At 46.8% G+C, this 288,358-nt stretch overlaps 1 protein-coding gene and 1 long non-coding RNA gene across 5 annotated transcripts in view; both read left to right on the top strand.

Annotated features, from left to right (window-relative positions):
- Positions 1 to 49,880: 49,880 nt before the first annotated feature.
- COL16A1 (collagen type XVI alpha 1 chain) lies at positions 49,881 to 212,149 on the top strand. Its single transcript, XM_084816361.1, has 71 exons — positions 49,881 to 50,072; positions 53,981 to 54,113; positions 54,665 to 54,719; positions 55,983 to 56,029; positions 60,866 to 60,940; positions 62,809 to 62,926; positions 76,209 to 76,332; positions 78,795 to 79,070; positions 80,940 to 81,020; positions 81,979 to 82,113; positions 92,559 to 92,738; positions 93,062 to 93,115; positions 103,272 to 103,298; positions 104,291 to 104,353; positions 104,534 to 104,575; positions 104,683 to 104,727; positions 107,606 to 107,641; positions 108,386 to 108,448; positions 109,040 to 109,084; positions 109,180 to 109,275; positions 112,531 to 112,569; positions 112,702 to 112,746; positions 115,784 to 115,819; positions 116,638 to 116,754; positions 117,051 to 117,086; positions 119,458 to 119,493; positions 126,513 to 126,557; positions 127,068 to 127,094; positions 128,178 to 128,231; positions 128,378 to 128,500; positions 128,856 to 128,891; positions 134,749 to 134,856; positions 135,595 to 135,717; positions 137,970 to 138,023; positions 138,787 to 138,828; positions 138,923 to 138,958; positions 142,338 to 142,391; positions 146,862 to 146,930; positions 147,042 to 147,095; positions 159,801 to 159,827; positions 160,228 to 160,293; positions 160,481 to 160,534; positions 160,657 to 160,710; positions 164,460 to 164,495; positions 167,735 to 167,848; positions 169,764 to 169,799; positions 172,506 to 172,574; positions 172,674 to 172,718; positions 173,240 to 173,284; positions 177,221 to 177,274; positions 179,998 to 180,051; positions 180,802 to 180,855; positions 183,032 to 183,076; positions 184,033 to 184,086; positions 187,826 to 187,861; positions 188,808 to 188,870; positions 190,934 to 191,005; positions 193,769 to 193,822; positions 194,559 to 194,603; positions 195,891 to 195,935; positions 196,389 to 196,442; positions 197,854 to 197,907; positions 201,628 to 201,678; positions 203,905 to 203,994; positions 204,262 to 204,297; positions 205,865 to 205,909; positions 205,990 to 206,178; positions 206,401 to 206,467; positions 208,408 to 208,584; positions 209,014 to 209,091; positions 210,235 to 212,149. The coding sequence occupies exons 1-71, from the start codon at positions 49,881 to 49,883 to the stop codon at positions 210,435 to 210,437; spliced, it is 5,187 nt and encodes a 1,728-aa protein (XP_084672487.1). The 3' UTR covers positions 210,438 to 212,149.
- Positions 212,150 to 278,958: 66,809 nt separating this feature from the next.
- Positions 278,959 to 288,358, top strand: part of LOC146338170 (uncharacterized) — a 19,026-nt gene continuing 9,626 nt past the window's right edge. The window contains exons 1-3 of one of the 4 annotated variants that reach the window (XR_014785171.1): positions 278,959 to 279,219; positions 285,888 to 285,961; positions 287,016 to 287,088. This is a non-coding gene — a long non-coding RNA (uncharacterized LOC146338170). Of the gene's footprint in view, positions 279,220 to 285,887; positions 287,089 to 288,358 lie in introns of all 4 variants that reach the window. The other 3 variants (XR_014785174.1, XR_014785173.1, XR_014785172.1) reach the window with 3 other exon arrangements.

Raw genomic sequence — 288,358 nt, 5'->3', positions numbered from 1 at the left:
AGAAGGTGCCGCCCCCTTCCTCTGGCCCCACCTCTTCCCCCCAACTGCTGATAATTTGGTGGCTTTGTGTTTTTTGTGCAGAATTTCCCCATTCTGCAAGGTTGAAATGCCTCTCCCAAGGCTGAGTTACTATTTATTTACTTACTTACTTATTTGTTTAATTTCTTAACCGCCCATCTGGCCACTCACCCGGCCACTCTGGGCAATGTACAATAATATAAACAGTTTAAAAACAATAAAATTACACATTAAAACATCATAGTTCTAAAAATACCCTAACCCACCCCAAATGCCTGCCTGAACAACCACATTTTTAATGCATGGCGGAAGGTCATTAAAGGGGGGGCATGGCGGAGTTCCCTAGGGAGGGAGTTCCACAGAGTAGGGACCGCCACAGAGAAGGCCCTCTCCCTCGTCCTCACCAGCCTAGCTGTCCTGGCTGATGGGACAGAGAGAAGGCCATCCGAGGCTGATCTTGTTGAGTGGCCTGTCTGGTGTTTTTGGAGGAGCTCCTTGGAACCGTATAGGGTTTTAAAGGTCAAAACCAACACCTTGCATTTGGCCTGGAAAACAACTGGTAGCCAGTGCAGCTCCTTCAGCACTGGAGTGATGTGATCTCGCCGGCGGCTGCCTTTAATCACCGTCTTCAAGGGTAACCCCACGTAGAGCGCATTACAGTAGTCTAGATGAGAGGAGACCAGGGCATGTACTACCGATGGGAGCAGATGGTCAGGAAGGTAGGGGCACAGCCGCCGTATCAGATGGAGTTGGTACAATGCTGTCTGGCTCACGGCTGACACCTGAGCCTCCATGGACAGCTGGGAGTCTAAAATGACTCCTAGGCTGTGGACCTGGTCTTTCAAGGGTAGCTGTACCCCATTCAACACCAGGTCAACATCCCCCAACCTCCTCTTGTCTCCCACCAAAAGTATAGGGGTGTCAGAGAATTTCTCGCCGAAACTTCGGGGGGCCGAGTGCCAACGTATTCGGCCCCCCGAAGTAGTTTCGGGGAGAAATTCTCCGCCCCCCCGCACCCCGCACCCCCCCGCACCCCCCCATTGCCCTTATTTACTAGCGTTGCCCTTATTTTCGCCGTAGTCTACATAATCTTTACGTAGACTACAGCAACCAAATAAGGAACGCGAATGGCGGCTCCCTATGGGGGCCGCCATTAGCCATACGCGCTTTTTTTTTTTTTTTAAGTCACCCGTGATAGGCTACGTGACGATTTACGTAGCCTATCGCGGCTGACTTTGCAGATCTAGCCGTGATAGGCTACGTAAATCGTCACGTAGCCTATCACGGGGGCGTTGTTGTTGTTTTTTACTTTTTATTTCGCGGCCGGGCCTCCCCCCCCGGCCTGAATTTCGGGGGGAGAAGCGAAGCGCCTCCCCCCCCACCGCGAAGCAAGCTGCGAGACGAGGTAAGTGACTTTCGAGCACTCCTACAAAAGTACCTCAGTCTTGTCAGGGTTCAGTTTCAGCTTATTCCTCCCCATCCAGCCACTCACTGTCTCCAGACATTTAGACAGGGATTCCACAGCCAACCCTGATGAAGATTTGAACGAAAGATAGTGCTGTGTGTCATTGCATATTGATGACACTACACCCCAAACCTCCTGATGATAGCCCCCAGTGGCTTTACGTGGATGTTAAATAGCATCGGGGAGAGGAAGGAACCCTGTGACACCCCACAAGTGAGCAGCCACGGGTCCGAAACCTCCTCTCCCAGTGCTACCCTCTGGTACCTGCCAGAAAGGAAGGACCAGAACCAACATAATACGATGTCTCCAATGCCCAACCCCTCCAGGCGTTCCAGGAGGATACCATGGTCAACGGTATCAAAAGCTGCTGACAGGTCGAGGAGAATAAGGAAGGAGCATTCACCCCTATCCAGAGCCCTCCTCATATCATCCACCAAGGCGACCAAGGCCGTTTCTGTCCCATGCCCAGGCCTGAAGCCCAATTGAAATGGATCTAGATAATCAGCTTCTGCCAAATGTGCCTTCAAGTGCATCGCCACCACCCGCTCAATCACCTTGCCCAAAAATGGTAGATTCAAGACTGGGTGAAAGTTGTTCAAGATTTGGGGATCCAAGGAGGGCTTCTTTAAGAGCGGTCTTATCACTGCCTCCTTGAGGGCTGATGGCATCACTCCCTCTTCAAGGGAGACGCTCACCACCGCCCTGATCCCCTCACCCAGCCTCACTCTGCAGCTCATATTAGGGATGTATGAAAGTCCCTTATCTGATCCCGAAGCTTGATTCGCGGTGGGGGGAGGCGCTCCATCCCTCCCCCCAAAATTCTGGCCGGGGGGGAGGCGCCCTGTCCCTCCCCCCCGAAATTCTGGCCGGGGGGGAGGTGCCCCATCCCTCCGGCCACGAATTCTCCTGTCCTGCCGGGACGCAAATGGCGGCGGCCATAGCGCCGCCGTTTGCATCCCGGCAGTCAGCCGTGACAGGCTACGTAAATGTTTATGTAGCCTATCATGGCTGGGGGGGGGGGAAACCGCATGTACGCAAATGGCAGTGCCCATGGGTGCCGCCTTTTCCGTTCCTTATTTTGGTATGTGTAGTCTACATAAACATTTGCGTTCCCCTTATTTTTGCCATAGTCTATGTAAATGTTTACATAGACTACATGTGCCAAAATAAGGAATGCAAATGGCGGCGGCCATGGGCACCGCCATTTGCGTATGCGCGGTTTTGTTTTGTTTTTTTCACTCAGCCGTGATAGGCTACGTAAAGATTTACATAGCCTATCACGGTGTTTTTTTAAAACCTAGCTGTGATAGGCTACGTAAATCTTTACGTAGCCTATCACTTTTTTTTTTTTTTACTTGGAAATGGCAGTGGCGGCAGCCGGTTGGAAGAACGGCCGCCGCAGCTGCCACAGCCGCCACCGCCGAACTGCCGCCGAACTGCCGCCGGAGCCGCTGCCGCCGCCCGGGACATTCACCAAAGGTAAGTCCCGTCCTGGGGGGGGCGGGGGGGCAGACCATTTCTCCACCAATTTCGGGGTGCCGAATGCGCTGGCATTCGGCCTCCCCGAGATTCGTGGAGAAATTCTCCGACATCCCTACTCATAATGAGCCAAGATGGGCAGGGACCAAATAAGCAGGTGGTCGGCTTTATAGATGAAAGCGCTTTGTCCACTTCATCAGAAGTTACAGGCAGGAAGAGCTTTCAGGTACAGCGTGCTGGAATTTTGGGTATTGCCCCCTTTGCCTCTGGTGTCTAGTCCCAGCCATTACCAGAATGCAGCCTCCAAAATGGAATTTGGCCCTCAGGCTGAAAGAGGTTTAGGGCACAATCCTACGGCCACTAGACAGCAGCTAGATGGCCATAGGATTATTTGGTGCTCAGAGGTCAGCTCCCAGAAAACCACCTCCCCACCCCCACTGCCTCATAAGAGGCATGGTTCGTCCCTGGCTCCACGCTCGGAAGAGCAGCACAGAGCAGAGGAAAAGGGGGCGTTCCTGGGGCAGGGAGGGAAGGGGACAGCAGAAGCATCGTTACGACGCTTCCTATGCGCCATCCAGCCTACCCCACACACACACACAGTCTGGCCTGCTGCAGCTAGACAGCTGAAATCGGCTGTCTAGCCCCTAATGCAGGGGGGCTGGCGCATGGAGGAGAAGAGCTCCTCCATGCTCTGCCCGCCCCGCATTGGATAGTCAGTCACCTCTGAGTTCGGAGGCAGCTGACTATCCCCATTGGATTGAGCCTGGCTGTCTGCCTGCCTGCCTGCCTGCCTTTCTTTCTTTCTTTCTTTCTTTCTTTCATTTATATCCTGCCTTTTCCTCCAGGAAGCCCAAGGCTCCTCCTCTCCATTTTATCCTCACAACCACCCTGTGAGGTAGGTAAGGCTGAGGGTCAGTGAGTGGCCCAAAGTCACCCAATGGGCTTCAGGGCTGAATGGGGACCACAACCTCGGTCTCCCAAGTCCCAGTCCAACACTATAAGCACGACACCACGCTGGCTCTCTGTAGGAATATATGATTTGGCCTCCCTGGAGCAGTCCAGAACTTCTACGCTGACTCCACCACTGGCCAACCCAGGTCTCCTGTGGGTCAGCCCAACCACTACACCACACTGGCTCTCAACATCCCTGCATTATGGAGTCTATATTGTTTGGTCTGGATAAAATTAAATGTCACAGCTTGGCAGGAGTGCCAGCCGCAGACAGACTCAGAGCATGAAACTGGAGCCATGGTCCCTGGGCCATCACAAAGACTGCAAGTCCCCAGAAGCTTCGCCAACTCTCTGCCTTGCTCTGCCCCCCGCCCTTCCCTGCTCCCGCATGAATTTCAGCCTGGTCTGCACATGCAGCACAATGAGGTGTCAGAATGGACCATATCATTTCAGACTGCAGGTTGGGGGGGGGGGTGACCCAGGGAGGCTGGAAGCCCCGATGTCAGTGGGGCGGTGAATCAGCACCAGGTTTCAGTCAGAACCAGTCAGAACTCTCAAGGAGCTAATTTATCCAAGCTTCACACTTTGGAGAGCTCCTTTAAAGTTCTGACTGGTTCTGACTGAAACCTGGAGCAGATTCTCCGCCCCACTGACATCAGAGGTACCAGCCTCCATTGGTGTGACCCATATTTGAATGCTCCCTCATATAAATAGTTCCCTACTTGGCAAAAATTAGCACATCAGATAGAAGGGTTCACCCAACTCCCTCTCTATTGTGCTCATTTTTCAACTTGCTGGAAGCTTTTCCCCACAGGGGGAACCCACTGTCTTAGAAGGACATTGTAACAAATTACCATTAGAACAATGTTCTTGTGTGTTCCGCAAAACTGTTACAGAGGAGATGGTCCATTATGTTATCCAATATCCTCTTTACAAGAATCCATGTGAAAATTATTTCTCTGAGCTTAGGCTCAGAAAGAATTGTGTTACACCTGGTGAATTTGTGTGGGTTTTGGTTTGTTCATTTATTACATTTCTATACTACCCAACAGCTGATGCTCTCTGGGCCAGCCTTCCTCAGCCTGGTTTCCCCCCCCCCCATGTTTTGTATTCCAACTCCCATCAGTGCCAGCCAGCATGGCTAAATGGTCAGTTATTCTGGAAGTTGTAGTCCAAAACTTCTAGAGAGCACCAGGATGAAGAAGGCTGTTCCGGGTGGTTGTTCATCTCTAGAAGACCCTTCTGTTTTTGTGAGGGATGTGCAAATCAGCAAGACTTGAATTTGCCAAAGGTCTCCGAATTCCCTCTCATAGCTTGTTCCCACTCAAGTCCATATCAAATTGCAAGCTTTGGGTTTTTTGCACATAAAAATCCATGTGTATTTTCATGCCATTTTTCCAAATGTACACATCAATTGTGCACATCTGTGAAATGTATGTATTCTTCACCCATTGGTTAAAGTGTATTTGCGCACATTTTCCTAAAGCCTGCATTTTTTATGCACATTTTTCAAATGTACCCATTCTGTCAGACACAGTTTCTTTGGTCTGCAAAATCACACTGGAAGCTTGGATAGGTACAGACTTCGACCTCAGGTTGCATATGAGTCCACATTTGGACCAGAAGGTGCAAAGTGGATAAATCCTAGTCAAAAACTAACTGAAATAAATTTCTCATACATCCCTAGTTTTTGTTATGGCTCGTAGCTAAACAATCAAATTATTACTACTACTACTAAAAAACACAGGGGGAGCAGTCAGAAATGCAAATCCCCCCCCCCAGTAGTCTGAAGTGGTGCAAGCTATCAAGGCGGTGTGCAACAGCTTAAAACAATAAAACCTTAAAATAATAAAAACGAGAAGATAAAAAAACAATGAAAACCTAATTGTGTAAAACAATTTTAGGGACCTGATCCTTCAGTGGGAGTGCAACCCCTTCCAGAACAGGTTGCATCCTGATCCCCGAGTCAGGCTTTCTACTGCCCACCATCACTTCTATTTTGTCTGGGTTTAAGCTCAGCTGGTTCACCCTCATCCAGCCCATTATCAAATCCAGGCAAAGTTAAGGGGTTTGACTGCTTCCTTGGTGTTAGGTGACAAAGAGCAACAGAGTTGAGTGTCATCAGCATGTTGGTGGCAGCCTTGTGCCAAAGCTCCAGGTGATCTCTCCCAGTGGCTTCATGCAAATATTAAATGACATGGGGAATAAGGCAGAACCCTGTGGGACACTGTGCGTCAACAGCCGTGGAGCCTAAGGGCAGTCCCCCAGCACCACCTTTTGGATATGGTCTGATAGAAAGGACTGGAACCACTGCAAAACAGCACCTGCCAAAGCCCAGCACCATCAGGCAGTTCAGAAGGATACCATGATCAATGATATCAACATCTGCTGAGAAGTTCAAGAGAATTGACAGGGCTGGGCTTCCCTCTCCAGCTCCTGGCATAGGTCAGCGACTAAAGCAGTCTCAGGCCTGTAGTTAGGGATGGTGAGGGTGCCAGATTTGGTCTGGGAGTCTGGAGGTCTCCCCTCCACCCATGCCCTTGAGTCATTCCCATCGATCCCCTCCCCCTGCTCAACCCCTCCCCCCCTGTACTTGCTGAGCCATCTGTATTCACCAAGGGCCTGTCCTCTGGAGTCATGATCGCCATTTTATGAAAAAACATGGCGATTGCAAATATGCACACATAGGGTTATATGCAAAATGGTGCTGTGAATTGCCCATATACACAAGAGATGCCACATAGGTGTAAAAAGGGCTGAGTGTGGGGAGCTCGGTAAGCATGGCAGGGGGGGTCGAGCATGGTCTGAGGGCGCGCTACAGGGGGGCAGGGGCTGGGTGCGTGGGGCGCCTGTCCATCCCTACACATAGTCCAGCTGAAAGTCCTATTTAAATGAAGCAATAATCACTTCTAAATTTACATCTATATGTATAAACCAACATATGCAAATTTATGCAAACCAGTGCCCTCTTTTGTCTTCTTATTTGGTGATGCATTTCCTCTTTTTTAGCGCTTCACATATGGCCACCCTAGCCCCAGGTGATGGTGAACGATAAGCCCAATGAGTCCAACAGGACTCCTGCACTCAACTGTATACAGGGCATCCCAGAAAGTTGGAGGCAGTGTGAGCGAATTCTCACTTAGACCACCCCACCCCTAAATGCTGGAGCAGATGCTGGCAAAAGCACTCTAGTGCTATGACAGACCACCACAGTTTAGAGCAGGGGTGTGCTGAATCTCTTTGGGGCCAAGGCTGAATTAATTTCAGAGACGTTCTCGGGGGCCGCATTCCAGTGGTGGGTCGGGCTGAAGGCAGAAGGAGCAGGGCCAAAATAAATATTTAAAAGACTGGCATGTTTTAGCCTGGAGCTCTTACTAGCAGCAACTGAGCCTTAAGAAGAGTGTGTCGAGCTTTTAGAATGGAAAAGAACTGTGCAAAAGCTGGGAAAACGCCCAACAAATGGCAGTCGGGGAAAGAGGGTGGAGCCAGGGAAGGGGTGTGGCTATTAAGGGAATCCTGGGAGCCCAGATTGGGACCCCAGGGGGGCTGGATTTGACCTCCCCCTCCCCTCAGCTTGAGGTTCAACACCACTGGTTTAGAGTTTGCTTCTTTTCCGCACAGCTTTGTCCCTTAATGGTGACAAATACATTTTCCTGGCGCTTGTTGTTGCTGTTTTGTTAACAAATATGCACGCATGCATCTCAATAAGCAGGCACCCAATTAACACCTGATGGCTGCCTCCGCGCATGGTGAAGGAGATGTCTCGGGTGGTCAAAATGATTTTAGTGCTCCACTTCTCCTGCGCTCAGCTCAAACCTTGGCCATTTGTTTTCCAGACAACCCCCAAAGACTCTGCGACAGGGAATTTATTCCGTTGCTAGTTACACGGTGGTAATTAGGGGGGTAATTAGAACTGCTGGCTATGAGGTATCACCCAGCTCTGATAATTCTTTTTTTATTGGGCAATTATTTTTTTCCCATAGCACCGCTCCGTATTTTAGAGACCAACTGGGAGCTGTAAAAAAATTAGCATTGCACGGACTGACAGATAGGGGCTCAGACCCAAAGACTGTGCTTGCGCATGCAAATTTCTGTGTGCGTGCCCCTGTCAAACAAAGGGATGGCACAGTAACCTTTCTCTCCCTCCCCCTGCCCCATCGCTGTTCTCTGCAAAGTAATGGGGTTCTCCCAGAATCGGCAGCCTTATCTGTCCCATCTGGGAAAGGGTAGAACTTCATGGACATTTATCTACCCAGGTGGACATCAGACGTTGCTGGTAAACAACTTCTCTCCCCACCAGCTCCTGGACCTTGCACCAAACCTCCCACGTTAGGGCTGCTTCTGACGAGACCACAAGCTGCTCTGCTCCAGGAGTGTGAGGTCCCTGATGGGTTTGGGGGAGGGTGGAAATTGGCCGTCCCTGGTCTAGGCTCAGGAGCCAGACCAGAAGCCCAAGCTTGATATTACCAAGAACATCATATCAGTTTCTTGAGTCCCTTGACTGCTGATGAGTGGGTAGCTGCAATGCCACTCTTAGCCTGTCCATGCTGGTGGCACTGAAATGCCACAGAGAGCAAGGGGGGGTCTCCCTGTCCCCTGGCAAGCTGTTGGAGTGGAGCAGAAAAGTGATTCTGCTGTCGGAACCGCTGGGCCCTGGTTCCAGACTTCCAATGTCTTCCATTTTTATTTATTTTATTATTACACGCACATTCTGCCTTTTTTCCTCTTGCAAGGAACCCAAGGCAGCTTACATGATCCTCCTCTTCCTCCCCATTTTATCCTCCCAACAACCCTGTGAGGTAGCTTGGACTGAGAGTCAGGGACTGGCCCAAAGTCATCCAGTCAGCTCCATGGCCAAGTGCCTTCCTAGGTTACTGCCTCAAAAGAACACATCTGATTGTGTTTGTTTCTTGGAGTCTGAAAGAGGTTCAGACATTCAAATGCCTTGTCGTCACCCGCTTGGATGCAGGCTTGATTCATATGGACGCGTTGTGGCTTCAATGCCACCTCGGTGGCAGCAAGGAGCGGGGATGCTTGAAGAATTTGATCTTTGTGGATTCTGACTTGACCTGACTTGGTCTGTATCTTACAGGTTGGTATTCAGACTGGAATTTAGTTATGCTCCATGCCTCTGTCCGCATGGACAAAGACAGAGAGATCCAAGATCCAATTCCAATTGGATCTTGGAATTGTTGTCGATCACAAGCTGAATATGAGCCAAGAATGTGATGTGGCTGCAAAAAAGGCAAATGTTACTTTGGGCTGCATTAATAGAAGCATAGCTTCCAAATCCCGGGAAGTACTAGTTCCCCTCTACTCTGCACTGGTTAGGCCTCATCGGGAGTACTGTGTCCAGTTCTGGGCACCACACTTTAAGAAGGATGCAGACAAGCTGGAGAGGGTCCAGAGGAGGGCAACGAAGATGATCAGGGGACTGGAAACAAAGCCCTATGAGGAGAGACTGAAAGAACTGGGCATGTTTAGCTTCGAGAAGAGAAGACTGAGGGGAGATAGGATAGCGCTCTTCAAGTACTTGCAAGGTTGTCCCAGAGAGGAAGGCCAGGATCTCTTCTCAATCATCCCAGAGTGCAGGACACGGAATCATGGGCTCAAGTTACAGGAAGCCAGATTCCGGATGAATATCAGGAAAAAAATCCTGACTGTTAGAGCAATACGACAATGGAAACAATGACCTAGGGAGGTAGTGGGCTCTCCCACACTGGAGGCGTTGAAGATTTATTTATTTATTTATTTATTTCATTTCTATACTGCCCACTAGCCGAAGCTCTCTGGGCGGTTCACAAAAATTAAAACCAAACAGCACACAATAAAACAATGTAAAATATATAGAACATTAAAGCCACAATATAACAATGCAACCACAATAAAACCTAGCAGCAGTGCAGGAGTTTAAAATACAGATTTAAAACAGCAAAGCTAAAAGTTCAGAAAGCTAAAATGCTAAAATGCCTGAGAGAATAAAAAGGTCTTCACCTGGTGCCGAAAGGAATACAATGTAGGTGCCATGAAGATGAGGCTGGACAGGCCTCTGTCAGGGATGCTCTGACTTGGATTGCTGCATTGAGCAGGGGGTTGGACTCGATGGCCTTGTAGACCCCTTCCAACCCCACTATTCTATGATTCTATGAAAGGGACTTGGCCAGTGCTTGTAAGAGAAACTCCTCCAAATGACAGCTCACGTGCACCAGTTTTGTGTGCCATTCATCATCCTGCTTGGGATGGTGAGCATCATCATGGAAGGACCTCTTCAGGGCCTGGAGGAGCCACTGCTCCTCACGCCAGCAGAATCCTTTTCTCCATGCCGAGAGAGGCCGGGGCCTCCATGCACAGGGAAAAGTAGAACAGGTGTGTGGGGGGGTGATGAGGTCAGAGGTGGGCTTGGGGCCCGGGAGAAGGTCAGGGCCCATGGGTAGGGTAGTTCCATTGGCCAGATTTGGTTCATGGGCTGGAGGCTCCACACCCCCGACCTCGATCCATTCCAATATGACCTCTGGCTGGATTAGACACTAAAAGTGCTTGGATGGCCCTGATAGATGACTTGTGCCAGGAAAGGGACACCTGGACCTCTCTGAGCATTTGGTACCCTCAGCCACAATTTCTTTCTGGACTGTCAGTTAGAGATGGGTATGGGGGCACCAGTGGTTCTGCTTCTATCTAGCAGACAGCCAGAAGGTGGTATTTGTCAGGATCTGCTCTGGGTAGTTCTTAGGGATGGCAGAGAGTTCCGCCACAGATTTCACTGAGGCCGAATGCACTGGCATTCAGCCCCCCAAAATCCTTGGCGGAACGGCCTGCCCCCCCCGCGGATTCCCCCTGGGACGAGGCTTACCTGGGGCGGATGTTCCAGACAGCGGTGGGTCTGGCGGCGGCAGGTCTTTTGACTGGCTGCCGTGGCCGCCATTGTCATCCTGGTCTTTGCCGTGATAGGCTATGTAAGTCTTTATGTAGCCTATCACGGCAAGCCAATAAAAAAAACCACAAAAACATGGCATACGCAAATGGTGGCGGCTACGGCGGCCACCATTTGCGTTCCCTATTTTTTGCCGATTTATCTTACGTAAATATTTACGTAAGATAAAATGGCGGGAAAAAAGGGGAATGCAAATAGCGTAGTGGGCGCTATTTGTGTTCCTTTATTTTTCGCCGTTCTAGCCTACGTAAATATTTAATATTTAAATATTTAAATAAAGGAACGCAAATAGCACCCACTACGTTATTTGCGTTCCCCTTTTTTTCACCGTTTTATCTTACGTATATATTTAAAAAGGTAAAGGTGTCCCCAACCAGTCGTGTCCAACTCTAGGGTGCGGTGCTCATCCCCGTTTCTAAGCCGAAGAGCCAGCGCTGTCCCAAGACACTTCTGTGGTCATGTGGCTGGCATGACTGAACACCGAGGTGCACAGAACGCTGTTACCTTTCCCGCCGAGGCAGTACCTATTTATCTACTTGCAATTTCTTGCTTTCGAACTGCTAGGTTGGCAGAAGCTGGGACTAAAGACGGGAGCTCACTCCATCACGCAGCACTCGGGTCTCGAACTGCTGTCCTGCCAACCTTCCAGTCTGCAGTTCAGCATCTTAACCACTAAGCCACCGCGGCCCCCACGTATATATTTACGTAAAATAAATCGGCGAAAAATAGGGAACGCAAATGGTGGCCGCTGTAGCAGCCGCCATTTGCATACGCTGTTGTTGTTTTTTCTTCCGGAAGGAAGTTGCCCAGCGGCCAGATTTCCAGCTGCGGGAGGTCCCAGCCGGCGGCTCCGCGAAATGTCCACGGAGCGGAGCCAGCCGGAGAAGGATTTCGGGGGGAGGTGCGGAGTGCCTCCCCCCCACCGCGAATCGCCTCTCGAAAAGGTAAGTGACTTTCGTACATCCCTAGGCTCTGCAGCTCCATCTGGGGGCCAGACATAGAAGACAGCCTGGCTCACAGCATTTGCAGGATTAGGCCCTGGCCCTGCAGGTGCTCCTAGGTCCTCTAATGCAGAGCAGCTGGGAGCCTCAGGGAGCCCTATAAAGAGCTTCCTCCTCCTTTCAAACCTGGCCACAGCAACACCTGTCACTGTGGTGGCAGCATTATGTTCCAGTTGCTTGCTCTTGATCTTCGCTGCGCCTTGCCGGTTCTTGGCCCCTGCCTATTTGGACTCTGCTTTCGCCTCTGGCCCTGCCATGCCTTGTTTGGGCCTGACCCTTGCTGAGGGAACCTCTGCTCTCCCTCCACCTCCATCCCTCCCGGTGTTCTTGCCAAGGATGCCTGCTGGTCATGCCCTGGACCTGACAGTGTTGGGGGACTTTGCTCGGCACCATGGAACTTGTGCTCTGGAGTTCCTCTGGGCTCTGTTGTGTTGCCCAGGCTGCAAAGTCTCTGTAAAACGTCTGAGTGAGGCCATCTGGACATTTGAGGTGAGGTGTCATCAGCGTGCCGACGACGCTCAGCTCTGTTACTCTTTTTCATTGAGTTCAGAGGAGGCGGAGGAAGCCCTAGGACTGGGATCATTAATGGGCTGAATGGGGATGAATTAACCTCAGCTTCATCTAGATAGTAAGACAAAAGGGCTGTTGGTGAGTGGCTCTTCTGACCAGGAAACTGTGTCCGTCCTGTTTCTGATAAGGCTGCACGTCCCCTACAGGAGGAGGCTGGCAGCCAGCTCTCAGTTTGGATTGCCAAGCTAGGGGGGCCCAATGCAGATAAATCCAACCATTTGGGGGCCCAATGGGTTCCTTTGGTGCCCCTGGCTTGGCTTGCATTTGCAAGCCGAGCCAGGGGTTTGTTCCTGAAATCCAGAAAAAAAAAATTGGTGGGGAGTGGTTCATACAAAGCAATGTCTGCAAATTACAGCCACAATTGCACAAATGACACAAATTACAGCCACAGTTTGTGCAAATTGCAGCTGACATTGGCATAATTTGCTCAAATTGCAGTTGTAATTTGCAGACATTGCTTTTTATGAAAAAAACAAACAAACCTTGAAAAGTTCCTGGACTTTAGCAAAAAGCCTCCACTGCATCTGCCCACCCCCACATTGCTGGCCTCTCTGTGTCTACAGTCCCCTCTCTCCATCTCCCCCTTGCCCTCCCCTCACTCTGTCTCCACATGCTACCACGTGTCTCAGCAACCTGGGGTGTCTCCCTCACCACATATCCCTTCCTCCCACCCCTGCCACTTCTCCCACCCACCACTGAATCTGCCCCTGCCACATCTCCCAACCCTCTGTCAGATCTCCCCCACCTCCCAGCAACCCACCACATCTGCTAACAATGTGATCCCCCCCAGAGACATCTGTCCAGTCTCCCCAGGTCTATTAATGGGAAAGGGGGAAAATGCAAAATCCACGAGCTGGCCCAACTCAATGTGATTGAGTTGGGCCAGCTTTCAGGGAAGTGAGCCAAAGTCCGGGGAGGGGGGAAGCTGCTCAAAGCTCAATGAACTCCACCTCCATTGGATGGATTCCTCTGACACCCCTAGTCCAGTCCAGGTGGCATCGGGAACTTCCACTAGCTTTGGCTGGTGCCCCACCACACCCTGTGTGTCCTGCTGCAAGGAGACATTAAGGCACAGATCATTGAGGCCAGGCCAACATCCAGGTTAGATTAGATTAGCGTTCTACCTGAGGCTGCCTGAGGACCATCCAGAAACGTCAAGAGTGCAAAATGCAATGGCTGAACTACCGACTGGAACTATCCTACTAGTTTTAAAACATCGCCACTGGCCTCCTGTATATGTCCACAATTCAAAGTGCTGTTTTCATCTTTGAAGCCTCTGATGGCTTGAGACGTAGGGATTCCCATATGAAGCTGCCCAGGCAACCAGAGAGCTGGTCATTTATGCAAAGGTGGTGCCCCGGCTAGGGACCCCCTTCCTGGACATCCTCACTTGGTATCAACCTCCTGGTGCCACGTGGAAATAGCTGAATGTATGAAGGCTGCCTTTGGTATTGTCAACACTGACTGGCAGCAGCTCTCTGGGGTCTCAGGCAGAACAAGGTTTTTCTTCCCCAGTCCAGCTGCCTGTGATCCTTTTAAAACCAGAGATGCCGGTAATCGAATCCGGGACCTTCTGCTTGCAAAGGCTGTGCTCAGCCACTGAACTCTGCCTCCTCCTAAGGCTGGTTGCCCTTCCTTTTAGTGATCTTAGCTCTTGCTGCAATATGGAATTCTTGTATTACTCTGTGGGTTTTATTGTTGTGGTTTATTTTAGTCTGGTATCAGGTGTGTGTGTGTGTGTGTGTGTGTGTGTTTCAGGCTGTTATTTATAAAGTGCATTTATTTTGGTAATTTTGATCACCATGGCTATGTTAAACTGCTGCTCAATTCTCCCATGAGCAGCTCACCAATTCTACCTCCTTAAATATTGTTGCAGAATTATAAAGTGAGGGAGAGGTGTGGCTCTGCCTCCTCCAAAAATGATGCCAAATGCACATTTGGCATTGCACCTGGCACAACGCCAACAGGCACAGCAAGGTGCTGCCACAGGCAGTCCCGCCCTTATGTACCTTGAAACAAACAGGAAAGGCAGGCCCAGACTTGACTGAAGGATGCGGGGTGGGGCATCAAATCCCGCCTCCAGGCACTACCACTTTCCCCTACCACTGAGAGCATCTCAGGCCTGTAGGAGCCCTGAGGCCTGTGGGAGATTAGGCATACTGTACAAAATCCTGTCAAAGTATGCACATTCCCCAAGGCCTGTTGGAGAATAGGTAATTGTGCACCAGGGCATGTGCAGAATTACCTCTTCGTGGCCAGATGATATGCACATTTTCCATGAGGTGTGCTAAATGTGCACAGTGGCTGGTTGTTATGCACTTGACCATTCAAATCAGATTATGCGCACACACAAACACACATTGTGAGAAAAGCTAATCCCCAGTCATGCAGAGGCTTCTAACCATGTTCAGCTGAACATGAGAAGAAACCCTTTACAGGACTTTCCTGCTCAACACAGGAAGGTCTTGAAGAGCCCGCGTGCTTGATGACATTGGGGAGGGGGGTTGCATGCGTGCCCTTGCCCCCCTACACAGTTGTGACCAGGGATGGACAGACTCACCCGCTTCTGCCTTGCCCGCCGCTCGTCAGACCCCTGCCAGCTGCCCACCCCTATGCAGGCCAGGGTGCGAGCTGCCCAGAGGTCTGTGGGCGTCTGTCAAGCTGGCGCCCAATTCCCCAACGAACCACCGTTACATGCACAATGGTGGCTGGTTGCGGGCTGGCGGAGCCAGAAGGATGGGAGCTGAGAGGGAAGCCCCATGGCACTTCCCTGTCAGTTCCTGTCCTGCCACCACCACCACTGAGCAACCCTGTAATGTTGCTGACATGGCCCCTTTAAGGCCTCCTTTAAAGCTCCCCATCCTGCCACCTCCCACTGAGCAACCACGCCTTCCTCTGCCAGTGCCCAGCAGAGAGAGGCACGGTTGCTCAGGCAAGCCAGGCAGGCACGAGGGTCCGCAGACTGGTTCCAAGGGGCCAAGCCGGTGATTTCTCGCCGGGCTTCAAGCCTGAACTGGGTGCCCTCACCATCCCTAGCTGTGTCCTTCTCGTGCACGGAGACAAAGTCTCCTTCTCCTTACAGGAAGGGGGCCGTGAGAAGGAGCAGGAATTGGCAACTGCTGGGACCAGGAGAGCAGGAGCTCAAAGCTCGGGATGGCCGAACAAGCCATGTTCGAGATTGCTGGGATTCTCCAAGCATTGGCTGGCCGCTCGCTGCATGCCCAATTCCCATTTGCATTTTCAATTGCTGCTCGCTCTGCATGAATAGGAAAATGGCACAAATCAAGCAGCAATGGAACATGACATTTGCATAACTTTCCCCTGTTGCATTTGCACAAATGTCCTAACTTTATGCAACTTTCTCCTATAGACTAAAGTGGGGCTGACTGGGAGAAATTTGCACAATCTAGAAAAGGTGCGCCTATTTAGGAAATGTAGGTGAAAAGACCATAAGCACATGTTCAGCAGTTTACAAACATTTTCAGTGAACATATGCTCACGCCTGTGATCATGTCTGCAGTTGTGAACAGGGCGTGTTCACATGTTTTGCAAGCAAAAATGAAATTTTCATACATCCCCCGTCAAAGCTCTACCAGCTCCAGAAGGAGGAGAAGGGACTGCCCTCCTTCCACCCTGCCAGGCAGAGATGCTGCAGACCAGGAACGGATGTCATCTCTCTCAGCACAGGAGATGTCCAGAGCCCCACCACTGACCAACACAGAAGAGAAAGGACAGCTGTCTAGCTGTTTCTAGGCTGTGAGTAGTAGAACAGTCCACTGAAGCTGTCTTGATCGAAAGGGATCCCCTCCCAACATTTTTGATCATTAGGCTCTACTGGGCCAGTGAAGCAAATTGTGGCCCAGGCATTTTTCTCCTTCTTCCCCTTCCCCTGTCTCTTACATAAAGTACACAAAGGCTCCCCTCTGCCAGCATCTGCCAGGTCAATGCCCCCCCCCCCCGCAAGGCGGGCCCCCAACCAGCACATGCCACAGTGAACATCCAGGCTGCCCTCTTACTCATGGCCATAGAAGAGGAAATGCATCACCGAAAAAGAGGACAAGAGAGGATGCCAATTGCATCTGCTCATATTTATATGCATAGATGCACATTAAGAAATATAGTCATTATAATTTACCTGGAAATATATACAATGCATCTTACCATTGTGGGGAAGTCTGCATCCAGGTGACCTGTGTGCCTGCTCAGTCTGGTCTCCAGGTGCTTAATGCTGATGGGCACCTTCAAGACCCCTGCCTGCTTCCCTTCGTAGATGTTCTTTAGTCGGACTTGACCTGGGCAGCCCTTTAAACAGAGGACAGCTTCAAACTAGAGGACTATCCTTTGACAGCTCTTCAACTATTGCCCTTTGCCCCTGCTGTTTGCATTTTTATTCTGTGTACCTATATGTATAATCTGCTCACTGAGTATAGCTATGTATCAGAGGAAGTGGGTTTTAATTCATTAAAATTCCATTCATTCAGTTTTTCCTTTGTTTCCTTCTCTCTCCCAATCCCTTATCCTTTGTGCTGTGTCTTTTAGATTGTAAACCTGAGAACAGGGACTCTTATTATTAATCTGTGTGCACCGCTCTGGGAGCTTATTTTGGCTGAATAGTGGGGTAAACATGCTTTAAATAAATAAATAAATCTTGTGCCACAATAAATTTGTTAGGTTTTAGGGTCCCACAATATTCCCTGTTGTGTTTGCTGCAAAAGACTAACACAGTGTCAGGGTGGAAACTGAGCCCATAGAGCCCCAGAGCAGTTCTGATTCTGAGGAGGAACAGCAATCCGTGGGAGAGGAGCTCGCTCATCTGTCACAAGCACAGCAGCCGGCAGAGATTCCTCCTGCCAGCATTCCTGGGATAGATAGTGACCCTGGCAGTGAGAGAGCGCTGGAGGGGGGCTTGCTGGACACTTGGTGCGGATGCAGGGAGCGATGACAGATGGAGGGCGCCGAAAGGAGGCGTTCCACTCGCTTGGCGCGCAAACAGCGGTCGCGTCCTGAGGACCCAAGGGAAAGAGGGAGGATCTCTCCCTAGCCTATACGTTCAGGGTCTTCCCGCGGTTCTCCTTCAAATGGGGACCAACTGCCTTACCTAGAGCTTAGGCTACTCTGCTGTCTTTCCCCAGTGCTGTTCCTTGCTTTGTCGCTAGTGATTAGTATCTGAAAGAGTCATAAAGTAATAAAGGAATAAAGTCTCGGAAATAATTCCTTGTCTGTGTCCTGAGTTGGCTATTGGTGGGGACTGCAAGAGGCAGCTAGGGCGCTCCTACCCCTCTAAGAATAATAAACCAAATGTGCAAGCTGTTGTGAAATTAAGCCCATTTCACAAGCAACATAGTTCTGCATTATACTGCTTGAATGGGGAACATGATGCCCAATTAAACTAACTGTGGATAACCATGTATGTTGTGTTGTGCAATAACTACTCTCATCAGCATTGTGAAAATCACATATTTGTCTCTGTAATAAATACTCCAAACATGCAACTCCAGCGCACAAGAAGGTAAAAATATCCATGTAAATGGAGGGCACGTTTCACATAATAACTCTGCTTGGAACTTTGGAAAAAAAAAATCCATCATTTCTATCACTGCCTCTTGCAGCAATTTTAAAGCATTCAACACTTGGAAAATGGCCTCTTTTTAAAAGTCTCTTTTGAGTCCCACCAGGCTCAAGAGCTGAGAGCCACATCTGGCTATCAGCAGCGCATCTATGCCTAGGTACTGACAATGGTACCTGTCTTGCTTCTTCAGGCCTTTGTAGCACTTAACACTCATTATGATGGCTGAGCCAAACTGCATTCAGCTCTCTTTTCCATAACCACGTTGGCTGGGGAGGCCTGACAGGAAAAAGGAGCATTAACGACGGCTATTTTAGTCCCAAAAAGTCAGCTGTCGTTGGCTGCTCCAGGAGTCCCTGGCAAATTTCATTGAGGATTTTTCCTCTCCCCTTTAGTTATTAATATTCTTATATTTCTAGTTTGCCTTCTGTCATAGGGACATTGTAAGCTGCCATTCTGTCAGGGTGGAAACTGAGCCGATAGAACCCCAGAGCAGTTCTGATTCTGAGGAGGATCAGCAATCCGTGGGAGAGGAGCCAGCTCATCCCTCACAGGCACAGCAGCTGGCGGAGAGTCCTCCTGCCGGCATTCCTAAAATAGGTAGTGATCCTGGCAGTGAGAAAGTGCAGGAACGGGGCTTGCTAGATGCTCGACGCAGATGCAGGGAGCGACGAGTGAAGGAGGGTGCGGAAAGGAGGCGTAGCGCCCGTTTGGCGCGCAAGCAACGGCTGCCTCCCACGGAGCCAAGGGAAAGAGTCTGAACTAGCCCATAAGGTCAGGGTCTTCAAGTGATTCTCCTTCTAATGGGGACCAACTGCCTAACCCGGAGCATAGGCTACTCTGCTGTTCCTTGCTTAGTCGCTGGTAATTAGCATCTGAAAGAGTCATTAAGTTGTAAAAGGATTAAAGCCTTGAAAAGAATCCTTTTGTCTGTGTCTTGAGTTGGCTACTGGAGTCTACTGAAAGAGGCCGCCAGGGCGCTCCTGACACATTCACTGAGTCAGATCATTGGGCCATCTAGGCCAGTACTGTTGACACTGACTGGCAGCAGTGACTCCCTAGGGTTTCAGACAGAACCTGGGACTTTCTGCATGCAAAGGATGTGTTCTAGCTCAAGGCAGGCCTCTGCCAGATTAAAACCAAAACAAAATTGAAACCCTTCATGCTGCAGATAAAGGGGATGGCTGATACATGTGGCAACCCATAAGGAGCCATTTAAGAACATAAGAGTCCTGCTGCATCGGACCAAAAGCCAGAAAAAAAGCCCCACAGCTCCCACCATGCCCCAGCTAGGGATGTTGGAGAATTTCTCCACGAATCTTGGGGAGGCCGAATGCCAATGCATTCGGCCCCCCGAAATTGGTGGAGAAACGGTCCGCCACCCTCGGGATGGGACTTACCTTGCGCGAATGTCCCTGGCGCTGGCAGCTCCCGGCGGTGGTGCGGCGGCGGCGGTCGGTCTTCCGACCGGCTGCTGCCGCCGCCATTTCCCTGTAAAAAAAAAACAGCAACAAACGTGATAGGCTACGTAAAGATTTATGTAGCTTATCACGGCTAGATTTTCAAAAAACACCGTGATAGGCTACGTAAATCCTTACGTAGCCTATCACGGCTGACTTTTGGGGGGGGGAAGCGTGTACGCAAATTGCGGCGCCCATGGGCAGTGCCATTTGCGTTCCTTATTTGGGCACGTGTAGTCTACATAAACATTTATGTAGACTAAGGCGAAAATAAGGGCAACGCTATTTGCGTTGCCCTTATTTTCGCCGTAGTCTATGTAAATGTTTACGTAGACTACACGTGCCCAAATAAGGAACGCAAATGGCGGTGCCCATGGGCGCCGCCATTTGCATACGCGCTTTCCCCCCCCCCAAAGTCAGCCATGATAGGCTACGTAAGGATTTACATAGCCTATCACGGCTGACTGCAGGGACGCAAACGGCGGCGGCTACGGCCGCCACCATTTGCGTCCCGGCAGAAGACAAGATTCACGGCCAGAGGGATGGGTCGCCTCCCCCCCAGCCAGAATTTCAGCTGGAGGGACGGGGCGCCTCCCCCCCAGCCAGAATTTCAGTGGGGAGGGATGGGGCGCCTCCCCCCCGCCCACCACGAAGCAAGCTGCGGGATAAGGTCAGGGACTTTCGTCCATCCCTAGCCCCAGCCAGCATGGCTGGCTGGGAATTGTAAGAATTTTTCTCTGGCTAAACATGTATGGGCTTGCACCCTTAATGTAACATGTAGTTCAGCCTTCAGGCTATTGATCCGTAGTGCTCCATTTTGGCTGACTGGCAGCATCTCTCCAGGCAGAAAAGCTGGGAGTACCACCTGCCTGCAGTCGGCCTTTTAAAGTGGGGATGCTGTATATTGAACCTGGGGCCTTCTGCCTGCAAAACATGCGCTTTGCGGCGGAGTTATGGCCCTTCTCTTAAAGAGAAGGCAAGGTATGCATGCATGCATTCATTCATTCCAGGGTAGGAAGATGCCTTTTTTCCAGCCAGACTATTTGTCCAGCTACCTCAGTATTGTTAAAATTGACTGTCAGAAGTTCTGAAGGATTCCTCAGTCTTAACTGGAGATACTGGGGATTGAACCCAGGGACTCCTGAATACAAAATATGTGCCTGCCACTGAGCAAGAGGCCCTTCTCCCAGAAGGGAGCCAATTCCTGAACTCCCAGGTTCATGCTTAAAACACCAAACTGAGGGAACAGCATGGGAAAATGGGAATAAGGCATTTATTTCATTTATTTTTTTAGGGTGCAATCCTATGCATGTTTAGACAGAAAAAAGTTGCACAACATGGCTGGCTGGGGGATGCTGGGAGTTGTAGGACTTTTTTCTGTCTAAACATGCATAGGATCGTGCCCTTAGAAAATTTACATATCAGTTCTCAACATAAAAAATACTCAAAGCTGTTCACATCCTGAAACATCTTTTATTCCAGAGTTCTCACTACAGTGTGTCTTCTGCACTCTACCCTAAATCAGATGTTCCTTGGGTCTCGTAGCCTTTGCTGGGTCCATGGGATGGTCTCTTCATGACTGCTTCAAGTGCTTGGAACTTCAGAGGCCTTGAGGGAGGGGGCTATGTAACCTCATGCATGTTACAAATCCGCATAAGAGACTCCATAAACCAGCTGACCGTCTTCAGGAAATGGTCAAGCTTCCTACTCCAAGCACCCATTCCCAACTGCTCTCCCCCTTTGGAGGGCCTCAGATTTTCCAGTGACTGTCGGCTAATTTCCGTAGGCTCCAGAAACGAGCACCACAATGTTAATGTGACTTAAGAAACCAAACCACAGTCTTGAGCCTGGAGGGAGAAATGTACAGCGAGGCACTTTGGGTTGGCAAGGAGAGCTCTCATTCAGAGATCAGCTTCCACAGGAAGGCAGCTTCGGGAAACATTTCTCCAGCATTTCACAGGTCATGGTTGCAGCATCCCAATTCTCATCTGTACGGCTGCTGCTTAAGCCTCCTCTTCTCTCCCTCCCCCTTACGGTATGCCAGCTTGGCTGGGTGATGATGGGAGTTGTAGTCCTGTCCAACACATCTGGAGTGTACCAGGTTGGGGAATGCTCCTGTAGGTTGCATTGCTTTACTCTGCAAAAACCTCTCTTCCATTGATTTCAAAGCCAGGTGGGCTATTAACCAAATGAAACACACTTGAAAAAACATAATTATCCTGCATTAGTTTCTCAGCAGTTCTAAATAGACTTCAGCAGCTGCAGTGTGTGATACAGTGCCTTTAGTGTTCAGACGGATGTTCGCTAGAGATGAGGTGCATCCATTCCCTGTTCAGAAGTTTATTTTTTGTTGATTTGCCAGTTCATTGGTTTATTTAGGGTATCTGTTTACTCCACCTTCCATGCTCAAAGCCATGCTCAGTGCTGATGAATCTCACTAGGTAACTATGGCCCAGTCACCCTAATGTACCTCATATGTAGTGCTGACTCCAGGATTTGGGGGTCCTCGGGCATGCCCCCCCATCTAGAAAAGATGGGACATGCAAATGGAGAATTCTCTCAGGCTACATTTGATCTTCCTGGACACTGTGCAAACTGGAAATGGCAGCATTGTGAAGGCAGTGGGACCCTCTGCTGGTTGTGGGGCCCTGGCAAATGCCCAACTGTGCCACTCTCTGGAGCCATCCCTGCTCACAGGGCTACTGTAAGGATAAAATGAGGGGAAAGGAGAATTGTGTGCTGCCTGGTGCACCTTGGAACAAGGGTGATAATCTGTGCTTTGGGTTCCTACCTTTTATGCCCAGACAGATGTCCCATTTCAGCTTTTTTCTTACGCATTTCCTGTACAAAAATGCTTGAGATTAATGGGTTGTTCTTTCTGATGCATCTTAAAGTTTTGCCTTTTTTTCTTTTAAATGCCACATGCAGTCACACAGACAGCTGTGACTTGCATGCACCAGTACGTTTGCTGGGGTTCTTGGCAAGGGGAGGAGGAGGCGAGACTCTCTGGGATTATGCAAGTCTCAATCTCAGGCATTCAGACCAGGAAGCTGGTCACCGGTTCAAATCCCATTTCACCTGCAAACTCACTGTGTGGCTGTTGGCTAGTTGCTGGCCCCGATCCATCAATGTACATCCCATGTGTCCCTATCAGGGTGCATGCAGAGCCCTGTAAAATCATTGGCCATTGCACCAGTCACTCATGGGAAGAGGACAAGATCCAGAGTCTCCCGACACCACCATCTGGAAATACAAATTAAACAGAAATCCCCAAATTCCACTTAAACCAGCAGCAATACTTATCGCAACCACAAGGAAAAACACTGGAGAATTAGAGAGGATGCTCTAAACTAGGTGTGGGCAATATGCAGTCTGTGAGCTATATCTGGCCCCCACTGCCCCTACTGCCCCCTGACTTCAATTTTTAAAATGGCGTGGGGGGAATGATGTCTGTCTACAGAGGCCCCAAAGGGTCAAAATTAGCTTGTTTCCAAGCTAATTTTGACTCTTTTAGCACTCCATAGCATCTATTTAAAAAAAAAATTAAAGATCAGCCCTTGGGGGGTGGGGTCCAGGGGTGAAAACGGTGCCCAGATCTCCTGCAGTTGCCCACCCCTGTTCTAAACAAATGCTGCTTGAACAACAGTGTTTCTAGGTCTGGCCAAAAGGCATAAAGGAAGGACATCAGTTGGATCTTCCAGAGCCCAGGTGCCATCACTGCGAAGCCCCTCTCATGGCTGATGCCACCCCCAAAACTCAGCTGGGGTTGGGACACAGTGAAAAGATTCCCATGGCCGGGGAGGCAGTCCATCAAATATCCTTGTCCCAGAATGTTCACTGCTTTAAGGGTGAGATAATTTGGGGGGGGGAGCTGAACCTGGCCCATGGCTCACTGTCGTCCACTGCTGCCCACTTTGTGCTGCTTCTCCTGGCACCTGCGTCATTCTGAGTAGGGATGTACGAAACCCACTTACCTTTTTGCGGAATCTTTCGCGGTGGGGGGGATGGGGGGAGGCGATCTGGTCCTCCCCCCCAGAATCCTCAATGGCCGGCTCCGCTCCATGGCCAGGCCGTGGAGCAGCCGGCTAGGGCTGTCCGCAGCCGGATTTCCGGCTGCGGACGGGCTGCTGCGGACGCAAGTGGCGGCCACTGTAGCGGACGCCATTTGCATCCAGCCAGGCAGCCATGATAGGCTACGTAAGAATTTACATAGCCTATCACGGCTAAACCCCCCCAAACCCAGCGTACACAAATGGCGGCAGCTACGGCGGCCGCCATTTGTGTTCCCTATTTTTCGCCGATTTATCTTACGTAAATATTTACGTAAGATAAATTGGCGAAAAATAGAGAATGCAAATGGCAGCCGCCGTAGCCGCCACTGTTTGCGTACGCTGGGTTTTGGGGGGGGGGGGTTAGCCATGATAGGCTACGTAAATTCTTACATAGCCTATCACGGCTGGAAGGATGGCAGTGGTGGTGGCAGCAGCCCGGCCATGGCGGGACAGGAGACCAGCCGCTGCTGCTGCCCCCGCTGGAGCTGCCGCATCCACCCCAGGTAAGTGTGAGGGAGTGGGTCCAGGTGGTTAAAAATGTAAAAATCAGACCTCCTGATATTGTCCACCCCTATATTATATGAATGGGAAAATCCCCCTGTTTCTGGTCCATATCACTTTTGCATGTGTTCACCCATAATTCTGTCCTGTCCCGTTTCCACATTCATTGGCTATTTGGGGGCTAGTTCCAGATTTAATCATCGTTAGAGTAGACCAACTTAAATCAGTCATGACTAATTTAAGTCCCATTGATTTCAACGGGTCTAATTAGGCTGACCATGGGACAAAAACGGGATATTGGGATGATAAAAACAGGGCGGGGTTAGGTAATATTCCGTATTCATGAAAAAGTAAGACGATAACAAAAGTTTTATTAGAGAAAGAATCTCTGTGGGCGGAATGATGGTAGAAATAACAGTAAGACTCACCCTCCTGGCTCCCACACGCTGAATGGGGCTTAGCGACCGCCTCTCGAATTCCCCGCCACTGCAGACAAGCAAGGGGGCGGCGTCTGATCGTCGCTAGCTCAAGAAGCCTGGCCCTGACTGGACAAAGGAAATGGAACTTCCTCTTTCATCACACTAGTAGTTTTACTGCAAGCATTGCTTAGCATAGAGCCTTATGATAAACATGTTCAGTTTTTTACAAAAAATTAAAAATGGGACAAAATTGACATTTATATTAAAACAATGGGACGGTCGGGAAATATGAAAAAAAAAACGGTACTGTCCCGTTTAGAACGGTATGTATGGTCAGCCTAGGTCTAATCCAAGTATGACTAAATCTGGAACCAGCCCATTTTTAAAAGATCCAAAACGTTCTCTCAAACTACACATTTTTAAATGTATTGTGAAACATTTTTTGAGCTGAGAACATTGGAACATTTGGGGAACGTGCTGATAGATAGCTAAAATCTAATCTGTGCGTTAGACTGGGAGGTGTAGATCAGTTAAGTTTATATTGGAATTCGCAAAGATAAAATTCCTCAGGCTTCCCTCATCTAATCCAGCCAGATGTAAATTCTTATTTTATTTTATTTTTTAAAAAAGAACCAATGAAATTCTTGCCCATCCCTACAATGAGCAGGGAAGCTTTTCCTTTCAACAGTCTCTGGCTCGATTCATGGTGTCCCCAGTTAAAAGAAGCAGGAAGTAGGTGATGGAAAAGAGCTTCCTCTTCCTGAGAGAACCACTGCCAATCAGGGCTGATGGTGCTGAGCTAGGTGTATCAGGGGTCTGACCCGGCAAAAGGCAGCCTCCTATATTCCTACAATGGTAGAATTTGAACACATGGCGAACTTGGATCCTCTCTGTGGCAACCTCTTGGCCCAGGAGATCTCATTACGACGTGTCAAACATTAGGAAGACTGAGAGAGGAAGAGAGAGGGGGGAACTATAGACAGCAAAGCAGTGGATGAGCTAGATGAGGCTTCCCTTGCCTGGAGGCCTTTGTTCCTGTCCCAGCTGGGCTTGATTAAGCTTTCTTGGCATTCCGGCACGTTTAATAGCTGTTCACTTCCAGCTCAGGGGCCTGGCGAAGTAACAGCTCTCCGTCACAGAGTCAGACGCCAGCTCAGAGTGAGGTGGTGGGGGAGAAATCTTCATTTTCCTACCTCAGGAGGGAAAGTCAAAGAGAGCGGAGGAAGAACAAGCCTAAAAGAACAGCTAGCTGGGTTCTGAGATGTCGAAAAATCTATAAAGACCTCATCAGGATTACCCTGCAGCAAAGGCTGGAACCAGCGCTTCTCTGCACACACACACACACACTTGTCCCCAGTTCCCTATTTCCTCTGTCTTGAGCACAGACACACCAGAAAGAAGGGGGGGAGTTCCAAACAACTGAAAAGTTGGAGCAGACGGTTGCCAGATTCAACTGTGACGTGGGCTGTGTCTCGCTGCTCGCTCACTCGCTTGCTGGGGACGCACGATTTCTCTAACTCTCCTCTTCCCCTCTTAGAAACATGGCCAGCTGTGTGTAGCACTTCCAACAGGTAAGAGAACTAATCTCTCCCAGCTTGATTTAGAGCTAACTCTCTAACATCTGTCCACAGTGCAGTGAGAAGCTTTGTGCTTGCCTCCTATGTGAGCTTGCTGTCTCAAGCAAGGATGCTGTTTTAGGCGAGGCAAGAGGGGGTCTGCTGGAAGGTTCCCTTTGAAGTACAGCTTTCTGGCCAATTAAGCAAAGGGACGGTATTACTAGGTAAGCTGCTGCAAGCTTTCCACGCAGATGTGGATCTTCTGCCTTATCGCGTTTGGTGACTCTTGATGAAATCCCCTCGGAGTTTCTCCCTGTAATCCCTTCCTGGAAAGGAAAAGTCAAATTTCTCTTAATTTGTTGAACTTTAGGTGTCTATGTACATGCGGGGGTAGAACACACTACAAGGAGGCTTAGGAAGTCATGGAGGAGCAACAACAGCAGCTTTGTAATCCACAGTGTACCTTTCCCTAAATATCTCCAGATGTGGTTTATGTGCAATAAATCCTGTTTCAAGGGGCTAATGGAAGAACTTGTCTCCACTTTGGAAAAGCTGGTGTATTTTTATTTTTTTTAACTAAAGGTCCAATGGTTTCATTCTGGAAACAGACACCTTTTAAAGGGGTAGTTTTAAGAAGAGTGGCTGTTGGATTTAGCACATGTTTTCTGTATACACACCTGCAAGGAAATGATGACATACAGTGTAGGCGGCCCATTCTGATTTATCTAAGCCTTAGATCCTAAGGCTTGCAGAAGTTGCAGGGGGAGAACACTCAGGTTTTCCCCCTTTAAACTGACACATCAATTTGGTATACAGCAAGGATCATAAATATACATCATCAGAAGGTGCAGTACAAGTTTTTTCTTTAAAAACTGCTTAACCACTAAGGAGACATTCTGCCTCAAAGTAAATTGGCTAGCAAGCCTTGTATTGTTTTGGCCATTTTTACCAGGGGTAGGGTTTTTTTTTTCATAGTGCCATGTTGCTTGGCTCAGTGCCACAAGCCATCTGGGCCATTTCCTCTGTGGAGGTTAAGCTTGATGACAGTATGGGTATATCTCAGCTCTACACATGGAAAGATCTGAAGGGACATTCTCAAAGATAATTCGTAATGAACTGTTCTCATTCTGCTCAGCAGAGCCAAAATTCAGTTACAGAATTACTGGCAAATAAACAAATCCCCTGGTGATGGTTTTGTATTAGTTCTAGTGACTGTTGTTTTTATTTGAAAAGAGGACAAACGTTGTCATTTTTTAGACAAAGAAACAAACCCTGCCATTCTATACTTATTACTTGGGGAGGATGCAACCTGAATGTCCCACATTATTTAAGCTTTAAATTTTGAATTGTGTGGTGATGCAAAGGGTTAATTTGTGGCTGGATAGGTGGCTAAGACACCTACACACCTTTCCATGTACATTGGTTCAACGTGGCAGGAGGGCTGTATATTGCTCCCGTGGCTGAAGCGCTCTTAATCATAACGGCGTGACGCAGACCTACCATGGTTATGTGACTGGGGGCCTTGTGCGGGTTCCCCCCTTTTCAGTTTCGGATCTTACTGTGCCTGCTGTTGCATCTGTGCTGGTGTTTACGTTACCCATCAGTAGCCCAAACCTGAGTATGTAAACTGCTTCTTTTAACCACAGCTGCAATCTGGTTTGGTGCCATGAAATGTAGGAATGTGCACAGTCCCCCACAGCGAGAGCTCTTCCATGGTGGAACAGGCCACCTCGGGAGGAGGCAAGCTCTCCTTGGCTGGAGGCGTTTCAACAGAGGCTGGACTGCCATCTAGCAGGCTTGTTGTAGCATCCTGCATTGCAGAGCCTGCATTAAGCAGGGGGCAGGACAGTGCAGGCTAGTGGTCCCAATGTCAGTGGGGCAGTGAACCTGCTCCGGGTTTCATTCAGACTGTTTCTAACTGAAACCTGGAGTGGGTTTGCCGCCCCATTGACACTGGAGCCACCAGCCTCCACTGTAGTTGGACTAGATCATGGGTGCAGAACCTCAGGGATAGAGACCAAATCCAGTCCTCCTGGTGCCTCAGATGGCCACTCCCCCCGGCCCCAATCCCTTTCCCCTGCCTGCTGATCATTTGGTGGTTTCCAAGCTGTTGGGGCAGTGTTTTCCCCCTCTTAAGGCTTAGTTACTGGCATCAAAAGCTGGAAGCTAAAATATCCACGCATTTTTGGTGTGTGTGGCCCCGCCCCATTTGCCTTGACCCCGCCCACCACTGGAATGTGGCCCCCAAGAGCTTCTCTGAAATGGAATTTGGCCTTTGGGTGGAAAGTAGTTCTGCACCCATGGACTAGATGATCTTGAAGGGCCTTTGGACTCTCCAATTCTATTATTATAGTTACAGGAGTGTCTGTATAACACTTTTAGGTCCCAGTACCTCTTAAAACAAAGGTTAAACAGAAGGTTAAACCCTCCTGCCTCCAAGGACGTGCCCCAGAGGTTAATGTACGTTCAAACAGGGTCGCCAGTGAATTTTGTCTACACAATATTGTCTAAACAAAAACATCCAAGGTGAATTTGGAGATTCCTCTTCAGGCAAACACAGGAGATATTGGAGGGAAGCTCCCATTATTTTATCAGGGGCATTCCACCTATGCTAGGACCGACACTGGATTTTGGCTAAAGCAAGAACTGAACTGAACATGGCAGTTCTTCCTCAAGGAAAATATCCAAGGAATTTCGAAGGAAGCCTAAAGACTCTTGATAAGACTTGCAACATTTCTCGGGGGGGGGGGAGTGTGAATCCCAGTCAGCAATAGATGGACAAGACTGAGAAGGGGAGGGGGTAAAGTGTAGGGATGGCAAAGAAGAATAGGCAAGAGAAGGGGAGCATCCAACGGCCCTGGGGAAGCAGACAGGATAACAGTGGCTTTCTGTAGGGAAGAGAAAGATTGCGTGCTTAAGAACGCATGCTTAACAGGCAAAAATCCAGCAGATTGACCCACTGGCCACTACAACACTGGGACAATGTTTGTGTATTGGATTTCTGTCTATCATGCAGATGTGGGAGGCACAGGAGCCCTGCCAGAAAAGAACTCTTGTACTGAGATGGGCAGAGCGGTCTGATTCATGAATAGAGAAGGAGAGAAAGCTATTCCCTGCACAGGGAACATTGTGAAAGAAGGCAAAGTCGTGGGAGTGGAGTGGAAGAGGAAGTAGTCTAGAGATGTGTGAAACATCCCCTTAGGGTTAGGAAAGTTGCTAATCTAATCTTCTCAAAATTCTCTTAATGTCTCTCAAAATCCCTACAGATGCCTTGCCTCAAGTTTCTGCAGCAGAATGAGGTGGTACAGTTCTGAGGTTGTACAAATGGCTATACCACTTAAGATTGTGGGTACCATTTTTTAAAGGCTCCTCTTTACACACATCACCACAGGTAGAAAACTAGCAGCGCAGTTGGGGATGTTCTAGCCTTGTCCTTTCCTGTCGCACTACTTTTCTACCTGCAGTTTAACACAGAGGCACATTTAAAAAAATGGTGTTTCCCCCACCTGCAATCTGAAGTGGTATAGTCAATCCATTTTACCACCTCATGACTGTACCACCAGATTTTGCTGCATGTATCAATCTAATCAGAGGTCACATCGGATGGTCTACAATAGGGGTGGGCAGAAGGTAGATCTCCAAATGTTTGGGGCTTCAACTCCCCAAAGCACCTATAAGCATGGCCAATGGTCAGGAAAGCTGGGAGTTGAAGTCCCAAACAGCTGGAGATCTGGTTTCTGCCCATTCCTCATCTACAGCAGCCTTCTCCAAGGTGGTGTTCTCTGGATAGGTTGGACTACAACTCCCATAATCCACAGACAGGGTGTCCATGCAGGCATGGGTGATGGGAGTTGTGGTCCAACACATTTGGAGGGTACCAGGTTGGGGAATGCTGGTCCTCAGATATTTAGGTTTTTGTGTGTTTACAGCATAAATTGAGCACCTTGTAATCCTATTGATTGTAATGGGGGAGTTAAGCCTGAGTTTAACCCCTCCCATTGTAATAATGCAGTTTATGAGTACTCCATTAAAACACATTGAAATAATTAATTCTCATGTGTCTAAGAAGCAGGGGACAGGACTGAGCTATTTCTTTAGCTGGCAGCAATAGTCCTCCAGTGTTCATAGGATCATAGAATAGTGGGGTTGGAAGGGGCCTACAAGGCCATCGAGTCCAACCCCCTGCTCAGTGCAGGAATCCAGGTCAGAGCATCCCTGACAGATGGCTGTCCAGCCTCGTCTTGAACACCTCCAGTGTGGGAGAGCCCACCGCTTCCCTAGGTCATTGGTTCCATTGTCATATTGCCCTAACAGTCAGGAAGTATTTCCTGATGTTCAGCCGGAATCTGGCTTCCTGTCACTTGAGCCCATTATTCTGTGTCCTGCAGTCTGGGATGATGGAGAAGAGATCCTGGCCTTCCTCTCTGTGGCAACCTTTCAAGTACTTGAAGAGCGCTATCCTATCTCCCCTCAGTCTTCCATTCTCAAGGCTAAACATGCCCAGTTCTTTCAGTCTCTCCTCACAGGGCTTTGTTTCCAGTCCCCTGATCATCTTTGTTGCCCTCCTCTGTCTGAACCCTCTCCAGTTTGCCTGCATCCTTCTTAAAGTGCGGTGCCCAGAACTGGACACAGTACTCGAGATGAGCAGTGCTCCCTAGACCAGGCAAGAGCGCTGGGGGGGTGGCTGCACTGAGGCCCCTCTTCCCCGCGCCAGCCTTTGCCAGCCAGCACGCGGAAGAGGGACGACGGCAGCCAGCGATAGGGTAATGGCAGCTGCCATTACTGTATCGCCTGGTATAAGGAGCCGGAGTGCTGCTCCACGGAATCCTCCCGGAGCGGAGCCACTCCAGAGGATTCTGGGGGTGGGGAGGAACAGATCGTCTCCCCCGCACCCAGGCAGATTCCCCACTGGATTGAAAGGTGGGGAATCCGTACATCCCTAATTTTGTGTCATCTGCAAATTTGATCAGCATTCCCTGCACCTCCTCATCCAAGTCATTAATACAAATGTTGAAGAGCACTGGGCCTAGGACTGAGCCCTGCGGTACCCCGCTCATTACTTCTCCCCAGTTTGAGAAGATCCCTTTGATAAGCACTGAGTCCAATTCTGTAGCCAACTGTGGATCCACCAGATCGTTGTTTCATGTAGCCCACTTTTAGCTAGTTTCCTAATCATGGGGCAGTTTGTCGAAAGTGTTGTTGAAGTTGAGATGTATTATGTCCACAGCATTTCCAGAATCCACAAGGGAGGTTACCTGATCAAAACATGAGATCAGATTTGTCTGGCAGGACGTGTTCTTGACAACAAGTCCATGTTGGCTTTGAGTAACCACTGCATTGTTTTCAGGGTGCTTACAGATGGATTGCTTTATTATCTGCTCCAGAATTTTCCCAGGGATTGATGTCAGACTGACTGGTCTGTAATTCTCCTTTTTTGCTCTTTTTGAAGATAGGGACAACATTAGCCCTCCTCCAGTCATCTAACACTTCACCCGTCCTCCATGATTTCTCAAAAATAATAGACAGTGGTTCCTAGAGTTCTTCTGCCAGTTCCTTTATTACTCTAGGATGCAGTTCTTCTAGCCCTGGAGATTTGAACTCATTCAAAGTAATTAGATGTTTCTTGACCATATGCCTGTCAACCTCAAGCTTCAATCCTGCCCCTTCCTGTACTTCGCCTTTGCCAGGGGGGTCACGGACCCTCTTTCGGGAGAAGACTGAGCCAAAGTAGGAATTGAGCACCTCTGCCTTTTCTTTGTCATCTGTTATCGTTTTGCTATCCTTATTTAATAGCTGAACCACCATTTCTTTCCTCTGCCTTTTACTATGCATGTAGCTGAAGAAAGCCTTTTTGTTGCTTTTAGCATCCCTCACTAACCTCAGCTCATTCTCAGCTTTAGCCTTCAGTAGCAGCCTTTGTGTGTGTGTTAACCCTAACCTACACACACACATACACACACACCAAATGGTTTCCATCGTGTTTCCTGGATGCTGACACACAAAAATTTCCTTGGAACCACTGAACCACACAAAGCAATAATCTCCCCACACATCAGGTTCTTATTAGGAACAAAATTTCATCAGAGAGCTAAGGCTGGTAGCAAAATGGGTGGGGGGAGACAGAGACAGAAGAGGAACGGGGTGGTGCTTCTGATTTCTTATGGGAGCAACGGGGCTCTCCTAAGATAATGTGCCTTCCAGATGTCCTGTCGTCCCAGACACTGGGGTTGTAACAGGGATCCACTGGGAGAAAATAAAAGATGAAGAAAAGATGCAACAGTAATTCTGCACTGCAAATAATTAAGCATCCTGTTATTTCATCTCTTAGAGGGCAAGGTCCCATAATTGCCCCACATCAGTTCAAGGGGTTCCCATAATCTGTGTGCTAAACCAGTCCTTCCCACCCCCTCCTGAAATCAGTTTCCCAGATGTAGCTACTATTATGGGCTCTACCCAGCTACCCTCCCACCCTGGACTTCCTCTACACCTAGAACTGCCAATGAACTTTGCTTCAACTAAAATTTTGAGGCGAATTCAGAAATTCTTGGTCTGCTCAGGCAAAACATTTGAGAAACTCTGAGATAAGCTTAAAGAGTTTTGATGTATAGTGATGGATGAATCTCTCAGGTTTGCTTTCTCCCATATTCATTTTTTTTTAAAATCTCATGTTCTTTCCTTCTTGTTTTTGAAGGAATTTGCAAATTTTGCTAAGATCTTACCAACAACAACAACAACAACAACAACTGGAATAAAATTCCCCACATATCCCCACAGACCAGAGTGACAACAATTGAAAATGTATTATGCTTGTTAAAAAAAATTTTTTAACAGAAGTAAGCATTCATTTTTATAGCTCAGAAAAATATCCTGGTTACATGGTACAGTCATCACATGAAAAGTAGCCATGTCTTGAGTAGCCAGGCTCTGAGCATTGAGAATTCCGAAGCTCTTTTTCAGACAGGGGGCTTTTCTACACGAGGCATTTATTGTGTGCCCATCATTCCCTGCTCACAGTTCTTTACGGGTTCTTTAGATGATGCTGTGACCCTCCAGTTTTTTGCTTCTGTGTCTAACCAGCACTTTTGGTGAGAGAAAATACAGTATTCAATTGTGAAAGTGAAATAAAGCAAAATTTCCTCTTGTGTGTTTGCACTATTCCATTAGCAGGAAAAGCAGGAAAAGAAACACTCCTCATGTAGTGCTCAAATTTCAATGCTTTGACGAAACCAAAAGTAGATACAGCTGATTAACAGCTGATTAACAGCCTCATGTAGAAAAGCTTAGGCACAGCATGATAGAGGGGATCACAGAGGTGTGCATTCACTTCAAACAAATCCATAATTCAAAGCCACAAGAAAGAACACCACAAATTGCCAACTGGGGAGGGGATGGGAACCCCAGAACAACCTTAACTTTCAAGACTCCCCTTGTACTATACTTTCATATATTTACTCAATAAAATGTCAGTCATCCTCCATCACAAAAGGAGCACATAAAGACTGATACTGTCAAAAAAGCAAACCAACCCCAAACCTGCTTTTCATTCATCGTAATGCCCTAACCCCTGCACCTATCCTTCTCAAATTTTGCACATTTCTTGCCTGGGGCACCCCCATGACATAAGCCATTTTCATACAACTTGCCCAAAAAGCCACAGGGGGACAGGATAATTGAGTCCCTTCCCCCAACTTTAACGTCCCCCCTTGCACAACCTGTGCCACCTCAATCATTCTGAAATGTTGCAGCTTATTTATCTACAGGTACCTCTATGATCTATGTCATTTTTATATAAATTGCTCACAAAAACCATAGGAGGATAAGTTAATCCTTTTTTGATAACCCAAACTTTTTTTTAATATTATAGAATATTTATACACCCCTTCCCATGTTAAATATCCTGAAGCAATTTGCAGGAAATTATAGAATCATGCATCATTATAAATGTACAATAACATTTAGATAAGGAGCTTTTCTATACAAGGCATTTATTGTACACTTTCATTTCCTCCTCCAGTTTCTCTTCTGTTTTTTTTTTTTTCAGAGCACTTTCCCAGTTTTTTTTTTAGAATAGGTAAAATGGGGTATTATTTTTGAAAGTGTTGTTTCAACTTGTGTATTTGTCCTATTCCACTATAACACAACTCCACCTAGAGGTTATGTAGCAGAAAAGCAGGAAAGGAAAAGCTCTGTGTGTAGAGCTCAGATCCCAATTCTGCAACGAAACTGAAAGTAAATACAGCAATTAACAGCCTCATGTAGAAAAGCTCAAGTTAACGTTAGGGAAAAGTCAAGATACACAAATAACTTTTTAATAATTGTCAAAGGCACATGATCCTTGGTGCCTGATGCATCAGAGAGGGGAAGTCATTCCAGAGGGAGGGCACCACCATGGAAAAGGTCCTGCTAAATGGGATTTTGCAGGAAGTGGCATGGATAGCAAGGCTCCTCTGAAGATTGTAGTAGTCTAACAGGTCTATATACGGGGAAATGATCTTTCAGGACAGGTAACCTGATCCTAAGTTGTTTAGGGCTTTAAAGACTCCCCATCCCCTTGCAGAAAACCTCTTGCACTTATCTCTCTGAAATTTGACGGGCTTAATACCCTCAGGAGGGACAACAGTGCCTGCAAATTTCATCCTATTCTTTCAAGGCATTTAAAAGGTTATAAGTAGTTCCCTTTTTAAAACAAACAAAACAGTAAAGGCTACTTGCACAAAAAAGTAGGGATGTCAGAGAATTCCGCCACGGATCTCGGTGAGGCCGAATGCCAGTGCATTCGGCCCCCCAAAATCTGTGGCAGAACAGCCTGTCACACACCCCGCCCCCCCCCGCAGATCCTCCCCGGGACGAGACTTACCTGGGGCGGATCCTCCGGGCAGCGGCGGCTCCGGTGGCGGCTTCGGCGGTGGCGGTGGTGGCTGGTCTTCCGACCATTTCCAGGCTTGTGAAAAAAAAAAAGACGTGATAGGCTACGTAAAGATTTACGTAGCCTATCATGGCTAGGTTTTAAAAAAAAGAAAAAAAAAGACGTGATAGGCTACATAAATCTTTACGTAGCCTATCATGGTTGGGGGTGGGTTTAAAAAAAAAACCCGTACGCAAATGGCGGCGGCTACGGCTGCCGCCATTTGCGTTCCTTCTTTTTACCGTCTTAATCTACGTAAATATTTACGTAGACTATGACGGCGAAAATCAAGGGGAACGCAAATAGCGTAGCGGGCGCTATTTGCGTCCCCTTTTGATTTGCCGTTTTAGCCTATGTAAAGATTTACGTAGGCTAAAACGGTGAATGAAAAAGGGACGCAAATAGCGGATTATGTGTTGTTGTAATGTACGCTGACTGTCTTCTTTTGCTGATGATTGTAAACTGCTCTGGGAACATTTTTCTGGCTGAGGAATGGGATAAAAAATACTTTAAATAAATAAGTAAAAATAAGATGTTGTTGGCTAAGTAATTCTGACCTGTTTGTTTTCTCCTGCCAAGAGACCCTAACTGACAGCTGGTCTCTCTACCTTTTAGGTGCCACCGCCCCACAGCGCCTGGGCCACCCGAAGACCCACCATGTGGGGGATCAGGCTTTTCATCTTGTGCATCTTCTTTGGTACCTGCAGAGGAGCGAAATTGCTTGCTTCTCAAGAAGGTAAAAGCCACAGTGGCTAGATATGGCTGACACAGACAGGCAATTCCTTACTAGACTATAGAAGGGTTGCTAAGATTGTATTGTGTGTTACAAGTCAGCAAACCAACTGGAATCGACACAAACTAAAAGTACTGATGGCTGGAATGAATGTTGGGTTTCAGATATACAATAGCATTGTGTTTGCACCCTCTGTTAAGGCCGTTTTTCTCTGACTTTGTGTATGTTTTACTTTTTGCATCTTAAGTAAAGTCAGGATTCTACTTGAATTCATCCTTGGCTTTTAATGAAATAAAGCTGAGCCCTGCCATTAATTAAGATGCCAGCTAAGCAAACTGAATGATATCCAGCCGCAAACGTCCATGAAGTTCTCCATGTTTGTGAATCCAGATTTCAGCGTCAAATATACACAAATCCTTGTGGCACTAAATTAAGGCAGGTTGCAACATTTTGTCACCAAAAAGACAGGATGTGATGATATATTTTTATTGGGACCAGCCATGGGCTCATTCAAGCAACCATTTATGAGGTGGAGTGGTCCCCTAGAACTGATTCAGTTTCCCCCTCCATTTCCCCAACATGTCCTGTGAAAGCGCAAGCGCGCACACACTCACCCTCATGTGGGAAAAACACAAATTGCCACATCCAGAAACTTGCTAGAGAAAAGCACTATGAGCCAAATAGGAGGATACTGTGGGATGATGCACTCCAGGAAAGACAAATGCCCTTCCTCCTCCCTGCTATCTCTGGAGAATGAGACACTAGACCTGATGACTCCACATCCTCCTGTGGTCCTTGCCAGGTGTGGAGAACAACAGGCCAGGCTTAATGTGAGATTCAGAGCTCACCGTAGCTTAGTGCCAGAACTTACTTTTGTTTTATTTATATAGGGCCTCCAGTGTGCATGGCTGGCACGTCACAGCAGAGATAGGCAGGCTTTAGGCTTGCAGGATCTACTGGGGGTTTTCTCAGGAGGGCAAGCATACACTCCAAATTAAGGCTAGGATGCCTGTGAGCACATGCTCAGCCTAGGACAAAAATCCATTCTTGGCCACAGCTTTCTTTGTTCTTTGTGTCTATTTAGTGTGTGTGTGGTGGGGGGCGAAGAGGTGCTTTTAGTTGTTGCTATTGTTAGATGATTGTGAATCAGAAGTCCTTTCCCATCTGTTGCAAATCACCCAGAGATCTACCAGTAGCCCCACTGTGCCTTCTGCCCACTGCTGCTTTACAGATTACAAGAGAGCAGTCCCTGCTCTGAGGATTTTACAATCTAGAATTCAGCACAGAGGAAACAACAGAAGTAGTTGAGGGAAACAGAGGTCAATGGGGAAGCAATATGCGAAACACCAGGCTCCATCCTTGAATAAATAATGTAATAATCAAAGGGAGAATGCCCCTGAGCATGTGCAAAGTACTTTTTGACACTACTGATTAACTTCAATTGTCTACTCCGTCCTCAGAAATAATGGGTGGGAAACATCTTTAGTCATATCTAGAGTAGTGATGTTGGAGGATCTGTCCAGGGGGTGGAGCTCGCTGAACTTTCAGCAGCACCCCCCCACACACACACTCACTTCAGCTTGCTTCACCATGAACTGGCCTATCTGCATCAAGTCGGGCCAGCTCACGGGTTGGGGGGTGGGGGGATCCTCTCATAAACAGAAAGTTGAGCAAATTGCAGCTGCAGTTTGTGTAATTCACACAAATTCCAGTTGTAATTTGCGTGATTTGCACAAATTCTGGCTGGAATTTTGCATAATTTGCTCAAATCATGGCCAGAATTTGTGCAAATTAAGCACATTGTAGCTGAAATTTGTGCAAATTATGCAAACTGCAGCTGCAATTTGAACAACTTTCCTTTACAAGGAAAAAAAATGGGGAAAACCTGTGGCTTGGCTTGTGAATGCAATCCGAGCCAGGTGGGCAGTGGGAATCCGTAGGGCCTAAAAAGGGCTGGATTTTCAAACAATGGACCTCCCTAACCTAGAACAGACTGACTGAAATCAATGGGACACGAGTCAGTCTTGTGTAACTGAAATTCTGTTGATTTCAACGGGTCTGCTCTAAGCATGATTAAATCTAGATCTAAGCCAATGTCTCACAGTTGCTGCCCTGCTAAGATGCAAAATCTGTGTGTGACAGTCTCAGTAAAGGAGAGTTCCAGAATCCTGTCATATTTGCCAGCTGCTCTTGAACCAAGCACCATCTGTCACAAACATTTGAGAGGCGGATTATGCCCCAAAGCGGGAAGCTCAAGAAGTCATTGGGGTGAATTTCAGATCAACCCCAAGCCTAATACACAGCAATTTCTGCACCACCCCCTCCCCTGCACACACGCACACACTGGAGGGCAAAATTTAGCCATGAAAGGCAAGATAAACCTACAGCTGCTGCTGAATTTCTCTGCTGCCATCTCCAATGGACACATGGAAGTCCTCCAAGGTGCATGTCCAGCAACAGTTTGCTGTGACTGAGAGCTGCCTTCATGGCTCTTGGCACCTTGCTACAGGCAGTCTCTTGAGACATTCACATGCTGCCTGTGCTGCCATATGCAGACAACTACAGCAGCACCCTGTGTGACTGGATGCAACATTATCTGTCGGTTCAGCTCAGATTCCCAATTCAGTCTCCGTTTCTGGGGGCCACTTACATCTACTCTAGGGATAGCCAACTTTCTTATAATGGGGGAGGGACAGCTGAGCAGAGCAGAGCAGAGCAGAGGAAGCTGCTCCAGCTGGCCTAGGGGATATACAAGGAAGCAAGCTCCCAGAGAGCGAGCGATCAGAGTGAGTGATCAGGGAGAGCAAACAGGAGTTGGCCAGGGGAGTTCGGCAGGGGAGGTCAAGGGGAAGGCCCCTGACGTGGGTTTTTTTTTTCATTTTCATTTTTTTCATTTTTTTTTCTTGTAACACACACTTCCATACCAGTGGGCCGGTGTTTTTAACCTCCAGTGAATAGAGGACCAGGCACAGGCTACTCTAGAACAATCAGAAAGCTAGAGACAAAAAGGGAACAGAGGCTATAGAAGGAAAAGACTCTCCAGTGGTGGTGACCTACAAGGTCTGTGCCATGTTTGTTTTCTTGCCTGAGATCAACATGGCCTACACCTGCAACAAGTGCAAGTTGATCACGCTGCTGAAAGAAAAAGTGAGAGGACTGGAGCGGTGAGTGTCGACCCTCCAGGGAATAAGAGAACAGGAAGAGTTCTTGGACAGAATGGGGGAACTACAGCAGCAAACTGAAGAACACAAGTTAGAAGAGCAACAGCAAGCTGAGGCAGAAGAGGAAAATGCTGAGGTGAAGAAAAATGAAGTAAAGCATACTCCTTGGAAAAGGGTGACAGGAGCAGAAGAACTAGTCGCCACTCTGCACCAGTGGAAGCAGTGGAGCTGTGGAACCGATTCCAGGTACTTGTGGATGAGACTGGAGGACGGCCTGCAGAGGAAGAATCACAGGGGAACCTGCATGAGAGTGAGCAAGAGGCTGAAGGTCAGTCAAGCAGAGGCGATGAAACCCAGGCCTACAACAAGAAGAAGAGAAGAGTGGTAGTAGTGGTGGGAGACTCCTGCTGCGTGGGATCGAGACCCGTGGACTCGTCAGGTATGCTGTCTCCTGGGAGGACGGATTAGAGATGTGACTGAAGGGTTGCCTGCACTCATAAAGCCCATACAGCCCACTGACTTTCTTCTCATCCATGTGGGAACAAATGATACCGCCAAGCAGATCTATGAAATCACGTCAGACTTTGAAGCTTTGGGACGGAAACTCAAGAACTTTGGGGCCCAGATAGTTTTCTCATCCATCCTTCCAGTAGTTAGAAGAGAGACAGAAAGGGAACGAAAAATACTCCGGGTGAATGACTGGCTACGAAGGTGGTGCTGGCATGAGAGATTTGGATTCTGGGACCACGGGCTATACTTCCTGGAAGATGGGCTATTGGCAAGGGATGGGTTGCATCTCACAAAGGCTGAGAAGAATGTGTTTGGCCACAGCATGAAGAACTTCATCAGGAGGGCTTTAAACTGAATCCTACAGAGGCGGGAGATGTAAAGTTGGGGGTAACAATGGATGAAGGCTCATGCACCACAGAAGAGAGAACAGCTCTAATAGTGCCCAATAATAGTCTTCAGAAACATGTAGGAAGAAAGCCAGACTATAAAGCACATGGTCTTCAATGTCTATACACTAATGCCCAGATTATGGGAAACAAACAGAACGAATTTGAACTCTTAATACAGGAGGGAAATTATGACTTGATAGGTGTAACTGAAACTTGGTGAGATGACTCCCATGACTGGAATACAGCAATTGAAAGATATAACTTGTTCAAAAAGGAGGAACAGAAAGGGAGGTGGAGTTGGTAGCCCCATCGAGAGCATCTAGGTTAAAATAAATGCAGCAAAGAATAAAAGGAACCTGGTGGTCGGAGTCTACTACCAACCACCCAATCAAGGAGAAGACGAGGATGAAACTTTTGAAAAGCAAATTGCCAAGGTTTCAAGGAAGCATGATATAGTAGTAACAGGGGACTTCAATTTCCCCAATATTTGTTGGGAGACAAATTCTGCAAAACATGGCCCCTCCAAGAGATTCCTGACTTGTGTGGTAGATAACTTCTTCCTACAGGAAGTAGAGGAAGGAACTAGAGGATCGGCTATCCTTGACTTGATCCTAACCCACAGAGATGACTTAGTGGATCAAGTAGCAGTTACGGGAATTCTGGGGGAAAGTGACCACGTTATACTTGAGTTCTTGGTTCTAAAGGAAACAAAAGCCAAGTGTAGCCAAACCCGTACCCTGTATTTTAGGAAACCCAATTTTTAATAAACGCAGAACAATAAGTAAGGTCCCATGGCAAGTGACTCTAATGAGAAAAGGAGTCCAAGATGGGTGGGAGTTTTTAAAAAAGGAAATTCTCAAGGCACAATTACAAACCATTCCAACAAGAAAAAAAGGTGGAAGACAACAGAAGAAGCCAGTGTGGCTTCACTTCACCACAAGCTTAGAGATGACCTGAAAACAAAAAAGGACACATACAGGAAGTGGAAGGAAGGTCAAGCTACAAAGGAAGAGTACAGGCAAGTAGCACAGAATTGCAGGGATGGCATCAGGAAGGCTAAAGCTAAGAACGAGCTGAGGTTAGCAAGGGATGCTAAAAGCAACAAAAAGCCTTTCTTCAGATATGAGCATAGTAAAAGACAGAGGAAAGAAATGGTGGTTCTCCCCAGAGAGGACTGGGGAGGCGGGAATAGCTAATACCTCGGAAGACAGAAACAAAATTCAAAGTGATCTTGATAGGCTGGAGTGCTGGGCTGAAAACAACAGAATGACATTTAATGGGGATAAATGCCAAGTTCTGCACCTAGGAAAAAGAAACCAAATGCACAGTTACAAGATGGGGGATACGTGGCTCAACAACACTACAAGCGAGAAGGATCTTGGAACTGTAGATCACAAACTGAATATGAGCCAACAATGATGTGGTGGCAAAAAAGGCAAATGCCAGTTTGGGCTGCATTAATAGAAGTATAGCTTCCAAACCCCGGGAAGTACTAGTTCCCCTCTACTCAGCACTGGTTAGGCCTCATCTGGAGTAATGTGTCCAGTTCTGGGTGCCGCACTTCAAGATGGATGCAGACAAGTTGGGGAGGGTTCAGAGGAGGGCAACAAAGGTGATCAGGGGACTGGAAACAAAGCTCTATGAAGAGAGACTGAAAGAACTGGGCATGTTTAGCCTTGAGAAGAGAAGACTGAGGGGAGAAAGGATAGCGCTCTTTAAGTACTTGAAAGGCTGTCACAGAGAGGAAGGCCAGGATCTCTTCTCCATCATCCCAGAGTGCAGGACACGGAATAATGGGCTCAAGTGACAGGAAGCCAGATTCCGGCTGAACATCAGGAAAGACTTCCTGAGTGTTAGAGCAATACGACAATGGAACCCGTTACCTAGGGAGGCAGTGGGCTCTCCCACACTGGAGGCATTCAAGACGAGGCTGGACAGCCACCTGTCAGAGATGCTCTGACTTAGATTCCTGCATTGTGCAGGGGTTGGACTCGATGGCCTTGTAGGCACCTTCCAACCCTACTAGTCTATGATTCTATGATTCTGCCTGCTCTGTGAAACTCCAGCCTGTATCCCATGTCTTTTATTCTGCAGGCATCTGTTGACCAGAGAAGGACAGTCCCCTCCTTTTCCTGACATGTGACTGTGTTCTATGATTCTACGATTCACACAGTAAACTGGGATTTGAAGTGCCTGTTTGCCACACGGTTGGCTTTATTATGTGAGGACATCATGTAGAAAATCCAAAGACAGATAGCGTTTTTATGTATTTATTTTATTATTTCATTTATATCCCACCCTTTTTTCCTGTTGCAAGGAACCCAGGGCTGCTCACATGGCACCCTCCTCCCCATTTTATCTTCCCAACAATGCTGTAAGGTAGGTTAGACTAAAAGTCAGTGACTGGCCCAAAGTCACCGAGTGAGCTTTATGGCAAAGTGGGGGCTAGAACCTGGATCTCCAATGCTACCCTACACTGGCTCTCAGTGAAGACGGTACCACAGCTTAATGGGGAAAGAAGTCGAACTCTGGTGGAGCACACAATTTTCATGCAGAACTTCTAGGCATGAGTGAGATCTGTCAGTCTCGGTTTCAGCAAGATTGTTGGGTTTTTGAGGTCAAGCTCATATCCATTCTGTTTCTGCTCAAGCTTGCATTTACAAAAAAACCCATAAGGATATTTGTACACATTTTTCATAATGTATGCATTAATATATGGATTTTTGTGCAAATTTTTTAATGTACACATTTCTGGAAAAAATGGCATTAAGGCAAAACTGAACTACTTTGGCCACATAATGAGAAGACAGGATACCGTGGAGAAGATGCTGATGCTAGGGAAAGTGGAAGGCAAAAGGAAGAGGGGCCGACCAAGGTCAAGATGGATGGATGAGATTCTGGAGGTGACGGACTCGACCTTGGGGGAGCTGGGGGTGGCGACAGCCGACAGGAAGCTCTGGCATGGGCTGGTCCATGAAGTCACAAAGAGTCGGAAGCGACTGACCGAATAAACAACACCACATTTCTGGATGCATGCATCCATTGACTAAAGTGTGTTTGTGCACATTTTGGAAAAGTATGCTTTTTTGCTTGTGCATTTTTCAAATGTGCACATGTTGTTGAACACATTTGTTTTGTTTTGCAGAATCCATCACAAGTTCGGAAATGTATGGATTTCCGACAGTAAATTGCATTCAGGACACTATTCAGATCCGAAAGATGCAAATTGGGTAAATGAGTTAAAAAGAAACCTCGATGGAGTGAATTTCTCCCACATCTCTAAGGGAACAATCCTATGGCTCCTAGACAGCAGGGGGGCGGGGGCATAGGATAGTTTGGATTCCTGTATCTGAGGTCGGAGACAGGGCTCTGATCTCATACCCAGGGGTCCGAGCTCCCTCCCTCTCCTCCTCTTCTTCACAGCCAGCATGGAAAGAACCATGCTGGCTGCCTCTCTGAGGTCATAAAGGTGAACTCAGAGAGGAGGGAAAGGGGGCAGATCTGCAGGCAGGGAGGGGACTGGGGAGGCTGGCTGTGAAGAATCCTCTGGCCTCCCCAGCCTCCTTTCCTCTCTGCAGAGCCCCAGCTGCATGGGCAAAAAAAAAACAAAACCCGTCTAGCTAAAATGCAGAGCAGGAGGAGCAAACAGGGGCAGATGGCCTCCGCGCTCCTACTGCTCTGCACAGGATGCCCGTCAGCCTCCGAGTTTGGAGGCTGGTGATGGGCATCCCAATAGGACTGCGCCCTTAGAAGGACGCAGGTTCAGTCTCTAGCAACTGCAGTTAAAAACGAATTCGTAGTAGCAGGTAATAAGAAAAGACTATTCTCTGCTGGAAACCCCTGGAGAGCCCCTACCAGTCATATAGACCAGGGTAAGCAACAGCGTGCCCACGGGCATGCATATGCCCCCAGACAACTTTCTTCATGCCCATGGAGATACCCTACTCCTCCCAATTTTATTTTAAAAATATTTTTCATATTTTCTTTCTGGGATTGCTTCGAAGTGAAGTGGGAACCTCTAGCTTAATTTCCCAGGAATGCTTCTGAGCAGGTTACTTCTCCTTTGCAATTAGCCATGCCCACCCATGGCAGCCATTTTATGGTTATGCCCATGGCAGTTTCCCAGATTTCCAGATGTGCCCATGGGCCTAAAAGGCTGCCTGCCCTTGTAGTAGACAATACGGGGCTAGATAGACAAATAGCCTCGCCTGGTATAGAGACAGTGAACGTACTTTCTCTCTCTCTCTGTCACCGCGTCTCTCACGCATGCAACGGGCCTCCCATGAGGTGGGGTGAATCCCCCACCTCAGGCAGCAAATCCGGAGGCGTGGCAGATCACGGAGCCACACCACCAGCAGGAGGGCCCCCATCCCCTGCCACCTGCCTCTGTCTCACGAAGCGCCAGAACGGTCCGGCATTCCAGGAACGCATCCAGTGTGGCCCAGATGCCTTCCTTGGGGGGCGGGGGGGTCCTCAGAGCAAGGCATTGTGGGTGAGGTGGTCTTGAGGGCATTTGTGCCACAGTGGCAGAGGGAAGGACCCAGAGTAAGGCATGACGGGCGGTGGAAGGGGGTGTGGCACATGTCCTCCGGCCTCACGTGGTCAGACATCTTGCACTACTGCTGTGTGCACATACTGCTCTTCCCCTTTTTCTGTAAAATCGTGGACAAGCTTTTTATCACACCTTGGGGGCCATCCAGGCCCACATAAAATGGGTAAAGTCTGGCCGTTGGGCTGCCAGCTAGCTATGCAGTATCTTGACAGTTGTTGAAATAGTGTTAGTTATTTGTGTAATGTTTTATTTTCTGTATCACATCATTCCCATGTTTTCAGTATAATAGCTGAAGAGCCGGATATCTGCTTGCTCAGAGCGGGCAGCTGGTCTCTCAGAATACTACCGTTGCAGCTTCTCATTGGCCTGGTGCCTGCAGCCTAACATGGTGCATAATACTGCATATGTAAGGGCATCCTATCTTTTACGCTCCGTTTGCTTCCACTTTGTTGCTGATCCCGCTCTCCCAATTCACAGCAATTTTCTCTACCTCAACCTCTCTCTCTCTCTCTCTCTCTTTGTCTCCTGGTTGTGTCTGTGTGCAGGTTGAATACAGGAACTATTTCAAACAGACACCCGCTAACCTTTTGTTCTGCCAAGCAGTGTCACAAGGATGTAGTACAAGGCTAGCCCATTGCGCAGGGGCTGTTCTCCAATGCCTCCGGCTTGGCTCATGTGATTGGCACTGCTGTTCAGATCCAAAGTTGTGTGGGGTCAGTTATCTGCTGATTTTGATGGCTGGAGTCTACATCATAAATGGGAATAATGCTCGGGTGGGCAGTGAATAATTCATCGAGGCAGCTTCTGCCTCTTTGCCAGTTCGTCTGTCAGCTGTTTATACCTTTGCAAGGACATTAGGAAGAAACCCCTCTCAAAGAGGAAATCTAGAAGGGAGGGAGGGCCACGACTAGGAATGGAAGAATCTGTCAATTTCAGTTTCTCTGTGTCTCAGTGTTCCAATCTTACATTCTCTTTGTCCCACACTTTGAGTTTTATTTATTTATTTTTAAGTTCACATGAAAATCCGTTTGCATTTTGGTGTGCATTTCTCCTAATACATGTGGGCTGGTCTTTGACCGTAATAAAGTTCTACCTATCTATCTATATCTATCTCCTAATACTTGCATTTATTTTTTTTTACTAATGTACACATTTTTTGCAAGCAATGTTCCCTAATATAGCACATTTTAATGTTATTTTCGCTGCTGTCCGCTGTTTGTGCGTCTTGGGTAATCTTGCATTAAAATGTGAACCAGCAAACTTCTCACCCATCCCTAGCCTTAATTTTAGTTTCATTTAATTCTCATCTCACCAAAGTGAGTCTATTGTTCAAATGTTAGCAACCATTGGAATAGCACACAATCTGTTGCAGTAAAAGCTCTCTTGGACTGAAGGAGGGTTCATTTGCTCCATTACAGTTTTCTGCACATCAGCTTGCGAGGTACCTTGTGTTGACAGGCTGCTGGGAAGATCATACAGGCTGCTGATCAAAAGGGGGTCCTGTCCCTTCCCTCCCTTCCAGTGTTTAAAGGAGTGTGGTCCATGGTGGTTAAATACCCAGACTTCACCCTGGCTTACTGGTCCCATTTCCCATGCTGCAAATGCACGTGGCACTTTTACAGCACAAGCAAAATAGGCCCCTGCCTCCAAGGTGTTTACAGTCAAAAGTCTCTGTGCAGATTTTCCACTATGCTTGCACGATGTGGACTAGCACAACCCTACTGCTAAGCAGAAGGTTCTCTCACTGCTTTCCTCACACTAAGAGGAATACCCTCTTCGAGACTTTCACAGTGTTGCAGCTTGCCCAGGGTCAAACAAGAAGTGGAAGCGGAGCGAGGAATAACCCACAAGGCCCTAAGGCCCCCAAAACATTGCAGCTGGAGGCAATCCGTTACGGTTCTTTGGGTACAGAGTTATTCATGTATGCATCTGTCTTTGTACAACAGCAGATGTACTTATTCCAAGCATATCTGCAGCTCCCGCTAGCTAGTTTTATTTCAAGTCTTGCAATTTTCTGAGTTGCTTCCCTGTGCCAGGGAGAGGGGGCGGAGAATTTAACATCGTCTATTGTAGCTCCAAGACAGCAGGTTTTTCAAAGTTATTCTTTTTTTTATTGCAGAGTCTTTCAATCTGGTTGGCAATTCCCCAACCAGGCCTCCACCTTCCTCATCTGCACATATGAATATTGAGTTAAATCATTGTCCATCTTGCCCAGTATTGTCTATTCCTGTCTGGCCGTGGTGGTCCCCAAGGTTTCAGGCAGAGAGTGGACTGCCTGCCTTGTTACCTGGGACCCTTTACACTGGACCTGGGTCCATATGCATGCAGACACAAAACACAAGCTCTACCACCCAGCTCTGGCCCCTCTCTGGGTCCTTATTTATCTCTTCCACCCAGAGAAGCTGGTGGCTCCGGTGTCAGTGGGGCTTTGCACCTTGGATAGCTCCTTTGACCGGTTCTGACTGAAACCCGGAGCACATTCACTGCCCACTGACATCGGAGCGACCAGCCTCCACTGCTTCCATGGCCCCTTTGCACTGAAGATATTTGTACCCCTTTTAAAGATACGCTTGTCTGTCAAGTGCCCTGGGGGTGAGGTTTCTGGGCATCAGTTCAGCAGCAGTTTTGTAAAGATTTTCAACCAAATGGGGCCTTATAAATGAACATTCTGTGTCACAAATAGGGCAAGGCCTGGAGATAGATTCCCGATTGCTCTTTGGTTACATTTTTAGGCCCAAAGATCTACTGCTGTTTTCTCCACTGTTCTCCTCAAACAGCGGTATAGTAGGATAAGATTCAGAAGGGGAAAACTAATCTGACCAGGAAGAACTTCAACATTTCCAACTGTAAAAATATAACCAATGTTGCTAAATGTTATCCAATCCAATGGTCCCTGTAGCTCAGTATGTTGCTTTCCGCCATGGCTCTCCCGTTTGTTGGTCTGCAATGGCTAGTAGGCAGAGGTACTCACTGTTGTCTCTTGACGTGGAGTCATGCCTTTCAGCTTTTGTGGATTGTAGCTACTGGAGACTCTGGGATTTGAACCAAGCACTCTTGCTCAGGACGGACGAATCTGTCCATTTCAGTTCCTCTCGATTTCTCATTTTTCCAGTCTTAAAGTGGGTTTTTAAGTGAAAATTTGTATGCATTTTTTGCACATTTCTCCTAATGCATGTATGATCGTATGCAATTTTGCCTAATGTACATATTTATGCAAGCTATTTCAAAGTGCTGGTTTTAACATATAAAGCCCTACAGGGCTTAGGGCCCCAGTACTTCAAGGTCAACTCTCCCTGTAGGAACCTATCTGGTCCCTGAGGTCAGTTTCAGCGGCCATTCTCTGTGTGTCCCCTCTGAGCGAAGCTTGGGTGTGTGTGTGTCAGTACAAGAATGGGCCTTTTCTGTGTTAGCCCCATGTTTATAGAATGCTCTCCCCAAGGAAGCTCGTCTGGTGGCAACACTGTCATCTTTTCAGCACCAGGCAAAGATGTGCTTATTCCAGGCATTTGGACATTCGTTATGGCCCATTTGTTGTGCGCTGCATTTGTGGTGTTCATTCTAGTTCTCAGGGGGAGATTTTTCGTAGTGTTTTGGTTTTAGAGTATGTTTTTGTCATATTTATTTGTATTTGTATTATTGTGTCGATTATGGTTTATATTGATTGGGGGGGTCTTTTTCTTCCCATTCTATTAATCATGAATTTCTGTATTGTGTGCGCAAGTTGCTTCGAAACTGCTTTTTGAGGTGGGAAGCAAGGCATACATTTAATAAATATTAATAATATTTTCCTCACATAAAGCATTTCAATGTTATTTTCACTAATATCTGTATTCTCATGTACACCTTCCACTAATACCTGTATTTTTGTATGCATTTTTTTCATTATTGGAGAACTCCATTGCAAAATTTGGAAAAGTTCAAATTTGGAAGAATAACGGCGTTTTGGTTTGGAAATGCAAACCTAGGTTAGTTTGCATTAAAATGTGAACTGAACAAATTTCTCCCCCATCCCTACTCTTGGCCTGTGGCCTCATGAGCCACCGTAGGAGGGATGTGCTTAGGCCTCAGAGCCCTCTTCAGGTACAGAAAGGAACTGCAGTGTGCAATATCGGCCTATCACAGCTGGCAGACAGTGCGGTTCATAGAGAGGAGTGGGGCTCTCCTCTTTAGATCCCAGGCATGTGGGGTGAGATAGGCCAACCTTCAGATGCACCCAGGCCAGAACACAGATGTTCAAAAGAATAATCATATGGTTATTTATTTTACAGGTCAACATTCAGAACAAACCATAACTGATAAATATTAATAACGGTTCTCAAAACCTAACACCACCTCTCTGCTTCCAATAACTTCTCTCCCTCCATTCTCATTCACAATCCTATGCATGTTTAGACAGAAAAAGGTCCTACAGCTCCAGTGCTGTCTGAATATGCATAGGATTGCGTGGAAACTGTTTCTGATTCTACTCACTATTCACTAACGTAGGTTGCAATCCTATACACCTGGGACTATTTCCTTCTTAGTAGACATGCATAGGATTGCACCATTAACTAACTCTGACCCCTAATTCCTCTCACTATATCTCTAAATCCTAACTCAACTCCCTCTCTGACCTTTTGCTAAGGGTCTCTGTCCTCCACCTAACTGACTTCCATCCAACATCCCATTCTGGTTTCAGCTGTCAATCATTCCTCCACTCACTCTCCTGCTACAGGTATTTCTGGTAGAAATACTTAAAGCCTTGCCTTCTATTCTTGTCTGCTCAACAAACTCGCTTGCTCCCTCTGAAGCACAGCAACTTGCCACAAGGTCCAGGGGTTTGAAAACACAGACTCCAAACCTGGATTCAGGGTTGCCTTAATGCCCCCAGCCTGACCCAGAACGCAGCCTAGCCTCTATGTATTTATCTAATGCCAAAAGGCCGGGTACGCTGGTGGCCATCATAACATCCTGCGACAATATGTTCCACAGATGTGATGACTGGCCAGGATGTCTCCTCCCCCAGTGAAGATTCTGAGACCTGGGACCCCATGAGTCTGCCCCCGCTCAATTCTAGCACTCCCACGGGCACCCCTGACACCCCCGAAGAGACAACACCTTTGGCAACAGCGGTCCTTGAGTCTAGAAACAGAAAATGGGATGAACCCACCTTGCCCGTGGAGTCAGAGGAGGGGGCCGCACAACCAACCAGCCCTAGCATGCCAAAAGGTGCAGGCTGAGGCGGCCTCCTGCCAGCGAAGCACACACCAGAAAAGCAGACTACTCAGGAGTAGAAGGGCTCCTTGGACATAGCAGAGCTCCTCAAGAGTAGGGGGCTCCTTGGGAGCAGAAAGTTTAGATTAACTCTTTGCAGCCGGGTCTGGGTGGGGCTCTGAGGCCTCCAGTTCTGGTCCACCTGCTGTGGAAGCAGTGCAGGCTCTATGTTCTGTGGAGCCCGCTTGGGGAACTGCCCATGGTACTGATTTCGTAGCTGCTGGCGTACCTTGTCCCTGAGACCTTGTTTGCCCATGTCCTTGACCTTGGCTTTGGCTTTGGTCAGTGGCTGGACCGCCCCTCCGGGTTTGATCCGAGTCTATGTTCTGTGGAGCCCGCTTGGGGAACTGCCCATGGTACTGATTTCGTAGCTGCTGGTGTACCTTGTCCCTGAGACCTTGTTTGCCCATGTCCTTGACCTTGGCTTTGGCTTTGGTCAGTGGCTGGACCGCCCCTCCGGGTTTGATCCGAGTCTTTGTTTGGAGCTCTGTCTTTTGGCCAGCCCTGCCACCCAAGCCGGACAATAAATGCGGCAGGGCTCCCTTCCTGTTTGCCTTCAACCTGCTGCCTGTCATGGTTGCAGGCTGTCTCTCGCTTCAGGTCAGTCAATGGCTTCTGAAGCAGCCTCTCCCGTGATGCCCATTTGCACTGCTGATGTCCAAAGCTGCTCCGTGCTCCTCCCTCCACTCTTCACGTGCTCCCCTTTCATTCCTCTGTGAAGTATAAAACAGACATTCCGTCTTCCTGACTTATGGGCTTGTTTTTCCCAGGAATTGGCTAAGCGTGCTGTAAACAGCAGACGCCTCTCAGTGACTGCCCTGTTTGTTCTTTGGCCCTTTCCTCCCTGTCCTGCTGGTTTGTATCATGGCAGCTGCCACCTTTGGCAAAATGAAATTAGTGCCAAGGTGCCTGTGGATGATACGGGGAGTGCAGCTCTGGTGAGCTGGGAAGAAAATGCCCCTTGAGGTTTAAGCAGGCCATAAAGACCCTCCTTTACAAAGGCAAGCTTTTTAGGATTTGTCTTGTTTTATTGCTCTGTCAGTTTTACCCTTTCTTCCTGGAGCTTCATTTTACGATTATATTTGTATTGTTAATACTGGATCAGAACAAAGCCCCATCTAGTCCAGCATTGTGTTTGCACAGTGGCTGGCCAGATGCCCCAGTGGGAGGCCCACAAGAAGGATATGCGTGTAATAGCATCCTCCACCTGCTTGTATCCTCCCAGCAACTCGCATACAAAGGCATACTGATACCAGAGGTAATATCTAGCCATTGACAGCCTTATCCTCCATGAATCTAGTTGATTAAAAAGCAAAACATCAAATAAATACATCAAATTCATTCAACAGAATTAAAGAGGGGTGTCTTGAGTTTGGCTGCTATAGGAAGGAAGAATAATTCAGTAGGTAAGAATACACAAGGCACTTTGGAACAACAATTTCAGTTTTTTTCAGCTCTGCTACAGATTTCCCATTGTGACCATGGGCAAATTTCTTAAGAAACCATAGAAAACGTCCTACATTACCAGTCTGTCATTGTCCCTATTTTGTTTTGGGGGGATATGCTGGGGTGGGGATCCCTTCTTAAAACTGTTTTCTTGGTATGTGCAGGACAATATACTTGCTTCCCTTTTACTACTCATAATGGCCTATCCAGACAGTGAATGTTGCTGCATGTGTTTGTGTTGTAGCTATTCTACAATATGTCCAAAGAAATTCAACCAAACCTGACCATATAAGATAGGTGTTGATCTGCGTGGAACACCATCTTACTGGTTGCTCCACAGTTGTGCACTATTCTCTTGGGAATGACCCAATAGGCTTCCTTACTTACTTTTAGATGGGTTATAAAGTTTCTTTTTTCCCCCCAACAGGTTTGGTAACTGCCAATTTTAATTGCTTTTATGGTCTTTTATTACTGGTTTGTTTTTGTTTTGTTTTTTTGCTTTATGATTATTCTTCTTATAGTTTTTGGTATTTGTATTAATGTTCTTATTATATGCCACCTGGGGTGCATTTTTATATAGAGAAACAAGATAAAAATAAACAATAAATTGCACAATCAAACATTAAAGGCACAATCCTATGCATGTTTAGACAGAAAAATGTCCTACAACTCCCAGCATAACCCAGCCAGATATGCTGATGTAGGACTTTTTTCTGTCTAGCCATGCATAAGAATTTGCCCTATGTTTTAGAAAAAGGAAAGTCTTGCAGTCCTGTTACTAACATACCTTCTTTATAAGCCAGTACCAGACAAGCTATTGCAGTGTTGATTACTATCAAGAGAGCAGGCAGAGCATTTTGTAGTGTTGTGAAGTAGCTGAGGGAGGTGGTCAGCACATACACCTGAGAATAGCAGTGTTATGTGTAGAGATGGGTGAGGAATTACCTCCAAATATTTTTAATGGATTTACCCAGTTCATGCCTCCTGAACCTTTCAGCAAACCTAGTCAGAGTTGTGTTCTGAAATCCACATTTTTTGGTAAGCTTTCTGAATGCAGCTTCTCTCAGGAAAAATGAGCACCAAAAATGTGTATATCAGGGGAAAGTCCCCACAAAATGCATGTATTTGAGGAAAGTGCCCAGAGAACAGCATTTCAGCAAAGTAAAGTACATGGGAAAAGGCTTTGTTGTTCAGTCGTTCAGTCGTGTCCGACTCTTCATGACCCATTGGACCATAGCACGCCAGGCCTTCCTGTCCTGGGAAAAGGCTTACATTAATGCATACATTAGGGAAAATATGCAACAAAGAAAAGTGTCTTTCCATGTGCAGTGTGTGTGTGTGTGTGTGTATCACAAGCTCATGCAGAGATGGGACAGAATAAGGTTGACCATAAAAAGACAATGATTTTGCCAAGACTGAGATCCATCCATTCCTAAAGCAGTGCTGGGTTTGGGTTTTGGAGGCCTCTCAGGCAACCTTTTCAGTCAGTCCATCCCCTCTCCCCTACCATTGCTCACTTGCTCTCCCTCTAGGCCCAATCTACCCTGCTGCCGAGAGAGAGGGGAGAGACATGAGTGAGCAGGCATCAGTGTGAACCACCTAGAGAGCTTCGGCTATTGGGCGGTATAGAAATTAATTAATTAATTAAATAAATAAATAAATTGATAAATCAAAGAAATTGTTCCTTCTGCTCATTCCCATTGCTTTCTGGCACTCTTCCTTGGGGCCAGAGTGGGTGAGCACTTGGCAACACCAAGAGAATTATATTGTTGTTGTTGTTGTTATTTTTATACTGCCCATAACTGAAGCTCTCTAGGCAGTTCACAAAGATTAAAAACATTAAAAATACAATATGCAAAATTTAAAAACATAAAAACATACAACAGACAGTATACATAGAGACAACATATATCTGAAAACAACTTTGAGCAATCATCAATCAGCCTAACCATAAAACAAATCTGGGAATGATTAAAAACTCATTGCATGCTGCCAAGTGCCTGGGAAAAAAAAGAAAAGTTTTGACCTGGTGCCGAAAAGATAGCAACGTTGGTGCCAGGTGGGCTTCGTCAGAGAGATCATTCCATAATTGGGGAGGTTGCCACTGAAAAGGCCCTCTGCCTTGTTGCTGTTTTCTAAGCCTCCCTTGGAGTAGGCACCCGGAAGAGGATCTTAGATGTTGAGCATAGTGTAACAGGCAGCTAAAGGGCCAGGGGACTCTGGTGGTCAATGAGGGCCTTTGGCAAATGCCCAACAATGCTGACCCCTGACACCAGCCTTGCATAAGAATGTCCCTATTTTTTTGCCAGTGAAATATCAGAGGGGATGTTATACAACCTGCAAAAACAAATTGTTTTGCACCATCTCAGGGGGTGGTGAAAAATGCAGAGCATCCTTTGCAGAAGCAGGCTCCTTTGGAGAAAAATATCATGGGACAAGCCCCTTGTACCCAAATATTTCATCAGCTCCTCTTTCAAGTCAATATGCAAACTTCAGTCTTCCCCACCTCGCCGGTTTGGGCCGTGTGTACAATTCTCCTTCTTGACTCTCTTCTGTTTATCCCTTCCCTTTCAAACTGCTCTTCTCTTTGTGCTATTAAAACTCTTCCCTGGACATTCCTCAGATGATCTTGCGTCACAACAACACAAGGATCTTCTCTCTGAATCTCGCTTTAGGCAACGTCTGGAGATAGCGCAGAAATGTGGGGAGCTACAGCCCCACACCAAGCTGCTTGGCCACTCTCTATTTATACTCTTTCTGTCTTGTCCATTATTTATTTAGTTAAAACATTTATGTACCCTGCCTTTCTGTGGAAACATTCAACTTGCCTAACAGCTTCACTTAAAGTTCCTCAGATGTTTTGCCTAAGGAAGAACCCACAAATTCACGGTCAGCTTTGATTTAGGCTAAATTGCGGTGGCAGCAGCTCTTTATCTAGAACATTCCGCCGTGTTCTCCTTTCGCTGCCTAGACAGCGGTCCAGATGACTTCCCCAAGGGCATCCTGTGGCCCACGCTAACCCATCAACTTCTGCTTTGGGTGTTTTTTAATGCGCCTGGCAGCAAGACGAGAAGCAGATGTCGCAGCCTGGTTGCCTCGTAAGGGCGCTCGGGAGCAGTTTTTCAGGAGCTGTGATGTCCCTTCATAAAAACACTGTAGCAAACCGTGGCTGCAGGCTGCAGCTGCTCCGAGCCCGTGATGTTGTGGTTTGACACTCCAGGGCCGCCGCCATTCCAAGATAATTCATCGGGGGGGGGGGGCGTGTCTAGAGCAGCCTTCCCCAACCTGGCGCCCTTCAGCTGTGTTGGACTGACTTCCATCATCCCCAGCCTTTGCCCATGCTGGCTGGGAATGTGAGACTTGCAGCTGACTGTGTCTGGACTGGAACCCAGATGGGGAAGGCTGAAGTACTGACTTTTCTGTCCTAAGCCTACCACCAACCATTTTGACTGGGTGTCCCTTATGAGAGGGAGTGAAAACATTTCTCTCTATTCAAGCATGGAGGGCAGAGGGGCATTGCCTCCAAAGGCAACAACATTCCCCTTTCCTATAGCAGGGCCAGTGCCAAGAGTAGGCATGGTTGGGCACCTGATGAGGGCTCACAACCCAGCAGGGGCCCGCTGACAAGCGTCCCCTGGACTTGTTCCCTCTTCACCTGCCTCTCTGGCCCTGACAATGGTAGTGCCGTAGTGGTGAGAAGGAGCAGTAGTTGCCACAGCCTGCTTGCCCGCTGGCTCTTCGCCTAGCCAACAATAGCAATGAGAAAGAGCAATGGCAGCTGTTGACAATGATGGTGAGCAGGTAGACTCACGGGGGGGGGGGCATTGAGGGTATCCTGCCCAAAGCCCTGAAAACACTGGCGCCAGCACTGTCCTACGAAACACAATGACCAAGGGACAGAACGTTTAAAGACTTCTGTCCCACTTTCTTTTCTCACTATGCATTAACTGCAACGCCTTCTTGGCAGCGATGTCTCTTTGAACTCAAGCAAGACACTCCTGGCATCTGCGCTTTCCAGCAGTTGACTAAAATGCATGAGTTCTTGTCCCACTGCACCCTTTGAATAGGAGGAGGAGGGGAAGAGGCTGAGCACAGTAGGGTAATGAGATTGCAGGAGATGGATTGATAGAGGACTGGTGGTCCCTTCCTCCCCACTTCAAAAACGTCTTGGATCAGAAGGGTCTGCCAAAGGAAGAAAGTAAAAAACCCTACCACATCAATTTAGGGTTAAGATCTCCTTCCCCCAGGGGCAGGTGCCAATGCAGTGGCCTGACAAGAATGGTGAAAAAGGATTAATGCAGAATCAGGCAGAATTAATCCTCTCCATTTTAGTTGAACTGCCATGATCACATGCTAAATCTTTACCCTACCTACTTCGGGAACTGCGCTGTAAGCCTGGATTTCTACAGCATGCTGTATTCTACGAACTGACTTAATGAGATCTTTGGAGACTCCTTGTCTAAAGAGTGGGATGATAATGTTATAAACAAATAAATAAATAATAGTAGAATAAAATAAAATAAAATAAAATAAAATAATAATAGAGATGGGCAAGTCTGTCTGTTTTGCTTTCTCCTGCACTTTAATTTTTTAAGTCTCAAGTTCTTTCTCTCCCAAATATAAAGAAATTTGAGAAGGTTGGTAAATTCTTATCAAAAACCAACGAAGGAAATTCTCCCCCATCTGCACCAGCCAAATTCAACAGGTGCAGCTATTCCCAGCATGGAGAGGACCAGGTTGTGCCTGCCTGCCATGAAGCGTTAAAGATGAGGAGTCTGGTTCAGGGATGATGTGGGCCGGCTGATGCTCGAAGCTCAGCAATTCCTTGCCAACGTGGCCCTCCAGACACCAGTCCAAGGAACCCCGGCCTTGCCCAGCTCGCAAGGAAGGAGAGAATGAGGGGCTGGCGGGCGGCAATGGGGACTCCTGCTGCCATCTGCCAACCCCTTGTGCTCTCCTTCCTTGCAAAGAGAGAAGCAGGGGCTGGTGGGCGGCAGGGGCAGGAGTAGGAGTCCCATGCCGCCCACCAAGCCCTGCTTCTCTCCTTCCCCACATGCTGAACAGGGTCAGGCAGCCGGCAGGGGTCCAGCCAGCAGTGCCCGAGGAGGCAGGTGAGTTCGGCCATTCCTAGTCTGTTTTGAGTACACAAGGATTCGAACCCAGGGTTTTTTATGAGCACTCAAAACCCTGGGACTAGGTCAATGAATCTGCCCATTTTAGTATCTCCGTCATCATCATCAATCATTTCAATCACAAGTTCTTTCTGTCCCAGACATGGAGAACTTTGCAAATTTTGGTAAATTCGTATCAAATCCGAACTGAAAGGAAATTCTCAGCTATCCCTACTTAATAGACATTCACACCCTCACATGGAATTCCCAGCAACTGTAGATCTGTGAGGAGGGGGGCGAGGGATCTCTAGCAATAAATTCACAGCACCCCCCACCAAACTACAATCCCCACTGAGAAGCCATGATGTTTAAAAAGATATAAAAACCTATACCAGTTTGTAGTGTAGTTGTGACCCTGGTTTACACCATAGGTTATGAAGAACAAGCATTCTTTCAACCTCCTACTCTAGGCACCCCAACCTCCAGATGTGTTGGACTGGGAGTTATAGTCCAACACATCTGGAGGGCACGAGGTTGGGGAGGCTGCTTTCTTCCAGTCCCCACTCTCTTTTTCTCCCACCTCATCGTTCTCTTAAATAAAAAAAAACAACTTCGAAGAAAACATACATAGAAAAAATGGTGGTGGAGTGACCCACTTAGGTTTGGCTGCAACCCACTTGTGGGCTCTACCGCAGCAGTTGTAGACCAATAATGTGCCACGAACTGCTATCCTATGCACACTTGCCTGGGAGTAAGTTGCACCGAATTCAATGGGGCTTGCTTCAAAGTAGACATGCATAGGATGGCACAGATGGATAGACAGTTGGACTTTGGAGACCAGAGTTTAGATCCCTACTGAATTATGAAGCTTACTGTTGCTGACAACAGCGGCTTAGACAAGTTGCTGACTCTCTCTTCCAAACCTACCTCACAGGGCTATTGTGAGAATAAAATAGCATGATCTCTTACGAGGCACCTTGAGCTCCTTGGCAGTAAAAAAAATATATGATGGCATTTTAACGTCATAAAGAAATGCCTTGCCTCTAAGCAAGGATGAATTTGAAGGCTTGGGAAGAATTTGCTCATCCTTTACTATCTTTGTAGGAATATCCACAAGAGAGATGTATCATCTTGGTCATAACTGACTGGATAGGGACCAGCCCTCATTTTGCCAGGGAAGTGCTTCTAAGGAGCTGCCAACTATCTGTGCTGCTGCAGAATTAAACTTTCTCTGATCCATCTAGTGTTCACTCTGTCTTTTTAGCCATTTTAGACCGCAGCAACACTGCAGCGTGTTGATAATATCTGAACTCAGAGTCTTCTCTTGTGCAATGTGAAAACATCAGAGGTGGAGCCAGCTTTGCAAGAGCAGCAGAAAAAATTCGGAGAGGAAAAATTGGATGATGTGATTGCTGGATGTAAATGCTCCACCCACATCTTTTATACATTCATTCTTATATTTATTCCTGAATAGATAGATGATCAGACAAACAGACAGAATTAGGGATTGTTGTCACCCAATTTTTTAAAAAAGAAACAACTTGATTAAGAGAGCAATCCTATGGCCCCTAGACAGTGTCGGGGGGGGGCATAGGATAGTTCAGATTCCTGGATCCGAGGTTGGAGACAGCACTCCGACCTCGGACCCAGGAGTCCGAGCTCCCCACCCCTCCCCCTCCCCCTTGCAGCTGGTACGGAGAGAACTGTGCTGGCTACCTCTCCAAGGTCACAAAGGCGACCTCAGAGGGAAGGGAAGGAGGGCGGTTCTGTGGCTGGGGAGGTGATGAGACAGCTTACGCCATAACACCAGGCCTCCCCAGCCTCCTGCTGTCCCCCTCCCCAACGCCTCAGCTGGATGGGCAAAAAAGCCCGTCTAGCTAAAAGGCAGAGCAGAAGTAGCAAGGAGATGCAGATGGCCTCCGCGCTCCTACTGCTCTGCTTAGGATGCCTGTCAGCCTCCGAGTTTGGAGGCTGGTGATGGGCATCCCAATAGGACTGCGCCCTTAGAAGGATGCAGGTTCAATCTCTAGGATCTGCAGTTAAAAAAGAATTCATAGTAGCAGGTAATAAGAAAAGACTATTCTCTGCTGGAAACCCCTGGAGAGCCCCTACCAGTCATATAGACCAGGGTAAGCAACAGCGTGCCCACGGGCATGCATATGCCCCCAGACAACTTTCTTCATGCCACGGAGATACCCTACTCCTCCCAATTTTATTTTAAAAATATTTTTCATATTTTCTTTCTGGGATTGCTTCGAAGTGAAGTGGGAACCTCTAGCTGCTGCCATCTTAATTTCCCAGGAATGCTTCTGAGCAGGTTACTTCTCCTTTGCAATTAGCCATGCCCACCCATGGCAGCCATTTTATGGTTATGCCCATGGCAGTTTCCCAGATTTCCAGATGTGCCCATGGGCCTAAAAGACTGCCTGCCCTTGTAGTAGACAATACGGGGCTAGATAGACAAATAGCCTCGCCTGGTATAGAGACAGTGAACTTACTTTCTCTCTCTCTCTGTCGCTCTGTCTCTCACACATGCAACAGGCCTCCCATGAGGTGGGGTGAATCCCCCACCTCAGGCAGCAAATCCGGAGGCGTGGCAGATCACGGAGCCACACCACCAGCAGGAGGGCCCCCATCCCCTGCCACCTGCCTCTGTCTCACCAAGCGCCAGAATGGTCCGGCATTCCAGGAACGCATCCAGTGTGGCCCAGATGCCTTCCTTGGGGGGCGGGGGGGTCCTCAGAGCAAGGCATTGTGGGTGAGGTGGTCTTGAGAGCATTTGTGCCACAGTGGCAGAGGGAAGGACCCAGAGTAAGACATGACGGGTGGTAGAAGGAGGCATGGCACATGTCCTCCTGCCTGTCAGGACTCAGGAGCGCCCTAGCGGCCTCTTTCATTAGACTCCAATAGCCAACTCAAGACACAGACAAAAGGATTCTTTTCAAGGCTTTAATCCTTTTACAACTTAATGACTCTTTCAGATGCTAATCACCAGCAACTAAGCAAGGAACAGCAGAGTGGCCTATGCGCCGAGTAGGCAGTTGATCCCCGTTTGAAGGAGAGTCACTTGAAGACCCTGAACTTATGGGGTAGGGAGAGATCTTCCCTCTTTCCCTTGGGTCCACGGGACGCGGCCGTTGCTTGTGCGCCAAATGGGTGCTATGCCTCCTTTCTGCACCCTCCATCACTCGTCGCTCTCTGTGTCTGCGTCGAGTGTCTTGCAAGCCCCCCTCCTGCACTTTCTCACTGCCAGGATCACTACCTAGTTTAGGAATGCCGGCAGGAGGAATCTCTGCCAGCTGCTGTGCCTGTGAGGGATGAGCTGGCTCCTCTCCCACGGATTGCTGATCCTCCTTGGAATCAGAACTGCTCTGGGGCTCTATCAGCTCAGTTTCCACCCTGAAACTGCCTCACGTGGTCAGACATCTTGCGCTACTGCTGTGTGCACATACTGCTCTTCCCCCTTTTCTGTAAAATTGTGGACAAGCTTCTTATCACACCTTGAGGGCCATCCAGGACCACATACAATGGGTAAAGTCTGGCCCTTGGGCTGCCAGTTAGCTATGCAGTATCTTAGGCAGTAGCTATGCCTCCCCAGCCTCCTGCTGTCCCCCTCCCCAACTCCTCAGCTAGTTGGGCAAAAAAGCCCATCTAGCTAAAATGCAGAGTGGGAAGAGTGTGGAGGCAAAGATCGCCTCTGCTGCTCCTCCCACTCTGCACTGGATTCCTATAGGATTGCACCCATGCCCGCCCTGCCCCCCCCCCATACACATACATGTTCTCTCACCACAGTTATGTTGTATGAATGTGAACAGGGCTTTAGATTCTGGCTGAATAGGCCATGATTTGGAGCAAGACCTTCTGCTATGATCCTTCCCTACACGCACATGTTCAGCGTACCCTGATTATTATCGGAACAGCGCTCTAGTGAGTTTGTGGTTAATGTGAGGTTTCAACCAAGGGCTTCCCCGCCACTACATTTTGATGCCATCTGTCATGTGGCTTCTTAATTTCTATGGGGAGAAAGAAATCCATGCTAGGTTTCAGCCACAGGCTTGGCGATGATATTGGGGGTCATGGGAGGATAGAATTACCACCAACGAGAAGCAAATATGGTTTCTGGTAAAGGAGTATTCAGGGATGAGTCATTTCCCCCTTAAAAATGCTACATTATTATTATTCATTGTCATCATTTCCACAATAAAATATAACACCTGGAAATAGAAAGATCTTACACTGAGTCTTGGCAAGACAGGACCTGGTGTCCCAGCTGATGTGACGATTCACCAAAAAACCTCACATGGAGTCTGCATGTGCAACATCCCCTAATTCTGTAGAGATAGCTTAAAAAGGTAAAAGTGTCCCCAACCGGTCGTGTCCGACTCTAGGGTGTGGTGCTCATCTCCATTTCTAAGCCGACGAGCCAGCGCTGTCCGAAGACGCTTCCGTGGTCATGTGGCCAGCATGACTGAACACCGAGATGCACGGAACGCTGTTACCTTTCCCGCCGAAGCGGTACCTATTTATCTACTTGCAATTTCTTGCTTTCAAACTGCTAGGTTGGCAGGAGCTGGGACCGAAGACGGGAGCTCACTCCGTCATGCGGCACTCGGGTCTCGAACTGCTGTCCTGCCGACCTTCTGGTCTGCAGTTCAGCATCTTAACCACAATTTGTTAATCGAATGTGTTTCTATCTGTAAAACAAAAATAAAATATAGAACATCTTGTAGCTTGCGTTATTTTCTCTCTCTTTTTTTAAAGTTATATGGGTAGCTTTCTAATGTGTTAATAAATTCAAATCCTAGGCACTGGCTGATGGTACATTTCTTCTTGTAGGGGAGAGGTGTCCACAAATGCAGAAGGAAGGTCTCCGGCTGGACCAGAACAGTGACGAATATGTAAACATAACTGGTGAGTGTGTGCCATCTTTCCACCACCCTGCTACTTCTCCACTCCACCTCATGAAATTTCACAGGCGACAGAGATACACTTGCAGTGGTTCTTTGCTGCCCCAAAAGTCCCTGTGGATCTAAGTCCAGCATATTATGGCAGGGGACACTGGTGAATGTCAGCACTTCTCTGTCTTGCAAAACGCAGGGCTACAGAGAAGGCTAAGACCAACCAAGAGCCAGTGTGGTGTAGTGGTTAGAGTGTTGGACTGGGACTTGCGAGATTCAGATTCCAGTCCCCACTCAGCCATGAAGCTCACTGGGTGACTTTGGGCCAGTCACTGACTCTCAGCCTAACCTACCTCAAAGGGTTGTTGCCAGGATAAAACGGAGAGGAGGAGGAGGACCGAGTAAGCCACCGTGGGTTCTTTGCAAGAGGAAAAAAGGTGCGATATAGATGTAATAATAATAAGTAAAATAAAATAACCTGCACTGCCAAGGAATACAAGGACTGCCCCTAGATTAGTGAGATTCTTCACAATGTCACAGGGAGAATTTGTGAGGGTTTAAGTGTTGAACTGGGGACTAGGGCTGGAAGTTTGGGGCGGGGGTTAGCAAGACCTGCAAGGGGCCAATGTTTCTGCAGTTCTTATCTTCCAGGATGTGTTGGGGGGAAAGAGGCTGATGTCTTCTTCTTTTTCTTTTCATACTGAGATTAATGGGGTTCATGATATGCTCGTGAGCAAATTAAATGTGCAGGCCACATCAGTGAGGACTAGTGACACATCTCACCAAAGCATATTTTAAAATATGGAGTCCCAAATGGATATTTCTCAATCAACCAGAGAATGTGGTTTTTTTAAACATGTGTACTTTCTAAACCAGGGGTGCTGAACCTCTTTCAGCCTAAGGGCTGAATTCCCTTTGGGGGCAGCTCTTGGGGGCTCCACTTCCGTGGAGGGCAAGGCAGCAGGAAAAACAGGTGGGCCAAAACTACCCGCGTGTTTCAGCCTGAATCTCTTGTTGCCAGTAACTAAGCCTTTGGAGAGGCGTTGCAAGAATAGGGTGGGGGGAAACTGCACAAACGCTGCGAGACCACCCAGTGATCTGAGGCTGGGAGAAATGGGGTGGGACCAGAGGGAGGGGCCCTCTGGGGAACCCGTTTTATTGTCGCACAACCACCCACTCCCCATTTTCTAGCCTTTTCTGGGTTTATTCTAAACCAACAACCTGCCCATTTATTTTATTTATTTTTTATTTATTTATTTCATTTCTATACCACCCAATAGCCGAAGCTCTCTGGGCAATTCACAAAAATTAAAACCAAATGGCAGACAATAATACAATTTAAAATATATAGAACATTAAAACCACAATATAACAATACAACCACAATAAAACCTAGCAGCAGTGCAGGAGTTTAAAATACAGATTTAAAACAGCAAAGCTAAAAGTCTAGAAAGCTAAAATGCCTGGGAAAATAATACGGTCTTCACCTGGCGCAGAAAGGAATACAATGTAGGCGCCAGGCGAACCTCACTAGGGAGCTCATTCCACAGCCGGGGTGCCACAGCAGAAAAAGCCCTCCTCCTAGTAGCCACCCGCCTCACTTCCTTTGGCAGGGGCTCATGGAGAAGGGCTGCTGAGGAAGATCTTAGGTCCAGGCAGGCACATATGGGAGGAGGCGATCCTTCAGGTAACCTGGCCCCAAGCCGTTAAGGGCTTTGAATGTTAACACCAGCACTTTGAATCGGGCCATGTAATGAGAAAGCGGGAATTGAACCAACAGAATAGGCATACAGGCGGGTGCTGTGGGAGGTTGGACTTATTCACACCAACTTTGCTCGACTCATGATCTGGGTGCTCCCTCCTCTTCTGTGTCTTTTGCAGGGTTCAATCTAATTAAAAGGTTTGCTCTCCTGAGGACCTCGGCCATTAAGAAAATCCGCAATCCCAAAGGCCCAATGATTTTGCGAATGGGCAGCACCCCTCTGGTCCGGCCCACAAAGTGAGTATGCCTGTTCCCGCTTCTATAAGCTGGCGCGTGGCTGAAGTTCTACATGTACATCTGTCTTCTGCAGACGACGTTACTATCCCACGTTGGTCTTCTTTGTTCTAGTTGTGGCATTGAGGCATGCCTGTTACAGAGGTCACAGCAGAGCTTGTCTGTGACGACAGCTATCAGGGCATACCCATGCTGGCTATGGGTCCAATAAACATTCCCTTTCCCCCAGGGGTCACTGGGAACTGTAGTTCTGTGAGGAAGGTGGGCATCTCTAACAGGAAATTCTCAGCAAACTACAAGTGGATTCCTAGGATTCTTTGGGGAAGTCAATATAGCTAAACAATGTTCAAACAGCAACAACAACAAAGCACCACTGTAAGTTTGTAGCACAGGCATGTGTTCAGTGTGATGAAACCAGAGTGTCTTGTTTCATGAGTTTTCCCACATCTGCCTATCAATGTGAAAAGGGCTGCTTTACAATATTACAACAACCTTGCAAGTTAGGTCACTAATTCCAAAATTATGGATGGGGAACTGAGGGGAGGGGGAGGGGGGAGCGGGAGTGTGTGTGTGTGTGTGTGAAAGTGCCCTGGGCCAATTACTGAGTCCACAGCAGAGTTTGGACCTGAGATATTTCAAACCAGATATAGTTTGCCACCCACTGTACCAGTATGATGTAATCTACATTTGGACTGGTGAGGCCTAGCTTCAAATCTGTACGCAGCCATGAAGCTCATTGAGTGATCTTGGGCCAGTCACTCCGTGCCTGTCAGCTTGATCCACCTTGCAGGCGTGTTGTAAGGATAACATGGTGGGGTGAGGTGAAGGAACCATGTAAGCCTCCTGAACTCCTTGGTTGAAAAGAGGGAGGCAACTGTCGCAAATAAATTAGTCCTTTGTGTTTAGACATCGAGCGCCAGCCCTACCGTGGGCAGAGTGAGGCAGTCGACCCGGGCGGCTGATGCTGGGAGGCGGCAGCAAGATATTGGAAGAGAGAGCTGTGTGCCAAGCGGCCTGCCCTGTGCCCCCTAAGCCAGCCTGCTGCCTTCACGTGTGGTGCAGGATGCTGTCCCATCACCAGCACTGAAGAAAGATTCAGTTGCCGGTCCAGTCAGCCTTTGTACATGGAACGGGAGGAGGCGCCATCTTGTTCTTCACCTCAGGCAGAAAAATGTCTTGGGTTGGCCCTGTAGACATTCCAGTAGGATGTGTCTTGGCTGGGGTGCCCAGTTGGTACTGGTCTCATGAAACAGCAGACAAAGAGTTTGTCAGCTCCCCAGATGAGGTTTTTGTGGGTGATTCAGTCACAGACCAAGGACTGGAAAGACATCTTAATCCTAGAAAGTAAATCACAGCACAAAAACCAACAGAGTTTTGGGTGTTTTCCAGAGCCTTACGCAATTGCTGCTGCTCCGTGTGTGTTTTTCTTTCTCCACTGAAACTTGGCATGCAGCCTGACGGGTCTAGACTAGTAGACTGAAACAGATTTAGCTGTTTACTCGCTGGGCCTCTCCTTTCATAAGGGCCCGGTAACAATACAGGAAAGGGAGGCCTAGAAATTGACTTCCCCCACTCTCCTGCTTCTGCACGTGGAACAGTCTTTTAACATCTACAACTGGAGTGGGCAACTATGGGAGGTCCAGGGGACATTTCCATCCCTCGGACCTCTCCCCTCCCACAGGTGCTGAAAAATAAAATAATTTTTTTTTAAGGTGCCTGTAACAGCTACAGAGCACGAAACACGGTCAACATTATATTGTTTGTGAGCTAATTTTGACCCGTTTGGAGCACCATGGTGGCTCCGAAGCTAATTTTGGCCCTTTTGGCAACCCATAGCCACTACAGACATTTCCCCCCCCAAAAAAAAAACCTATTATTTTAATGCATGCGGCTCACATGTTGCTCACCCCCGGTCTACAAGGTGCTATGGTTCGTATCTTCCTGAAACCCATGTCCTTTCTCAGGCGTGCTCCAGTGCGCTAGGGAGCTTCCCCAAGCTTCTGGTTCTCATGGAGCAGCTCAGAGAACACCGCTTCCTAGTTCCCAGTTTATGGGACTGTGTTATTATTGGCTATTTTTGTAGTTAAAAGAATCCAAAGTGGAGTACAGCGAAAACAACAACCCACACCAATAACAATTGTTTAGAATAGAATGTAAAGGCTACCATACAATAAAATTACAACTTGGAATAAATAAATCTCATAAAAAATCAAATGACCTGTAACCACAGCTTTAACATACCAATATAAGGAAAACGTAAAGCGGCACTATATCCAAAGTCCTGAGCAGCCTGCATGACTTCTCTGACGGTGAGCACAGGCAACCCATGCTTACAGCTTTGTAGCTAAGGATGTGCAAATCAAATCAGCAAAACCTGGGCTCGTTGACATTCTCTGAATTCCACCTCAAGTCCATCTCAGATGGCAAGCTTTGTTTTTGTTTCCCCCCAAAAAATCAGTGTGTATTTCCATGCAGGGTTTTCCAAATGTATATCAATTGTGTGCATTTTTTTAAATGTACGCATTTTTCTCCCATGGATTAAAGTGTGTGTGCACATTTTTCAAATGTACACATTTTTCAAACACATTACTTTTTGTTCTCTGAATCGCATTGCAAGCTTGGAAATGTACGGATACTTTGACCGCAGTTTGTGTTTGGGTCTACAAGTGCAAACTGGGTAAATTCTGGTCAAAAACAAACTGAAATTAATTTCACTACTTGCAGCCAAGATGGAGCCCTGAGAAATAAGAAAGAGGTAACTGCCTGCTCGGGGGAACTCCCAGGTTTGCAGAGGTACATACAATTAGTTGCTGGCTTCTGCAGACAGGGCTGGGGGAAACTGTGCCTGAAACCCTGGAGAGCTGTTGCCAGTCAGTGTCAGCAATACTAGGCTAGAGGGGCCTAGAAGCTGAGCACCATTCATGTTACATGTGAACCACTTGTTGCACCTTTAACTTATGAAGACTTTAACAGTATTTCATGCTCCCCACTTTCCCGAGTGGTAAGACATTCTGGAATGGCCTTTTACAGAGTCAACTCCTTAGCGAGAAGAGAATAGATGTGTGGGTAAGAGTATCTGTTTATTTACAGATGCACATGTTGACCAGGGAAAGCAGGCAGCCATTCAGACAGACAGCACACATCTTTAAAGGATCCTCAGTTTTCCCAAAGCAAGTGATGTAGCCTCTGATACCATGCACATGCAGACCAAGGCTCCATCTACACATCTCTTTTCCCCAGAAAACTGTCAAACTTATTATCTCCCACCCCACAAGCAAGGTGGACAGTGTCCCATAGTTAGTAGCCATCAGCTATCAAAGGCCATCAAGGCTCATTTAAGCAAGCATTTTTGAACCACTGGTGTCCGCTGAGCTTTAGCTAAAAAGCCAAGAGGAGAGGGGCCTCCCTGTACCTATGGAGGATGCTTACAACAGTAACAGAAGTGCCTTCGAACTCCTGACCATGTGTGTGTTTTTCTTCCCAACCACAAGTTCAGAGCACCCCTTGCCTCTGTCCCCTGCATACAAACGGCTCGTCCCTCTCCAAGCTCAGAAGATGTGGCACAGAAGAAATGAAGCCAGTTGCTGCTTAGATTCTTCTGGCACCACCAGCATCCAAGACAAATATTTCTGCATATTTACCAAAGCCTTGCTTTGATGCTCACTCAAACACCTGGAACTCAGCCCTTGGGAGAGGATGTTCTGCTACAAACGATCCAACTATTGGAAACAGCCGCTGCGTGGTAGAACAGTCACCATGCCTCTCCTTTAGAGGTTCTCCTCGCTGCCTCCTTGGCAATCTCTGCTTTTATTCTGTTCTTTAAAAAAATGAACCTGTAGCTTTCTGCAGAAAAATCACATCAGCTCACCTAGTGGGGCAGCTGATCGGTGCCAGCTCCATGTTTTTGAGGGGCCTCTTAGTGAGTCTACCTTCTCACTGCCATTGGCACCAGCTTGCATTGCTCCTCCTCCTCTTTCTCACCATTGCTACCACTTGCTTGCTCGGCAGCCAGACAGCCCGGGAGCAAGCAGGCGGTGGCCTCCGCTGCTCCTCCTTCTCACCGCCACCGCTGTCTGGGCCAGAGCGAGATGCAGGGGCACAAGAAGGTTGCAAGGGGGAGGAGCAGGTCCAAGGAGCTCTTTTTAGTAGGCCTCTGCTGGAGTGGGGTCCTCAGCAGGAGTCCAACCATGCCTACCTTTGACACTGACCTGGCAACTGATCCTTGAATTTGGCACCTCCTGGGGGGATGAGGTTTGTGTCTTATCCCACCATAGAACCACTCGGACAGGGCAACTCAAAAAACAACAAAACCTGTGTGAGGCAAGGGCCAAAAGAAAAGAAACATTGAGCCAAAAAGAAAAGAAACATTGAGTATGTCACTTCTGAAAGTGACTTGTACCTCCTAGCAGCTTGGTCTTGGGAGATGCTGTCTGTGGTTTGACTTTCAACAAGCTCTCATCCATGTGATCCAAATGCAAGAGGTCAGTGAATCCATGTAACCCACATGAATATTTCCCCTGCCCATTGACTCAAGCATGAAAATGTGCATTTTTAATGCGTATTTTTAAAGTACACATTCTTCTAAAGTACGCATTTGCAAATGAGATCACAAGCTTGGGAAATGTGTGAGCTTTTCCCAAGAAGTACACTCCCATTTGCTTTTGGAGTTGCGAACAGGGCAAATTCTAGTTAAACAACAAATAAAAACAAAATTTTCATACGTTTCTGCTCAACAGGAGGTTTCTCACAGACCTCGACCTATTTTATCTGGAGATGCCAGGGATGGAACCAGGAACATTCTTCATGCAAAAGCACATGCTCTACCACTGAACAAAAGTCCCTCCCCACCCCCACCCTCCACCCCCACAGTGCACTTCCAGCAAGGCCTGTGTGGCCTCAGCACATCATTACCTCTGTACATCTCTCATGCCTTAGGATTAGAAGGGTGGGACAGAGGGTAGAACAGGGGAATTTGGCCCAGGGGTCATTAGATGCTGACTGCTAATTTAGGGAAATTGCTGGAGAACCTGGAGCAATAGCTTGAAATGCTGCAGTGTTTAACTTGTTTCTACAATGAAAGGTAAGTTAGTCAAAACATTTGATTGCATCAACCAAAGACCTCCAAAACAAGGAACAGGCATAGTATCATAGAATCATAGAATAGTAGGGTTGGAAGGGGCCTACAAGACCATCGAGTCCAACTCCCTGCTCAGTGCAGGAATCCAAGTCAGAGGATCTCCCTCATCACCTTAGCTATGAAATTCTAAGGAACTTTCATGAATGGAGTGGTCCTATATATTACATATTCATCTTTGTTTGCTAAAAGATCAACAATATTATTTATTTATTACTTATTTATTAAATTTCTAATCTATTCAATAACTAATGTTCTCTGAGCATCTATACAAAATGCAAGGTGCCAAGCTTCAGGCATCCTGGAGAGTCATGCCCTCTACTTGGAAATCCTCTGCTCAGTCTAAGTATGTGAGACTTTCCCTCACTGTTGAAGAAATGGCACTTTGCATATGCCCAATGGTACATTTTATTATTTTATTTATTTTACACATTGGTAGTTATAGGTAGTATCTATGTTGCATATTCCAAGCGTTCAAAAGACATTGTACACATTGTAAGGTAGGTCACTTTTATTATTGCTGTATTGCAGAAGGGAGAGCAAGGGTGAGAAAATAGTGGATTGATGAATGGAGCTGCTCTGCAAGCCCATTTCTTACCTTTCAGTTCACCGTATGGGGGCCAAGGCATGGAAGAGGTGCCAGGGCTGAGCCCTTGCTGGTCTGCGCCTGAAACTAAGCCCTAAACTAACAGGAACAGATCTGAAATGAGAAGGTAGAGGGATTTCAAATGAGAAAGTAGAGAGATCTGTTTTTCTTTCTTTTTTGCTTTGTCAGTGCCAAAATGCCTCCTTGAAGTCCCTTGGGGTTTTCCTTTCCTTTTTGGGTTTTTTTTTTCATTGACAGATTTTAAACAATTTTTTAATGGATGGATGGAAGGATGCCTTGGCTGTTGGGAATAGGTGTGTTTGTTTAACCACTTGGCTAGCCGTGGGGAGCCTGTTATACTCTCCTTCTGTTGGTTCTTGTTTTGCTGGGGTGATTCATGAGCCAGGCATGACCCAGAGAGAGAGAGGAGCAAATGAAAGATGGATGACCTGGAGTGAGTGTCCCAGAAGAGGACAACGAGATCAGCTTGCATCCGGTACAACAGCTATGCCAGAGGTGTAGCAGTGGCCAAAAAGTATTTGTTCAGGTCTCGTTTCTTAACTGGGTAATGGATATGGAGCCTGAGATGGAGAGAGAGGGAAAAACTCTCCACCCCCACACTGAGACTAATGACGAAACCATCTGAACACACAATGCAGTGATAAGTTTTGCAAAGCCTTATCATTGCCCATCATCAGGGGCAGCCTTTTGCTGCAGCCTGTGAGGCACTTATCAGAAGTTGTTGCAATTCAAACATGGAAAGAACTCGGTGCTGTTTTCCAAGCTGGGAAAAAGGTTGACGGGTGGTGAAAATGGGCGAGCAAAGTGTGACACTGCCATGTCTGCCGATCTTTGAAAGTTCGAAAGAGGGAGATTTCAGCTCTGCTTTTATTCCAGCAAGGGGCTTGACCCACACACCCCCTTTCTTTGCAGTCCCAGCAACGCAGCAAAAATGGGTGGTTTACTGAACCCCTGCTGAGCCTATACACTGGATATGATTAGGCTGCCTTCAGCCTGGTGGGTCGCAAGCTGTGCAGCCTGCTGTCCATTAAGAGGGGGGAGTGGGGGGCATTGTCTATCATTTTGATCAAGCCAAGCCGAATCTAGCCTACCAGCCAAATATGTTGGCCTGGCAGGTGCTTTGCAGTCCTAAACAGAGTAAAAAACCCAAAGGTTTCTCATCAGGCCCATGGCTAGGGATAAGAGGATTTCCCCTGTTCCTTTCCTGTATGGTTCTTCAGTTTGCTCTGCCTTGTCTTCCACTCCTCTTGCATTCTGGTTTAAATAGGACAGAGGATTTCTAAAATTAATAACAGAAACTGGGAGCGCATGCAGGCCTGTCCCTGCTTTCACTTCATATGCGTATTTCTCCACCTCTGTGTTACTGATGCTCTTGGATCACATGCAGCTGAAAAGCAGTCTTGGAATAGTTGCCTATATGATTGCATTAAGGCACTTTTTGTGTGAGGTTTTACTGTCTTTGTGCATCTGCATGCCTGAGCGTTGGTGGAAAACCACACCAAAGAATCTTGATATGACCATGTTGTTCGATCACATCAAGTTTACTTTACTTACGTATTTGAAGCATTTTTACTCTGCCCTTCCACACACAAAAAGGCTCCCAGAGCAGCTTACAAAGATTAATCATAACATAGACCCTGCTCAGGGTTATAGTCTAAAAGACATAACAGAAAAGGAAAGGGGACTGGGAGGGGAGAGGAAAAAAGCACACTTGGGTACTAGTTTTTTGTTACAAAGTTCATACAGGCATTCTTTCTGGCAGGGAAGGGTGAAGCAAGCTCTGTGCAGCTGCTGCTTCTCTGACTGACGTATGGGACAGGTTGGTTCCCTCCTTGCTGTGATGTTCTACTTGGGAGCAGGGCCAGCATCAAGGGTAGGCATGGTTGGGCACTCACTGAGGGCCCACAGCCCAGGAGGAGCCCACTGACAAGAGCCCCCTGGACTTGCTCCTGCTCTTCACCTATGCCACCTGCCTGTTTACCTGCCTCTTGCTCTGGCCAGACAGTGGTGTGGTGAGAAAAAAAGAGCAATAGATGTCCCTGCCGACTTGCTCACTGGCTCTCTGCCTGTCAAGCAAGTGAGTGGTAGTGAGGAGGAGGAAGAAAGGCTGGTGACAATGGCAATGAGAAGGAAGCCTCACTGCGGGAGGGGGGCCCATTGAGGGTATCTTGCCCAAGGGACCTCAAAAACCTGGAGCCGCCACTACTTAGGAGCAGGGTACAGCCTCCGAGTGGCCGTTTTGCCGAGCGTGCTGCCCTTCAACTCTGCAGTCTGAGGGCAGTGTCTTATGGATGGGCCATAGCTCAGTGGCAGACCACATGCTTTGCATGCAGAATGTCACAGCTTTAATCCCCGATATCTCCAAGTAGGCTGGGAGAGCTCCTGCCTGAAACCCTGGAGAGCCACTGCCACACTGTCTGGAGCTAGATGGACAAATGGACTGACTCAGTTTGAGACAGCTTCCAATGTTCCTGCCTGCTTTAAAAGTTGCCCCAAAGGGTCTTGATGCAAGCATGCACATATATGATCAAATCAAGATGGATACTTGGCAGTATTTTATCAATGCACGTGTGCACAGTGATGACCCAGATGTGGCTGGAAGATGCAAAGGAACTGAGAGCTGTAACAACTTGCGCATACACAGTGTTCTGTACAAAATTAGGGGATTAAAAACAGAACAATGGAAAACTCTCAGTCCATTAATTCAGGACTCCAAAATCCACATGAGGAAAACAAACAAACAACCAATGTGGAGAATTTTGGAAATATTCTTACCCTGCCAGGAAGCCACCGTTCATGGCTGATGCGCAGCCCATCAGCCATTGGCCACGCTGGCTGGGAATTATGGGAGTTGCAGTCCCAGCACATTTGGAGGGCATCAGGTTGGGGAAGACCGATTGTGATGCATGGGGAAGTCTGTAGCGGAAGGACTTGGAATCAATATCTGGTGGTGAGTGAGCCCCAGAATGGGTCATCACTGATGGGCAATGTTGCAGACAGTTGTAGGAAGAATTCCACAGATGAAATTGGTCCCAGCTCGGCTTGGCTTCCAAATCTCCCAATCCTGCCTGGTCTGGATGTATTTTTAATGTTTGGAGAAGTGAACACAGATGTTAGTGGCTGCTGTTGCTACTGGAGCAAAAATATTGGACTGACTTCTAGATTCTGGGCCTGCTGTGACCTCATTATATTAATCTTTTTAAAGTATTATTTGTGTTTTGGAGGGTGCGGGGAAAGACATTTCTAAATGGTTTACACCTTTTTTTCTCCTAACATCACCTCTGAGCATGTGCAGAGAATACTTTCAGGGTATCCTGGCATGATGATGCAGTGGTGATATGGGAAGTTTTGCCTCCTGGGCTTATTTATTTCTGTATTTACATACCGCCATTCAGCCAGTGCACTCGAGGTGGAAGGGGCCCAAATGTAAAATAATAGGTTACAATTTAATAGGCATGATTATGCAGAAGGGAAAAGAAATAGGGAGAAGAGGAAAATAATATGCCAATTGTAGCACCAGGGCCACTACACGAGACCTTTTGGGGAGGGGAAGAGCCAGCGGGTCCAGCAGGTGCTCTCGCAAAGGGCCTCCTTATCTGACCCTCTTGGAGATTGTCACTTGGTCTCTGAGGCCCTTCTCATCCTCAGCCAGCTGAGGTGAAGCTGGTGGGGTGAGAGAGAGGAGCATATTTGGGAGCAGCACCTAAACTGTGGAATACCTTCCCAAGAGGGGCTTGCCTCGCCTCTCCACTTGCTCTGAGGAGGGCTCTTCAGACTGTTTTATTCTGGTAGGCATTTTTAAAATTAGAGCCACTAAGAGTGCAATCCTATGCATGGAGCGAAAAAAGTCCTACAACTCCCAGCATTCCCCTGCCAGCCAGGGGAATGTTGGGAGTTGTAGGGCTTTTTTCTCTCTAAACATGCATAGGATTGTGTTATTATTGCCATCCCCCTCCCCAGTTTTCTCACCCCTGAAATTCCGCCCAAGAGACTCAACCCAAAAGGGTTTTTTGTGTTTTCACTCTTTGAGAGACAGAGAATGAGAGAGAGAGAGAGAGAGAGAGATTTTGGCTTAGTGCAAGGTGGAGTGGCCTCAATCGACTTGTCCTTCACCATTTGTACTTTTCTGAATTTTGCAGTTCTCCACCTAATGTTATGATGAGGTTCTTCCACATACAAAAAAGTGACTTGGGAAAGTACGCTAAAAAAAATGTGTATATTTGTGAAAATAATAGGCACCAATGCATTATATTAGAGGAAAATGCTTGTAAAAACTACATACATTAGACAAAATTGCATCCATAATGGAGAAAAATGCACAAAAAGGCATATGAAGGGTCATGCAGATGTTTAGAAAAGAGCACAAACTGATGTGGAAATGGTTCAAAACAAATTTAAAATTGGGAAAAAGGGGGAAGCTGAGAAAAAATGAGATGGACAGATTTGTCAATCCCTACTAGAGATTCTGGGTAGGAATGGATAGCAGCACTTGCAGTGTTTTATTTGTTCATTTTCCCCATGAAAGTTTGGACTCACCTACGGTGGCCGTGTGTCTTACTTTATAGAGGATACTCCTGTATTTGAAGGCATCCTGTAGCTGAGGGGCTGTCATGTCCAAGTCTGGTTTAAAGATAAAAAACCTGCAGGAGAGAGAGCTGGGCCTTGAAGTTGCTCATCCACAGCACAGCAGACTTGAATAGGCACACGGGTCACAGTATTCCCCCACTAGGGTGAGAGGGATTGTATTTCTATTTAAATTATTATAATAATGTCTAAATTTGCATATATACATATAACAATCAGCATTTTATGCAAATTGGTGTCATCTTTTTTCACCTAATTTTTGGTGATGCATTTCTTTTTTGTAAGGTACAGCTCTAGCCTATTCCCATGTTACTTTTTTTAGATGGCCACCTGAGATGTTTTAAGTGTACACTTGAAAACATACAGCATAAAAACAAGTAGAGACAAACTTCAGTTTGCCAACATATGTATCATAGGCATCCATTCCTGAGGGTGTCAGGATTGGTTGTGGCTTCTTGTTGAGTGTGTACTTGTCCTTGATGGCAAGTCCAGCTTTGCCACTGCGTAACATGTGAAACAGCCCTTTTGATGAAAGAAAAGAAACTCAGCTGGGACCCATCCTGTGTTTGCAATAAGAAGTGATTTGGTGGGCTGGTAGAAGGCATTTATTATAGGGCAAATGAATTAAAGAATACTTGATTGAGTAATCATCTGTCTTTTAATATATTAATCAGTTTAATATAAATAAATTGGCATCTTGCCCATGGGTGCCGTTTTTTAGATATTAAAGAAAAAGATAATTTGCAATTAAATAAATAAAAGCTAGCACTTGAAGGAAAGGCCATCATTAATCTTTTCTGTTTCATTTCTTAACACACCAGAACCAAAATAGCTGCAAAAAGATAAACAAGCGTGACCTTCATTCTCAACCTTGCCAATTAAAAGGACCTCCTAGAATAAACTAAAGCTGCCATTGATTAATCTGCCAATTAAACCCTTTTATTATAATTTCTATCTAACCTATGTGTGCTCAGATGGGCCTTTACATTTGTTTCACAACATCTTTTCTGCTTGTTTTGGTTATGCTCTTTAAAAATGGCAACAAAACCAGCACCATCCCACACATAAGAAGGAGGTATCATCAGGGAACACAAAGGTTTGGAGTAGCACAAAAAGTATTTAGGGGTGTGGGAATGTAAAGGGGGGGGGAATGACACAGTCCAACTAAGCATGCTCAATGGATATGGCTGCTGGCAGTCTGGAGGGAGGAAACTGGAAAACCAAGGGAATGGAAGAATGTAATGGAGTATTTGGAAGAGGGCATGGCTGACTGGCACCCTGAACTGGAGCACTCTATGGTACAACAATTTCTTGCAGGTCCTACTTGCACCATACCAATGTGTTTCTATACCGTAAATAACAAAGACATGCATTCAAAATGTTCTGGGGAGGAGGTGACTCAGGGCCAGTGTCAGGGGTAGGCATATTTGGGCATTGACCGAGGGCCCATATCCCAGCAGGGGCCCACCGACAAGAATCTGGACTTGCTCTTCCTCTTCATCATTGCATTTGCAACCTGCTTCTTCACCTGCCTCTCGTTCTGGCCCAGACATCAGTGGTGGTGAGAAGGGGAGATGGAAATACCACTGTCAACATGCTCTCTGCCTGCCAAGCAAGCAAGTGGTGGCATTGATGAGAAAGAGGAGGAGGAGCAAAGCAGCTGGTGGCCATGGCAGTGAGAAGGTGGGCTCACTGAAGGAGGAGCCCACTGAGGGTGCCTTGCCCAAGGGCCCTCCAAAACCTGGGGCTGGCATTGGGGTGACTAACACAGGCATGACTCAAACTAAGAGGTGAAGCTTTCCTCATCACTTTGTCCCTCAACCAGGAAAAGCTTCATCAGTTTGATTTCAGTGGGTCAGTCAGGGTACTGCTCAAGGCCAAGAGCAGGAGCCCCCAAAGTTGGCAATTGTAGCATTGGCATGCTCGCACTCATGCTCAAAAGCAGAGGTTTTGCATAGAGCTAGGAGGGCATGCTTACCTGAACACCCAGAAGCCTGCATGCCAGCCTGTTTGTGGATGTGCACCTGTGAACAGTAAGCAGCACACACGCTTGAATGCATCACACCCAAGTATCAGTGCTCACACCCAAGATTGGGTACAACTGGTGTCTTCACATTTGAGAAGTGCACACATGTGGTTGTACAGGGTGTGCTTGCGTGCAAGTGAACATGCATTCTTGCACTTTCAAACATACCCACAAATATGCTGGAGCATTTTCCTTATGTTCTCTCATTAAAGGATCTCAGGTTGCAGGGCTGGGAAAGAGATATCTGCCCGCGACTCTGGAAAACTATTGCTAGTCAGAGCAGACTACACTGGGGAAGACAGTGTGGACTAGGGATGTCCGTCACCAGGAAATCTGATCCTCTTTGGGCTCGCTGGACTTCCATGGCGCACCTGACTCAGCTTATTTTTTCAAGCTGAGACACACTGTTTTCCATGTCCCGGGGACGTTTTACATGTTTTTTTGTCTCGGATGTAATTTGTGCAAATAGAGATTTGTGTAAATTACCGATGTAAATTGCACAAACTTGCATAATTTGCACAAATTACGGCTGTAAATTGCACAATTTGCACAAATTTTGGATGTAATTTCTGCAAATTCTACAATTTACAGCCCTAATTTGTGCAAATGTCTTTTTATGCAAAATAATAATAATACTGAAATGCCACCACTTTGCCTGACCCATTGTGCACCAAGTCAGGCCAGTTGGCAGAAGGTGGAACAGGGTCCAGGGGGCTGAGCCGATGCAGGTTCATCAAGCTCCACCCTGCAAATGGATTTCTCTGACATCCCTAGTATAGGCTCCATATAAGGCAGCCTCATATATGCCCCTTGCATAGATGTGAGTGTTGAGGTTCTCTGTAGGCAAATTCATTGTGTTGCCTGAGAATCCCACCCATGAAAAGCTGCCTCTCTTTCCCCTTTACCCATCTCTCTCCCTTTCTCTTTGTTCCAGACAGCTGTTTCCCCTGGGCCTGCCAGATGAATTCACCTTGGTGATCACCTTACTTCTGAAGAAACAGACCAGCAAAGACAACTGGTACCTCTTCCAGGTCACTGACCATCAGGGTTACCCCCAGGTACATCCGGCCAGTGTGGCTGATCCCTTCCATGGCCTCAGTGTTCTTTCTCTGCTATCATGTGCCTGTGCTTTCCACTGAGGTCAATTTTCACCAGCTTCCTACCCTCCTTCCCTAACCTCCAACTCCAGCCTTAACTAGTCAGTACTACTTAAGATACTCTCTGTTCCCTGCCTTATCCTAATGGCTATGGAGCCAGTGGATGTATTCTACCTGTCCTTGCATAGGTCAAAAGCTTTTAGCATAGAGTTGCCCTAATGCAGGGTAGGCAATGTGGTGTCCACGGGCTCTAACGTGCCCCCAGACAGCCTTTCTTGGCACCCCCCGAGGCTCCTCCCCCCTCCCACATCTTAAAAACAAACAAACAAACAAACGTTCTCGCCAGTGGCTGGGAGTGCTTCAGAGTAAAGTGGGGCCTACAGTCACTGCCATCTTTACTTCGCATGAATGCTGCTGGGCTGCACATTGGGATCATAAACACTCTTAGGAAATGAAGTTGGCGGGTGGCTGCAGACTGACCCTTTCCTCCTAGGCACCCAGCCACCAAGAGAAAGAGGGCAAAAAAGAAAAGGGGTCTCCTGTGAGAGGGAGAGAGAGGAAAACAAGATAGGGGAAATGAGTTGGCTGGCAGAGGGATGGGGGAGAAAAAAGAGTTTGCCTTCAGGTTTCTGTTAGCAGCACTGAAAAGTTGGGTTCAAATGAATTGCTTAGTGTGCTGGGGCTCAGCCCACCACCCCCAGCTCCGCCTTGTACACAGTCTTTTGGGCAGGTGGCTTGTCCTTTGTGATTAGCCATGCCACTCCTGGCAGCAATTTTGTGGTGGTGCCTACAAGAGCTTCTCAAATTGGCAGATGTGCCCACAGGCCCCCAAAGGTTGCCTACCCCTGTTTGAATGCATCCTCCTGACTGGACACTGAGAGGATTCCCCCAGGGCACACTGGGGCAAGGTGGCACCACGGAGAACTCCACGTGAGCAACTTGTTCTGAGAATGAAATCTAGCAATGGGCGGAAGCCTTTTATGCCTCCAGGTCCAGATCACTCCTGCCAGGCTCCATCCCTTCCTGTGGGAATGGAAGGCCATACGGGGCAGGCCTCTGGCTTGAAGCTGCCCTCTCCTCCTTCTCTCTGACAGTTCCTCTCAGGCTTGTTGCTGGCGCTATCAGACCGACATGGGGATGTGGGTCTTGGAGTGGAGGGGGTCAGTTCTTACAGGCGGGTGAGGGTACAAACTCTGAGGACAGGCATTCTGGGGTTCCTGGCTTATGGGGCCCTGATCTGATGGGTTATGATGCTGGGGCCTGGATTGTTTTACACCAGTCCTGCCTCCAGTGCTGCTGGTCCAATGGATCTAGATGGTCCTTTCTGAGCCCACACTGCTTTTCGGGGGTGGGGGCAGGGATACCTGACATAATGAGCATGAGTGGCCCTTTTGCCATACAGTAGAGCCTCACAGATTTAGTAGGGCCTCCTAGATGGCCTTGTATTGTGGTTTTGCCATGGATAGATTGCAATATTGGGCTGGGTTGGGCTATGTATCATCTAACATCCATGCAACACACTGACATCTGGTTGCTGCCCTGCAGGGCCAGCCCTACCATTAGGCAGAGTGAGGCAGTCACCTCAGGAGGTAGATGCTGGGAGGTGGCAGCAAGGTGTTGGAGAAGAGAGCTGTGTGATAAGCGGCCTGCCCTGTGCCCCCTAAGCTAGCCTGCTGCCTTCCCGTGTGATGCAGAATGCTACCCCATCATCAGTGTTGAAGAAAGATTCAGCTGCCAGTCCAGTCAGCTTTTTATCTGGAATGGGAGGAGGCATCATCTTGCCCTTCACCTGGTATCCTAGACATTCCAGAAACATTCTTGATGGATGACCCTTTAACCAGACCATCACCTCCAATAATTGGCTGAGGAAAAGAGCAGGATTGCCACTTTTCATTCCCTGCTCCTTTGCCTTTAAGAGCAGCTGGATGAAGCAGTCGAACCCTTCTCCTGGCATGGACACAAAGTAATGAGGGGGAAAAACTCACCTTCTTCTTTTTTTCATGTTGTTATAGGGCAGAAACAAGGGTTGCAACCTGGGAAATAATAAGTATCAAGATAAAATCCACCCTTTGGGGTCTTTTTTAATGATGTTTTAATATGTCTCTCTTTCTTTAATAAAGTAGTATATAATTCAAATCAACAGTGTTTCATAATATGTGATAAGCCACCTCCATGGGTGGGATGTGATGTTCTGCCCCATTAGGTCCCACCACTTTATAATGGACAGGTGGACCAGCGTGAATTCTACCTGGGCAAAAAAACAAGGTTTCTCTTAACTTATCTGCTGCCACAATCCTAGTCTCTCTCTATTTATTGCCCTGTCTTCATCTGTCTGCCTTCTCTGTTTCCCCTCATGCCTTTCCTCTCTGCCTCTCTTTCTAGAAAATTCTCTTAGTCAGCGCCGTCTCCTTTCACCCCTTCAGCTCTCCCTGGGGATCAACAGCAAAGAGCGAAGTCTGGAGTTCCAGGCTAAGGGCCAGGATGAGGAGTTCATCAGCGCAGTTTTTGCCGGCAAAGGGGTCTCCTCCCTTTTCGACTTGAAGTGGCACAAGATGGCCCTCAGTGTCCAAAGCCAGGTGGTCTCAGTCCACATTGACTGCAGCTACATCTCATCCAAGCCACTGCAGCTCCGCAGGCGGCTGGTCAGCGAAGGCAATGCATTTGTTGGACTGGATGCCACGCAGGGCGCTCCTGTCTCAGTGAGTCATGGTGGGGCTTCATGGTACGGTGGCCCCATGCACACTTTTACAGAAGACAGTCCTATGTAAGAAGTGCTGCAGAGAACCACCCTCTGTTTGAAGGTACCCTCTATTAAAAGGACTGCCCTGTCCAATTCAGGTTTAAAGATAAAGAACCATAAGAACTGTACAGTCTATCTTCTGGAAGACTCCTCCCACCATGGCTGGCTCTGAGGAAAGACCCCCTCAGAGCCAGGCATTTTGGCCTGGCCAGCTTTCTGAAGAGCTGCACCGGCTGCCTCCTTGGCTGATATGGCTCTCCGGAGGGTGCCTGCTCCAGAGAGCCCTGCCAGCAGCTCTGTTGCTGTGGCAAATGCCCCACAGCAGGCGAGAGCAGCTGGCGGGGCTCTCCGGAGCTCCTGCTGGAGGGGGCAGGGGGAGCGGTACAATTTTCCAGTCCTCACGCTCTGCCACCGGAGGCAAGCCACCAAACACAGCTGGTGAGCTGCATTCAGCATGGTGGGTCTTTAGGGTGTCCATGTGTCCTATTTTATGAAGGACAGTCCTCTATTTCAAGAGCTGTCAGAGAACAGCCCTCTATTTGAAGGTGACCTAGATTTGAAGGGTTGTCAGGTTCAGTTTGGGTTTAAAGAGAAGGAACCATGTGAAAGGAGAGCAGCAGGGGCCTCGAAACTGCCCATGCACAGTTAGCACCCAGACAGCAGACTGAGCAGCCACAAGCGTCCCTTGGTCAGTCTTCCTCACTATGGTGAGAGACGTATTGTATTTCTATTTAAATTATAGTTACTTCTTAATTTGCATTTATACATAGACATTATCACATGCACATGTTATGCAAATTGGTGTCCTCTTTGGGGGTGATACATTTCCTCTTTTTTAGCTATTTGTAAGTGGTCATAAGCTGTATTAGCCTGATCTAAGTGTTGGTTTCAGCGGTGATGCAACTACCCTGGACCACAAAGGGGCTGGGGAAGCAGCTGGACATTTAAGCCAAAGGCTGGAAAAGAGAGGGAGGGCCCCAAAGGCGAGAGAAGCAGACGACTTGGTCAGAAAGCAGAGTGGTAGTCTTGGCTGGGTGGGGAGAGAGAGAGAGAGAGAGAGAGAGAAGGCGGCTGATTTGATTCACACAGCTTCTACACAGTCCCAGCCAATTGGCAGGCTAGGCCAAGGAAAGGCTTGTCAGATCTTCAGTGTCCCAAGGCGCGAGACTCATGCAGTAGACACAGTGATGTCATGGAGAGGGGCCTCATGATCAAATGGGCTTGCCAATTCTTAACAGACAACATCTAATACCGTAACCAGATTTTGACCCAGCAGTAGAGGGATGGAACTGGAGATGTGAAGGCCAAGAAAATGAGGAAATCAGGGTTGGTTGGTTTTTCCTCCTTTTTGGAGGGGGATCCCCCCCCAAAATTATTCCACTGAGGATCATTGTGGAAATTTGGGGAAGCACTGATAGAGAACAAACTCTCATGGAGTATTTTCTCTTTCAGAATGAGTGATTTTTTAAAAATAAAAATAGAACTTTAAAATAATACTGCTGCAGAACTCTAAATAATTTGAGACTAGCCGAAGGCCCTCAAATTTAAAAATGATGCCTTGAGGTCTAATGAGAATGGACCACAAAACCTGAGCCTCAGGGCCAAAACCTGAGGCATGGCTGGCAACCCTAGCCAGGAATCATGCGGGGAGCTGAGAAATATCTGACGGAACAGGGAGAATTGGGAAAGTTAACTGATTGCTCATTGCTCAACTGTTCAGCTGGTGCTTTTTCTCCAGGACCTGAAACACCTTGTTCTGGTACCCCCTCTTCACCCATAGGTGTGGACTCTTGATTTCTGTCCTATAACTGGATTTGTTTGTTTGCAGTTTGACATTCAGCAGCTGCACATTTACTGTGACCCAGCCATGGCAATGCATGAGGGATGTTGTGAGATCTCCGATAACGGGGTGAGTAATGTTACAGATATGTGGAACCTGACTCTTTTTATTTATGCCCATGTTCCTGCATTTTCTCATTTTGAAATTGCATCACTGCCTGGGACAAAACACATACACAATTTTTTCCTCACAGTCAAAATAATTCTTGTCTGTATGTTACACATTTATTTGTTTCTGTAACTGTGCATCATGTTCCCCATTCAAAACCACAGGCAATGGTAAACATTAATGGAGTTTTGAATCACTGTTGTGCACTGCATGCACAGTTGACTTAAATGGATTACCACTTGTTCAATTAAAAGTCCACACTTTTTTATAGATCTGATGATAATATTTGCAAACCTGCTATCTATTTGGGTCACACTTTCTGAAAGAGTGCCTATCTATGTAGTTTTTGCTTCAGAAGCCAAAAATCATGATTATTTATTTATTTAGAGTATTTTTTATCTTGCTCCTCAGCCAAAAAGGCGCCAAGAGCGGCTTACAAATAATTAGTAAAAGAAGACAGTCCCCACCCACAGTCTTACAATCTAAAAAGACATGACACAAGGAAAGGGGATGGGCGGGGGCGGGAGGTAAAAACTTAAGTCTTTCAGCAGGGCTGGTGGAATGGCCCTGCTTGCCCCTCTCATCTCCCTCAATATAGCCTGCTGGAATGGCTGCTGGAGATGACAGTTGAGGGAGTAGGAAGAACCTTCGTGGAGGTGGTCTTCAGGGCTGGTGAAATGGCCCTAATTCCCCTCTCATCTCCCTCACTGCAGCGTCCTGGAATTCATGACAACCCCAGTGAGTGCATCTGCCCACACATTCACTCAACAAACTCTGTTCTTTTATAATACCCTGGAGTCAGTGAGTCTATAAAGGGTAGTTCCAAGTCCACTGCAATAAGCCAAGGACATCTCAGTTTATAAACAGTTAACTGGTTTCTTCTCTCACATTCTTTCAATACTTTTCTCTGTTTCCACAGTGTTTTCCTGAAGCCTCTAAAACCCGTCGGGATGTGGAAGTCATGCAGAGCAATGATCTGATAGAGATCAACCCGCAGACCGAAGGCAAGGTCTATACACGTTGCTTCTGCTTGGAGGAGACTCAAAGCAAGCAGGTGAGAGAGACCAACTAGCAAAGCACAGAGCTATGAAACAAGAAGGCTCTAGCTCAGACCTTGCCTCTGCTGTGAACTATCTGGCATTAGGCAAGTCTCTCAGCAACCACCGCCCACCCTGGAAATAGGAAGGAGGCAATAATATTGACCTGCCTTGCAAGTTTGTTGTGAGGGTTATGACAAGATGAAGTAAGTGAAGCACTTGTAAGTGCTACATAAAGTCTTGTTGTTGTTGTTGGTTTGGACCCTTCTGGAAAATTCAATTCACTGAAATTGTACTAGGGATGGGGGAGAAATCCATGCACTTTACATTTTAATGTAAACGTGCCTAACGTCACACTTTTGAAGCAATGCATGAACTGGAACTGTGTTATCCTTCAAAATTCACATTGATTTCCCCAAATTTTGCAGTGGAGTTTCCCAATCTAAAAATGCCTACAAATATTTGTATATTAGGGAAAATGTTAGTCCCCTTTCCACGTGGCTTCATTCATTCCCGAGCACTCCCGTTCTCATCCTTTCTGGTGGGAGGACTAGAAGAAACAGCCTCTACATTCCTGCCCCCTGCTCCATACCCACACGGATATTACCTGCAGTCCTACAACATCCTCCACTGCACCAAAACCAGTGGTGGCTGGTGACTCCAGTTGTGGATGGGCTGTAATTGCATTCAGGATTACCACCAGCCGAAACTCTAACGGCGCTATGCAAGGTGCTGAAAGGAGCTATCCAAGGTGCTGAACCCTGTCCCTAGAATGGGTTCAGCACCTTGGATAGCGCTGTTAGAGTTTTGGCTGGTGGTAACTAAAACCCTGAATGGAATCACAGCCCTCCGGAACTGGAGTCACTAGCCGCCACTGACCAAAACACCTCGCCATTTTTTGCCAGCCTCACCTTTTCAGTGGTTTTTAATGTCTCAACACACAGAGTTCACTTTCCCATTTAAATTGCCTTCACTTTCAATTGCCTTCAATTTATTTATTGAACACTACCACAAGCCACCAATTAAATTGCACATTCCCTATCATATTCTTTCCCTGTTGACTAAAGCCAATTTGAATTAAAAGGTCTTAATGCTACTTCCGAAAGATGTAAAATCTGCAGTCTTAATGAGCTTCCAGTTGTAGGGAATTGCAGTGTTGAGGAATATTGCCAAATCTGATCGTGTCAGATCATATGACTTTATTTCCTGAAGCCTTGCAACATTCTTGCATCAGACATAATACTCTGACATCATCCCATTTACTATGTGATCCCTGATTGGATGGGATCATCCATATGATGAATACAGAAAGCCATGAGAAGCCGCATGCAGGAAAACAATGGCATCAAGCAGTATTAGGAAAAAATCAATATCTGTAGGGGGGGAAATACCCCATCACATTTGCTAGTATTGATCCAAAAATCTGAAACTGGTGGATATTCCACATAGGCCTAATCCACAGCTGAGTAAGTTTAGATTTAATGTGGCCCATCTGATGGAAATCCAATTTGATGTTCCACCATCACTGCAGTTCGGTAAATAGGTTAAAAGGGAGCGAGAACATGGCTGGAATTAAACACCAGTCATCTGTTTGCTTTTGCAGGGAATACATTTGCTACCAATTTGGGGATTTTTCTATTTTTTATTTTTTGCTATCCAGTCCTACTGAGAAGAAGTGTACATCAGAAAAGAAAGGGGGTGGGGAAGAAAGATGTTTCAATCCAAACCATCTGAGGCAACTAGCAGCTTTAGAACCCAATTGTGTGCTGACAAGATGGATGTAATGGACCCCCCTGATAGAATATGGAAACCTACTCTTACCCAACATAGTTCTTCAGGAGGCGTACAATTTATTTTTTTTTTAAGAGAGATAATAGAAAAGCAAACATCAGTACAAAAACAAAACGTAACCCTCCGCAGATTAAAAACAGCAGCAGAATTTAATCTATTAAACACTCATAAAAGCCTCAGTACATAACAATGTTTTTAGCTGGTGTCGGGAGCCAGGCCACCAGGCACTTGGCAGCCGCTCTACATTCTGGTCAGCCCAGCCCAGCTGGAATGCACAACGTCATTACATGGAAGGAACAGCCAGGCTGGAAGTGCTGGTGGGCCATGGGGGAGGGGCCTCTGATGGACCCCCAGGTCATTTTAAACAGTGGCCAGCCCACCACGGAGGGGGAAGATGCCAGGAGCCACAGAGAAGGCACTTGTGCTTTTATTTCACTATGGCAGAAACCTCCTTGCTCAGCAGCTCCTGATGCTGTCTGTTGGGGGGTGGGGGGCGAGAGTTTATGCAAGCATTGGGGAGCAAGGCAGCAGCTGCTACTTCTTAAAGAGACAGTGCATCCGACTGACAAAATCTAAAGCAGCCTTTCCCCAACCTGGTGCCCTCCAGATGTGTTGGACTATGGCCGTGCAGGCTTGGAAATAATGGGAGTTATAGTCCATCATATCTGGAGCGCACCAGGCTGGGGAAAGCTGATCTGAAGGGCCAGTGTTAAGGTGAGTCTGCTCATATATATTTTATGTATTGTTTATTTATAGTATTTCTGTACAGCCCTTCTATACCAATCAAGGAGTTTTACAAAAGGTCCCAAACATTAAAACTATAATCAGATAACATAGTAAAATATGAAAAACCATAACAACCATTTTAAAAGATGTGTCTTGACCTGCTTCCTGAATGCAGAGAGGGTGGGGAACAGTCAGAAGCCCAAAGGGAGTGTGTTCCAAGTTTGGGGGCAGCACCAGAGAAAGCCCTTTCTCATGAGCCTGACAAGCAGGCCTCTATAAGTGAGGGTGTCTTCAAAAGGGCCTCTCCTACCCATTCTCAGGCTGGAGGGATCCGTGAGAGATGCTAAGCACACCTGAATACTGACACCACCCTGAAATGTGTTCTACACCTGCGCCCTAAATGTCATTAAAGTAGGTGCCAGATGAGTGGATAATGGACATGCCTGCCTGCACTCTGTAATTCTGTAGTCCAGAATTCTACCGCATCCTTCTGTAAATGTATCAATCAGTTTGGACTTATAAGTCTTTTATACTGGGGTCTTCAGTTTCCACATCAGACCTGCCCACCCCTAAAAGGAGAAAGTTAGCCAATGCACAAGCCCCATTAAAATGAACCGGGGGGGGGGGGGATTCAACCTGTCAATCATCCAAGTTAAAATTATGGATAGGATGCTTGAGGAATTGGAACTTTGTGAATTCCTATATAAAATGACCTGATCCTGGACTAACATGCAGATTGAAACTTAGCTATCCATTGGATTTCATACTTCTCCAAATGCAGTTGAAACATATCCAAAACACACGTTTAAATATGTTTTTGAGGGAAAATACATATTTTTAAAAGTATTTTGAAAGATAATTATACATTTAAGTATGCATTAAGCTCTGCATTTAAATATATATTTTTGGGGATTTTTAAAAAATTAAATATTAATGTGGAAATAGAATGGAATTATGGGGCGGCGGGGGGACATGCTAAAGTGAGACAAACAGATTTGTCCATCCTTAGTTAAAACTGACCTCCCCAAGGAAGAAACATTGAACTATTGGGCTCAGGAGTGCTTCCTCCCAAACCAGGCCTCATTTCACAGTTGCTCTCCATCCTTCTGTCTGGATGCTGTCATGGCAGAGAACACAGCCTCATTCATTTGCCCTCAGGGACAGAAACTAACCTGCCTCATTTTTTCCACAAGTCTGGAGGGCTTAAAAGTGGAGAAGCCTGCCCAGAGTGAAGAAAATGTGGCTTATCAAGGGAGGAATCTTGGCAGGAAGGAGCAGGAGACAAACGGGAGGGGGAAACATCCCCGCCCCAGCACTACTGTGTGAGATAGGAACTTGCTGGGCTGAGAGAAAGAGGCTGGGGTGCCAGGATGATGGGGAGGTGGACCAGTTCCTGGATGGATGAAGTGTGGGTGGAAGGAAACGTGTGATGGCTGGCAAGCAAATTCCAGGGGCAGTTTGACAGGCTCACTTTGTATGTCAGCAGAATTTACTGGAGACCTAGGTGCTGTTTTTGCAATATTCTCTTTGTTTGCAAAAGAGAGAGATGGAGCAAGCAAGCAGGCAGCGCTAGCCTAAAAGCAGCATCCATTCTTGAGAGGACAACTTGGCCACTGACTCCCCCATGCTTTGGCAGGGTTCCAACTTCCAGCACACAGCTTGCTTGGCTTCGCACTGCAGCACCTGGAAATGGCATCACCCAGTGAGGAAATGGCTTCCACCTACCAGTTGTATGCATAGGGGAGTTTGCAAATCGCACAGAAAATGCACTTTCAGCCCAGGGTGAGCTTATAAGTCCCATGGAGGCCAATGGGCCTACTCCTAGGTAGATGTGGATAGTTGCATCTTAAAGGCCCATTAGAGCTGAGATGTTCAAGTATATAAGAATCTTTGCTGCACCTGCTGGGCCAGCTTTCCCCAGCCTGGAGCAATTCATCACTGGAGGGGAATTCCCATTGTTCTGGGAATGATAAGAGTTGTGGCCTAACATATCTGGAGAACACCAAGTTCAGGAAGGCTGTGCTAGGTAGTTTCCATCACGAATAGCATTATTTTCACAGGTGTGGAACCGTTAAGGTGCAGCTATGTACATTTACCCATGAGTAATGGGTATCTCCCCTTCATGGATCACTGCCTTGTTGTGGCGAAGGGGCTTGCGTAACTCAGTGAAGCCATAAGCTATGCCGTGCAGGGCCACCCAAGATGGACAGGTCATGGCAGAGAGTTCTGACAAAATGTGGTCCACTGGAGAAGGAAATGGCAACCCACTCCAGTATTCTTGCCAAGAAAACGCCATGGAACGTATCACAAGGCTAAAAGATATGATGCCGGAAGATGAGCCCCTCAGGTCGGAAGGTGTCCAATATACTACTGGGGAAGAGCAGAGGGTATTTCCAAGTAGCGCCAGAAAGAGTGAAGCGGCCAAAGCCGAAAGGACACTCAGCTGTGGATGTGTCTGGTGGTGAAAAGAAAATCCGATGCTGTAAAGAACAATATTGTTTAGGAACCTGGAATGTCAGATCAATGAATCAAGGTAAGGTGGAGGTGGTCAAACGTGAGATGGCAAGATTGAACATCGACATCTTGGGAATCAGTGAACTCAAATGGACAGGCATAGGCGAATTTAATTCAGGTGACCATCATATCTACTATTGTGGGCAAGAATCCCTTAGAAGAAATGGAGTAGCACTCATAGTCAACAAAAGGGTGGGAAAAGCAGAACTGGGGTACAATCTTAAAAATGATAGAATGCTCTCAGTACGAATCCAAGGCAAACCATTCAACATCACAGTAACTCAAGTCTATGCCCCAACCACTGATGCCGAAGAAGATGAGGCTGATCGGTTCTATGAAGACCTACAACACCTTCTAGAACTAATACCAAAAAAAGATGTCCTCTTCATCATAGGGGATTGAAATGCTAAAGTAGGAAGTCAAGAAATCACCGGGATAACATGGCCTTGGTGTACAAAATGAAGCAGGACAAAAGCTAATAGAGTTTTGCCAAGAGAACACGCTGATCATAGCAAACACTCTTTTCCAGCAGCACAAGAGGCGACTCTACACGTGGACATCACCAGATGGTCAATATCGAAATCAGATTGATTATGTCCTTTGCAGCCAAAGATGGAGAAGCTCTATACAGTCAGTCAAAACAAGACCTGGAGCTGACTGTGGCTCCGATCATGAGCTTCTTGTTGCAAAATTTTGGCTGAAATTGAAGAACGTAGGGAAAACCACTAAACCATTCAGGTATGACCTAAATCATATCCCTTATGAATATACAGTGGAGGTGAGGAATAGATTTCAGGGATTTGACCTGATAGACAGAGTGCCTGAGGAACTATGGACAGAGGTCCGTAACATTGTTCAGGAGGCAGCAACTCAATCCATCCCAAAGAAAAACGAATGCAAGAAAGCCAAGTGGCTTTCTGATGAGGCTTTACAAGTAGCTGATGAAAGAAGGGAAATGAAAAGCAAGGGAGAAAGGGGAAGATATATCCAACTGAATGCAGAGTTCCAGAGAAAAGCAAGGAGAGACAAGAAGGCCTTCTTAAATGAACAATGCAAAGAAACCGAGGAAAACAACAGAATGGGAAAGACTAGACATCTCTTCAAGAAAATTGGAGATCTCAAGGGAACGTTTTGTGCCAAGACGGGCATGATAAAGGACAAAGAAGGCAGGGACCTAACAGAAGCAGATGAGATTAAGAAGAGGTGGGAAGAATACACAGAAGAACTATACAGGAAAGATCTGAATGTCCCTGATAGCCATGATAGTGCGGTCACTGAACTTGAGCCGGACATCCTCAAGAGTGAAGTCAAGTGGGCCTTAGGAAGCATTACTAATAACAAAGCTAGTGGAGATGACAGTATTCCAGCTGAGCTATTTAAAATCCTAAAAGGTGATGCTGTTAAAGTGCTGCACTCAATATGCCAACAAATTTGGAACACTCAACAATGGCCGCAAGACTGGAAAAATTCAGTTTACATTCCAATTCCAAAGAAGGGCAAAGAGTGTTCAAACTACCGCACAATTGCGCTCATTTCACATGCCAGCAAGGTGTTGCTTAAAATTCTACAAGCTAGGCTTCAGCAGTATGCAAACCGAGAACTACCGGAAGTACAAGCTGGCTTTCGAAGAGGCAGAGGAACTAGAGATCAAATCGCCAACATTCACTGCATCATGGAGAAAGCAAGAGAATTCCAGAAAAACGTCTATTTCTGCTTCATTGACTACGCTAAAGCCTTTGATTGTGTGGATCACAACAAACTGTGGCAAATTCTTAAAGAGATGGGAGTACCAGACCACCTTACCTGTCTCCTGAGAAACCTGTACGAGGGTCAAGAAGCAACAGTAAGAACCAGACATGGAACAACCGAGTGGTTCAAAATTGGGAAAGGAGTATGACAAGGCTGCATATTGTCACCCTGCTTATTTAACTTATATGCAGAGTACATCATGAGAAACGCCGGGTTGGATGAATCACAGGTCGGAATTCAGATTGCTGGGAGAATTATCAACAACCTCCGATATGCAGACGATACCACCCTAATGGCAGAAAGCGAAGAGGATCTAAAGAGCCTCTTGTTGAGGGTGAAAGAGGAGAGTGCAAAAGCTGGTTTGAAACTCAACATTAAAAAAACGAAGATCATGGCATCTGGCCCCCTCACTTCCTGGCATATAGAAGGGGAAGAAATGGAAGCAGTGACAGATTTTACTTTCTTGGGCTCCAAGATCACTGCAGACGGTGACTGTAGCCATGAAATTAAAAGACACTTGCTCCTTGGGAGGAAAGCTATGGCAAACCTAGACAGCATAGTAAGAAGCAGAGACATCACCTTGCCGACAAAGGTCCGTCTAATCAAAGCTATGATTTCCCCAGTAGTAATGTATGGCTGTGAGAGCTGGACTATAAGGAAGGCTGAGTGCCGAAGAATTGATGCTTTTGAACTGTGGTGCTGGAGAAGACTCTTACGAGTCCCATGGACTGCAAGGAGGTCAGATCAGTCAATCCTAATGGAAATCAACCCTGAGTGCTCATTGGAAGGACAGATACTGAAGCTGAAGCTCAAATATTTTGGCCACCTAATGCGAAGAGAAAACTCTCTGGAAAAGACCCTGATGCTGGGAAAAACTGAATGCAAAAGGAGAAGGGGACGGCAGAGGATGAGATGACTAGATAGCATCACCAATGCAATGAATATGAACTTGAGCACACTCCGGGAGAGAGCGCAGGACAGGAAGGCCTGGCATGCTATGGTCCATGGGGTCATGAAGAGTCGGACACGACTGAACGACTGAACAACAACAACAATGGGTATCTGGAATTGGAATCTGTGGGGCAGGTCTGGGCTGAGTTAGCGACTGGAACAGAGCTAGAAGAGGCACTCTGAGAAGCACCTGTTGAAGAGTTAACTCACTTCTCTGAAGGTCAGCCATTTCATCTGGCTGCGAGTAACCTTCTGCAGTCACTACTAAGGGTGGCTAAAAACTAGGGCAGTGCACTGCTTTGGTCCGAATCCCAAAGCGGATCAGGGTGATTTGGTTTGCTTCGAAGCAGGTCCAGAATGGTCTGAAGTGGGTCGGAGCTATCAGACTACTCTGAAGCCCAGACCGCCTATGTGAGGAAATGTAACAACGTGATAGAGAAGGGAGTGGGAGAGGAGTTGGGCTGTGGGAACAGAGCCTTGGAAAGTGACATCTCTAGGTGCCGATAGGGCTGAACTTTTAACCCAGCAGTTTGTTTCCTTGCTGTGTACTGCTTGTTCTTCGGCTTCCCCCTTCTCAATTACTGTTCCTTCCATTCCCATTGTTCAGCTCTCTAGATTCTTATAAAAAAAACAAAGAATACCAAAAAACCAAAAACAAAACCCCTTTCTCTTCTGTTAGGCTTTAATGTTATTTCCCCTCACCCCTTAGCTTGTAGGTAGTTTTTTCTCTCTGTATCTGCTTTTCTTTTGGTCGTGTGTGCGTGCGTGCGCTGTGTGAGTGCACCAAACACATTACTGTGCACCAGCAAACAGTGTGTGGCCAAAGCAGTACACTAATACACAGTCCAATAAATACTGTGGGACAAAGCGCTACGCAGTACACGTAATATGAGGCATCATCACCTTTGCTGATTTTCCAAGACACTTTGCCTGTTGCATGTTTTCCCTTGTGTGCATCAAATGCCTATAAGAAGAATATGATCGGGCTAGGCTATGTGCATTTTTAAAAAATGCTTGCTTCATCTTACCTTTCCTGAGGAAAAAAGGCTGCCAAGATGATCAGGGGGCTGGAACAACTCCTGTATAAAAGCCGTCAATGTTTGGGCTATTTAATTTAGCAGAAAGGCAAATAAGGGGGAGGTTTATAGAATTATATGGAGTAGAGTAGGTGCGGCAGCACAATTAATAAATAAACCCCACAGAGCTCAATCAGTGTGACTTTTCCAGGTAATGGGTATTGCAGTTTGCAGCCAAAGAGATGTTCAACTTTTCTTTCTTCCCTCAATGAGAGCCTCAGCTCAGAGGCAGACTCAGGGCAGACAAAAGAAAAGTACTTGGAACTTCAAAAAAGAAAAAAAAACCTACACCAGAGATTATGGATAGTGACCTCATAATTGTCATCTTGAACACCTTCTGATTAGGATCACTAATCCCCTGTGGCTGACAGTTTTTTACCATTTGTTTTGGTCACACCTTGGGTAGCTTCTTTAGAGTTCTGGCTGAAACCCAGAGCGGATTCAGTGCCCCACTGACATCGGAGCCACCAGCCTCCACTGGTTGGGGGTAAAGGCAGGCCTGCGCTTTGAGCGCTCTCCCTCCCGCTCACTAGAAGCCATGAGGGAAAAATACTCGAGGACTCAGGCTAGGCCTCCCTGACTGGAGCAGGCTTTGGGTTCCTATGCATTTGAGGGGACCTTTGCTGCCTCAGGCAAAAGGGCGGAAACCCTGAAGGCAATGTTAAAACACGTTCCCTCCTGTCTCAGAAGGCACCGCCACAAGCAGGAGCAGTGGAAGGAAACAGCAGGGCTCGGCACACCACGTCCCCCTCCCCTGCTGAGCAGGGGCCCAGTTGACCGGCCGCAGCAGCAAGGAACGTCAGGGCCAGACGCCTCAGGGCCCTCTGCCCAGAAGGCCAGCTCGGGGGCGGTGGTGGAGGCCTGATGGATGCAACGCCTGAAACAGCAGATCAGGGCATGAACACCAGGGTGGGAAGTCCTGGTTCCTTCCCAAAGCAGTGGCGGGAGGGCTCTTTTCCCCGCAACTGGGAAATAGCCAGGGGAGCACCAGGGATAAACGCACTGGGTCCCCTCACAAGTGCAGGCCACCAGCAGGAAAAACTGCATAGGGAGGGAGCAGAGGCTGAGAACAGTGCATGCTTCCCTCACAAAAAAAAATCCCTCTTTTCAAACCTAAACAGGTCTAACTAGGAACAGCTCAGAAACCTATTTTTCTCAGCAAAGGCAAAGCCAAGACGGGGTGTGTCGTGTGTGTGTGTGTGTGTGCGCTCCTCCTCCAGGGGCAGAAGTGAAATGTCATCGGCTCTGCCTTCCGAAGCTGGAGGGGTTAGCCCTTTGCTGTTGGCTCCACTCCTCTGCTGACCGAGAAAGAAGCTTTCTCAGTCTACATTGGAGGAACTATGTGGGAAGCAATTTAAGGGCATCAAGGAGAAGGATTCTGTGGGCCAATAGCCTGTAATACCAGGGCCATCCCTACCATTAGTTAGAGTGAGGCAGTTGCCACAGGCGGCAGATGCTGGGAAGGGGCAGCAAGGTGTAGGAGGAGAGAGCTGTGTGCCATGCAGCCTGCCCTGTGCCCCCTAAGCTAGCCTACTGCCTTCAGGTGTGGCAGAGGATGCTGTCCCATCACCAGTGTTGAAGAAAGTTTCAACTGCCAGTCCAGTCAGTTTTTGTACATGGAATGGAAGAAGGTGCCATCTTGTTCTTCACCTCAGGTAGAAGAATGCCTTGGGCCTAGGGATCCCCTTCACTGGGAAATGCGGCCCTTTTGGGACTCGCTGGATTTCTGTGGTGTGCTTGACTCAGCTTCTGTGGTGTGCTTGACTCAGCAAGTGGTGTGCTTGACTCAGCTGAGCCATGCAGCTTCCCTGAGTTCCAACTTCCAGGGGCTTTTTGTAAATCTCAGCTGTAATTTGCGCAAATACAGATTTTGGCTGTAAATTGCACATATTAGCATAATTGCACGTATCATACACATTTATGCAATTTACAGCCAAAATTTGTGCAAATGGTTTTTACGCCAAAAAAATTACGGCGATTCCATCAGCTGGCCCAACTGGTTGCACGCCAAGTCAAGCCAGCTGGCGAAAGACAGAATGAAGTCCGGTGGGCTGAGCTGACAAAAACCCATTGAGCTCCACCCCCCAGCTGAATTCTTCTGACATCCCTACTTGGGCCAACCCTGTGTAATATTTCTATTTTTCTGCTCTCTTCCTAGGAGGAGGTGAGAGGTTCAGGGAAGGCTGGTGTGAAAGGTGATCCAGGAGAGAAGGTGAGTCAAATAAGGGAACTTTTGTACCATAAATTTTGTGGAGTCTGAAACAGGCATACAACCTAGGTAAGAGAGTTGGTGCCATGAGGTGGCTAAGAAGTGATGGAGCTACCAATCCAGAAGAGTCCAGTTCAGATCTCCCCTTTTCTGTAACTCCCCAGTGTTATGAATTTCTTTTACTCACATTGTCATCCGTTCTCAGGTGGAGATTATGTTGGAGAGGAACCAATAACTCAGACACAGGTGATCCAGTAGGTGACCTTATAAGCAAGTTTATTTTCTGCTGCAGCTGGACTTCTCAGAGGATGCACCTCTATCAAAAAGAGAAGTGCCTCTGTGTCACAGCACAGAAACATTTATAGTCTATGTAAAAACAAGCATAGCACACGTGTTGTTGTTGTTCAGTCATTCAGTCGTGCCCGACACTTCATGACCCCATGGACCATAGCACGCCAGGCCTTCCTGTCCTGTGCTCTCTCCCGGAGCATGCTCAAGTCCATATTCATTGCATCGGTGATGCTATCTAGCGATCTCATCCTCTGTCGTCCCCTTCTCCTTTTGCCTTCAGTCTTTCCCAGCATCAGGGTCTTTTCCAGTGACTTTTCTCTTCGCATTAGGTGGCCAAAATATTTGAGCTTCAGCTTCAAGCACATGTGTAGCATTGCATATTAATTAGCTCTGGTGCACACGACCTTTTCTTTCTGTGCACACGACCCCCTTCACCTTTGCACTCCTTATTCTTCTGTCTTATGCAGGTGGCACTCATGGGTTGGTCTTCTAACCCACTCAGCTGTCACAAACTCCTTTACTTATAACACCAGGTGGCCTCAGGAATGTTGCTCTCTCTCAGCTCCCATCTGCAATATGGGGATGAAAACATTGGCCTACCTCATAAGGTTCTTGAAGGTAGGAGTGGGGAATGTATGGCCCTCCAGAAGTTGGTGGACTGCAACCCCCATCAGCCCTTGCAAGCATAGCCAATGGTGAGGGTTGATGGGAGTTGCAGTCCAGCAACATCTGGAGGGTCATACATTACCCACCCCTGTTGTTAGGGTTACCACAAATTAATGTCTGTGAAGGACTTGCTGGAGGACCGAGCAATCCTATGTCAGGTCGAAGGGGAGATCTGCCACAGAGCCACTGTGGCACCCAGAACCTTGCAACCAAACAAATAACCAGTGAAGTGGGTGTGGAGTTGGCTTTTCACTGTTTTTTCTCTGAGCAATTCTTGTTTGTTTTGCTTTTAAAACAATTCCTCTCATTTAAATCAATGCAAGGGGATACCTAAGTCAGCCTCAGGGTAGCATAGGGAATGGGCCCAGTCCTGGGGTCTCACAGGAAAATGGACGGTCTAGCAGATCCAATGGGCCCAGTCCTGGGGTCTCACAGGAAAATGGACGGTCTAGCAGATCCAATGGTGCCCCCAGTCTGTTCCTGTTTTAGGAAGTACTGCAGCTGGCAGTAGATTTATGCCCACAGAGTTTTTAATGGGCCTTACTTGAGCCTCTGGGATAGATGTGTCTCATCCTATTCTCCACCCCATCCTGACCTTCTCCAGCTGGCAGATCTGGGGGTTAGGATTGTGGTCTAAATGTATATATTATTATTAAATGAGAAGGGGGAGGGGAATATAGTTCAATCAGTTAAATTGAATTACTACTTGCTAATGTGGTTTCCAAATTACACTCTGCCAAAATTCAGATAATTTTTAAAATTTGATCCAAGCCTTTGAATTTTCAGTTTGCATTGTGAGACAGTTGGGATTTTATTTCTTTTTAATGGAAGTATATTGTGTGTTGTTTGGTTTTAGTTTTTGTGAACCGCCCAGAGAGCTTTGGCTATTGGGCAGTATAGAAATGAAATGAAATAAATAAATAAATAAATAAGATACTTAGACTTTTTAAGACATTCTAACTTGGAGGAGTTTTTCAAGCAATTTCCATTTCTCCACCCCTAAGTTGTTTCACTGCAATATACCAGACCTGCAGAGGCTCAGAATCAAAACCCTGCTTGTTCCTGCTTAGCATGCAACACTTAAGGCTTCATTGACATTAATCCTTTCCTGGAGAGCTCACAGTAAACAGTTTCTTCTGAGGGCGTCTTTGTATGTTCCAGACTCCAAAGCTATCAATGCCTCAAAAGAGGCTAGGAAAACCTTCTGGGTCCTGGGGCTCATTTACACAGTCAGGAATTACAACCTTCATAGCACACCATCAATATATATCGCAGTTCCCCATTATGGATGCTATGGTCACTAGGCAGATTCAACAGCTGGTGTGGATATTGTAGTTCCTCTGGTGTCATCAGTTCTCTAAACCCACTGAATCTCCAGTTGAATCTAGAAATTCCAATGAAGTTCTTCTGGGCCAGGCCCAGAAAATAACTTCTGGGGCTCGTTAAAGCCTGTCTCAGATAAGAGGTAAGCTTTACACTCTGCAGAGTTCTTCTTCTGTTGAGATTAGAATCCAAGTTGGAGAAATAACACTCACTCAGTTTTCCCCTGTTGAGTGTAATGGAGCCATATAACTCCATAACATTCAATAGGGGGAACACAGGGGCAAAAACTGAGGACAGGAGGAGCCCATCCCTGCAGAGGACCCACAGAGGCTGGCCTCCCAACCACCACCCTTCTTCTTTGTCCCTGCATTATCTTTTACCCACCTACATACAAACAGCTGCGTTACTTTATATGGGGGTGGCTTAAAGGTCATGCAGGGTGAAAAACCAGGTTTGAGGGGGAAGGCCAAACCTTGATGGAGTATCCATTGGCAATGGTCTCCCCCAAACCTTTGGATTTTACCTCTGCAGCATCTTTTACTCACCCCATAAAAACTAATGGAATGTCAGTTTGTGTGAGGATAGGTAGAAAGAAGGTCTTGCTTCCTCAGAGACCATGAGGAGCCATTTTCTGAGGCCTCCAATTACCCCAAGTACTCTTCTGATTTTTTTTTCCCCATAAGAACTCAGTCAGGTAATTTCTGAGTTAATTTAATGGGGAGCTTAGGAAAGCTTGCCCATCACTAATTCTAACAGATTTACTTTCTATTAATAAAAACATATCAGTGGCTGGATTCATAAACACTTGCACAACCTGGCGGGTGTGTGTGTGTGTGTTATGAATTGGATGTGCGTCTGAATGCAGATCCCACTGAAAGAAAAGGAGAGCATCTCCCCATCTCATTAAATGTAACAAACAGCATCCAAACGTGAATATGCATTCAGATCCATACCTGATTTTGGCCTAAAAGCAAGGAGATCTAAGGTGCTGTGTGGAGTATCCATGGATATCTGAGCACATGGAGCAGAAATACAGAGAAATGTAGAGAAAGAAATTGGTAGGTTTCACGTACCCCGGGCATGCACCTTGGTGACAGGTTGGATACACTTGGGAAAAAAGGCACCTCTCCAATGTCCACAAAGCTGATGTTTCTATCAACAGAATGTCAGTTGGCATTCCAAGCCATCCCTTCACCTGCACTTGGTGCAGGGAAACCACAGCAGCCCGTTGGTCACTTCAATCAGAAGCCTGGTTTTGGCTTCTTTAGATCTGCCTCTCCCATGAGAAGCAACTCATACTTAACTGGTTAGGCAGGAGGAAGCAGTGGTTAAGCCACAAACCCTCACATATAATGTAAGCCTTTGGCTGCACCCAGAACTTTGCCAGTGAAAAGAGACGGAGCCAGTCGCCTTATAAACAACGGAGTTCCTTCACTACCTCACTAACCGCACAATCGTCTCCTCAAAAGTAAATCCCATTGAGTGCAATGGGACTTACTCCCAGGTAATTGTGGATGGAATTGCAGTCCTAGATGTCCCTCTACTTTTACTAAGCTGCTTGACCTGCACTTAGTAATTAAATCTAAGATGAAGAGGATTCAAACCCATCATTTCACAAGGTAATGGGAGAACATATTTGCTTAGCTCTAATGCTCCATCTTGGTGCCTTTCTCATAAAAATCGCAAAAGCATCCAAAGTTTAATCATTTGTTTTAGTGTCCATTGTATAGAATGTCACAGTACTGTGTATATACAGAACAAATGATCGATAAATGGATGGATGGATGGATGGATGGATGGATAGAGGGCTGTCACCCAGTTAAAGCCAATATATTGACCTAGTAAATCTGTATTCATTTGCGTATGAATAAAGCAGTAGTTCTGAAGTAAATTTTTCTTTCTTGGCTTTTAGATGATTCACACATGTCATCTTAGAAGAGGCATTCCCTGCTATGCTAGACAGAAAGAGGAATGCCTCTTGTAAGATGGTACCCACTACCTACAGTTTTTGTAAGTACTTGTATTAAAAGCAATTCACAATTTTTTACAAAATCTGCTGCCCAGTTCATTGGGGCATCTTTTGAATTGATCAGAACATTTTAAATCAGTCAATCTAAGAATGAATTGACAATCTGGTGCACACATATGCAGGGGAAAGCCCTACTGAACACAGAGAGATTTACTTCTGAGTAATTATGCATCGGACTGTGCTGTAAATGTTGCATTCCTAATTACAATTTTAATTTCCAGTGTTCTAATTGCCTTCTGCTTTTGCAGTGTCCCCAATGTTCACAGAGGTCACCACATGCAAATGTAAGTCAAGGGGCTGATGTTAATATAGCATTAACTTTCTAATAAGCTTTGGATGAGGTGGGCCCTTGGATCCCTTGGCTGCTAGCTTGAGATGGCAATTGTTGCTGCTTGCAAGTTTAGTAAGTAATGTAGGCTTTATTTAATTCTCTTTTGTTTCCTCTCTTTCACTAGTTGTCAGGAGTCAGACATACAGATGGTTAGCTGGGGCTTGGCTGCATGGTGTTAGCAGTGGGATCCATTGCCAATCCATTTGTGGATTGGTTAAAAACAAAAAACAAAAAAACTGTTAGTCACACAGGGAGAAACTGTCATCCAAAAGAGGCAGTTGACAGGGCAAGAAAGAAGATGAGTTAGAGTGCAAGAAGACGGGTCACGGGAGAACACGAGAGGCTTACTGTCTCTGGTTAACAACAGAATATTCAAGGCTGGGTTCTGCTTTGCCAGCAGGTCTAGATTTGATTAGGGATGGGGGAAGAATTCACTTGGCACACATTTTAATGCAAACATACCTAATTTCACACTATCGAGCCAATGTGCAAACCAAAAATCAGTTATCCTTTGAAATTTGCATATCTCCAAATTTTGTAACTGAGTCCAAAAACCTGTGTGTTAGGGAAAGTGCACACAAAAATGCATATATTCATAAAAATAAAGTTGAAAGATGCATTATATTAGGAAAATTACTTGCAAAGAAATGTGTAGGTTAGGCAAAATTGTTTACAAAATTGTATCAGGAGAAACGCACACAAAATGCATACAAATTTTCATACAAACTTTAAAAAAAGTCTCAAACTCCAGGATGAACCAAACTTAAGATTTGAAAAATTAGAAACTGAGCGAAGCCAAAATTGAGAGTTTCGTCCATGCCTAGATTTGAATTGTGTGTCAACAGGCATCAGGCCTAGAACTTGTTTCCAATACCAGGTCTGAGACTGGAAGCATGGGAAGTAATAATAGAGATTAGAGCACCTTTGAGCATATACAGAGTGCCTTTCCCTCACTACTGAGTAATTATGGCTAGTTTCCATATGTCTGAAAATGGAGGAAGAATTTCCAACTCCAAGTCAAGGGAATTAGAGTTGACAACTTTTTTTTTTTTTCTGGTAAGGCTCCTATGCTTTTAACAGGAATCTGGCATGCAGAAATTGCAGGTGAAGTTTTCCTTATTGCTTTACCATCATGCCAGGAAAAGCTTCACCTCCTTGATTTCTTTGAGTCAGATGGGTGTTGCAGGCACAAGGGGGAGGTCTGAAAAAAAATAGCAACCCAAGTGGGTGTGTAAACAAAGCAGACTTGAGCCCCAGAATGTCCTCTCTTTATCGGAAATAAAGCAATATCCAAGAACTTTGCTGGTATCAGGGTTGGCTGAGTACTGTGGGTACACCTGGGAATACGTCTTCTTCTCCTTCTTTCTGAGTTTATGTATTTATTTCATTATTTATTTGCTTCATGTTTATCCTGCTTTTCAGACAGTACATTGTCTCCTAAAGTGGCTCACATCAATTAAAAAAAGAGAGACAGGCTCTGCCTTCAGGCTTGCAAACTAAAATGACAAAACACACAAGGGAAGGGGAGTGGAGGGAAAAGGAAGAGGAAGGAGATCAATTTGGACCATTGGGACCATTCTCCACTTGGGACTCCCCCAGCTCCTATCATAGTGGAATGTGCAATGCCCAAGTGTAGAGGAGCCACTGACGTTAACTCCCAGCTGTGAATACTGTTGAAATCACCAGCCCCCTCCCCCCCGCATCCCCACACACAGGGCCTCTAATGGGACAAGGCTATATTCTTAGGTCTTTCCCCATTTGGCAGCCTAACTCTGCTGAGTCGAAAGGCTGAGCAGCTGCAGAACTGTAACCTCAACAGGGACCATTGATTCATTCATTGATTCATTCGTTCTTTCATCCCAGCAGCGGCCCCCTTCCCTGGGACCTGGATTTCCACCCCCTTTCTTCCCACTGCAGGTCTTTTTACCTGCCCCTGTTGGCTGGATTTCCAAGTGTGTGCGTGTGTGTGCGCGCGCGCACACGCGCATGTATGTGTGTATACACGCATGCACCACATGCTTTCCACAAGGAACTGTCCCTGTCATCCCACCCCCTGCTTTCCCCCACTTTCTCCTCTTCCTTCTGGCTTGCATCCACTGGCACATCTGGATAACTGAAGAAATCTCGGATGGCTTCCAGATGTCAGCAAGGGTTCCTATGGCAACCGCTTTGGCATGGGGAACCACAGAGGATGAAAGGGGGAGGTGGGGAGGAGAGGCTGTGCCGGACCTCCTCTTTGCACTTTCCCCTTTCCTTGTTTACCCGGTGGCTCGGCAGGGCTGGATACTAGAGCTGCCAAGCAGTTGCACAGGCATTTGCGGAGGCAGAGTCCCCACTTGGGAGGAAAACCACGGAGGGGTATCTGGGTGGCTTGGCCAGGGTCCCTTTCAGCCATTAGGCTGGGGGCATGCTGATGGGTACTGTGGCTGGAGCCCTCAACTTGAACTGTGTGTGTGGGGGGGGGGTGAAGCAGGGACATGTTGGTGCAAAAACGGAATACCAGCAGAGGAAGCTGCCTTATGCTGAGTCAGAGCATTGGTCCATCTGGCCCAGTACTGTCGAGAGTGACTGGCAGTGGCTGTCCAGGGCTTCAGGCAGGATTCTTTCCTAGCCTTACCTGGAGATGCTGGGGATTGAACCTGGGACCGTCTGCATGCAAAGCAGGGACTCTACCACTGAGCTCTGGCCCTTCCCTTATTCTGAGTCAGGTCATTTGTAACCCCAGGTAAACATGAGGGCTCACAGTCCCCTAGGCTCCGTTTGGCTCATGTTAGGAGCCAAATGGGTATAATGTTATACTGTTGGGGTCACACGCCATCTGTTGTGACAGGTCCCAAAGGTTGCCCTCCTCTCTCTGCCGTTTTATAGTACATCCTCTTCCCTGATTAGTCTTCAGCTAGGGCTCAGCCAACTGAGCCACATCCATTTGCATATAATGAAAATTGCTTGCTAATTATGCAAGATCAACTTCTTAGTTTGTGCATTTTTCTACAAATTGCTTTTTGTTTGCTCCTCCCGGAACATAACATGAACAGTGGGAAGGAGCAGTGGGAAGATACTTGATATATCTCTGCTCATGTTGTAAAAGTTTGGCCAACCTGCTCCATCCCTTCCAAACATGCTTTGCTATGCTATGCTCTCAGAGAAGAATTAAGTGATTTGGAAGGCTAAACTTCTTAGTTTGAAAGATTTTCTTAAAGTAAAGCAAAAACAAAGAAACAAGAGTTACAGCACTCAAATTTGTGCAGAGGCCTCAGCCTCTGATGTGGAAGCTTTTTCTGGGAACCCCAGATGAGTAAGGATGGGCTGTGGTTCCTTGGCGAGCAGGGGAATGTACTCTGGACATGCTCAAGGACAGCCCTTTCCTTTCCGGGGCACTGGATGAAAACAAATTCCACAATAGGGCTCATGTGCCCCCACTCAAATTAAACTCTGGTCACTCCAAATATCAGACTGATTTGTGAGATTCCAGTCCTAATTCCATTCCAGTTCTGCACTGAGTGATGCTTCAAGCATTCTGCCTCACATGACTTCTAGTCATAAGAACAGGGCTGTCTCCTTCCATGCCTCCCTCCTGGCAAGTGGACCCTGCTGAGTCAAAAGAGCACAACAGCTGCAGAATAGTAACTCTTGACACAGGCTCTTCGTTCATCTCCCTAACAGCCAATTTTCCACTGGGCATGTCTTAAACTCAGAGCCAAAGCTCAGGGTCACTCTTATGTCAGTGTGTGAATTTTTTGGGCATGCGTGTGTGTTTGCTTGCACAGACTGAACATGCCGATACCAGGGGTGCTTGCAGTGGGTCTTGAACCTGTGACCCTAAAGGATGTCAGGTAAAGACAAGAGTCGACCTGGACACCACCAGCACTCAGCCCAGGCCAAAAGAGGGAACTACAGGAAGACCACCAGACCAGAAAGAGGGGTTTTTACCAGCTACAGGCCAGAGTGAATCATGTGGTACCCCTATACAAGCTTCCAGATCAGACAGATGTGCTCACTAGGCTGAGTGATAAAGGAGGCTGTGCTTCATATGGCATGTTTTCTTAGTCCTAAACACCCTGGACCTCACCAATGTTTATACAGGCTTTGCTGTGAACCTCTCCAGAGAAGGGAGCTCTGGCGTAGCTGACATAAGGATATAAATCCTTCACAGTGCTTAATTTCTCAAAGTAGCTGTGCTGGGTCTAGCAGCATTGCTGTTCTTCCTTATTCCCTTCCTCCCAAAGCCAGATGTGTGTGCATAGTTACTCGATGTGTAGTTACTCAGTGGTGATGGAAAGGCACTCTGCATGTCCTCTGTTGTAGCATGACACATTCCAGGGTTGAGTGTTGGCATTGGAAATGGGGTCTGGGACTGAGCCTTGAGTCATGTGCTTCTCCACCATAAACCAGCATAGAAGACTTGGGGAAGCATTAGACCTTTCCCACCTTCGGAGGTGGCTCTCTCAAAGACCCCCATTTAAGAAAACCTTCCTCGGTCTCATCAGCCCAAACTCTGGATATTTTTGTCCTGGGATTTCCTCACCTAGACTTGCCTGCCTCTGCATCTTTTTGCTGTTCCTGCTCGTGGCATTCCCCAGATGACTTCCCTAGATATCCACCTCATTGCTCATCTACTTAGCTCCAGAAATTGTCTTGTCCCTAAATCTGGCATACAGAATTAGCCCCATGACATAGGGTGGCCATATGTCCTCTTTTATGGAGGACTGACCTCTATTTGAAGGTGTCCTCTACTAGAAGAGCTGCCCAGCCCAATTCTGATTTAAAGATAGATAACCATAAGAACTGTTGCTCATCAGTAGGAAGCACCTGGACAGCAGGCTGAGCAGCCAGGTACACAGGTCACCTGGGCACAGCCTTCCACGCTGGGGTGGCATGTACTGCATTTCTATTTCAATCATATTAATTATTTCTAAATTTGAATCTCTCTATATATATTAGCATGTGCAAATTATACGAACATTTGTATTCCCTTTTGTCCCCTTTTTTGGTGATGTATTTCCTCTTTTTCAGCAATTCATAAATGGCCATCCTGCCCACAGGCCTGAGCCTGCCACCAAAGCCTATGACTAGCGTTGCATTCCCTTTTCTCTTTCAGGTTTCCTGACGTTTTTGCAGGTTGTTCTACAACTAACCAACAACAACTGCTTTAACAGAGAGGCTTTTTTTTTTACCATTGATAATGCACCTACACTTTCATTCTTTCTGGCAACTTAACTCTCTTTTCCTTTTAACCTTCCTTTGGGGAGGGAGAGTAGGGGAAGCAGGTAAAAGTTCCTCTCCATCTTCTTTATGGCTGGCTCTTAGATTTGAGGCCTGTTATGTTGCCTTTTAATCTTCTTTTCTCTAGGCTAAAGTTATACAGTCTCTTCTGGTTCTGATGTTTTATCGGCATTTTTAATGCCTGCTTCTCAGTCTCTTCCTATTTGGCCTTGATGCCTTCTTTTATTTGCTCTTAGCATGTGGAGTGATCCTCAAGGGCTCTAGCAGATGTATTTATTTTAATTCTTTCTCCTCAGGCCACGCTGGGTCCTCCTGGCATAAAGGTATGTCTTTCACTTTTGTGAATGACTGTAGCTGTTTACATGGATTGGGGGGCCCTTGGGCTCCACTGTCCTCCTGATTTTCTGCTGTTAATGTCCCACATAGAATTACCTGTCCAGGTTGCTGTCATTAGCACAGCTAAAGATTACTCTGCTATTTTGTATTTCTTTTCAAAGTGTTCTGATTTTTTTTTAAAAAAAAAAATTACAACATGTAAGTTATATTATCCAGAACATCCCCCACACTGCACATGTTTGCATATACATTCTAAAAATTAATGTTGTGTGCTTAAATGATGTTACTCCTTTCCTCCTCTTAACAAAACATGTTATTTTCTCTCTGACTACTAAATCCCCAATGTTGTTAACTGCAGATACTGCAGGCACGTATGATCAGACTTCTATAATTTTTTCACAAGTATTTTTATTTGTGTATGTTTGCAATCATGTTCAGTTGGGAGTGGTTAGAGTGTGCTATGTCTCTACTTGTATGTGGGCCTGTAAAGAAGGGCAACCACTTTTGTTAGAACAGGTGCTAAGCCTGCTATAAATTTTCAGACTAGAGATCTGAAGGCAACAATTTTGCTCACACATGCATGTACTCGCACCTCAGTCAACAGACCATGAGGGAATCTCTCCTCCCCCTCCCCATGCTGTCACAGTCATTCTGTCTTTCTCTTCCCCACATGAACATAGACCCCAAGCCTTCTTCACCCATCCCTCGTAACCCCCAATCCCACTTTCCTACACAGGTGAAGGACAAGTATGGTGTTTATGTTTGAAGGACATCTTTTGAAGATTTATAAGCTAGGCTATGTTTGCATGTAGTCATGCAATTGATGTCTTTTTCCTGTTGTGTGCTGCTCAGATCCACCACACATGGGCCTTTGTGCATGCTTTGGGGTGCTGAGGAAGCATATTCTGCTGGTGCTCCTATACTGTTCCCTGGTGTGAAGACAATCCTTTTCTCAAGGACTAACTCCTGTTTCATGCAGGGTGGGAAAGGCGAACGTGGACCCTCAGGAGTTCATGGATCCAAAGGGGAAAAAGGCGATCGCGTAAGTAGGTCTTTTCTTCACTTCTATCATATGCTAGTATGGACTCTGCCACCTAACTGGACTTTGCAACTTCCCCCATATGCTGTGGGGATGAACATAATTGCCATGTGACAGAACTGGCACAGCCAAATCCTAACACAACCCCATGTCTTAAGGCTGTTGCTTCTTCTCATCCTCCAGGGTGCTGACTGTGTCCGGATCTCACCTGAAGCCCCATTACAGGTGAGCTGTCTCCCACCTCTGGAAAGAGGTCATGCATGCTTGGCCACTCCCCTGTCCAGTGTTGCTGTTCTAACTCCTCACCTGTTTGTTCCTTATGTTCTCTGAAGTGTGCCGAAGGCCCAAGGGGGGAGAAGGGAGAGCGAGGAGAAAAGGTAAGCATAGATCTACAAGAACATAGTATCACAGTGCATGTACTCCGTACTTACCCCACCTTTATTCCTTCTTCTCACAACTGGGCAACAAGCCCATAATGTACCTCAATTACCTCACGCTACTCCCTCTCCATATAACCTCTGTTATATGATTTATTTTAAAATACACCCCACCAAAAAGCTTCATAAAATACATAAAACACAGGGAAAATAACCCAGTCCATATTACCAAAACCAATTTCATACAGTAAAACCAAGAGCAGGATAAAACAAATTCAGCATAAAAACAGGGAGATAAAATTCGAACACACTCTAAGAGCTTGCCAGAATCAATAGGCATTCGCCTAAAGCTTAAAAGAGAGGAAGCCAGCTTAACCTCTCTATGGAGGGAGTTCATAGAATCATAGAACTAAAAAGGGAATCTGCCTTCCTGTAACTTAAGCCTGTTATTTTGTGTCCTACCGTCTCAGAACAAGCATGACAACCCTCTAGGCACTTGAACAGTGCTATCATATCCCCCTTCAGCCTTCTCTTCTCAAGGCTAAATATACCCAGTTCCTTCTATCGTTCCTTATAGGACTTAGTTTCTAGACCCCTGATCAACTCTGTTGTCCTTCTCTGAATCCTTCTTTGAATTATTATCCAGCTATCTGGCTATTCATTACATTTTTATTTTATTTAAGACATTTTCATTGTTTTTCTACTACATACATAAAATAGAGTATAAGTCTACTTGAGTGTGCACTAAATATGAGATCTGGCTCAAACCTAGTTTCATTGCTTTGGAAAATGGACCGGTTTGACTCAGATCACTTCAGACATGATCTGCTTTGCCTCAGGTTCGAAGCAGAGCCTCACTTTGGAAATCCAAGGCTTCGTTTGTCTCCCCGACCCCGTTGTCTAACATGCAGACATCCATCAAGGGCAGCCAGAGCTTGGCAGGACATCAGCAGAAGCCTCTGCCTCAGTCAGCAAGTCACTTACCTGATCCCGAAGCTTGCTTCGTGATGGGGAGGAGGCGCTCCGTCCCTCCCCCTGAAATTCTGGCTGGGGGGGAGGCGCCCCGTCCCTCCCCGCCGAAATTCTGGCCAGGGGGGAGCGCCCCATGTCTCCGGCTGCGAATCCTGTTGTCCTGCCGGGACACAAATGGCGGCGGCCATAGCCGCCGCCATTTGCGTCCCTGGCCTGCAGCCAGCCGTGATAGGCTACGTAAATGTTTACGTAGCCTATCACGGCTGACTTTGGGGGAAAAAAAAAAGCGCATACGCAAATGGCGGAGCCCATGGGCACCGCCATTTGCATTCTTATTTTGGCACGGGTAGTCTACGTAAATATTTACGTAGACTACCCGTGACAAAATAAGGAACACAAATGGCGGCGCCCATGGGCGCCGCCATTTGCATACGCGCTTTTTTCTTTTCAAAGTCAGCCGTGATAGGCTACGTAAACATTTACGTGGCCTATCACGTTGTTTTTTGAAAATCTAGCCGTGATAGGCTACGTAAATCTTTACATAGCCTATCACGTTTGTTGTTGTTGTTGTTGTTTTTACTTTGAAATGGCGGCAGCAGCAGCTGGTTGGAAGACCGGCCGCCGCCACACCGCTGCCGGGAGCCGCCGCCGCAAGGGACATTCGCCAAAGGTAAGTCCCATCCCGGGGGGGGCGGGGGGCTCGGACCATTTCTCCACCAATTTCGGGGGAATTTCTCCCAGAGATTCGTGGAGAAATTCTCTGACATCCCTACACCTTGACCCAAGTGACCCCAGTCTGAGTTTTGCTGACCAGCCACTTCATGGTCCACCATCTCTCCATGCTACTCTGCAGAGTTTCTGTCCTTGTTTTCCACTTAAAGCCTCTAATTTGAATAAAGGCCGGTGAGACAGTTCACTGTGCAGGGCCAGAGTTTATGCTGTGAATGATAAATATTTAGTTACAGCATCCTGTAGCCAGGCCTGTAAAGACACTGTGTATGTGTCTGTCTGTGTGTCTGGCCAGCTGCTTCCTGAACTGTTCACTTAACGTGTTAATGCAAACCCAGAAATCAGGTGGTACTTGTGCCTTTTACTAGAGCCAAAGACATTGGCTGGCTACTTCAAACTAGTATGAGAACTCCAGGCTTCCTCTCCTAATACGTCCTGACAGCAAGCCATTCTCTCGCCTTCTTTCCATCTCCCTCTGGCTTTCTCCTTTCCCCCTCATTCCTCAGGAACACTTCCTCATCCATCCATTTTTCTTTGCTGCTTCCTCAGGCCTCCACCTCCTCAGCTTCTTCTTCCCCATCTTTTCCCCAGACCATCTCCCTGTACTGCCCCTCTCTGGATCAGGGCAGCTTAGTCAATGGCACCGAGAGGCCTCGTCTTCTGTGCTAGGTAGAGAGCTTAGCCAGTTGTTACCAGAGGCTTCATCTCCACCGCTACCACTGCCACCAAATCCCTTTGTACATTGTATAGCCTCCTTGATAAGCAGAACTCCACACATTCAAAGAATGTGATGCCCACACCCTGGCCCCCTCCCTGCCAGTTCCACCCCCAGACTTTTCTATATTGGGTAGAAGGTCTGAAGGGGGAAACTATGCATGTTCACTGTAAAGGAGAAGGGCCAACAGGGAGGGGGATGGTGGGGCAGGCCCAGCTGTTGAGGCTCGGTGCCTCCTTTCTTTGAACATGTGGACCTTAACCTCTTAACATAGATTTTTCATTCCATCGATCTTTGGCCCATGAAATCCACCATGCTACCTCCAAACAACAGACATGGAAGTGTTTACATGTATTGTGTGCCTTTATTTGTTGATCCTTTTGGATCCAGTCCTGATCATTTTGGATAGTTGGAGTATAAAAATCTACACCACTAATGAATAAACAATTATGTTGCTAACAGGGTCCTCCAGGATTGGCTGGAACACTTGGACAAAAGGTAAGCTTTCCAGCTTTGGGGAATAAAAATAGGCAATCCAAGGGGAGATGAATCAGTGAAAGTTGTTTTCCTCGCACCTCATGGCAGATGGATATGGTACAAGAAGTTGCCAACCTTCCTTTCTGGGAGCTGATAGATCATCCAGGGAAAATGTGATATGAGTAGGGATGAGGGAGAAATCTGTTCAGTTCTCATTTTAATGCAAGCCTATTTACTTTGCACTACCTGAATGAATATGCAAACCAAAACACAATTATCCTTCAGTATTTGCACTTCTCCAGATCTTGCAACATAGTTCTCTGTTAAAAAAAAATGTGTACAAAAATGCATATATTGAGGGAAAGTGCACACAAAATATGTATATTAGTGGAAAAAACATTAAAAATACATTATGTTAGGGAGAATTGCTTGCAAAGATGTGTATATTAGGAGGTAAACTAATTTTCTGATTGTATACACATTTTTGTGTAAACTTTTTTTTAAAAAAAATTGCAATCTGATATGTAAATGGGACAGACTGGATTGGAGAGAATGAGAAACAGAAACTGATAGAGTTGTCCATCCCCAGATACGAGCTTGAAGAATTAAGGGTCTCTTGATTCATGCAGGGATTGGATGGCTGCTAGGGAAGCAGTGAACCATGGGACTCCAGGCTGCAGTGATATCACTGATCCATCCTAGAACAAGGCCAAGAGGAGGGCGTATTGATTACTAAGACATGTCTTTCTCTGTTGTTTCGTTCAGGGGCAGAAGGGTGAGAAAGGTGACTTCGGGATTCAAGGCAAACCAGGGAGCCCAGGGCGTGACGTAAGTTGTGCCGTGAGATTCTCTGCCTTTTGCACCATCTCTCTCTCCCCACCCCCACCCAGGGGCCATTACTAAAATAGCACCCAGAATATCATGGTACTGTCCTTGGGCAGTGTATTTGGGGGCCAATTCTCTGACTTTGGGGGGAATGCTCCAAAATTTGTCCCTTACCATTAACAATAGTAGATGGCAAGGTCAGCTTTTATTTGTGTTTTTAAACTTTATTTCACCACTGCCTACTCAGTTATTTTGCAGTGTTTTTGTGGTGAGTGACCATGCATCCTCTTTTACAGAGGGAAGTCCTCTATTTGAAGGGCTGTCACAGGACCATCCTGTATTTGAAGGCATCCTTTGTTTGAAGGGCCGACCTGTCCTGTCCAATTGCAGTTTAAAGATAAAGAACAATAGGAACTGTTGCCCATCAGTAATTATAATTCTAAATGTGCATCTATATAAAGCAAGTAGCATATGTAAATTTTATGCAAATTGGTGTCCTCTTTTTTCCCCTTTTTTGGTGATGCATTTCCTCTTTTTTGGCAATCTATAAGTAAAGAAAAATCTAGTAACTCTTGCTTTTTTGCTTCTATCCAGGGCCGGCCTGGGGAGATCTGTGTGGTGGGACCGAAAGGCCAGAAGGTAGTGTGCTGCTTGGAGGCTGGAAGTAACCTTAGGGAGCTGTAACTGTTCTTCAGATGGATGTAACACTAGTAACGGCTCTGTCTGTGTTTTAGGGGGACCCAGGCTTCGTTGGTCCTGAAGGGCTCGCTGGGGAACCTGGACCCCCAGGGCTGCCAGGCCCACCAGGAATTGGCCTTCCAGGAAAACCGGTAAGGACTGTGTTTATGCCTGCCTGCCTCTGGTTTCTCAGTCTGCCTCCTGCTATCAGCATAGGCCTTCTTCACCAACATCTTAAATTTATAACTTAGATAGGAACCAAAGTAAGCATGACTTGATGGGAACTTCATGGACAGGATCTCCCGTGGATGTTTTGTTTTAGTCTAATGCAGCTGTCTGGGGAGATCAGATTGGGGCTGTTCTTCGTGCAAAAAGGCATTTAACCCTCCCCTGGGTCATTCCTGATCTAAATTCCCCTCTACCCACAACTGCTATTTGCTCTGTGGTGTGTGTGTGTGTGTGTGTGTGTGTGTAATATATATGTTTTTCCCTGTAGGTCAAATAACAGCTTTGGGCAGTGGGTGTGATTTAGATCAGTAAAAAAAAAAAACTGCAAGGGGAAAGAGTTATGCACCTTCTCCTGCCCAGCACTGTGGCCCTGATCTGATGATCCCACACCCTGTACACCCCACCCCATGGCTGCTTTGAAGTAAAAAAAAAAGAAGAAGAAAGGGGAGATTCTGTCCACAGTTCTCCCACATCACATCATATTTGGCCCATGTGTTACATGTTACACATGTAACATTTTTGGTGATGCTTATCATTAAAAACCATTGTGATGGAAAGCTGGGGTGGGCTGGGGATTCACTACCTTTTGCCATGGATGTCCATTATTGGCAGATCACTAGGTAATGCATTGTATTTAAATACTTATTCAGGGCTCTGTGTGTGTGTGTGTTTCTTTAGTTTCCATGTAGTGCACTTTTGAATCTGAGGCACCTTTTTAAAAACAAAACGAAGTTTCTAGCTCTTGTGGCTGTGGAGATAGGCTTAAAAACATATAAGCCATGACCTTGGATGTCAACGTTGGGTGGGTGAGCTGACCTGAGCGGGACTTCCCAGGGATTCAGGGGAGAAGCTCTGGTGTTCTGCTTACCTCCTTATCCCTCCTTGTGGCAAGCAGCAGACAATGAGGAAGAGGATTACAGCACTATTTATTTATACAGTGCAAAGATGCCCTGCCCCAAAGAGCTTACAGACTACATTTTGACAGCAGTGAGGAGGCAGCAGAGGTAGATGAGGGAAGGAAGTGGCAAAGAGGACAGAAAAGAGAGGAGTGGCAGAGCTGAAGGTCAGGAGAGCTTGTGAAGAAATGCAGTTAACCCAATTTAGGGTGCTTATTTTACTATGTAATTTTTTTAAAATATGCAAACCACTAATTTGCATAATGGTGCAGAATTTGGAGGGCTTTAAAAACCTAACACTGCTGGAATATACTGAAGTGTAATGTACGAATAAACCCCCAATCCCCATCCCTTTCAATTCTAATAAACTGCTGACCCACCTTCAGCACTGAAGTGTAAAAATCATTTCTACAACTTTGGTTCTGTGCCAGTGCAGTGTCTTGCAGCTGGGAGAAATATTGAGCAGTGGCCAGTGGGTGTTGTTTTCATGAAGCCTAAGCAATGTTTACAGCAGTGACAAATTTGTAAGAAGAGAAGTTTAAAAAGGTGCTTTTCCGAAATCTGAAATGGGCCCCTCGAGGCAAGCCTTGTACCTTATCTTCCCCTAGATACTGTCCAGCCAGTGCCAACCGCCATTCCCCCTGAGCCCAGGTTCTCAGATATTTTCATTTGCTTCAAGTTTTACAGGGTGTGGAAAGACCATCACAGTGTCTGCTAGTCTGCCATACAATTTGCCGCTTCCTAGGGTACAGTCCAGAAGAAGAGGGAGCCATTAAGAGCTGCTTTCCCATTGTCTCTGTCCAGACAAATGGCTGGCATGACAATAGGGCAATGGAGGGAAAGACTTTGAGGATGCCCATGGTCCCAGAAAAGGGGATGGTGAGAAAGCACTTTGTGGCTACCCCACGGTAACAAAAGCTTTTCACCACCTACCTATCGGATGTGACCAGAGAACACCCTGTGGTTGCAAAGCAAGAAAAAGAGTGCTTTTCATCTCCCGCTACATGCCCAAATAAGTAGAGGTTCCTGAGTATCCACCAAGAAACAGGAGCTAGCTGGCTCACCTCTATACACATCTTCCTCAATATCTACAGATGGTTGTCCAACTTTCCTTTGTATTGTATGAACAGTAGGTGGGCCCCAGCAATCAAGTACAGCTGCAGAATTGAATACCCTGGGGTAAAGCAAGAGATGCTAAACAAAAGAGATTTATTCAAGAAGCATAGCATAACTTAGCATATTAGAAGAAACATAACCATCTGCTTAAAACACTTGACATCAGAGTTATAAATAGTATGTGCTGAACTAGACTGTCTTACCCAGATCATTCTGTTTTCCTAGCTTGATAGAAGTTGTAGTAAGCAGGATGTGTCTAAGGATGTATAAGAATTTCATTTCAGTTAGTTTTTGATCAGGATTTACCCAGTTTGCATTTCCTGGACTGAACATGAACTTGCACGCAATCTGCGGTTTGAAGTCCATACATTTCCAAGCTTGCACTGTCATTCATGGGCCAAAAAACAACAGCATATGTACATTTGAAAAACACACATGGAAAAATGCATACTTTTGAAAAATGCACACAAACACACTTTGATCAATGGGAGAATAATACATACATTTCAAAGACTAACAAAATGGACATGTATATTTGGGAAAATGCCATGAACATATGCACGAATTTTCATGTGAAAAAAAAAACAAAAACACAGATAGCATTCTGATACGGACACGAGACAGAACAAGCTTTAAGGCAGAATTTGGAGACATCCTTAGATTTGTCTGTCAAGTGGCTGGTGAACAGTCTGAGTCAGACAAGGCTCCTCTCTTACCAAGAGAAGAATTCCTTTGCAGGTGGAGTGATATCACACCTCTTGTGGGGGAACTATCTCCAGATCCCTTTGAAATCCCTGCTGCCAACTGATTCAGTTACAAAAGGCTTAAACAGTGTGGTTTGCCTGGGAAAGGGAAATTACATATTTTATATCTTGTTAACATAATTAGACAGCATTGGCACAATTACTAGCCCCAATGTCTCTGATGGGAGGAAAGGTCAGACTCAGTTCAGATTAAATATAGAGTAATATACCAAATGTGGAACAAAGGGCAGGGGAGTCTGGAAGACAATGCCGCATGCTTATTTTTCATAGTCATGGGTACAAAAGATGAGTGTAATGGGCACAGCAGACCTTATTTGGCGGGAATGTTCCTTTCCTGGGCCCTGTTTCTTTGGTAACTCATTCAACTCCTGGACAACTTTTCACAGTCTTGCTTTCATTTCAGGGCAATCCTGGTGGCCCCCCAGGTCTGAAAGGAGAGAAGGTAAGGCGTAACCATACGTAGAGCTTCGGAGAGCTCCAGTGATCCCATCCCTGAAATCAAGTTGATCTCATCTATTTTGTTCTTAGCCCAATTCCACTCACATGGATCTTATACTCTCATCTCTCTTTCCAGGGAGGTTCAGGACCTCCAGGACCTGGTGGCTCAACTGGAAAGCCAGTAAGTGCCTCCTCCTGTGAGCAAACCTAACCAGAGGGGGAAGGATCTATGGCAGCCTTCTCCAATCTGGTGAACTCCAGATGTGTTGGACTAGAACTCCTATCATCCTCAGCCAGCATTGGGGAGAGTGGATATATGGAATAGAATCATAGTATAGTAGGGTTGGAAGGGGCCTACAAGACCATCGAGTCCAACCCCCTGCTCAATGCAGGAATCATAGTCAGAGCATCCCTGACAGCAGCTTCATCTTGAATGCCTGGGATTTGTTGGAGTTGCAACAAATCCCAGAACAGCTATGGGAGAGAGGGGCTGTTGTATCCCATGTGATGCTTATGCTCTCGACCAGGCTACCCCCCCCACTCCAAGTCATGCGATCAATTAGAGACAGTTGGGAGAAGCTGGGTGGAGTGTTGTCCAGTTTATTGATATTGTATCTTGTTGAATCACTTAAACAATTACACAAAGGGAGAACAGACTGTGTTTACCAATGCAGCTATTAGGAGGAAAGAAGTCCTGCCTCTTTCCACTCCCAAGACTTGTTCCCTAAGGGCTACGTTGGTTCTGTTATGAGGAGAGGCTGTAGCTCAATTGTGCTTGGCATGCAAAAGGTCCCAGGTTCAATCCTCAGCATCTCCAGGTAAGGCTGGAAAAACTCCTTCCTGAAAGTCTGGAGGGCTGCTGCCAGTCAGTGTCAACAACACTGGGCTAGATGAGCCAATGGTCAAGCTCACTATAAGGCAGCTTTCTGTGTTCTATGTCCTTTTACTAAATGGTTCAGGTCTTTGCCTGTGGGGGAAGGCCTAGTCCAATCTTTCCCAACCGGGTGCCCTCCAAATCTGTTGGACAGCAACTCTTGCAACTAGGAGAAATGCAAACAAAAAGGCATACCAATTTTCATGCAAACGTAAAAACAACGTCCCTGCCCCCCCCCCCCGACTGGAAAAATGAGAAAATGAAACAATTGTCAATCTGTAATTGGAAATGCTGGTGATGTTAGTGGCACTGAATGGGTGTGATCAGAGGAGCAGGGATGGATCTGCAGAGCCAACAGTGCTTTCACATGGTGTCCCCCTGACGCCCTACATACAGCATAGGGAGAGATCTTGGTAGAAAAACTAAACGGGGGTTTTGTGTTTGGGAGGGGACATTCCTACAGGTGGAATGTGAGCCTTGCTTGCAACCTGCCTAGCTAACATTGATCCAATCAGTTCCATTCAAATTCACTTCCCCTGTGTGTTTAAGGTTGTGATCCTATGCTAGGGGTGTACGAAACCCTGCTTACCTGGCTCCGCCGAGTTCCGCAGGTGGGGGGAGGCGATCCATTCCTCCTCCCAGAATCCTCGATGAGGGGGAGGTGATCCATTCCTCCCTCCTGGAATCCTGCCCGGCCAGCTCTGCTCCACGCCCAGGCTGCGGAGCCGCCAGCCAGGCCAACCCGCAGCGGGGCCTCCAGCCACTGCCGGGCTGCTGCAGACGCAAATGGCGTCCTGCGTGGGGGACGCCATTTGCGTCCCTACACAAGCCCATGATAGGCTACGTAAATATATACGTAGCCTATCACGGGCTGGCGTAGGGACGCGAATTCACTGGAATTCAGCCCCTCTGGGATCCGTGGCGGAATTCTCTAACATGCCTATCCTATGCTCATTTACTTGGAAGGAAATTCCACAGAAGTTAGTGAGACTGATGTCTGAATAATAAACATGCATAGGCTCAGGCTGCAGCTAGGGATGTACGAAAATCACTTACCTTTCGCAGATTATGTTTATGGTGGGGGGGAGGTGTTCCGCCCCTCCCCCCGGAATCCTGGACGGGGGGGGAGGTGCTCCGTTCCTCCCCCCAGGAATCCTCCTTGGCCGGCTGGTGGCTGTGCTCCACAGTGGCTCCGCAGAGCAGCCAGCCAGGCCCAGCCAGGCCAGAGCCGTCTGCAGCCGGATTTCCGGCCGTGGAGGGCTCTGGGGAAAAACCAAAACAAAACTGCGTACGCAAATGCGTTCCTTATTTTTGACGTCTTAATCTACGTAAATATTTACATAGACTAAGATGGCGAAAATAAGGGGAACGCAAATAGTGTAGCGGACGTTGCTGTTTTTTTTTAACGTTGCTGCAGGTGTTTTTTTTTTACCCAGATGTTTTAGGTTACATAAAAACTTATGTAGCCTATCACGTCGGTGTAAAAAAAAACCACACACCTGCAAATGGCAGTGGCGGCAGCCGGTCAGAAGACCAGCCGCCGCCCGGAAGATCCGCCCCAGGTAAGTCTTGTCCCGGGGGGATCCGCGGGGGGGCAGGCCGTTCCGCCACAGATTTCGGGGGGCCGAATGCACTGGCATTCGGCCTTCCCGAGATCCGTGGCGGAATTCTCTGTCATCCCTAGCTGCAGCTATCTTTATATACTGGTCTCACTGGTGTTGCATCACAAAATTAAACCTAGGGATGTACGAAAGTCACTTACCTTTTCGAAGGGTGACATTCGCGGTGTGAGGGGGTGCTCCATCCCTCCCCCCAAAATTCTCTCCAGCCGGCTCCACTCTGTGGAGATTCCACAGAGCCGCCGGCCAGGTCCGCCCACAGCCGGACATCCAGCCACTGGGCAGCCTGCAGGGACGCAAATGTCAGCTGCCATAGCTGCTGCCATTTGCGTCCCTGTATTTTGCCGTAATAGCCTACGTAAATATTTATGTAGCCTATCATGGCAAAAAAAAAAAAAGGGGGAACGCAAATGGCAGCCCACCGTAGCTGCCGCCATTTGCATTCCCTTAGTTTTGCCGTGGTAGGCTACGTAAGTATTTAACGTAAGTATTTACGTAGCCTATCACGGCTGTATGGAAGAAGCGAATGGCAGCCGCATTCGCAAGTCAGCGTGGACGGCAGCAGGTAGGTGCTCCGTTCCAGGCCCATTTCATGGGGTGGGGGTTGGGGGGGCTTCGTTCCGCCACGGATTTTGGGGGGCCAAATGCACTGACATTCGGCCTCACCGAGATCTGTGGTGGAATTCTCTGACATCCCTAATTAAACCTTTTCTTTTTCTCTGCAGGGGAAACCAGGAGTCCCAGGCCTGAAAGGAGACAAGGTGGGTAAGAGGCAGTCAGAATCAAGGCAGAGCCTGTTGTGCATTCTCTGGTTTCAGAGTGATGAGAGGATTCCCTCTGCTATATTGCCATGCCTGCTAATAGCAAACTCGGGTGGTAAAAGCCAACAGGATTGGGGCCAAAACAGGGCCACTGAGAAACAAGAAGGGGGTATCAACATGCTCCAGACAATCCCAAGGTTTGCTGAAGTACAAACCCTCTAAGTGGGCAACACCCCACCCCACCCCCACCACCTGAAACAGCCCAGTGGGAACTGAACAAGCACAGTAGCCAAGAAATACTGAGTTTCAGCTGGAAAAGAAAACTGGAAAACTGGGTGGAGTGTGTATAATAGAGTAGGGCATGGCTGGCTGGAACCCTGGACAGGAGTACTTCTCTTTGGAGGCAAGGATATGCTTCAACCTTTTGTTGTAGGTCCCACTTGTACCTTCTAATAGTGAAGGTATGTAGTTTGGAAAACAGCCCATGGGTTATGCAAGGGTTGTTCAGCCCTCGCATAAGCCATCCTCACCAGGTTCACATGGCATGATAAGCCCCAGTGACTGACCACTGCAGTTTGAATATTCAAAAGGGTGGCCACCATGCACCTCAACCCACCATGGCTTGGGCTGCAGCAATTGTGCGCACCGTCCCAGTGTTTTCTGAAATAATTCGTTTTAACTCCTTCATTTAAATAACTTTATTTTCTGTTTTAGGGAAGATTGCCACTGAGAGCTTCTTCCCTTCACCACAATTGCCTTTGTTTTGCTTTTCTTTAGTTTAATTTTCCTGAAAGCCTCTTGAAAATCTTTCTCAACAGGGGGATCCATGTGAATTTTGTCCCACTATCCTTGAAGAAATAAACAATGCAGTCAGCATCCCTGGGAAACCAGGGCCCAAGGGAGAATCTGGACCTCCAGGGAAACCAGGCAAATCGGTGAGTCCCAGGTCAATGGATCCTTTGGGGATGTTGCAGATAAGATACCCTAATAAAGCCTTCCCCAACCTGGTGCCCTCCAGATGTTTTGGACTTCAACTCCCATCAGCCCCAGGCAGCATGCCAATTGCCAGGATTGCTCGGAGTTGTAGTCCAAAATATCTGGAAGGCATCAAGCTGGGGAACGCTGCCCTAAGAGGGGTGTGTTGGCTGGATGTTAGGACAGTGGTTCGGCTGATTGACCCTGGAGTTCTAAGCATGAGCTTTCAGTTTCCCCTTCTGCCTCTCCTTTTCAGGACAAGCCTGGCCTTCCAGGAACCAAAGGCAACAGGGTAGGTGTCAGATCCAGCTGCTGGGCAAGTTTATTTTCAATATTTCTAGGCTGCCTTTCAGGGGAAGAGCCCTCTCAAGGTGGCTTACACAATAAAGTTCTGTACAGCAAAACCAGCAAAATTAATAAAATCAACCAACACGAGTAATAAAATATCTAGCCTAGATAGTAATAAAAATATTATTCTGCTCTGCCCCAGATGAGGACAGAGCAAGAGAAAGGCAGAGTGGAAGCAAGGTGAAGTATGTTTATTTTAATGTTCTATAAACTGCCCAGAGAGCTTCAGCTATGGGGCGGTATAGAAATGTAAATTACAACAACAACAACAACAACAACAACTAATAATAATAATAATAATAAAGTCAAGGGACCATCGCTCTGTAATACAACACCTGCTCTGTATGCAGAAAAGGCCCAGATTCGGTCCCTGGCATCTCCAGATAAAAAAGGATCAGGTGATGGGAAAGGTATAAGGCTTGTGTTCTTAAGGCCATCTGTAGCCAGCAAAACAGGCCTTCTAGTTTCCAACCAGATATAATTGCCTCTTTAAAACTCATCACTTTGTTCTGGCATTGTTAAACTGACCTCTGCCTTTCCTTCCACTGCCCTTCTCTTGTATAACTGTCTTTTTATCTTGTAAGCCTGAGGGCAGGGCCTCTGTCTCATTTTGTATTGGTTTGGGGAGATTATATTTGTTCAGAAAGTGGGATAAAAGTACAAACAAGCAGATGTCTCTCATGGCTTTATACCCCCTCTGGCCTATTGGCTTTTACCCCCTCTCTGACTTCTTTGGCTGGTCTGGCTTGTCTCCTGGTAGTTGCTATCTTTGGATGGAGTTCAGGGGTAACGCATAGGCTAAAACCATGTCTCCCCAGTCCACAAGAGAACATGCAAGAAGCATGGAGGTTGCTCAGCACAGTCCTTGGAGGTGGGGATAGTGTATCTTCAAAGGGGTGAAGACAAATGAAGGCCTCACATGGCTGGGCAGTAGGGATGGGAGGAATTCAGTTCATTGGGAGTTTCACCAAGAAGAATAGCTGGCCTGTTCCCATTTCCGAGTGCAAGTCCCCCACCCATTCAAATGGGAAAGGTGTGCATTTAAAAAAATGCACACTTTCCCCCCAAATGTATACTTTCCGCCCATTCACTAAAATGTGAAAATGCACATTTGTGTCCAAAATGCACATTTTAAAAGTGCAAGTTTTCTAAAGTACACATTATGTAAATGAGCATCGCAAGCTCAGGAGAGTGCGAGCAGGTTCTGGTCTTAAATAGAGAAAGTTCTGGTCTTAAATGAACAGAAATGAAATTCCCGTACATCCCTACTGATCAATCCTAGTGCCTTCTTCTAGGAATGGGCAGAAATGCACACCGCTACCTTCCGGTGCTTTTTGGCATCTGTATTCACATCAACCAAGAGCCTTCTCCAGAGAATATTCAGAACAATTGCCTGCTGCTCCATTCTGCCACATGCAGAGATATTGTTAGGGCCAGTTCATATGGCCCAGCCTTTCCAACCTGGTACCCTCCAGATGTTTTAGACTATAACTTCCATCAGCCCTAGCAAACATGATCAATGGTCAGGAATGCTGGGAGTTGTAGTCCAAAACATCTGGAAGACACCTGGTTGGGGATGGCTCATGTGGCCCAAACTTCCTGTTGAAAATGTAGCCTCAAAGTTCAGTGCTTGATTGCACATGTGTGGGTTTACTTGGCTACACATCCCTCTTGCGCTCCATCCACATGTACTGTGGTGTGACATCTACCTATCTATCTATCTATCTATCTATCTATCTATCTATCTATCTGAAGTATTTTTATGCCACTCCCCAGTCAAAAAAGCTCCTGGCATGGCTTACATATAATCACTACAACAAGGCACTCACTGCTCACAGGCTTACAATATAAAAAGACATGACATACAAGGAAAAAGAAATGAGGAGGGAAGAGGGGGGAAAAACTAAGTCTCTCAGCAGGGCTGGTGGAATGGCCCTGCTTCCCCTCTCATCCCCCCTCAGTAAGGCCTTGTGGAATAGATGTGGGTCAGCTTGGAATTTAAGCATGTAAAGAAGTGACTCCCCAGTTGCTTTCTCAGGTGTTGAATACCCCACATTTGTAAGCCTGGCAGTGTGACTGTGTGGACCTGGATTGGCCTTCAGCAGGACACAACAGGCATTGAATCACTTTCTGGATTTATTTAAACTGGAGCTGCTGTCTATGGACTCATGGATATAGCACCAAGCTGTTTCTCATGCTGACATTCTCTCACCCCCAGCTCCAGCTGCCTCCCCCAATTACCGATGATGTCATTAACTTTCTCACTGCCTTCTTCTGGATTTTCTGCTCCCTGCCCTCCTCTTTTTGTTTTTCAGGGGGACCCTGGAATCAATGGAATTAAAGGGGAGAAGGTATGTGGCAATTTCTTCTGATCTTCCCTCTCTTACTAATCCTGGCACTTCTATTTCTAGTTCCATTTGCTTCAATGTTGTTTGTTATTGATTCACTGAATTCAGATCCGATTCAGCTCCTCGCACACAGTGGAGCAAATTCTGTATCCTAAAAAAGAAAGAAAGAATGTGGGACAAAACCAAATTAATAAAACTAACTAATTTGGTTAGAATTAGAGACTGCCATCAAAGAAATGTCACCTTTCAAACAAAATGGGCGGAATTGTTGGAATACTCACTTTGGGGGAACAGATCATACAAAGTTTGCTTTGTCTGTGAATTGGTTTTATTATATTACTTTATTTACTTTATATAGTTACTTTATATATTACTTTATAAAGTTAATTTATTAGTTACATTTTTGTATCCTGCTCTCACTTCTCCCTCCCTCCCTTTTTTCCTCACAACAACCTTGTAAAATAGATTAGGATTAGGTCTTCTTGTTGTTGTTGTTCAATCATTCAGTCGTGTCCGACTCTTCGTGACCCCATGGACCATAGCACGCCAGGCCTTCCTTTCTTTCGCTCTCTCCCGGAGCGTTCTCAAGTTCATATTCATTGCATCCGTGATGCTATCTAGCCATCTCATCCTCTGCCGTCCCCTTCTCCTTTTGCCTTCAGTCTTTCCCAGCATCAGGGTCTTTTCCAGGGAGTTTTCTCTTCGCATTAGGTGGCCAAAATATTGGAGCTTCAGCTTCAGTATCTGTCCTTCCAATGAGCACTCAGGGTTGATTTCCTTTAGGATGGACTGATTTGACCTCCTTGCAGTCCAGGGGACTCGTAAGAGTCTTCTCCAGCACCACAGTTCAAAAGCATCAATTCTTCGGCGCTCAGCCTTCCTTATAGTCCAGCTCTCACAGCCATACATTGCTACTGGGAAAACCATAGCTTTGATTATACAAACCTTCGTCGGCAAGGTGATGTCTCTGCTTCTGACTATGCTGTCTAGGTTGGCCATAGCTTTCCTCCCAAGGAGCAAGCGTCTTTTAATTTCATGGCTACAGTCACCGTCTGTGGTGATTTTGGAGCCCAAGAAAATAAAATCTGTCACTGCTTCCATTTATTCCCCTTCTATATGCCAGGAAGTGATGGGGCCAGATGCCATGACCTTAGTTTTTTTAATGTTGAGTTTCAGACCAGCTTTTGCACTCTCCACTTTCACCCTCAACTCTTTAGATCCTCTTCGCTTTCTGCCATTAGGGTGGTATCGTCTGCATATTTGAGGTTGTTGATAATTCTCCCGGCAATCTTAATTCCGACCTGTGATTCATCCAACCCGGTGTTTCTCATGATGTACTCTGCATATAAGTTAAATAAGCAGGGTGACAATATGCAGCCTTGTCATACTCCTTTCCCAATTTGGAACCACTCGGTTGTTCCATGTCTGGTTCTTACTGTTGCTTCTTGACCCTCGTACAGGTTTCTCAGGAGACAGGTAAGGTGGTCTGGTACTCCCATCACTTTAAGAATTTGCCACAGTTTGTTGTGATCCACACAATCAAAGGCTTTAGCATAGTCAATGAAGCAGAAATAGACGTTTTTCTGGAATTCTGTTGCTTTCTCCATGATGCAGCGAATGTTGGCGATTTGATCTCTAGTTCCTCTGCCTCTTCGAAAGCCAGCTTGTACTTCCGGTAGTTCTCGGTTCGCATACTGCTGAAGCCTAGCTTGTAGGATTTTGAGCATCACCTTGCTGGCATGTGAAATGAGCGCAATTGTGCGGTAGTTTGAACACTCTTTGGCGTTGCCCTTCTTTGGAATTGGAATGTAAACTGACCTTTTCCAGTCTTGCAGCCACTGTTGAGTGTTCCAAATGTGTTGGCATATTGAGTGCAGCACTTTAACAGCATCACCTTTTAGGATTTTAAATAGCTCAGCTGGAATACTGTCATCTCCACTAGCTTTGTTGTTACTAATGCTTCCTAAGGCCCACTTGACTTCACTCTCTAGGATGTCCGGCTCAAGTTCAGTGACCGCAGTGTCATGGCTATCAGGGACATTCAGATCTTTCCTGTATAGTTCTTCTGTGTATTCTTTCCACCTCTTCTTAATCTCATCTGCTTCTGTTAGGTCCCTGCTTTCTTTGTCCTTCATCATGCCCGTCTTGGCACAAAACGTTCCCTTGAGATCTCGAATTTTCTTGAAGAGATCTCTAGTCTTTCCCATTCTGTTGTTTTCCTCGGTTTCTTTGCCTTGTTCATTTAAGAAGGCCTTCTTGTCTCTCCTTGCTATTCTCTGGAACTCTGCATTCAGTTGGATATATCTTCCCCTTTCTCCCTTGCTTTTCGCTTCCCTTCTTTCCTCAGCTGCTTGTAAAGCCTCCTCAGACAGCCACTTGGCTTTCTTGCATTTCTTTTTCTTTGGGATAGATTTCGTTGCTGCCTCCTGAACAATGTTACAGACCTCCGTCCATAGTTCCTCAGATTACTAGATTATGGTCAATGGTCTCCTAGCAAGTTTCATGGCTGAGTACTGAGGTACATGGCTGTGCATGGGAAAAGTTTTCCCATCACTACTTTTTGTTTAATGTAGGCCACAAGAGAGTAACACAGGTATCTGTGACAGGTGGATGAATAAAATGTTTCTGTTATGCAAGAAAGATGTGATGAAGAGCTTATGACTCCCCTCCTCCAATTTGGAAGGGTATTTCCATCCCCTTCCACATCCAGCACAAACACTTTGCCTGTACCTTGTAATTCTTCATGGCCTTGTTCCCCTTTACCTTTTTGGTCTCATATCCTGATATATTTCTGTGAACTTAACTCTTCCAACTCCACCACCCTGACCTTCCCAAAAGTCTCCTGCTCGCTTAGGGCTCTGCCTATTCTCCTGTTCTGTCCTGTATACTTGGAACTCCTTCCCAGAATAACTACATGTTCTCTTCATTCAATTCCCTCCTCAAATGACACCTTGTTCCACAGAGACTTTCGTTGAACCCTTTAGTTCTCATCCCCAACTGAGATGAAGCCTAAAGTAAATGTAATATTTGCCCTTCTTATCCTCTCCCTCCCTTTTGTAAGCTCCTTGAGGAAGGGACTTGTCTTTATAAAGCATCATGCACACAGAGGGTGCTGTGTAAATAAAATAATAAATAGTCATGGTAACTCTTGGAAACTGAGCTTTGGAGATTAGCTGACACCCCCCCCACCACCACCACCACCACTCTCTCGTGCCTTTACTGTATTGCCTATACCATCCATTTCTGCCCTCCTCCTTCCTCTAAAGCCTTTTTGTGCATATGCTTGCTGTTATGAAATGAGCTACTCTAATGCCAGGCTATCTGTGTTCTCCCATAAGGGTGAGCCATGTCTGTCATGCAGCCCTGCAGCCCTCATATCATCATTGCAACTTCCTGGAAAAGAAGGGTTCAAAGGAGAGCCAGGACCTCCTGGGACTGGGCTTCCTGGGCTTCCTGTAAGTATAGGGCCACTGTGCCTTCTCTCTCATGCCTTTAATGCAAACTACTATAAAGACTTGGGAAGAACAGGGAGAGGGATGAGCAGCATTGCTAGAATAAGAATGTGAAGGTGCACACAAATTTCTAGTCCTCATGGTCATAGTGAAGTCATCTGTAATCTCCTGGTCAGTTTCTGTGAACAAGCAGGTCTACCCTAACATAAGAAGAGCCATACTGGATCAGACCAAGGGTCCATCTACTCCAGCGTTCTGTTCATACAGTTGCCAACCAGCTGCCCACTGGAAGCCCACAAGCAGGACATGAGTGCAAGATCAGCCTCCCACCCATGTTCCCTAGCAACTGATGTAAATAGGCATACTGCCTCTGATACTGGAGATAGCATATAGTCATCAGGTCCAGTAGTGACTGATAGCGTTATCCTCCGTGAATTTGTCCGGCCCCCTTTTAAAGCCACCCAGTGTAGTATACCCTGTGGCCTACAACTCCCATCAGCCCTAGCCAGCATAGCCAATAGTGAGGGATCATGGGAGGTGTAGGCCACAACATATGAAGGCCCACAAGTTGCCCATCCCCTGCTATAAATACTAGTTTCCTACTTATTTTATTCTTGTAGCTCCAACCTGGAGAACTGTAGCTCTGTGAAGCAAATAGCAATCTTTAAGAAATAATTTTTGTCATACTCACAGTACTAAAATTCCTAGGATTTGCTGGGGGAAACCATGGCATTTAACTTTCTTTCAGAACTGTTTAATTTGGTCATTCAAAATGGCACGAGGCCTGGGCATACTTTATTTACAGAGACTCTTGTCACAGGAGATGCCAGAGAAGAGAGAGTACACCAGTCTTACAAAATATCAGTCCTTGAACCTTTCTCAGGGACACCCAACTTGTAACATTGTTTGTGTGGGAAAACTCTGAGGACACTGGAGTTTTTAAGTATGAAAAAGGAAGGACTCTTGGAGAGATGTAAGAGTCTGAATCTCACTTATAAGGGGAAGTCATTAGATGAATCAAAAATGATGTTAATAGATCACCTCAGAGTCAGAGGTGCTGGAGAGGCTGAGGTAAATCCATTAAGACATGGGCCCCGTCTACATGGCACCACTTTTCACCCTTCACTCCATCGCAACTGTGCAGCATTGCAGCTTCGAATTAGTTTCTGCTGGTATACACTTGCAGTTTACTGTGGGCTTCCCTAACAGACTCTGCCGTGCCCTTTTTTTTGCCATTATACTTTAATGAGCAGCTGTGCAGTCCTGTGAGTGTGTGTGTGTGTGTGTGTGTGTGGGGAGGTGACACTTCAGTGGCTGTTTTGTATTTTAGGGGTTCTGTTGTGTCTTTCCATCCCTTGTTAGGTAAAAAGTGGGTGTTCTGTGCTCTTCATTTCCACGCCATCTGTTTGTCAGTTCCCCAGCCTGATGGTTCACGCTCACAAGCATGAGCGGTACGTGCCTACCCATCGCTCCAAATTGGTGGCTGGAGCAAAGTTTGTCCTCCCCCAAGACTCCCCCAGCCCTCAGGCACTGAGTTCAAAAGCAACCATTGCAAAGATACGAAGCTGCAAAAATGTGTGGATGTGTTATGATATCTGTCTAAAACGCCCTTCTGTGCCTCTGTAACTGTGCAGCTGCAAAGGGATGGGGAGAGTTAAAGGGCATCACAGAGTGACGCAAGCACTATGGACACCTACAACATGCCCACTGCAAAATGCAAAGTCAGTTTGGGGAAGGGACAGATGGCTTGCAACTGTGGGGAAACCTGCAGCAAACGAAAAACATCGCAGCAAAACGCCTCCTTGGAAATCCGCATTTTCCGGGAGAAAACCATGGATGGTTGTGAAGTGGCGACTGTGTCGTCTATCCTGAGGGACCTCTACTCGCAGCCACCCCAGAGGAAAAGGCTCATGTAGATGGGGCCAGGCATGCACATATAGAAATGTCACCTCACTGCTTCGAATTTGAAAGAGAGAAACTGAGGGCAGAGGTACAACAGAGTGAGAGACAGAGACAGAGAGGTGGAATTAGAAAGAATAAAGTACCAAAAAGAAATTGATATGGAAAGGATTAAGTTGGAAAAAGAGAAAATGTTGAAGGAGGATAAAAGGAGAACTGAGGAGGAAGCCTCCTAAATTATTCCTTAAGGATTTCACCCCATATGTGGTTGGGGAAGATCCACAACCAGATATGGTGTTTTTCACCACATTTGAAAAAGCTGCTCAGATATGGAATATGGCTCCAAATGATTATGAGATTTATTCCTAGTTTGATTAAGGGAGAATTGTCTGAGGTATATAATAGTATTCCTGTAGATGAGGTAGCAGACTTTGAAACCTCTCAGACTGCTGTATATCAAAGGTTTAGATATGGGCCAGATTTTTTTCCAGAAAGAGGTTTAGGAATACTACAGTAACATCATGTAAGTCCTATGTGGAATTTAGTTATAAGCTTACTGATTATTTTGAGAAATGGATCAGTAGTGCTAATGTTAAATCCAAAGAAGATCTGAGAAATCTTATAGTATCAATTCTTACATCAATTACCTCAAGAAATAAAAATGTTAGTTCAGGGTTGAATTCCAAAAACTGTCAAAGGTGCTGCAGAGTTAGCTGATAATTTTGCTTTAAATAGAGGGTTTAATCTTACTGGTAGAACAAATAAAGATTATCAGAAATATGAATAAATTTGGAGGCTTTAAGAGGGAAGGTGATAATGGGAAAAAAAATCAAGAGAATCCTGAGAAAAAATGTCAAGTAAAACCTTTATCTGGAAACACAGACAAAGCTTGTTATAACTGTGGTTTAATTGGTCATATTAAACCTAATTGTCCAAGACTGGATGAGAAGAAAGAAAAATCCACCTCAGTCAGGCATGTTCATATACAGAGGAACACAGAAATGGAGCAACTTGAGGCTTCACTTTGTTATATGTTGAAGTGGGATCAAGTAGATGAATCCGATGACACTTTCAGGGAGAAAGTGACCCTAAATGGAAATGAATATGCAGCTGTACTTGACACTGGTGCTGAAATGTCCCTTAATACGTTCAGGTCTAGTTAATCCTGAGAATATTTTGCCTCAGAAAACCATTAAAATTAAAGGTATAAGGGGGGAACCTGTTCAAATACCTTTGGCAAAAGTAAGAATGGCCTGGAGAGATTCTGAGGGAGAATTTGAAGCAGGGCTGCAGGGGTCAACCTTGAACAATGTGAATCATTTATTTGGGGAAAGGATATTATGTCTCATGAGAGGCAAATATCATTGTGACCAGGTCCCAAAAAGGAGTGAAGGAGAGTGATTCTGTGGTGACAGAGAAAGAGGGAGTTTACACAGTGTCAGAGACACACTTGTCGGTGAAGCTGTTGCCTAGCAGCCAAGGTGAAATGCCAGACAGTGAGACAGTGGACTTAGTTGTTTCAAACAGTTTCAAATAGTTCATCTCAAATTGAGAGCAGATTCAGTGAATTCAGATTTTGAGGGATTGTCCTGCTAAGAGCCACATCCAGAGCTTTTTTCCGACTTTTCTGCTGACTCCTTCACTGAATGAGTTCTCTTTGTTCTGTCACAGGGCAAGGCTGGCCCCCCAGGGCTGGCTGGACTCAAAGGAGAAAAGGTAAGAGCGACTTTGAAGATAAAAGTCTGACAATTGGTTCATAGGAATCAAGCTCCACTATGCCTGTGCAAGTTACATCAACCAAAGCTTGAAATGAATTCAGCGGTTATTATCACAGGAAAATTGCCCGTGTACACAGGCACAGTGCCTTCAGATGTGCAGATGGGTGCGCATGTCCAGGTCACAAATTCAGCATTCTAGTTTCCCCCTATATTTTATTGGGGTTCCTTGTGCAGGCAGGCAGGAGTCACAACAGTTAAGCCGGGTTTAGAGCACTAAGTTGGTACTGCAACACATTGCAGTAAACGCTCAGTTCCAGCCCCATTTGCAGACCTGAAGTTTACATCCTCACTTTTCCTGAGGTAAGAGAGGCCTCTCTAACTTCCAGTTAATTCCTTGATCATGCAAACAGGTGAGTGGAAGGCTCCTTCTCTCAGGAGGGTGGATCGTTTAAGCATCATTGCAGTCGCTTTTCTTTCTTCAGCAACCCACATCTTCTTTGTTCCCTAGGGAGATACTGGAGCTGTAGGAAAGCCAGTGAGTATGAGGATATGGGGGAAGGGTGTTGGGTGCCTTCAGGGCCATGCATGACTTTTGTGGTCTGAACAGCAGTGGGAAATGCCGTGAAAACAAGAACAAAGTCACATGCGCAGTACTAGAACGTGGATATAGGGAGAGTGAATGGGCGGGTTCGCATGTCACGCTAAGCCACTCTGTGGATAAGCCACCATAGGCTGGCTGTTTGCTTGCTAACCTGACAACAATTAGGCTTGCCATTGTTGCCTCCAGCAGATATCCCAGGCACCCTTGTGGCAGAATTCCTCGTTTCCTCGGTCCATACGCCAGCACCCTTTCTGCACTGGAGTTGCTGGCTCCTCAGAGAAACTCCTCCCCACCCCACCACCCCCAGATCAGATTGCCAAATGGAATTAATTTTCTGAGCCCTTATAAGCTCAGAAACACATTTGCAAACCTTTTTTAAAAATGGGCAATTGCACTCTTGCAGGACGTTTTGCCATTCTTGCTGGGTGGCTCTGTAGCCATTCCTGACAACGAAATTGCCCTGTTGGGTTTAGACAACATGACAAGCCACCATGGGTATCAACAACTCAAAAACAAGCCATGGGTTCTCAGGGCAGCTTGTTGATGAAAAATAAGCCACCCTGAAGGAACCGTGAGTTGTCGTGTTGTGCGAACGAGGTCAATAAGTCAAAGTCTTTGAGATCACTTGTTGGATTACAGGTCAGGTTCTACCCAAAGTACGTATCTTCACACCTAAATAATAATTATTCTGAAACCAAGTGTGATTTTGCCAGCTTTGTATTTTACTTCACTTATTAGACAGCCTAGTAAAAATTGTGTCTTACAGTTCTGCATATTTCTAGACCTCATGATTTGTTTTACATCAAGCCTGAAGAGTCCGTTTCAGGCTTAAAGAAATAACAATGCAATGCTCTTCTGTTCACTTTGGTGCTGGCAAATTAACTCCAACAGTTAGTGCCATTTTCATCTATGTAGAACAATACAGAAAGGAATCCTGCCATTTTTTACTTTAATTTCATTGTGTGTTTATACTCAAAACTCAGCTCTGTCTCACCTTAATTGTTCCTTTATTTCTAGGGTGTCCGTGGGGACAAAGGAGATAGTGGTGGTTCAGGAGTCAAGGGTGAGAAGGTGAGCATCTTGGTATAAAAGGATGAAAAGGATCTGTACAACCTGTTCATGTGAGAGAGCATGAATCTTGCTCACAATCTGTGTTTCTTCTGCCCCCTGTTCTGCTATCTTCTCTCACCTCAAAATCCATTTTCCATCCCTTATAGGGGGAACCTTGCATGCAGTGCCCTGCCTCTCTGGAAGGTGGGAAGACTATGGTTGCTGTACCAGGGCCTCCAGGAGAGAAGGGTGAGCCCGGTCTTCCTGGTGCTGGGCTTGCAGGAAAACCAGTGAGTGAGCTTTTGTGGTGTGCCTCATTTGGAAGCAGAGAGGGGCAGGGGATATGACAACAGAGCTTGGGGGAAGATGGTTCCTGTATGATAATGAGAAAAGTTTCCCAGGGCAAGTAGAAGGTTTTGAAGAATTAGACTTTGGTGCAGGCACTCAAAATAGAACATGAGTGGCATAAGAACATGGGTGCAAATGACAACCAACGTCTGGTTGTCTTCACTTATTAGGTTGCCTACAACAAGACAGGATTGGTAAAAGTGGGTGCTTTGTAGCAGGAGGAATGGGGAAGCCAACATAGTCTACCAGTTTGCATTGAAAAACATTTGTTTCATATTGCTTGCTCTACTTTTTCAGGGAAAACCTGGAGAATCTGGAATGAAAGGACAGAAGGTAAGGAAGAGCTACAGGTTGAGGCAAGATAACCCAAGAGAGGTGGACAGGGCCGGCACCAGAGCTTGATGATAAGATCCGGCATTTTCACAGCCCTCCGGACTAAAACTGGAAGCTAAGGAAATCTACCCCTAAAATATTGATATGCGAGGGAGCAAATACATTCTCATTAAACTGGCACTGTATAATTAGAAAAACAACCTACAAAGCAATTAACAAGTTACAAAAGACAGAGAGAGAACACTGGAAACACAAAGGCCAAATGTACACACAACACATTACAAGGAATTATCAAAATCTACAATCCAACATATGTGTAATTGCGCGATGCCCATCAGCACAGATGAGATCTGTTAATATTCTGAATAAGTACCATCTAAATGAATCCTGATGGATGATCAGTCCAATTATCCATTCCAGTTATCCTTATTCATGGGAAACACATTAATTGCTCTATCTGCAAAGGAATGGCAGGGTTTCACGTGTTGTTGTTGTTGTTGTTGTTGTTGTTCAGTTGTTAAGTCGTGTCTGACTCTTCGTGACCCCATGGACCATTGCATGCCAGGCCTTCCTGTCCTCCGCTCTCTCCCAGAGTGTGCTCAAGTTCACAGTCATTGCATCGGTGATGCTATCTAGCCATCTCATCCTCTGCCGTCCCCTTCTCCTTTTGCCTTCAGTCTTTCCCAGCATCAGGGTCTTTTCCAGGGAGTTTTCTCTTCGCATTAGGTGGCCAAAATATTTGAGCTTCAGCTTCACTATGTGTCCTTCCAATGAGCAGTCAGGATTGATTTCCTTTAGGATTGACTGATTTGACCTCCTTGCAGTCCAGGGGACTTGTAAGAGTCTTCTCCAGCACCACAGTTCGAAAGCATCAATTCTTCGGTGCTAGGGATGTATGAAAGTCACTTACCTTTCGAAGAGTGACAATTGCTGTGGGGGGGAGGCGCTCCATCCCTCCCCCCGAAATTCTCTCCGGCCAGCTCCGCTCCACGGAGATTCTGCGGAGCCGCCGGCTGGGGCCGCCCACAGCTGGACATCTGGCCACTGGGCAGCCTGCAGGGACACAAATGGTGGCAGCTGTAGCCGCCGCCATTTGCGTCCCTGTATTTTGCCGTGATAGGCTATGTAAATATTTACGTAGCCTATCACAGCAAAAAAACCCAAAAAAAAGCGGACGCAAATGGCAGCAGCTATGGCGGCCACCATTTGCGTTCCCTTTTTTTTTTTGCCATTTTAGCCTATGTAAATATTTACGTAGGCTATTACAGAAAAAAAAAAGAGAACGCAAATGGCGTAGTGGCCGTCATTTGCATTCCCTTTTTTTTTTTTTTGCCGTAATAGCCTACATAAATATTTATATAGGCTAATACAGCAAAAAAAAAAAAAAAGGGAACGCATATGGCGGCCTTAGTTAAGCCGTGATAGGCTACGTAAATACTTAAATAGCCTATCACGGCTTCCACAGGGATACAAATGGCGTCCCTGTGTTAGCCGTGATAGGCTACGTAAGTATTTACGTAGCCTATCACGGCTACATGGAAGAAGCGAATGGCAGCCGCAGATGCCATTCACAACTCAGCGTGGACGGCAGCAGGTAGGTGCTCCATTCCGGGCCCATTTCCTGGGGGGGGTTTTGTTCCACCATGGATTTCGGGGGGCCAAATGCACTGGCATTCAGCCTCACTGAGATCCATGGCGGAATTCTCTGACATCCCTATTCGGCACTCGGCCTTCCTTATAGTTCAGCTCTCACAGCCATACATTACTACTGGGAATACTATAGCTTTGATTATACGAATCTTTGTCGGCAAGGTGATGTCTCTGCTTCTTACTATGCTGTCTAGGTTTGCCATAGCTTTCCTCCCAAGGAGCAAGCGTCTTTGAATTTCATGGCTACAGTCACCGTCTGCGGTGATCTTGGAGCCCAAGAAAGTAAAATCTGTCACTGCTTCCATTTCCTCCCCTTCTATATGCCAGGAAGTGATGGGGCCAGATGCCATGATCTTAGTTTTTTTAATGTTGCATTTCAAACCAGCTTTTGCACTCTCCACTTTCACCCTCCACAAGAGGCTGTTTAGATCCTCTTCGCTTTCTGCCATTAGGGTGGTATCATCTGCGTATCTGAGGTTGTTGATAATTCTCCCAGCAATCTTAATTCCGATCTGTGATTCATCCAACCCGGCGTTTCTCATGATGTACTCTGCATATAAGTTAAATAAGCAGGGCGACAATATACAGCCTTGTCGTACTCCTTTCCCAATTTTGAACCAATCGGTTGTTCCGTATCCAGTTCTTACTGCTGCTTCTTGACCCTCGTACAGGTTTCTCAGGAGACAGGTAAGGTGGTCTGGTACTCCCATCTCTTTAAGAATTTGCCACAGTTTGTTGTGATCCACACAATCAAAGGCTTTAGTGTAGTCAATGAAGCAGAAATAGACGTTTTTCTGGAATTCTCTTGCTTTCTCCATGATGCAGCGAATGTTGGCGATTTGATCTCTAGTTCTTCTGCCTCTTCGAAAGCCAGCTTGTACTTCTGGTAGTTCTCGGTTCACATACTGCTGAAGCCTAGCTTGTAGGATTTTGAGCATCACCTTGCTGGCATGTGAAATGAACGCAATTGTGCGGTAGTTTGAACACTCTTTGGCATTGCCCTTCTTTGGAACTGGAATGTAAACTGACCTTTTCCTGTCTTGTGGCCATTGTTGAGTGTTCCAAATTTGTTGGCATATTGAGAGCAGCACTAACAGCATCATCTTTTAGGATTTTAAATAGCTCAGCTGGAATACTGTCATCTCCATTGTTCGTAATGCTTCTTAAGGCCCACTTGACTTCACTCTCTAGGATGTCCGGCTCAAGTTCAGTGACCACACTATCATGGCTATCAGGGACATTAAGATCTTTCCTGTATAGTTCTTCGGTGTATTCTTTCCACTTCTTCTTAATCTCATCTGTTTCTGTTAGGTCCCTGCTTTCTTTGTCCTTTATCATGCCCGTCTTTGCACAAAACATTCCCTTGATATCTCTGATTTTCTTGAAAAGATCTCTAGTCTTTCCCATTCTATTGTTTTCCTCAATTTCTTTGCATTGTTCATTTAAGAAGGCCTTCTTGTCTCTCCTTGCTTTTCTCTGGAACTCTGCATTCAGTTGGATATATCTTCCCCTTTCTCCCTTGCTTTTCGCTTCCCTTCTTTCCTCAGCTACTTGTAAAGCCTCATCAGACAGCCACTTTGCTTTCTTGAATTTCTTTTTCTTTGGGATGGATTTCGTTGCTGCCTCCTGAACAATGTTACAGACCTCCGTCCATAGTTCCTCAGGCACTCTGTCTATCAGGTCTGGTTTAGTGGTTTTCCCTATGTTCTTCAATTTAAGCCGAAATTTTGCAAGAAGTAGCTCATGATTGGAGCCACAGTCAGCTCCAGGTCTTGTTTTTACTGACTGTATAGAGCTTCTCCATCTTTGGCTGCAAAGTACATAATCAATCTGATTTCGATATTGACCATCTGGTGATGTCCATGTGTAGAGTCGCCTCCTGTGCTGTTGGAAAAGAGTGTTTGCTATGCTCATCGTGTTCTCTTGGCAAAATTCTATTAGCCTTTGTCCCGCTTCATACTGGGCCTTAAAAAAGTTTCATGCCGTGTCACTTTGAGGGCCCCGAAATGGGCAAAGGGCACACTGCTACAGCAGCATTGCCATGTTCACTTTGCACACAGCAGCGAAAAAAGTCATAGGTAATAGACTAGTTTCACCAAGAGCAGTGTGTGTGTGTGTGTGTGTGTGTGTGTGTCTGTGTGTGTGTGTGTTGGGGGCAGGGGGATTGTAAAGTGTGGCCCAGAGGTATCTTTTAAGAACTGTATAAAAGAAAGCAGTTCCAGCAAATGCAGCATGTTATGCAGGGCTGAGGAAAAGCTACACCTTTTCAAATTCCCTTTTACACAGCTGTTAAAAGTACACTACCCTGGGCCGGAGCACTACAACTGCTGTTGCATAGCAACCACCACTGCAGGAGACAAGCACCACAGCCTGTGTTGCCCAGCAACCACCACTAAAGGGAGAGACAACCTTTTCCCTAGCAACCACATTTACAGAGCTTGTCACCTAACAGCCGCTAGGTTGCCTGACAACCTTGTAATTGATTTCTTCATGTCTGCACATAACACTTCCAACAGGAATTAGAAAGTTGTAATATATCAAAGAAAGAAGAAAGAAAAGAAGGGAGGGAGGGAGGGAGGGAGGGAGGAAGGAAATTGTTAGAGGGGTTGGAAGTGTTATAGGCTCAGTAACCTCTACTTATGAAGCCCACTACCTCTGTTTGGCCTACCATTCAAGACGAGGCTCGACAGCCATCTGTCAGGGATGCTCTGCCTCTGACTTGGATTCCTACATTGAGCAGGGGGTTGGACTCGATGGCCTTGTAGGCCCCTTCCAACCCTACTGTTCTATGATTCTGTGATTCTAAGACCATGCCTTCTACCAAGTCAGAATATTGCTCTATCTAGCTTAGTATTGTCTACACCAGCCTTCCCCAACCTGGTGCCCTCCCGATGTTTGGGACTTCATCTCCCATCAGCCCCCACCACCATGGGTAATGGTTAGGAACGCTGGGAACTGTACCCCAAACATCAGGAGGGCACCACGTTGAGGAAGGCTGGTCTACACTGACTGACATTGGCTCTCCAGGGTTTCAGACAGACCGCATGCAAAAGAGGACAGGGCTTCTGCTCTTTTAATAGTTGTGCAGTAGTAGAAATTTCAGCAAGTGTAGCTGAAACTGTTGTGTATCTACCCCTGCTAAAACTCTCTTTTATGCAACTATTAAACCTGTCCTCTTACATCTGCCCCCTGAGATAGGTCTTTCCCAGTCCTATCTGGAGGTGCCAGGGATTGAACCCGGGACCTTTTGGTTCTCTTCTCCACCCCCACCCCACCCCTTTTATCCTCAAAACAGCCCATTAGCCTGAGAGATAGTGACTGGCACATGGAGAACCCAGTAAGCTTTGTGGCTGAGTGGAGACTTGAACTTGGGACTCCCAAATCCTAGTCTGGCACCTTCAACAGTCTAGCCATGACACCACACTGACTCTTGGTGTGGTTCAGTGCAGAGTAGTGCCAGAAATACATGTATAGAGCACCTAAGCTGGTTTCCTCGCCATTGAGCATTGTTCTGTGTGGAACACAGCAATTTGCCTCAGGAGCACTTGCAATAGAGCATTTTTTAGTGTTGCAGCAGCACCCACCCTCTCAAATACTTTACCTATTGCCATTAGACAGAGCCCCACACTTCTGATGTTCAGGTGTGTTTTTAAAACTCATCTCTTTACACGGGCTTTGCCTGAAGTGTGACCCAGCTAGCTATGGTTTGTAGCACACAGTAAAATGTGTGGTTTTATTGCTGATTAATTTGTATAGTGTTGTTTTTATTGTTGTATTTATTGTTGTTTTATGCCACTGTATTTTATGTTCACCACTTTGATACCCTTGTGGAAAGTGGTATATAAATTTGAGAAATAAATAATAAAAACTCTCCATGTAATTCCTCCTGTATAAATTACAAGACAGGCTTTGGCCTAGTCATGGTCAGACTAGTCAGTAGACCGGAGAATCCCCCAAACTTTCTTCCTCAATTTCTAGTGCATGGCTCAGACTGGCTTGTGAAAAACTGTCAGTCCTGCTCACGCTGCATACACACACACACACACACACACACACAAGACATTCATTTTAGTCTGTATCCCTTAGTTTTATGGTGCTTGCTGCTATGATAAGGCGGCTGCTATTCTGAGGGAGCCACAGGAGAGAAGGAAGACTACACTCAAAGGAGTCCCCATGTCTCCTCAGATCTGTCCTCTATCCTGTTTAGGGTGATGCAGGAAACACAGGGGATCCTGGCATACCAGGCACAGCAGGTTTACCTGGCCTTTCTGGTGAGCCTGGAGTCAGAGGGCCAGTGGGGGCCAAAGGTGATAAGGTGAGTGGCACTTTTTGTGTGTAGTACAACCACCATGTGACTACTAGGAACTTGAAGCAATTTTTTTTGGCACACGTAATTTTGTGTGTGTGTGTGTGAGAGAGAGAGAGACAGAGAGAGACAGAGAGAATGGGTCCATACAGATGACCAAACTCTCCCCTGATGCCAAATTTTGTGCACCCCCATCTGAAAAATTTGGAGAAATTGCCCTTGAAATTTGCCACCTGTGAATGGGGCTACAAAATTTGGGGGCCATTTGAGTTCATCACCAATTCAAGCTGGTTCAAATACATTAGTATTAACCTGAGCGCTATGCAGATGGCCCTCAAGCATTGCTATGAACGTGTTGAGGGGGGAGGCGTCAGAATCTTGCCTGCTAGCCCTGCCTGAGACCTCCATGCTTTAAAGGTCTTGTTGATATCACCCTAGACATGTAGACTCCCTATGCATAATGCAGACTGTCCATTTTTCAGAGCATTGATCATACATTCTGGTGTGTGCACATAAGCCCCTGTGCAAACAGGACCTTTACATTTTGAGATTTGGGGGCAAGGCCAGTGGATACAATCACCCTCAGCCCCCATTCACATGGCCAGTGAATATTTGCACAGGCTGTAATAGATCAACCTTGTGAGGGATAAAGGGATAGTGTACCTGTTCGGTCTGACTTTGTCTACTCTTTGCTGACACTCTCTCACTCTCTGCATTTTGCTCCACCCTCATCAACCTGGCCTACAGGGTGATGCGTGTGACTCCTGTCCCATCCTCAATGGAGACATCTCTGGTACAGTAGGAATCCCAGGAAAACCTGGTCCAAAAGGGGACCGTGGACTTCTAGGCGTGGGACAGCCAGGCAAACCTGTAAGTAGCTTAAAAGTTAATTCGTAATCCAGAATGCACTGGGAAACTCATCAGACTGAATGCTAAATTCAAAATTTGGCCGGATATTCCGACTACGATCACCCTGCCACTAACATTATTTTCAGTTATTTGCATGAACAAACAGAGCAGTCCAGACTGCATCTCTAGAAACCGATATATACACGTGTGTGTGTTTGTATAATACAGAGGTTGGGAACCTCAGGCCTGGGGTCTCAATTCATCCTCTTGGGGTTCCCCATATGGCCATGCCCCCTTCACCTGGCCTCACCTTCTTCCCCCCAACCTTCTTAGGTGCTTTCCTGGGTTTTGTGCAGGTTTTTTCCCCATTCTAAAAGGCTGAAATGCCTCTTCCTAAGGCTGAGTTACTGGCAGGAAGAGCTTTAAGCTAGAATACTGTAGCATTTTTTATATTTTTGGCCCCATCTCTTGTGCCTCTGGCCCCACCAACCATTGGAATGCAGCCCCTGAGAGCTTCTCGGAAGTTGAATTTGGCCCTCAGGCTGAAAGAAGTTCCCCACCCTTGATATAATGGAATTGTCAACTGGTGAATGATATTTTAGAAATGTCTTGATGGCCAGTCAGATATGTATGGGTGTCACAAGCAGGCATAACAATGATGCCCTTCTCCTGTTTCCCTCCCAGACACACACACTCCCACCAGCATCTGGGACTTTGACACACTGCCTCTGTTCATGGAGGTGCCATATACCTATCATAGCTAAAAGCTGTTGATAGACCTCTTCTTCTCCATGAATGTGTCTAATCCTTTACGATATCAAAAGTAATCATCACAGCTTTCAGTAACGACTTTCATAAGTTAATTATGCATTGTATGAAGAAGTACTTCCTTTCATCTGCCAGGAACCTGCTGCCATTCAATTTTATTTGATGGCATGGTGTTAACTGCCTGGTTTTTTATTCCTTTAATTAACTGATTTGATTTACATATTGCAGCACCTCCATAAAGAATCACTGTAAAGAATTTCCTTTGAATAAAGGTGACCGTGTCTGTTAAGTATGAGGATGTCAAATAATTATAATTTTAGAAGCTACCATTCCTAAGTTAGAGAAAGAAAAGTCATCTTTGTTGTTTTCATCAAAGCTGCAAAGTAAGCTATGCTAATATCCTATTAGGTTCATGAATCTAACTGGTGATTTGTGAGGTAACTGACATTGACAGCACTATGGTTCTCTTCTCATAATTAAACACTGTTCTTCAACCTTGGCAGAGTCAAGAGATGTGCAAGAACCTATTCTATGTTTATCTCACAATTTTATGCAACCACAGAAAAGATGTCAAATTTGCTACTGGGGCTCAGAATTTAGCTTCTTGAAAATCTCTGTGTTCATTTTATTTTAAAAGAAGAAATACATTTCTAACCCTCATGGTTATGAAGACCAACTTGAAATGTTGTAGGCAATGTCTGGTAAAATCCTAGAAGTCAGAAGCAAGTTGGCTGCATTAGTAGGGTATAAAATTTAAAAGGTCCTCTATTTAGGCATTGTCCCTTCTGCAACAAACAAAATCAGAATAGATTATGCAGACTAAGGAAATATATGCAAATATTCACAAGATTGCACACTTCTGCTTTTCTTGGCACAAAATTTGAGTGATCATGGTGCAGAGTGCTGGTATCTTTTGGTTGTTCGTGATAGACGGGATGTGAACACCCTTTCACAAGACTGGGGCTGGAACATGACGCCTATATTTCTTACTTTTTGCAGTACAAAATGTAAAAAAACAAACAAACCTAAGTCAGTTTCACAAAGCTAGTAACTTTCTGATTCACAATATGCTTTTAAAAATCCACACTGAAAGGTCTCAATCCACCTTCCCCAACTGGTCCCCTCCAAATGTGTTAGACTACAACTCTCAGAGGGATGTTGGGAGTTGTAGTCCAATATATCTGGAAGGCACCAGGTTGGGGAAGGCTGATCTAAATGATTAATCACACCAGCTAAAGTTTCCAGACTTATTTTGAAGTCTAATGTTCTGATGTCAAATGGGAGCAAGTCCTAAAGTTTCCAGCTCCCCAAAACAGTGTTGATCCCTGGCATTCTATCCTGTCTCAGAACTATGCATGCACTGACAACCTGCTGAGAACATGTAGAGATTAGAATAGAAAATATACTCTTTTAACTTTGACTAAGAGGTGATTCTGCAAACAGCATTGAGTGTCTTCTGGGGAAGGATCTAAATCATTTGGGCTAATTCTTCTGCATGTCCCCAGGGAAAACCAGGACTCCCAGGAATTCAGGGACCCCCTGGCTTGAAGGGGTTACAGGTGAGTAAGAGTCAGTGCTGGATGGGGATTCAAAGGTATGTCGCCAGCTTGAACAGATGGCACAGCTTCCTCCCAGGCACTGGTTTAAATCCTCTCTCTAGGCGCAGGGCAAGGGATGAAAGGAAGAGTGAGTTGCTGTCGCTAAGCAACTGCACAAAGTGCTCCATGACACCTCTATGGCAAACAATGCCCAGCGGATGGGATGGTGAATGGCTTAAATGGGATGGGGTTAAGGCAGGAATGCACAACCTGTGGCCTGAGGTCTTGCATGAGACCCCACCCATGCCTTTAGGGCAGCCCCCATGGGTGTCCTGACCCCCCCACCACTACCATATCCCACTCCCCTGCACCTGTATTCTCCACTCCCTCCCCCAGAGATCCTCATACAAGTTGCTCTTTCCCTGCTGCTGCTAGGTATATCTGTATCAGGATCGCTGGGATCTGTTTGTGCATGTGTGTGTGAGAGAGCAAGAGAGTGCCTGCATGTATAAGTGTGTGCACATTTGCATGCAGCGCTGTCCGCCAAGCCAGCATCACATGCAGCCCTTGGGGCCAAAACGGGTTTTGCGCCCCTGGGCTAAGGCATGGAGCAGAGGTGCGGGATGATGGGACATAAAATCACAGGTCGAGGAGGGAAGAAGGAGCAATAAATCAGACTGCTCTATGAAAAGTGTCTAAATAGCTATGGCCTAGGTGGGTTTCATTAATGGAGTGGATTTGAGGCTGCCATGTTTCCACTAACCTGCCGCTTGTATTTTTCCAGGGGGAGCCTGGTCCCCCTGGGATAGGCAGCCAAGGTCCAGAAGTAAGTATCTCCACTTTTTGCATGTGGCAGTGGTTGCCCCTGCTAGGCATTGCAATTAGAATAACCACTCAAACTCTTCTCTCCTGTTTCTCAGGGAGAACCTGGGCAGAAAGGCTCACCGGGTAATCCTGTAAGTACCTACCATGTTGCCCCACCCTCTTTGACCACAAATAGACAGGTCCGTAACAGTAAATCTCTGTCATACCAGCCGCACCCCACCACAAGTCAGACACTGACTCCATGGATACCCAATACAATTTGAAAATCAGTACTCACCTGGAAGATGCAGCCTCAGAGGACCCACGTAGCCCTGATGTCCTAGCAGTTCATTCCAGAGAGGAGCAGCCATGAGGGGAGGTGACTGAAACCCAGGGGCCAGCAGCTCAGGACAGCTGAGCTGGAAACTGGAGCTTCCTGAGCAGGGCTGGTGTCAGGGATTGACATTGTAGAGAACCTGCTAAGGCTTCCGCTGATTGGTGCAGTTAGGTAATTTTAGACCCTGGACTTAATGGTCTTATGGGGGTGCTGTTTCCTAATATGTTAGAATGTTTGCCAACTAGGGATGTACGAAAGGTACTTACCTTTCCGCGGATTATGCTGATGCTGGGGGGGAGGCGTTCCGTCCCTCCCCCCGGAATCCTGGCGGGGGGGGAGGCGCTCCGTTCCTCCCCCCCGGAATCCTGGCTGGCCGGCTCCGCTCTGCAGGGATTCTGCAGAGCTGCCGGCCGGCTCCGCCAGCAGCCAGACATCCGGCCGCTGACTAGCAGGGACGCAAATGGCGGCAGCCATAGCCGCCGCCGTTTGCGTCCCTGCAGTCAGCCATGATAGGCTACGTAAATGTTTACGTAGCCTATCACGGCTGATTAAAAAAAACAACAACAACGCACGTATGCAAATGGTGGCACCCATAAGCGCCGCCATTTGCGTTCCTTATTTTGGCACGTCTTAGTCTACGTAGACTAAGATGGCGAAAATAAGGGGAACGCAAATAGCGTAGCGTCTACGCTATTTGCGTTCCCCTTATTTTCGCCGTCTTAGTCTACATAAATGTTTACGTAGACTAAGATGTGCCAAAATAAGGAATGGAAATGGCGGCGCCCACAGGCACCGCCATTTGCGTACGTGCTTTTTTTTTTTAAATCAGCCGTGATAGGCTAAGTAAATATTTATGTAGCCTATCACGGTGTTTTTTTAAAATCTAGCCGTGATAGGCTACATAAATCTTTACGTAGCCTATCATGTTTTTTTGTTTTTTGGTGGTTTTTTTACCTGGAAATGGTGGCGGCGGCAGCCGGTCAGAAGACCGGCCGCCGCAGCCACCGCCGAACTGCCGCCGGAGCCGCCGCCGCTGCCAGGAAGATCTGCCTAAGGTAAGTCCCGTCCCGGGGGGGGGGGCGGGGGGCCGGGGGCCGTTCCGCCACCAATTTCGGGGGGCCAAATGCGCTGGCATTCGGCCTCCCCGAGATCTGTGGCAGAACTTTCGTACATCCCTATTGCCAACCCTGCAAAGAAAAGAAAAATACTCCCAGCATGTGCAGTTTTGCATTTTAAGCACATTTAAATCCTGTCACTGCCATGACTTCAGGAATAAAGTGGAGTTTGCTTTTGCTGCCCTGATACCCTCAACACCTGCTGCTTTCTGAGTGGTCATTTGGGAGGGGGGGAGGTCTTTGGCTCCAAGGTCTTTGGCCCCAAGGCCCCTGGCCCCACTGCTGATACCCAGAATCCTTTTGGCCCTGCTGTTCATTGGTGTTGCTGCCTGTTCATCTTCCCTCTCCAAGGATGCAAACAATGTTGAAAGCAAAGAGAAGAAATAGTAGCCGACACTTGCCTTGCCCCTTCTCTCTCTGGGCAGTGGTGTGAATCAGGCCTAGAGAGAAAGAGAAAGGGGAAAGGAATAGGCAGCAGTGAAAGAGATCAGGAGGAAGTGGACCCACTGAGGACATCTTGCCCAAAGACCACCACAAAACCTAGAACAGGCACTACCCCAGTTGGTTGTTCCACCATCTGCCCCAGACTCCAGCTATTTCCCCTTGTCTGAGATTCCCAAGAGCTTGCCAAGAAATGACACAGCGCCAAAAGAGCCCTAGGGTGCTCCACAATACAGTATGGTCGTATTTTAAGGAGTTACTCCTCGTTGGAGAGAGGTGGGGCTTGGCTCAGACACAAGGACCTGGACTAAATAATGCATAAAGGACTCAGTTTGAATGTCTGGCAGTTATCAAAGCAGGTTGTCTTTCCTGGAGCTGCCTGAGGTCCTACGGGCAATGTTCTGCTACCTGCCCTTCACCAAGCCTGCTACAGACATCCAGCTGCTAATCCCTGCAAGCTTCTGCCTGCTCTGTGAAACTCCAGCCTGTATCTCATGACTTTTATTCTGCAGGCCTCTGTTGACCAGGGAAGGACAGTCCCCTCCTTTTCCTGACATTTGATTGTGTTGATGTCTGAAAGAAGCTAGTGTTTGGTTCGTGAAGACTGGGGCTATTTTATTTTTGGTGTCGGGGAGCTGTTGAGTAAGTTGGACATGATGGGACATTCAGCTGATCATGTTGATGCTTCCAAGAACTCCAGAATTTGGATGCTCTCCTGTAGCTTTCTAAGAAGACTTATACATCCCTCCTGGCATAGAGCAGGATAGGAATATTAATTGTTGTTGTTGTGGTATATTAAGCCACCTAAGAAAATGAAGTGCTGTGCAAAAATAAAAATGACAGGGCCCTTCCCACCAGCTTACAACTGAATAATAAGCAACACAGATATTAAACAATATATCTATGCATTTTAAGCCCTGGCTGTGGTAGCTTACTCCAGCTGGGGTGTGTGTGTTTTTTAATAAGGGTCAGATTTTCTGCCTAGGGATATACATAGAACATAAGAAGAGCCCTGCACTGATCAGACTAACGGCCTACCTGGTCCAGCATTCGTACAGTAAGCAGCAAGAGGTCTCTGGGCGGCACCCATAGTTTAACTATGCACTGTGTGAAGAAGGACTTCCTTTTATCTGTCCTGAATTTGCCCCCATTCAGCTTTATGGAATGACCTCGGGTTCTAGTATTATGAGAGAGTAGGTCTTATGCAGGGACCTCCAAATTTGCCTTGGAATTTCACTTTAGGTGAAAATTTGCTGGCAGCTCTAGTCCCAGGTTTTATCAACTTCGCCCATTGCTGGTAGGACCTTCAAGATCCTTCACCTGGTCATGTTGTGCCAAATGATGGCAACCAGAGCATAACTACACCAGCAACTGCATTAACATTTTTGTGAGTCTTCAAAGTATATGGCAACAAAATTCAGTGGCAACTTCACTTTTTCTATAGGCCTTACAAACTCCTAACATGATAGACAAAAGTGTGGTAAGACATGGTTTTGCCACCAATATATCCTAATTTTTCCAGCACCTAAGTCTGTTCTCGATGGCCTTGTAGGCCCCTTCCAACCCTCCTATTCTATGATTCTATGATTCTCCCTGTCCCTTTCATTCATGCTGTAATTCTCTTTTCCTGTTCCACAGGGACCGCCGGGACCTCGAGGTCCATCAGGAAATGTTGGGGAAAAGGGTGCAAAGGTGAGCATTTGTATGTGAATTATATAATTTGCTGTTGGGCAGGGGAGGAAGATTTGGCATCTAGCAGCTTGCGGAAGTGTGATTGATTCAACTTCAATTTCTCATTCATTTCCTGTGAATTGTGCCTGGTGAACGTTGAATTTGATAAAATCTCACTGCATTCACATCTATCTTTTCAAACATCAATAGTTTACTCCTAGGCTAATTTCAGTAGTAAAGTGCTTCACTTCCATACTGTTCACATTTCCATACTGTTCACATTTTCATGCTTTAGTCAATGGGGGAAAGTGCGTGCCTCTGAATGTGCACGGAAACTCACACCTTTCCTATTCAAACGAAAATAACAAACAGGTCACAAACAAGAATGAGGCAAACTGAGGTTCGAAGTGGAGTTCAGAAAATCTTGGCAAACTCAAGCATCCCTCGTTCTCCCATCCCTACCAGCAGCAACTATCCCATATTTCCTTTCACTGATCTAGGAGTCTGGAAGATGCGTCCTTTGCAAATGATACTTCATATATCCCATGATTTGTGCCCAAGAGAACAGTTATTAGGAATTCCAGCATAGGCCACACTGGGCCTTAGCTGTTTTTTTCCCTGTAATGCTTGGAACTACTGGAGCATCTTCTGCCACCAACAACATCAAACCACGTATTTCCAGTAATTCATTGCTGTGGAATGTCCTGAAGAGAGAGGCCCACCTGGCACCTATTTTGGTGTCATTCCAGCACCAGGCAAAGACCTTTTTGAATTTTCCAGACCTTTGAGTGTGTCTTGTGTTAAGCAGTTTTTATTCTCTGCAACTTGTGTTTTTATACTATATTAAACTTTTATTAGCATTTTCAGTCTATTTATTTTTCACCATTCTTTGGAGGTAAGGATGAAAAGAAATTGAACCTGAAAATTGTGGGAAGGGGTAAGAATTTCAGAGAAATTTCTCAGCGTGCAGAGCTTCAGTGCTTACCTTAGTCAGGACTTCCTCCCTTGGGGCTTTCCAGTGCTGCTGCCTGCTGAGTGCCTGGAAGCTGGGTGAGGGTTGAGTTTGTTCTGTTTTTGCTTTGTTATTGTTAAGAGTCCTTTTAGAAACAACAACAGCAACAATAACTCCTCACTCAGCTTTCAGGCACTCAGAAGGCAGCTGCAGAGGGAAGCCCAAGGGAGGGAGTCCTGGTTATGTCCTCTAGGGAGCTTTTCAGAGAGCTAAAGCAGCCAGGGAGGCTTCAAGGACACAACAGGTAAAATAGAGTGCTCATACCACCACCACCACCACCCTCAACCCCCTCCTTACAGTAAGGTAAGCACTGAAGCTCTGCACCCTCAGAAATTTCTCTGAAATTCTCAACATCCCTGCGAAAGAGGCAGAAAAACGACTGCTTCTTTCACAGGGAAACTTGTTGTTGTTGTTCAGTCGTTCAGTCGTGTCCGACTCTTCGTGACCCCATGGACCATAACACGCCAGGCCTTCCTGTCCTGCGCTCTCTCCCGGAGCATGTTTAGGGATGGACGAAAGTCACTTACCTGATCCCAAAGCTTGCTTCGCGGTGGGGGGAGGTGCTCTGTCCCTCCCACTGAAATTCTGGCCGGGGGGGAGGCGCCCTGTCCCTCCGGCCGCGAAACCTCATCTCCTGCCGGGACGCAAATGGTGGCTGCCGTAGCCGCCGCCGTTTGCGTCCCTGCAGTCAGCCGTGATAGGCTATGTAAATGTTTACGTAGCCTATCATGGTTGACTTAAAAAAAAAAAGCGCATACGGAAATGGCGGCATGGGCACCATGGGCACCGCCATTTGCGTTCCTTATTTTGGCACGTGTAGTCTACGTAAACAGTTACGTAGACTACGGCGAAAATAAGGGCAATGCAAATGTTTACGTAGACTACACGTGCCAAAATAAGGAACGCAAATGGCGGTGCCCATGGGCGCCACCATTTGCGTACGCGTTTTTTTTTTTCAAAGTCAGCCGTGATAGGCTACATAAAGATTTACGTAGTCTGTCACGGTGTTTTTTTAAAAATCTAGCCGTGATAGGCTACGTAAATCTTTACGTAGCCTATTACGTTTGTTTGTTTTTGTTTTACTTGGAAATGGCGGCGAACCAGAGCCGCCGCCACCAGGGACATTCGAGCAAGGTAAGTCCCATCCCGGGGGGGGGGGGGGGGGAGACCATTTCTCCACCAATTTCGGGGGGCCGAATGCGCTGGCATTCAGCCTCCCCGAGATTTGTGGAGAAATTCTCTGACATCCCTAAGCGTGCTCAAGTTCATATTCATTTCATGGGTGATGCTATCTAGCCATCTCATCCTCTGCCGTCCCCTTCTCCTTTTGCCTTCAGTCTTTCCCAGCAGCAGGGTCTTTTCCAGAGAGTTTTCTCTTCGCATTAGGTGGCCAAAATGTTTGAGCTTCAGCTTCAGTATCTGTCCTTCCAATGAGCACTCAGGGTTGATTTCCTTTAGGATTGACTGATTTGACCTCCTTGCAGTCCAGGGGACTCGTAAGAGTCTTCTCCAGCACCACAGTTCGAAAGCATCAATTCTTCGGCGCTCAGCCTTCCTTATAGTCCAGCTCTCACAGCCATACATTACTACTGGGAAAACCATAGCTTTGATTAGACGGACCTTTGTCAGCAAGGTGATGTCTCTGCTTCTTACTATGCTGTCTAGGTTTGCCATAGCTTTCCTCCCAACGAGCAAGCATCTTTTAATTTCATGGCTGCAGTCACCGTCTGCAGTGATCTTGGAGCCCAAGAAAATAAAATCTGTCACAGCTTCCATTTCTTCCCCTTCTATATGCCAGGAAGTGATGGGGCCAGATGCCATGATCTTAGTTTTTTTAATGTTGCGTTTCAAACCAGCTTTGCATTCTCCTCTTTCACCCTCAACAAGAGGCTGTTTAGATCCTCTTTGCTTTCTGCCATTAGGGTGGTATCGTCTGCATATTGGAGGTTGTTGATATTTCTCCCGGCAATCTTAATTCCGACCTGTGATTCATCCAGCCCGGTGTTTCTCATGATGTACTCTGCATATAAGTTACATAAGCAGGGCGACAATATGCAGCCTTGTCATACTCCTTTCCCAATTTTGAACCAATCGGTTGTTCCATGTCTGGTTTTTACTGTTGCTTCTTGATCCTCGTACAGGTTTCTCAGGAGACAGGTAAGGAGGTCTGGTACTCCCATCACTTTAAGAATTTGCCACAGTTTGTTGTGATCCACATAATCAAAGGCTTTAGCGTAGTCAATGAAGCAGAAATACATGTTTTTCTGGAATTCTCCTGCTTTCTCCATGATCCAGCGAATGTTGGCGATTTGATCTCTAGTTCCTCTGCCTCTTTACAGCATCGGATTTTCTTTTCACCGACAGACATATCTACAGCTGAGTGTCCTTTCGGCTTTGGCCCAGCCGCTTCACTCTTTCTGGCGCTACTTGGAAATACCCTCTGCTCATCCCCAGTAGTATATTGGACACCTTCCGACCTGAGGGGCTCATCTTCCAGCGTCTTCTCTTTTAGCCTTGTGATACGTTCCATGGGGTTTTCTTGGCAAGAATACTGGAGTGGGTTGCCATTTCCTTCTCCAGTGGACCACATTTTGTCAGAACTCTCCGCCATGACCTGTCCGTCTTGGGTGGCCCTGCACGGCATAGCTTATGGCTTCACTGAGTTACGCAAGCCCCTTCGCCACAACAAGGCAGTGATCCATGAAGGGGAAACTAAGGGAAACTAAGAAGTTGCAAAAGGGCAGGTGGGGTTTCGGCAAGCACTGACTTTTGTTATTGTTTTTATGGTTATTGAATTTTAAATGGTTTTCTTGCTGTGAGCTCTCTGAGAATTTTGTTGTAGGGTGTCCTATAACTGTTGTTAATAATAATAATAGTAATAGTAATAATAATGAAATCAAGATACTGTGATTAACCATGATTACCTACTCCCAAAGTATATAAATCACATAAATGATTGCCTACTCCCAAACCTGCATATTCATTGCTGCAGGTAAATGTCCCAAATAGGCAGCAGGTTTGTGAAAGCTACCATGAGATTGATTCAGCAGGAAAGCAGAGGTTTATTGCTCAAGGTACTGCTTAAGTAAATCAATTGCATTTGTGATACACAATAAATTATTCAGATCTGTACTAGACTCTTTCCTTTCAAATATGGGAGTATGGTGATGCACAAGTGCAAATAAAAATGAAGATAGGATATGCAATAATAATGAAGGATCCACTTGACAAAAATCACACAACTACTTTTGTAAATATGTGCCTCCACCATGCCATGCCAACATATGGAAAGATGGACATTGCAGTGAAACAGAAGAAGTACATTTTGCACATGCCTCGTTGCTAGGATGACCTGTAAATAGGATGGAGCTCAGTTTGAGCCCTGAATATTCATATTGGCTTGGCTTGTGCTTGCGCATGCGCATGCCTGCAGAATGTTTTCAGCTTGGATATAACACTGTTGCTGTTGTTTTGTACAGGGCTCCCCAGGTCCTAAGGGTGTCATAGGCCCTACTGGGCCTCCAGGTGCCAGCATCACTGGCCCACCGGTAAGTATACAGTCCCCTTTTTGCCATTATTTTGCTGCTCTTACAGATGCCAGCACCTTCCAGTTTTGCCTGGTTTTCTGATTCGCTTTTTGTCTTCTGCTTGTCTTCCAGGGCCAAGAAGGCCAGCGGGGTATCCCAGGTGTTCCTGGCTCCAATGGTTTAACGGTAGGTAAGCTGCAGCTCTGTTTTTTTTTTAAAGGAATTTTATTTGGAAAGTAACAGGATCCTGTCCAATGGTCCAAAACATCCAACCCGGTCAGTCCCACTGCTGGCAAAACTGAGCACTGGTCTTCGAAGCAGGAGGGACATGATAGCATTGTGTGATAGTGCCCTGCTCCAGCAGTTTCCTAGATAGAAACTTTCTCTGGGAGAAGATCCTTCCCCCACCTCCCCCTCTTAAAATCCTCCAAGTGCTAGAGGAGCCACTACTCTAGAGAAAAAGTGAAAGACCGCATTCTCCCATACGAGCTGCCCAGGTTTTAAGATCTTCCGGAGAGGCCCTTCTGTCAGTCCCCCCACCTTTGGAGGCATATTTGGTGTGGATGCAAAAGAGGGCCTTCTCGTTGACTGCTCCCAAGCTCTGGAACTCCCTCCCAAAGGGAGGCTAGGTTGGCTCCCTCCCTGCTGTCCTCTCACCAGCAGGCAAATTTTTATTCAAGCCTTTGGCACATAAGCTGGTCTATTGCTGAAGCAGGTTCTACTGGGTTGGGTGCTGTTTTTATTTCTTTTATTGTTCTGCTTTTAATTTTGTTTTTAAATTGTGTTTTTAATCTGTTTGTTTTTATTATTGTTTCAACTAGTTTTATTTTAATGTTAGTTTTATTACTGTTGGCCACCTTGGCTGTACATTTTTTTCATAAAAAGACACAGTATATATCAAATTATTATTGTTATTGCTATTATGGGTATCTCTACACAAGCAATCTATTGAATGGTCGTGATTGGTCACTCACTAAGGTTTGCAGGTCCTTTACACAATGTCATCGACCTCCAGGTCATTTCCTGCACATTTCCCCCTTTATCCCACTTTCAAAAAGGTTGAAGATAAGCTAGTCATAAAAGTTAATAGTGCCATATCGGCAGTGCGTAATGCCGATGTAGCGCTGTGAACTTGTCAAACAAGGACTTTCCTTTATTCAAACCACATGACTGCCATGTAAATGCTTGAGTACATTTCTCGATTGCAGGCCAATTGGAGGGAGAAGAGGGTAAAATGCCTCTCTGCAACAAAGGGAGACAGATCTGATCCCACACCCCACTAAGCTCAGAATCAATGTCCTCTGTTGATTCAGAGCACTTTGCACAGAGCACTTTGCACAGAGCATCCAAGAAGATCAGAGGCAACATGAGAGTATTCTTGGTCTGCATGAACCACCAGCTATTCCACTTTGGAGGTTGGGGGAAGGATGAACTGAGGGTGCCGCTTCCGAGGGACCTCAAAATCCTGCTCAGTTGTTTAATAATAGTAATAGTAATAATGGTAGGGTGTCTCTACATTAAGCAACCCCCCCACATCCTTAGCAGGGTTTTCTGCTTTTGGTTTCTTTGTGGGATTAGGATGGGCTCCTTTACATAGCAGACATGTGGTTTGAATCGAGGGAGCACCTCCCTGGCATGTGTGCAAAGGAGTAGGGGGTGGGGAGTCTTGTTTTTGTAGCTTAACTTGTGTTTTACTGCTTCCTCGCAGCCCCCAGGAAAGCTACAACTTACTTCTGAGTAGAAGTAAGATTGTGCTGTAAGCCTGTAACCCTTGACACACCTACATGGGTGTAAGCCACACTGAACTTAATGGGGCCTGATAGCTCTGCTGAGTGTGGCGGGGCCCTTGCCTATCTTTTGGGCCCAGGACTTGCTTAGCTCTGCTCTGCTGCCTTTTTTGAGCAAGCTCTGAAATGGAAGTGTTGAAAACGTGAAGCTCCACATTCAGCCCTGTCATGACTAGCGTGTGGGTGTTGATGTGAGCACTTTGTTTCCACCCCAAAAGGAGGCGGAATAAAAATGACTCAAGCAGTGGAGGGTCGGAGAGGGGGATCGTATGGAGCAGAGCATGTTTTCTCATTTGCAAAACGAAGATGATTGTTCATGCTGTGTGATATGTTTCGAAAGGGGCTGTGCAAATATTCAGTGCAGTTCTAATGACAAGCAGTGTCTCAAAGGCCAACATAAGGCACTGAAAAGCAAATTGGATTTGGGGCACGTTCTGTTATTTAATAACCTTCAGTGGGATTAGCAACTGAGATAAAGAGGTTATTATGTGTTCCCCCTCTCCCGGGGAGTCCTCTGTTGACATCTAGGAGCTATTGTGTGTAGCCCTCAGTTTTCCGGCCTGTGGTATTTTTTTTTTTTACTTAATTTTTATTCTACTTTTTATCCTTATAAATGAAATAAAGAATACCAACAACATAATCACCATTCCAACATTACAGTATTCTTGAGGACACAGCAACAACCAAAAAAGCCACACACACAAAAAAAAGGGAAGAGAAGAGAAGAGAAGAGAAGAGAAGAGAAGGCAAAAGATGAAAGAACAGGAAAACAAAGGGAACCAGAAAAAGTATTAAGAGAAAAGAAAAAAAACTTACATATTACACATAAAGTTCAAGTATCACTCTACTTAAAAGATTATACCATTGCCAATATTACAATTCAGTACAGCCTAGGTAATCTATTTTATTTTAGTAACATATCCTCAGATTTATAGCAAATAAACAGGCTATAAATTTTCCCCAGCCATAAAATTCTTTTCAGCTAACATATAATGATAAAGCTAAAATCAACCAACCAGGAATATTACTAATCATAGTCTCAAAATAATAATAATAATACTCATAATAATTAAAAGAAAAAGAAGAAAATTATTAAGGATAAAAGAAAAAAAATCAACAACAATCACTAGTATATTTATACTATCTATATTTTAGATAGTATCATTTCTAAATATATATATGAGTGTGTACATTTCTATTCACCCACAAACCAGAATTTTATATACAGTATATCATGTCTATTATATATGTATGTATGTGTATGTGTATATATATATATGGAGTTAAGAGAAAATGGACGGGGAAAAAAACAGATATATATAAACTATCATCTCCGACATAGTGCCCGGATCTTATAACCCAAACAAACCAACAAGCGATAATTGTTTATACATTCCCAGCTGATGGGACTGAAGAAGATGTCTACTGTGCTTTACGAACAAGCCAAGCTTCCACCATTTCATGATTTAAAAACTTTTTCATTTGGCCTTCAACGAGAATGCAAAACGTGGCAGGGTATTTTATGTGATATTGTAAATTCATTTGTCGATTTCTCACTTAGTGAATTGCCTTCTTTTATCAACAATTTATTTAGTGTAATCCAGAAATATCATAACTTTATCTTGTTTTGACCCCCAAAGAAGCTCTCCTCTCTCTCTTGCCAAGCACAGGATGTAATTTTTTTGTAGAAACTCTTTCAAACTGAACTATAACAGTAACAGCAGTCCCTTTAACGCTATGCACCGGACTTGGAACACAGAATGCATGCTCAGTGTCAAGTAAATAATTAGATGGCAAAGCAAGTAGTTCATGCAGGAATTTATCCAAGAATTTAGACAGGCTTACATCAGTGGGTAATTCTTTGATGCCAATAATGCGTAGGTTCGCTCTTTGTGTAAATGCTTCCAGTTGTGAGATTCTAGTAGACAGGACATTATAAGAAGCTTTCATTGTAATCTCTTGAGCTGATACATGATCTTGCAGGTCATTAACTTTTGCCTCCATCTTTTGCAGAGAACTATTAATTAGGTCCACAGCCCCCTGAAGGGCGGTAATGGAATCTTGGATTGTATCCAATCTCTTAGCCTGTTCTGACAGTTGAAGAGACAAAGTTTTTATCAAAGCAAGCAGCTCCTCTATATTTCCATCACTTCTAGAAGACTTTGCCAAGGGAGGTGTGTGTGTGGGGGGGGTCTGCGGTGGTCCCTTTCCTTTTTTCCTTCCCTTTGATATTGCCATCCTTCTTCTTAAACAGATTTTGCAGGTCCTCAAGTATTGCTGGTATTGTCTAATCCATAAACACTAAAAATCTACATTTGTACTCATCAGCCCTGTGTTCTCCTAATTAGATAGGAGTTTCAAAACAGCTTTGAGTCGATGTCTTTGCTCCGAAAAACTAACCTCGGAGCCCAGCTCTTCTGCTGCTCTGGAAAATGAGCTACTCTTCCAAGATTTCATCCAGATGGTACTCTTGCTTCCCCTTTTAGTTCCAGGGGAAGATAAAAAGGTTTTTCAACCTTTTAAAAGCTGTTTGAGATAGCGTCCCACGGACACTCCGCAGAAAGCTGCCAGGGCGACATTGGCTCCGACCGGAAGTCCAGCCTGTGGTATTTCTGAGTTTTTCAATGCAGCATCATTGTTGTCATGCTGGGTGGGATGTCAGGTGGACCATGCAACAGGCAGAGCTCTGCTGAATCCACTGTGAGCTTGGCCTCAGTTCCATGGGCCGTAAGTGATAAATTGTAAGCCACAATTGGGTCACAGCCTGGCCTAAGGAGAATTGCCCCAGCAGGAGTATCATCGTAGCCATCTCTTAGGGAGAAGGAGAAAGGACAGGGAAAGATATAGCGTGGCCACAAATGAATTGCCAAAAAAAAGGAAACGCATCACCCAAAAAGAGGACACAAATCTGTATGTGATTTGCCTATGCTAATTTATATGTATATGTGAAACTTTAGAAATAATTATTATAATTTAAATAGAAATACAGCAAGTCTCACTAAAGTGTGGAAGACTGTGGCCAGGTGACCTGTGTGATTGCCTGTTCAGCCTGCTATCCAGGTGCTATGTGTCGATGAGCAACAGTTCTTATGGTCCTTTATCTTCAAACTGAACTTGGACAGGGCAGCCCTTCAAATAGAGGACTGCCCTCTGTAAAAGAGGACACATGGCCACCCTTGATAAGTAAATCAAATGAAGGTAAAAAATAATTTATAAAGCAATATATAAATTGGTAGCGCCCCTCTCCTGCATGTAGAGCAGGGATGGGGAACCATCTTCATGTTGAGGGCTTCATTACCTTATGACTAATTTGTCAGGGAACATATGCTGGCAGTGGATAGGGCCAAAGCCAAAAGTGAGTGGGGCTCCCCTCTTTTCTCTCTCACTCTTTCTGCCACCCCCTTGTCCCATTCACCTCTGGGAGAAAGTTTCATATCCCCGGTATTTAGATATCGCTAAGTTATCAGCTAACTAGGTGATACAAAATCTCCTGGGAAGGAAGTCCAATTTGTCTTTTTATTGTGGGTCCAATAGGTATTTCTACTAGACAAAAAATATTTAAATCAGACACTTGACATATAGTCTTTATAAAAACATATTTACTTCAAAATATCAAACAGTGTTTCTATGATAACAAGATATGGTATGAGGGCACAGAACATAGACACAAATACAAAGTGGTAGTTGAAATAAGCAAAACTTATTTCAAAAAGCATTTAACGAAGTGTTTCAGGAGGATGCCTTTGTTAAAAAAAGAAGAATAAAATGTCTTACTCATATGATATTTCTGTGAGCTGTCCTAGAAGAACAAGGAAAGTCAAGATGAGGAAAGCTGTTCTCATCCTGAAATCTGTCCCTGTATTTGTGTGATTTCTGATGAGCTGGTACATAGTGGTTAACAAAGAAAGGAACTTAAGATCAGCATTCATTAATGATGGGCTATCAATTTTACCAAAATTCCCAGCTATTACCTGGAAATAATATATTTATTTCAGCTCTTTGGTTAGCACTTCTAAACAATTGATTTCCTTTAAGTTCCAAAAACAAGATACTTGACCTTAGGTCAGATCTTCTCTTGATCCCTGTTGTGTTTGGCTAGTTTAACCATGAACTGCTTTGAATCCTATCCACTCCCCAAAATATTTTGTCTCAACTTTACTCATTTATATCATAACCAAACAATATTGACAATACTGTATTTAATACCTAAACAGCTAGTCTTACTCTGAACTCCTTATTTATGTATTTATTTTATTAAATTTCTATAACCCCAACAGCCAAAGCGCACAACAATCTGAACCCTATGTTATTTTTTTCCTGAGTTTAGGTGGAAAAAGGGATGAGATGTAGGCTAACAATAGTAGACTCAGAGGTCAAAGATAACAAAATACAATGAAATGTTACAGCAGGTATCAAACAGAATTAATGCATTTGCTAGAATCAGAATGACTCAAACTTCATTTGAGAGTAAACCTAACTCATATTTTCATATTCTCTTTAATATTTCCTATGAGATATGGGGAGCAATAATAAGATAAAGATGATTAGGCAACAAGTTTCACAGAGTGCAAGAACCTTACTAAGTTCGGGAAGGCACAAAATAGCAGAATAAAAATGCTTAAACAAGAGTACAAAAGTTCTGGGACAAAAGTGAACCTAATAAAAACCAAAAAAAAGTTAGTGTGAGCCCATCTTTTCTATAATATTCATGACACCCTTCTCTCTCTCTCTCTCTCTCTCTCTCTTTCTCTCTCCATTTTTTCTTGCTGCAATCGCTTCTTTCTCTCCATCTCTCCGTTTTTCTCCCCATTCAATGGGCTGCCGGGGAAGGGGACAGATCACTCTTGCCAGTGGTCTGAACTGATCCCTTGCAGAGGGCATTTGAAATTGGGATAAGGGCTGTATAAAATTAGGCCAGGGGCCACAGGTTGCCCACCCTGTTGTAGAGAGTGCCCAGGTTCAATCCCTGGCATCTCCAAATTAAACACATTTAAAACAACAGGACTGGGAATGACTCTTTTTCTTGAAATCATGGAGAGCTACTGCCAGTCAGAACAGACAAAAATGATCTTGAAGGACCCAGAATTTGACTCAGTAGAAGACAAGTTCATAGGTTTCCTATGAAACTGAGGAGGACCCTTACAGTGGGCAAGGAATTTGTCAGTTCTGAGGCGAACTGGAGTGAGCAAAGCAGGCCAAATAGCAGGCTGGTCAAATGAGTGTTGTCGATTATGCATGTATGGTTAGAATCATAGAATAGTAGGGTTGGAAGGGGCCTGCAAGGCCATCGAGTCCAACCCCCTGCTCAATGCAGGAATCCAAGTCAGAGCATCCCTGACAGATGGCTGTCCAGCCTCGTCTTGAACGCCTCCAGTGTGGGAGAGTGTCAGAAGCGCCCTAGCGGCCTCTTCCAGTACACTCCAATAGCCAACTCAAGACAGAGACGAAAGGATTCTTTTCAAGGCTTTAATCCTTTTACAACTTAATGACTCTTTCAGATGCTAATCACCAGAGACTAAGCAATGAACAGCGGAGTAGCCTATGCTCCGAGTAGGCAGTTGATCCCCGTTTGAAGGAGAATCACTTGAAGACCCTGAACTTATGGGCTAGGGAGAGATCCTCCCTCTTTCCCTTGGGTCCACGGGAGGTGGCCATTGCTTGCGCGCCAAACGGGCACTACGCCTCCTTTCCACACCCTCCATCTCTCGTCGCTCCCTGCATCTGCCTCGAGCATCTAGCAAGCCCCCCTCCTGCACTCTCTCACCGCCCGGGTCACTATCTATCTCAGGAATGCCAGCAGGAGGAATCTCTGCCAGCTGCTGTGCCTGTGGGGGATGAGCTGGCTCCTCTCCCACGGATTGCTGATCCTCCTCAGAATCAGAACTGCTCTGGGGTTCCATCAGTTCAGTTTCCACCCTGACATCAACCCCGCTCCCATGAGGCCCCCCCTCATGCTCCTCCCCTGGGGCCCCAGGTTTGTGGAGATACAGCTGGTGGAAGCACCTCAGCAGCAACAGAGCATGCACATTTTCCGTGGGTTCCCAGGTTCGCTCATCTGGCCCGTACCCCTTCCAGTCCACTAGATATTGCAGGCGGCCGCGAGAAAGGTGGGAGTCCAGAATCTCTGTGACCTCAAACTCTTTCTCCCCCTTCACCAGCACTGGCAGCGGGGGGGAACCGACTGAGTGATGAGAGTCGCCAGAAACCAGGGGGGACAGCAAGGACTGATGAAAAACAGGATGGATCTTCATGGAGGGGGGGAGAGCCAGGCGAAAAGCAACAGGGTTAATCTGAGCCGTAATCTGGAAAGGCCCCGTGTGGCGAGGCGCAAGCTTCCTTGTGGGTGAGTAAGAGGGGAGGTATTGGGTGGACAACCAAACCCAGTCCCCCAGTTGCAGAGACGGACCTGGCTGGCACTGCCAGTCTGCAGAGGCCTTGTAGGCTGTCTTGGCTTGCTCGAGGGAGTCCTGTAAGAGGTGGTGTACCGCTCGCAACTCCTCTAAAAAGTCATGGGCCGCTGGCACCGAAGAGGGAGCTAAGGTGGATGGGAAAGCCTTGGGGTGGTAACCAAAATTGGCAAAAAAATTGAGTTTGGCGGGTGGAAGCATGGCAGGCATTGTTATAAGCAAATTCTGCGAGAGGCAGCAAGGAAAACCAGTCATCTTGCTGGTAATTGCCATAACATCGCAAATATTGCTCCAGAGTCGCATTGGTGCGCTCGGTCTCACCGTCCATCTGTGGATGGTGGGCAGAGGAAAGACAGAGCATCACATGGAGAAGCCCAAGTAGCTCCCTCCAGAAATGGGCAGTGAACTGGGACCCCCTATCCAAAATGAGACCCTCGGACCATCCATGGAGCTGGAAAACATGCACCAAAAACAGCTCTGTCGTTTCCCTGGCTGTGGGCAACCCAGAGCAGGGGTGAAATGGGCCATCTTAGAAAACAAATCCACCACCACCAGAATGGTGGTCTTACCATTTGAGGGAGGCAAGTCAGTGATGAAGTCAAGGGAGACCAGTTTCCAAGGTCCTGAGGGGGTAGGCAGGGGGTGAAGCAAGCCTGTGGGCTTGCCTGAGGGGGCCTTCACCCGCTGGCAGGTTGGGCAGGAGGCGACATAGGTCTTGATGTCTTGACACACACGAGGCCACCAAAAATCTGGCATCACTCCGTGCAGGGTCTTGGCGAAGCCAAAATGCCCAGCGGTGGGGGAGTCGTGGCACTGATGGAGGACCTTCTCACGGAGGGGTCTAGAAGGCACATAGACCCGACCAGAATGGTAAAGCAGGCCACCTCGCAAAGAGAAGGGGGTAAAGTGGAGGGGCAGAGGCTAGCCCCAGTTCCTCCACTTTTGTGCGAACAAAAGCATCCTGAGCCTGTGCAGAGTGAAGGAGCTCCTCCCAAGAGTGAGGCACTGCAGCTGCCACCAGGCTCTGGGGGGGAAGAATCAGAGACGGGGGGGATTTCCCTCACCCCCTGGCTGGAGGTCCGGCTTACAGGAAAGAGCATCTGCTTGTAGGTTGTCAGAGGCCTTCACATGGCAAATCTTAATGTGGAACTGGGGGGAAAATAAGGACCACCTAATCTGCCTCTGGTTTAAGACTTCTGTCTGAAGATGTTCCAGGTTGCGATGGTCGATTCTAACCTCAACTGGGTGCTGTGCCCCTCCAGCAGATGACGCCAGGTCTCCAAAGCGGACTTGATGGCCAACAGTTCCTTCTCCCAGATGGTATAATTCCTCTCGGACATCTTCAGCTTCCTGGAGTGGTTGGCGCAGGGTCGCAACCCGCCGCCCACCCAATCTGGCTGAAAAAGCACCGCCCCCAGCGCAAAGTCAGAGGCATCAGTTTGCACCACAAAAGGCTTCCTCGGGTCAGGATGTAACAGGATCGGCTCAGAACTAAAAAGCTTAAGTTCCTTGAAAGCCTGTTGGGCAGATGCCGTCCAATGAAAAAGAGATTTCCTGCCCTTAAGGAGGTCTGTGAGAGGAGATGTCAACTGAGCAAAGCTGGGCAGGAACTTTCTGTAGAAATTAGCAAACCCCAGAAAACATTGCAAGTCCTTCTTGGTGAATGGAGCCTGCCAGGAGAGGACAGCCTGGACCTTTGCAGGAGCCATCCTGATACCGTCAGCTGAGATAATGTAGGCAAGATAGTCCAAAGAGGTTAGGTCAAATGCACATTTCTCCAGTTTGGCATACAGATGGTTCTCACGGAGGCACTGGAGGATGGTGGAGACATGGTGCTGATGGGCGTGGGGGTCCTCAGAAAATATAAGTAAATCATCAAGATACACAATGAGGAAAGAGTCCAAATAGTCCCGGAAGATGGAATTCATAAAACGCGAAAACGTGGGGGGGGGGCGCAGGCGAGCCCAAACAGCATTACTAGGTATTCATATGCTCCGTACCGGGTGCCAAAACAGGTCTTCCTCTCATCCCCCTCCCAAATGCGAATCAGATTGTAGGTGCCACGTAGGTCCAACTTTGTGAAAATCTTGGCTTGCCCCAGGCACTCCAGCATCTCAGGGATCAGGGGGAGGGGGTACTTGTCAGGGATCGAGACCGAATTGAGGGCTCTGTAGTCGTGCACCGGGTGGAGTTCTCCAGATTTCTTGGTCACAAAGATGGTAGGGGCACAGGCGGGGGAGGAGGAAGGGCGAATGAAACCACGTCTGAGGTTTGTGTCGAAAAACTCCCGCAGAGCTCAAAGTTCTGGCTCCGACATCAAAAGAGTCGGCCAGTGGGGATGGTCACCCCCGCAATGAGGTTAATGGCACAGTCAAATGGGCGGTGGGGCGGGAGCTGGTCGGCCTCCTTCTTGTCGAAAACATCCTGAAAAGCTGCATACTTCTCTGGAGGGATCACGGTAGCTGAAGAACTGCCAGAAGCAGACGAGGAGGGGGAGGAAAGGGTTAAGGCCTGGACTGGGACTGGCGCCTCAACCGGGAGGCAATGCTCCTGGCAGTAGGGAGACGCAAACTCCATTTGCTGAAGCTCCCAAGAAATCTGAGGATTATGCTTAGAGAGCCAGGAAACACCCAGCACAATTGGGTATTGGGGAACCTTGGCCAAGTGAAACTGAATCTGCTTAACGTGGGACTGGGCGTGCAGAGTGAGCGGAGCTGTAATCCGGGTCACCGCGCCCGAAGAAAGAGGACGCCCATCGATGGTCTCCACTGCCAAGGGGGCAGGAAGAGGCAGGGTAGGAATCTTGTGGAAGTTTCATCCATGAAACTGGTCGTAGCCCCTGAGTCCACTAAAGCCAGTGCCTCCACCCCACCCCACTGGGAGGAGTGGAGGTGAACAGATGGGCGGGTGGTGGGTTGCAGAAGGCACCCACCGGGTGTGGAACCGTCCCCCACACTGGAGACCCCCAACAGGCTTGGGGGGCAGCCTAGTCAGGCCTGGGGGCAAGGAGGAGGAGGAGAAGGAAGGAGAGGAGGGGAAGGCAGAGGAGCTGCAGGTCTAGCTCAGCAGGTTTTGGCGAAATGTCCCAGCTTTCCACACTGAAAGCATCGGTGCTCAGCGCGCCGCCGCTCTAGTTCCTCTGGCGGCAGTGGGGCTCGGGTAGCTCCCCAGCTGCATCGAGGTCTCCTCCGCCCCCAACGCAGGGGCGGAGGAAGGAAATCTCGGCCCCCGGTGCCCCACCGGGTCTGCCAGCGCCCCTCCAGCTGACTATCTATCTGGAGGCAGGTCTGGATGAGGTCCTCCAAAGTAGGCGGGCTAGGCGTGCGCGCCAACTCGTCTAAGATCTCGTCGTTCAAACCGTCCAAAAACTGAGCCACCAGCGTGGCATCATTCCACTGTAAATCCTGCATCAGCAAGTGAAAAGTTGTCGCATAGCTGGAAACTGAGTCCTTGCCCTGCCTGAGGCAGCGAATCTCATGAGAAGCTGTCTGCGTGCGCAGGGGGTCACCAAAAAATCTGGCCATCGCTGTCATGAAACCTTGATAGTCCCCAAGCAGGGGGTCATTAGCGAGAAGAAGTCCCGAAGCCCATTTAGCTAACACACCTGAAAGTAGGTTAATGATGAAGCCCACATGAACCTGTTCTGTCAGGAAATCCTCAGGTCGAAGGCGCATGTACAGCTCCAGTTGGGCCTGGAAAATCTGGAAAAGTCCTTTCTCACCAGAAAACTTCTCTGGCAAAGCCACCAGGCACTTGCGGCGGGGGGGAATCGGAGGTGGTGGGGGTTGAACCGCAGCTTGTAGATTCTGTACGGCAGTCGTCAGTTGAGCCACTTGGTCACGGAGAATCTGGTTCTCTTGCGCCAGAGCTTGCACCGCCAGGTACCTGGCACCCTCCATTTGGCAGTAGGAGAAGAGAGAGGGGGGAAAAAGGAACGGGGACCAAGCTGTCAGGAGCGCCCTAGCGGCCTCTTTCAGTACACTCCAATAGCCAACTCAAGACACAGACAGAAGGTTTCTTTTCAAGGCTTTAATCCTTTTACAACTTAATGACTCTTTCAGATGCTAATCACCAGCAACTAAGCAATGAACAGCAGAGTAGCCTATGCTCCTGGTAGGCAGTTGGTCCCCATTTGAAGGAGAATCACTTGAAGACCCTGAACTTATGGGCTCCTCCTCCCATCCTCCCTCTGGGCTCCTCCTCCCTCCCACTTGAAGATCCTCCCTCTTTCCCTTGGGTCCACGGGACGCGGCCGTTGCTTGCGTGCCAAACGGGCGCTACGCCTCCTTTCCGCGCCCTCCATCACTCGTCGCTCTTTGCGTCTGTGTCGAGCGTCCAGCAAGCCCCCCTCCCACACTTTCTGACTGCTAGGATCACTATCAATCTCAGGAATGCCGGCAGGAGGAATCTCTGCCAGCTGCTGTGCCTGTGAGAGATGAGCTGGCTCCTCTCCCACGGATTACTGTTCCTCCTCAGAATCAGAACTGCTCTGGGGTTCTATCGGCTCAGTTTCCACCCTGACAGAGAGCCCACTACCTCCCTAGGTAATTGGTTCCATTGTCATATTAAATTACATACCTGGGTTGGTTCTGAGTGCTGAAGTTAGACCTGATCATCACCTTGTATTTATATTTGGGGGGTGGGGGTGGAGATCAACTCCCTGTTCCATCTGACCTTCTGACCTTTTTTTTCTCCAGGGTGAAAAAGGAGCCAGAGGTGAGAAGGTGGGTCAGATTCCTCCTCCCTCATCCCAAGTTTGAGGACACTCACTGCTTTTTGCCCCAGGTTTTGGGGTCTCCCTGCACCACTAGTATATTGTGTAATAAATACACACTGTTTGTCGTGCACTGCACACAGCCCTCAACACTTCTGGGAGTGGGGCTCACAGTTGAAGGGAAACATGGTGCACCTGCGAATAACCCAAGATCAGGGGATGGCTGAAACAGCCTAGAAGTCCTTGCTGATGTGGATGGGAGGTGTTCCATTAAGGATATTGACCCCAACTCTTGTTTATGTGAGCAAGCCAGCAGCAAAGGATCCCCTGTAAACCACTCAGTCCTCTGCCCCCAGCACCTCCTGGTGCTCCAGTCTCTCACCCCTTATTCCCCATGTTTGTCTCCTTAGGGAGATACTGGTGAATGCACCTGCCAGCCCAGCTCTCGCGTGGACCCAAACTACGTAGGTCTGCCGGTAAGCGTCGCTTCCTGCTCCCCCTTCCCCAGGGCCTTGGGGATTCGCTGCCAGGCTGGATGATGGTTCAAAGCCACCCGTGCCCCCCCATCCACCGCTCAACTGCAACGCCTTTGCTACCTCGGAGGCTGGAACACCTACGTCCCGCTTGGCCTTTGCTAAACGCTCTCCCCTTTTGGACCCGCAGGGCGCCCCAGGACTGTGGATCGGGACTTCCTGGCAGCCTCAGCCGGGCCCTCAGGTGTGTGTGTGTGTATGTGCATGCTTGCTCCTCTGTGCGTGGCGACCTTGGCTCCTCTATTCCTCCTCCCACTGCTTACTTAACAGCATTTCCTCTCTCCGTCTCTCTTTGTGGTGTTACAGGGACCGCCAGGTGCTCCGGGACCACCAGGACCACCAGGAGCTCCTGGAAGGCAGGTAAGTGGTAGGAGATCTATACGTCCCAGTATTTGACAGACAAGAACACAGGTATGCTTTATCAGTACCAGCTCCAGAATTTAGGGGCCCTATGGTAAGGCACAGACTTAGTAAACCCCCTTAACCTGGAAGAAGTGGGCTTTGCAACCGCAGAATTCTATCTCACTGCCCCTGATTTTTCTGGCTGATCAATGAAAACTGAAACTGGGAGCTCTGTTTAGACTGTGGGACCTCTGTCAGTCTTGGAGGTTTGTGCTGTACTAAGCAAGTGAGTTGTGCTATGGCTGTGAGCGAGGACGTAGTCCTCCGGAGTACCATCCCTACATCCCTGCTGTAACCTCATGGAAATGTCAAACCATGTTAAAAGACTTTGGGAAAGTGGGGGCAATGCATGAGAATTCTGTTGCCATTACCTTCTTGGTGCTGGACAATCCTTGCCTCTGGTGAGCCAAAACAGGAGATGGGAGTTGCTCACCAACCATACCATTGGAGAGAGAAGTCCTGAGCACCACACTGAAGGAGCCCTAGTTGACAGCAATTTCTCCACACCACCACTGCCTTGCACTTCTGAACACAAACACTGATCTAGGCCTCTGATCCCCCTAACCCTCTAATGTGACAGCAGAGGTTGGCATCAACTAACAGTCCAGCAGGGTAGTTGGCTTTAGGAAAGAGAACAGTGGCAAAGCTCTCCGTGCACATACAACTGATACATTCCCATCTATAGACCTTTTCGTGCCAAAGTGGCATCTTGATCTTAACCGTGCCCCCACCACCACTTTGCACACATACTTGATCACCGCAAGATCAAAAGGTGTGCCTTCTAGAGGCAAGCATGATGAGCCCTGAATACTTCTCTGGCTTCTAACCAGAGCTACAGGGAATTTTTCCTCCTACTCTGCTCCCATCCCCCACACCCACATCCATCAGTCTTCCAAATTCTTTCCCCACATTCCTTCCAACCCCCTCCCTACTTGGCTGATGCTGATGCTCTAGTGCTGGGGTCTCCATTGTGGTGTCTGCAGACACCTCTCTTAATGCCCGACATGCTCCTTTTGTCTCCTGACTTTTATTTACTTCTTAAGATTTTTTGATTTTTTATTTTTAACTGGGAAGCTGGCATGCTGCAATGCAAGGGCTGCCCTCCAGCACCTTCTTTATTTGGGTTCAAAAGAGTGGTTTTGTGTTTTGAAGCTCAGACCTCTACCTCCACCTTGGACATATATTCTTCGACAAGTCACTTTTCTTTTAGTCTCAGCAGTCTGTCTTCTGGGAAATGAGTGTTTTCTGATCAGCCATGCCCTGCACAGCACCCATTTCATGAATGGGCAAGCCCTCCTGCGGCAGCTAGATGGGCTCAGAAACAAAATGACCTATTTCCCAAATTGGGAGGGACTATCTCAACTTATTTTCAAGCTAGTCTTGGAGTCGGGGTGGCGGACTTAGCCATCACTAGTGCTTTCCAATTGCTGCCCCCGGTTGGTATCACTCAAAACAGGTTTTAATAAAGGGAATGTCTACTTACTTGGGTCATTACTTTTAGATGGGCCCAGGAAACTCTCAGCTCCCCCCGCCCCCAGGAGTGTAGTAACAGGTGCATAATGCCTGCTCTAGACACTGTCCTCACTTGGGGTCCAGGAGAAGCCAACACGAAAGCAGGAGAGTGGACTATTTATCAATACACAGTGCTAGTCCATTCCTTTTGGCATTAATGGGGCTACAGTGTCAGCTTTTGGTATCTTTGTCATTTTAACCCGGGTTGATGGAGTCAGAGGAAATTTACCAGGTTTCATAATCAAATCCAAGGATATCCCCTAAGTCCAGATAGTAGAATATTTTAACTACCCTTTCTCCCACCTCTTGGTGCCCACTGTTTCCCATGAAGAACCAGGCCATATTGGAGTCTAAGGAAGGCCATCTAGTGCAATAGACCAGCAAAGAGGCATCAGTTTTAGGTAGGGATGTCAGAGAATTCCGCCATGGATCTCGGTGAGGCCGAATGCCAGTGCATTCGGCCCCCCAAACTCCGTGGTGGAATGGCCCGCCACCCCCCCCGCCACCCCGCAGATCCCCCCCGGGACGAGACTTACCTGGGGCGGATCTTCCGGGCGGTGGCGGCTCCAGCAGCAGCTGCGGCGGCTGCGGCAGCTGGTCTTCCAACCGGCTGCCACCACCGCCATTTGCAGTTGTTGTTGTTGTTTTACAGAGACGTGATAGGCTACGTATGTTTTTACGTAGCCTAAAACGTCTGGGTAAAAAAAAAAAAGGCGTACGCAAATGGTGGCGGCTATGGCCGCCGCCATTTGCGTTTCTTATTTTGGGCCGTCTTAGTCTACGTAAATATTTACGTAGACTAAGACGGCGAAAATAAGGGGAACGCAAATAGCATCCGCTACGCTATTTGCGTTCCCCTTATTTTCGCCATCTTAGTCTACGTAAATATTTACGTAGATTAAGACAGCAAAAATAAGGAACGCAAATGGCGGCGGCCGTAGCCGCCGCCATTTGCGTACGCGGTTGTTGTTGTTGTTGTTTCCCAGAGCCCTCTGCAGCCGGAAACCCGGCTGCGGACGGCTCTGGCCTGGCTGGGCCTGGCCGGCTGCTCCGCGGAGCTGCCGCAGAGTACAGCCAGCCGCGGAGGATTCTGGGGGGGGGGAACGGAGCGCCTCCCCCCTGTTGAGGATTCCGGGGGGAGGAACGGAACGCCTCCCCCCCACCATCAACATAATCCACGAAAGGTAGGTGACTTTCGTACATCCCTAGTTTTAGGGCCAAGACAATTTCCACAGTGTAGTAAATGAGCAACCATGCTGCATCTGAGAAAGCAGTACATAGAATAGGATGAAGAACCAAATAAAGATGGACTGGAAGAGCTGAAAGAAAGGGAAGCAGCAGGTCTTGACAGGTCTGAAGAGAAAGGTGGGGAGCAAGAAAGTCCTGACTTGGTGGCCAATGGTCACCAGCAAACTGCCCAGTATTGGTTGTCACCTAGAGGTAGAAAGTTTATATGAGGCTCCCAACTAATAAAGTAGGGTGACTAGATGCTTGAATAGTGGTGTTAAAGTAGGAATTTCTGCTGAAATTCCTTGTTCTACACATTTATTAAAGGAGCAGGAGCCCCATCCTCTTTGGCATCTGGCCACTCATCCATCAAGAGGTCAGACTAGGAGCCTACGAGGGCTGAGGAATAGGTGAAGGAGCTGGGAAGGTGGGGGTAGGTAGGAGTCTGAGGCCCCAAGTTCTGGTCCTGTTTGAGGTGCCAGCAGCTGAGAGAGGATCCCTTTGAGAAAGCAAGGATCACTTCAGGAACTGACAGCTGAGAAGGACTCAAATATTCAAAGTTTCTCCTTGCCTTTAGGGCATCCCAGGACACAATGGCTTGCCGGGACTGCCTGGGACGGTGGGAGACTTGGTAGGTACAGGACTGGAGTGTCCGCCTTTCCTTGCCCTCGCTCAGGCCTGTGCTTAGTGTTGCCCCCTTTGCTCAGCTGTTCCCCAAGCCCCCCTCCCCATCACCTGGAAAGGACAAGTGCAGAAGAGATCCAAACTAGAAGCTGCATTATTAACAAAAGGAGCAGCCAGGGGGATGCTTGACGGAGTCCGTCAGGAGTTCACACTGCTTTTGGCAAACAACCCTAGGCGCTCATGGCACCATTTTGCTTTTAGGGAAGAGGAGGAGGAAGAGAAGATGGACTGCTTTTGTCCATGTGCCTTTTATTTCTCTCTCCCTCTCTATTTCTCCATTGCAGGGACCGCTGGCTGCTGAGAGCATTGACGTGCTTAAGGTGAGGACAAAAGGATCTCGGGTTGACTTTTGTGATGATGCAAAGTACAGAATCTGAGACCCTAGGATTGCACAGCTGAAAAACATTGTCATCTAAAGGCGGCAGCTCATAGGGATATCAGAAAATTCCGCCACGGATCTCGGTGAGGCCGAATGCCAGTGCGTCTGCGGCCGCCATTCGCTTCCTCATTATAGCCGTGATCGGCTACGTAAATAATTATGTAGCCTATCACGGCTAACGCAGGGACACCATTTGTGTCCCTGCGGAGGCCATGATAGGCTACATAAGTATTTACATAGCCTATCATGGGGGGGGGAAATGGACGCAAATGGCAGGGGCTATGGCGGCCGCCATTTGCGTTCCCTTTTTTTTTGCCGTTTTAGCCTACATAAATATTTCCGTAGGCTATTATGGCGGGCGGGGGAGGGAACACAAATGGCGTAGTGGCCACCATTTGCGTTCCCCTTTTTTTTCGCCGTAATAGCCTACGTAAATATTTACGTAGGCTAAAATGGTGAAAAAAAAGGGAATGCAAATGGAGGCTGCCATAGCCCCCGTCATTTGCATCCACTGTTTTGTGGGGGGGTTTGCCGTGATAGGCTACATAAATATTTACATAGCCTATCATGGCAAAATACAGGGATGCAAATGGCAGCCGCCATTTGCGTCCCTGCAGACTGCCAAGCGGCTGGATGTCTGGCTAAGGGCGGCTCCAGCCGGTGGCATGGCGGAATCTCCGCGGAGCCTAGCTGGCCAGAGAGAATTTCGGGGGGAGGGATGGAGTGCTTCCCCACCACCACAAATGTCACCCTTCGAAAAGTTAAGTGACTTTCGTACATCCCTAGTGGCTCACCTGATTAAAGGCAGCCAGTGTGATCACATCACTCTGGTGCTGAAGGAGTTGCACTGGCTACCAGTTGTTTTCTCGGCCAAATTCAAGGTGTTGGTTTTGACCTTTAAAACCCTATACAGTTCCAGCTAGGGATGTACGAAAGTCAATTAACTTTTTCGATGGGTGACATTTGTGGGGGGGGGGAGGCACTCCGTCCCTCCCCCCAAAATTCTGGCCGGGGGGGGAGGTGCTCCGTCCCTCCTCCCTGAAATTCTGGCCGGCCGGCTCCGTTCCGCAGGGATTCTGCGGAGCCGCCGGCCAGCTCCGCCAGCAGCCGGTCATCCAGCCACTGGCTAGCAGGGACGCAAATGGCAGCGGCCGTAGCCGCTGCCATTTGCGTCCCTGCAGTCAGCCGTGATAGGCTATGTAAATGTTTACATAGCCTATCACGGCTGATTTAAAAGAGAAAAAAAAAATGTGTACGCAAATAGTGTAGACGCTACACTATTTGCGTTCCCCTTATTTTCGCCATCTTAGTCTACGTAAATGTCTACGTAGACTAAGATGTGCCAAAATAAGGAATGCAAATGGCGGCGCCCATGGGCACCGCCATTTGCGTACGCGTGTTTTTTTTTTCTTTTAAATCAGCCATGATAGGCTACGTAAACATTTACGTAGCCTATCACGGTGTTTTTTAAAAATCTAGCCGTGATAGGCTACGTAAATTTTACGTAGCCTATCACTTTTTTTGTTTTTTGGTTTTTTTAACTGGAAATGGCGATGGCAGCCGGTCGGCAGACCGGCCGCCGCAGCCGCCGCACTGCTGCCGCACTGCCGCCGCACCACCACCGGAGCCGCCGCAGCCAGGAAGATCCGTCCAAGGTAAGTCCCGTCCCTGGGGGGATGGGGGGGCAGACCGTTCCGCCACCGATTTCGGGGGGCCAAATGCGCTGGCATTCGGCCTCCACGAGATTCGTGGCGGAATTCTCTGACATCCCTAGTTCCAGCTCAGCCTATCTCAAGGAGTGCCTCCAGCAACACCAGACAGGGCCGCTCAACAAGATCAGCCTCGGATGGCCTTCTCACTGTCCCATCAGCCAGGACAGCTAGGCTGGCGAGGACAAGGGAGAGGGCCTTCTCTGTGACAGCTCCCACTCTGTAGAACTCCCTCCCTAGGGAACTCCAGCATGCCCCCTCTTTAATGAGCTTCCGCCACGCATTGAAAACATGGTTGTTCAAGCAGGCCTTTGGGGTGGGTTAGGGTATTTTTTAGAAATATGATGTTTTAATGTGGAATTTTATTGTTTTAAACTGTTGTACTGTTGTACATCACCCAGAGTGGCCAGGTGACCAGCCAGATGGGCAATTAAGAAAATCAATCAATCAATCAATCTATCTATCTAAAGAAAAGATTGGATAGATGTCTGTTAGGGGTATTTTCGGAACAGGTCATCCTGTCTTAGGATATAGAGGTGGACTACACTGATTCATTAAACCATGGTCTGTGGTGGTTTCAGAAAGTGTGATAAAAATAACAGAAGAAAATGCCAAAAACATTTGCTGCCACAAATGGTGATGAGCATCAAAATAAACTTTATGGAACTGATGGTTTATGTATTCATGGCTGCTCATATGGCTATTTCCTATCATAGGAAAAAGGTCAGTTCCCCATTCATTGATGAATGGATTAATCAGGTGGGATTAATAAGATATGGAAAATGGTCTATGTGGTCAAGTTGACAAATTTGGTATGGGTTATGGAATGGGGACAACAGGAGAATAACTTTATAAGAAAGTTCAGGAAACAGTAAATCCATATCCATTGTTGGGTATAATTTAATCTGATCAGAGGAACTGAAGGCATCACAGGAAAAATAGTGTACATTTAATGTAAAATGTCATAGTGCTTTTAGGTTGTTGATATGTATTATATTATCTTATGGATGGTTTATATATAGTATACTGTAGTATATATGGTATATATTACATGATTGTAGTACTATATTTATTAATTAATTGAAAGAAAATATTAAATAACAACAAAACAAAACACCCATGAAATTAACACTCGGCTCCATCTGATTCCAATGGAGCTGTGCTAAATGTGCAGTGAAAGAAAGAGGAAGCATTGTTAGGGAGAGGGCCAGCGTTGCTAGGCTTGTGAACACTTCACCTTGCTGAGATGTTTGTCAGTGAAAAGAAGCTGCTGCAGGTTCCAATGCAACAATGACCTGGACCTACCCAATTATGTCCTGACCAGAGCTGTCAGGTCTTGTCCATCTCTATGAACGCTGCACCCCTCTTGTGCATTATACATAATACAAATGGTGATGATGTGTGTTGGGAAGGCAACAGGCAATGCTGGAATTTTCTGCATCTCGTGCTCTTTTTCCCTCTCTCATGCCAGAACATTTGTGGAGATTGTGCTCAGATGCAGTTGTTCCAAGTCCCTGGTGGAGTCAAAGGGGAAAAGGGTGACCAGGGTATGCCCGGAGCTCCTGGCATAGAAAATTGTGCTCGGGTGAGTAGCCCGCCAGACTCTCTCCAGATTCCTGCAGCAGGGCTTGAAAAACACTGTAAATCAGATTGTGAAACGGATGGCCTGGCGTCTATAACTTGCATCTGCTCTGCAGCGATGACACGTTTGTGCATCTTGATACATTATGGTGAATGTCAAAAACTCATTGAATGCCAACATTTACCATTGAAATTTACATTTAAATGTATATATTGTATTGCAAAACAATTGCAAAGGCATAACACTCGCATATATCCAATACAAACATTTCATCTATTAACATAATGGATAAATAATATGCACCTTGCTATTTTTCATCCTCATCATTTTCTTCCTGATCTTTCACAACAAATCATTCCAAGATCATATCTATCCATCCAAAGGTTCCACTTCTGTTATTTCTTTCCCAGTAATCAACAACGACAAAAATTAGCCATTTGCAAGGTCTCATAATACTTGATTTCTCTTCATCTACAAAGTAGCAAATATGTTGATCTGAAATACTGATCACCACCCAGACTTTATTTTCCCACAGTCTAACAATTGGAGTCTTCCTCTTTTTTCCATCTATCAACAATTCTTAGTATTTGGGGAGGTAAGTTAGCTATGTTAGAAGCTTCAGGTAATCTTTTAAACCGCCCAGAGAGCCTCAGCTATACTCAGGCAGTATAGAAATGTAATAAATAATAATAAATAACATAATAATTTACTGTAAGAAACCTCAAAATCAGAATGTGACTCGTTAAATTGATAATGAAATTTCTTCCACATTCCCATTATTTCTTCCCATCATTCCCCCAAAATGTTGATAATAGAGTGTGGAAGAGCCCCAAAATAAGTGTGCTGAACCAAATAATTTCTGACATGTTCCTGGTAAACCTCAACAAGTACCAAAGAATCCCTTAGGTCAATGAAACTACAGCCCTATTGTACATGCTTATTTTTACATGCAGTAGGGGAATAGGATGGTGTGGGCTTGCCTGTCTCACCCTATGCTCTCCCATCATCCATGCTTTGGACATAATGTATGAGCCCACCCAAGCAGTAAGATCACCCTCGGAGGCCCTACTTTCTGGGCCACCAGCAAGAGCCATCAGGCTGGTGGATAGTAGTAATAGGGCTTTCTCAGTGGTGGCCCCACACCTCTGGAGGGAGATACACATGGCCTCTTCACTGCTGGCTTTAAAAAAACAACAGCCTGAAGACATATTTATTCCGGTCCGCATATGATGTTTGAAAACCATTAGCTGCTGCTGCTGCTGAGTGTTGTAATTTGGTGTTCATGTTTTTTAAATATTGCAAGCTGCTTTGTGAGGGCAGGGCAGCCCGAAATGCAGGTTAAAATCTATTAAAGAAATGAATAAAGTTCCATGAGGGCTACCCAGGCAGAGCTCATTGCATCAATCACGGATTACAGGCCTACACATAATAGCCTTTGCCTGTGTCAGCCCCTATGCAAATGTTATGTCCAACACTGGATATTGGGCATGCCTAGGAGTGGGGCAGGCACACATCTGGACAGAGGTCATATTTCACTCTACAACAATTACTGTGCCAGGTCTGGCCCAGGACATTTTCCTGGCATGAATGGCTGTGTTGTGTGATCCAATAAATGCACCTAGGATTCCTTGAATTACCACAGATGGTGACAGGGAGCAAATCTTGGAGCATTACACAGCCATGCGTGGTTTATACCATTGCATCCATTAGAATATTACAAGGGGTTCTGGGGTGTGCTTGTCGGGTCACCCACTGCCTCATTGGCACCCCTGAAAACATTGCTGCGCCCACTTGGGTTGCTTGGGCTGCCAGTCCTGCCTGTGTTACCAAGCATTTGGGGTAAATGTTGAGCTTTACTGGTATATCACACCACAAAGTCTGGGTTAGGAATTAAACTTTGCATCTCTATTACTTTCAGTGCTTTGCTCAGTTCCCCAGAGCAGAAGAGCCTCAGGTAAGCAAAACACTTGGCTTGTGTATCTATGTGGAAAAAAACATGGCAGAGATAAAAGCATAATAAATGTCCATAATGCATAGATAAGTATTGCCTTACTTCCACCAAGATGCTTGCAAAAAGATATTAAAGAACGTGATGTATGTGCCAGGTGATAATCATCAGTGGCGTGATGTGTGTGTGTGTGTGTGTGTGTGATCTCTGGATGTCACCCTGAAAATAGCAGCACAGATGGGCTCAGAGCTATGCATCTGTCTGCCCTGATGGGATTTGAGACTCATTGTGCCCTGTCTTTGTATGTGATCCAAGCCACTTCACTCTTTAACTCAAGTTGTTGGGACTTCAGTTTCAACAATTCTTGGTAGAATCTTGGGGGATTTGGAAGTTATGTATTTTGAATCTTCCTTTGAGCTCTGAAGGTAGCTTGAGTATATTATGATGTGGTGTTAAAGTCTGACAAACCAGGTTTGGCCAGGGTGGGAGAAGAGGGGGAGAGTTGCCAGAGGATGTATAACTTCAGAAAGTGTTTTGTGCTCCTTTAGTTGTGATGGTGGCGGATCCATGAGTGAAATACAATAGGAGATAACTGTTCATCCATGTAACAAGAAGAATCAAAGACAATGCTTTCATACCTGTATTGAAAAAGAGGGTAGTCCAAAAATTAAATATAGCAAGGAGAGAAATATAAAGCAGTTCTAAGCAAGCACATTTAGGGGCTGTTCATACAACACACTAATCCACACTCCGTGGTTGAGTGTGGGTTGTTGTTGAACCATGGGTTGTTTGTTGAACCATGGGTTAGCATGTTGTCTGAACCCAGGACATTTTCTGCAGGATAGGTTGTTAATCATGCAGTATGGCTTATCTTTTCGAACAAGTCACCTTGAGAATCCATGGTTTGTTATTGGGTTGTTCAGAGTGGTTAACAAGACACCCTGCAGAAAATGTCCTGGATTCAGACTAGGGATGCCAGAGAATTCCACCACGGATCTCAGTGAGGCCAAATGCCAGTGCATTCGGCCCCCTGAAATCCGTGGCGGAATGAAGCCCCCCGCCCCCCCCACCCCGCGAAAGGCGCACAAAACGGGACATTTACCTGGTGCCGTTCGCGCTGCTATGCGAATGGCGGCCGCGGCCACCATTCCCTTCATCACTATAGCCGTGATAGGCTATGTAAATACTTACGCAGCCTATCACGGCTAATGCAGGGACGCCATTTGCATCCCTGTGGAAGCCGTGATAGGCTGCGTAAGTATTTACGTAGCCTATCACGGCAAAAAAAAAAAAAGGAACACAAATGGCGGCTACGGCGGCCGCCATTTGCATTCCCTTTTTTTTTTTGCCGTAATAGGCTACGTAAATATTTACGTAACCTATCACGGCCAAAAAAAAAAGGGAATGCAAATGGCGGCCACCGTAGCCGCCGCCATCTGCGTTCGCTGTTTTTTTTTGGCAGGGGTTGCCGTGATAGGCTATGTAAATATTTACGTAGCCTATCACGGCAAAATACAGGGACGCAAATAGCGGCAGCTACGGCAGCCGCCATTTGCGTCCCTGCAGGCTGCCCAGTGGCCAGATGTCCGGAGAGAATTTCAGGGGGAGGGACAGAGCAGCTCCCCCCTACCACAAATGTCACCCTTCGAAAAGGTAAGTGACTTTCGTACATCCCTCAATCAGACAGCACACTAATCCATGGTTCAACAACAACCCACATTCAATCACTGAGTGTGGGTTACGTTGTTGTGTGAACAGCGCCTTAGCTCGACTAGATGGAACAGCAAGAGACAGATCTCCTGAGATTTTTAAATGGCAGGAGCAGCGGCAGGTGAGATTTGGATCAGGATCGCAGTGTTGTTGGAAGGCTAAGCCTTTTCCCCTACATGGGGCAAATAGCGGCTGGGGGGCAACTTTAATTGGGAAAATGGTATTGAGGAAAAGATATTAGCCCCTTTCCCCCAGGTCTGTGATCCTGATGGAACCCAAGGGCCTCTTGTAATTGTATCTGACATTTTAAAACATTGTGGGAACTCCAGTCATTTATTTCTTGCTATCCCATCTTGGCCTTTAGAATTAGTCTAAGTATAGAAATATTGTGTCTGTAGTCAACAGTGCAGGCAAATATACAGTTAAAAACAGCTGTGACAAATTCACCAGTTCAATTCACGATGGGTTCTGGAAAATGTAAGGTCCCAGACCAGTTCCTGTCCATAAAATCTGTTATGGGTTCTGGCATACAATTCCACTCCAGTCCCATTGGGAGATCAGCCCCCAAACCCTGGATGGCTGCACTTAAGTCATGGAATTTTATCTCTGGCAATCACCAGTTTTATTTGTATGGACATCAGCACTAATTTACTGAGATTTCTCTCTGCTAGCTGTTAGTTTAAATAATTTCAAACAGATGTTCATAGGTGGTGGGGTTGTGCGAAAATCCAGGAGCATTGACTGAAGCAGTTAACATAAAAAGACAGAGCTCTTCATGGCCTATGTCTTAAATGATGTTTCTGTTTGGCTGCTTAAAAGACCTGGAACCATCATTGCCACTTGAATCATAACTACAAAAATTGAATTAGCTGGTCAAGGGAAAGCTGCTGAAAGTCCTTGCCCAGTAGATATTGTTTTGTGTGTGGAAATTGGTAGCATCCCTTAACCACTTGGAAAGGTTGGGATTGGCTCAGTGCATCTTGTCTTCCTTTCCAGGATGAGAGTGACAATGGACAAGACTGTGCTGGCCTTCCCGGAATCCCTGGCTTACCCGGAGACAGGGGGGAGCAGGTAATGCTACCTGAAGACACCAGGGAGCAGCAATGCTGCCTGTCACATATTCTTGAGCTCAGAAATAACCTTCTTGTTTTCTTGGCCATCTCTGCACAGGGCCCACCAGGTTTACGAGGCTCCCCAGGCCCTCCTGGACCAGCTGTGAGTATATCCCTTAGGCCTTGAGCCACCTTCTGCTTTTGTCTTCTCCCTCAAGCCTGTGTCCCTCGCAACATCCTTTGCTACCACAGCTTGATACCTGCCAACTTGATACCAGCCAAGAAGAGAAAAGCTACTTAAAGCAAACCTTCCCCCTTTGTGACTGATCCATATTTGGCCTTTTACCACCAGACTGTGAGAGGCTGTTCATGCTGTTTTAGTATGAGCTCTGATCATTCTGCTCTCCAAGGAAAGCTCTGATTATATCGGGTGAGGGAAGGGATGGGCAGGTCCCTGTTCTCTAAGTAGCCATGCTTTGGGACAAATGGTGATGGTTAATTCAGGAAGGCAAGTCCATCGCATTGCTCATGTCCTGGGAAGAAGTGCAGTCCTGCTTGCTGTGTTAGGAAATGTCTTTCCTTTCAAGCCAGACCTCCCCTCCCTACTTACCACCCTCTTTGCCCACCTTCCCTAGTCTAGCCAATGTGATTGCCAAGGTATGACTTCACTGTTTCTTCCCTTAGGGCCCCCCAGGTTTTCCTGGAACGCCTGGCGCACCTGGATTACCTGTAAGAACCCAGTACAGCACGTGCTCTGTGCAGTCCTTTGTCGCTGCCGCTTGTTTGGCTTCTCATCCCTCCTTCTCCCTCCTTCTCCAGGCTCTATACCTAATAGCACAGCCAGCCCCCATCCCATGCGCACTACTTGGTCACCTGATCTAAAGCCGCACACACACTCTCTGGCCACTATGCTGACATAGGGCAACTGCTCTAGAACCTCCCTTGCAGTCAGGTTACCTGATCAAGTCCCATCTTGTGTTGATGTGGAACAGGTCATGGAAGGAATTCCAGGCTTCATGCAACTTGGGATTCATCCGACTGGGATTCCTCCTTGTCTTCACAGGGACAAGCTGCTTAATCAGGGTCTATTACCCTTTTCCCCCATACAAACATAAACAGGAATATTCCACAGTCCCAACTAATTGTGAGGTGACATTTTCTATAGACCACCATTTGTCTGCCAAGTGGCAAAACGCTTTGACGGGTCTAGTCACAGAAACGTAGGAATCGACCTTATAGTGAGACAGACCCCTGGTCCATCTGGCCCAGTTCTGCCGACACTGACTGGCAGTGGCTCTCCAGGGTTTTAGGTAGGATTCCTTCCCAGCCCTACCTGACAATGCCATGGTTCAAACCTGGGACTCTATCCAGTAGCTCTGTCACTGAGCTACAGCCCTTCCCCAACTGACATTTCAGCACAATGGAAATCGGATTCCAACAGCCCATTTTTTCTCAGTGCATAGCTTGTCTAACAACCACTGGCCATGGACCTCATGGTGACCTGAATCCCTTCAGATGAAGTAGTTCCGCACCTGATTCTTAACCCTTGCTGCATACACACCGAGAGTGAGCGTACTTTGAAATGAAGCCATCCCTCCCCTACATCAGTGAACCCTCTCTGCCCTGTATGTGCTTCTGGTTCTTGAAATAATCATTCCACCCTCACCTGACCGCCACCACCACCACCACCACCATTATTAATGCCTTAATCTCATCCCCCAGTGCCTCATGCCACTAATGACACTGTAACTCCCACAGTCTGTGTGATTAACTGCTACGCCATGTGGCCCCCTGTTGCCGGTGTCACCAGTGTGTCCAATAAAAGCCATCACTACCCCACCACCACCATGTAACCCAAACTAACCCTACATTGCGGTACCCCACGAGAAGCTCTCCACTCTTGAGGGTAACATGACAATTAACGGGGGAGTCATTCTCATATTCCACGTGGTGTAGCTTTATCTGTCAGACATAAAACACAGGTGAGGGCTGCTTGGGATATGTCTGATGCCTTCTGGGCAGAAAATAACTACTGGAGAGATTCCCATTGACTGGATAAATGTGCCAAACAGTTGTACATGCAGCTTTACATGATCATGTAAACTGAAAGCAATATTCCACCACACTTGCTCAAGGTTCCATTGCAAGTTGCTAGTGGTGATGGAAAAACGAATTGCAATCTGAGTTTTGAGGAGAATTCAGACCACATCTTGGAATTTACATTAGGAAGTGAAACCCAGTTGTTCTCTGAGCCTCTCCAGACCACAAAGGGAAAATAATTGATCCTGGCCAAAACCTTCACTACCCAGTGGTTTATTAGGGAAACAGCAACACAGTCTTGCAGGGAGGAAGAGCCCAGGTCTTCCCCACGGTGGCTACTCAGAAAGGAGAGGAAGGGGGTTTCTCTTGATCACCAGCGCCTTCTCAACTGGCCACCAGGATATGGAAAGAGAACAGCCCTCTGGAGACAGTGTTCTGTGGAAATGGTACCTTATAACTGCAATGCAGAACATACTCTTTTTTAATCTGGGATAGAGAGAGAGACGGCCTGTTCATAAAATGCATCCACCAATTAGAAAAGGAAAATCTACCACCAAGAGAAATAACAGGTATCACTATTCTAATGGCATTCTAATGTATTCTAAGATATATCTTCAGGAAAATGAAGTCTCTTCTGAAATCCTGATGAAACAAGTGTCTGGATCTCACCTAATACAACTATTTTGCAGTATGCCAAAGCCCAGCTCTGCAACGGCCCCATGCCTTGACCTTTTTGCAGAATATATTCTTGTGTCCAGTCACCGGAATCACTCTGGGAGGAGTTGCTCCTTGTTTGGAAAAATGATTCAGCACAAGAAAAAGGGGAAAAATTGCTTATTTAGAATTACTACAGTACTCTTTTCTACAGAATTACTAGTAAATACTCTTGCTAGTATTCACATGATTAGAGAATAGGACTTACTCATTGATAATACTTATTCCTCCAAATAAGAGCCTTTTCCTAATTAAAAAAATAGCTTGTGCCATTTTGGATTTTTCCACTTTTTTGCGCTCAGTCTACTGGTGCTACCCACCTATATGGCTTACGTCTTAATTTAGGACTGCAAAAAGGAACCAGCCCTTCAACCTGTTTTAGAATCCACTTCCTAGTTGCATGGAGGGGTTGCCTCATCCTTCATCTTGTGAGGGAGCTGAGTAAGATGTACGGCAACTAGAAGTAGGAGAAGTCCCAGCCCAAGAAGAAACACTTTGATTATATAGCAGATGTACAAGAGGGTGGTTGGTGAAGATTATCTGAGTGGTGTTGGATATCCAAACTGTTTAGAAGGAGAGCAGCACCACAGAACTTTGAGAAGAAGGAGACAAATTTCTTATGAGCTATTTCTTAATTTCAAGAATTATGATAGGACTTACATAAGGAGAGGAAGGGCAAAAAATTTCTCAACATTTTATTCATACAATTTTTAGCCACATTCTAGCAAAACTGATTGCAGCTAATGAAATTTAGGGTGCAACCTTATGCATGTTTAACCAGAAAAAGTCCAACAACCCCCAGCATTCCCCACCCAGCATAACAAATAGCCTGACTGTATACTTCTTTACACAAGAGTGAGCCTGACTGAGTTCAATGGGATCCACTCCCAAAGAAATGTGCAAACTAAAATTGATTTTGCTATTTTCAATAGGAGTTAGACATAAATAACTTTGGCTGGGAAACCTTTGTGTGATTCCATAGTTGGAGAGTGGGATTCGATCTGATCAGGCTTGGTGATTCTTGCATGGGTAGTTAAAAAAAAGAAAAGAAAAATGGGGTAAGATGACTATATGAACTTCTCTAGAACCTCCAAGATGCCAATGCTGGACATGTGACAGGTCAACCAAACATCACCTCTCACAGCCTCTGTCACTGGACAGTTTCAAGGTGAATTCAGATGTGCATGTTCCATGCCAAAGCTGCTTATTTTCTCTAGCTGTATTACTCTGCACCACACGCTGCTATGCACATTCACAAAATTGTCCAAGATGCCTTTTTCCAGAATGCAGGAAGAAATCCAGTCAGTGTTGGCTCTTTTGTCGTAATATCATTTCTGGAAGGACCTTTTTGTGGGTGGGGTTGGGATGTACACAGTTCCGCCTCCATTCTTTTGAAAGAGTGTCAAGGTAAGCCCCTTTCCCTAGACTTGAAGGAGTGTGCGTGTGTTGCGTGTGTTGTGTGTGTGAACACAAATCATGACTCAAAGCAATATTTGGCTGTGCCTTCTCTGGATCAGTGCCTTCATATGGGGCAAGAAATATTGCTTTCACCACTTCCCCTCTAAAATTTAGTTCTGTTCCCTGGCTAATTGGATGCCTGATCAATAACATCTTGAGTGAATCATATTGATATGTAAGTCTTCACATTCTTAAAAGAAAAGCCAGCTGTGGAGAACTGTGTTCCAAATATGTCAGTGACCGGGAAAGCAACAGTATCCAGTCAAAGAATTGGTGTCTGATTGCCTCGAGACCACTCAACGCCTATGCTGTGTTCTCATTTCTATAACCTATTCTCCATCCATACGCACCCATGTTACATAGCTAAAGCCTCCTTCTCCACCCCCAGATGCAATTCAGTGAAAAGAGGATAAAAAATGTGAAACACTCCCCTTTATGTTTTTCTTTCCAAAGGGTCTCCAGGGTGAGCGCGGACCATCTGGGTTCCCCGGATCGAAGGGAGAACAGGTGAGTGGTGGATCCAACTGCTAAGCTCCAGAGGAGCTGCAAAATATTCATGGCCTGAGCTACTCTTTGACTGAATGGCTTGGAAGGAAGATCGTATGGATGAATGGTGTTGATGCTAGTTGAGATCCTCTTGGTGTGATTGCTAGCCTAGTCTCACTGACTCAAGCAAGTAGTTCCAGATGACTCAAGCAGGCAACTGGGCTGCCCAGAGGCATTTTGGCGCCTGCAGTGGAAATCCCAAAGGTCCCTTCCTTGCAATAAATCATAAACAAACAGATATCTGTTTTCTCCCCATTTTTGTTGTTGTTCAGTCGTTAAGTCGTGTCCGACTCTTCGTGACCCCATGGACCATAGCAAGCCAGGCCTTCCTGTCCTCCGCTCTCTCCCGGAATGTGCTCAAGTTCATATTCATTGCATCGGTGATGCTATCTAGCCATCTCATCCTCTCCCGTCCCCTTCTCCTTTTGCCTTCAGTCTTTCCCAACATCAGGGTCTTTTCCAGGGAGTTTTCTCTTGGCATTAGGTGGCCAAAATATTTGAGCTTCAGCTTCAGTATCTGTCCTTCCAATGAGCAGTGAGGGTTGATTTCCTTTAGGATTGGCTGATTTGGCCTCCTTGCAGTCCAGGGGACTCGTAAGAGTCTTCTCCAGCACCACAGTTCGAAAGCATCGATTCTTTGGCGCTCAGCCTTCCTTAGAGTCCAGCTCTCAAAGCCATACGTTGCTACTGGGAAAACCATAGCTTTGATTATACGAATCTTTGTCGGGAAGGTGATGTCTCTGCTTCTTACTATGCTGTCTAGGTTTGCCATAGCTTTCCTCCCCAGGAGCAAGTGTCTTTTAATTTCATGGCTACAGTCACCGTCTGCCGTGATCTTGGAGCCCGAGAAAATAAAATCTGTCACTGCTTCCATTTCTTCCCCTTCTATATGCCAGGAAGTGATGGGGCCAGATGCCATGACCTTAGTTTTTTTAATGTTGAGTTTCAGACCAGCTTTTGCACTCTCCACTTTCACCCTCAACAAGAGGCTCTTTAGATCCTCTTCGCTTTCTGCCATTAGGGTGGTATCGTCTGCATATTTGAGGTTGTTGATAATTCTCCCGGCAATCTTAATTCCGACCTGTGATTCATCCAACCCGGTGTTTCTCATGATGTACTCTGCATATAAGTTAAATAAGCAGGGCGACAATATACAGCCTTGTCGTACTCCTTTCCCAATTTTGAACCAATCTGTTGTTCCGTGTCTGGTTCTTACTGTTGCTTCTTGACCCTCATACAGGTTTCTCAGGAGACAGGTAAGGTGGTCTGGTACTCCCATCTCTTTAAGAATTTGCCACAGTTTGTTGTGATCCACACAATAAAGGGCTTTAGCGTAATCAGTGAAGCAGAAATAGACGTTTTTCTGGAATTCTGTTGCTTTCTCCATGATCCAGCGAATGTTGGCGATTTGATCTCTAGTTCCTCTGCCTCTTCGGAACCCAGCTTGTACTTCCGGTAGTTCTTGGTTCACATACTGCTGAAGCCTAGCTTGTTGGATTTTGAGCATCACCTTGCTGGCATGTGAAATGAGCACAATTGTACGGTAGTTTGAACACTCTTTGGCATTGCCCTTCTTTGGAATTGGAATGTAAACAGACCTTTTCCAGTCTTGTGGCCACTGTTGAGTGTTCCAAATGTGTTGGCATATTGAATGCAGCACTTTAACAGCATCATCTTTTAGGATTTTAAATAGCTCAGCTGGAATACTGTCATCTCCGCTAGCTTTGTTGTTAATAATGCTTCCTAAGGCCCACTTGACTTCACTCTCTAGGATGTCTGGCTCAAGTTCAGTGACCGCACTATCATGGCTATCAGGGACATGGGACATAAGATCTGTATTCTAAGGTGACAGCTTCACTCTGCCTAATGACAGGGCTGGCCAGGGAGGTGAGCCAAGCCAAGCCAAGCTATCCAGTACAGGAGAGGAAAGACCTATAGATTAGCCAGATCTGGAGGGATCTCTTTCTTACCACCTACTCAAGACCACAGTCTTGACCACACTCTGCAGTAATTATCTCTAATAACAGCCTCTAGCTGCACACTCATGGTTGCTAATTTGCATTAGATCCCTCACTGTACCTGTAGGTCTGCATTGAATGAGGATAGCAATTCACCCTTTTACGACTTTGATTGTGAGTATGACAGAGTGGTAAAAAGTCATTTTGAGCTCACTAATCTGTGTTAAATTAACATCAGCATGCATCCATACTCTGCTGCATACTGTGCAATGGGTGTGAGTAGAGTGAGTGGGGGAAGAGAGAAGGGACATTCAGTTGCAATTTTATGACAGCCACCCAATCACATTAGAAAGGAGTTTAGCGATAAGACAGAGCTCAACAATGGAAGGGCCCTTTGCATATGGATGAAAACAGTTATCCTGGTTCACATATGGATGAAAACAGTTATCCTGCCCCCTCTTTAATGAGCTTCCGCCATGCATTAAAAACATGGTTGTTCACTCAGGCATTTGGGGTGGGTTAGGGTATTTTTAGAAAATGATGTTTTTAATGTAGAATTTTATTGTTTTAAATTGTTTTTATTATTGTACATTGCCCAGAATGGCTGGGTGACCAGCCAGATGGGCGATTAATAAATTTAATAAAGAAATAAAGAAATTCAGTTATGGTTGTTTGAGACCACAAACCTCGCATGTGTTGATCCTTTTCCAATCTGCTTTTCTGCAGGGCCCCCCAGGTCAGCCCGGATATCCTGGCTCCATGGGCCCCCCTGGGCTGTCCGTGAGTATGGCATGCAGAGGGAAGGATGGAAAAGCAAATTAGGCAGGTGCAGTCCTCGCTGCAGAGGTAGAGGGGTGGATGGATAATCAATCATATAATCCTAGAATCTTGATTTGAAACTAAGCAGTGGAGTCTGGTGGCTCCAATGTCAGTGGAGTGCTAAATCCACTCCAGGTTTCAGTCAGAACCAGTCAGAACTCTAAAGAAGCTATCTAAGGTGCAAAGCCTCCACTGTTCACCTTGCATGTTGGGTTTGACTTAAGGAGGACGACCTGGGTATGTTGCCAGAGAGAAACTCTTTTGCTGATCTAGCAAAAGATGTACAGCAGCTTAGCCAGGCCCTTGTTTCCCAAACCAGCAGCCCACAGTAGAGCCAAAAGGCCTCAAGAAAACAGTTTGAGCTCATTCTCCCCACCAACATTTTGCTCTCCAAAATTCACATTTATATTCTTTGCATTTGAATCTTTTTACAGCATACCTTGTTGAGGGCCCTGCTGGCTTTTTAAAGGTGGGGTGGGGTGGAAAACATTACATTGCCTAACTAATATTTAACATTATTTGTCACAATTAAAATTTTGGCAAAAAAAAATCAGCTGTAGCTCAAAAGCTCTAGAGAAAGAGAGAGAGAATTAATTCATGGCATTGCTAAAAATAATTACTAAAATGCATTTTAGTGTTTGTTCAGTTGATCTAGCATCACCTGATAATAGACCTTTTTCTTTCTTCTTATGTGTACTTACCTACTACCAGGGTGCTAAAGGAGAACGAGGATACATAGGGCCACCTGGAGAGAAAGGAGAATCAGTAAGTACCTGGGAGACTGTCTTCTCCTCGATGAACCTGCCCATACAGTCTTTGGAGGGCCCTCTCCAGATGTTCTCCTTGCTATCTGAGATTAGGCAGATGGTAACTGGAGAGAGGAGGGCCTTTTCGATCGTGGCACCCACCAGCTTTGGAAAGCTCTCACCAGAGAGGCTGAGGTGGCACCTACTGTTAAGTCTTTTCGGTACCAGTCAAGACCTCTTGATTATCTCAGGCCTTTTTAAGCATTGGCTGGATTGGTTTTATTCTATTAGTGCTATGTTTGTATTGTTTCTCCTCTTAAAAAATATTTCAGTTGGTTATTGTAACAGTGGGAAGAAGTGCCTTAGGGTAAACAAGGGAGGATGTTTTATGTGGAAGGGCCATGTACTCCATTCTGGTATTTAAAACAATTTCCTGGGCTCAGAATTCTTTCATTCTAAATCTGTGTCTTTTGCATCTGGCTTTGGCTGGTGGATCTCAGAGTTCTAGTAAAAAAAAAAGGAAAAAAAGTCGATCCATCCCAAAAGGCTGATGTCTGCCCAGCTGTGATCCACACTGACTGGCAGTGGCCCTCCCCAGGGATTCAGAAACGAGTCTTTTCTAGCCCCACCTGGAGATGCCAGTGATTGAACCTGAATCCTCCTGCATGCAAAGCAGATGCTCTACCACCGGACTTCCCCTAATGCAGCCTTCACCATATGGTGCCCCCCAGGTATTTTGGACTACAACTGCCATCATTCCTGCCCATTGGCCATGTTGGCTGGGGCTGATAGGAGTTAAAGTCCAAAACACCTGGAGGGCGCTGGGAAAGTGCAAATGAAAAATAAAAGCAGATAAAAGTAATTATCGTTTATTACTATAAATATACTAAGAACATAAGAAGAGCCTTGCTGGATCAGACCAAGGGTCCAGCATCTAGTCCAGCATTCTGTTCACACAGTGGCCAAACAGCTGTTGACCAGGAACCCACAAGCGAGACATGAGTGCAACAGCACCTTCCCACCCATGTTCCCCAGCAACTGGTGTATATAGGCTTACTGCCTCTGATACTGGAGGTAGCACATAGCCATCAGGACTTGTAACCGTTGATAGCCTGCTCCTCCAGGAACTTGTCTAACCCCCTTTTAAAACCATGCAAATTGGAGACCATCACCATATCTTGTGATAGTGAATTCCATAGTTGGGGTTTTGTGAAGAAGAACTTCCCTTTATCTGTCCTTTTATCTGTCTTGAATCAGCGTCATGGGATGACCCCTTTGGCCTCTAGCATTATGAGAGAGAGAGAAATGTCTCCCTATCCTAGGGATGGACAGACTCACCCATGCCTGCCAAGTGTGGGTGCTCGCTGAGTCGCCGCTGCCACCTGCCCCCACTCGCCAGGCTGCGAGATCCCTGGAGGGCTTGGCGAGTAGTCCAGGAGTGCCCCACAGCTACCCACTCCTCTCTGAGAGCTACCATATTTACAGAAGATCAGGGCTCTGTAATTCCCATATATGTAATGTTGCGCACAATGGTGGCCGTGCAGGGCCATCTCCACAACGTCAGAGGCGTAAAGGGGCCCTTTACACCTCTAATGTTGCAGAGATGGTCCTGTATGGCCACCATTGTGCGCAACATTACATATATGGAAATTACAGAGCCCCAGCCTTCCATAAAAATAGCAGCTCGCAGCAAGGAGCAGGCGGCTGTGGGGCAGTCCCAAACTGCGTAGCACTCGGTGAGTGCATCTGCTAGCTTCGGCTCAGCGAGTGGCGTCCAGGGAGCCAAGTGGGGAGGAGTCCATCAAACTCCCCCCCACTGTCAGGTGCTCATGACATCCCTACCTATCCCCATTCTCTACACCATGCATAATTTTGTACACCTCTATCATGTCTCCACTTACTTGCCCTTTTTCAAGCTAAACAATCCAAGCTGTTTTATTCCCCTGCTCACTCTCACCATAGACTCAACACAGCTCAGAATACATTATAGATGGGTGGGTGGGGGAGGCATCCAAGAATCTCCTAAAACAGCCCCCTTTCTGTTCTGTGGCCTTTCGTGCTATGATTGCCCTCTGGAAATTCCTTCTGTAGGCCCCCAGTAGATAATCTAATCACACACACTCAACCCACTGCTGCCTCATTTTCAGGAATTCTGTATTACAAAGGTCTCCTTTCTCTTCTCTTTGTTCCTCCAGGGTCCTCCAGGCTTGGATGGTCCCACAGGTCCCATTGGGCCACAGGTACGCTCACAGCCAAGTGGTATATGATATCACCAATCAGACTTTTGGCTACAGGCATTTAGTATCATCTAGTGGACCTGGCCATAGGTTCAGTTGGAAGCTGCTGTTATTTATGTATGTGGTGCTTTACAAAGAGCAGGTTTGACAGGCCCCTACCCCAAGGGGCTGACAGTCTACAATAAGACACAGCGGGTAGTATCCAATTGTGCCCCAGCACTAGTGCAAATAATGTTGCGGTAGCATAAACCAACATTTATGCAATCAATGTAACTAGCACTTGCTGTAGCAAGTGCTAGTTATGTTGCACAAGCATTGGTTTATGCTGCTGCAACATCAATAGTGCTAGTGCTGGAACACAATTGGATACTACCGTGGGAAACAACAGAGGAAGAGGTGGGAAATCAAGGTGGGTAAACAGGAAAAGAAGATGTGATCATCCCAGTTACATGTACTTCAGCTTGTATGTCTGTGTGTGCTTATTCATATTCTATCTATGTCCTGAGGTGGTAAACCTATGGCTGGACTGTACCACTTCAGACAGCTGGTGGAGGCTCAGATGACTTGCATGCTCCTCTATACACAAAGATTCCCCCCTACACACAGAAAACTAGCATGCTAGGGAAAAGAGTTCTTGCCTGGCCTTCTCCCTGACATGCTAGATTTCTGTGAGCAGAGAATATGCAGGAGCATTTTGTCTGTCTCTGACCTGAATCTCTCAAGCCATTGAGAGATCCCAGCTAGGCAGAGGGATAAACTGCATCACCTAAAAAGAGGAGATGTGAGTCTCCCCCTATAGTCTGAAGTGGTACAGCCCAGACACAGTCCTGGTACAGCCCAGACACAGTCCTGGTACAGCCCAGACACAGGTTAGCCATCACAGCAAGCACTATGTGTGCAGGAAGCTTGTCATGGGAAAAGAGTGTACCCCGATCACCTTTGTTTTGTCCTTGCATCAGGGTCCAAGAGGAGAGCGAGGGGTGCCAGGCAGCGCAGGAGAAAAAGGCGATCAGGTGAGAGATGCTCCTGTCATAGGATTCTTCTACTTTGGTACATAAGAAGCTGCCTTATACTGAGTCAAACCATTGGTCCCTCTAGCCCAGGACTGTTGACAGCGACTGGCAGCAGCTCTGCAGGGTTTCAGGCAGGATTCTTTCCTAGCCCTACCTAATGATGCCAGGAGTTGAACCTGGGATCTTCTTCGTGCAAAACAGGGGCAATGGCCCTCCCTATTGGTAGCAGCCAACATATTTGGCAAATGTGCCACAGGCCAAGCCTGGGTTATCATAGTATGCCACTCTGTTGCACACTACTGTGCATCACACCTTGGTGTTGTTTTTGCCTCTAGCCTGTTGGCTGGAGAGAAGGCAGCAATGCAGGCTGGACTCTGACTGCACACACATAACGCTAAACCATGGTTTATGTTAACCATGGTTTGCTGCTTGAGACATGAACCATCTTGCAGACAAGCAAACAAACCACAACTTATTTTCTCTATTTGTGGTTTGTTTCTCTCCCATCCGTTTTGCCAGCTTTCAGGGCAGTTTCATTTTCAGGCTTTTCTTGCCAGGTGCCTCTGTTCCAGGGCAGACAGCAATGCAAACATGCGAACAAGCCAGGGATAAGCCACGGTTCTGGGTGCAGACATCACAACAACCCATGGTTTAAACAAGCCAGACATCATAAGCAATAACAAACCATGGCTTCTACTTGTGGTTTCTAGCTGGTTAACAAACCATAGTTGGTTTGTGGGGATGGGTTCAGACACAACAACAAGTCAGATTTCAACAGACCATGGCTTAGTGTTATGTGAGAACTAGGCCTCCGTGTCACAGCCAAGCCCCTAAGCCCACCTTCTTCTTCTCCAAGGGTGCCACAAATTCCATCTACTGGTGTCACCTATGCTGTGCTGGCTACCCGTGTTCTATTCCTCCCATCCTTCCTCTCTGAGGTATGTGCATTGTAAGCCCCCAGTACTTACCCACAGAGGAGGCTCACTGCTACATCTCTGTATGATTCAATGCTCTGACCTTGCCCCTTTCCAAGCAGCCTCCCACTGGTGAGGATCACTCAGTAACTGGATTCCTCAGTCACTCCTGATGTAGAGAGGCAGTGGAATTGCTCACCCTCAGAGGAGTCTGCCTGTTCTATCTCTGTGTGAATAGCTGTCTTCCAAGTGCTTCATTCCAATCAGGACACTGGCCCAGATCAGTGATTCATACAGAGACCCTGGAGGGTGGGTGCCTCTGGGCACAGGTCATTCTTTTTCTTAAACACTTCAAGGCCCCCTCTTGCCAGACAATACTGCCTGCTCTCTCAGGTCATCTGGGAAATCCCTGCAATGTGTCCCACAGCCAGACAGGGTGGCCACTTACGCATTACCAAAAAAGAGGAAACGCAATGCCCAAAGTCAGGACAAAAGAGGGAACAGATTTGCATGAAATGTGCATATGTTAATTTATATGTATAGGTGCACATTTGGAAATCATTACTATAATTTAAATAGAAATACAATACATCTCATCATGGTTGGGGAAGACTATAACCAGGTGATGTGTGTGTCTGTTCAGTCTGCTGTGCAGGTGCTTGTGATGGCCAGCTCAAGGCCCCTGCTGCTCTCTGTTCTTAGGGTTTTTTATTTTTAAATCAGAATAGGGCTTCAGATTGGGGACTGCTCTCTCTACAGTGGGATACATGGTCACCTTACTGTCAGCTGAACTTTGGCTGGCAGAAGCACTTGATATGACCTTCTCTGTTATCCTGCCTTGGCAGTAGACCGCTTTGCCCCTGGAAATCCATTTTCTCCCTCCCTGATGCCTTTCCGCACAAAGCTGACAAAAAAAAAATTCTGGCAGTCTGTTGGCTGTTTGATGTTGGATCTATGATGGGGCTGTCATTCTTTTAACCCGATTCTCTGCTGTTTGTTTGTTACATTTCTATACTACCCAGTAGCCAAAGCTCTCTGGGAAATTCAGAATATATAATTTGCTGTCTCCTGTCTCTTTTTGTTGTGCTTTTAATATTTTATATTACTTTATGGATTATTGTGATGCAAGCCACTGACTTGAGTGCCTCTATCTGAGGCAGAATAGAAATGGTGTTAAATAAATAAATAAATAAATAAATAAATAAATAAATAAGCAAGCAAGCAAGCTAGCTAGCTAGCTCTGCTCCTTAATTCCAAGTGTTCAGAGGCAGGCTGCAGTTCTTCAGTGGTGAGAAAGGCATTCTGAACATGTCCAGAGGTTCTTTAATTTACACAGCATAAAATGTTTCTTTAAAGATTTTATGCTTTGTATTCTTTAAAGCCACAGAGGGGAATGGGTGGGATTTAATGGGTGTGAGAGCCAATGTAGTGTAATGGTTACACCACAGTGGACTGGGGCCGGTGGAACTGGGACTTGGGAGATCCAGGTTCTGATCCTCATTCAGCCATGACGCTCCCAGGGTGACTTTGGCCCAGTCACTGACTCTCAGCCTAACCTAACTCACATAGTTGTTGTGAGAATAACACGGAAAGGAGGAGAAGCATGTAAGCTGCCTTGGGTACTTTGCAAGAGGAAAAAAGGCAGAATATAAATGTAATCAAATATACATACATACATACAGGAGGGTAGGCCTACAAGGCCAAGGGTACTTGCACAAGATTTTTCATACTTGCACCACAGCATAGGTATCAAGCTTCTGCCAGACAAGGCTGTGATAGCTGAAGTCAAGTCAGCTTTCCCCAACTCAGTGCCCTTCAGATGTGTTGCACCAGATGTGTTGTATTACAACTCATATCCTCCCCAGTCCGCACGGCCATCATCCCCATGCCGGCTGGGGATTAGGGCTGGTGTCAAGGGCAGGCATATTTGGGCACCTGGCGAGGGCCCATCTCCCAGCAGGGACCCACAGACAAGAAAACGCTGGAGTTGCTGCTTCTCTCCCCCATGGCAACCTGCTTGATCACCTGCCTCTCGAGGAGCAGCGGAGGCCACTGCCTGCTTGCTCCCGGGCTCTCTGGCTGCCAAGCAAGCAAGCGGTAGGAATGGTGAGAAAGAAGAGGTGGAGCAATGCAAGCTGGCGACAATGGCAGCGAGAAGGGAAATTTACTGAGGGGGCTCACTGAGGGTGTCTTTCTCACGGGCCTCAAAAACCTGGACCCAGCACTGCTGGGGATGATGTGAGTTGTAGTACAACACATCTGGAGGGCTCCAGGTTGGGGAAGGCTGGCTTAAATAGTTGCCCTTCTGCCTTGTAAAGTTTGCATGATCCAGGTTCTCCTGCCAACATGTCTGTAAATCCTGAAATCTTGTTGCTGGGGGTGGGGCGGGGGGATTGATCTCTCAACCCATTAGCTGAAAACCCATTTTCAGACCAGGAAGAGAGACAATACCCAGCTGCTCATTCTTCCTGCCCTGTTATCCTTGTCTGAGAAAAATAATCTATAGTGGATACCTTGGAAGGTTTTTCACCCTAACTAGCATGTGTGTCTATGTGTCACTGATCTAAAGCCAGAGGGCCAAGATCATCTCTAGCCACCCACACTATGGGAGTGAAAAAAGAGCCATCTACATTAATATTTATGACTTGTTTATTTATTTAAAATGTATCCAGCCTTTCCATAAAAATGTCCAAGGCGGCTAACACTGTTAAAATATCCCCAAAGGTTTCCCTGTAATCTCTATCAGCCTCTATATGGGAAGTATTTTGTCCACTCCAGTGAGGCTTTTCTTGTGATTGATCTGTATGCATGTCCTTTATTCCCAGGGATTTCAAGGCCAGCCTGGTTTCCCGGGACCACCTGTAAGTACAGCACATCCCAAAAGAGTTTTCAGAGGCTGGGGCATCAGGGACGCATTACAGAGTTGCACATGCCTCTCAGTGAGGTCTCAGTGAACCGAAAGCAGCATTGTGCAAAGGCAGAAAACACACAGACACCTCCCTTCCTGCCCAGTGGTTTGGACGAGATTTTGGGGTTGTCTGACATAGAGCAGAATCCTGAAAGAAATCAGTTTAAGAGAAAATGATCTTTAGTCCCCTTCAAGGAAGGCAATAAAGGTGCAAGAAAAACAAATAATTCAGGCTTTTGTCTGATTATTACAGAAGGATTTTGCTGGACTGGGAGGTTTTCAAGAAGAGATGAAAAGCTTAGAACAGGAGGCGGCTGAGCATGGTTTTGAGTGGCATGCAAAAATGATCCAAAAGCAGCTTTCTTTACACCTTCTTGTAATACAGGAATTGAAGGGATATACCAGGCAACCAACGTAATGCAATAGGCTTTAAGTGTACCAGAGGTATCAGCTGGTTTTCAGAAGCAATCTACCAAGCTAAAGGCTGGGTTGTCTGTGCTGCAATTCAGCACAAGTGCAGAAAATGTTCAGCAATGTGGTAGAAAGCATGTGGGCAATGCTTGTTGAAATCTCAGAAGCCAGAGAGGTGTCTGGATAAGTTTTTTAGGGGTGGGAGCTTCAGTGCCCTGCATAGCTCCTGTCCCCTTCCCCATGACTAGCAGAATACATTATGCATACTTAATTATTCATACTTGTTCAATCTGTATAATTTAGACATGCTGCAGAATTCAGCTCTTTTTAATACAGGATTTTGATTCACTTGTTTTCTTGTTTTGTGCACAGTAGCCACTTAAGCCTGGCTGGAGCTTTGCTCTCAAATGAAGCTTGCTTATATATTCTAAAGCCAAGACTTACTCCTGAGTGCATAAAACCATCTGTTGTGTGTGTGTGTTTTATAGGGGCCTCCAGGCTTCCCTGGAAAAGCAGGATCACCTGGACCTGCAGGACCTCCAGCAGAAAAGGTGAGTAAGCGAAACCTGGGTGTTGCAGAAGGAAGGCGAATATCTTTCCCTGTTCATGGCAGGAACAGAAGGGGTGGGAAAAAGATGGGACAGGACTGACTAGCCAATGTCAGAGCAATCCATATGGAAGGAGGGAATCTGTGGGCTTCTAGTACTTGAGAGTAGTGATGGATTGTGAATTCCGAATGGGGGGAGTTCGGAAGAAGAGCTCCCCCAGCTCAGAATGTCTCTGTTCACGCTGGGTGCAGTTGCCCTGCCTCATTTACAGAATTCAACAGGAGGCCCAGATGTCGATGTCTTCCACTTGTAACCCTCCCATGTTTTCCCACTGCTTCCATCTTTTTTCTAACCACAGAAATCCATTAAGGAGAGAAAGATGGAATAGGTGCACAGTGTCTTTTGATTGTTAGCATTAGGAGCCCTCCATCTGGAAGCACCCTATGAGTCAAGTTCAGAACCATCCACATTTGAGCTTGGGCTCAGTTTGTATTTTGATCCCCCACCCCCACGCCCCAGCCCACTTCCACTGCTGCAAGTCAGCTCTGCCTTCGTTCCCTGTTACTCCTTCCCTTCCCTTCCCTTCCCTTCCCTTCTCCCAAACTAACTTGGGGGCAAGACAGGGGTAGTGGAGGCAGCAGCGCTAGCAAGATCTTTGTATCTCCTCCCTTTCCTCCATTGGGGAACTTAGACTACTGCAATAGCACCATCCCAGATACAAGCAGCTTTTGGGAAACATAGTTATCCAGGGATGCCCAGAGAGATACATTTCCCAAGGCGTTTTGCACCCGGGATGCTGAGATTGCAGTGTTTCGGTTCCCCCAATGGAGAGAGAGGGATTGGCAGGGAGAGGCAGAGCTTGCTGCCACTACCTCAGTGTCAGATAAATTTGGGTGAAGGGAGGGGGTGGCAGGAGAGATCTAGGATTTCACAGGGATTGGGAGAGGGGAATTGCAGGGGGTTGGGGTGGAGGTGACACAACTCATCCATTCACTTTTTGCTATCATTCCTTGCAAGCTCTTGAAAAGACCTGAGGATTGGTGTGTGGTTGTTTTTCAAATGCTAGGAAGGTCACCAAAAGCAAGTGGAAATTGAGGCAAGCCAAGGGAATTTCATCCATCACTATTTTGAGTATAATACTCTTTCATCTGACAAGAGAGCCGTTGTGGTTAAGGAAGGACCTGGGGAACCAGGAATGGGGGAATTTTGTTATTTTTCTCAGCCACTGACTTCCCATGTGCCCTTGGGCATGTCACATAGTCTTCCAAATGGGTTTTCTCCTCCTTCCTCTCCTTTCTCTGGCCTTTGGAACGGTTTTTGTTGAGAAAATGCTGGTCAGGGAAAAGGGACTGTTTATATTATATCTTGTCAAGAAACTACTCTGATGACACCTGTGATAATTCCAAGGAAGTCGCTGCTGAGTTGCTGGGGGGGGGGGGGGGGAGAGAGATTAGAAAGCCAGATGGAGCCAGCCAGTTTCCCCTGCTCCCTGGCCTCTGCTGACATCTACTGCTCACTTCCAGGACTGCACCCTACAGATTTTTCTTGATTACTGGGGAGAGGGATGCCTCCCTTAAAATGTGCAGCTTGGAAAGTGCATAGCAAAAATGCTTGTGTGTAACCTCTTGTACAGGCGAGAAACAGGTTCATCTGTGTGAGTTCAAGCAGGTCTTGGCATCTGGGCCCAGGTGGCGCACATGCATGGCAACACCCGTTGAGCATCTGCAACAATGCACCCCATTCAGTGTCTGGGGCAGCCTACCCTTGGGGCACAGCAATATCAGGTGCCCAAGTGTTCTCCACATGCTCTCCCAGTGCCATCCCAGCCTTCCCTGGTCAAGATCATCCTCCCCCACCCCCCGCATGAAATCCCCAGGAAAAAATGGTTAAGAGGAGGAGCAGTGCATCTCTCACTCCCAACCGCCCAGCCTTTCTCCCTGGTTTCTCTTGTGGCCAAGTCCTTTGTTCTCTATGTATTGGCTTGGCCTCTTCTGTGTCTTTTGGTTTCCCATTATGCATAGCACCAGTAGCAATTTAATAATTTAGATTGTGGGGTTTTTTTGCAGGGTAGTGAGGGGATGCGTGGCGCTCCCGGGATGACCGGCTCACCAGGGCCTCCGGGGCCTCCTGGTATACAAGTAAGTTTACTAGGAACACAGGAGCACACACTGGTTTAAAGGAACCCAACATGGGGGTGAGAGACAGGGGCTGGCTTAGCCACAATGCTAAGCACTCTGCAGAAAAAAGCCCCATACCACACTGAGGGCCCTCTTGTGGAGGAGTAGCTGTTTAAGAGGGGCAACCCCACCTACTTAACTCTTCGAAGAATATCTCCTGCTCAGGATAGTGTCTCTTCCCTGGTCAAAAAACCAGGGAAGAGTTGCAAGCTGTAGTGGAATTTAAAACATTTGTGTGCATCTTGCACCAGAGGAGGCCCCCGTTAGTCACCTTGTGTGGTCTAATGGCCACTTTGTGTGAGATGTGAGCCAAAAAGTCCCTAACTCAAATCTCACCTCAAACTCACCACAAGGTGGCCTTAGACAAGCCACCCTTCTCTCGGGCCACACCAGACGTGAAATTAAATTTAACGTGCAGGTTTTTTGTTTTTTTAAAAAAAATGCAAATAGCATCAGTTTGTGTGTGGCTGAGCTGATAATAAATGGGATCAGAGCAGCATAGAGGGGGAATAACTCTTTCCTCCCTTGCGGCCATCCTATGTTGCCCCAAAAGCAAATCCTCAGACCACAGCAGGGGAGGATACGGTTAAATTCACACTCTGTGCCTGCTTTTATACCATGAAGTATCAGCTGATACTATCTGCATTTTCTAGAAACCTGCACACTGAATGCAAATATAAATTTAACACCACATGTCATTTGGCCCTTAGCATTATGGGGTAATGAAACTGGCCCACTGTTCAAGGTACTTGTATGGACCAATGCAGTGTTTCCAAATCCTTTTGCCACCGGGGGAGCAGCTCCTTTCCTGGATTAAAGCTGATGGCACATCTTCATTCCACACTCAAAAGGATGCATATTTCTACTTCCTTGATCGGCTCCCAGAACAGTGGGCAGGTATCCCTCCTCCCAGCAATGGTGGGGCAGCCCACTTAATTACTGCCTGCTCCTGACATCCTCCCCTTGCTTGCTTCTGCTTCAGCAGTCGAGGTGAGGGGTGGGACTGTGCTGCCTGGGAAGTGATGATGCTCCTGGATTCCCATGCACATGTCAGCTGCAGTGCAGGATCTGTTGGGAATCCCAGTGTGCCTTTACTGCATCACACTCATGGTGTCACGATCCATTCATAGCAGCGGTCCCCAACCTTTTTGGCACCAGGGACCGGTTTCGTGGAAGACAATTTTTCCATGGACCGGGGGGGGGGGGGGATGGTTTTGCTGGCGGACCTCCGGCCACTGGGATGCAAATGGCATCCGCATAGCGGACGCCATTTGCGTCCCTGTTCTTTGCAGTAATAGGCTACGTAAAGATTTACGTAGCCTATTACTTGAAGAAAAGGAAAGGTTCCTCCTGTGCAAGCACCGGGCTACGCGGACACCATTTGCATCCCAGGGGCCAGAAGTTCGCCAGCGGCCAGAGCCAGCTGGCAGCTCTGCAGACTCGCCGCAGAGTGGAGCCGGCCAGGGCCAGTGAGGATTCCGGGGGGGAGGGACGGATCGCCTCCCCCCCCCTGCAGACCCCTGCGGACCCAAGGTAAGGGGGTTTCACACACCCCTACAGCCCGATTCTTAACAGACCATGGACCGGTACTGGTCCGCGGCCCAGGGGTTGGGGACCCCTGATTTATAGGGAGAGAGAAGGGGTGGGAGCAATGGTGCGGGGGCGCGTTATTTTCAGGGGCACAGAGTCATGGATGCATCTAGCAAGGTGGCTTAATGTTTCAGCTCCCACCTCAGACCCTCTCACAGCACATGAATATGCTCTGACACACTAGGAATCACTGGATCACTTAGAAAATAGCACAGTTCTGGCACCACAGTAAACTGCAGCTTGCACTAGCCATAGTTTAGAACAGGGGTGGGCAACACATGATCCACGAGCCACCTTGGGTGCCCTGCCTCCCTTTTTCCTCCCCTGCACATGCAAGCACTCTGCTACACAGGACGCGTAAGGAGCATCTTCCCCACGTGCCCTGTTTAGTGGCAGAATTGGGCTCTCTCCAGCCCACCAATCAGCTCTTTAGAGGGCTGGCAGGAATCCAATTCTGCTGGGAATCGAGTGTGCAAGGCGAATCATCCCCACACACCCATTTCCTAGCAGAATCTGCTCCCAGTCATGATCTCTGGGAGGAGGGGGAGGTTAAAGCCTCTTCCTCCTCCCCAGAATCATGATCCAAGTTGCTGAGATGGGGATGGGGGGTGAGGAAGCGTGTGTAGGGAGGAAAGGAAGAGTGTCGTGGAGGCCGATGGCTCTGATGTCAGTAGGTTCACATCCTGGATAGCTCCTTACAGTTCTGAGTGAAACCCGGCTCGGATGCACCGCCCCACATCAGAGTCACCAGCCTCCACTGGAAGCATATGTATGTGTGTGTGCAATGTGTGCGTGCAGAACGTCCGGGAGGTTCTGGGGGGATGAAATTGACCTCTGGGGCCCCCAAAGTTTCCCACCCCTGGTTTAGAACCTAAGCCATGGTTTGCTCTTCCAAACGTTCAACAGGCAAACCATGATTTAGAGCTGTTTGTCTGCTTTCATTTTCCATCCTTCATTCCATAGGCTGATGAGTTCACTCCCATCTTCTTGGTGCAGCATGACACCAATGGGTTGACTATTCCAGCATTCGTTATACCAAACCAAACTTAGTACATAAATATAACATGTTGGCCATGCAATCTGGATTTTTAACAAGATAGAATGAGCACACATGTAACTTGTTTTTATTTTCAGGGCCCACCTGGCTTGGAGGGACTAGATGGAAAGGATGGAAAGCCAGGGTTACGGGTAAGAATGTGAACCCCCAGAGTGTGGCAGCTCTTTCCCCTACACCTTTTCATGACCCTGTAGAAAAGATCACTGTGAATTATATTGTGTCCCATAATTACTGTTGGGCTCCGGTTTGCCCATGATTTGGAGCTTATCTATACAATGCTGTTAATCAGCTGTTAATCCGCTTTATCTACTTTTGGTTTCATCGTAAAATTGAGATCCGAGTACTAGATAAAGAGCATTTCCTGTCCTGGTTTTCCGCTACATAACCTCTGGGTGCCATTGTGGTATAGCAGAATAGTACAAATACACAAGTGCAAAAGGGGGGTTCTTTGCTTTTACAATTAAATATCCCACTTGCCCTGCTCTAAAAAAAAATTGCCAAAAGTGCTCTTTAGATACCGAAGTCAAACTGTCTAAAGAACCCATAAATAACCATGAGTAGGATATGATGAAGGCATTATAAATGCCTTGTGTAGAAAAGCCCTTGATACCCACTAGAGTGAGTAAGAACTTTGCCTGTTTGGGGCTTGCTGGACTTTGGTCCAATGCCTGGCTTTCTGCTCTGGCCTCCCTTCTGGGCAAAGAGGATGAACCCCTCTAGTGGGATGGAGAGGGTGTAGAATGCTTCCTTCACAAGCTGTGCAGTGAGCTGTACTCCATGAATCAGTTAACCCTCTCCTCCCAGCCAAAATCTTGGATATGCACTGGCCTCTGCCTCTCGGTGGCATAAACTCTTGGCTTTCTCCAGGGTGACTCTGGACCTGCAGGACCTCCAGGAAGGATGGGACCTCCGGTAAGTTGTAGACCATGTTGGACCTAGGGATTATGGGCTTCTGTTCCTGCTCTGAGAACTTCTGTCTTCCCATCCACCCATTCACATTGCCTGTTTACTTTTTTCATTGAAAGAACTGGTGCTGACAAGGGCAGCTGGACTGCCAACTTTTCAGTCAGCCCCAGCTGCTGGGCTTTAAACAGCACCTTGGTCTGCAGACATTAACAGGTGGCAGGATTTATCTTCATCCTGTGAAAAGCTTCACTAGCTGATTCCTGCAGACCAAGTGGCTGCTGTAAAAGGCACAAGAGCAAACCAGGTTTAGGGATGTACGAAAGTCACTTACCTTTCCGCGGATTATGTTCATGGGGGGGGGAGGCATTCCATCCCTCCCCCCGGAATCCTCAACGGGGGGGGAGGCGATCCGTTCCTCCCCCCCCCAGAATCCTCGAACGGCTGGCTATGCTCCGTGGCAGCTCCGCGGAGCAGCTGGCCAGGCCCAGGCCAGAGCCGTCCGCAGCCGGATTTCCAGCCGCGGAGGGCTCTGGGTTAAAAAAAAAACAAACGCGTGCGCAAATGGCGGCGGCTACGACCGCCACCATTTGCGTTCCTTATTTTTTGGCCGTCTGAATCTACGTAAATATTTATGTAGACTGTTACGGAAAAAATAAAGGGGAACTCAAATAGCGCCCGCTACGCTATTTGCGTTCCCCTTTATTTTCGCCATCTTAGTCTACGTAAATATTTACGTAGACTAAGACGGCCAAAAATAAGGAACGCAAATGGTGGTGGCCGTAGCTGCCGCCATTTGTGTACGCGTTGTGTGTTTTTTTAACCCAGCCATGATAGACTACGTAAATCTTTACGTAGCCTATCACGTCTCTGTAAAACAAAAAACAAAAAAAACCCTCCAGACTGTAAATGGTGGCGGCAGCCATTCGGAAGACCAGCCGCCGCAGTCGCCGCAGCCACCACCGCTGAAGCCGCCGCCGCAGCTACCACCACCTGGAACATCCGCCCCAGGTAAGTCTCGTCCCGGGGGGGATCCGGGGGGGGGGGGCAGGCCATTCCGCCACAGATTTCGAGGGGCCGAATGCACTGGCATTCGGCCTCACCGAGATCCGTGGCAGAATTCTCTGACATCCCTAGCCAGGTTGTTGGGAGATGGTGGTGTTGTGGTCAGTTGGTGACACTGAAAGGGAGGGAGATGGAGCAACAGCTGTAGGCCTGGAGCTTAACTGCTCAGCACCTGCAGGAGTTAGTCTAACACCATAGATTAAACTTCTCTCTTTTCTTGCTTCCCTCTAGGGATTCAAAGGGAAAACGGGTCACCCTGGACTTCCAGGACAAAAAGTAAGCTTTGTCATTAATTGCAAGACCATTAATTGATATCATTTTAAATTGACCTTTGCAGCCTAAGCCTTCTACTATATGTTGCTGGTTCTTGTATCCAGACCTCCAGGAGATGTTTCCAGCTTGACAAAAAATGGCAAATTGTTCTTGTTTACATTGATCATGCATGTTCTTGTAGTTATGAAAAGCACAGAAGCCAAGATCTAAGAACTGCTTAGGAATACTTGCTAATTACAGCCCTATCTAGCATCCCACAGATATTCCAAGAGATATTCCATTAATCTTAATGACCTTATTCACACATTTTGGCAGGTCCAGCCTCCTATGCATCTGCTGTCAGGTTCTGCTAGACCAGGATGACTCAGAGATACGAAGCCTCATGATCTGATCTTTTGTGGAACGCTTTATGTCCTCCCTATAAACATTATGAATCTTGTGTGTATTACTTCCTAGGGTGACTGTGGTAAACCAGGACCACCTGGGAATCCTGGCCGGACTGGTGCCGAGGTGAGTTTGTTTGTTTGTTTGTTTGTTTGTTTCTGTACTGCCCAATAGCTGAAGCTCTCTGGCCGGAGTTATCCAGCCAGAAGTGGGTTGTCGTTCCAGGACCATACTTGGGATACATGCATAAGATTGAGCTCTTTTGTTCTGAATCCCAGGCACCAAAGCTAGCCCCCCACACTAAAGCACAATTGGCTCCTCTATCCCTTCATCGCCAGTGTTGCGTCTCAGTACAGCGGGGGCCATGTGTGCACAGAAAGGCAGTTCCTGGGCCATGCCTCTTTGCCACGCTACCATGTGACCCAGAAATGGAACTCTGTGGGGTTATGCAGATGAAAGGGGGGCTTTGCAGATCGGTGTGAGCTCAATTCACAGTGGTTTGGATTACGTTTCATGGGACAAAGTAAGAGTTCTGGAATTGGCAGCCTGCACAGAACAGGAGCAATTCTAAGACGCTGGTCGATCTCCTACCCTCGTAGTGTCCCTGAGTGCAGGCCTCTTGTTTCTCCAAGGTAAGTGAATCCAATGGGGGAAAAGCACTTGGGAACACTGTTGCTCTCAGGCAGTCTTCCCCAAATTGGTACCCTCCAGATGTTTTAGACTACAACTGCCAGCATGCCTGCTAACTGGGGCTGATGGAAGCTATAGTCTAAAATATCTGTAGGGCACCAGGTTGGGGAAGACTGCTTTGGGGGATGTCCCTTGGCTGGCCCTCCCAGAGGGTTTGTGCCTTGCCAACCATCACATAATGCAAGGTGAGGGTAGATGTGACGCAGAAGGGTGGCTTACAGCGCAAGTGCGCACCACAGGGGAAGAAAGTATCGGAGTTACTAGTCATAGAATCATAGAATAGTAGGGTTGGAAGGGACCTACAAGGCCACCGAGTCCAACCCCCCGCTCAATGCAGGAACCCAAGGCAGAGCACCCCCGACAGATGGCCGTCCAGCCTCGCCCCGAACGCCCCCAGTGTGGGAGAGCCCACCACCTCCCCAGGCAATCGGCTCCATTCTCGTATTGCTCTAACAGTGAGGAAGTTATCAAGCAAGCCATCTGTAAGCACCTTGAAAACAATGCAGAGATTACTCGAAGCCAGCATGGATTTGTCAAGAACAAGTCCTGCCAGACGAATCTGATCTCATTTTTTGATCAAGTCACCTCCCTTGTGGACCGTGGGAATGCTGTAGACATAATATACCTCGACTTCAGCAAAGCTAAGTCAATCTCACATGGGTTTACAAAGAAGGTTAAAATGTGTTTAAAGGCTAACAAATTAATGTTATTTAAGTTGTGCCCTTAGCCACCCACCTGCCATAAGATGGCATCATCAAGAGATCTGTATGTCGTGCTCCAAGGACTGCTAAACAGAGACATGTATTTGGTCTGTTTTCCCATGTTTCTCTCTCTCTCCTTCTTCCAGGGAGAGCCAGGTCCTATGGGACCTCAAGGCAGACAAGGTCCTTCTGGTAACATTGTAAGTCATAATATTTATTCTTGGCCTTTCCATGGACTGATTCATAGCTGTGTGGCTGAGGCATCCACAGAGGTGGGCTCAGGCTGTATCTGAACCTCTGGTAAAACCAGTTCCTTCTTCGCACATGTATCCCAGGGTGTGTGGATACTTGTGAGTCACTGTGCAAAAGGCCACAACACTTACTTCTCTGCATCTTCTTTCCTTTCTTGCTGTCCCTCCCGTCCTCATTTTATTTTTATTCATAATTCTTTAAAAATCCGCAGTTGTGCTTTAACACAAGCTAACTGGAAAACAAAACAAAAAAACCCGCCACCCATTCCAGAAGAATAATGGCTATACTTAGGAACCCCTCTGAATAATTTATTCCAGCTGCAGATTCTGGCCCCAGTCCAGTGAAAGTTAGTTATCACTAAGTCCCACTGAAGATGTTGTGGCTTCAGTAAGGCAAAACTAACTCATTCCTTTGGCTTCAATGGGACTTAGTCACCAGAGGGCCCTAGGTGGATTGGAACCTCAGAGATGTCTGTGTGTCCAGTTTGGATACCAAGAGCTTGCTAGAGAGTTGGATCTCGGAAATCTGAGTTCTGTCTTGGCCATGGGCTCATTGTTTAGGCTCAGCCAAGTTTCACCTCCTCACCCTTCATCTGTAACATGGTGGCAACAGGGAACGACCTTTCAGGGCTGTTGGGAGGGTAACTGTAGCTGAAATTGTGACACTGTTCACTAGTTGGAAGCAAAAGCTTCTATACAGGGAACATATGCTTTTAGGGCAGACAACAAAACAGACATACATACATATGCACAGAGACACACACATAAACACCTGATAGAACTGCCTTTGAACTGAGGGGCAAACCGCATGAGGAGGGCAACCAGGTTTGTTTATTCAGGACTGCCACATTCACACATAAAGCCAGAGTGGTCTGGTATATTAGAAGAGGCATGCAGCAGAGAGGAGCTGAGCCTCACCTTGCCTTGGCATGCCTAGTTGTGTCAGGCCCTCTTCGCCCCAGCTCAGCTCCAATGCCAGAAGTGAAACAGGCTGGGTGAAAAATGCCTTGGCTGACAGAGCAGAGTACAGGGGTGTAAGGCTGGGGGTGCTCAGCTCCCCTCCCCCACATGCCTCATTGATGTAAATATCAACCCCCAGCCCATGCATTATATGTAGGGATGTACGAAATTCACTTACCTTTTTGCGGAACCTTTCATGGTGGGGGGGGAGGCGCTCCGTCCCTCCCCCCGGAATCCTCGACGGGGGGGGAGGCAATCCGGTTCCCCCCCCCCCAGAATCCCTGATGGCCGGCTCCGCTCCGCAGCCAGGCCGCGGAGCAGCCGGTCAGGGCCATCCGCAGCCGGATTTCCGGCCGCAGACGGGCTGCTGCAGACACAAATGGCGGCCACCGTAGTGGCCGCCATTTGCGTCCAGCCAGGCAGCCGTGATAGGCTACGTAAGAATTTACAGTAGGGATGGCGGAGAATTTCTCCCCGAAACTTCGGGGGGCCGAGCGCCAACGTGTTCGGCCCCCCGAACAAGTTTCGGGGAGAAATCCTCCGCACCCCCCCGCACCCCGCACTCCCCCCCCCCGGGACGGGACTTACCTTCCCTGAATGTCCCTCCCAGCGGCGGGTCCGGCTGGCGGTTCGTCGGGTGTTCGAGCGGGGCGGGAGCGGCAGCCAGTCTTTCGACCGGCTGCCGCCCCCGCCATTGCAATAAAAGAAAGAAAAAAAAAAACGTCCCCTGATAGGCTACGTGACAATTCACGTAGCCTGTCACGGCTAGATTTGCAAAGTCAGCCATGATAGGCTACGTGAATCGTCACGTAGCCTATCACGGGTGACTTAAAAAAAAAAAAAAGTGTGTACGGATAATGGCGGCCCCCATAGGGAGCCGCCATTCCCGTTCCTTATTTGGTCGCTGTAGTCTACGTAAATATTTACGTAGACTACGGCGAAAATAAGGGCAACGCTATTTGCGTTGCCCTTATTTTCGCTGTAGTCTACGTAAACATTTACGTAGACTACAGCAACTAAATAAGGAACGCGAATGGCGGCTCCCTATGGGGGCCGCCATTCGCGTACGCGTTTTTTTTTTTTTAAGTCACCCGTGATAGGCTATGTGACGATTCACGTAGCCTATCACGGCTGACTTTGCAGATCTAGCCGTGATAGGCTACGTGAATCGTCACGTAGCCTATCAGGGGGCGTTTTTTTTGTTTTTTTTTTACTTCCACGTTCGCGGCCGGGCGAGGCGAGGCGCCTCCTCCCCGGCCTGAATTTCGCCCGGGCGAGGCGGGAAGCCTCCCCCCCCCAGCCTGAACTTCACGGGGGGAGCAGCGAAGCGCTCCCCCCCACCGCGAACAAGCTGCGAGAAAAGGTAAGTGACTTTCGTCCACCCCTAATTTACATAGCCTATCATGGCTACCCCCCCAAAAAAAAAACCCCAGTGTACGCAAATGGCGGCGGCTACGGCAGCCGCCATTTGCGTTCCCTATTTTTCGCCAATTTATCTTACGTAAATATTTACGTAAGATAAAACGGCGAAAGAAAAGGGGAACGCAAATAGCATAGTGGGCGCTATTTGCGTTCCTTTATTTTTCGCCGTTCTAGCCTACATAAATATTTACGTAGGCAATTCTAAAGAATCCGGCCTCACTGGAATCCATGGAAGAATTCTCTGCTATCCCTAATTATATGCGATCATCTGGGCAGACATCTGTCTAGTCTCCCAGGCCTCAATTCAATGAGTGATCTGAGAGGGTGAATGAAAAACGTACAAACTCTGCAAAGCTGCAGTAAAAGAGCACCGGGGTTCTCAACTCTATATTTCTTTTTTACCTGCTGCCTTAGAACTATACAGGTGACTCTTGATTATTCAGCTCTAACATATAGTTAGTTTTGGAAACATTTTCAATTTAGAGTTTCAGCAGTTTTTAGGACATACCTCCAGGTGGGGTGGGGGGTTTGGCGTGAACATCATCAGACTCGTAGGGGCTGATTGACCAATGCAAGAGGCTCCCCCCCTCCCCGGTCCTTCCTTACAGCTGACAAAGCAAACATTAAAGAAACAGCTGCAGCCTTCTCCCTTCCCTGAAGCTCCTGCTGCTGTGAAGGGTTGAAGCTGTGAATGACTTCTGAAAAGCAAGGAAACAAATATTAAAGACACGCAGCTTTGACATAGCCTTGAGGCTCCTAAACACACTATTTCCATGCATGGGAATCTCAGTAACTTCAGGAGTGCACATTTCGGGAACAAGACTCATTGACCACAATGGGAGTTACTTCTGAGTAGACACACAAATGTTTGTTCTAGGAAAGACAGGGGCAGGAAACTTCCCTTGACTGGGGTCACGGTGAAAGTCACACTCCTGGGAAGGGCTAGCATACCCAAAGTAAATGCAGGGGTTGATGCACACAACAACTTAAGTCGGAGAACCCGACTTAAGGAAAAGAATCAGACTTTAAGCAGTCTCTGGAAATCCAGTTTTTCCGCGAAAAGCTCCGGGGGGGCTGCAGGATGGCCACAACGTCATGTGCCCCGGATGACCTCCAAATGCAGCCAGCTCGCATCAAATTGCCCATGGAGGCACCCCCTTTTATGAACTGAAAGTAGGGAAAACGTTATGACATACCTACATAAAACTCCCTGGTTGTGCATTTACTTCTCTTACCTCTGTCCTCTTTCCCCCTTCTTCAACTTGCCCTGTTTCTCTGCCTCTTCAGGGTCCTCCGGGAAGCCCCGGCCAGCCAGGCCCAGCTGGACTTGCTGGAGTTGTGAGTATCATTCCTGCCACTGTTGGGTCCCCATTGGCATCTGCTAAGTAAATGCTGAACCTTCAGATCCCACAAATGAAACTGCCATTATTGTGATGCCTTTATAGAAATGCACGTGCTGTGACCACTCTTGGAATATTATTATTATTATGTACAGATCTGGTCATTGCACCTCAAAAAGGACGTTGTAGAGCTGGAAAAGGTGTAGAAAAGGGCAAACCAAATGATCAGAGGGCTGGAGTAGCTCCCCCATGAGGAGTAGCTGTGCTGGCTGGGGCTGGTGGGAGTTGTAGACTAATACATCTAGAGGACATTCGGGTTAGAAAGGTTGTTCCAGGAGGGGTGTGGCTGCTGCCAAAAACTGCACATCCAGGTTTCCCCTCCTGGTAATGTCTTGTAAAATACATCATGTATAATGTAGTGTCACCATGTAAAATGACCCACAATCATTTGTGATGTTTTAATTTCAACCGAAGTTGAAAATTCCAGTGAATGTTCTGTATGAGCGGTTCAACATGTATCCTGATCACAGCTGGACTCAACACGCCTGAAACCTTTTAAAGGTTTTTTTTTTTTTTAAACAGGATGTGCCAGATTGCCATTTAATCACTATGATAATGAAGATCCATTTCTTCCTTGTTTCCTTGCCCCACGGAAACTTGACAGCTAACATCCAAACAGCAATACAATTTTAGTAAAATTTCATATTGGAGATTTTGCAAGAGCAGCTCAGAACATACATAACCGTGTTTGTGTGAATGAGTCCTGGAGCAGAGCTCATATTCCAAGGTTAACTGTTGTATCCCATGAGTCTTACAATGGGATGCTGCGCATCACATATGGATGTCCAAGTTGCTCACCACCGCCAATGGGGAGGAAGGCATATGAGGAAAGTCATCTCCCACATACCTTCCTCCCCATGTAGATGGATCTCTCCCTGCTGGGGTGGAGAGCAAGTCTGCCCTTCTTCACACCAGCTGGAAGAGCCTTTGAAATCCAGGATCATGCTGGCTGTTACCAGCGTGATCCCCACTTTCAAAGGGATCTCAGCACACAGAAAGGGGGGTTTAAACTCCCCATCTGTGCAAGCAGAGATCAGGGGAGAGCATGTGTGTGTATGCGTGTGTTTGGGGGGGATGAGGGGGAAGGGGGGGTGTCCAGCCCCCAACCCACTGCCCCATCACCGCATGCATTCCTCGGGCTCAAAAAGATTCCCCATACCTGGTCTACATGCACAAGAAAGCAGCAAGAGGGGAAGGCATTTTAAAACAGAGGAAGCATTGGAAAGATTCTTTCTGACATATTTGGAGCAAGATAAGCAGTTCCTGAGGAAGGCAAGTCTTTTCAGAAACACATTGGGCATAATGAGAAATTTTTCAGGCACCTGAGAACATCTTCTCTTCTGTTTTGGGCTACGTATACAAGAACCAATGCTGGTCTGGCAGAGGAGGTGCAGCGGAGGCAGGGGGGTTGAATGAGGTGGGCAGGGGGAACCTTGGAGTAGGGATGTGCGAACTCACCCCCATCCAGGTTCTTTGGACTCCTGCCCAGCCTCTGCCCCCGCTCACCGGTCCCCGGACCATGCTCAAGCCCCTCCCATGCTCGGCAAGCAGCCTGCACTCACCCCAGCAGCCTCGTCAAGCTCTGTGGTCACCATTTCTTTAAAAAAAAAAAAAAAAGGCGATCGCAAAAATGCACGTTTTTGTATGCACAAAAATGCACATTTTGTGAATGCGCATATTCTGATGTGTTAAATGTGCATTTTGCAAAGGCACACATTAGTGTGTGTACGAAAATGTGCATTTCTCATAAAATACACATTTCGCGCATACGCAGATATGCGCATTCACAAAATGCGCATTTTGTGGGTGCGCAAATTTGCGCATTTTTGCGATCACCATTTTCTTTCTCAAAAAATGGAGACCATGAAGCTCGACAAGGCTGCCAGGCTGAGTGCAGGCCATTTGCTGAGCAGGGGCGAGCAGGGGCTCGGCAACCAAGTCTCGGGGTTGCAGGCAGGAGCAGGTCCGCCAGATTCCCGGACTGAATCGGGTGCCCATGCCATCCCTACCTTGGAGCTCTGCCCTTTTGACAATCAGCACATTTAAGAATGGTCCACCAATACTTCTGGGGGGGGAGTGCCTTTCATTTCTGGAGCCTGACAGTCTTTCGGCCTCTTCTCACCTGCCTCTAGCATATCTGATACCTAAATCTTCTCTTCCCCAGGGGCTGAAGGGTGAGAGGGGGTCTCCTGGAGAAAGAGGCCTCAGCGGGATTCCAGGCCAGCCAGGCCCACCAGGTCACCCAGGCCCACCGGTGAGTGGGGCAAATCAAAGTTGGAACACCTCAGGAAGGATTGATCTCAGGAGGAATTATGCGAACAACCTGTTTGGGGGTGGGGGGCATTATGGTACAGTAAATTAAATGTTGGATTTGGACTGGGAGATGCCAGTTCAAATCCCTGTTTAGCCATGAAGCTCTCTCAGGCTTACTTTGCAAGGAGAATATAATGGGACCATTACAAATGATCGCTTATGAGTATTAAGAATAACACTGTTTCTTTTCTTTTCTGTTGATTCCTAGGGTGAGTCAGGCATGGATGGACAAGTTGGCAAAGAGGTGCAGCCATTGTTATCTATGTACTTGAACAACTCCCCTCCCCCTTTTGCCTGGGCTGTGCCCAAAGAGGCCTGCATCCCTCTGCCTCCACCCCATCCTTCTGCCTCTACATCAGGACTGCTGGGCGCAATGAAACTGGCATGACTGTGGGGCTAGATTGGGGTGAAAGGAAGCATCTTTCCCAACATTTGGCTGGGTTGCTAGGGGGCACCCACCATAAACTTTGCTTTCTGAGACTGTTAGCATAAAGCTCCGTCCTTTAAGATGGTGCTACATGGCACAAAATGGTCACACAGGGTTGCCACCAAAACCCCCAGCCCTGGGTGTCGCATTGAGCACTACTCAGCTCATGTTGAGATGCCATGCGTTTCCCCAGCCTGCTCCACGTGGCTGGCAGGAGCAGGGAAATGTTCGATGCACACAAGAGGAGTCCTTCTGGGTCAGACCAAGGTGGGTTCATCTGATCTGACAGCATTCTGTTTCCAGGACTGGCTGGCCAGGTGCCTCTGCAAAGCCCATCTATAGGACATGGCGGAGACAGCCTAGGCTTCTGGTTTGCTTCCCAGCAACTGCCATTTCGAGGTGTGCTGCCTTTGAAACTGGGGGCTCTGTTTAGCTGTCACGGGTTATAGCTGTGGATATGACCTGCCCTTTGTGAATTTGTCTAATTGCCTCTTTAATATTCTTATTTTTGCAAATGACTGGTTGTCAATGCTATAAAATTGAAGTGAATATTCTTACGGAAGCTTTTTACTATCAGTATACAATAAAACACAAGCAGTTCAAAACAGCTCCTGACTACTATAAAAAGTTTCTAAAGGTTGCTGTGGAGAGCGGCATCAACCCGGGGGGGGGGGGGGGCTGGTATCCTCATGTAGTCCCAGGTGCTGCCGCTGAGACTGCTTCCCACTCCCCCATTATCTGCTGCTCTCACTATCTTGGGAGCCAGCAAACAGCAGAGACTTTTCTCTCTCTCTCTCTCTCTCTCTCTCATGATATGAGAACCCAGTAGTGTCCTCCCATGAAGCTGATTGGTGGGAGATTCGGACAGATAAAAGAAAGGACTTATTCACACAGCGCAGAGTTAAACTGTGGAACTCGATACCACAAGATGTTGGCCACCCATTTGACTGGCTTTAAAAGGGGATTGGACAAGTTCCTGGAGGAGAAGGCTTTCAATGGCTACTAGTTCTGATGGCTATGTGCTACCTCCAGAATAAGAAGCAATATGTCTGTGTACACCAGTTGCTGGGGAACATGGGCAGGAGGGTACTGTTGCACTTGCATCTTCGTTGTCGGTTTTCCGCGGGCAGCTGCCTGGCCACTGTGTGAACAGAATGTTGGAAGAGATGGACCTTGGTCTGATCTGGCAGGGCTCTTCTTATGTTCTTAGGGAGCAGCTCATATAAAGCTAATGCACCAGGTCAGTTACTGGGAGGAGGGCTCCCACACCTTTGGATGGAATAATCCCAGTGTTGACTCTGGCACTGAACCAAAGTTCTCACTGACAGCAAAGCATGCTGGGTATGTCTCTCGAGGTTCACTCCTTCTCTTTGCTCCTTACCAGGGCCCATCTGGAAAACCAGGCACTGCAGGACCAGCTGGACAGAAGGTAAGCAGGACCTGGATGGGAATGGAAGATCCATCCAGCAACAATGCCTCATGGACTCGCCTTGTTCCTTTTTCTTTCAGGGCGAGCGTGGATCTAGCGGGGAGAGAGGGCAGCCTGGAGAGAAGGGCAGAGCTGGGATGCCAGGAGGGCCAGGAAAGAGTGGCGAAATGGGCCCCATGGGGCCACGTGGCCCCTCTGGGGAGAGAGGACAGTCTGGCCCTCCTGGCCCCTCGGGTACCCCCGGGAACCCTGGATTGCCTGGGACGATGGTAAGAGATGGAAAGAGGGTGACCAATGTTTGAGGGGTGAAGCCGCACCATAGTTATGGGGCCCACTGCTCACACCTTGGCAAGAGCTGGTGCAATTTGTGGAGCTGGCCCTGGAGGGGTGGTTCTGAGGGCTGCATGTTAGACTTGAACCCTGTAATTAATATGTGTGTTTTTTATGCCACAACAGAGAGTAACTGACTTCTGCCTTGCTTTTCTTTCTAGGGAGATATAGTCAATTATGATGAAATCCGGAGGTTCATCAGGCAAGAGCTGAACAAAATGTTTGACGGTTGGTAACAGGCTTTCCAGGGGACTGGGTTGGGCAAAGGTATTGGGCTTCAGAAAAGCACAACTGCTAACACTTGGGCAGAAAATGAGAGGTGTTGGGTCACTGTCTTGGGAAGTATGTGGGGAAAGGGGGAGGAACCAGACACTGCCGGGGGGGGGGGACCTCCATTCAAGGGCATGGAACTTGGTTATGCCTGGCCACTGCCCCCAAAATGCCATCTTGTGACTGTACTATATCAAGGCCTTTGTGCCAGTTAAGCTATCATTTTCCTGTCTTTATTGGGGGAGGGAGTGCATCTTTTTGGCAGTGGAAGCCCATCCATGAGGCAAGATGTTGCAGTTGCCTCAGGTGGTCAATTCTGGGTGCCATTAAGAGGAGCAGAGTGGCAGACCTGTGCAGCTCCTTTTCATCTCAGTGGGAGAGTTTGTACATCATGCTAAACTATAGTTTGTGTATTTAATTATTTATATAGTACTTTTATACCATTTAAGATAGGAAAATCTCTAAGCAGTTCACACTAAAATACATATATGATATAATACAATCTAAAATAATGAGTAAAATCATTACAGCAAAGAGAACAATAAATCAGAGCAGTGACATAGTCCATTACAGGTCTGGGGAAGCCTGTGTAAAGAAATATGTTTTCAAGAGGCATTTGAAGCTTGCTGCAGTTCCTGCTTCTCAAACCAGGCATGGGGAAGCATTCCAGAGGATGGGTACTGCGGGCATTGCATGGGTCAAGTGATGAGAACAAGCAGAAGCGTGCTTCCCCTTTCCCCCTTCTCTTGTGGTGAAGCAGCAAGAAGGTCTTTGAAAACTTCCAGTTCTGATTTTGCTTAACCTCCATTTATTGTGCCATCCTGACTGACAAACTGTGGTTAATTAACTATGGTTATATGAAACAAGCCAACTTCAAACCATGGGTTATGAAGCTGACTTATTTAAACAAGCCATAGTTAACATTAACCACAGTTTAGGGTTTGGATGACAGGTTTAACGGCAGCTAATGGAAAATGGAAGCAAAGACTTCCATATTCCTCCTATTCACAGCTGTGCCAGAGGAAGTGCATGAGCCCAAGGCTCCCCATGGCTCAGTCTTGTCATGCTAAACTATAGCCTCATGGAGTCTTGCTCAGTGTCCTGTTGTGTTGTGCCCCATGTAATTCACTGAGGGTATATGCTTGGGTGAGGAGTAGCATTTGACTTCTCTGCTTCAGGTACCAAAGTTCTTGCATCTGTTTTTATAAGCCTTTTATCATGGCTCCCAAATAAGAAACCCCAAGAACATGAGTTGGTGAAGGGGCTCTGTGTGTGGAGAAGTATGCTCCATCATTACCCTAGATGTGACCCAACTGTTACTGATTTTCTAGTTTCAGTGGATTGATAAACCACCCTTCAGTACGAGACTCACAAGGCAGGCGAAATTTAAAATAATAGTAGGAGATATGATAAAATTCAAGAAAAGGATACTACAGAATCACAGAAGCAGCAGTCATAAAAACCAGTAATCATTTTAATCCAGCAGAAGCCATAAATTAAGACCACCTCTAAAACATGTAATGCCTCGGAAATATATATATATATATATATATATATATATATATTTGCCTGGCATTAAAAAAAACATAAAACATAAAATTTATGTTTGTTGTTGTTCTATATTGCTTTGAGCTTCTCAGAAAAGCAGTATCTGACGCTATAATTAATAAATAAAGAAGGAAGTTTTACATTAGATTCTCTGAGGAGGGTGTTTCATAATGGAATGCTACCATTGAGAAGACCCCTGTCCTTGGTTTCCAGCAAGCTACAAAATACAAAGCCCTCGTCTTAGGTGGGCAGTCTTCCCCACTGCTAACAGCAAACCACAGTCCCCAGACAACTGGACTATCCTTACAACAGCAGAGTAAACACAGTGGTCCCTTTGTCTCCCCCTGCAGAGCGGATGGCATATTACACCTCCAGGATGCAGTTCCCAGTGGAATTGGCTGCCCAGCCAGGAAGGCCAGGACCCCCTGGTAAAGACGGACCACCTGGACGACCAGGATCTCCTGGTTCCCCAGGAATGCCTGGACAGATTGGGAGAGAGGGGCGGCAAGGTGTGCCAGGAATGAGAGGTAAGCATCTTCATTCCTGCTTCTGCGAGAAGCAGGCTCAGAAGGTCTCTTGCACTTGGGTGGCAAATCACTTTGTTTTTGCCCATTCCAGTGGCAGCTCAAGGAGTTGGATTGTGGGATGTTCCCTTTGCTTCATGGGGCTGCATGGTCTTGTCATGAGGGTTTCACGCAAGGACTACTTTGCTCCATCTCACCCATCCACATGTTAGGTCCCAATTGGGCATGAATCTGACCTACATTTAACCATTCAAAAGAGACACAGGTCATAGGAGCCTTAACATCAGTGCCCAGAAAAAGCAACATCATAAGCAACCTTGTGAAGAAGAATGAGTCAATATACATACTCAATATGTGAAGAAAAATCTGTAGGTGCCAAAGATATGTCAGCTGCCTTGAACATTCTCTTCCATTCTCTTTCTCTTCGTACAGGTGAGCCTGGTGCCAAAGGAGAAAAAGGAGACAAAGGGACTGGAATCATGGGAGAGACAGGACCCCCAGGCCCTCAAGGTAAAGCCCCCTTCTTTCTAAGCTCAAGGGCAGGCTTCCTTTCTAATATGTTTGCTTTCATGATGGGCTCTTGTAAAGTGTTGAGACTTGTAAAAGACACTCAGAGCTTCCTAGAGATCAAAATTACAGGTCTTTTTGCAGACCAGGGGTTGGATACAGAGTTAGTCATTCTTGAAGTAGACCCACTGAAAACTGAAAACTAGTCATGACTAATTCAAGTCCCATTGATTTCAGTGGGTTTACTCTAGGTATGACTAAATCTGGATCCAGCTCCAACACTGCAATTCTATGCAAATTTACTCAAAGGTATGTCCTGCTATATTCAGTGAAGCTTACTCCCAGGGAGGTATGCATAAAATTTCAGCCTTTTATACAGCATGGCTTCAGCTACCTTTTTGCTACGTAAAAGGTAGCATTTTAAAACCACCCTATTATACTCACATTCAAAGTCATTTAAAGGCTGGATTTTTCTGACCTTTCCATTTGTACTTCTTGGTGAAATGGAGAGTTTAATCCACAAAGGGTTGGTAGTTTATTCCAAATTATTTAACACAGAATGCAAGGTTGAGTTCCGTTGCATAGACTGTTAAAGATGCATTCGAATTCAGCTATTACATCTTAGTACAGGAAAGGGTAAAAGTTTTGCTCTGGTCACCCACAGTGAGGGGATGACATTTTCTCAAGGTTTTTGTCTAGTTTCAGTTGAATCCTTATTGAGCATTGGTGGCTGATTGATATTTGGAGTCAGGAAAGCAAATCACACCAAGGTGTGGATGTGAGTGACAGGACAGAAGTGCTTGGGAAAGAGAGCCTTCCATCTCCCTGGCATGAAGGAGCAGGGCCACATCAGAACTGGCATCGCTGGGCACCTGCCAAGGCCCAGGCTGGGGTTGGGGGCCTCAGAAGCATTCTCTTGCTTTGGAGGGAACTGGTAGCACTTTAGAGGCAAAGTGCCTGCCTGCCTATCATGCTTAGCATTTAGATTTGTAAATACATAGCTCATGAGTCTCCAGTCCTCTCTTCTCATAAGGAAACACAGCTTCCCCTGGAGCTCCTACCTTTTCAGGAAGTGGAAAGCACAAAAACTTTTGGATCCTATGAAATGCCCCTGCTCTTTATCCCATTCTCCTTTCCTCTCTGCAGGGATCCAAGGGCCACCAGGGTATGGCAAGCTTGGTCTTCCAGGGCCTATGGGTCAGCAGGGTATTCCAGGCATCCCAGGCCCACCGGGAATTACAGGGCCTCCTGGGAAAGCAGGTCACTGCAACCCCTCCGATTGCTTTGGCATGATGCCTCTGGAGCAGCCAATGTACCAACCCAAAAACATGAAGGGGCCTTTAGGCTGAAGATCTGCTACACAGACCGTTTCTTACCAAAAAGGACTCCATTGGGAATAGGCAATGACCTGGTCTTCGTAACTGGTCAAGGATGATTATTTTTCCATTGTTGTTAATATTTTGACTATATTTTTTTTTCTCCAGTGGGGTTCAACCTCTCGTGATGGCATTTTTTTAAAAAAACAACAACAACCAACAACGTGTGTGTGTGTGTGTGTTTTGCGTGTACGTCTCATACTCTAATGGGAAGTTCATATCATCATCTGTGGTCAGCAAAATACATTTCAGAACAATGCTTTAGTCTTTCCATTGGTATGGGCAGGTCTAGCACATTACTTCCATACGTTTCCCATCCATTAGGAATTATTATTCTTTCAACAGTACAGGCACAATCCACAGGGATGTTCCAGGATGTACTGAAGGATGTGGAGGAGCTCTAGTTGTTCATTTCAGTGGGATTCGTGTGAGAAACATCCTGGTGGATTTCCCTCTTTGGCACAATTTTTAGTTGCAATTAGAAAGCTTGGGGGATGGATTTGGAAGGGAATATTCTAAAATAACTAACAACACAATTCTATGCCTGTCTATTCTGAAGCAAATTCCACTGAATTTAATAGGATTACTCCTGGGTAAATGTTGCCACCTAACAGCGCAATCCTGTGAAGGTTTACTCAGAATTAAGTCACACTGCATTCAGTGAGGCTTAGTCCTTACCCAGTGTTTACACACTTACCTGAGAGTAAGTTCCATTGAACTCAGTAGACGTACATAGGCTTGCACTGTAAAAGTGTTGTTTTCAGGCATTTCCCTTCAAAATCAATAAATAATAAACTATTCATTCAGAGTTTTTTATTGTGGATGCTGAAAATTGTGACAGGTTTTGAAGAATCAGAACTGTTTGTGTCTTAGCTATTCCGTCTTCTGCAGCTGAAAATCTAAAGAGATCCTGAAACTAAAAATCAGCAGAAAAAACTGTTGCACAAAGGTGTTTGTTGTTGTTGTTGTTGTTGTTGTTTTGGGACAGTGGGTCATCTTGTGTATTGTGATGTAATTACATGCTTTTCAAATGGCCAAAATTCTGTCTTCTTCCATTTCTATTGTATGAAATGTGAAATTAAGGGGAGTGGGGATTATACCTTTGTTTGTATTGGAATCAGTGGCTTTTCTTTAATGTTACTGGAGCAACAATTGTTCATTTTCATCCAAACAAACTTTATCCAAACTTAAACCTACTTCTGGTTGCTGGCACCACCAGGCTTTAGAATTGGGAGACCTTGGGGAAACATCTTTTGGGAGGTGGGAAACATGTATTTTGTTGTGACTACAATACATCCCACTCCTCCAGTCCTTATATGCAACAGTAGGGGGGGGGAGGATTAAAATCTGCCTTCTGGTCAAGAATTCCCTTCCACCCCTCAAATCTTGTTCCCACCCAGAGGGAGGTTTCTTCAGGCCTTGAATTACTTCCCTTTGGAAACTAGAATTGGCTGCAGTACAAGCTGTGTATGTTACCACCTAGTCCCTTCCACCATCCATTTTTTTAAGACTCAAAATTCTCCAGGATGGAGGGATTGTGAGTTTCCCATGGCAGCAGCAGATTACGTGAGGCATGCCCCCTTGTCTAGAGGAGGTTAAGTAGTGGAGAATCTGTCCTTCATCTGGGCAGCGTTTCCCAGTGGCTCGCCATCCTCTTTATTTAAATAAATGATGCCTTGTTTCTTAATTGGTATTTGGCTCACTTTCATTTCAACGCATTGGCTCACAAGCCATGTTTATATCTGCCAGATTACAAAATACATTTATGCTTTTTGTCCATTTAGCAAATGGACTCTATGGTGGCAAACATTTGTAGAATGGCAACAACTCTTTGTTTAACATCCAGCTTCGCTGCTTTTGTTTAGAAAAAACAAGGGCTGCAATTAGAAATAATGACTGCAATGATGGGATCTTGCTTGCCTCCAAACACAAAGTTGTGGCACAGAAAGTTAGTCTGTGCTGGCTTGCCGTCACTTTATCAGGGCAAGGGAAGGGGTTCACTCCTTTCTCTGAATGAGCTAAAACATAGGGAGCAAAGTAAAATACTTCTGTAAACTTCAGACTCTTGACAATAAGGGAAAAAGGAATAGAGAGAGAGAGAGAGAGACCTACTTTTACCAACTGTTGCTGAATAGGAAATTGTATTCTGATATTCCAGAAAATCAAATGAGGGGTAACTTGGCTCGGCAATAATATATGTGACAAGGATCTTGGAGTTGTAATTGATCACAAGCAGAATATGAGTCAACAGTGTGATGTGGCTGGAAAAAAGGCAAATACAATTTTAGGTTGCATCAGTAGAAGCATAGTTTCAAAATCATGAGAACTCGTAGTTCTACCCTGCACTGGTTAAACCTCACCTTGAATAATGTGTTCAGTTCTGGATTCTGATAAACTGGAAAAAGTTCAGAGAAGGCAGCAAAGATTATCAGATGACTAGAAACTAAGTCCTATAAAGAAAGATTGAAGGAACTGGTTATGTTTAGCCTTGAGAGTAGAAGACTGAGGGGGGGATATGATACCAAAATGGGTTGTCAAACAGAAGAAGGCTGCAACCTCTCCATCATCCAAGACCGTGGGACACAAAATAACAGGCTTAGGCACATCTGTCTTCATGGACGATTTAGTGCGAAGTTAGAGCAGTTTGAGTTCCTTCATGACAATGACATTGTCACCAATCCACTGCCAACCAGCCGCTTCCCTCTTGAAAAGCCGCATTTGCTGAAGCTCCTTTTACTCTGACTTTTTTTTACTGAAAGTGGCTCCCTGGTGGTTTCACCACAGTGTGCAATGTCCTCCCTCCCCTGGCATTAAATCCTGGATGTGCCTCTGTGACCTGGCAGTGACATAGTCAAGGGGGTGGGGCGCCCCATTCCCTCTTGTTTCCCCAAAGTTTTCCCATTGAGAAAATCCCCAGGAGTGTAGCAGTGACCCCTCACATTACCTCAGTAGCGGGGACACTCATTCATCTTAGCTAGCCTGTTTTTAATCTTTAACATACTCCCCATTCTGTGCATGTAAGAAATAAATCTCACTTCCTGCAATGAAAGGTTTAAAGGCTAACTTTAGTAACTGGCCCTAAAACACTCTTTCGGTTATCCGTTGCTCTCTTAAATCGCTATTGTGATGTTGTGCTTCTTTGATGTTCTGTAGTTTCTCTGTTGTTGTGTAAAGTCCCTTCTCCACTTCTTTCGGGTTTACAGGAGCTTCTCATTGCGAGCAGGGAGAAGGTAAAAGGGAGGGGTTGGAAGGGGGGTTGGAAACAATAGGCAAAAGTACATGGGGGAAAATGGGGTGGGAGCAATAACTCTGCAGCAGATTGCTGGGATACAGTGAAATTGGGATGAGGGGAGCTCTTGGGAGCCTTCAGATGCTGCACTGGAGAACTGGGGATTTGGGTTTCTTCAGGGAAATCTGCACACATGGGGAAAATTAGTTGCTCTCCATTCATAATGTAGTAGCAGTGGGGAGCCTGGACAGGGGCAGGAAACAAGCCTCTCTCATTGGTTGAGCAGCCCCTGCCAGTTTGATGACATTCAGGTCTACTCCCCCCACACCACCTGGAAGTATGTTTTCAAACACTGAAAATCAGAGTTTAAAGGTACACTACACTTGGCTTATCTTGCTTCATCTGTCCCTGCTGGACCAAAGCCAATTCCATGAAAATCCAGGTAATATTCCAACACGCATCTCATTCCGTTGTCGTGAAGATCCCCCCCCCCCCGGAAAAACTTCCGAATAGTCAGAGCAGTCAGACGATGGCACCACCTGCCTACAGAGGAGGCAGGGTCTCCGTTGCTGGAGGTATTCAAGCACAGACTGGACAGCCATCTGTCAGAGTTCCTTTAAACTGGATTCCTGCACTGAGCAGGGGGTTGGACTTGATGGCCGAAATGGCCCCTTCCAGCTCTATGATTCCATGATAAATGACAGTGCGACAACCTTATCCTTAAAAGAAACTGATTCATTCCACATTAATCTTTAGCGCTAAACTACTGAAATCATAACTCTATGCGGAGCTACCATGAACAGTCTTGAAACAGGGGCTTCAGCTTCTGTCTTGATACCTTATGAACAAAAATCAGAGTGTTGGTTTTTACCTATAAAAGCCTACAGTTGCAATACTATGCCCACTTACCTGGGAATTAGCCCCATTGAACTCAATGAGACTTACCCCCTGAGTAGATATGGATAGGATTGCACGGTAAATTATTTTGCCACCAAATACCAAAGAAAGTGCCTTTAGTTGGCCCGCTGCTAACAGCACCCTCTTGAATTGCAAAGCAAGAGAAGAGGCTTATTTAAGACAGATAAATTTGATTACCATCATATATCTGCACATAAAATGTACAATATTAAAATAAAATGTACTCAGCATACATAATTATACAAAAGCTCTGAAAGACTAATATAACACCGGAGAGCTAGTCAGTTGGAATGGCACTATTTTACCAAAGGTCTGCAGCAAGCACTAGCAGCTGGGTTTAAGAAATGTATTTAGGAAATTTAAATCATACCCTGTCTCTTAAAATTGAGGCAGCTAGCAATCTAATTTGGTCTATTAGATACCAGACTTGGAGCTACAAATACAGGATTTGCATTTTTCTTACTAAAACAGACAATGGAATCAGTATCACAGTTCAATTTTTTAAAATCCTTGAATTTAAAAACAACTATAGAAACATAAATCTGATGTAATACCCCTCACACAGAAAGTTATTTATAATGGGATAATGGGAATAATAGGCATTGGCAACGAACAACGTAATTGTAACTTCCGGAAAGCCCATCCAAACAAGGAGGCTAAATGTCACCATCTGAAAATACGCAGACTCGGCAAGCAAGGCAAGGCCTTGGGATTACCACAGAAAAAGCCACATCACACCCTCACTGTTCTCATCCTTCATTCAAACAGAAGGATCTGAGCAGCGAAATCATGTAAGAAGCATAGGGAAGGAAGGCGCAGATTGGGAAGTGGCTGGCTGTGGTAGCTGCTCATTAAGAAAGAAGTTACTCTGTACATGCCAAAGTCAGCTCCCCTAAGGTGCCCATGGGAGGCCATTGCCACCTTTGAGGTTGCATCTCTTCTCATTCACAGTACTAGGACCCCAAGTGGAAGAGTGACCAGCGGCCCAGACGGTCCCTCTCTGGTGAGCAGGAAACAGGGTTTTGTCAGAGCTTGTAGCTGAACTCACCAAAAGAAAAGAAGACCAATGATTTGTATGCTCTTGCCCTTTCCTTTTTTCCAAGGGGCTCAAGGAAGGAACACAGGGGTACGAAACAAAGCCAAAATGTCCTGCAAGTGACCCCACCCCCCATAGCAGAGGAAGGCACAGCCCAAATGCCAAGGTGGCTTTTTCTGCCCCACATATCTGGAAGAAACTGGGGGGGGGGTGTCTCCATGGCTACGGGTTGAGTTGGCTCTCCGCTTTCTTGCAGTTTTTACTACAGTCGAATCTGCTCCATTGGGAGGGCAAACGGGGATGAACGCCCGGATGATCCAAGTGGTAGCCTGGGGCCCTGGGCAGGTCCAACACAGTTTACTGCAAATGGTTTGGGTGGCTACTGGGTGGAGTCTCGTCCCATAATCATTTAGAAAGCCTGTCCCCTCCCTCCTACTCTCATCTTGTTCCTCCCCTTCTGCTTCCTAGTGCCCCATCCCTCCCCAACCTCTGTTTACAACCCTCCTGGACTCTCTCTCTCTCTCTCTTTTTATGAACCTTTAAAACCACAGTAGCTAAATAACGCCCACAATAGCCACACATTTCTATGACCACTAAAGGAGTGTTAATAGCCGGGGATATTCAGGTGATATGTCTTTATGGGAACTAATTGTCAGTAGATTGCTTCTTGATCCAGGACCACTCTTGAATGTTCTAAATTGGAAAAACTGATCAAAGAAATGCATGGGGGCGCATGCCTTTCTTTCTCTCCAGACTCCCATGACCTACCTGATGTAATCTCAGTCTCTGTGTAAAAGGAAACAAAAGAAACTGCAGTTTTGAATTGGGGAGTGAGACAGACTGAGAAAGACAGAGAGAACTTTGGGGGACTTTGTAAACTCTCTCTCTCTCTGGAGATCTGTTGTAGGGCAGTGGGTTTGGCTGTCTGCTGGAGTGTTTCAGCAGTAAACTCAAATATTACAAAACACCATAAACTTTGAGTGAAAGGAAAATGAACCCAGGTTAGCACTGTACCCTTGGAATTTCTTACTGCTGAAGGCATTTCTACATGAGGCATTTATCCTGCACCTTTACTGGGGCTTCTCCTTCTGGATTCTTTGCAGGATTAAGATCGGCTCCTTTACATGGGCTTTTTGCTGGGGGCTTGCTTTCTCTGCTTTTCTATACGTTTCATTATACAACCATTAGATGGTGCTGTGGTATAGCAGAACTGCACAGTTACAAGTAGGGATGTATGAAAGTCACTTACCTTTTTGCGGATTGTGTTCGTGGGGGGGGAAGGCACTCCGTCCCTCCCCCCGGAATCCTCGACGGGGGGGGGAGGCGATCCGGTCCTCCCCCCTGGAATCCTGCCTGGCTGGCTCTGCTCCGCGGCAGTTCCGCGGAGCAGCCAGCCAGGGCCGTCCGCAGCTGGATTTCTGGCCACGGACTGGCTGGTGCGGACGCAAATGGCGGCCGCCGTAGCAGCTGCCATTTGCGTCCAGCCAGGCAGCCATGATAGGCTACGTAAGTCTTTACATAGCTTATCATGGCTGGGGGAAAAAAAAAGAACATGGCGTACACAAATGGCGACGGCTACGGCGGCCGCCATTTGCGTTCCTTATTTTTCGCCGTTTTAGTCTACGTAAATGTTTACGTAGGCTAAAACGGCGGGTGGGAAAAGGAACGCAAATAGCGCCCACTACGCTATTTGCATTCCCCTTTTTTTTCACCGTAATAGTCTACATAAATATTTACGTAGACTAAAATGGCGAAAAATAAGGAACACAAATCGCGGCCGCCATAGCCGCCACCATTTGCCTACGCCATGGTTTTTGTGTGTGTTTTTTCTGATGGCTTGCCGTGATAGGCTACGTAAAGACTTATGTAGCCTATCGCAGCAAAGACCAGGATGTAAATGGCGGCCACGGCAGCTGGTCGAAAGACTAGGCGCCGCCGGACCTGCCGCCGGACCCGCTGCCGTCTGGAACATCCATCCCAGGTAAGCCTTGTCCCAAGGGGGATCCGTGGGGGGGCGGGGGCAGGCTGTTCTGCCACGGATTTTGGGGGGCCGAATGCCAGTGCATTCGGCCTCACTGAAATCCATGGTGGAATTCTTCGCCATCCCTAGTTACAAGGCACTTTATAATGCGTTTTCTAAATAATAGCAAAAAACCTCATGTAGAAAGGCTCTGAAACAACTAGGTGAGCGTAGCAATATGTATTCATTATGCAACTTTTGGATTATAAACATGCAAACAAACCATCCGCACATAAAAGCCTGAAATACAAACATGTCCCAGTTGGGAGCGTGGGAGGGAACCACACTGCCAAACACATTGGAAAAAGCCCCCATGGGGTGGTATTCTTGTGGGACTGTCATGGCAATGAAGCAGCCCCAAATCTTCCCATGTCTCTAAACGTTTTTAATGTGCATGTTACCCAAGCATTAGTCTGAACGCCACAAGATGGCTGAATTAATATCCGCTTTAGCTGACTGGAAATAAATAACATAGTTACACAAGGGCTTTTTTTCATCTTCATCCACAAAACACGAGTCAGAAGCATCAATCAATGCAAGCAAATAAACCTGAAAAGGAGCATTTGAAAGCTAATTGCCTGACACAAAGATGGTCTGTCAGATGCTGAGAATGAGCACAATCCATCAAGGCATCAGAGGAGAAATTAGCATTCATTCTCCAGTTCAATAGGTGTAACTTTTTGCAGCATGCAGAAAGTCCTAGAAAAAGCTGCACCTCTTGGATTTCTTCTGACCTGCCACTGTTACACTTGTCTCTATTAAGACCGGAAAGAAGTTCAAGCGTAAGGGGCAAGTGTGGCAAACACGGCACAGGTGGAACCAGGGCCAGCACAAGACATTGTGCCAGCTGAGACGGGCAAACCTACCTCTTCCTACTCTCTGCCCCCCCTCCCCCCGTTGCCTTTTCTACATGTGTGGGCAACCTCGGGCTCTTTGTGGCCATCTCCTTTGTTTAGGAAGAGGCACTGTGGGCGAAATGGTGTTTCCATGTTTAAAGTAATTTTAAGCACAGATATGCTCCGAACGCCCAGCCCCTCATCAAGGAGCTGCACTGCATATTTGTATGCATGGAATACTAGAGCCAGACTGACTCCTCTCAGAAATGTAAAGACTCCTCCAGAGACCCCGGAGAAGGATAACATCAGCAACTCAAATGGAGGGTGTTATGAGGAGTCATCCCCCAAAGCCAAAAGCAGGGAGGGCGTGAGCTCAGCGATCTACCAGGTGCAGGGACCAGAAGATGGGAAGCTCTCCCTGGGAAGAGGGACGCTTGGAGCATTTACAACATTTCACAAATGGAATGGGGGGCACGTTTGTAACACCCCAGCTCTCATACCAAGGATCACTGCCTGAACCCCATCCATGGGTATTTGCAGAGGGGGACAATCCTAAGGGCGCAATCCTAGGGAGACAGACGTCCACCTCCGAACTCCAAGGCTGACGCCTATCCCATGTAGGGCAGGTGGAGCATGGAGGGAATCCTCTCCTCCGTGCTCCAGCTGCCCTGCATATTCGGCTAGACATACAATTTCAGCGGTCTAGCTGGGGCTTGTTGGAGAGGAAGGAGGGGAGGCCATGCAGCACATAGGAAGCCTCATAAAGAAGCTTCTGCGGTCTCCTCTCCTCCCCTGGGAACACCCGCTTGCCGCTTCTCACCCTCTCCATTTCTGAGTGCAGAGAACAGTCAGAATCGCACTGCCTACGAGGAGGCGGGGAAGGGGACAGCGAGCGCCATTTCTGGGAACCAAGCTTGGAGCCCTCGCTCTGAGGTTGGTTCCCAGAAACCGAAAACCCTCTGGCCCTCTAGGCACTGCCTAGTGGCCATAGGATTGCTCTCTAAATGTTATTTATTTATTTATTTATTTATTTATTTTAATGTACACAGACACACACACATCCAACGAGTCAAGAAGCAGTTATCTCTGAGACTGCTCTGCTCAGGAATGGCAGCCGGACATGCATTCGGCGTACTTTCCAGGAGGAGAGAGAGCCTTCCTGGGCCAGCAGGCAGCTCAGATAAATCCTGCTTGTTTTGACTGAACGATGCTACTCCTGAAAACATTACAAGACTTGGAAACCCTAGAAATACAATTATAAGGTAAGCAAAGGAGTTGTAATACCTTTTTGCAATCAGGTGAGGAGCTCGGGGGTGCTGCTGGACCCAGCCCTGCTTTTGGGGCCAGGTGGGGCAGTGGCCAAGAACAGAAACCTAAGTGCTAACCTAAAGTTCCCAGGAAATGGGTAGGGGAAACCCTTTTCTAGGGAAAGAGAAACTTAGTGCCACTGAAGAAGTCGAGGTGCCTGCATGGGCTTTCCAGCACTGACTAGACCCAAACCTGCTTCGCTTCTGCAAGGCAGCTGCCTCGGCTGCCCTCAGACCCTGCCACAGTCCAGCCCCAACTGCCGTTCCGCCCTCCCCCCAGCTCCCCTGTCCCACTCCCCTTAACATTACACACACAGACACAAACACGCCCCCCCCCCGGTTCTGTTCGCCACCCTCTCCCCAAGGGGAAGGCCCCCTCACATTCCGATTCAGGCCAGGCCAACATTCCAAGGCGGCCTTGCGGGCGCCCAGTGCCACAGGCATCGCGAGGAAGTGCTTGGCAGCCTGGTTCTGGGAGCCTGTGGCAAAGGCTCAGCACCACGCTGGTGGTCTCCACTGTCGCGTGGGTCGGGCTGAGAGACCGCGTTCAGTGGCACCTTCCACTGCTGCGCGTCTGCCCGTTCCGATGTGCCCCTCTCTCTGAGTTGTCATCCAGCGACTCTGCTGCTCCGGTCACCAACTGCCCAGCCATGGTCCTCCAGATCAGGCCCGGAGTCCCTTACGATTGTGCTGGCTGACGTTGCTGGTCCTTCTTGCTTTTCAGTGGGCCCCACAGATGCTGCTCTGGGGCGCCTGAGAGATCGTGTTGGGCCTAGCAGATGCTGCTTCTTGGAAAATGTTGAGCTCAGGTCCGCTTTGTCCCCATGACCGTACACAGGGCTTCATTCCACTTATGGACCACCCAGGATGACCTTCCTGGACCTCTCGTTCGTCAGGCCAGAGACACAGGCTGAACATCTTGTTACTTTCCCCAATGTCTTCATTTAAACGTACCATATCACCCCTTTCGCTGACACTCGTTACTGAGCAGAACAAACTCCCCAGTAGCAGAGCTTGAGGATCATACTGGCCTTTCTGCTGTGGGTGGTTTGGGCCTGGTGCTTCATCACAGCCTCCTGTACTGTGTCCAGATACCTCACTAACAGCCATGCATCTTCAGATGCGCTTGTATACGGCTCTGTCGTTTCAGTAATCCTCCAGGGGCGTCTCTACACCAGCCTAAAATCCTGCATTTAGAACGGGGCTTTCTGCTTCCGTTTTAAATGCAGGATCACGACGACTCCCTTTTTCACATGCTCCCTTTCCCCCCACCCCCTTCTCCTCCCCGTATCTGAGTCTTCCGTTATCTTTCATGGATCTCGCTCCTCTTCTTTAGTGCAGGAGACGCCCTGGAGGGTCACAGTGTCATGTGAAGAGCCTGCAAACTTCCCTGAAGGAGCCATCTTCATCGCAGGATCAGAGCTCAGTGTGAAGGAGCCCCTTGTCTCCTGCCCAAGCACAGTGCCACATGGTGTGAAACCCCTCATGGAAGCCTGAACACGGCACATCAGGGAAGGAAGGAGGTAGCATATCCCAATTCCCTGGGTTACCCTAAGCAAAGGAGAACATGATCCTCTCACACATCTGTAAAAATGTCTGAAGGTGGGGGTGCCAGACCCCCATGAAGGACCAGCAGGGTGGGCCTGTCTCTGAGGATGCTTCCTATCAGCCATGTTGGCTCTTTCAGACATAAGCTAAATCCTGGGACCTCTTTTCAGTGCCTTAATCTCAGCCCCACAACAGAGGAAGCAAGAATGATGAGAGTGCCTCTGAGCATGTACAGATTGCCTTCCTCCCCTCAGCACTTTGTAAATACCGGAGGGTCTTAGAGGGGAGGATTTCCAGGCCAGCAGTTACAACTTCCAGGCCTGCCTGTGCCACAGCACCTCTTCTTTCACAAATATCCTGCCCAGGTTGTGACCCTCCAGGCCAACCGCTGCACACCAGCCAAAGATGGCGTCTAACCAAGAGCTTGACGAACCTCCCATGGTTGCTGCCACCTGCCAGGGACCACAAAATCCACAGACGGGTTAAGCACCTGCTGGCAAACCACACAGAACATTGTAACTTTAACACGCGATGTCTGGATTTGCTTTCTTTCCTCTTCCTGCCCCATCCCTTTTTCCTTTGGTGTCATGTCTTTTACACTGTAAGGCTGTGGTCAGGGACCATCTTGTTTTTGATCTGTGTATAGTGCTTAATATGTTTAGGCACTTCATATAATTATTAATAACAATAATAATAACAGCAATAATAATAGTAATAATAATAATACAGGAGGAAGAGGAGTCTGATGGGCTTCCTGTCGCTTGGTGGGCAACATGTTGTGCAAACAGAAGAATAAAGCACTGCTTGGAAACTTGCATGACCAGAGGCCTCTGGCCTACAGATGTTCTCTCACTCTGCATCCCTGCCTGGAAGGTTGGAAACTTAAAAACCAAACAAAAAACACCTGACCTGGCTCTTGTGCCTTTAACAACATGCAAAAATTTAGGAGGTGAGGCTTCTCTTGGAGTGGAGATAGTGTGATGGGAATATTTTCACCTGTTTCATTCATAGGTGGCAGGCTGTCGTTCAAGGTGCAGGAGCAGGGTCAGTCAATGAGTTGGCAACCTGGTCTCTTGAGCCCCACGACCAGGACAGGGCCCTGAGAGGGACACGTTACGAGTTTTGATTCAAACCGTGGCCATTGCTGCTCTGGATCCCAGTGCCGTGTGTGTTTCCATGCTTGCCGTGACACTGAGGTTCCGAGCCGGCCCGGCTCATTCCGAAGGGGCTGCAAATTCCGATGTTGCTCTTTGAATCTCTGGACTTTGTTGCAGGCAGAAGCACCGTTGGGTGGCTCCTGCTAGCGCTCAGCTTCGCTCCTGCCTGCCTGTGACTGAGCGCCACCTCTGCTCAGGAAGGAAGAAGAATCCAGAGTGAGTGTTGACCGTCTGGCCCCAAAGAGGCTTGGGGAAAACAGGGCTCGGGGTTAATGTTTTGGTCAGGTCAGAGACTTGTAGGATGGGATCCTTCTTGGCCTCTTTGGGATGGCCAGGTGGGCACCAATGCCAGTTCCATCCCGCCCCCCCGACCCAGGTGGATTTCGGCTCTCCCTCTTCCTCCAGGGAAATTGGAAACGGGATGTCCCTTTGCCTGCACTTTGACCACCCTGGCAGAAGAAGACCCCCTGGCTCCTTGAGGTAGGATAATCTGCCCCCAACTTCTGCTCATTACGGTTGAAGCGCCACCACCACCTCTCAATGGGGCTGACAGAGTATGTCAGCCCCAAAGGACAGGTCCCTGCCCACAAGGAGCTTACAGTCTAAACCAGCCTTCCCCAACCTGGTACCTTTCAGATACATTGGAATACAACTCCCACCATATCCAGACAGTGTGGGCATTTGGGCCATGGATGATGGGACCTGTAGTCCTACACTTCTGGAAGGCAAAGGCTTGGGAGTGCAGATCTAAATACTGGCAGTGGTGAGAGGAGGGGAGAGACAAGGGTAGGAAGGAATCTCTATGAACAATGCAGTTCCTGGTTCTTAGGTGTGTGATGACAGGTGAGGTTTGAGATTCCAGCACAAAAGCAGGTTCTCCTGGGGGCACGGGGGGGGGGGATCAGCCTCTCAAAATATTTCACTCTCCATGGCTCACAGTTAAGGATCAGTGCCATGCCATCTAATCTGAGTAGCAGCAGCCCAGCAATGCCCAAAGAAAAGCCCCTCCAGGCCCTCAGACTTTTTGGTAAAAGAGGTGCTGGGGGTTGACCCTGGGACCTCCTGAACCCTGAGCCTGCACTTAGTCCGGAGCAGTGTCACACACACACATGCACACACACACCGCCACTGATCCATTAGCCACAGCTCTGGCTCTGTTCAGAAGGGGGAATGTGGGAATTGGTGCTTCTCATGCCAGAATGCTGCAGGGAGGAGAGAAGCTGTGATGGCCAAACTTCCCTCTGTGCACAGACTTTAAACCTACGGGAAGCACCATCCTGTCTTGCCTCTGGTCCCCCGATACTATGTGGCAGCAAGTTCCTGAGGAGAATACTGTCCCTAGGGTGCAAACACTGGTTGGGGCCATTGCCGCTATGCTCTGTTTGTGGGCTTCCTCGAGACATCTGGCTGTCCACTGCTGGAGACAAGGGACCGGGCCCCTGGGCTGACCCAACAGGGCTCTTCCAGTCGTTCCCTGTTCTCCGGTGTTGTGGCTTCGTTCTCCTCTCAGTGCCCTGGAGCCAGAGGGACGCAGTGCTGAAGAGCGCGTGGAGGTGCAGCGAGGGGAAGCTCCTGCCAGAGCGGAAAGCAGAGAGGAGGCCGCCCCTTGGACGGCACCCCATCACTTCTCCTGCATTCCATCATTTCCCCCTCGACAGTGCCACTGGAACGCTGCGATGCCATCATGGTCTTGTCTCAGGCACATGGCACATTTGGAGGGGGGGCAAATAGATGGCACGCAGGAGCCCTGGTGCAGCTGCTGCCACTTCCAAGGGCAAAAGGAAAGCTCCAGGACGGAGTGGGCCCACTGGAGGATGAGTTCCCTTGAGATCAGCCCACAGGCCCACCTGGCTTAATACTGTCTCTATCGGGGGTGCACAGCATTTTTGCCCCTCGAAGGTCACATCCAATCTCCGGTGAGGGGCCGGGGGCCACACCTGCATATGCACACATGCAATGAGCCCGTACACTTCCGCCCGCGCGCACACTCACGCGCTCCCTCTTCTGCCTTCGCCCCAACCTTTTCCCCAGCTGCTCCTGAGCCCCACCTTGGGAGTCCTGTTCCTAGACAATCCTCCTGGCAGCCCTATGGCTCCTACCTTCACAGGAGTATTCTAGAGTGCCCCCCCCCTTTGCAAAGGCAAAGAGATAGAGACAGAGGCAAACTGCGCATTCCTGGGTGTGGGTGCATTCCAGGCCGCGCAAGAGGGCCGCCTGTGGTCTGCCCTGCCCTGGGCTGCACTCACTGGTAGAGGCTTTGCAGGAGCTCAGAGAGGGGTGGCTCCCGGCCCCACTTGAAGATGCTGGGGTTGAACTGGGAGCGTCTGCATGCGAGGCTCCCACGGCTAGATGTGTGGGGTGGTTTCCTTTCAGTAGCCCTGGGAAGAGTCATACAAGAACACCCATTGTTCTCTCCCTTTCCTTCACAGTGCTACGACACCTCAGCCAACGTCAGCAGCATCGAGGACGAGGAGGGGGACATTCCCGCAATGCCACAAGGTATCCCATTCTCCACGGAAGGGCAAATCCAGCACTTGAGGGATTGGTGCACTTTCCCCAGGGGAATAAAAGGGGGGAGGGAGAACGGATTTAAAAGTCTGCTGGAGGGACTTTTAGTTCTCCTTCCTTCACAATGCTGCAACGGGGGGTGATGGAGAGGGGTGATTGGCAGGAGCTTCTGGAGAGCCAAATGGACCTGTTTCTTCACACCTTGCATGACCTACCTGTGGAACTCACTGCCACAAGATCTGTTCATGGCCCTGCGCTTTAAAACAGGATGAGGTGCATCCGTGGCAGGACTGTGAGCCATTGTGGCTGTGGAAGCTCCATCCCTCTGAATATCAAGCTGATGCCCAGGAGGGGGGGGGATGTTGACTGTGTTCGTTTCTTGTGGGCTTCCCAGTTCCCAGGGGCCCCTGGATGGACACTGTAGGCAACAGAACACTGGACTAGATGGATCTCCGGTCACATCCAGCATGGCTGCTTTCATCTTCTCGTGCTCAGTTCCCTCGCAGCTTCCAAATTCATGCCCATCCCCACAAGTGCTCAGACTTTCCCTGGGGGCTGTCTAGAAATGGCTGCCTTTCCCAATGCTGGAGTTGAATCATTGCCTTTCCTCCCAGGGACCTGGACGGCCAACCCCTCAAGCCCGTCTCTTCATCACCTTTCCACTGGGATGAGGTAAGGGATGCAAATCCAGGGCAAGAATTGGGGGGTTTTCTCTGCTGTAAACTAAGGCTGGGCTTAAAGCCATGCCTATTCTTAAACATGAATCATGGGTCAATATACCTGGTCAGCTTCAGAAAGTGTTTCCAGTAGCAAAGGAGACTCAAAGGCAGTAAACGCAGCAGGACCAAATCTAGCTACTAACAAATGTTTCAGTTGCAAATACTGCCATTCAGTTGTACGAGACAAATCAAATTTATCTCACAAAGTTGAAAATGGCAAAAACTCAGCATCTTCAACACCCAATAATTGAACCAGGGTAAAGATCATTTTATTTGTCCAGGTCCACCACAGACACATTTTCTTTCCTATTCTTAGATTTGAATTTCCCCACAAAGTCAATTAGGCATGGGAAAATGGGTCAAACTGTAATTGGTGTGACATTATACGCCGTGCATCTCTAACCAGCCAAGATTCTGGGAGGAGCTCTATCCGCCTTAATATTCTGAGCACCTAATGCGATCCATTTGGAGAGAAGCTCCAGACAGGAAGATTCCAGAACTGACCAAGGTGGAAAATCAAATCTGAGTGGAAAAGACCAAGATTTAGTACAGGTCAGCAAATAAGCCTGATGATAAGTAGCAAGATCCAGAAAGCCACCTTCTTAACTGTAAGCTGCATCCTTTTCAAAGACATTCTTGGTGGAAAGGAACCCCAAAAGAATTTATGAAACAAAGCATTAAGTTTTTGGAAATATTTGCCAGGTACATGTAAGGGGATCCCACGTATAATGTAAACAATTCGAGGTATAGTATTAATCTTAAGTATATTAACCTTACCCCATAAACTCAACTTTAAAGATGTCCATCTATCTATACCTCGTGAAATATCATTAATCAACTTATTTAAATTTAACATAATCATTTGAGATATAGCTCTAGGGATAATCATTCCCAAATACATAATAAACTCTGGGCACTGTCGAAATTGCCAGTCGGCTGATGCGCTAGAGTATACCCTATCTCCAATCAGCATTGTTTCTGACTTTGACCCATTAATTGAATAGCCAGACAAATCACTGAAAGTATCAATCAATTTCACCAAAGCTGGAATCAACAAGGGGAATTTCAAAATAAACAGCAAAAGATCATCAGCATAAAGGCTAATTTTACATTCTAAGCCAGAATGCACAAATCCATGAATACCACAGTTCTGTCTAATAGCACACGCCAGGGGTTCCAAGCATAAGTCGAATATCAATGGGGAAAGTGGACAACCTTTTCTGGTGCCCCACCCAAGTAAAAAAAAAAAAGAAAAGCTGAAAATAAACCTAGTCATTACTCTCGCTCTTGGAGCTGAGTATAACATTTTAACCCATTTCAAAAATTCTATAGGAAAACCGAAAGTAGTCAGTGAGGTAAAAATAAATTTCCAATGAAATTTGTCGGAGGCCTTTTCTGCATCCAAGGAAATGATGGCCGCCTGGTTGGTTCTTTCAGAGTTTAAAGCAACTAGATTGACAACTAATCTAAGATTATCAAGCCCCTGTCTATTTTTAATCAATCTCACCTGGACCAGTCTAACCAATGAGGCAATAACTAGTTCTTCTTCGTGGTCTCTGTGCATCACACATATGGGCTCTGCGCCTGCGCAGAGCACCGATCGGGGAACTTCCAAAGCTGAGGCAACTTTTTCAGCCGGAACCCTTCCCCCACCGACTACAGCACTTGCCCAGTAGGTTTCCGCCGTCCTCCTCCATTCTCTTTCGACCACCTTGCTATAAGGACGTTTATCGGGAACTTTGTTCTCCTCAGAGACCTGTTCTTTTTGCTGAGTAGTTCTGTTTTCTTCTTGATCTTTCTCCTTAGTCACATGTAGTAGAGACTTGCCGCCATTGCATGAACTTTACAAAGGAAACAAAGAAACACCGCTCAGAGCGCTTGAAAGCAGTGCTGTGGAAAAAAGCTTTAGAAGCGGTGGACTCTGCTCAGTTAAGGACTTCAAAACAACAGTCTGGAGAGATGATGGAACAAACGCAAGACTCTCCTCTGACATGCTCTAAGTTCTCAGCTCTAAACATGGGCCAAAGTGGCTTACCTACTCCCAGTTGGAGTCTCACTGTTTCTGCGGCAAAAAAGCTTTCAAAGAGGGCAAAAGCCTCGAAAGCTTCTTTTGAAAGAGAAAAGAAAAAGAAACATAAAGAGTCAGGGAAACCTCTCCCTGCATTGGCCCCTGCAAAGTTTCAGAACAGGCACTAACCCCTCCATGACAGCCTACAGTACTGACACGGTCGCTATCAACAGTGGGTCCCAGAACCCCTCCTATATTCCTACCAGAATTGGCACCCACTGCTTCGGTGTCGGAAGGGGAAATTAGGGATATATCGCGACCAAGAGTAATTCCACCTTCTCCAGCTTCTTCATCACTATGCCCTACTTGGTTGCAGACAGATCGTCGCTTCAGAGATTTCTCACCATATTCCAAGTGATCAGATAGATTGAGAACCCCTGATCGGGATCAATATGACAGAGATCCATAATACAGGTCTTGATCACCAGTTAGAGACTGGGATAAATATTTGAATTGGTCTGTGCCTCTGAGGACGCACTACCAATTTGATGACTGGTGCATTGCACGGGATAGATATTCAGGGATGGACCGTGATTATGTGCGAAGAGACACACCTCCTCAATATCACCCATTACCTTCAGCTACAATATCAAAGCCACCACAGCCGGAGCCTTTTCTGCCTCCGTCACCAGTTCCACCATGATCCACCTCTTTAAGGAGTCGACTGCATCTACAGAGTGGATACTGGTAGGGATGTCAGAGAATTTCGCCACGAATCTCGGGGAGGCCGAATGCCAGCGCATTCGGCCCCCCGAAATTGGTGGCGAAACAGTCTGCCCCCTCCGCCCCCCCCTGTGGGACGGGACTTACCTTGGGCGAATCTTCCTGGCGGCAGCGGCGGCGGTTCCGGCAGCAGTTCGGCGGCAGCGGACAGTCTTCCGACTGGCTGCCGCCGCCGCCATTTCCAGTAAAAAAAAAAAAGTGACAGGCTACGTAAAGATTTACGTAGCCTATCACGGCTAGATTTTTAAAAAATACCGTGATAGGCTATGTAAATGTTTATGTAGCCTATCACGGCTGAGTAAAAACAAAAAACAAAAACCGCACGTACACAAATGGCGGCGCCCATGGGCGTCGCCATTTGCGTTCCTTATTTTGGCACGTCTAGTCTACGTAAACATTTACGTAGACTACGGTGAAAATAAGGGGAACGCAAATAGCATAGATGCTATGCTATTTGCGTTCCCCTTATTTTCGCCGTAGTCTACGTAAATGTTTACATACACTAAAAAGGTAAAGGTAAAGGTGTCCCCAACCAGTCGTGTCCGACTCTAAGGTGCGGTGCTCATCCCCGTTTCTAAGCCGAAGAGCCAGCGCTGTCCGAAGACGCTTCCGTGGTCATGTGGCTGGCATGACTAAACACTGAGGTGCACGGAACGCTGTTACCTTTCCCGCCGAGGCGGTACCTATTTATCTACTTGCAATTTCTTGCTTTCGAACTGCTAGGTTGGCAGGAGCTGGGACTGAAGACGGGAGCTCACTCCGTCACGCGGCACTCGGGTCTCGAACTGCTGACCTGCCAACCTTCCAGTCTGCAGTTCAGCGTCTTAACCACTAAGCCACCGCGGCCCCTTTACATAGACTACACCTGCCAAAATAAGGAACACAAATGGCGGCGCCCATGGGCGCCGCCATTTGCGTATGTGCGGTTTTTGTTTTTTGTTTTTACTCAGCCATGATAGGCTACGTAAACATTTACATAGCCTATCATGGCTGACTGCAGAGATGCAATCGGCGGCGGCTACAGCCGCCGCCATTTGCACCCCGGCCGGCCAGGATTCGGGGGTGGAGGGACGGAGCGCCTCCCCCCCGGCCAGAATTTCGGGGGAAGGGACGGAGCACCTCCCCCCCACCACGAATCAAATTTCGTTCAAGGTAAGTGACTTTCATACATCCCTAGATACTGGTGAGGCCTGGGGATGTACATGTCTCTCCATCCATTCCTGTGCCACCAATCCCAGAGGTGAGACATGGGGAAGAGAATAAGGAAAGTAGGGATGGCGGAGAATTCCGCCACGGATTTCAGTGAGGCCAAATGCACTGGCATTCGGCCCCCCGAAATCCGTGGCGGAACGGCCCCCCCAACCCCCCACGGATTCCCCCTGGGACGGGACTTACCTGGGGTGGATGTTCTGGATGGCGGCGGCTCTGCCAGCGGGTCAGCCGGAGGTGGCAGCTGGTCTTTTGACCAGCTGCCGTGGCCGCCATTTACATCCTGATCTTTGCCGTGATAGGCTACGTAAGTCTTTATGTAGCCTATCACGGCAAGCCATCCCCCCCAAAAAAACAGCGTACGGAAATGGCGGCGGCTACAGCAGCTGCCATTTGTGTTCCTTATTTTTCGCTGTTTTAGCCTACGTAAATATTTACGTATAAATATTTATGTAGGCTAAAACAGTCAATAAAAAAGGAATGCAAATAGTGCCCACAATGCTATTTGCATTCCCCTTTTATTTGCTGTAATAGTCTATGTAAATATTTACGTAGACTAAAATGGCGAAAAATAAGGAACGCAAATGGCGGCCGCCGTAGCCGCCGCCATTTGCAGATGCCGTTTTTTGGGGGAGGGGGTTGCCCAGCCGTGATAGGCTACGTAAAGACTTATGTAGCCTATCACGGCTGCCTGACTGGATGCAAATGGCGGCCGCTACGGTGGCCGCCATTTGCATCCGCACCAGCCAGTCCGCGGCCGGAAATCCAGCTGCAGACAGCCCTGGCTGGCTGCTCCACAGAGCTGCCACGGAGCAGAGCCGGCCGGGCAGGATTCCGGGGGGGAGGACCGGATCGCCTTCCCCCCCGTCGAGGATTCCAGGGGGAGGGACGGAGCCCCCCCCCCACCGCGAACAGAATCCGCGAACAGGTAAGTCACTTTTGTACATCCTAAAGGAAGGTAGAAGAGAGTCATCAACACAGTCCGTGGATGACTATCTGTCAGATTCCACATCAGTTTTTTTCGGTGCCACCCTCCAACACATCACCAGAAGACACTCTGGGAACCCAAGAGGGAGCTTCACCATCAGAAGATTCATACCATTTTACCGATCAGATACTGCGGATGGCTCAGTTGTTAGGGATCAAAATGCAACAAGCTTCAGAAAAAAATCACGACCCCATGTTCAATGCAGTCTATACAGAGTATGCAGCCCCAGTTTCGATTCCTTTCCTTCCATCCCTGCTTCAGACTGTGAAGGGTTCTTGTAAGGTACATTCGTCTATGGCTCCAACATCAAAATGTCTGAAGTCGTTGTATAGGGTCCAGCCGAAAGGAGCAGAATTTTCGTTCACACACCTGCGACCAAACTCCATCATTGTTGAATCGGCTCAGGCGAAATCTCAAAGACTCCACATATCCCCAGCAGATAAAGAAGGCCATCGCTTCGATTTGCTGGGGCGTAGGATCTATTTGTCAGCGGCGCTGGGACTCAAAGTGGCCAATTATCAGGCTACAATGTCTCGTTACCAACTGTTTCTCTGGGAAAAGATAGGTTCTTTGTGTGATCATCTGCCAGAGGACCAAAGAGAACTGGCTAGGGTTTTTCAAACCAAAGCAATGAAGTTATCATGCCAACAGATTAACACGATGCGCCACCAGGCAGATTGTGAAGCCAAGGCAATGGTGGGAGCAATCGCCCTTTGTAGACAGTAGGGATGGCGCAGAATTCCGCCACGGATTCCAGTGAGGCCGGATTCTAAAGAATCCCCTGGAATCCATGGCAGAACGGCCTACTGCCCCCCCCGCCCCCCCCGCGGAACCCCCCCAGGATGGCACTTACCTGGGGCGGATTCGGCGACGGCGGAGGCAGGTCCGGCAGCGGCAGTGGCAGCGGCTGGTCTCCTGGCTGGCCACAGCAAGGCTGCTGCCGCCACCATTGCCGTCCTTGCCCCGTGATAGGCTACGTAAGAATTTACATAGCCTATCATGGCTAATGTAAAACAAAAAACGCAGCATACGCAAATGGCGGCGGCTAAGGCAGCCGCCATTTGCGTGGCCTATTTTTCGCCGACTTATCTTACGTCAGTATTTACGTAAGATAAAACAGCGGAAAAAAAGGGGAACGCAAATAGCATCCACTAAGCTATTTGCGTTCCCCTTTTTTTCCGCCGTTTTATCTTACGTAAATATTGACGTAAGATAAGTTGGCAAAAAATAGGCCATGTAAATGGCGGTGGCCGCCGCCGCCATGTAGGGATGGGGGAGAATTTCTCCCTGAAACTTCGGGAGGCCGAGTGCCAACGCATTCGGTCCTCCGAAGGATGTTCAGGGAGAAATTCTCCGCCCCCCCGCCCCCCGCCCCCCCCCCAGGATGGGACTTACCTTTCACGAATGTCCCTCCCGGCAGTGGGTCCCAGCGGCGGTTCGGCAGGTCTTCGTCAGGGGCGGGGGCGGCAGCCGGTCTTTCAACCGGCTGCCGCCGCCGCCATTACAAGAAAAGTAAAAAAAAAAAAAAAAACGCCCCTGTGATAGGCTACGTAACGATTAACGTAGCCTATCACGGCTAGATCTGCAAAGTCAGCCATGATAGGCTACGTTAATCATCACGTAGCCTATCACGGGTGACTTTGAAAAAAAAAAAGCGCGTACGCAAATGGCGGCCCCCATAGGGAGCCGCCATTCGCGTTCCTTATTTGGTCCCTGTAGTCTACGTAAAGATTTATGTAGACTACGGCGAAAATAAGGACAACACAAATAGCGTTGCCCTTATTTTCGCCGTAGTCTACGTAAATCTCTACGTAGACTACAGGGACCAAATAAGGAACGCGAATGGCGGCTCCCTATGGGGGCCGCCATTTGTGTACGCGCTTTTTTTTTTTCAAAGTCACCCGTGATAGGCTACGTGACAATTAACGTAGCCTATCATGGCTGACTTTGCAGATCTAGCCGTGATAGGCTACGTTAATCGTTACGTAGCCTATCACAGGGGCATTGTTGTTTTTTTCTTTTGAAGTTCGCGGCCGGGGAGACGGGGCGCTTCTCCCCGGCCTGAATTTCGGCCGGGCGAGGCAGGAAGCCTCCCCCCCGGCCTGAACTTCGGGGGGAACAGTGAAGCGCCTCCCCCCCACCGCGAAGCAAGCTGCGAGACCAGGTAAGTGACTTTCGTGCATCCCTACCACCATGTGCATATGCTGCGTTTTGGGGGGAGGTTACGTTAGCCGTGATAGGCTACGTAAATTCTTATGTAGCCTATCACGGCTGTCTAGCTGGATGCAAATGGCGGCCGCTACGGCAGCCGCCATTTGCGTCCGCACCAGGCCGTCCGCAGCCGGAAATCTGGCTGCGGGCGGCCCTGGCTGGAAATCCGGCTGCGGATGGCCCTGGCCAGCTGCTCCGCGGCCTGGCCGTGGAGCAGATCCAGCCGTCAAGGATTCCAGGGGGGGAGGACCGGATCGCCTCCCCACCGTCGAGGATTCCGCGAGTAGGGACGGAGCTAAGGTAAGTGACTTTCATACATCTCTAGTAGACAGGCTTGGCTGAGATTGAATGGGCTAACCCCAGAGGCCAGAGTCTTTCATTGAGTCTCCCTTTTGACAGGGACGGCCTTTTCAATTCAGCCATGGATGAGGCAACGGCCACCATCCAGAAAGCCAAAAACATCATGAAGAGAATGGGGATTGAGCAACAATACCAACAAAACTCTCCTAGGTATAAGCGGTGGTTTCGACAGCAACAGCCTTTTCAACATTCTCAACAATACCAAGATAGAGTGTCTCATTTTCCACAGCAACAGAACTAGAGGAAACATCAACCTCTTCACTGATTTTGTCAGTCTTGTGCAAGACAGGACAACTCTTCCAAGAGGAGGCTTTGACTCAACTGAGACCAATGGTCATCCCTCTTTCGTTCAACTTTCTTCTATCGCACTATCTACAAAACTGGCTACTGATAACAACAGATGCATGGGTTCTCGATGTGATCCAATTTGGTTGCAAAATAGAGTTCAAAGTCCTCCCTCCCCATGGTATCGCGAGAGTAATGGCACCATCGGAGATATTACAATTAGACGGAGACCCTATTACTCAAGGGTGCTATCAAACAAGTTCTACCATACCGAACAGAAGACGAGTTCTTTTCTGGCTATTTCACGATACTGAAAAGAGACGAAGGACTTTGACCTATTATGGACCTCAGAAAATTTAACAAATTTGTCAAGACCAGAAAATTCTGAATGAATACACTAGCCACGATTATGCCCCTTCTCAGGAAGGATGTCTGGTTTGCTGCAGTGGATCTAAAAGATGCATATTTTCATGTGGTCATCCATGAGTCTTATCAGAAGTACCTCCAATTCATTATTGGACCAGAAAGTTTCCAATTCTAGGGATGGCGGAGAATTCCGCCACGGATTTCAGTGATGATTCCCCCGAAACCCATGGCGGAATGGCCTCCCACCCCCCGCCACCCTCCGGAATCCCCCCAGGACGAAGCTTACCTGGGGCGGATGCAGAGACGCCTCTGGCAGTGGCTCCGGCAGCGGCGGCTGGTCTCTTGGCCGGCTGCTGCGGCCGCAAATGGCGGCTGTCGTAGCGGCCGCCATTTGCGCCTGCCAGGCTGCTGTGATAAGCTACATAAGTATTTACGTAGCCTATCACGGCAAAGAGCAGGGACGCAAACGGCGGCCACTACACCGTTTGCGCCCCTGCTCTTTCCGTGATAGGCTACGTACTTATTTACGTAGCCTATCATGGCAGCCTGGAAGGACGCAAATGGCGGCCGCTATGATGGCCACCACTTGCAGTCGCAGCAGCCTGGCCACAGCCAGAACTCCGGCTGCAGATGGCCCTGGCCGGCAGCTCCAAGGAGCCGCCACAGAGCGGAGCCAGCCAGGAAGGATTCCGGGGGGAGGGATGGAGCGCCTCCCTCCCACCGCGGATGCCCCTGTGCAGAGCCAGGTAAGGGATTCGTACATCCCTATCCAATTCGCAGTCCTCCCTTTTGGGCTAGCCACTGCTCTGGGAGTATTTACGAAGATGGTGGCAGTAGTGTGTGCATACCTAAAGACTCAACACATAGAGGTCTCTCCATATCTGGATGACTGGTTGATTGTGGCATTGTCAGAGTGACTAGTTCATTGTGCAATAACAACGGTCAGAAATCTTCTGCAGTTGCTGCGCCTAGACATCAACAAAGAAAAGTCAATGTTCAAACCCATGCAGAGGATTCCATTTAAAGGCACAATGCTGGATTCTATGGAAGAGAGAGCATATTTGCTGCAGGAGAGGCTCACTACCATAGTGGAGCTGGAAAGAAGGCTTTTCCACACCCACAAATCAACCGATTTCACGATTCAAAGACTCCTGGGTCTTATGGCATTGACGGTGTATGTGGTGGCTTGGGCATGACTCCGCATGAGGCACCTTCAGATCTGGTTCTTAAGAGTATGGCCAGACTACAGACAGGCCCACTGCCTGCGACTGACTATACCGAAGTCAGTAGCGAACAGCCTTCTATGGTGGATGACACTGTACAACCTTTCACAGGTGCAGCCGTTTTCGATGCTGCCTCCGAATCCTAGTCACCAACATTTCTCTACAAGGATGGGGGGCCCATTGTGGTCCTCTTCAGACTCAAGGCCTCTGGTCAGTTGGGGAGAAGAGTCTACACATCAATGCCCTAGAAATACTGGCAGTGAAGAAGGCACTCCAGTCATTCAAAAGTTCGCTGTCCCACAATCATATCCAAGTGTTGAGTCGAAACTGGTTGACAGCGCACAAATGGGAACTGGATCTAGTATGTCGCCACATTTTCAAAAGATGGGGCATCCCTCAGATAGATGTGTTTGTGAAGTCCTGCAACACAGTATGTCTGCTCTTCTGCTCAAGAGGAGGTCTGGAAGGAGGATCGTTAGGGGACGCCTTCTAGCTCTGCTGGACAGGAACTCTGTTTTACCTATTCCCTCCATTCCCGCTGATTGCAAAGACAATCCAAAAAATCCGAACAGACACCACAGACTGCATTGTACTTACCCCATGGTGGCCAAGGCAGGTGTGATTTTCCGCTCTCCTCAACCAAGCAGGGGGACATTTCCTCTGTCTTCCACTGATACCGACACTGCTCAGCAGGGATGGGGGCCAAATACTTCACCCAGATGGTCAACACCATAAAACTAACGGCATGGAGGATTCAGTGGATGTGACTTCATTATCTAACAAAGTGCATCAAGTGCTTCTGGCATTGAGAAAACCATCTACCCAAAAATCTTACGATAATACGTGGAGGTCTTTTTCTTCATTTGCAATTTCCAAAGGTTTTCTTCCTTGTTCTGCTCTGGTTAGCTGTGTACTTACCTTTCTTCACTCACTTCTCACTAAAGGACTTAAGCTTACGTCCCTGCGGGTATACCTTGCAGCAATTTCAGCTTTTCATGTTTTGGTTCAGGGTTCTACAGTATTTACTCATTCATTAATGTGCCAATTCCTGCAGGGGATAAGGAATTGGGTTCCTCCAATTAGAGATCCTATTCCTTCATAGAGTCTGTCGTGTTAAAGATGCTGACAGGAAAACCCTTCGAACCTCTAGCTAAAACGGATCTTAGACTTCTGTCCTGGTCCTGGAAGATTGCTTTCTTGGTGGCTATCACTATGGCACATAGAGCAAGCGAACTGTGTGGGTAGATCCTCCTTACCTGATATTTCACAGGGACAAGGCAGTTCTGAGACCAGACACCTTGTTCCTGCCGAAAGTAGTTTCAGAATTTCATCTCAACCAGGACATTGTGCTTCCCACCTTTTTTCCTGTCTCCCTCTTCCCAGCTGGAGACTACCACACATGCTCTAAATGTAAGGAGAGCACTCGCCTTTTATAAAAGCAGAACAGTTCCATTGGTCGCAGAGGCTCTTCGTGTGCTATAGTTAGGGATGGCGGAGAATTTCTCCCCGAAACTTCGGGGGGCCGAGCGCCAACGTGTCCGGCCCCCCGAACAAGTTTCGGGGAGAAATCCTCCGAACCCCCCCCGCCCCCCGCCCCCCCCCCCGGGACGGGACTTACCTTCACCGAATGTCCCTCCCGGTGGCAGGTCCGGCCGGCGGTTCGGCGGGTGTTTGAGCGGGGCGGGAGCGGCACCCGGTCTTTCGACCGGCTGCCGCCGCCGCCATTGCAATCAAAGAAAAAAAAAACGCCCCCTGATAGGCTACGTGACGATTCACGTAGCCTATCACGGCTAGATTTGCAAAGTCAGCCGTGATAGGCTACGTCAATCGTCACGTAGCCTATCACGGGTGACTTAAAAAAAAAAGCACGTACGGATAATGGCAGCCCCCGTAGGGAGCCGCCATTCCCGTTCCTTATTTGGTCGCTGTAGTCTACGTAAATGTTTACGTAGACTACAGCGACTAAATAAGGAACGCGAATGGCGGCTCCCTATGGGGGCTGCCATTAGCGTACGCACTTTTTTTTTTTTTAAGTCACCCGTGATAGGCTACGTGACGATTGACGTAGCCTATCACGGCTGACTTTGCAGATCTAGCCGTGATAGGCTACGTGAATCGTCACGTAGCCTATCAGGGGGCGTTTTGTTTTTTTTTGTAAAACTTTTGTGTTCGCAGCCAGGCGAGGCGGGAAACCTCCTCCCCGGCCTGAATTTCGGCCGGGGCGAGGCGGGAAGCCTCCCCCCCGGCCTGAATTTCGGCCGGGACGAGGCGGGAAGCCTCCCCCCCCAGCCTGAACTTCGCGGGGGGACCAGCGAAGCGCCTCCCCCCCACCGCGAACGTCCTTTGACAACAGGTAAGGGACTTTCGTCCACCCCTAGCTATAGTAGTCCGAGGAAGGGAATGCCACTGCCTTCACAGAGACTCACTTCTTGGATTGTACAAGCAGATTAGCGTATGAGATGGCGGGACTAGAACTACAGCGCCCAGTCAAAGCTCATTCTACAAGAGGAATCCACTTCAACAGCTTTTGGTGAGGGCATATCAATACCGGAACTTTGTAAGTGGTGACATGGTCGAGACCATCGACGTTCCTCTCACATTACAAGCTTGATGTCAGAGCTAGGGAAGATTGCAGATTTGGCCAGGCAGTTCTTTCTTCAATCCTGCAATAGGACATCATGACATACCGACCCACCTCGGGTAAGTTTGCTTCTTAATCGCCCATATGTGTGATGCACAGAGACCACAAAGAAGAAAGGCAGGTTGCTTTCCTGTAACTGTAGTTCTTCAAGTGGTCATCTGTTGATTCACACAACCCTCCCACCATCCCCGCTTCAGTATCAATGTCACTATTAATGTTGATAATGAAGTCAGTTTCTTCCTCCTTGGTAACAAGGCGACCTGGTCGGTCTCAAGGAACTGAGGAGGAAGGCAGGAACCTACTGGGCAAGCACAGTAGTCGGTGGGGAGAGGGTTCCCGCCGAAAAAGTTGCCTCAGCTTGGCAAGTTTCCCGATTGGTGCTCCGCGCAGGTGCAGAGCCCATATGTGTGAATGCACAGGTGACCACTTGAAGAACTACAGTTACAGGTAAGCAACCTGCCTTTGCAATCTATCAGCCAAAATTGCTGTTAATATTTTGATATCTACGTTAATTAATTATATAGGTTGATAGCACAATAGGTATGATCCTTGCCAGGCTTAGGAACCATGCTAATATAAGCATCATTTAACGATGAAGAAAGGGAGCTTGCCTCAAAAATATGGTTATAGAAGCATACAGCTTTGGAGCTAAAAGGCTGGAGAATGTTTTATACCACTCAATTGGGAATCCATCCGGACCGGGTGATTTCCCAGTGTTCACATTCATAATTGCATTCATAATTTCCTCCAAACACAAAGGAGCCAAAAGAAGCTGTCGTTGTGAAGAATCTAAGCATGGAAGATTAATATGGGAAAAAAGCTTCCATATCTTGCTCTGATATCTTGCTACCAGTGCTGTAAAGATCAGAATAAAACTTTAAGAATTGTGAGTTTATATCTACAGAAGAAGTATATACTTTGCCTATAGAAACATATCTGAATTTAGAATTCCCAGTAGGTTGGGTTGAGGTTTAGTTGTACTTAAAGGAGACCCCTTGAAATCAAGGGGTCTATGTTAGTCATGTCTAAGTCCCCTCATTTCAATGGGTTTTTAATGACTATATCTGGCTCTAACACAGTGCCTTTTTCATTCTTACAAAACAGCTGTGGGGAGGAGCTGGATTGGGGCCATATCTCAAGGAAAGTGTGCCCCCACACCATGGCACTAATCACTTTTGTCCCTGCCCCCTCACCCCGCCTCCTATTAGCCATGGCAGGGAAAATGTACAGGTTTAAGCTTTAAGGTTTCCCCTCCATAGCTAATAGCAGGTTCGGGTGGAGAGATTTAAACCATGGAATTGGTGTGGGATAAGCAGTTAACCCCCCTTACACAGCCTGAATCCAAATCAGCCCATCTCCTATGACTCCTTTTTGAGAAAGACAAAAGACATTGGTGGTGCTCCAAACCCATAGTCCCCCTGTAACCTCTAGTATGAATGCAGCACGTTCCAATCTCCCTACCTTTGAGAAACCTTTTCTGCATGAATGTATTGGCCAAGGAACCACAGCCCCTGCACATCTGCTGAGGAAGACCAGGGCCAGATCTACATGGCAATGGATGTGATGTGCTTTCATGTTTAATGCGAATTTTCATGAAATAGGCTTTGGTCCGTCAAGAACACATGAAGCAAAACATGTGGAGTAAACACAACCGTGAAACTCACTTTTCACAGGTCAAACTGCCCTTTAATCCACCTGACTTCGCAGTTGGATGGGTAGGGTCCCGCTAGTAGAAGTGACCATCATCAACCCCATAGGTGCTGCTCAGCCAATGAGAGGCTTGCTCCATGCTCCACTGCTCAGGGAAGCTTAATGGAAGTGATGAGTAATGTCGGATAGTTTACCCTACAACTCTCCCCCTCCTCACATCCACCATGAACCAGCAATATTGAAGCCCAGAGACAGCCTGACAGGCAGGCAGCCAGGACGCACCTAGGTCCTGCACAGAGGGAAAGGGCTGGAATCCCCTCCCTCCGCTAGTGCTCTGGAGTCAGCAGCAGTGGCTACTGCTGTTGCTGCCTCCACTTCCCCGATTGGAACTAAGCCTCCTCCCCACAAACACGCAGGAAAATCACTCACACAGAGGACTATTCTGAAAGGGAGAAATGAATGAATCAGAGGGTGATATTTGTGAATGGAAAAAGCAAACTGCGGCATTACTCTGAAGGATGACCCAGCACGATTCCGTGATTGGGGAAGCTTGTTCCCAGCCCTGTCCAGGCTCCCTTGCTGTACTGGCTGCCCTTTCTCCTTCCCTTCCGGGTATTCCTTTGGTGTAAGTGTATTGCGCAACTGCAAAGTTGCAGGTGTTATCGCCACTGCGCAATAGAGGCTGGCTGCCCTTTCTCCTTCTGCTCTGTGTATTCTTTATTGTGCATTACATATAAACTGGCTACTCCGCTATTGTGAATGAAACAGGGCTCCTGATATTATGAATGAGGAAAAGAGATTACTTACAGTGAAAGCAGCCCTACTGCAAATGGGGGAAAAGAGGGAGGGGGGGAGTGGTTTCACCCCTTGACCACCTCACTCCTAGATCACAGCCACATCACAGAGGCATGCCCAGGATTTAATGCGGAGGGACAGGGCATACTGCAGGGGAACCGCCTGGGACTGCTTTAAGTAAAAAGTACAGCGCAAAAGGACTTTCAGAAAATGCAGCATTTCAAGAGGGATGCAGCTGGTTGGCTGTGGACTGGCCATGAGGTCATGTGTCCCTAACAACTTTAAGCCACAGCAGCATCGGAGAAAATCTTCAATGTAGACTGGCCCCAGGGCTTTGCAGAGGATTCTGGGACATTTTCTAGGTCACACGCTCCGGTCACATGTTAAGTGCCAGCTAGGAGGGGCCAGACGTACGAATGCTGCTGCCGCCTGAGCTTGCCCAAGTATTTCAGCCTGAGGAAAATTAATTAGGATCCAGGCAGATTACGAGAGACCTGCACTGGTGAGAGGGAGTCAGGAGCTAGGAATTGTTGCCCACTGCATTAGGGATGGCAGAGAATTCCGCCACGGATCACAGTGAGGCCGAATGCCAGTGCATTCGGCCCCCCAAAATCTGTGGCGGAATGGCCTGCCACCCCCCCCGCCACCCCCGTGGATCCCCCCCGGGACGAGACTTACCTGGGGCGGATCTTCCGGGCGGTGGCGGCTCCAGCGGCCGCTCCAGCAGCAGCTCCGGCGGCGGTGGCTGGTCTTCCGACAGGCTGCCACCGCCACCATTTGCAGTTTTGTTTTGTTTTTTTACAAAGACGTGATAGCTACATAAGTTTTTATGTAGCCTAAAACGTCTGGGTAAAAAAAAAAAAAAAAGTCATACGCAAATGGTGGCGGCTGCAGCCGCCGCCATTTGCGTACGCCTTTTTTTTTTACCCAGACGTTTTAAGCTACGTAAAAACTTACGTAGCCTAAAATGACTGCGTAAAAAAAAAAAAAGGCGTACGCAAATGGCGGCAGCTACAGCCGCCGCCATTTGCGTTCCTTAGTTTGGGCCGTCTTAGTCTACATAAATATTTACGTAGACTAAGACGGCGAAAATAAGGGGAACGCAAATAGCGTAGCAGACGCTATTTGCTTTCCCCTTATTTTCGCCGTCTTAGCCTACGTAAATATTTATGTAGACTAAGACGGCCCAAACTAAGGAACGCAAATGGTGGCGGCCGTAGCCACCGCCATTTGCGTACGCGGTTTTTTGGGTTTTTTACCCAGAGCCCTCCGCGGCCGGAAATCCAGCTGCGGACGGCTCTGGCCTGGCTGGGCCTGGGAGGCTGCTCCGCGGAGCTGCTGCGGAGCACAGCCAGCCATCGAGGATTCCGGGGGAGGAGGAACGGATCGCCTCCCCCCCCGGCGAGGATTCCAGGGGGAGGGACGGAACGCCTCCCCCCCACCATCAACATAATCCACGAAAGGTAAGTGACTTTCGTACATCCCTACACTGCATATTCTTTGGAATTACGGTCAATAAAGTTTGTTGCCCATTTCAAACACAAACTGCTGCCTTGTCTCCTCATTCCTGCGCTCTGGGTACAAGTGCACTTTCCAAGGCTTTCATCTTTATTGTTTAACTTATATCATGTCGTAAAAAAAAAACAACCCACCACCACTATCAGGGTCGTATGGTTCGGTGTCTCCTCTCAGGCTTTTTATCATCTAAACCTGACTTCCACAAAAAGCTGCCCTCCAGATGAGTTGCACTACAACCCCCATCATGCCTAACCATTTGCCATATTGGCTGAGGATAACAGAAGTTGTAGTTCAACACACCTGGAGGGCACCAGGCTGAGGAAGGCTGTTCTAAACTCCACCAGTATACCAGGGGTGCAGACCCCCTTCTGCATTCAATTTCCAAGAAGCTCTCAGGGCCACGTTCCAGTGGTGAGAGGGGCAAAAGGCAAAGGGGGGGGGCAAAGACAAGCGGGGGGCAAAATACCAGCATATTTTAGCTTAGGGCTCTTACTCCCGGGGAGAAAATCAGGGACCACCTGGTGACATGGGGAAGGGGGCGTGGACACCCAGACAACCCTGGAGGACCAGATGTGGCCCACAGATGGGCTGGATTTGACCCTTGGGTCTCAGCTTCAACACCCCTCCAGTGTACTTTCTTTTCCACTAGAGGAAGAAGGACCTACCCTCCAATGTTCTGAAGGCTACTCCATCCCCAGTCTCCGAAAAACAGAAGAGGAGCCCTGCTGGATCAAAGCAGCGGTCTACCTAGTTTAGTATCCTGGTTCCAACAGTGGACAGCCAGAAACCTGGGGAAGCCCACAAGCAGGGCAGGAAGTAACAGCCCCCTCTGCCTCCTTTGACCCCAGCACCTGATATTCACAGCTATCCAGCCTCCGGTCATGGAGACTCAGTTTTGTTCTTGGGACTAATCACTGCTGATGAATATAATCTCTGGCAATCATCCCCTTTCAATCCTTCTGAGCCAGGGGCCACACTTGGGACTGGCGTCAAAAGTAGGCATGATTGGGCACCAGCCAAGGGCCTGTGCACCAGCAGGGGCCCACTGACAAGGGCCCCCTGGACTTGCTCCACCTCTTCCCCATGGCGACCTGCTTGCTCTCCTGCCTCTCGCTCTGGCCCCGGCCACGATGGAGGGCAGAATGAGCAGCAGGAGATGCCCCGGCTCCCTGCCTGCCAACCAAACAAATGATAGGAAGGATGAAAAAGAGGAGCCACGGCAGCTGGTGACAGTGGGGGTGAGAAAGCAAATTCATTGAGGGAGGGAGCCCATTCTGGGTCCCCTCCCTCAGAAATCTGGAGCCGGCATTGCGATGCTCAGCATTCCATCATATTTGTGCATCATAGGAAGAAGAACTTCCTTTTGTCTGCCCAAATCACTTACCAATCCACTTCCTTGGATAAGCCCAAGTTCGAGTCTTATGAGAAAGGGATCAAGTATGTATCTTCACCTGATTTTTTCCACATCATAATTTTATACCCCTTTAAACACAAATTGTCTATGCTCTAAGCTACTTTGCCTCCAGTGGGTTAGCCATTCCTCAGAAGGAAGGTGCTTCATTGTCCCCCCATGACCATTTTGGTTGTCCATTTCTGCGCCTTTCCCAGCTCAATGAGTCTCTTGTCTCTCCTGCAAATCTGTAATTAGAGATGCATAAAATGATGTGGGCTGTGGAGGAAGTGTTAGAAGCAAAGACCATCTTCCACATTTGCTTGTTTCATTCTCACTTACAATCACACACCAGAACCATTAGACTAAAAATGACAGCAGCACCAGCAGCAGCAAGTGTTTCCTTGAAATTACAAGCCGTAGTGGTGGTGGTGGTTAGCTGGAATTGAATTCGTTCGGGGGGCGGGGGAGCCAGAAGTTGCCTCTGTCAAAGGGCTTGTTCACATGGAGCTTTTATCCTGCTATTGAGAATGTTCACTCACAGAAGTCTGCAGATCCTTTAGATGATGTCGTCAACCTCCAGGGCATCTCCCGCACTAAATGACCTTTATTCCGTTTTTTTACAAGATTGGAGATAATGAGCTATCATATTACAGCATTTGAGATAATTAAACATATGGAAGACTCAGATAAGGGGGGAAAGGAGAGGGGAAGAGGGGGGAAGCACATCTAAAGGGAGTCCGCTGTGATCCTGCATTTAAAACAGAAACAGAAAGCCTCATTTTAAATGCAGGATTTTCACCTGGTGTAGAGATGCTCAAAGACATTACTATCTGCACAAGCAGATGGGGAGACAGGCAACATTTCAGTCATCTGGGACCAAACCATGAAGGGCTTTAAAGATTAACACCAGCACTTTGAACTAAGCATGGAAAGGGGCTTGGAACAAGTGCAACGGATGAAGAACCAGCATAATAGGATCGTAACACCCAGCCCCAGGTAGCAATCAAGCAGCTATGTTTCAGACAAACTGCAGTTTCACAGCCATCTTCAGAGGCAATCTCACATGCAAAGCATCACACTATTCAGACCTGGAGGTTCTCAGGGCAGGAATCACTAAGGCAAAGCGATCTCTGTCCGCATGGGGTCGTAGCGGGCACACCAGCCTAAGCGGCAAGGAGGAGGAGCTCTGTGCCAAAGAGTCAATGGAGCCCCCAAAGACAGAAATGAATAAATGAGTGTTCCTGGACTGTGAATGTGCTCTTCTAGAAAAGGTCAACCTTGCCTAGTACAGGACAAACATCATCACTGTCTTACTATGCTAGCAACACTGTATGGGTGTAGGATCATATTAAAGGCCGAAACCTTAACAAGAAACAGTGTTTATCTGGGAACAAGTAGGGATGTACGAATCCCACTCACCCGTCCGGTCCAGGGCATCCGCAGTGGGGGGAGGTGCTCTGTCCCTCCCCCCGGAATCCTCCCCGGCCAGCTCCGCTCCGCAGCAACTCCGCGGAACCGCTGGCCAGGGCTAGCCGCAGCTGGAATTCCGGCCACTGCCGGGCTGCTGTGGCCGCACATGGCGGCTGCTATGCCGGCCGCCATTTGCGTGGCTGCCAAACCGTGATAGGCTACATAAGTATTTACGTAGCCTATCACGACAAAAGGCAGCCACGCAAATATTATCATGGCCAAGGGCAGGGATGGACCGTCCTACCTGAACGGTCCAGGTCCGTCCGCTGCCATCCGCAGCCATCCGCTGCCGGCCTGTAGATACAAATGGCGTCCAGCATAGAGGACGCCATTTGCATTCCTGCCCTTGGCCATGATAGGCTACCTAAATATTTATGTACCTATCATGGCCAAGGGCAGGGACGCAAATGGCGTCTGCTATGCCACTTACGTCCCTGTTCTTTGCCGTGATAGGCTACGTAAATATTTACATAGCCTATCACAGCCAAGGGCAGGGATGCAAATGGCGTCTGCTACACCGGACACCATTTGCGTGGCAGAGGACGGAAGTCCAGCTGCGGACAGGCCTGGCCGGCAGCTCGGTGGACTCGCCGTGGAGCAGAGCCAGCCGGGAAAGATTCCAGAGGGAGGGACAGATTGCCTCCCCCCACCCCAGTGGACGCCCCAGACCGGACGGGTGAGTCACACCCTACCTGTCAGTCGCATTCTCATTGGGTTGCAGAAGAAGGGAGGTCATTTTGCTTTGGGTTCCTCCAAGATGAGAAGGGCAATAGAAGAACTTCCCTGTGCTGACAGAGGCAGAAATTATTTTGATTTTTTTTGTTTTTTCTTTGTAGGAGGGGGTCGCAATCCGAAAGAGAGCCCTGCACTACTGTCGGGATCATCTGCGGCACTAGGAACATCTTGAGGAAAGGACTCAGAACATCACAGACTCATTGCAGTGCTGACAACGTGTGGCTCCCCCTGGTGCCACCTTTGCCTTGCATTTGATGTAAGGCAGTCTTTGCACCTCTACACACAGAGGCTCCCCAGAGTTCTTCATGATCATAGTTCCAGGACCTGTGGCTGTCACTGTGCATAAAGGTCTATGTGTGAACACTTCCCTGCCTTACATGTCCAGGCAAACACATGAATTGCAAATGCAGGGTCATGAGGAACCATAGGTCTTAGGGGAAACCTGGCTCCACCACCGGAGCCACTGAAGCCCTGCCTCTAGTCTGCAGACACCCCTCCCCTGCACAAGTGACCTTCTGTGTGACCCTTTTGCTGGGTCTGTACCTCCTGGCAGGGGACCTGGCAGGGGACCTGGCTGAGGAGGGACCTTTCTTTCCCCCCAATATTTTACCCTTCCTAAGGAAGCTTGTCAAGGGCTTTGCTGCCGAAACTGACAAGGTAAGGAGCTGCAAGGGTGGCAGAAAAGCATCTTGGCCTTGGACCATATGCTTCCCTGCCTCACATGACCAGCCAAACACCTGAACTGCAAATGCAGGGCTGGGAGGAGCCATAAGTCTTTAGAGGCAGGGATCCAGGTATGGCCCCACAACCCCCCTTTTAACAAATCCAAGATCTTTCTTTGTGTCTCTCATCCCCCGGATCTAACAGAGCAAAACTTCACCAATGCAGGGAACAGGTGGGGGAACACTCTCGCTTTCTATCTGGGAACACTCTCACCCTTTCTCCTTCCACTAGCCTCTCATTTTCTACTTATGCTGTTTTGAAGGCAGTGAAGGACGTTATCCAATGCCTGGCAGAAGACCTCCAAAGGCATCTCCAGTGGCACCATCTGGCAAGGGACACTTACAGCCTGCAGGAACTGCTGCATAAGATCACAAAGGGACTGGAAGCAGCCCTTCACTGGGCGCCCTTCCACTCTGGCACAGGGAAAAGGAGGTGGACTATGAGGGGAAGGGGGTACATTTTCCCAGGGTACTCAGCATTTGTGGCGGCATCCACCAAATGCACAGTCCTATTTTTGGAACGGTGTAATAACCAGTAAGGCTAATAATTGAAAAGTCGTTATTTTGTGACTGCAACTGAGCTTAAAATGTATACAACAAGAGCATGTTTAGAAACTACGATTTCAAAATATGTATAGAATCTGTGATGAATAACATTTAACAGCCTGCGTGTGTTGATGTTTTTGTTGTTATATAAATGTTAGCTTGTTCTGTAAATAAAATACTTCATTAAAAAAAGAAAAGGTTCCCTCAGTGTCCCTGGGCCAGTCTCTAAGCTGCCCTACTGTTGCGTTACTCCAGTTCTGGACAACCTGCTCGGCAACAAGGACCCCGCTGTCAGGCGAGTCGCTTTCCAGACCAAGGAGATCCTGGAGAAGGCCTTCACTCTTGTGACAAAATGGTATATTGTTTTATGGTTTAATTGCCTATTACAATGTCTATCTGCATGGTTGGGCAGAAAGCGAAGAGGATCTCAAGAGCCTCTTGTGGAGGGTGAAAGAGGAGAGTGCAAAAGCTGGTTTGAAACTCAACATTAAAAAAACTAAGATCATGTCATCTGGCCCTATCACTTCCTGGCATATAGAAGGGGAAGAAATGGAAGCAGTGACAGATTTTACTTTCTTGGGATCCAAGATCACCACAGACGGTGACTGTAGCCATGAAATTAAAAGACGCTTGCTCCTTGGGAGGAAAGCTATGGCCAACCTAGACAGCATAGTCAGAACCAGAGACATCACCTTGCCGACAAAGGTCCGTATAATCAAAGCTATGGTTTTCCCAGTAGTAATGTATGGCTGTGAGAGCTGGACTATAAGGAAGGCTGAGCGCTGAAGAATTGATGCTTTCGAACTGTGGTGCTGGAGAAGACTCTTACGAGTCCCCTGGACTGCAAGGAGGTCAAATCAGTCCATCCTAAAGGAAATCAACCCTGACTGCTCGTTGGAAGGACAGATAATGAAGCTGAAGCTCCAATATTTTGGCCACCTAATGCAAAGAGAAAACTCCCTGGAAAAGACCCTGATGCTGGGAAAGACTGAAGGCAAAAGGAGAAGGGGACGGCAGAGGATGAGATGGCTAGATAGCATCACGGATGCAATGAATATGAACTTGAGCACGCTCCGGGAGAGAGCGCAGGACAGGAAGGCCTGGCGTGCTATGGTCCATGGGGTCACGAAGAGTCGGACACGACTGAACGACTGAACAACAACAAATGCGAAGAGAAAACTCCCTGGAAAAGACCCTGATGCTGGGAAAGACTGAAGGCAAAAGGAGAAGGGGACGGCAGAGGATGAGATGGCTAGATAGCATCACTGATGCAATGAATATGGACTTGAGCACGCTCCGGGAGAGAGCGCAGGACAGGAAGGCCTGGCGTGCTATGGTCCATGGGGTCACGAAGAGTCGGACACGACTGAACGACTGAACAACAACAACAACAACTGCATGGTTGATGTATTATAAGATGTCTCGTCTCATTAATATTTTGGTAGGGAGGGGAGGGGCAGTGTGGCAATTCCACATGGACAACATGTAAATAGTAAAGGTTTGTATATATGTGTGGTGGCTGCTATGTATCTGGAATGAGTGACAGGTGAGTGTGTGGCAGGGGTTTGGCAGAGTGTGGGCAAGAATGACATTTTGGCAAGTGGAAGAAAGGGGGAGTGGCTGAGTGAGAATAGAATGCAGTGTGATTGGATGAGAGCTTGTGCAGAAAAAGGCGGGGGATTGCTTCTAGGGAGTCAGATCAGTCTGGGAGGAAGGTAGATTAGGTACAGCTAGAGAAGTCCGAGATGAGATTGGGAGATAAGAGTGAGAACATCTAGGGAGATAGTCTGTAGGATAGAGAGTGTGTCGGTGTGTGTGAAACGTTTTTGAACATAGAGCTAAAAGCAACAGTTACGTTGTGTCGTTCATAGTGTTGACTTATTTTAATCACCACCCCTGATATCCTTTCCTCATCCCAACCCAGTTCCTATTTCCAATCCTGTTGTACCAAATAAACCTTCTTTGTTTTCAATTTTAAAAGACAGCTTCCTCTTTTAGTTGCTAGGAAGGGTTTCGTGGAATAACCCCCACGTGCTGGCTGCTTGGTCTGTGCTACCAAAAAGAAAGAGGGAAAGCAGCTCTAAAAGGGTTATTGCTGGCAGCAATTGAGGGAGCGGTGAAGCATCACGATGCACAAGCAGAGGGTTGTGGGCGAGAGCCTAAAAGCGGCAGTGTGAGGAGAGACACTGACCAAAGCACCTGACCTGGTGACTAAAAGTAGGACCGTGAGGTGGTCAAAAAGGCCTCAGGTCCTCACAGGGGGGGAACTGGAATGCTCAGAATTTAAATACTGTCTCCCGGTTAGCCGTGGGTTTTTACTGCTGCAAGAGAAGGAGAGTAAGAGGAACTGGGTTGGTCTTGAGTAGTCAAATAGGGTTTGGTGGCTTGAGGGTGAGGAAGGACCCTGGGCAATAGCTTTGGGGGTGGATAGACTTCCTGGGAGGTGAAGGGAGGTTTAATTTTTATTTTAAGAATATTATTAGAAGGGGTAGAGTAGGCAAGGATTTAATAAAAATGTGAAATAGCAATTCGTCACCACAGATTACACCAACTAACTTGAAACATCTTATTCTTTGTAAATAAAGTTTAATTTTAATTTTGTTAATACAAATCACGTCATTTTCGATCTCGTTATTAACAGGGAATAGGCCCGATGAATATAAGAATGTAATACGCTAGAGTCACAGCATCTACACGCGCGCGCTCATAGAAACCGAAGGTTCTCTCCTAGCTAAAAGGAGAGCGGTGGCAGCGGCAGTTTTAAAGGTTTATAAAAGAGGTTTTCTCGGCAGTAGGAGAAAAACACCTCTGTAGTGGATGTTGAGGTTATTGTGGTTGTAACTCTTCCTCACACACTCGCTCTCTGGTTTTCCCTAAAGGAAGAGGTCGAGGGAATATAAGGTATTAAGAATTCTAGAGTTAGAATTTGTACCTCATGCTGTGGAGATTTTCAAGCGGAGTGGTGATAACATAATAATCACATGTGGGGTTAGGGTGGATATGCCACAGATGGCATTCAGCCATAGGATACGTGTTTAAAAGTGTGGGATTCGTGTCTAAAAGCATGGGGTGCATGTTTTAAACAGTGGGATTTGTAGTAATAAACAGCTGAAGATAAAACTAGAATAAAATAAAACCCAATAGAGGAACCCAAGTGTGTGAAGTAAGCAGGTTGAAATTTGACAATTTCAAATGGGGGGTGGGACACGTGGATAGTGGCCTTAGGTTAAGTTAGGTTAGGAGGTTAAATCATAATGTAACCAAGAACAAGAACATCATATGAAAGAAATATTTTATAATTTAAATATTTATTTTAAACTAAATACATGGTTTAGGCTATTTTACACAGAGTGTGTACTTGATTCATAATCACGCTACTCATACATAACCAAGGTAAAAACTAAAAGCGCACATCTCATACACTTCACTACTTTCAGTTTCAGAAGAATTCCTTCAACACCTTTCCCAGTTAAACCTCCATAAAGAATTTGTGGGTTCAACTTCTTTCCTCAGGTTTTATCATGGGGGGGGGGGGAGGAAAAGAGAGAGAGAGAGAGAGTTGTAACATATGCATAGTCATGTAAATGTTTTGTGTTGTAGGATTTTATCCAGGTAAGTTAGGGTTAATGGGATATATAATAAAATGTGTATATAATAAAATTTTGTTTTATTATTTATACAAATTCCATGTGTCAGCTTGGTTTGTTATCGCTACCAAATAACAAAATCTATTTTCTTGTTACTACAACAACATCAGTCGAAGGAAACCAGTTAACTCAGTGGGTGTCTCCTTGACTTAAGATAAAAGGGCTGAAGCTTTGGGATTCAGTATGGACAATGGATCAAAGCTGAGGCAGGCAGATATCCGAGGGGTTTCCAGTTTCATGCATATGGAAACTGGGGAAAGAATAACCCAGAGATAGGAATGTTACAACTTCTCTGCTGATGAACTGGTAAGCAGAGCAGGATTAGGTGGTGCTGTGGGTTTCAGTAGCCCTTCATTCTACAGGGATTTAGAATCTCTCCTGTATCTGTGTTTTTCAGGAATGAGATCCCCTGGTTGCCCTCACAGCATGGCCGCCCTCGCAGCATCCCGCGGAGTCTCTGTGGGACGCTATCTCAGCCAGCTTTTTAAAAGGTTGAAAAACCTTTTCATCTCCCCCCTGGAATTAAAAGGGGGGGGCAAGGCAGCATTCTGGATAACAACTTGGAGAAAAGTACTCCCCACGAGGCAGTGGGGGGGCTGGATTCCAGGATTATCTTCCCAGAGCTTAACCACCGCAAAAAGCTGTGCTGAAACTCCTATTTAATAGGAGAAAACAGGGCTGATGGGTTCCATTGTAATATATGGATTAAGAAATATCAACAACATCTGAGGGATGGTTTAAGAATATCAACAATATTTGAGAATGTTTGAGGACCTGCAAGATTTGTTTGAAGAGAAATATGGCTACACTGACGAGGAGAAGAAAGGGGGTTGCATCACCGCCCACTCCTCTCATACCACCTTTGTCAAAAGCTCCGAGAACAGAAGATATAGAGGAACTGTTTACTTTGATAAAAACTTTATCTTTGCAATTTGCAGAGCAAGCCAAGAGGTTGGATTTAATCCAAAATTCCATCACCACCCTGCAAGGAGCTGTGGATTTAATTAATGCTTCCTGGCAAAAAAAATGGAGATGAAAGCTAACAAGCTACCAGATAGGCTCACAACGAATGAAATTACGACACAAGCTCTTTTCAAAAATATCTCTGCCAGAATTTCTCAACTGGAGGCCTTCATGCACAGATCTAATGTACTTATTATTGGGATTAAAAATCTGCCTACTGATGTAAATTTGCCTTCCTTTGTGGACAAGCTTTTGCATGAGATTTTGCAAGCTTGTGCCATTTGGTTATTTACTTGATACTGAGCAGGCATTTCGTGTGCCAAATGCTAACTGACCATACGATTATAGTTCAATTTTCAAGAGTCTCCACAAAGAATTATAACCTGCATTTGGCAAGAGAGGGTGGAAGTCTTTTTTGGAAACAAGATAAAGTTACGTTGTTTCCAGATTACATCAAAGAGGTGGCGAATAAAAGAAAGCAATTCATCAAGGCGAAGAATATGGCAAAACAAATGAACATACAATATTATTTAAACTATCCTGCTACATTTTGCATTGTTTCTGAAGGTCAGACGAAGAAGTTCCTAAACCATGAAATGACGGAGGCATGGCTGAATGTAAAAATGCATGAGATTTCTGTTCCAGCCCAATGAACTGGAATTTTTAAATAAGCTTTGTTAACTGTTTATGTTTAGTCTACATGATTCAGGCTAGGCCAGAAGATATCTGATTATACATATATTCGTTTACTTTCTTTCATTTTTTTCATTAAATTCTCTTTTTCCAAAATAGATATGATATGCTGTATTTAAATATATTGTTTGAGGGTGTATTGAACACACTCATTTATATATCATTTAGTATAAAATATATATCTGATTGTTGTAAGGTTGCTTTCAAACTTTATTATTATATAATATTATAATTTCATCTTTTCTTTTTTTAATCACTGTTACTATTATTATTATTATCATTACTATAAGATTACTCAGTAAGATTTTTGGTTGGTTGAATTGTTAATCTTTATTATTACTATTATACTTTAACTTAAGGGCAACATATGGTTACTGGGAATGAATTGTAGGCCTGCTTTCTTGATATAAGATTGATGATATGATATTGAAATGTAAAGTTGATTATTAAATTGTAATATTGCTAGTGATATAGGTATAGTTTTTAAAATAGAATGGCATCTGAAGCCTGTGAGTACTGGAGTTTAAATTTAACCCTTTGAAAGAGGAAAGAGGAGAGGGAAGAGGGGAGAGAAAAGAGGAAGATTGCTTTTTTCTTTTCCTTTTTTTCTTTCCTTTCCTTTTCTTTTCTTTACTTTTCTTTACTTTTCCTTTCTTTTTCTTTTTGTTACTGTTGTGTCCTCATAGAATATTGCATTGTTGGGAAACTGTAGTTATTGATCAGGTTGTTGGTATTGTTTATTTCATTTATAAAGACAAAATAAATAAAAAGTATTTTTTTATTTTTTTTTAAGGGAATGAGATCCCCTGGTCTCTTGGCTCAGAAGAACTGTGAGCCATGCTGCAGCCCAAAAGGGAAGTTAAGCTGAACACTGAGTGGGAACTTGGCTCCACCCCCGAACCACTGAAGCCCTGCCCCTAGTCTGCGGAGGCCCCTCCCCTGCACAAGTGACCTTCTGTGTGAGCCTTTTGCTGCATCTTATCCCATGCCTGGCAGAAGACCTCCAAAGGCACCTCCACTGGCACCTGGCAAGGAACACTTACAGCCTGCAGGAGCTGCTGCATTAAATCACAAAGAGACTGGTAGGAGCCCATCTCTAGCCACCCTTCCACTCTGGCACAGGGAAGAGGAGGTGGACTAGGGGGGGGAGGGTGGTACATCTTTCCAGGGTACTCAGTCTGTTATCCTAGCTTCAGCACTGCAGACCAAGGAGGGTGTTGGAGGACAAAGTGTACAACTGCCTGAGGTACTTCTGCAGTGAGCAGGCTTCAGTGAGAACAGCTGCCACGTTCCTCAGTAAGGAAACATAACATCTGGGTCTCCGTTAGTGGGCAGCCCCAGGTCAAAGTTGAGTTTCAGGCAGGGGTTGGAGGATGTGGTGTGTCCAGAAGAGGCCTGGCTCTTTCAGTATTTGTTAGAGCCCGTGGCTGCCTATGCAATTTTCTCTCAGTCCCAAAGCAAGATATGTATTCCTGGAGGTGTTGCTTGGGTTGTCTCCTGTCTCACAGAGGCCCAGAGTAACAGGGACCTCTGGGGCTACCCCTCTGACAGGAGGGGATGCAGACAGGGGATGCATGGGCCTCTGGTCCCATTTTTCTCCATCCATGTCTCTCCAGATCACCTGATGCATAAGGACAGCAGCAACATCACTGAAGGCACCATCAACACCTATCATGCTTGTAAATGAGGAATTCTGGGTGGGGAGGAGGAGCAGGCAAAACGTCTGTGTGGGCAGAGGTTCTGGTTAGCAATCCCAGAGCACTAATGGGCCAGACATCCTTGGGATGCTCAAGAGATGTCACAGCTCCCAGCTTAACTTGCATTAAAAAATTCATACAGGGGAGGGGCCACATAAATGCTCAGAGTGTGGAAAGAGCTTCAGTCAGAACTCCTATCTCAAAGGACATCAAAGATTTCACACAAATGAGTTCTACAAGAAATTTGAAGAAATGTTGATACCACAGTTGCAACACTTGTTTAATGCTATTCTGAAGGGAGAACCCATACCTGATTCCTGGCACCAATCCAGACTGGTAGTTATCCTTAAACTGGGGAAAGATTGTAGCTCTGTCAGCTCATACCGTCCCACTGCACTTCTTAATCAAGATGCCAAGATATTATCAGCAATTATGGCCAAAAGATTAAATAACTTCATAACAATTTATGTTAAAACAGACTAAACAGGATTTATGCCTGGAAGATGTTTAGCCAATTTTATTTGCAGAGTACTAAACATAGTACACCACAGTGTTATTAATCAGATTCCAGTTGCATTGCTTTCTTTCGACGCTTTTAAGGCTTTTGATAGACTTGAATGATCATTCTTAATCAAGACACTACAAAAATTAGAATTTGACCCCAAATTTATGAATCTTATTAGGCAACTATATTCACAATCCACAGCAGTGGTCTGAGTAAATGCCATAGACTCCAGCCCTTTCAGACTACACAGGAGCACAAAACAGGGTTCCCCTTTATCTCCTCTTTTATCTGCTATAGTGATAGAAATGTTGGCAGAGTCAATCTGTAATGAAAAGAACATTCAAGGAGTCCAAATTAATAAATAAGTTCACACCATAAACTTATAAGCAGATGACATATTGCTGATGCTCTCAAATCCAAAGAATGCTATCCCACAGCTTAAATTAAAACTATCTGAATATGAGGAAATAGCAGGATTAAAAATAAATTACCTAACATCTGAGTTGATATGTCTGAATATGACAAAGGAGGAGCAGAAGGAGCTACAAAAAAATCTCAACACTAACTTTGCAACCAAACCATTCAGCTTTAAATATTTAGGTATAATAATTCCAAAAGGCTTAAAAGAAACTTTGATCCATTATATAAAAATCTTAAGGCCAACGTCAAATAATGGAAGCCGCTGAACCTTTCGTGGCTTGGTAGAATGGCTGCCATCAAGGTGATGTCTCTTCTTAGATTCTTATTTTTATTTCAAAGTTTGCCAATTGAAACCACTCCTATGCTCTTTAGTGACAGAAAGTTATGGAAAAGTTTAGTACTGGGGGTAAAAAAATTACACATAAGTAAACATACACCATACAGACAAACAAGAAGCGGAGGCTTTGGTTTTCCTAATTTAAAACTTTATTATACCTTTCAACTTAAACAGGTTATACCAGTAATACATAACAGATTATTATGTGCCATGGGTAGCCACAGAGCTTCCCCCCAACAACCATAACATCAGAACTCTCCTTTTTTCACCTCTAAAGAAGAAGACATTGGAAACTATTTAAAAAAAAACCTTCTTTAAAAGTATACTGAGAGTATTTGTTCTTCCTAGAACAAAATTCTTGCTTCTCCTGTATCCCCACTTATCCCCTTTCTGGACCACCCAGAATTCAGTGATCTGGATAAATCCAAGCAATACAAACACTGGGAGGAAAAAGGAATGCACAGACTTAGAGACATCATACAGGGAGGAAAGCCTATTTCAACAGAAAAACTGCAAGTGAAATTACAAAATACAGAAGAACTGGTTTCAAATCACTCAAATACAAAGCTTTGCTTCAAAACTAGTAAGAAGGAATGAGGCAACCTGATCCCTCACATCTTCAAAAATGAATTATTAGCTCGCAAGGCAGGTCTAAAGGTTTAGTCTCTCATATCTATAGCTGGTTAATATCAGATTACAGATACACAATGGAATACAATCTGGGGGGAAACCCACAACTCAATTTCAGCAACAATTAGAGAAATATATTTAGAATGAAAACTTAAGTGGCATCTGACATCTGTGAAATTAAATCATAGTAACACAAATCTTTCCCCAAATTGCTGGACAGATTGTCAGGTCAAAGGTAGTTTATTCCATATGTGGTGGGTTTGTGAACACGTGCAAGTATTTTGGACAGCCATATTCAATTATATTTCTCAAATAACAAAACAAACCGTCCATGGCACCCCATTACTAGCTCATCTCTCTCTTTTAAATGAGACACAAAAGCATCTGTTACATAAAGACCTCAGCAGCCAGAATGGCTATAGCATGATACTGGAAAACAAAAACAGGATATACTGTGAATGGTTTCTGAACGTCTGGTAGGTGGCTCTTGGTAAAAAACTAACACCACATAACCAATTGATCAAAGAGATAATCAAGCAGGTCTCATTCTTTGAAATGTGGTTCCCCTTCATGACGTACATTAATGCAGGGTCTGCAGACCAGCATCCACTGAGTGCACAGTCCTATTTTTGGAAGGGTGTAATAACCAGTAAAGCTAATAATTGAAAAGTCATTATTTTGTGACTGCAACTGAGCTTATTGTGTACAACAAGAGTATGTTCAGGGATGACAATTTTAAAATATGTATAAAATCTGTGATGAATAATGTAAACCAGCCTGTGTGTATTGATGTTTTTGTTGTTATATAACTGTTACCTTGAATTTCCTAAATACTTAATTAAAAAGAAAAAAAGAAAGGGTCCCTTTGGTGTCCATGGGCCAGTCTCTAAGCAGCCTGTCTGTTGTGTTACTCCAGTTCTGAACAACCTGCTTAGCAACAAGGACCTTGCTGAGAGGTGAGTCACTTTCCAGATCAAGGAGATCCTGCGGAAGGTCTTTGCTCTCCACTCCTGACACAGGCTGCGTGCCGCTGTTCAGCACTTTGTTGCAGGCTGTAAGCCAGATACCTGCCAGAGTACGAAGACCTCTCTGTCTGATGGACCAGTAAGTGCGGCAGGATTGAGGGTGCTGTGGGTTTCAGTAGCCCTTGATTCTCCAGGAACTTAAGGCACTTGCAATGGTTGGACTCTGGTTTGCTAATGCTCCCTAATCTGAACTCAGTGGTGACTCCAAGTTTTCTTCATTACAGCAGTCTAATTTAGGCAGGAAGAAACCCTTATTGAGCATATGTTGTGACTCGTCAGGCAAAGCAACCCATGATCCATGTCTATAAATACTTGTTATTGGTAAATAAAGATGATATATGGGGTTTTAAGCAGGAATGGAATAGGGAATTGGATTGTCCTATTTTGCCTAATTAGTGGCTTGCTACTTTAGCACCTGTGCCTGTCGCATCTATGGATCTTAGGCTGCGTTTGATTCAGCAAAAAATTTTGTTTTGTGTTTGTTGAACATCACATCATCTCTTTATGAAGGGATTGTCTAAGTCAGCTAATTGCTGGTGGTATAATGCAGTTACACCATGCATGTTTTGGCAACGTTCAGTAGTTGCTTTCTTATACTGATAAATTTTGTACTGGAGCAACCTTTAATATTCGCTGGTGTGCACGCGTTTAAGAATTGTTTACCTGCTTCATGGAAATTGTCGGATAGTCGGCATATATGGATTCACTGCACCATTTTGACAGTTAAAAGTCTCGTACTGCAGCATTGGAAGGATAAATGCTCAGCTCCTATACTGCAGTGGATCAAGGACCTCACAATGCGCTCACTATTTGAACGGGTGAGATACAGACGTCACCTTCAGAAGGATACATCTGGATATCAGGTCTGCTTTTGTTGAAGCTTATATATAATTGCTAGAAAGTTGTATTTCCATATATATGTATTTCATAGGTATTCATTGCTATAGATATATACAAATCCATGTATGTATGCGAAAAACAACTGGAAAAAAAGGAAAAGGAAAAAAAGGTTACTATGGAGCATGACCCCCTGTCAGGCTCCATAGGTTGTGAGGCAAAATGCCCTTTTGGAGCCCACACCACCATCGGGATAATAAAGTGCCCCCTCAGTGCTTCCCTGATCTGAGGGATCTGATTGATTCTCTTATCTCTCAATTCCCCTTCTGTACTATCAGTTGTGGGAGGGGGTGGAGCAACCCTGTTTCTTCTGTAATCCTACCTAAACGCCCTGTGTTGCCACTATCATTTGATACAAGGGCAATAGCACAAAGGCAAACATGTTGATGTGCTGCTCCCCCCCCCCATTTACATGCTGGGAAAGACTGAAGGCCAAAGGAGAAGGGGACGGCAGAGGATGAGATGGCTAGATAGCATCACGGATGCAATGAATATGAACTTGAGCACGCTCCGGGAGAGAGCGCAGGACAGGAAGGCCTGGCGTGCTATGGTCCATGGGGTCACGAAGAGTCGGACACGACTGAACAACAACAACAAGCCAAACCTTAGCTCTCCTTTAGTTCACTCCCTCCTTCCCCATGTTGATCTCTCATGGCAAGAGCAGGAAGTAACGGCAAGAGTAGGGTTGTCAGAGAAATCCACAATGGAATCAAATTACTTTGGATTTCTATGAATCCGACCCATGGATTCCACAGCAGACCAGCTTTTCTGAGTTGCATGGATTCTGCAAACACATTCTGTAGTTTCAGGGTTTGACTGGAGGGTGTGATTGCAGATGTATTCTATTGATAAAAGGACTGGCCTTTTCAGTATAATTCCCTCCCCAGCTCAATCCAACATATAGGTCTCTACAGTTGTTGCTCAGTTTCTCCAGTCTCTCAGGGACCAGAGGGGTCAGAGCTTTCTGGAGTTACCTTTGTTATAGGATGGTTCATGGAGGTGTCACGTTCTTCTCTGTCATTGTCTTTCTAGGTCACCTACTCAGTAAGGATGGCAGCATCCCCACTGATGGGGTTGTGTACATCTATCATGCTTGAAACTCAAGATTTAAGGGTGGGGAAATGCCCGCATTGGGAGAGATTCAGGTTAGCTATGTCTGACTAATAATTGGCTACATATCTGCTGGGAAGGAAGGCCTGGCAAAGAAGAGGAAATATAATGGATAATCCCTTTGTATGAAAATAGTGCTACCTATAGGTGGATGGAATAGATTTCCTTAGGGATCCCAAAGAAGTAACAGCATGTTCTACCCAAATTTCTAGCACCATTCCCTGCTTCCATCTCTTTCCCATCCCAATCCCTAGACTACCTGAGGAGAGGAAGACTGTAGAGATAAAATGGGATTTTATGGCTGGACTGACATTCCTAGGGTGTGGGGTGAAGTCTGTTGGGCTGGGTTCAAATTTTGCCACAGGCCCCTTAGAAGGCCCCCTCCTTTACATTTAGTGGCTCTCTGGGCATGCAGATAACCAGCCCTTCTCTTTTGTTCATCCAGGTCTCAAAACCCTGCTCACTGTGTAGTCAGGCAAGTCTTTTGGTCAGGCAAGTCACTTGTGAGATCAGACATAATCCAGAAGGCCTTTAACCTCCGCTCCTGACACAGGCTGTGGGCTGCACTTCTGACATTTCTCCCTGGCTGAACAACCTATTCAGTAACAAGACACCTACATTCAGGTGAGTCATTTGTGAGACCAAGAACATACCATGGAAGGCCTTTCCCTTCACTCCTGACATGGGCGGCAGGCTATCGACAGCATCTCTGCCTGATGAACTGGTTAGTAAAGCCAGGCAAGAGATGCCCTTGCAGGAGCCCAAGTGTGCGGGACCAGAATTGAGGGACTGAGAGTCAAGAAGTTGGCCCTTTGTTCTTGTGGGATGCCTTTCAAGGAACTTGCAAAAGTTTTGAGTATGGTTTGCCAACAATACTCAAAAGTCTTTGGTTCTATGTGCCCAACACTGTGTATATGCAGCAATTCCACAGTAGTACAGAAAACTTCCGATCATTGACAGAAGTCTGGTAGAAATCAACTATAGAGCAAACTTATATTAAGTGAGGAATGTTCAGTTGTTGGTTTCCCTCCAGATACTGTCAAAGAGGAAATTGTTAGAAAAGAAAAAATGTCTGATTTCCATGACTTTTTCAGAAGCACAATCTCTCCTCCCCACCCCACACAGAGACAGACACACTCATCAGCTGTGCTACAGCTGAAAAGCAATGCCAAGCACTTCCCTTTGAGAAAAATATGGGATAGCAACTTTAAACTTTATAGTCAGCATCTCCAGAAACCAGGCACAGGGCTCCTTGATCTCTCCATATGTCAACCTATTCACTACCATTTCGGTACCCCTCCACATAATGTTGAGCACAATGGCTATTTCTGGTAGTCCGGGAAAACCTTTGTCATCCCACTTCAGTAACCTAACTTCACTTCCCCCTCTCCCCCACTGCCCAAGGCCTAATTGAAGCCATAGCCATGTTAAAGGGTGAGTAAAATATCTCCAGGAATGGAATTAGGAAATAATATGCTCTCACCTCCTTGGTGTTCAGTCTCCATTTATGGGCGGAGTTACTTTCCTTGGCGTGGAGGAAAGCAAAATCTGATTGAAGCCTTTCATGAATAGTAGGAAGGCCCCATCCAAGGCATTCTGGAGTTTTTGCCTGTCTTGGAGAGGGTGATGGGTGATTAGAGAGGTCTCAGCAATGAGAGGGAGCCCTCCTTCAAAAAGTATTCTTAAGAACTACTTTACAATGCTTGGATGGAGGAATGGAAAATTGTTTACGCATGCATACAGATTTACACACCAAAGAGGACTCACTATGGCTTTTCTTTGTGTGGGTTGAACATGACTTACTCTTCCTTCATAATGGAAGTGACAGACATGCTGGCCAGCAATTCAATGCTGATTTGGTCATCTGTTTCGCATTTCTTCAGGCAAGCTGGCTGCCATTTTATTTTTAAACTGCCATGTATACATTATCTATTAGATGTACATTCATCCCCTTTTCTTTTATAAAAAAAAAAGCTGAATCATAATTTAAAATGATACAGTGGTCTGGGAAATTATGTGTGAGGGTTTTTTTGCATCACTGGTTCTAGTAAATGAGTCCTGTGCAAATTTTGCTTCTGCTGTAAATACACAGAACCAGCTTGTCTGAGCTCAGTCCTGCAGAAAAGCTTGTATGTTTGAACAAATGTAATGAATGTACTGTACTTTCACTGTGCTTCCATTCCTCAAACCATGCATGTTTTACGTACCTTGACAATAATTTTAGTCTAATCATAGAAATATCACCATAACAATTAATTCAGGTGTTTCATCCAAATGTGTCCCATCAGCTTGTTAGTCTTTGTGGGCAAAAGAAACACATAGAGTCCAGACTGGGCAGGGGGGAAACTTTGGGAAAGGGACTGTGGTTTTGTTTCCCAGTTTTTTTCTGACCAATTGCAGGCAGTGAAGAGACAAGGTGTGTAGCCTGAAAAGAATAAATTATTTTATTCTTTATTTATTCTTTTAAATAAATAGTAAATAGTAAATCTGGTAAATAAATAGTAAATAATAAATAGTAAATTTGGGGACAGGGGCATGAGAAAACAGCAAATTATCACTTACTCTTGTGTGTGTGTGTGTGTGTGTGTGTGTGTGTGTTAGGCTGCCTTTTGTATTTTCTACCAGTTTGTCTGGAATATCTGGGTCATGAAAGCTAGACTTGAGAGAGAATGGGAAAGAAGCAACAATTGCTGAAAGCCTTGCTTTGGTACTGAAAATAGGTAGCAAAATACTTTCCTGGGTTTAAAACTATATCCATTTTAGAACTGTTCAAATGGTTCCTTCCAAGAATTTCTGAGATTTTAATTTTGGTGAAATTAAAGAGATCTTCTAAGCTCCCTGCACAGAATTACAGCTTTCAGGATTCCCTGGATAAAGAGAAACAGTCTTAACCAGTTTAAGTTGTGGGGTAGCTGTGTCCTCCAAAACCACAATGGTGCATATCCAGATATAATCTCCTCTGCAAAGTACTCAGGAGGAAAAAGCAGAGTGTGCATAATTCTCTTCCCCTTGTCCCTAGCCAAGGCAGTTATGATATTGTTCGGGGGGGGGGGGATCTTTGGCTCCTTATGAATAGTGTGAGTGTTCAGCTATCTTTGAAGACCATGAATTTATTTTCAGATGGCTAGAACATGACAGGGTACAGATGCAGAAGCTCAGCCTCTCCAGTTCAAATGCACCCCCACACAGTTGTGCTGGAAAATACCTGCCTTACTCCTTGGAGAGCCACTGCCAATCAAAATAGGTAGTACTAGGCTAGATGGACCAATGGTTTGAATTGATATAAAACAGCTTTGTATGCTTCACTCTCTCTTTTCTTTGTGTGAATGAAAAATGCAATCCCACCCCCAAACAGAGAGCTATGGCAACTTCTAGCAGATGTTGAGGAGACCTTGGAAATTGAAAAAACCATGCAACCACTGAGATATTTTACACCTGCTCTCTTTTAAAGGGCCACTTCTTCCCTTCACAGGTAGTTACCATGGGGAGTCTGAGAGGCAAAAAGGAGAGAGAAAGGTAATGCAACTGCCCAAAACAGCCTCAGAATGAGTCACCCTTCTGAAACACATCCAATATCATGTTCTGGGGCCTGAATGTCGGAAACCAGGAATCCCACTTTGGGCATATTTCTGTTTTTCTTTTGCTTATTCCCCTTTTCATTTGTAATCCTTTTGTTTCGTCTGTTTGGGAAAATAAATCTTACCTACACCCACTTCTTTTTTTTAAAGAAGGTGCCCCAAAGAGCCTGACACCAAAGAAACCACCTATGTATGCACATACAGTGAGAAATGCAACTAAGTGGTGGGATAAGAAAGAGGGTCAGGACTGGTTCTGGAATGGTTCTAAGGTATACTTTAAGCCAAGACATGTGTGGAATAGACTGCAATTGAATGATCACATTCAGCCAAAGCAAGATATCTTATTATGTCTTCACGCAGAAGGGATTTTCAAATTGCAAATCAAGTGTGTGATCTAGTTTGTTCATTAGAAAGGAAGTTGTTAGTGGCATCTGCAGACCTGCATTGTAATTCAGACATGAGCATAAACTTTTTCAAAAGAAGGAGGCAGCACTGCTTGTTCAGTTGCAAACAAATATAATAATTAGTCCTTGTACCTTAAGATCCTGTTTGGGGGGCACCTTTTTTCTTTTTTTTTTTACAATTTACATACATGGCCATTCGCTTCCTCAGGCAGACAATATGGATGAAAAAGTGGTGCATATTTATTTATTGCATTTATATTTTGTCCATCATTTAAGGGGCTTAGGGTGGTGTACATGGTTCCCACTCCCCCTTATGTTCACATCACAAAAAACTTGGGGGGATCTACATGAAAACACAATGAGAAGCATGTTCGGGTATTATCTAGATTTTCATGAAATCGGCTTTGGTCTGTCAGGCACACACAAAGCACGAAAAGTGGAGTAGACGGTACCTAAAAACCACTTTCCACAGGTCAAGCTGCACTTGAAATAGCCTTACTTTGGGGGTGCTTGGGCAGAGTCCCTAGTAGATGTGAATGTCATCCCCATAGATGCTGCTCAGCCACTGAGAGAGGCTTGCTCCCTGCTCCTCTCCCTGCTCAGGGAAGTTCCACGGAGGAGATGTGTAATCTTGTAGTTTACCATGCATGCTCTGGAGCCAGCAGCAGCACCTGCTGCTGCCTCCATTTCCCTGACCCCAAACTAAGCCTCCTCCTCTCCCCCCCCCCCGCCCCACACAGGGAAATCACACACTCGGACTGGGGAATGAATGACTCAAGGGCTTGTATCCAGGAATGGAGGAAGGAAACAGCTCTGAGGGAGCGACTCACCTGGATTGCATGATAAGGGAATGAATGAATCAAAGGCTTGTATCGGGACTGCAAAATACTGCCACTGCAGGCTCCTGCTACTGGCTGCTCTTTCTCCTTCCGCTCTGTGTATTCTGTATTCTTTACTGGGGAAAAAGAGGGAATAGGGGATGGAGGGCGGCTCCACCCCTTGACCACTTCACAGCCAGGTCACAGGGGCACAGCCCGGATTTAATGCGGGGGGACAGGAACACTGCCACAGAACCGCTCCGGAGCTGCATTTAAGAAAAATAACGCACTAAAAGGACTTTCTGAAAATGCACCTTTTCTAGAGGGAATTGGCAGGGTGGCTGCGGATTTGCGACAGCATCATCTGTCGCGAACGACCCTGATGTGCTCTCCTTCCACATTAAATCAACGGTGTACATTGGCTCCCTGTCGGGAAAGTTACGCTGAGAGGTAGTGACTGGCCCAAGTTCACCTAATGACCTTCAAGGCTGAGTGGGGATTTGAACGTGGATCTTTCCAGTCCTACTTTATTTTTCCCCCCTTTCTATTTTCACTCCACCTATCCCCATTACATGCCATAGTCAAGGCATATCAAAAATTATAGCAGATCAAGGCAAAAAAATACAGAATGCATTGTTCACATGAATGAGAGAGACTGATATGCTATGGGCAGAGTATTATGAAATTGAATATTACCAGCAACCACAATAAATGGATACTAATCCATAGAAAATGTATCTTGTTTCCTACTTCCTTTCTCCAGTCATAAATTATTTGTTAATTTTTCTGCTAAGGCAATCTTCCAAACCCGAGTCCACCAGGCATCCAATGAAACTCCTCTGAAATCCTTCCAAAATTGGGCAATAAGCAGTCTAGCTGCCACCAACAGAAATCCAGCCAATGGTTTAAAGGAGCAATTTCTATTATTTCCCCAAAACAATCCTAAAACTGCCAACTCCAGTGTTCTCTCCAATTGTTGTCCAAGTATCTTATTGATTTCACTGAAGACTGTAGTCCAAAACTTTGCCACTTTTACACAGGACCACCACATATGTTGGGTGGATCCTGGTTCCTTGCATCTCCTCCCGCACAATGTTGACACTTCATGATGAATATGAGCTAAATGAACAGGGGTCCTATACCATTTTTTAAGCATGTTCAAGGCTTGTTCCTTCATATTAATAGATACTGATTTAAATGGGAATTTTCCCAACACTGACTTCCATAAAATATCTTCTATTTCTATTTCCCAATCCAGTTCCCATAATTGCTTTAAGACAGTCCGATTTTAACCACCATAACATACAGTGGTTAAAGTATAGGCAAGATAGGCTGGTCTGCTTGTGAATGCCATCCCATTTCCAGCCATTTTTCAAGTGCTATGCAAAGCAATGCTAAAGCTGTGCTCTTCTGTTGGTTATCAGGATCACCGTGTATTGATGTATTAGTTTAGAGGCCATTAGAAAATTGATTGAATTAACGATTACACATTGTAAACATCCTTAACCAAGACATGAGACACATAGTCAGTGAAAGAGGAACCAACAGTCAGATAGGGTGAGGGGCAAATATTGAACACCTATAAATACAACCACCATGAAGGATAGGTAGATGGAATCCATACGCCAGAAGACTCAGTACCAGATGCAGCAACAGAACATTCACCCCTCCAAGGTGAAGCCCTCTCTGTCAGTACTGTAGCTATGTCTATTGTAAGGCAGCATGGATTGAAATGTGTTTCGGAGAGTGTGGTGGCTTACATTAGCAACAAGAAGTTAGTATGGTGGCACTAATGGACTTGGGCACTGCTTTCTTGTCAGTCTAATAGAATTGTGAGAAGGAGCAATCAAACTGGAAAAGCATGTTGTAATGAGGGGTAGGTAAACTGCAACCGCATAAGGAGGCTCAGTTTAGCACCAGATAATGTGGAGAGACATGTGAGGCACTCACTATCCATTATCACTCAGGGTTATAATTGCTGCTCTATATACTGGAAGGAAATATAAATTGAAATACATTTCAGAGAGAGTGGTGTCTTTTCATACCATACAGAATATAGAATTCAAAGCAGTTCTGTAAAGAGCAGCAGAAGGTGACGAAATGGAAGCCTGGGTACAGCAAATCTGTGGAAGGTTTTAGGAATGGTATTGGTCACATTCATCTGTCTCTGCTTGAAATGATGTCAGGGAATGAAAATGAGCAGGTCAGGCAGGCAGCAGCTCCAGCTATCACAATTGTGCTGCAGGCCTATTCGTCAACCTCTAATAGTTTGCCATCATCTTTTGTTATGGACTATTTGCTCTCATGATGGTAGTCAAGAAGGTACCCATTTACATTCTCTCTGGTAAAGCGCTTGCTGCATACACACCCTCTTTCATACATACAGCATGAGGATTGGCCTCTATACAGGGAGTGTGGAACATGTGGTCTGTGACACCTTGGCCCAGTTGTGGGTCTATTCCTGGGTTAAGCTACTTCTGATGAAATTGCTGTATACATTTGTTGATTTCACAAAATGTATAACTGTGAGTTAAAATAAGGAGGATATAAATGTGAGGCAAATCTGTTTTGGAAACTCAGTTACACATATGCAGTTTACATCTCCAAATATTTACTTTGCCTCTGACTGTGTAACAGCTTTTTGACTCTTATGTGGAATATACGTACTGCCACATAGTTTGGTGTAAATTCAGCCCTCGGAGGAGGGGTTATGCTTTCTCTAATCTCCCTCCACTTCAGATTGCATGTGGATATTATTACTACCAGAACTGGTCTTAGGTAGATTGAAAGTAGAAATAATGACACAGTTCTTAGGCATTCAAGATCTGATGTGAATTGCATTTGCTAACTCAGCAGCGTTAACTATCTGCTCAAAGGCTTACCTGATTATCTCTAAGAGGGACTCTTTCCTTTCACATGATCACATAGTAGCCTACCACAATTTGATATGTGAGTTTGTTTGGGATAATGTAAAGAATGAATGCCTCACAAACTGCCCATCAGTGACTCATAAACTGTAAACGGGTTTCTGCTCTTGCTCCAGCATCATGTGTTAAATTCCTATGCCACCCTGTGTAGATGCAAATATATCTGTGATAGTGGGTCATATTGTTGATTACATACATAAGGATCCATTGTTAAATGCTGTAAATAAATAAATAATATTTGCTGGGGACGGGGGAGCCCCCAAAGCTGCTGGGGTTTTTAAAAAAATGCTGATCCACCGTAATGCTGTTGGTTCATAGTAAAATATAGGGGCCTTCATGGATCACTGCCTTGTTGTGGTGAAGGGGCTTGCGTAACTCAGTGAAGCCAGACGCTATGCCGTGCAGGGCCACCCAAGACGGACAGGTCATGGTGGAGAGTTCTGACAAAATGTGGTCCACTGGAGAAGGAAATGGCAACACACTCCAGTATTCTTGCCAGGAAAACACCATGGAACGTATCACAAGGCTAAAAGAGATGACGCCGGAAGATGAGCCCCTCAGGTCGGAAGGTGTCCAATATACTACTGGGGAACAGCAGAGGGAATTTCCAAGTAGCGCCAGAAAGAGTGACGCGCGGCTGGGCCAAAGCCGAAAGGACACTCAGCTGTGGATGTGTCTGGTGGTGAAAAGAAAGTCCGATGCTGTAAAGAACAATATTGTTTAGGAACCTGGAATGTCAGATCAATGAATCAAGGTAAGCTGGAGGTGGTCAAACGTGAGATGGCAAGATTGAACATCGACATCTTGGGAATCAGCAAACTAAAATGGACAAGCATGGGCGAATTTAATTCAGGTGACCATTATATCTACTACTGTGGGCAAGAATCCCTTAGAAGAAATGGAGTAGCACTCATAGTCAACAAAAGGGTGGGAAAAGCCACCCTTGGGGTACTGGGGTAGAATCTCAAAAACGATAGAATGCTCTCAGTACGAATCCAAGGCAAACCATTCAACATCACAGTAATTCAAGTCTATGCCCCAACCACTGAGGCCGAAGAAGCTGAGGTTGATCGGTTCTATGAAGACCTACAACACCTTCTAGAACTAACACCAAAAAAAGATGTCCTCTTCATCATAGGGGATTGGAATGCTAAAGTAGGAAGTCAAGAAATCACCGGGATAACAGGCAAGCATGGCCTTGGTGTACAAAATGAAGCAGGACAAAGGCTAATAGAGTTTTGCCAAGAGAACATGCTGAGCATAGCAAACACTCTTTTTCAACAGCACAAGAGGCAACTCTACACATGGACATCACCAGATGATCAATATCGAAATCAGATTGATTATGTACTTTGCAGCCAAAGATGGAGAAGCTCCATACAGTCAGTAAAAACAAGACCTGGAGCTGACTGTGGCTCAGATCATGAGCTTCTTATTGCAAAATTTCAGCTTAAATTGAAGAACATAGGGAAAACCACTAAACCATTCAGGTATGACCTAAATCATATCCCTTATGAATATACAGTGGAGGTGAGGAATAGATTTAAGGGATTAGCTCTGATAGACTAGGGATGTACAAAAGTCACTTACCTTTTCGCAGGGGTGCTTCGCAGTGGGGAGGAGGCGCTTCGCTTCTCCCCCCGAAGTTCAGGTGAGGGGGGGGAGTTGTCCCACCTCACCCGGCCGAAATTCAGGCCGGGGGGGAGGCTTCCCACCTCGCCTGGCCGAAATTCAGGCCGGGGAGAAGCGCCCCGCTCCCCGGCCGCGAAACAAAGTCTAAAAAACAAAACAAAAACACCCTGTGATAGGCTACATAACGATTTACGTAGCCTATCACGGCTAGATTTCCAAAGTCAGCCGTGATAGGCTACGTAAATCGTTACGTAGCCTATCATGGGTGACTTTGGGGGGAAAAAAAAAAGTGCGTACGCAAATGGCGGCGGCCTATGGGCGCCGCCATTTACGTTCCTTATTTGGTCCCGGTACTCTACGTAAAGATTTAAAGACTAGTCTACGTAAATACGTAGCCTATCACGGCTGACTTTGGAAATCTAGCCGTGATAGGCTACGTTAATCGTTACGTAGCCTATCAGGGGTTTGTTTGTTTTACACTTTGTAATGGCGGCGGCGGCAGCCGGTCGGAAGACTGGCTGCCGCCCCCGCCCCCGACAAAAGGCCGACGAACCGCCGCCGGGAGGGACATTCGCCAAAGCTAAGTCCCATCCCGGGGGTGGGCAGTGGGGGCAGAGAATTTCACCGCAGGTTTCGGGGGGCCGAATGCGTTGGCGCTTGGCCCCCCAAAGATTCAGGGAGAAATTCTCCGCCATCCCTATGATAGACAGAGTGCCTGAGGAACTATGGACGGAGGTCCGTAACATTGTTCAGGAGGCAGCAACGAAATCCATCCCAAAGAAAAAGAAATGCAAGAAAGCCAAGTGGCTGTCTGATGAGGCTTTACAAGTAGCTGAGGAAAGAAGGGAAGCGAAAAGCAAGGGAGAAAGGGGAAGATATATCCAACTAAATGCAGAGTTCCAGAGAATAGCAAGGAGAGACAAGAAGGCCTTCTTAAATGAACAATGCAAAGAAATCGAGGAAAACAACAGAATGGGAAAGACTAGAGATCTCTTCAAGAAAATCGGAGATCTCAAGGGAACGTTTTGTGCAAAGACGGGCATGATAAAGGACAAAGAAGGTAGGGACCTAACAGAAGCAGATGAGATTAAGAAGAGGTGGCAAGAATACACAGAAGAACTATACAGGAAAGATCTGAATGTCCCTGATAGCCATGATAGTGCGGTCACTGAACTTGAGCCGGACATCCTAGAGAGTGAAGTCAAGTGGGCCTTAGGAAGCATTAGTAACAACAAAGCTAGCGGAGATGACAGTATTCCAGCTGAGCTATTTAAAATCCTAAAAGATGATGCTGTTAAAGTGCTGCACTCAATATGCCAACACATTTGGAACACTCAACAGTGGCCACAAGACTGAAAAAGGTCAGTTTACATTCCAATTCCAAAGAAGGGCAATGCCAAAGAGTGTTCAAACTACCATACAATTGCGCTCATTTCATATGCCAGCAAGGTTATGCTCAAAATCCTACAAGCTAGGCTTCAGCAGTATGCGTAAGGATGGACGAAAGTCCCTTACCTGGTCCCGCAGCTTGCTTCGCGGTGGAGGGGAGGCGCTCTGTTTCTCCCCGTGAAATTCTTGGCGGGGAGATTCATGGAGAAATTCTCCGCCATACCTAAGTATGCGAACCAAGAACTACCGGAAGTACAAGCTGGGTTTCGAAGAGGCAGAGGAACTAGAGATCAAATCGCCAACATTCACTGCATCATGGAGTAAGCAAGAGAATTCCAGAAAAACATCTATTTCTGCTTCATTGACTACGCTAAAGCCTTTGATTGTGTGGATCACAACAAACTGTGGCAAATTCTTAAAGAGATGGGAGTACCAGACCACCTTACCTGTCTCCTGAGAAACCTGTACGAGGGTCAAGAAGCAACAGTAAGAACTGGACATGGAACAACCGATTAGTTCAAAATTGGGAAAGGAGTATGACAAGGCTGTATATTGTCGCCCTGCTTATTTAATTTATATACAGAGTACATCATGAGAAACACCGGGTTGGATGAATCACAGGTCGGAATTAAGATTGCCGGGAGAATTATCAACAACCTCCGATATGCAGACGATACCACCCTAATGGCAGAAAGCGAAGAGGATGTAAAGAGCCTCTTGTAGAGGGTGAAAGTGGAGAGTGCAAAAACTGGTTTGAAACTCAACATTAAAAAAACTAAAATCATGGCATCTGACCCCATCACTTCCTGGCATATAGAAGGGGAAGAAATGGAAGCAGTGCCAGATTTTATTTTCTGGGGTTCCAAGATCACTGCAGACGGTGGTGACTGCAGCCATGAAATTAAAAGACGCTTGCTCCTTGGGAGGAAAGCTATGGCAAACCTAGACAGCATAGTCAGAAGCAGAGACATCACCTTGCCGACAAAGGTCCGTATAATCAAAGCTATGGTTTTCCCAGTAGCAACGTATGGCTGTGAGAGCTGGACTATAAGGAAGGTTGAGCGCCGAAGAATTGATGCTTTCGAACTGTGGTGCTGGAGAAGACTCTTACGAGTCCCCTGGACCGCAAGGAGGTCAAATCAGTCCATCCTAAAGGAAATCAACCCTGAGTGCTCATTGGAAGGACAGATACTAAAGCTGAAGCTCAAATATTTTGGCCACCTAATGCGAAGAGAAAACTGTCTGGAAAAAACCCTGATGCTGGGAAAGAGTGAAGGCAAAAGGAGAAGGGGACGGCAGAGGATGAGATGGCTAGATAGCATCACCGATGCAATGGATATGAACTTGAGCACGCTCCGGGAGAGAGCGGAGGACAGGAAGGCCTGGCGTGCTATGGTCCATGTGGTCACCAAGAGTCGGACACAACTGTACGACTGAACAACAACAACCTTTATTGATTAGTCAGTTCAATTTTTGTTGATTTTATTTTAATTTGATTTACTAATCTATTTAAAAACATGTTGATCTACTAAAAAGGTGCTCCCAATTAACTGACCAGAAGATTTCATTTTAAAAAATAAGCAGTTTGAATATAAGAATGTAAACATTGCAGAGATGATTGACATATTAAGAGGCAAGGCCTCTTAAGAGAACAGGGGATAGTTCTTCTAAGATGATACCTGAAGCAACATCTGCATAAAAAGGAAATCTGCCTTTTTCTTCAAACCTGTCATTCTTCATGTGGAAAATTATATAGACATAATCAATCGATTGATTGGGTAGCCAAATCCTATACGGTTGATTGTCTTAGGTTTCTTTGAGTGACAATCCTGTTAAAAGGTTGTTTTATATCCCTGCCTTTGCTGTTGTTTCTTTACCATTTCCTCCATTCCCAAATCTAGCATTTCACTCATTTATCTGTAGGTCTGGGGACACAGGTTTATCCCAATGGAGAATTAGGTTTCATAATGCTGTTGCCTCTGAGGTGTCTGAAAGTACAGGCTTGCACGGATTTTTGGCATGGAAATTAGTGAAGTCCTTGTTAATTGTTCCCTGAGTGCAGAAACCATATACCTTGTTGCTCTCAGTGGAAACAATTATTTATTTAGTCATTAATTCATTTATTCATTCATTCATTCATTCATTCATTCATTTCACTTCTATACCGCCCAATAGCCAAAGCTCTGTGGGCGGTTCACAAATAATTGTTTGAACAGTAATAATTCTTTAAAAAGAAACAAGTGACAGTGAACTGTGGTAATGTCAAATAAAATTAAATGGTTAGAGGAAGCAGTGCCGTTGGCTGTCCTGTTTTGATTTTAAACCTGTCTGCCATAAGGATGTTTCTAATCTCTTTGTCAGTGGAATCCCACCACCACCACCCTGCCACTGCTCCAGGACTAACATCCCCACAATCAGCTCAGGATGCACAAAAGCCTGTGGCTGGGTCTCTCTCCCAAGCTTTGTGTCTATATTTAATCAACAAAGCAGTTGAATGGTTGTGATAAAATGTGCCACACACCGGTAGAACTGGGCACTGTCAAATAACTGTCTTTTAAAAAAGGTGATATATTAAGAGCAGTTTTGTCCTATGTTTTTAATCACCCCCCGCCCCAAGTTCTCAAGACAGAAAATAATTGCATTACTCCAAAGTAGCAACATTCCCAAGTACTATTCACACGGCCAGATGTAAACCCCAAGTGCTGTTTACACGGCCAGATGTAAACGCTAAATGTTATGTGTGGGACTGCCCTGTACTCAAAATGCTAATAGCCAGTAACTGTCACCAAAAGTCTCTAGCTGGCATTGGCTAGATTCCCTTAGCACCCACTTCACTTCAATGCCCAAACATACACAGTCAAGAGGCTTCAGTCTACAGCTTTTAATCCATTACTTCACAGGGTCATACAGATGCAAATTCTCAGAGGAACTCTCCATCTACAAGGAATGCCTTCAGGGGATCCAAATGGAATTTACGAGAGTTGCCCGCCGTTGAAGAGGGAGGTGGTCTGGCTGGCCTAACTTAAGGGGGGGGAGGTCCCTCTCTTCTCGTGAGGCCTCTAAGCGCAGCCTCTCACTCATGCAAGGCCAATCGGGTAGACCGTCTAAGTTCTGCCCCAGCCTTCTCTCTCTTTGCTCTGCACCTGCATCTGGTGTCTATTAGGTCATACTCCCCAGACACCACCTCCTCCTGTTCGCTGCCTCTCACAGGGGCAGGGGGGTGAGGAGGGACCCTCAAGCTCAGCCATCTGTATGTTTGTAACCTGGGAACCCGGCCTACTCATGTCTGGACTAGCCTGAGAAAATACCTCCCCATGTCTGATGATTCTCCTTCAGAATCTGAACTGCTATCCCACTCCCTGCACTCAGAAACACCCCTGACAGCTCAGACACAATTCTAAGGGGAAACTGTGCTGGGGGAAGCGGGGCTTTTCCTTGCACTGTTTTCCTGATAATAATTACACACAAACACCTAATCTCCTTCTGGAGAAAAAAGACCGGTATACATATTTTTATTTACATTAAAGTGCGCTTGAAGCAAGACGTAACCATCCTGTGTAGAAATTTAATTTATAGGACTGGGGAGGCACCTAAAATCTGTAGATTGGCAACTCTTGTGCATGTGTGTGCACAAATCAATGTATTTTAAAGGCTCTCCCCAAATTTCCCCTGAATACAAAAACAGGACAACGATTTTCCAGAGACACGTGCCAGAAAATAGGGTCTATCTCTGGAGAATAGGTAAAGTTGAAATGTATTTCAGTGCATGGACAGTGGACACATTATCAGTTTACCACAAGATCTACCACAAATCTGACCCTGATGTGAGGTAAAACCCTACATACCCCTTGGCAGAATAAATATGATCAAGAGATAACCCAGGGCTAATATATTTATCTGTGTGGGCTCAGTACAAAAGGTAATTCTGAATCATGAGACTTCGTACCAGTGAGTTATAGTCTTTCAGATTAAAATGACAAATGGCACTCAAATTCTGACAGTACAGTATTAATCATAGCTCAATATCATATCAGCAAGGGAATCATTCCCCTGATGTAACTGTGGTTTCAAGTTTTTTTTTAAAAAGGTATGAGAAATACGTTGTGGCAGTAATTTTGGGAGATGAATTCCAGAACGCCCTTAGCAAGCCAGAAAAGCCAAGACAAGTGCCCAAGAAGTTACAGGACTACAAAGTTGCCAATACCCCTGTGGCCAAAAAAAAAAAAAATGTAATACTTGAGATTTGCATTGGACATTTAAGATTTCAAAGTACTCCACATACATTTTGTTGTATTCTTTATGAAAACGTTTCAAGGAGGCCAGTATTATCATCCCCCATCTTGCAGACAGATAGGGGACTGAGGCTGAGAGATAACCGCTTGCCTAAAGCCACCAAGTAACATCATGGAAGAAGTGAGATTCAGACCTGAAATCTTACAGACCTCTCATTCTCATAGCCACTAATCTACCTCAGTTTTCATCAGGCATCAGTAATGATCCTGGTAGGCCCCATTCACTTTACGGTACTGTCTCTCGGAGGGAGGCTGGGGGCCTCCCTTTAGTAGTGTGTGAGAGATACCCAGGTAAAGGATTGTCAGCATGGCCACCAGTTGCTGAACTTTTGCCCTTTTCTTCATTTGAGCAGATATCAGAGTATATGTGCATTAAGATGTGAGAGGTGAACTCAGTTTAGTAGGTCAGAGTGTAACCCCACCATTAAAACGGAAAAGGAAACTCCCTCCTGCCCTTGGAGAACTGCCGAATCCTGTCACCTGGGAAGTGGCAGGGAACACCTCAGGCAGCCATGTGAAGCGACGCAAAATGGCTGCCAGTTGTACAAAAACACTAGTTAAATGAGATGGGGAATGTGCGAACAGCAAGCAAGCAGAACTGCCTCTGAAATGAATAATCGTCGTATGTTTTTCGGAAATCAGGGTGTGTTTGCTTGGTTGTTGTTTTTAAAGGATAAAAAGGAAATTTTTGTAGTTTGTGCATTATTGCCCAATCCTATATAGAAGTTGCTTCTGTATAACAGTTTTCTATGGCATGGACATAATTTGCTAACGCTGTTTTTATGCAGAATCCTGACACCATCCCTGCCAAACTATTGCATTCCAGCCTTTTCAAGTTGTCTTCCAGAGGCCTCATTTGTAGCAATTTTGTTCTTGTTTTTTTAAACTTAAAATGCTAAGTGCCAGCCTGTCCCCTGTGGAGTGGCAAAGTTAGGGATGTACGAAAATCACTTACCTTTCGGGGATTATGCTAATGGTTGGGGGGGAGGCGTTCTGTCCCTCCCCCCAGAAACCTCACCGGGGGGGGGAGGCGCTCCGTTCCTTCCCTCCCCCGGAATCCTGGCCAGCCGGCTATGCTCCGCGGCGATTCTGCGGAGCCGCCGTCCGGCTCCGCCAGCAGCCGGACATCTGGCCGCTGGATAGCAGGGACGCAAATGCGTCCCTGCAGTCAGCCGTGATAGGCTACGTAAATGTTTACGTAGCCTATCACGGCTGATTAAAACAAAAAACAAAAAAAATGCGCGTACGCAAATGGCGGCACCCATGAGCGCCGCCATTTGCGTTCCTTATTTTGATACGTCTTAGTCTACGTAAACATTTATGTAGACTAAGACAGCAAAAATAAGGGGAACGCAAATAGCGTAGCGTCTACGCTATTTGCGTTCCCCTTAATTTCGCCGTCTTAGTCTACGTAAATGTTTACGTAGACTAAGACGTGCCAAAATAAGGTACACAAATGGCAGCGCCCATGGGCGCCGCCATTTGCGTACGCGTGTTTTGTTTTGTTTTTTTAATCAGCCGTAATAGCTGTACGTAATAGCTGTACTGTATCAGCCGGCTGCCACCGCCGCCGTTTCCAGGTAAAAAAAACAAAAAAAGTGATAGGCTACATAAAGATTTATGTAGCCTATCACTTTTTTTGTTTTTTTTACCTGGAAACGGCGGCGGTGGCAGCCGGTCGGAAGACCGGCCGCCGCAGCCACCGCCACCGCCACCGAACCGCCGCCAGAGCCGCCGCCTAATCCACCTAAGGTAAGTCCTGTCCCGGTGGGGGGGCGGGGGGCCATTCCGTCACCAATTTCGGGGGGCCAAATGCACTGGCATTCGGCCTCCCCGAGATCCGTGGCGGAACTTTCATACATCCCTGGGCAAAGTGTGATTGCAACTTCTCTCTTCTCCTGGACTTAAAGGTACCTGCTGGCCACAACTGCCCTTTAATTTGTTGATTCCCACACAATCCAGGCCTGGCTTCAGGCTTGTCCACTGAGGAGGAAAGTTTTCAGACCTTCCCAAAGAACACAGCAGGCTGGGGGTCTTCTGACACTATAAGCCTTTATTAAGCAGAGCGTGCTAGTATGGGTGGATCACTTGATCAAAATATCCTTTCTGAACAGAGCATACTAGCATGGGTGAATCGCACACACGGGTGGTCCACACCTTTTTCAGATAAGCAGTAAGTTATATAGTTTGCAATTTCGTGCTGCGCCACATAGGGGTGTACGGATTACTCACCCCGTTCCAGGTGGGGCCGTCCGCTGGGGGAGGGAGGCAATTTGTCCCTCCCCCCCGGAATCCTCCCCGGCTGGCTCCATGGCAAGTCCACAGAGCCGCTGGCCGGGCCCGCCCGCAGCCGGACCTCCATCCGCTGCTGGGCTGCGTCCGCAAATGGCGTCCGCCATAGCGGCATAAATACTTACGTAGCCTATCACAGCTAAAGTAGGGAGGCAAATGGCGGCCGCAGACTAGGGATGGACGAAACACTTACCTTTCGTTCCGTTCTGTTTTTGCTGGGGAGTGGAGGCGCTCTGTCCCTCCCCCCGGAATCCTCGTTGGGGGGGAGGTGCTCCGTTCTTCCCCCCTGGAATCCTGCCTGGCCGGTTCCTCTCCGCGACCAAGCCACAGAGCCACCAGCCAGCTCCGGCCGCCCGAAGCCGGACATCCAGCCACTGGGCAGCCTGCAGGGACGCAAATGGCGTGGGTTTTTTACTTTGCCGTGATAGGCTACGTAAATATTTACGTAGCTTATCATGGCAAAGTAAAAAAAAAACGCGTACACAAATGGTGGCGGCTACAGCTATATATTTACATAGGCTAGAATGGCTAAAAATAGCGAACGCAAACGGCGGCTGCCGTAGCCGCCGCCATTTGCGTACGCTGCTTCCAGCCGCGGCTGGCCAGGAGACCAGCCGCCGCCGCCCCCGCCGCCATACCTGCCGCCCCCCCACCGCCACACCTTCCGTCGCCACCCCTTCCGCCGCCGCCCCTTCTGCCACCGCCACCGCCCCTTCCGCCGCTGCTGCACCGCCACCGCACCTGCCGCCGCCGCCCTTTCCGCCACCCTGCCCCTTCCACCGCCACCCCGCCCCTTCTGCCGCCACCCCCGCCGCTGCCGCCACATCTGCTGCCCCCCGCCGCCACCCCTTCCGCCCCTGCCCCTTCCGCCGCCCCCGCCCCTTCCACCGCCACCTCCACTGCCGCCCCTTCCGCCGCCACGACACCTTCCGCCCCGGCCGCCACACCTGCCACCCCCGCCACTGCACCTTCCACCCTCGCCACCGCACCTTCCGCTGCTGTGCCGCCGCACCGCTGCCGAATCCGCTTCATCCGCTCCAGGTAAGTGCCGTCCTGGGGTATTCCGCGGGGCGGGAGGGGGGAAGGAGGCCGTCCCGCCACGGATTCCGGGGGGCCGAATGCCAGTGCATTTGGCCTCACTGGAATCCATGGCGGAATTCTCCGCCATCCCTACCACAGACTGGGGCAGTGGACAGACCGGACCGGCTGACACCAGGTAGGGTCCGTCCCAGGAAAATTTTGCGGGGTGGCGGTGGGGATTGCTCCGTTCCGCCACGGACTCCAGGGGCATGAACTCCGGATTCTTCAGAACCCGGCCTCATTGGTGTCCGTGGCGGAATTCTCTAACATCCCTAGTGCCACAGTTGTCATCCAATCAGATACTGACATGCTAGTGGGGGCTACTGCAGCTGAAATACGTACATACAGGGAACAAAACCTTCCAGCACAGTTTTCTTATCTACTTACAACATTCCAGCTTTACAACATCCCAGCACATCCTCTTTATCTGTTTACAATGCCTATCCCCTTTCCTGCCAGTGGCAACATTCGAAAACACTCAGAGGGAGGCCTATCTTTTCGGCTGCAGCCTGAACAAAACTACAGTTTTTCTCTCTCACCATTCATGGTACTGGCTTAACCCTGACCATTGCATTCATGCACATCATCCTGCCTGCCAGTGGTCAGGTGCTTATCTGTACAGAACCAAGAACTAAAGGGTTTTTAAAAAAAACAGTTTTAGTAGTAGGGGCCCTTATTTAGAGAGGAAACACTCACTGCCTTAGGTTCATTTGCCTGGTGGCATTCACAAATATCTACTATAATTACTTTTTTTTTTTTTACTGGCTGTGCTCCTGCACATTTAACCGCAGTCTGGCATGCAGGCATTTAGGAAGTGAAGCTTTTCCTTGGCATGCTGATGTGTTGGGGAAAAGCGTCACCTGCTGAATTTATGTCTGTCAAGCTGCTGTTAAAGGCATATGAGCAGGGCCAGTAAAAAAAAACTTTGCAGGGATGGGGGCCTATGGCCTGTGTTGTTGGACCTCAGTTCTCATTCACCCCAGCCAGGATGGTGAATGGTCGGGGATAATGGGGGTTGTAGTCCAACAACATCTGGAAGGCCAGAGGCCCCCCACCCTTGTTCTATACTGAGCTCTTCTGAGAGGGGTTGTAAGGACCCTCTTTCCTGTGTTGGGCTTCTTTAAAATTGTTTTTTTAACCACTCACCAATTCGGTATAAATACTAAGAGGCCTTCTGCCTTGCTGTGGTGAAACTGAATATTTATTTATTTATTGTAGTTTTATCCCACTGCTCAGCCAAAAAAGCTCCTGGAGCAGCATACATGCAATCAGTAAAACAAATTAGTCCCTGCCCACAGACTTACAACCTAAAAAGACACAACACTAAGGAAAAAGGGATGGGGAGGGAAGAGGAAAAATTAAGTAGTCTTTCAGCAGGACTACTAGAAAGGCTCTGCTTTCCCTTTCATCTCCCTCTGTGCAGCCTGCTGGTGGAATGGCTGGTGGGGGTGACAGTTCATGGTTTCCAAAGAAATCCTAGTCCATAGTTTGGCTGGTATGGTGCTCCAGCCTGGAGCATTAGCCTTCAACTGCAGATCAGGATCCCCACAAGGGTCACTGTCTGGTCTGAGGTGAGGAATTGAAGCCAGGAAGCAGCACCAAAGAATTCTCCAGAGATAGGAAGAAATTGCTCATGCAAAGTCCCATCCTGAATGGAAAGCATTTTATGGCCCTTCCTGTCTAGAAGGGCTCAGTGGCCAGCCTGGATGGGCTAAGTGGTATAGTGGCCATGTATGAGCTTCTCACTTGCACAGAATTCTTCCTTAGGCTGATAGCTGAAGAAAAACGTAGATGTTTTTGAGCATACACAGAACATGACTTTGTGTGCAGACTGATTTTAGTTTTAAAACAAATCCAAATTCTGTGGTATGTCTCAATTAAGCTGACTGACATCACTTGGCTTATTTCTGTTTTTCAGGAGTGTAAATGTATTTGCAAAACTTAGAAGCATGTGAAATAGAACAGGGAGCCATTGCCACTCCCTCAAAAGATAGGCGGGGGAAGACGGCGACGGAGTAACATTGACTAGACGTAGCTCCCACCTACACTGGGACAAGTGAAGCTGCAAACATGAAAAACTAAAAAAAAAATAAGGATTTATTCACAGCCAAAGGGAGGAGGAGATTAAGAAAGAGACAGCAAACTATAAGTCCCAGAGAAGAAAAGTTGGAAAAGGAGAGAAAGAAGAAACAGCTTAGAATCGAAAGCTTCCTTCCCTCAAATGGGGCTACGTATGCCGTGAGTATCAAAAACAGTAATAAGAATGGACTGGCGGCATTGGCCACAACCCCTATAAGCACCTCAGTTTGCCAAGAGATAGAAAGCAGCCTATTAATTAAAACCCCAGTGAAGGAGAATGCAGGAAAGCATAAATCGCTAGGACGGAAAGAAGTCCTTCAGAAGAAGTCCTGAAACAGTCAGAAGGCAGAGTATGCTTTCCCTACACAGCCAAATTGCCCTCCTCAGCTGGGTGAAATCTGCTTTATATCTGCAGAAACTCTAATTTTAATTCTAGAGCGTTTAAATAGAATTGAAGGGCAATTAGGAGCCTTAATCCAAATGTATGCTCACCCAGTATCTAAGTTAGAGCAAAGAGGTGAGAACGAGGACGAAGCCATTGTTACACGCCCCCCCCCCCTTTTAACCCTGAGCGAACGCAATATGTACAACACAAGACAAAAGGGAAAGTACAAAGAATACCCCAAACAAATCAGGTCTTCATATGCTTCCCAAAGAAAGATGCACAGCTTTGGTCAAATAAGAAAAGGATCCTTACCTCTCTGGCAGTATTACTGAATTGTGTTATACCCCCATTGGATTTAAAACACTTCCACTTTCTGCCTTCGCAAATGAACTGCAAAAGATTATTCCTAGACTTTAAGTCAACTTCTGTGCCTTTGCAACTTTTCCACTTAGCACAGTACCTAAGAGGATATGGTATAACCCCTCAGAGAGTTTTTAAAGAGCTTGGAGTTAGAGCCCTTGCCAGAGTCAGAAGGGTTAACTATGGCACCACTTTATCATCAACAATTCAGACAGCTGTGGAGGAGTCTAGCCATGATAAGAAAGATAAACTGCTAAAGAATAATTACCGTGAGCTGGCTGCAAACCACCCAGTCAAGCAGGATGGACTCTTAAAATTAAGGAACAAAACTGGATGAGCTACTAATACCAACGAGAATCAGATTACATGAACAAGATCTGGCCTTGGAGAGAGATAGCGATAATTTAGATCTTGACTCTTCTACCCACACAAGTCTAGCCCTTATGAGCTCCCTGGACCTAAATTTGGGCACCCCTGATAATTTAGACTCCGATATGAAACCAACTGATAATGTGGGACTGGATAATAGACTGCTCCACTCTTTATTGACCAAGGAAACGCCTATGGTAACAATGACCCCAGAAATAACACCAATTTCAAACCTACAATCGTATAGCAGAATGGCTAAACCTGACACTGGAAACTCACCTGAGCTATGCATGCCACAGACTGTCATAATGGATGACAGGGAAGTGGAATTAGAGATGGAAGCACTGATGGGGATAAGGGAGTTGACCCCAATAAGGCCACTCCCTGCACTGGAAAGGAAGAACTACAACTCCTGTGTTATGTGTGAAATATCTTCAATAGATCTAGAAACGACGCTGGATGAGATCCAGACCCAGAGGCCTCAGACTTCTACTGAGAAACGTATAGAAGGATTACAAAATTCAACAAGTATTCAGCTTAGTACAGAGCCAGATGATGCTGCAGAAGCAGACTGCCAGGCCCCTCCGATATTCCAAGTCAGTGCCTCCAGCCCTCAAGGGATGACTGGACACCATTTAAAATCAGGTGTGTTATATCCCCAAGTTGATTCCCCATTGGGAGAGAACTGGATGAACTCACCTGTCCCCTCAATTGGACTGGCCTCAGAACTAACAACTGAGCTGAGGGAAGAAAAAAAGAGGGCCCAGGTGTTGGAAAGTATCACTCCTGAGTCCCAATGACACGCAAACAACCAGCATATAAATAAAATTGGCCTTACAACATGGAATATAAATGGCTGGACTGGAATCCTGCAGGACCCTGAATCAAAAGACTATCTCTCTTCCAAAGATATTGTACTGCTACAAGAAACATGGGTCCAGGGGAATTTGCTGTTTAATGGTTTTCAATCATATTCTATTGGAGCAGTCCCTGGGGAGGGACACGGAAGATGTAAAGGAGGTATAGGAATCTTAATTGCTACGTCTTTGTGCGTAAGCACAAGGATGCTGCCATCCTATAAACAACATGCAATGGCTGTCCTTGCTCATATTGAGCGATGGGATCTGTTGATAATAAATGCTTATCTTCCCCCTCAAAAGAAGAAATTACAGACTGGGGAAATTTGGGCAGAATTTGAAACATATGTAGCAGATCTGCTCCAATCCTATCCCAATACATATGCAATTTTGGGAGGAGACTTTAATGCCAGGATGGGTCCAAGTGATCATGCCCTATATTCCCAACAAAAAGCTTATCCCCCTACACCTACTATAAATGGCCTTCCATTTACTCGACAATCTAAAGATATAAAATCCAACTATTCTGGGCTCTTACTATATCAATTGACTACAAGGCTCAACCTGCACACTCTTAATGGTGCATTTGGGAAAGACCATCCAGCGGAATTTACCTATCTGGCGGGAATCAGAATGAGTCAAATAGACTATCTCATTGTATCAACAAACTTGATTCCCTTTTTGAAGGACATGGAGGTCGTCCCAAAACTTCACAGTGATCATCTCCCGGTCTTATTGACTTGGAAAACCCCACACCCCTATCTTCGAAGTGCCAATCACTATATGCCTATGATAATCCCTGAGGCGGAAGCTTACTGTCGCGTCAAATGGACCCCAAGGATGGACATGGAATTACGGGCCATTCTTGCATCAGACAACATGCAAAACATTAGGACATCTCTAATACTTAACACCCAAATAATGAGCTCGGTGGAATTATATCAGGAGTTAGCCGAGAATTGAAACAAGCCTTCACTCGGAGAGTAAGGGTGCCTCAACAATGGCACCATCCACCCTCAAAGCCCTGGTTCGATAGGGAATGTGTTCAAGCAAAAAAAGCCTTACAGAAGGCCTATCAAAAGTATAAATTCAGTTCTGATCTGAAGGCGGCTCAAGATCTTCTTGAACAGAAAAAATCCTACAAACAGCTACTGATACAAAAGAAAAAAAAGGCTTGGAAGGAGAACTCTGAGAAACTGATTCAAGCAGCCAAATCGAAGGATCCGACCATATTCTGGCGGTTGGTAAAGATCTCACCAATTTGTGGACCAACATTGCCAGACTGCTATATTCATCCAAAGGCTTGGGAGAAGCATTTCCATCAATTATACAAGGATTCTGATGCTGCCCATGTGGCCTGGAATATTGCACTTGAAGATGCTCCGTCTTGGCCCCCGGTCCTGGCTTCAGAAATTTATGATCTAGTTGTCCAGATGAAAACGGGCAAAGCACCGGGCGAAGATCTGATCCCTCCAGAGGTGGTCAAAAATAACTTAGAATGGTGGGGCCCAGCTCTAGCATCGCTATTCTCCTACACTGACATGACTGGGCAGACACCAGAAGATTGGGGCTCTGCCATGATTGTTCCTATATTCAAGAAGGGAAAGAGAGACGACCCCGCAAATTACAGACCCATCAGTTTATTAAATACTATTGGTAAATTATACGCCAGACACTTATATAGGAAGCTTAAAGACTGGCTGGAACAGGATATGATATTGGCGGAGGAGCAGGCAGGCTTCAGGGGGGGTCGCTCTACCATAGATCAATGCTTGGTACTACAGCATCTCATCGAGAAATACATCTCAAACAAGGTCACCTCACTTTATGTAGCCTTTATAGACCTTAAGGCAGCTTTTGACTATCTCGAGGGTCAAACTATGGAAGAAATTAGAGGCCTCCAACATTGATAGGCGCCTGCTCCTACTCATTCAGACTCTATATAGGGACACCTCCCTTAAGGTCAGATGTAGTGCTCACGGCCACCTTACAAAGGCTGTTCCAACAAAAAAAGGGGTCAAGCAAGGCTGCATTCTTGCCCCACTTTTGTTCAACTTCTACATCAATTCAATGGTAGACCAGCTAAACCATACCGATTTTCATCCCCCCAAAATTGCGGGGAGGCATATAACCACTTTACTATATGCAGATGATGCTGCTATTATCTCAAGGACTCCAATTGGGCTTACAAGAGCATTGCGGAAGTTGACTGAACACTGCGAGGAAGAAGATCTAATGATCAATTATCAAAAAACAAAAATCATGACTTTTGCAAAAAGACCAAAAATCAGATCATGGATGATAAACCAACATAAGATTGAGCAGGTTTCTCAATTCAAATATTTAGGGGTAGTCTTCCAAGCAAATGCTTCCAGGAAGGCTCACGGCGAATATGTGGCATTAAACACACAGAGCAGCTCATCCGCAATAGCACAATTTATGAGAATGAAAGGCAACCACTATATCCCTTTAGCCCTCCAATTATACCAAGCAAAAGTACTAGCGCAATTATTGTACGGCTCTCAATTGGGGCCTTTCCCAAATATCCAAACATTAGAACGTGTACAATCAAAATTTTTGAGGGCAATATTGGGTGTTCCTAGGGATGTCTCCAATGCAAAGATAAGATTAGAGACTGGCCAGATCAAAATTGAAGCTAGGGTCTGGGTGGCTATTCTTGTGTACCAACTTAGACTGTCATATTTCCCTACTGGCCTTGCCCCACTAATTTTGCAAGACGATTTTAAATCCAGTTGGATTCAGTCAACTGAACAGAAAATAGCTTTCTTGGGGCTTCCCTTGCGGACTTTATTAAATATGGGTTTTGATCAGGCAATGGAGACTATCAAGCAGCGCATTGCAGATACTGAGAGACAAAGTGACCTCAATAGTGCCCCAGAATTCTATCTCAGGGAGGACTATAGATACATTGTAACAGCTACACCCTATCTTGAACAACTGGAACTGCATAAACATAGAAGGGCATTTACCTTGGCCCGTCTAAATGGACTCCCCTCGGCAGTTTTGGAGGGATGGTACAAAAAGATCCCCTGGTCAGACCGCCTCTGCCCCTGTGGCATGGAACAGATAGAAATAACAGAGCACGTTTTGCTGTGGTGTATATTTTATAGAGATACTCATCTCCCCTCTGCTAAATTGCTTTCCGGGACGTACAGGACAACAATATGTCTACATATTGTTGTCTGACACTAATTCGACATTTACGTATAGTGTCGCCAAATTTTTTGCAGCCGCAATAGGTGTTCGAAGAAGGATGCTGAGGGAGCTTGGACTTACCTAGTTGGATGAAAGACAAAGTCTGGAGAGTAATGCCATTCATCCAATATGGCTGATATGCATTACATTAGTACTACACTGTGTTGAAGTGTCTATTAATTTGATTGGGGATATATGGCAGATAATTTTAATGTAGTTCCTTTTTTGAGCTGGTATTTGACCGTAATAAAGTTTTATTCTATTCTATTCACTCCCTCAAAAGCATGCTGGAGGATGGGATGAAATTCAGGGCTTAACTACACATTAGATGTACAAACAAGTAAGAATCCCTGGCCACAGTCTGCAAAGCAGAATTGAGAGAGGTGACTTGTAGCAGATAGAAAGATATTTAATCCTTCCTCTGGCCATCCCCTTTTCTACTTCCCAATCAGGAGAGGAGCGGAGCGGACAGCAAAAGAGTTAACGCCTCTTCCTCAGAAGGCAGACATATATATCCAGCCCTGCAGTGGGAGAAACTGGTTTGTGGGTAGAACTGAACTGAAAAAATGGTTGGTGGGGAAAGAGATGAGCATTCCTTCCCTCCTTCCCACTGCTTTTCCACTACAACTTGGAAAATTTTGGGGATTATATATCAAGGTGGAAAGAAATATCATCAAAGTACCCCAAAAGTCTGAGAACAAAAGCAAACAGGAACTGAGTGGTGGTGGTGGTGGTGGTGGTGGTGGTGGTGGCATAGTGGCAATATCCATAGGCAACTTTGCAGGGCCAACCGTTCCATTAGGCAAAGTGAGGCAGTTGCCTCAGGCAGCAGATGCTTGGAGGTGACAGCAAAGTGTCAGAGGAGATAGCTGTGGGCCATGCAGCCTGCCCTGTGCCCCCTGAGCTAGCCTGTTGCCTTCAGGTGTGGCAGAGGATGCTGCCCATTGCCAATATTGAAGGAAGATTGAACTGCCAGTCCCATCAGCTTTTGTATATGGAATGGGAAGGCAGCTCGGTGTCTTGGGCTAGCCCTGCAACTTGGTCTCTCTATCAAAAGCACAACTTCTGATTGCCAGCCACTGTGAAAGTCACAGGAGCAAGACCAGGAAAACAGTTGGCAACCCTGCCTGCTTGACCACCACTGGGTCCCGAAACAGCTACCATAAACTTGTATTGATTTAAAAAGTGACATCTGCTGCTCTAGATTCCAGTGCTGTGTGTGTTTAGATGGTCACCATGACAACAAGGTTCTGAGCTGGCCCAACTCATTGTTACACAGGTTGAAGGTTCCAATGCTGCTCATTGTCCTTCTGGACTTTGTTGCTGGCAGAAGCATCTCCAGGTCTCTCCTGCTGGTGGGTCCTAGTTGCATGACATTCTGCTCCTGCTTGGCTGCAACAGCTTCATCAGTGCTTTTGGATCATGGCACTTCAGAGACTGTTCAGAGCAAGTTTTGATCACCCAGCCGCAAACAGGTTTGGTGGGGGGGGGGGGGAATGGGCATCCAAGTAGAATTTTTGCCAGTTTGGATTTTAGTGCATCCCACTCCCTTTGCTGCTGGTGATGGTGGGGAGCACTAACCTTCCCCACTCCAAATCCATCTCTGTTCCAAATGGATTTCTGTTCTCTCTCCTTTGCAGAATGTCAGAAAGGAATGTCTATTCTTCTGCTTTATGAACCTCACAGAAGAAGAGATTCCGGTGTCTCCTGCAAGGTATGATAGCTTTGTTCCAACTTATTTAGATGATTGCTTATACAGTGCTATCAGTATACATTTACAGAACATAAGCCAAAAGAAGACAGGGGCTTCAATCTAAATTCTAACAGCAGGTAGAAAACAGAGGAAAGGGAGGGAGGAGAGAGAGAAGGGTAGAAAGGGATGAATGTAAGGAGACACAGTTACTTGTTCTTAAGTTTGGAGTGAGGACTCAGGTGTTAAGCTACAGAACCAGGATCTGAAGGAGGACACACGGGGGCATCCAAACATACACTGAGCTTTCTGTGGTTCACAGTCAGGTATAGCATGGAGTCTGGGTGGCTTCCACTAGTTTATTCCTTGGAAGAGGGGACAGAGACACTAAATTTGTTGGTGCACCTGTCACATAATCCTTTGGCACTCTGAGTTCAGGTAAGCCCCTCAGGGCTGCAGGTCCCCAAACTGTGACATTAAGTTCAGTGTTTGGCCAGTTAGCCACAGCTGAATCTAGCGATGCCTTCCATATTGCCGAGTGAGGTTGTAGGCCCTACATCATAGGGGAAAGTATCCAGGTTTGAAAGCACTTAAAGCCTCTTAGACTGTCTTGAGTTTGCTGGCAAGATGCCCATGAACACTCGCATTATCCTGAATCAAACCACTGGTCCATTTGTCTACTTCCTATTGGCAGTGACTCTCCAGGTCCCCCTCAAGTCTTACGCAGCTCTGGATGCTGAGATCCTTTCAAATATGGAGATGACAGCCTTTGCTTGATTATTTTCCTCATTCTCAGTGCAAACAATAGTGACAAATAATTCACTAGTCAGAGCAAGGAGCTTCAATGAATTACTCTTGCACTCCTACAGGTGAACTTATCACACTCTACATTCCCAGCCACTACATTACTGTCCATAGGTTAACTCCATTGTTAGAGAGCAAATGATGAGAGATGAAGTTGCCTTCATGGCCTGCTTGTGGGCTTCCTGAAGCATCTATGTGGTCACTGTTGGAAACAGGATGCCAGGCTAGCTAGACCCTTTGGCCTCATCAGTAGGGCTCTTCTTTCCCATCTCAGCAGCCTGGAGCCACAGGGATATGTTGAGGAGCAATGGATGCCCTACAACATCAAAAAGTCCTCCACCACATTGGTAAGTTGGGATAGGATGAAATTCATTGCTAAACTACACATTAAATGTACAAGATTGTGGGTGGAATTATACTGGAAAAGTAGTTGGTGTGGAGTTGAGCAGACCTGCCTCCCCCTCACCAGTTCTCCACTCCAATTGTCCCATCAAGCACTCAGGATGGTAATAAAAAAGCGACATGCATCAAATGATGGAAGAGTCTTTCCAGATACCCCTTATCTTCAAAGGCATCCCTTATTTGAAAGGGATGAACTGTGTACTAGAAAATGACCTCAGATTTTCTCTTACTTTTGTAAGTGTAGTCTAACTCTGCTTCCCAGGTTTTAGCTTTGGTTTGGGGATAGAAACAGCTTTAGTTTTAAATGAATGCTTATCAGATTTGCAGATGACACAAAATTGGGTGGGATAGCTAATACCTTGGAAGGCAGAAACAAAATTCAAAGTGATCTTGATACACTGGAGCACTGGGCAGGAAACAGAAATTTAATAGGGATACATGCCAAGTTCTGCACCTAGGAAAGAGAAACTAAATGCACAGTTACAAGATGGGGGATACTTGGCTCAACAACACTACAAGTGAGAAGGATCTTGGAATGGTTGTAGACCACAAGCTGAATATGAGCCAACAATGTGATATGGCTGCAAAAAAGGCAAATGCTATTTGGGGCTGCATTAATAGAAGTATAGCTTCCAAATCCTGGGAAGTACTAGTTCCCCTCTACTCAGCACTGGTTAGACCTCATCTGAAGTACTGTGTCCACTTCTGGGCACCTCACTTTAAGAAGGATGCAGACAAACTGGAGAGGGTTCAGAGGAGGGCAACCAAGATGATCAAGGGACTGGAAACAAAGCCCTATGAGGAGAGACAAAAAGAACTGGGTACGTTTAGCTTTGAGAAGACTGAGGGGAGATATGACAACGCTCTTCAAATACTTGGAAGCTTGTCACAGAGAGAAAGGCCAGAATCTCTTCTCGATCATCCAAGAGTGCAGGACACGGAATAATGGGCTGAAGTTACAGGAAGCCAGATTACAGCTGAACATCAGGAAAAACTTCCTGAGAGTTAGAGGAATATGACAATGGAAACAATTACCTAGGGAGGTAGTGGGCTCTCCCACACTGGAGACATTCAAGATGAAACTGGACTAGGGACGTACGAAAGTCACTTACCTTTTCGAAGGGTGAGATTCGCGGTGGGGGGGAGGTGCCCTCCCCCTGAAATTCTCTCTGGCCGGCCCGGCTCCGCGGAGATTCCGTGGAGCCGCCAGCCGGG

This window comes from Heloderma suspectum, chromosome 10, assembly GCF_057233095.1.
Source record: "Heloderma suspectum isolate Gila_16-S chromosome 10, 16-S_ref, whole genome shotgun sequence".
Lineage (NCBI taxonomy): Eukaryota > Metazoa > Chordata > Lepidosauria > Squamata > Helodermatidae > Heloderma > Heloderma suspectum.
The sequence above is the reverse complement of the archived record's forward strand: the minus strand, read 5'-3'. Positions and strand labels throughout refer to the sequence as shown.

Excerpts from the sequence above, each read along its gene's own strand:
- COL16A1 (XM_084816361.1), top strand. The coding sequence starts at position 49,881 with ATGTCCTTGACCTTGGCTTTGGCTTTGGTCAGTGGCTGGACCGCCCCT. Across the intron at positions 147,096-159,800 it reads CTGGCTCCAATGGTTTAACG|GGTGAAAAAGGAGCCAGAGG; the intron begins GTAGGTAAGCTG and ends TTTTTTCTCCAG. Across the intron at positions 196,443-197,853 it reads CTGGCCGGACTGGTGCCGAG|GGAGAGCCAGGTCCTATGGG; the intron begins GTGAGTTTGTTT and ends TCCTTCTTCCAG.